At 45.7% G+C, this 257,802-nt stretch overlaps 3 protein-coding genes across 5 annotated transcripts; 2 read left to right on the plus strand and 1 right to left on the minus strand.

Moving 5' to 3' along the window:
* The first annotated feature begins 50,202 nt into the window (after positions 1-50,202).
* AMACR (alpha-methylacyl-CoA racemase) lies at positions 50,203-77,149 on the plus strand. Of its 3 annotated transcripts, none has more exons than XM_066602466.1 (6): positions 50,203-50,245; positions 55,739-55,987; positions 57,207-57,350; positions 58,423-58,583; positions 64,750-64,936; positions 76,614-77,149. In XM_066602466.1, the coding sequence occupies exons 2-6, from the start codon at positions 55,741-55,743 to the stop codon at positions 77,021-77,023; spliced, it is 1,149 nt and encodes a 382-aa protein (XP_066458563.1). In that variant the 5' UTR covers positions 50,203-50,245; positions 55,739-55,740; the 3' UTR covers positions 77,024-77,149. The 3 variants fall into 3 exon arrangements, with proteins under 3 accessions (XP_066458563.1, XP_066458565.1, XP_066458564.1); XM_066602468.1 differs by lacking the exon at positions 50,203-50,245 and adding an exon at positions 51,087-51,108; XM_066602467.1 differs by lacking the exon at positions 50,203-50,245 and adding an exon at positions 53,820-53,855.
* A 15,805-nt stretch (positions 77,150-92,954) lies between these two features.
* On the plus strand, positions 92,955-219,370 carry SLC45A2 (solute carrier family 45 member 2). The gene is made up of 7 exons (XM_066602470.1): positions 92,955-93,451; positions 107,189-107,371; positions 111,349-111,656; positions 152,014-152,157; positions 152,804-152,927; positions 177,301-177,506; positions 219,131-219,370. Exons 1-7 carry the CDS (start codon positions 93,007-93,009, stop codon positions 219,353-219,355), a joined length of 1,635 nt encoding a protein of 544 aa, XP_066458567.1. The 5' UTR covers positions 92,955-93,006; the 3' UTR covers positions 219,356-219,370.
* Positions 219,371-243,275: 23,905 nt separating this feature from the next.
* On the minus strand, positions 243,276-246,339 carry RXFP3 (relaxin family peptide receptor 3). Its single transcript, XM_066601833.1, has one exon. It carries the CDS (start codon positions 246,165-246,167, stop codon positions 244,869-244,871), a length of 1,299 nt encoding a protein of 432 aa, XP_066457930.1. The 5' UTR covers positions 246,168-246,339; the 3' UTR covers positions 243,276-244,868.
* Positions 246,340-257,802: the final 11,463 nt, after the last annotated feature.

The following is a 257,802-nucleotide window of genomic DNA, read 5'->3' on the forward strand; positions in this document are numbered from 1 at the left end:
CCGAGTATCTCCCCGCTCGTCTCTAAAGATTTGGGGGCCAGCGGGGGAAAGCGGGGAGGAACGGAGGGGAGATCTCTCTCTCACTCTCTCCCCCCCACTCCCCCCTGCTTCCTGCCGCAACTCACCTGTCACCGGCGCCGGCCCCCGAATCTTTAGAGACGAGCGAGGAGATACTCGGCTAAGGCACTACTCGCTCGAGTAATGTGCCTTAGCGAGTATACTCGCTCATCTCTAATAACCATGTATCCTCAAGGGTGCATGTACATGGCCGGTTTACACGTGTGATATCAGACCGATAGAAATACGGTCAGGTGTCACATGTCTGAATGGCCAATGATTTAAATGATTTAATTCATATGAGCAACTAGTCCGAGATGAAAAAAAATGACTGCATATCTAGTTTCTGGGGAATTTTGCTTTAAAAAAAAGAAAAAATTGAATTGCACTCGCATATTTCTGCAATTTGTAGGAGTGCGATGCCATTTTTTAATTTTATTTTTACTATTGAAACAACATGCGATTTTCATGCAATTACAATATCAATATGAGTTTCTCGGACTGATATCGCACCCATCCATGTGAATCCAGCCTTAGGAGAGGACTCTGGATTGGCTTATATCCTTAGTCATGCTACAAGACGTGTTAGAAGTTCAGACACTGACCTCTGTAGCACCACCCATAGGAGGTGCTCCAGAAGCATTATATCATCTGCCATTTGCATACTATTTTCCCAGAAAGCACTGCATGGCTTATAAATCTCCCTACGCCTACTTGGTGATCTCCATAAGGAGAAACAGTACTTCTCACATTTACAGAGTCTGACATTGTCAAATAAGGCTCTGTGGGAGCACACAGGAGAGTTGACGGGGCCACTGTGGAAGCTAATGCTTCAAAAGTTAGGGGAAGATGCTGAATGGACAAAAACTTTTATAGTTTAGCGAACTGGTACTTAAATCAATAGAGATTTGCCGTGCATTATGTGGGTTGGGGTGTATATAGACAACTGTCAGCACAGACTAAAAGCCTCTCACTTTGGATAAAAGCAATTTAGTCAACTTTTTTGGTGATTTAAACCGCTGTCAAAAGGTATAAACAGAATGTAGACAGCTGACAGGATTGAGGAGATGGTGATTATTGTGTCTTCGCTGAAATGCAAGAACAGCATTTGCACAAAAACTAAATTACCAAGCAAAGAAGTTAAAGGACCCAGCGCTGTATTTGTACGTTGGATTTATTTAATATGCTGCAAGTAAAACTTTTATTTTGGGAGATACAGATATCACTATTGCTTATCATGAAGGCTCACAAGGGCAGAAGAATCCACCATGGAGAAGGGTAGCAGAGGGGAAAGAAAATGAATAGAGATGAGCGAACGTACTCGTCCGAGCTTGATACTCGTTCGAGTATTAGCGTGTTCGAGATGCTCGTTATTCGAAACAAGCACCACGCGATGTTCGGGTTACTTTCACTTTCATCTCTGAGACGTTAGCGCGCTTTTCTGGCCAATAGAAAGACAGGGAAGGCATTACAACTTCCCCCTGCGACGTTCAAGCCCTATACCACCCCCCTGCAGTGAGTGGCTGGCGAGATCAGGTGTCACCCGAGTATATAAATCGGCCCCTCCCGCGGCTCGCCACAGATGCGTTCTGACAGAGATCAGGGAAAATGCTGTCTTGCTGGAGTTGCTATAGGGAGAGTGTTAGGAGTATTTTAGGCTTCAAGAACCCCAACAGTCCTTCTTAGGGCCACATCTAACCGTGTGCAGTAGTGTGGAGGCTGCTTTTTGCAGTGTTGCACATTTTTTTTTTTTTGTATATTGGCCGTGCAGAGCATTGCGCCCTGCAGTAATTATACATAGTCCAGGGCCAGTAGTGGTGGTGAGGCAGGGACAGAAGACATATTTATTGAATATAGGAAGTGGGCCTTTCGAAAAACATTTGGGAAAAAAAATCTATTTGGGCTGCCTGTGACTGTCCTCAGTGTACTGGGTCTGTGCTGGGGGTAGTTGTCCTAATTCATACGCAGCCAGCTAAGTGTTACAGCAGGCTTGCGCAAAATTATTTCCTGGCTCTGTGTTGGCTGTTACATTACCGCTGTATTCCAGTCCACAGTGCAACAGTCTGCAGTTATTTTACATACTCCAGGGCCAGTAGTGGTGACGCAGAGAGAGAAGACATATACAGTGTATATAGGCAGTGGGCCTTTCCAAAAACATTTGGGAAAAAAAATCTATTTGGGCTGCCTGTGACTGTCCTCAGTGTACTGGGTCTGTGCTGGGGGTAGTTGTCCTAATTCATACGCAGCCAGCTAAGTGTTACAGCAGGCTTGTGCAAAATTATTTCCTGGCTCTGTGTTGGCTGTTACATCACCGCTGTATTCCAGTCCACAGTGCAACAGTCTGCAGTTATTTTACATACTCCAGGGCCAGTAGTGGTGACGCAGAGAGAGAAGACATATACAGTGTATATAGGCAGTGGGCCTTTCCAAAAACATTTGGGAAAAAAAATCTATTTGGGCTGCCTGTGACCGTCCTCAGTGTACTGGGTCTGTGCTGGGGGTAGTTGTCCTAATTCATACGCAGCCAGCTAAGTGTTACAGCAGCCTTGCGCAAAATTATTTCCTGGCTCTGCTGTGCGTTCCATAAGCGAAGTCAGCCTCCAACCACAGGCCAATAAGCCGCACATTTAATTACAGTGTTCTGTTTCTGCACTACTGGTAATACACCATGCTGAGGGGTAGGGGTAGGCCTAGAGGACGTGGACGCGGGCGAGGACGTGGAGGCCCAAGTCAGGGTGTGGGCACAGGCCGAGCTCCTGATCCAGGTGTATCGCAGCCGACTGCTGCGGGATTAGGAGAGAGGCACGTTTCTGGCGTCCTCACATTCATCTCACAATTAATGGGTCCACGCGGTAGACCTTTATTAGAAAATGAGCAGTGTGAGCAGGTCCTGTCGTGGATGGCAGAAAGTGCATCCAGCAATCTATCGAACACCCAGAGTTCTGCGCCGTCCACTGCTGCAACTCTGAATCCTCTGGCTGCTGCTCCTCCTTCCTCCCAGCCTCCTCACTCCATTACAATGACACATTCTGAGGAGCAGGCAGACTCCCAGGAACTGTTCCCGGGCCCCTGCCCAGAATGGGCAGCAAGGGTTCCGAATCCTCTCCAACTGGAGGAGTTTGTCGTGACCGATGCCCTACCTTTTGAAAGTTCCCGGGGTCCGGGCGATGAGGCTGGGGACTTCCGGCAACTGTCTCAAGACCTTTCAGTGGGTGAGGAGGGCGATGACGATGAGACACAGTTGTCTATTAGTGAGGTAGTAGTAAGGGCAGTAAGTCCGAGGGAGGAGCGCACAGAGGATTCGGAGGAAGAGCAGCAGGATGATGAGGTGACTGACCCCACCTGGTTTGCTACGCCTACTGAGGACAGGTCTTCAGAGGAGGAGGCAAGGGCAGCAGCAGGGCAGGTTGCAAGAGGCAGTGCGGTGTCCAGGGGTAGAGGCAGGGCCAGACCGAATAATCCACCAACTGTTTCCCAAAGCGCCCCCTCGCGCCATGCCACCCTGCAGAGGCCGAGGTGCTCAAAGGTCTGGCAGTTTTCCACTGAGAGTGCAGACGACCGACGAACAGTGGTGTGCAACCTGTGTCGCGCCAAGATCAGCCGGGGAGCCACCACCACCAGCCTCACCACCACCAGCATGCGCAGACATATGATGGCCAAGCACCCCACAAGGTGGGACGAAGGCCGTTCACCGCCTCCGGTTTGCACCGCTGCCTCTCCCCCTATGCCCCAACCTGCCACTGAGATCCAACCCCCCTCTCAGGACACAGGCACTACCGCCTCCTGGCCTGCACCCACACCTTCACCTCCGCTGTCCTCGGCCCCATCCACCAATGTCTCTCAGCGCACTGTCCAGCCGTCGCTAGCGCAAGTGAGCCTCCAAGCGGGCATGGTCGTGTGTGACAACGGCCGTAACCTGGTGGCGGCTCTGCAGCTCGGCAGCCTCACGCACGTGCCATGCCTGGCCCATGTCTTTAATTTGGTGGTTCAGCGCTTTCTGAAAAGCTACCCACGCTTGTCAGACCTGCTCGGAAAGGTGCGCCGGCTCTGCGCACATTTCTGCAACATCGGTTTAATCTGCCAGTGCACCGACTGCTGTGCGACGTGCCCACACGGTGGAACTCTACGCTCCACATGTTGGCCAGGCTCTATGAGCAGCGTAGAGCTATAGTGGAATACCAACTCCAACATGGGCGGCGCAGTGGGAGTCAGCCTCCTCAATTCTTTAGAGAAGAGTGGGCCTGGTTGGCAGACATCTGCCAGGTCCTTGGAAACTTTGAGGAGTCTACCCAGATGGTGAGCGGCGATGCTGCAATCATTAGCGTCACCATTCCTCTGCTATGCCTCTTGAGAAGTTCCCTGCAAAGCATAAAGGCAGACGCTTTGCGCTCGGAAACAGAGGCGGGGGAAGACAGTATGTCGCTGGATAGTCAGAGCACCCTCCTGTCTATATCTCAGCGCGTTGAGGAGGAGCATGAGGAGGATGAGGAGGAGGGGGAAGATATAGCTTGGCCCACTGCTGAGGGTACCCATGCTGCTTGCCTGTCATCCTTTCAGCGTGTATGGCCTGAGGAGGAGGAGGAGGAACCTGAAAGTGATCTTCCTAGTGAGAACAGCCATGTGTTGCGTACAGGTACCCTGGCACACATGGCTGACTTCATGTTAGGATGCCTTTCTCGTGACCCTCGCGTTACACGCATTCTGGCCACTACGGATTACTGGTTGTACACACTGCTCGACCCACGGTATAAGGAGAACCTTTCCACTCTCAGGAAAGGAAAGGGGTTTGAGAGTGATGCTATACCACAGGACCCTGGCAGACAAACTGATAGTAAAATTCCCATCCGACAGCGCTAGTGGCCGAAGGTGCAGTTCCGAGGGCCAGGTAGCAGGGGAGGCGCAGAGATCAGGCAGCATGTACAGCACAGGCAGGGGAACACGCTCTAAGGCCTTTGACAGCTTTCTGGCTCCCCAGCAAGACTGTGTCACCACTCCCCAGTCAAGGCTGAGTCGGCGGGAGCACTGTAAAAGGATCGTGAGGGAGTACGTAGCCGATCGCACGACCGTCCTCCGTGACGCCTCTGCCCCCTACAACTACTGGGTGTCGAAGCTGGACACGTGGCCTGAACTCGCGCTGTATGCCCTGGAGGTGCTTGCTTGTCCTGCGGCTAGCGTCTTGTCAGAGAGGGTGTTTAGTGCGGCTGGGGGAATCATCACAGATAAGCGTACCCGCCTGTCAACCGACAGTGCCGACAGGCTTACACTCATCAAGATGAACAAAGCCTGGATTTCCCCAGACTTCTCTTCTCCACCAGCGGACAGCAGCGATACCTAAACAATACGTAGGCTGCACCCGCGGATGGAAGCATTGTTCTCTATCACCATCAAAAACGTGGACCTTTTAGCTTCATCAATCTGTGTATAATATTCATCCTCCTCCTCCTGCTCCTCCTCCTGAAACCTCACGTAATCACGCCGAACGGGCAATTTTTCTTAGGCCCACAAGGCTCAGTCATATAATTTTTGTAAACAATTTTTATACGTTTCAATGCTCATTAAAGCGTTGAAACTTTCACCTCAACCAATTTTTATTTTAACTGGGCTGCCTCCAGGCCTAGTTACAAATTAAGCCACATTAACCAAAGCGATTAATGGGTTTCACCTGCCCTCTTGGTTGGGCATGGGCAATTTTTCTGACGTACATTAGTACTGTTGGTACACCAATTTTTTGGGGCCCTCGCCTACAGTGTAATCCAATTAATTTTTTGCCCACCTGCATTAAAGCTGATGTTACATCAGCTGTGTTGGGCACTGCAATGGGATATATTTATGTACCAGCGGTGGGTTCCAGGGAGCCACCCATGCTGTGGGTCCACAGGGAGTTGTAACTGCATGTGTCTACTTCTAAAGAACCCCAGTCTGACTGGGGCATGCAGTGTGGGCCGAAGCCCACCTGCATTTAATCGGACATTACCTCAGCTGTGATGGGCACTGCAATGGGATACATTTATGTACAGCCGGTGGGTTCCAGAGAGCCACCCATGCTGTGGGTGCACACGGAATTCCCATTGCGGAGTTGTACCTGTCTGTGACTATTTATAAAAAACCGCGGTCTGACTGGGGCATGCAGACACCTTGACAGAATGAATAGTGTGTGGCACATAGGTTCCCCATTGCTATGCCCACGTGTGCAGCTCTTGATGGAGGTGGCACAGGATTGGATTTCTCATTGCTTCTGTACAGCATTGTGGGCTATCGCCCCACCCCTTTTAAAGAGGGTCGCTGCGTAGCCGTGCCAACCCTCTGCAGTGTGTGCTTGCGGTTCCTCCTCATGGCAGACGCACTTATAAATAGACATGAGGGTGGTGTGGCATGAGTGCAGCTGAAGGCTGCGCAGGGACACTTTCGTGTGCGCTGTGGACACTGGGTCGTGCGGAAGGGGGGGGTTGGGCAGCATGTAACCCAGGAGAAGTGGCAGCGGAGTGTCATGCAGGCAGTGATTGTGCTTTGTTGGAGGTAGTGTGGTGCTTAGCAAAGGTATGCCATGCTAATGAGGGCTTTTCAGAAGTAAAAGTTGTTGGGAGGGGGGGGGGGCCCACTCTTGCCGCTATTGCGGCTTAATAGTGGGACCTGGGAACTTGAGATGCAGCCCAACATGTAGCCCCTTGCCTGCCCTATCCGTTGCTGTGTCGTTCCCATCACTTTCTTGAATTGCCCCGATTTTCACAAATGAAAACCTTAGCGAGCATCGGCGATGTACAAAAATGTTCGGGTCGCACATTGACTTCAATGGGGTTCGTTACTCGAAACGAACCCTCGAGCATCGCAATAATTTCGTCCCGAGTAACCAGCACCCGAGCATTTTGGTGCTCGCTCATCTCTAAAAATGAACCCTCCTCCATTGCTAGGTGACATACACTGTAGAGCCACTTTATTAGAGACCCCATCTGGTAGTGTGTTGGACCTCCTTTGGCTTCCAGAACTGTGGCCCCTGCGGACATGAAGCTTCTTCTGGCTGCCGCACATTAGATGGAGGTGCTGACATGTTCTGAGCAGCTGACAGGAAGGGGTCATCAACTCATGCTGCTTGTGTCAAATTCTGACCTCCCATTAGCACGGGGCAACAGAAATCTGGATCCATCTGATATTTTTTCCTCTGCTCAGTGATTCAAGTTTTGCGTTCTTCTGGAGAAACTCCTCCTGGAGTCTCGCCTTTTTGTTTCCTTTAGGCCTTATTTACACAGACATTTTATCTTGGCTATTTGCGGCTATCACGACCGTCACAATTGGATTCCAATGCATTCGGTGAGATGGACGTTTTTCCATCACGTAAAATCGGCCAGCCAGAAAATATAGGGCATACGCTGGATTCCAGTTGGCCACTTTTACACGCGGCAGTATAAGATAGGTCTTGCCCTATCTTTTGCCCACGAACAGCCGGCAGCTCCCATAGAAGCCTATGGTAGCTGTCCGCAAGGAGAGGTGGAGGGAGTTTTGTAGCGGCTCACGCTGCTAAACTTCCTCCCACCTCCCTTTGTCGGCAGCTCCCACAGGTTTCTATAGGAGTTTCCATTGCCGCGATCAGTCAGCAAAAAGGGGGGAGGGAAGGGGAAAGCATCGCTAAACTCTCTCCCTGGCCAACGGAATTCTGGGCTACGGTGTATATACCCTGCACCCAGCTGTCTGAATGGGGGAGAAAACGCGAGATTTAGCCACGACTTGGTTGCGGCTTTTGTCTCGTTCATGCGATTTTCAGCCACAATGCAGGTGGTCGAAAATCGCAACACCCATGTGAAAGAGGTCTTAGCCACAATGGCCCTGAAACTTGTGCCTGCTATTCTAGCCCATCCATGCTAACAAATGGCCCGTTGTGTGTTCAGATACGTTTATTAGCGCATAAGTGTTGTATTTGGCTAACTCTTCAACACCTGTTCGTCAGAATGATTCCTGGCGTCCTCCTCTGACCCCTTTAGGTGAAGAGTTTTCATCCTCAGGAGTCGCTCAGATTGCTGGATTTTCCAATCTAATGTGGATTCACATTGAAATTGATCCATAGAAAACTTGCCACATGATTTTGTGCTGCTCTCCGGGGTCACGGCGGGAATTTCCATACAGAGAAGTACCTGAAAAGACCGGGGGCTCTAATAAAGGGGCCGTTCAGTGTACAATGTGATCAGGCCGGGCATTTCATCTGGGGGTGAGAAAGCACTTAATAATGAAATCATGCAAAGTAGGAAAAGGATGGAGAATTCACGTATATCGGTTAAGATAGAATTCTATCTTTTTTACAATGAGTAGTGCTATTTTAACATTGTACCGAGGATCAGGCTGGAGTTTCCCCATGGCTACCGGAGAGAGTTGAGCTAGTATGGTGTCAGTCTGCATACCGGTTTTCAGCCTAACACAGTGCCATGGTACTCCGATCAGCTTTGGTGGGTAATACGGTCATAAGGCGTTCGAGTCCCGGCTTGGGCCACGATAAATCTGGTTTGCTCTCTGGAATAGACAGAAGGCAATGTAGTTATACTCATCTATCGTGACTAACAGGCATCAGACATCTTCTCTGCTGGGAACAACCGTTCAACTTTATTTTAATGGTGCAACAAGCACAATAGGTGTGAGGCCGTATACGGGCCGCCTACAAGTAAAGTACCGTCACCGGGTCACAGTAGTCCAAAGGTCTTTTGTCCCTTATCCTCAATAAGCAAACATAAACAACAGTCTGTTATTGCAGCAGTTCTTCAAACCTGGCCTTATATCGACCGCCAATATACGCTATGATCTGATGCGTAAAAAACGCATGAATGGGTGCACAAATCTAGCGTTTGTGCACCTGTTCAGACAGCATGGGTCCCAGCGCATATACGCTGAGGCCGCAATGCCGTTACCCCTTTCCTCCCCCTTGCCGCCTCACCTTTTCTCTCCTCCCCTCTGGCTGTTTGCAATGGGGCGGGGGCGGAGCCAAGCTCCTGCCCCTTGTCCACGGCCAGCAATGGGAGGAGACGGGATTGGGGTGGTGCTTCGCTCCGCCCCTCCCATTGCAAACATCCGGAGGGAGAAGAGAAGGGGGAAGGAGTTTAGCAGTCACACTGCTAAACTCCCTCCCACCTTCCTTCTCCAGCCCCTGTTATTGGCTCCCATAAGAGCTCATGCAGCGGCCGACGTATTCTGGACGGAAAGATAGTTCCAGGACTATCTTTTCAGCCCAACGTAAAAGCGCCCAGTGCTATATTGGCCCAGCTAGGTGCTTTCACGCTGCGGGAATACACCTGTGTGATCTGATGCATTGGAATCCAATGCATCAGATCGTAGCATATATCGGCCGGCCGTGAAAACAGTGGCCGATATATGCTGTGAGGACACAGGGCTGCAGCGATCTCGTAATCATGTGGATGCTCTAGTAATCAAATTCAGCCTGTGGGGTCTTGCAATCATCCCAACCATACCATAGGGCTCACTGTAGATGTGCTTTTTCCTATACAGCACCATGCTGCTCACTACCTCACTGCAGACACTACACTTTAGCCATCCTCCCTGCAGACACTATACTTTAGCCGTCCTCCCTGCAGACACTACACTTTAGCCGTCCTCACGGCAGACACTACACTTTAGCTGTCCTCACTGCAGACACTACACTTTAGCTGTCCTCACTGCAAACACTACACTTTAGCTATCCTCACTGCAGACACTATACTTTAGCTGTCCTCACTGCAGACACTACACTTTAGCTGTGCTCACTGCAGACACTATACTTTAGCTGTCCTCACTGCAAACACTACACTTTAGCTGTCCTCACTGCAGACACTACACTTTAGCTGTCCCCCACTACAGACACTAAACTTTAGCTGTCCTCACTGCAGACACTACACTTTAGCTGTCCCCACTGCAGACACTATACTTTATTTGCCCCCTTCCCAAATGCTGGCCCAGGGTTCGTCCTCCCCTCTGTTGTGTCGGTGTGAGTGACTTTGCTGGTGTTTTGGTTTTTCTATGTATTGATTTCCCTGACTCTGGTGTATGTAGTTCTTACTCTTTTGCTGTTTGACGCACACCTGGGGGTGATTGGGGAAGGTTTTTCTTTCCTTCTCACAGTGGGCTTTGTGCTGTTCAATTTCATGCTAGCAGTCTCCTTTTGGAGGCTTAGGAGAGTGTTGCAGGGTGCAGTGGTTCCTCCAGAGCTTGAAGTCAGAGTTCCTGCTTACCTCGTTAAGATAAGTTCTGGGTTTTTGTTTTTTTGTGAAGAGTGTTTTTGCTTTTTTTATTTCCAGGTTTCAGGGTTAGAGAGTATCCCAGGTTCTGGCGTGAATGCGTTCTTGTCAGGGCGGTTCATTCACTACTTAGGTAGGGACTTCACATTTTTTAGTCCCATAGGGATAGTTCAGTTTGCTTTATTTTCTCTTTTCCTTTAGCAGTTGGCTGTCTGGGATCGGTGGTGCTAACAGTTCCCGTGCACTTATTTCAGAACTGCAGGGTTCTGAAATAAGCGCACGTTGGTCGCGGTACGGACACCCTCCTAGAGTCAGGCACAATTATCACAGACAGCCTCCACACTGCAGAACATGTATACCCTGTTACACCATGATCCTAATTAAGACTTAATTTTGCAGTAAGTGTAATGATTGAATTACATGTGATTGCATGAAGAGCGGTAGTGAATGGGAGAATTACTCGACTACCTCCTGATGATGAGCATTAGTGCTGACTGAATCACTAGTGCAGGTTTAAATTGTCTTTAATGTGTTAATGAATGATAATTGCTTTGTCCATTAGGAAGGTTTGTGTTAAGACAATCAGTTGCTGTTGATACAATGATCGAGGGCACAGGAGTGGCACATTATAAAACTCTCTCCAAACACTCCAGCAGAAATACTTGGGAAGGAGGGGAGGGGGTCTTCCTGTTTCGGCATCTTCATAGTTGTAAAGTGCAGGGTAAATGGCATAAAGGTGTGAAAGTGGGCAGACAGAGCTAAGACAGTTCATGCAGAGAACTCAGAACTATTACCGTAAGATGTCATACACTTGATCACTCCATAGGAGGGCGCTGCAGATTTTTAACCTTTCCAACACATGGGACTAACGCCCTTTACAGTATAGTGTCCTGACTAGGCCCTGTGGCCTCAAATGGTTAACAATCTCTAGTGGTTCTTACTGAGGCCTACTGGGCTCTAGGGTTTACACTATACATGAGCACCCAAGAGTCTCTTTATACAGTGCCTGGTCCTGAAGGGGACCTCCCTGATGCAGAGGCGATGTCAGGTGGCTGCTCTTGCCAAGGGCTCTATTCTCCTGCAGCAAAGTCCATTCACACAGGGATCCTTTCTTCCTGCAGCTCCACAGGGTGTAGTAGCTGATGCTCAGGCCAAAACATCGACTCCAATGACCCAGCGACCTTTTCTCCATTATCTAATCCTCTTTCATCAGCCTCTTCTTTTCAAGCACTTGACTAGATCTTGGCCTGGTTATCTGGTTTTGGACCGCATCTTTCTCACAGCCACGACATTTCTGGTCATGGCTGTGTGGGAGGCTCTGACTACTCTCATGCACCGATACTCTGTTGGTCTGGCTGTGCAGTCACCCGTGGCCACCATTGGCTCACTGCATCCATGCTAAGCTCTCTGCATGCCCCTCCTAATTATTGGGTCCCACTGGTCACTGATGATCATCTTCATCTCTGCAGCAGGCCTTTCCAGGGATCATCTGTTCTGCTATGCCTCACTAGGTCCTCACTCTTTCTGGGATGTTCTTATTCTTGGGACCCATGCTTGACACATGCAGGGGGGCCGCATTAGCTACTATAGCTGGAGATGCATGTTGCTTTGCTCCACAAAATAGCACCTAATCAGCACTTTTATAGAGGTGCCTCCTCTCTACTTTGTCACTGGTCATGTGTGCTTATGCTCTGCTTGGGTCACTACTTTAGTAAAAACCTTCATTTGCATTCATTTTTTACAAAAATGCATGATGGCGCATATAGATGTGCCTATCCATAACTCTACTTGAATTATGCTTTTATACAGTTTGAACAGGCATAGTTTTCAGCTAAAATTTATGCCAGTTTCTGGCAATTGTTACTCTCACCATTTCCACACATCTGTTGGCTTGGTGTTATATTTGACTCTGCCCTCTCCTTGAAACCGCACATATAAACCTTTGCTACCTCCTGCCACCTCCATCTGAAAAACATCTCTTGGGTACAATCTTTACTCAACTCCGAGTCAACAAAAATGCTAGAACGTGCCCTCTTCATCTCCCATCAAGACTATTGAAACGTTCACCTCTTTGGCCTTCCCTTCACTGGGTGCCTATTAACGAGAGAATCTAATTCAAGTAATTAGCAATGACATACAAAGCTTTTCACAACATGCCCCCTCCATACATCCCTGACCTAATCTACCGATACCTCTCTGCTTGTAACCTCTGGGTCTTGCAAGACCGCCTCCTCTACTTTTCCCTAGTGAGCTCCTCACAGAGTTGTCTCCAGGATCTCTCCAAATGTCACCTGTACTCTGGAATTTGCTACTTTAACCCATCAGACTCTCCACCACCTGGGAGAACTTCAAAAAGAATCCCAAACCCCTCCTCCTCAGACAAGCCTAGAATCTACAGTTGCCCTACTACAATGCAAGATGAACATCTTCTATCCTCACCTACTGTCTCCTTCCCCTGTACACTGCAAGACCTTACGAGCAGGGTCCTCTTTCCCTCTGTATCAGTTTGCTAGTCATTTAGTGCATGTTTATTGTTCCTATTTCATATATGTATTGTAGGAGTCCAGTACACGGAATGGCCTATAGAGAGTGGTAGACATGCACTCAGGCTGCAGAGACAAGAGAAAACACTTGTGGGTTTTGCAGGAAACAACATAAAAGTGTCCGTTCCTGCCACACTCCGGGGGAAAGGAAGTTGACAACTCAGCAAAGCTGAAAGGACTACATGCCGGAGGTCCATTGTGGACCAGTAAAGGTCCAAGTCTGACAGGGAGGATGCACCTACTCTCTCACACTGGTGGGGTAAGGACATATGAACTTTGTTGCTGTTATAGCCTTGTGTGCTGTATATGGAATAAATGCTTACAGGTGCCAGATTTTAAGAGAATCCATGTCTCCGAGCCTTCTATATACGTGTGGTGCTCAGATCGAAAAATGGTGATCCTGTAGGTGAGTGACCCCCAACTTGCCACATATGGTGGAGGATGCGGGCAAAGTAGATTAATCCTATTCTGCAGTTGTACACTTCCTTGGCATTAATTGCTATAAAAAATACAGCGGCATGTAAGCAAAAATAAAGTTTTTTATGCACAGTCTAGGAGGCTGGTGTTTGAAAACAAAAAACAAACTAAAACTTTGTTTCGTCTTGAAGACCAAAAATGACTGGACCTTAAAGATTGAATATAATAGTCTCTTATTTGTCTTTCTGTTCTGTTTGTGGTAACTTTTTGCATTATAGGGACAACATCAATTATTTCCATGTACTTTTGCTGGTTTGCAGTAACTTATCGGCTACACAACGGGATTTGTTTTCTAGGACAAATTTCATCTCATTAGTACATTTTCCCCTTTGAAACACAGAACACAAGAAGGTTACTTCATCTCTTATAATTAGCAGAAAATTTCCATTAAAATAAAAGGCATAAAAATAAACAAAATACATTACATGGATGGTACACAGAAAACACTACTAATTATAGACACCAACATACCTCAGAGAGAAGAAAGCAAAGAATCTGCTCCCCTACTTATAATATCACTGTAATATATGCAGAAATGTCTTAGAAGAACATTCGGCTGTGACAATGACCACAGAACCAGCTACAAACTACAAGATTTGAGACACCAGGTCGAATTTTTATTCAGTTTTTATATAAAAAACTACAAAGGTTCTATTGATGTATAATGCATTCACTTATTTGTTACAGACAGGTTATCTCTGGGTTTTGTAAGACAACATGGAGTCCTTCACCCAAGACTCTTAAGATGTAATACAAGGATGCTAAAACACAATATCTATCTATCTATCTATCTATCTATCCATCTATCTCATATCTATCTATCCATCTATCTCATATCTATCTATCTATCTCATATCTATCTATCTATCTCATATCTATCTATCTATCTATCTATCTATCTATCTATCTATCTATCTATCTATCTATCTATCTATCTCATATCTATCTATCTATCTATCTATCTATCTATCTATCTATCTCATATCTATCTATCTATCTGTCTATCTATCTATCTAATTAAAATGACTAAATCTCCATTGCCAATTAGCTTTATTTGCCACATTTACAAATGTTCAGCTGTTTGTGAAAAACAAGTTAAATAGTTCAACACAGTCTCAGAATTAGGCTTCCTGTCCACGGCCGTGACGGAATATCGCCAGCGATGTTCCGCCACGGGGGGCGAGGGAGAAGTGCTGACAGGTCTCAGTGGTGAGCCTAGCTATGAGATAGGCTCACCGTGGAGAATCACTGCAAATCGCGGCATGCCATGATTTAGATCCCGCGAGTGGAGACTCGTTATGATTCTCCATTCGTGGACGCCGACACTGTGCTTTCCATAGCAACGCTATGGAAAGCTTCACACAGCGTGATCCACCGGAGATAAATCGCTGGTGCATCATCGCCCGTGGACATGTAGCCTTATTCAATGCCCTGAATAAAATCCCTCATAAGAGCACACATCTGTAAACTACGTGTTGTCTCAAGCACACCTGATGCAACTAATCAAGGGCTTCATTAGTTGCATGAGGTACGTTTAAGATAAAACACATCAAATACCTGGACGGGCGAGGGTATCATTGACTGTGACTTTGACCGCATGTTAAAAATAAGAGGGTGGTCCTAAAAGGCAAAAAGTTTCCAATCCGGTGTACAAAGCTTTAATACATACTGTATGTCCCAGTGTGCCCTGCAAGAAAACAAGACATCTGCCTTTGACATGGTTGACCACTACCTCTTGTTATAACTGCTCCCTTGGCATCATTAACTTGGCCCTTGCCTGGATCTCCTTGTACTTTACTGACTGAACATTTAGCGTCTCTCACTCACACACCACATCATTGCCTTATCCTTTCTCTGTCAGTATCCCTCAAGGCTCCATACTAGGCCCCCTAATCTTCATCTACACCCATGGTCTAGGACAGCTTATACAATTCCATGGCTTCATTACCACACTGATGGCACACAAATATATCTCTGGCCCAGATGTTGCATCTCTCCTATCCATTTTCTTGCTTCCTAAAACTTAACATGGACATAACTAAACTCATTGTTTTTTCCCCCACCTTACTCTACACTCCCACCAGATATATCAAACTGCAGCAATGGCTTCATACTCTCACCATTTCCACACATCTGTTGGCTTGGTGCTATATTTGACTCTGCCCTCTCCTTGAAACCGCACATACAAACCTTCGCTACCTCCTGCCACCTCCATCTGAAAAATATCTCTCGGATACAATCTTTCCTCAACTCTGAGTCAACAAAAATGCTAGAGCGTGCCCTCTTTATCTCCCATCTAGACTATTGGAACATTCACCTCTCTGGACTTCCCTTCACTGGGTGCCTATTAACCTGAGAATCTAATTCAAGTAATTAGCAATGACATACAAAGCTTTCCACAACATGCCCCCTCCATACATCCCTACTGATACCTCCCTGCAAAAACGTTAAGAGATCATTGCCTTGTACAAACAAGGAAAGGGGTGCAAAACAATAGCATAGGCACAGATATCGTTGGAAGCAGTTCTCAATTTCAAAAATAAAGGAGCAATGGCTACACTAAGAAATCCAAGACGTACACCTCTACTGACACAAAACCACACCAGGAATCGCCTCCAATATGCTCAAAACCATATAAATAAGCACAGAGTTTTGGGATTCTATTCTGTGGAGCAATGAAACAAAGTGGAACTTTTCAGACCTATGGCTCAGTGGTTTATATGGAGGAGTAAGAATGAAGCATAAGCTGAAAAGAACATCCTGCTTACAGTGAAGCACGGTGGTGGCTCGGTGATGCTCTGGGGCTGCTTTGCTTCTTCTGGCACTAGAATTCTGCAGTGTGTGGAGGAAAAGATGTATTTCATCATTTATCAGGAAATCCTGGGAGAAAACACCATGCCTTTTGTGAGAGAGCTGAAGCTTGGGCATCATTGAACCTTCCAACAGGACAATGATCCCAAGCAGACCTCAAAGTCCACGTAGGCTTGGCTTCAGAAGACGTCCTGGAAGATTCTGAGGTGTTCGTCACAGTTACCTGACTTGAACCCCATTAAAAATCTTTTTTGGGATGTGAAGAAGGCACTTGCAGCACGCAAACCCAAGAATGTTTAGTGAACTTGAGGCCATTCACCATGAGGAATGGGCTAAGATTTCTCAGGAATGCAGTCAGAAGCTGCTGTCCTTCTATGCATCACATTTGCAGCTGTTCAAAACGGCAAAAGGAGCTCTACTAAGTTCTAAGATCCTTGCCATGATGGGGCTGAATAATCCTGAGACTTACCATAGGATATCCTGAAAACATGACCTGTTGTGGGTCCCTGAGGACTGGAGTTGGGGACCCCTGCTTTAGGTTACACCCTTAGGTTTAGCACAAAGTCAAACCAGTTGGTTGGCACAGTGGGTCCACGCTCACTGTCTGTAACAAATGGAAACTGAATGGACTCCATTATAGTCAATAGGTTTGGTTCGGTTCTGTCATAAGACGCATCCATTTGGCCTGGGGACTCCTTTTTCCCCAAGCGGAGCAGGAAAACTGAAAACTGAAATCTTCACCGCAGATGTGAAGGCTGCCTAAAAGTGACAATTTGTAGTAATTTGGAGAAACCACTTGTTATATTAGTCGTGCTGAGCCATTTAAATTGTTCTAGTTTTTTTTTTGCAAACAGCAGAAAGATAGTAAATTTGGCAAATCTAATTTGCAATGGTGAGGATTTGAATAATTTGATTGCAACTCTGTGTTTGGAAAGAGGCCAGCCACATCTAAAAATTTCAAACAATAGTTGGACAAAAGATCTTTCATTGAAAGAAGATTCCCTGAAGGATCTCTCGTCGCTCAGCCATTGAACACGTACGGGCAGTTTGAATAACCGTGATGGCCAATATGTAGCAAAATGTTTTTGAATGCATCTGCAAAATGAATGTTCACTAGATGATTTTCCATTCAATGGTTGTTCAATTAGCAGCTTACTTCTATCTATTGTGTACGGCCGCTTTGCTGTGTCATTTACGGACCTTCTGTATGGAATAATTATTGTTCAGATTCTCGCTGGATCGCAGGAATCTAAATGATGATCGCTCAATGTACAACAAATTAGTTTGTGGTTCTGAACGTGCAGGCAAAAAAATCAGAACGATCGGCCTGTGTAAACAGGCAGTCATTCATCTATGGGCTGCCTGTTTACTGTGAATGGAGGCTGGAACGATCTCCACCCCCCTCCATTCACTGAGCGATCCTTGTTCCTGTTTAACCCTTTAAGGACCAGGCTGTTTTGTACCTTAAGGACCAGACACTTTTTAGCGATTTTAACCATGTGGTGGCTTTACTGCCCTAATTTTTTCCTTTAGCTACCAAAATTATTTTTGCTGGTTCTTTTTACATTTTTTTTTTCCACTGACTTTTTTTTTTAGTTTTATTGGGGGTAAAAAGCTAAAAAAATTTTTTTTTTTTTAACATTTATAGTTTTTTTTAATTAGTTATTTTCTTAATTAGTATATTTATGCTAAAATAAAGTATGGGAACGGGTTCTTCTATTTGTTTTGGATGTTTTGATATATAATATGTACAGTTTTGGTTTACAGGGTGCATACGGCGCCAGCTTTGGGTTATTTTCTTTCTTATATATATATTATTGTTGTATTCTGTAATTTTGTTTTACTTGTGTATATAATTGTGTTTTTTACTTTCTACGTCACCCATGACGTCATGTAAGAGCTCTGGGGGACATTCACATGTTTGTTTGTTTTTTATTTGACACTTTCCCACTGTAGCTGGGGCATCCATAGGAGCCCCAGTTACAGGGGAAAACAACCCCTGTAGTGACATTAGTCACTGGCAGAGCTGGTCAGGGTCTAGGACAACCCTGCAGCTCTGCTATAGCAGTGAATCCCAGCCGTTCTGTAGTAAAAGTTAAACTTCCACTTTCACTTTTCAGTACACACTGAGCGCTATGTACTCGGGGAAGGAGAAGACAGAAAGGGTTAAAAACCCCTCCTGCCTTCTCCTCTGGGTTATCAGCTGTCACTAACAGCTGACAACCTGTCCTATCTCTGATTGCAGAGCAGGAGGCTTAAATCCCTGCTGTCATTTTACTATCGGCTGGGCTTTAAACCGTATATTTACCGCGCTTGGTCCTTAATGGGTTAAAAGCACAGTAATGATTACCGCTGGGACGGCTGTCGGGCTCTTCTGCGCCTGAGAATTATCCCGTGTGACAGGGCCCTTAATCAGTATGACTGGTAAACCTGTGAAATAGATAATCTCCAATTCAGCTTCAGATAAGAAAGACTCTTAATATCTCAGCCGGATCCTTCATGGTATAATGGGATAAAAGACGCCACTTCGCACCCTTCTAGAATATTCTATGTGTAGTAGTGAAAAGTCATAGAAATCTGACACATCTCATTATCTGTCACAGATAAGACTCTGCCGCTAGAAGTTTTGTGACCCATTTAGAAATTTATAAAAGTTTGCTTAAATGTAATACAAAGCATATACGTTAGGAGTATTAACCCATTAGTGACTACCAATACACCTTTTTACGGTAGCCACTAACAGGCTTTCTTCAAAAGCATGTGCCTTTTTACGAACCTGGCATCGAAAGCCTGGCACAGCTTTCAGGTACAGCAGGGGCTCAATTGGACCCCCACAACACAATAGCGAGGTTCGGATGCGTTGCTGTGGCACCCAGAGGCCAAACAATGTTTTCTGGGTCACCTATTTAGGGCGGCCTAATGAGGCGCTGCCAGAGGCAGGGTCTAATAGGTTTGAGGGTCCATGGCAGCACAAGTATTGTTGTGTAGTCCAGTGCTTCCCAACTCCAGTCCTCAGGGACCGCCAACAGGTCATGTTTTCAGGATTTCCTCAGTGTTGCACAGGTGATGTAATTATGGTCGGTGCCTCAGACATTGCCACAGGTGTTCTTACTATAGGATATCCTGAAAACGTGGCCTGTTGGGGTGCTCCGAGGACTGGAGTTGGTGTAGTCTGTATACAATCAAAGCTGATGAAGTTTGAGTCCCATAATGGGACAAAAGTAAAAAGTATAAAAAGGTTTAATAAGGCTGCCTGCACACGAATGGGTCGGATTCCACATGCGTGAGCCTGCAGTGGAATCTGACCCTGTGCCCGGCCAGCGTTCGCGTGTACCTTTTTCTGTACTGCAGATTGTTTTTAACATTTTTTTCCCGCGCCATCGCTAGGCGATGACGCGGAATCCACGACCTTTCCACAAGGTTAATTGCTGACAGGCTGCGGGTGGGACAGTTACATTGGCTTCAATGGAAGCCGTCTGTGCGGACACCGCATCAAAGTAGAGCATGCTGCAATTTTTTTCCTCCGCTCTCAGAGATCGCAATTCGTTTCCACAAGTGCGCAGGAAGAAGCGCTTTTCCATAGTATGCTATAAACGGTATCTGCTGCGGAACCGTGGTGCGTACGCCGACTGCGGATTTTGCAATGTAAATCCGATTGTGTGCAGACGGCCTGAGTGTAATAAAACTGTAAGAGATAAAAAACATTGGCAGACACTCCACGATCCTTCGCCACGGCAAAGTGATGCGAGGCCGTTTTTTGCTCAGAAATGCCTTGCACGCATGGCAAAATCGTGTTGGCGAGCGCGATATCGGGCTGTGACTCACGGCCCGTTATCTCACTAGCCCATGTGAGGTTAGCCTAAGGCTAACACACATATGTTAACAAAATGCTGTGTCTGAAACCGCGGTAATCGCGGTAAACATCGGGCTGTGTGACAGCGCCTTTAGGCCTTAAACGTTACTGTTAGTGATAGGGGGAAAAGCTGCACTTTTGAGATTTTTGCACCCATATGCTGTCATTTTTGGGGTTTTTTTTGGAACTGAGTCAAGGTGAGGAATATGGTGGCGGTGACACGAGGCATGGGAACGGCCGAAGGCAGGAGGAGAAACTCGAACTGATATTGTGCTTGTTAAATTGTGATGTTCGCTGCAAATGCGTTGTGATTTGCGAGGCAATTAAAAATCTCATTCGCATTGCACTCGCGTGTACAGTGTGAGCGCGATGCAATTCTTGTTCTTACCCATTGCAAACAACGGGCGAGATTTCTGCAGGCTCGCAAAAAATAGAACAAGCTGTGACTTTTTGGGAAAAATGGCACATGTAAAGAGACCCATTGACAGGGGTCTATTCCAGTGCACGTTTTTGGCGAGGACCCCCCCCCCCCCCCCCCCCCGCTTGAATGAACCCTTATTCGCTATGGATAGGCCCAATTCTTCAGCAATAGCTGCTGCGGCATCCGTGCTGCTGCTCACCTGTAATTACGTGCGCCGTTCAGATCAGGAGACGGAGATAAAAGCATTTATATGATTATTCATCAGATTTCAGTGCGGCTCTCGCACTATTAAAGCAGGAAAACACCATTATTCTGCCGTCAAGGCGTTACTTTAGATATTACACATTTTAGCTGTTCGGCTTTCCACCTTATCCTAGAACATTAGAGTAGTATATAGTATATAAGTACTTTGTCATTTAACTCTTTGGTCTGCGTCTGGCTCTTTACTTGCAGTACAACAGATGAGCGTAACTTGAAGCTCCTGGGCCCCAATGCAAAAGCGGTAACAGGGCCCCCAACTATAATGCTTTATTCATAGTACTGGGCTCCTTATACGGAGAAGAGAGGCCTTATAAAGGCTCCTGGGGCCGGGTACAACTGCACCCCTGCATCCCCTATAGTTACGCCAGTGACAATGATAGACACTGCTCAGCTCTGCTACATACTGTATATAGTCATAGATTTACTAATGGTGCAGTAGATGGCAGAGTTGTGCCCGCTACCCTAAGTGTTGGTCATGGGGTCCAAAATAGTGCAGCACATCGGTTACTGTACATGGGAGTTCACTTGGGTGCGGCACATATATTTGTGGGAGGGGTGGGGTGCTTTTCCAGGGGGGGCACATAATTTTCAGGGGTAAAAGATGTTCTTCAAACGGTGCACAAACTTTTTGGTGTTTCAGGGGATGAATAGTTTTCATCAGGCACAAACATTTTGGGGGGCACAAATTTATCTGGTTGGGGGACATACTTTTTGGGGGCAAATATTTATTTTTGGGGGGCACACAATTTCTCAGAGGGCTCTGTGCATATTTTTTAGGGAGAGGCGCACATACTTTTTGGGTTTCTATTATTAATTGGGGCCGCAGAGAGGAACACTATTAGTAATTGGGGCACAGAGAGGAACACTTACTAATTGAGGCCACAGTGGGGGTCAATATTACTAAGTGGGACCACAGCAGACACAATATTACTATGGGGGGGGGGCAGTGAATATTGGTTAGGGGTTGCAGTAGCAGGATAGAGAAAGTGTTCAGATGTGAGTTGTGGCTGGAAAAAATAAAGCTGGGCTGCTGCATCTAAGCCCATTGCCTTACAAAGGCCTTTTTATTGAATATATATCTTCTTTATTTAAAAGGGGGTGGGAGGTGGGGGGGAGACAAATTCATATGTGGCAGATTTGCTATGGATGTTCTGCAGTGGAATAATCTACAGCAAATCTGCAACTAACACCACACCATTTTGTGCGAATCCGCACAATCCGCATAATTGAAGGGTTAAATCATGTGCAGATTCACACCAAATGGTTATAGTTTTTGTTGCCTATTTAATGTTTCACCATCAAACTACTAACGACCACATGTCAGTTAGTATGTGACTGCTTCTCATGCTCCGCCCCTGGTGACATCATTGCTCCACCCTCACCCTGCTTACATCATCGCAGGTCTTACAACATATATAAAACACAGAGCCTGACCAACAGAAGAACAACACAGTGAGGGCTCTTGGAAGGGGAGGACAAAAAAACCCAAAATGAGCATACAACTAAGCCGTTATTATCTCACAGTCCTGATAGAAGAAACCAACCTACCGCCACCACAGAGATCAGGTGGGCTGAAGGACCTGTGTTGATGTCATTGCTGTGGGAGGAGCCATTGTGCAGTTTGGTGGAAAGTGTGATGAAAGACCTGTGATGATGTCACCACTATGTGATCACCTGTGTGGGTGGAGTCAGGAATCACATGACCAGGGGTGATCACTGTATCCAAGAGTCTGGTGATTTGTAGAATAACAAAGCTGTGTGTGTGTGTGTAATTTATGTGAATCAGGATGTAGCAGAGCTGTGTGTGTGATGTGTGGGTTCAGGATGGATGTACAGTGTAGCAAAGCTGTGTGTGTAATGTGCTGTGTGTGTGTAATGTGTGAGAATCAAGATGAAAGTTTTAGAGCTGTGTGTATGATGTGTGGGTGTCATAATGGATGTACAATGTAGCAGAGCTGTGTGTGTAATGTGTGGGAATCAAGATGAATGTACTGCAGCTGTGTGTGTAATGTGATGTGTGTGTAATGTGTGGAGTCAAGATGGATGTAGTAGAGCTGTGTCTGTGATGTGTGAGGATCATAATACATGTACCATGTAGCACAGCTGTGTGGAGCATTGCGCCACCAGAAACACTGGGACTATACTTTCCTAATAATTACTTGTAGAATATTCTAATGGAGGAGGAGGCTGTGTGTGTGTGTGTGTAGGGGCCTAAGCTGTGTGAAGAACCCCGGACCCACGGTCCCCTCAATTCATCACTGCATGTAGCCAATTAGCTGCACTTAGCCAAAGCTTTGTCTGTCCATGGCCTTATTCACAAGAGAGCGTTTTTAGGTAGCTAATTTAGCTGCGACCATCTGAAGCATTGGATTCCAATGCTTTCATTCAGATGATCGATTTTTTAGCTGCGCAAAAACGTTGTGCTGAAAAAAATAAAACATCCGTGACCGAATTTATACTTGGCCGGAAAAGATTGGTCTTGCCCTATCTTTCAGCTGATATACGCTGGCTGCTCCCATAGACTCCAATGAGAGCCAACCAAAAAGGGAGGGGGAGGAAGTTTAGCGGCAGCTAACACTGCTAAAACATGACGGATGCCTCCATTTAGGCATTAGAAGTAATTTCAAAGATTTATGCCAACTAAGGGAATTCCGGGCTGAGGTGTATATACGCCACATCCAGCCGTGTGAATGGATGAGAAAATGCTACTTTTAGCCACGACTCAATTGCGTTTTTTCCCTATTCACGCAATTTTTGGCTGCGATGCTTCCAGCGTAACGACACATGGCCCTTGTCAAAGACCCCGCCGATTAGTTATCACATATCCTAGTGATAGCATACACCGTTATTAGATGGGATACCCCTTTAAAGCAGATTTAGTCATTTCTATGTATGAGAACCGTGGATTTAATTAGACAAATTGAGGAATGTCAGAATGAGACGAGTTCTAGAAACTCATTATTATTATCTATGTTTACTCTGTAATAAAAACGGGAAGAGCAGCTGATTTTCTGCCCATGAAACGCATCAGAATGTAATTTATGTTCAATTTCATCAGAACATTTCCAATTAGAATTATAGTCCACGTGTGATAACCTATAATGAAAATATCACGTTCCGAGGCGTATAGGAGACATTTCTGAGGACGGCCTGCTGCGCTGAATCATAATGAGCTGAGGGCTACTTTATCATCTTACGATATTAGAGATACTGATAGTCCTTAAAGAGATCCGGCTACCGAGAGGTTAAAGGATCACTCCGCCTTGAACAATCACTACTTGTTAGGGCCCTTTTACACGGAACGATATCATTCAGGTTATCGCTGGATCGTGAGACTGATCAACCAATGGCAGTTTGTTCGCTTATTGTTCATTGTTTAGTTTGTGCAGATGTAAAAATCAAACAACGATCAACCTGTATAAACAGTCGTTCACCTAGGACCTACTATGATCAACTATCACCACGCTTGGCGAGCAGGCACATGATGTTGACCCGTCCGGGAAGTAGTCACAGCGCATGCGCTAGCACGCTCAATGACAGTGAAACGTACGAGTCTCCAGCTGGAGATATCACAAGGCTTGGAATGGGCGCAGCTTTTAAACTCTAGCCATGGAAAGAGCCGGACCGCAGGTAGAGGTAGACCGCCCATCGGATGAACCACCACTTTAATTTGCATATAGTACGCAGCAAAAAAAAAAACTATATCCGGAGAATAACAAAATAACGTCTGTCACGCGGTATGTTACTTTGACAATGAACACATCCCTCCCCAGATGACGTCACATGCTAATATGCTAATTAGTTTGGCGTCCATCGTGGCAACCCACAGTAAGTGCTTTCTTATTATAAATACTTGCAATGTTAAGTTATATTTCTTTGCTTGAAAAAGGTGTTTCATTATGCCGAAACGCGTTGCATCGTTATAGTAAAGTATGGTTTGGTAATCCATTTCGGATTACTTTAACATTTTTCCCTAACCCCTGGAGCGCAGAGTGCTTTTTTTTTCTTCTTTGAACTCCTATTTTCTACATGCTGCCCCAGGACTGGTGAGCCTCTATTGACTGCTGGACGTCTCTCCAGCATACCGCTGGATCGTGGTAGGAGGATTGGGACTGACAGGCGAACCCAGACTCCAGGTGCTGGTGGGCTCCCTAATACCCGGGTGACCCCACCAAGCACCAGGTGAGTGCCTATATTGATCTTTATACTGATAGCAATAGATTTATCCAGGACACACAAGGCCCTGCTTATGTATATTTTTATCACAGGAGGAATAAGAGATTACACAGTGTCCATTCATATCAATGGAATGTCTAGGTAATACAGGACAGAACGGTCCTCCAGAGCAAGAGACACTCTTTATAGTCATTCTCCCCTCTGGACAAGAGATGAAGATCCTGAACAGAAGACCCTCGATAACTCAGAATTTACCAATAGGGTGTATCAGATGAGTTTTTTGAACTGGAAATTCTCTACCTGTTGGAAATATCCTTTGACATTAAGATAATCGCAAAGTGTCCCTCTGCTGCGACCTCCAGCGATCAGCTGTAATCTGGGATAAACATGGCAGTAAGTGTTCAATTTCCCTGCAGCACCACCACAGGGGAAATGAAGTATTATACCATGTCCATTCAGATCAATGGGTTGTCTGTATAATAAAGGACAAAACAGGTCCTCCAGAGCGTGCTCGGCACGCCGGCTGCGTGCCGCGCGCATGCGCCGGGCACATCCGCCAGGCCGAAGCAAGAAGATCCGGCCGGGAAGAAGGGAAGACACGCACGGCCAGCAGCAGGTGAGTATATTCTGATTTTAGGTCTCCCGCGGATCCGGACGGCTTCCATAGGCTTCAATAGAATCCTGCGGGAGCCATCCGCACGGGAGACCCGCACCAAATGGAGCATGGTCCAGATTTTTTCCTGCACACGGATCCGCGTCATTGTATCTTAAGAGCTATGCATCCTTTTGGGTCCATAATGTGAATAATGAGAACCATTTCTATGGAGTACACATTGATAAATTCATAGCTGAGTTGGATTGCATTGATTATGAGTTATTACTGCTTAAAATATGAGTTTTATTTTGCGCGATAGAATTTTTCAGCTACTTTGACATGCAATGGTGGCAGAATGATGATAAGAGGGGCAATCTGAGGAGCTTAGCTGGATTCAGCACCAAAAGTTCTCCTAGTGTGTGAAGTTTCATTGCTCTAGAGTCATTGGAACTGGCTTGGCAATGGATTGAAATCGCCACTTTTTTCAGGTTGCGCGCTGTAATCACATGACAACCCCCTAGATTAAGACCTGTAGCTCGTGAACCAAAGCACTTTGAAGCCTAATATTCTGGCTATCTTAGTTTAGGGTCAGGGTCTATCTTTGTGCAAAGTTTCATTGAAATCTGAGATGGTCGACTGGGAGCGTTGGTTGAACTGACATGGAATGACCCTTATGCATTAAGTCAATGAACCAGAGGCTAAAACCGCAATGAAGCGGCAATGTCTTACAAGCATTTGCGCAATTTGGAATACTTGGACCCCAGGCGGATACCCTAAGCGCCCATATAATAATCCGACACTGGCTGGCAATGCACATTAGAATTGGCTGAAATAAACAAATTCAACCAGAAGATCTTATGTTGAGAACCAAAATCTATCTGGTATTGGATTCTGCTTGTGCTGCAGGCTGTTGGAGCATGCTGAGAGTATTAGGGGGGAAGCCACAAGGTGGAGATGACTGCTATAATGTAGCATTGCCATAAATAATAATAGATTAATGGGAAGGAGCACTTTGTGAATGAAAGGGACGGAACATGAAAAATGGAGCTCGCATTCGCTTGGAAAACAAATCATTAGTTTTAGCAAAAATCCAATACGGCATTTGAGCTGTGACGGATGCCGGCGCTTTAGGCTTCAGCAAAGTGACAATAGCGAAAGACTTAGGACCTGGCTATATATCACAATGATAGAAATTCATTGAAAGCAATTAAATGAAATGCTATGTGTGGATGTATATGTATGGTACATGCAGGATTTACAAAGTCCAATGTGATGTATGACGCAAGGACAGACTGCAGGGTGGACTTATTCCCAGCTCTCTGGATCCTGCATTTGTGCAAGATGGAGTCCAAATTGCACCCAAACATGGTCTTGCACACCCAAAAACACTTTGCTGCCGCCATTATTTGCTGCCAGGTAGGTCAGCCACCTAGGTTCAGCTAGCTGACGGAATAACAGACCGTTCCGCTTTCCAGAAGCCCAAACACAGTTGCTACACTTAGGAATCTATGGATCATTTGAGAGCCACAAGGACTGACTAATAAAGTTTAAGACTCCATTCTAAAAAGTAGCAGTGCTTATAAATAGATATAAAAAGAATTATGTACAAAGGGGTAAGGGACGTGTGATATATACACAGGGCACTAATGAGAATAAAAGGGGTCAAATAATAGAAATATTTGTCTTATGAAGTTGGTTTGAATAGCCATGGTTGTGAGGAGCACACAGAAATATGGACAGTCCTGTATGCAGATACAGCTCCTTGGTCTGACAGTTTTTGGTCTGAGGCCCCCATAGTTTAAAGGCATTTCTAAACCGCTCCCCCCCCATCCCACAGTGACATCAGGGATAGGCCGCCAGCTGAGTGAATACATAGATCTTGCAGATGAACACACAATTTAATATTTCAGCTATATTTCCCCTGGAGGAAGTCCAGAAGGTAAAACATGAATATATCTACAAATAGACCCCAATACCGTATGATTATTAGTCCAGCAGTTGTGCAATTCCACGTGTTCTGGAGATCACATAACAATGAGGGCAAATGCATTGGACTTGTGTTCACTCCTGATTCTGAAAATATTATTGGTTTCAAGCTAAACCTCTCAAATGACCTATATTGCCAGTTATTAATTTTTATTTGTCTAATTCCAGTAAAGGCCCATTTACACGCAACGATTATGGCTTAAAATTCATTAAAACGATGGCTTTTGAGCAATAATCGTTGCTTGTAAATGCTGCCATTGTGCACTTTTCATCTGAACAATGATTTAGGTGAGCTTAAAAACCATCATGCAGACCGCATGCTGTATTCTCCACAGGAGCAGGAGATAACATTGTATTCTCTCTGCTGCAGGTTTTTATCTACACAGGAGATAGAGATTACATTGTATTCTCTTAGCAGCCCTTGGCTGAACAATAGAGCTAATTGCAGAGCTCAGACCACTGGCTGAGTTCCCCAACAGCTCCAGGAGGCTCATTTGAATGCAAATGAAGCTGATAAAGTACTAATGGGCATTCGTGCTTATTAGTACTTTAGGCGAAACGATTGCTAATCTCTCAATTGTTTGTAAGATACCTTTGCGTGGAAATGGGCCTTTACTTAATATCCAAGACACTCAGTCTAGTCAGTGCGTATTGCATAAATAAGGGGGAACAATGGGAAAATACTCAATTCTGTTGCTTCTCCTGCTTGCTGATAACTTAATTACGGAGATACAAAGAAGCCAAAGCCATGCTAATCGCCAAATCCTTGAAGATACAAACACAGAGGATGGGATAAGAAAACCTCTATTCAGCTGTGACTGCAAGCCTTCTGAATTTTGATTAAGCTTTGCTTGTGACACGATGCACACCTGAGCACCTGCACTCAGCTTTCTCAAGCATGAGACTAGCTAATACCAGAGAACACTAGTTAACACACAAAGATGAGTGAATCTTCCAGTGTCCTACTTCATAACATCCAACACTGCATGTGGATTTATGTCTTTATACATATTCATAGTGGTCAGAGCTCCAAATTCAATGCAAATTGTCCTCCTGGTTTGTTGTCCCATATACTGTAACTGATCTCTTGTATTCCTGAACCTCTGGTATTGACCTGCATTGACCGACTTCTCTTCTGCATCATCCCCTACACTACAGTACTAGCCCACTGTTCCCAAACCCTTGGCTCATCTGTTCATTCTCCTAAATAAGGCCCTATAGTACTGCTCTGCTTGACCTCTGTTAGCAAACCTTTCGATCTATTGGCCACTTTTAAAGGGATTGTGCCAATGGGTTGTGTCAAGTGAATGGGATTAAGCAGTTATACCAGGCACAGGTGCTACAAAATATACAGGACTGTGCTTGTTATACAGGGAATGTTCGTGGCACTCACCATGGCCTCTTGATCAACAGGGGACCTGAGTAGAGTTGAGCGAACATACTCTGCCGAGCTTGATGCTCGTTCGAGTATTAGCGTACCCTATGGTGGAGAGAGAGAGAGAGAGAGAGAGACTCCCATTGTAGTCAATGGGGTTCGTTACTCGAGTACAGCTCTCAAATTTTACGATAAGCTCGACTCAAATAACGCGGACCCGAGCATTTGGGTGCTCACTCATCTCTAAGCCTGAGGTTTCAGCATTCAGAGCCCCACCGATCAGATGGTTATTCCTTACCCCGTGTATGGAGGATAACTTTCTATCTTAGCACTACGCCTTTCTATCCAACCACTAAATCATATTTAGACCTGAAATTCATGCATCTTATAAAACTATTCTCCGATGATTTTTTAATTATTCCACTCATCAGATCAGTTTCAAGGACAAGTTAGAAAACCACAGAATCTGATTTCATTACATAAGTTTACCGAGAAACGAAGAACAGCTTCGGTACAATGGGGTGAATGAGGCCATATCCCGAACACACAAAGGCCATAATGGATACAGCCCAATCAGTAGCATTGAAGAGATCTCTACAGATAAAGCAGTTCCTCTCTCGCATGGAGATGACGCAGCGGTGTGTAACTTCAGATGTTTGTGATTGTGTTCTGCCGGTGAATAGGCTCTGATTACAGATATTTGGAAGGAATCTCCAGTAGGCGCTTTTCTGAATTGGAGACTTCTGTTTCCTTCAAGAATATCTGTGGAACATAGAATTTCCTTACACAAGTACAGACAACACACAAAAGAAGGAGAAATTGGAGGAATTTGGATGCATTATTTTTTTCTCACAGCTCGACTTGAACAAGTAAACGCCCCAATATGTAGTCCACGGAAAAACATAGACAATCCCTTTAAGATGACATCTGCTCATTTCTCCTGCAGCAGCCACTACAGGGGAATTGTAGTATTACATATGACAGTGACCGGCACAGAACTGATACAGTACATGATGGCCTGTGTATGCCTTGTTAGTGGTCTTTTTTCCTATGCCTCATAAAGTGCGACCCCAAGTGGGGGAAGGTCTGGAAGTGTATGGTAGGAATAGACACAAGAACTTACTGTGCCGAGTAATATACTAGCAGTTTAAGGGACTCTTAGCTCCTTGAGGGCGTGGCCATCTTTTTCTTTCATTTTTGCTTTTTCCTCCCAACTTTTGAAAAAATCTGAATGTTTTTAATGTTCTGTCGACATCGATGTCTGAAGGCTTGTTTTTTGTAGGAAGAGTCGTATTTTTTAATGGTAATATTTAATGTACCGTATAATGTACTGAAAAACTTTTTTATAATTTCCAAGAGGAGTATAATGTAAAAAGCGCCATATTTGAGAGGTTCTTGTTCTTACAGTGTGCATACTACAGCAAACATGACTGGACAATTTTTTTCAGTACGATTATGATGATACCAAATTTATATAGATTTTGTACTACTCTTAAAAAATAAAATCTTAAAAAATATATGTTTTCTGCTGCCATCTTCTGACCACCACAACTTTTTTATGTTTCCGTTGATGGGGTCATGTCTGGGTTCAATTGTTGCAGGACGGCCTGTGGTTTCTATTGGGACCACTTTGAAGTACATTTTTTCGTCGTTTATTAAATTTTTTCCCGGAGATTGGGTGACCAAAAAATTCCAATTCTGGCGTAATGTATTTTTTTCTGACGATGTTCTCTGTGTGGGACAAATAATTGACTATTTTGATAGATTAGACTTTTATGGATGCAATGGTACCAAGTATGTTTTGTGGGGTTTTTGCTTGTATTTATTAGACTATGGTAAAATATTTATTTTTTACAATCGTAAAAAAAAAATCAAGAATTTTTTTTTTAGTTCCCAAAGGGGACTTGAACTTGCTATCATTTGATCACTTAGACAATAACCTGGTAGTTCTGCACTCATTGTATTAAGACATGCTGCAGGTACGTCTTAATAGGCAGAAATACATGGCAGATCTTGGTACTTCAAAAGGGCCCCGGCTGCCATGACCTCTGGAAAGCACCATGCGGTTTCATGGTGGGGGGCCATTCAGGACCCCTTATAGCCAATCGGGCCATTTAAATGGCTCTGTCAGGATTCAGTGTTGCTGGAACACAGAAAGCTTATTTGTGCAACAATAGCACAATAGACCACTTGCAAACATTTAGTCATTGCCATAACATCAGACTAAGCAGCATTCTGCCACAAAGCCTAACGTGCACCTTTTGTTCAATCAAACTAATATCCCTGCGAGCCTTCATTACAATTTCATTAAACCCACTGATTAATGGATTGTAATAAAATCCATGTTAGTAATTGTAATGACTTCCAGGGGCGTAATTATAACGGATGCAGAAGATGTGGTCGCACCTAGGAACTGGAGCCTTAAAGGGGTTTTCCAGGCAGTTTCTGCCGTGACCACAGACACAGTAGTAATCAAAGGTCGGAAATGTCAATTTTCCATCATGCCCAGGGCACCAAACCTCTGTTTATCTGGTCACTTCTATTTTTGAGTTAAGAGAACCTTTAAGGACTCCCCTCTGCAAATAAATTGATTGTTAGCAAAGAGGGGAGAGGAGAATTAGCCCAAGCGTAATAAAAAGGGATGAAGGGGGAAGCAGCAAACTCTAGGTCCTTCAGTTCTGAAGGTCAAAACTCATTTTGATCTTTGCGCCGCAGTTTGCTGCATTCTATTATATTTCTGCCTCTGGTTGTTCACATCTACCTAGTTGGGATGGTTTCATCTAACCTGATGGATACTGACACCTAATGTCCCAACAGCTCGTGTTCTAGGTAATTAAATATACTTTATTCAGAATGATCTGCATTTCACCAGGGAGAGACCAGACACATTTCTGTAACAACCTGCATCATATTCCATCAGTACATTACCTTCCTGCTTAGAAAAGTCTCCATGGGGACAGGAGAGAAATAAATATTTGTGAGCCTGAAATGTTTTTTGTCTGTGTGTCTTCTTTTCTAATTCTTTGAGTGACTAATAAAAGGAGCTTGTTATCATTCTTTACTTGGTCCCAAGCGACTGAGAGGAAGCATTCTAATAAACATGCTATCGACGTATGCTTAAAAAATACAAGAAAAGTTTTAGTATTTAAAGGGAAAGTCCACTTTTGGACAACGTTGTTTACAATGAAAACTTTGCAAGTAGTTTGCAACACTATCAAATGACTAACGATCAGTTGTCTGTATGTATGTGTGTGAGTGATTCTTATGCTCCACCCCTGGTAACATCATCCCCCCGCCCCCTGGTGATGCCATTGAAGGTCCTACAACATATATAAAACACAGAGTCTGACGACAGAAGAACAACACAGTTAGGGTTCTTAGAAGGGGAGGATAAAAATAACACACTGAGAATACAACTAAGCTGTTATTATCTCAGAAGACACAACTTAGCAGTCCTGGCAGAAGACACCGACCTACCACCACCACAGAGATCCGGTGGGCTAAAGGACCTGTGGTGATGTCACTGCTGTGGAAGGAGCCAAGCTGTGTGTGTGATGTGTGGGATGTAGTAGAGCTGTGTGTGTGCATGTACCATATAGCAGAGCTGTGTGTCGCATTGCACCACCAGAAACACTGGTACTATAATTTCCTACACAACTCAGCAGTCCTGACAAAACATACTGACCCACCACCAGCACAGAGATCCTGTGGGCTGAAGGATATCACTGCTGTCGGAACACATTAGGCCTTATGTCCTCGGAGCGGAATCCGACCCTGCTTACCCGTTTGAGTCTTCTGTGTGTCTGTCTGGATCTCCAAGCTGTGTTTGTCTTGTGTGGTAATCAAGCTACTGTGAGTGTGTGTGCCACCAGAAACACTGCTACTATAATGTCCTAATAATTAGTAGTAAAATTTAAAAAAGGCAGGAGAGAGAGAGAGAGAGAGAGAGAGAGAGAGAGATCAGCCTGTTTTAGTGGGACTCAGAAGCTTTCTCCCTGTGTGGGAAGGGGAAGCAGGACTCACAGGCTTTCTCTATGAGTGCACAGAGGATGCAGGACTCACAGGCTTTCTTTATGAGTGCGCAGAGGAAGCAGCATTCACAGGCTTTCTCCATGAGTGGGTGGAGGAAGCAGGACTCACAAGCTTACTGTATGAGTAAATGGAGGAAGCAGGACTCACATGCTTACTGTATGAGTAAATGGAGGAATCAGGACTCACAGGCTTTCTCTATGAGTGGATGAGGAATCAGGACTCACAGACTTTCTCTGTGAGTGGGTGTAGAAGCAGGGCTCACAGGCTTTCTCTATGAGTGGGTGTAGAAGCAGGACTCACAGGCTTTCTCTGTGAGTGGGTGTAGAAGCAGGACTCACATGCTTACTGTATGAGTAAATGGAGGAAGCAGGACTCACAGGCTTTCTCTATGAGTGGATGAGGAATCAGGACTCACAGGCTTTCTCTATGAGTGGATGAGGAATCAGGACTCACAGGCTTTCTCTGTGAGTGGGTGTAGAAGCAGGGCTCACAGGCTTTCTCTATTAGTCGGTGGAAATAACAGTTGTACTGGGATCAGAATAGCGCTCCTTCAGTGTTAAGTGGATTGTTAGGAAATAAATAATATAAAATTAGGGACTTACCCGGCACTAAGTGAGGATCCCAAAGCTTGGGATAACTCACTAGTACCTCCAAATCCTGGATAGCATATAGAGTAGTTTTAACCTTCTTCCCAATCCTGGCTGGAGAGCTGCTCAGATATCTGGGGTCCCTAATGATAGGGAACCCAGTGTAGGTATAAATCCAAGGTATAGAAAAGGTATCCAAAATAGCGCTTCACGGGATGAAGGGAAAAAAAATATATATATCTCTTTTTTCACCAAATAGGTGAAGTTTATTGCAAACGCGTTTCTGCCCGCTGGGGGCCTTTTTCAAGCATACAAAATAAAAGATCACAATCATTAATATAGATAAAAAGACATAACTTACAATTAGATGTCATTAGGAACCTCATGGTGGTCGCCATATTGTGGGAGGAGTTACTATGACGGCGCCATGACGTCAGTACGTTATAGTAATCATAATGAACTATAATAAAGAAAACGATTACACACTTGTTATTAAGGTTTAAAAACAAATTAAAATCGGACCTATAGTGTTTGTCTAAAGAAATTATTGTCTAGAAGGTATGCACAAACCTGTGGGCTCGGCTATTAGCGCCGATCACGTGTACGTGTGCGTTGTGACGTCATCACGTATAAGGAGGAACGTGAAGAGTCACCTGATGGTATGGGGCGTTCTTAATTCACACAATGTGCGCCCTTACATGTGCGTTGTAAAGTCACGTGTGTGTTGTGACGTCATCACGTATGGGAAAGAACGTGAAGAGTCACCTGATCGTAGGGGGCGTTTTTAATACACAAAATGTGCGTCCTAGGGAACTGTGTAGTGCCAATCACATGATACATCTGTATGGTAATGTTATTACGTGACGGGAGGGAAACATAAAGAGTTCACATGTTTAATGAGGGCGTGGTGTAATCACAAAGAATACGCCCCAGGGAAACCCGACTCCGTCATCAAAGGGAAAGCGCAACAACATCAATGGATGTATGTCCAGTGACCATGTTGCATATAATTATTGATCGGGACAGCATAATGTTGCAATGATACCTCTGTACCCTCTGGTTAATGCTGACAGGGAGAGAAATAGCTGTACTAGATCAGTTTACCATATCGAAAAAACAATATATGTTCTATTATGTTACCATTAGAGATGAGTGAACGTACTCGGTAAGGGCGATTTCGCAATCGAGCACCGTGATTTTTGAGTACTTCACTACTCGGGTGAAAAGTACTCGGGTGCGCTGTGGGTGAGCGGGGGGTTGCAGCGGGGAGTGGGGGGGAGAGGGAGAGAGAGAGGGCTCCCCCCTGTTCCCCGCTGCTACCCCCCACTCCCCTCTGCAACCCCACAGCGCACCCGAGTACTTTTCACCCGAGTAGTGAAGTACTCGAAAATCGCGGTGCTCGATTGCGAAATCGCCCTTACCGAGTACGTTCGCTCATCTCTAGTTACCATATATTATGTTAAATTGGTTAGATGATTATTATATTGTAAAACAATAACTTATGTTATCATAATGAACTAGATGACAAATACATTATTCCGATATATATATTTTCATTCCAATATTGGGATTATGGTTATAAAGGGATGTAACATTAAAGGAGATGTCTCGAGGAAGCAGTGAATTTTTTTTTTTGCCCAGTCCCCCCCATTAAGTACACATTACTAAGCCCCCCTGAAAATGACATTTCTAGCTGGTTTGTACTTACCGTTCCAGCGTTTCAGCAACTTATAAAAGTTTCCCCAAGATGGCCGCCGGCTCTTTTCCCTTCGCTCGCTGCAGCCCGACGTGCGCGCTCCCGAGACGCTGCCAGCTGTGTCTCCATGACAACACGACGCCCCGCAGCCGCCGACCGGACCCCTGGAGTGAACACGGCAGACCAGTCACCCACCGCCAGGCAGAAGGTAACCGGCGCAGCCCCCCCCCATCACAGCGGCAGCCCCCCCGGCCCAGCGCTAGTTCCCCCGGCGCAGCGACAGCCCCCCCCCCCGGACCAGCGCTAGTTCCCCCGGCGCAGCGACAGCCCCCCCCCGGCCCAGCGCTAGTTCCCCCGGCGCAGCGACAGCCCCCCCCGGCCCAGCGCTAGTTCCCCCGGCGCAGCGACAGCCCCCCCCCATCGCAGCGGCAGCCCCCCCCCCGGCCCAGCGCTAGTTCCCCCGGCGCAGCAACAGCCCCCCCCGGCCCAGCGCTAGTTCCCCCGGCGCAGCGACAGCCCCCCCCATCGCAGCGGCAGCCCCCCCCCCGGCCCAGCGCTAGTTCCCCCGGCGCAGCGACAGCCCCCCCCCCCAGCCCAGCGCTAGTTCCCCCGACGCAGCGACAGCCCCCCCCCATCGCAGCGGCAGCCCCCCCCCCGGCGCAGCGGCAGCCCCCCCGGCCCATCACTTACCAGGACAGCTGGACGGCGGGACAGCTGGGCGGCTTCTCCGGACAGCTCGGCAGCTCTGCACCTTCCTCTAACAGAGGAAGGTACAGAATGGCCGCTCCAGCGCGATCCCGAGCAGTGACAGCTCGTCTGCGCATGCGCAGAAGAGCTGTAGTGGGGAGCACACTGAAGCGGCTCGTGCTGAAAGGAGAAGACCGGACTGCGCAAGCGCGTCTAAAAAAGCAAGCTGCCAGCGAATTTAGACGGAACCATGGAGACGAGGACGCTAGCAACGGAGCAGGTAAGTGGAATAACTTCTGTATGGCTCATATTTAATGCATGATGTATATTACAAAGTGCATTAATATGGCCATACGGAAGTGTATAACCCCACTTGGTTTCGCGAGACCACCCCTTTAATGATCCATATGTATATATGGTTGAGTAGGTAGTGAACAGTAATAAACATAGTAATAATACAGATAAAAACTCTTATCTAAATAAATTACAATACAGTTTCATGAAGTTTTATAAAGAATATACTAATTGTTATAAAAGTTTTTCGTGTTTTTTATATTTTTCGTGTTTTTATTTTAATATATATAAAAGGTTGTAGAATTATGCCTTCTTGGGGAACATTATAGAAACTATGCAATATACATAGTAAAATTAAAGGAAAAGAAGTCTAAATTTTTTCTAGTACTTCATTTAGTCCGTTTGGGACCAGAGTATTTAGCTTGAAGATCCAAAACATTTCTTTTTTTGGAGATCTGGGATAGATTTGTTAGATATATGCTCCAATGGAGTAACTTTTAGACCTGATGGATCACATTTATGTGCCATGAAAAAATGTCGGGAGATACTGTGTTTTAGATATCCTTTTTTTTATATTACGTAAAATACATAAATACGACTATTAGTCGGTGGAGGAAGCAAGACTCACAGGCTTCCTCTATGAGTGGTCAGGGAAAGTAGGACTCAAGAGCTCTCTCTACATGTGGGCCAGGGAAGCAAGCTTTCTCTAGGAGTTCTGTCAGCCGTTAAGTAACTTCTTACGTAAGAATACTGGACTTTGGAGAACAGTACATATCCCCAACTAATTCCCTCTCTCTATATCATATGCTGTTAGTAGGTCACCTGACGGATCTACTTCACTGAAATTGTCAGTTAGGCCGCCTGCAGACGGGCGGAAATTCCGCGGCGGGATTTCCCATGGGATTTCCGCCGCTGGAAGCCTGCATAGGATTGCGTTAACAAACGCAATCCTATGCAGACGGCCGCGGTTTGGCCGTGCGAAATCTCGCGCAGCAAACAAATCGTGGCATGCTCTATTTCTGTGCGGGGCTCGCACAGAAACTTCACTCACCGGCCGCTGGCTCCGCTCTGCACATGCACCGGCAGCCGACACATGGAAGAGCCGGGGCAGCGGGAGAGGTGAGTGCCTGCGCTGCTCTCTGCAGGCGCTCGGGTCGGGTCCGGCTGCGAGAATTCTCACAGCCTGATCCGACCCGGCCATCTGCAGGCGGCCTAAGAAATATCTTCAGTCTTTGTGAAGCTCTGGGCTTGGACTACAAATCTAGCTACAAATTGTTGCATATAATCCATAGTTACTCTCATAAGCGTCAACTATGATATACAAGAGGTAACCAAGTGGAAAGGTTAAGGCAGGAGCAAAGGGAACGAGGGACCCTTAGAGCGGATGCCGGGCATGACACGGGGGGGGGGGGGGGGGGGCAGGTCACCTAGTAGGGGGGTTTAGAAAGGGTTAAGAAGAGTTAGGGGTGTTAAGAGAGCTTTCTGGAATATAGGGAGAGATGTCAGGGATTGGTAGGAAAATTAGGAGGCGGGGGGATATATAAGGAAAGGGGGAGAGGCAGCGCCATCTTAGTGCTAGGAATCGAGAATCCCACCCTCCCGCCCGGATAGTTTGGTAAGAGGTGCGGGGGTATCTTAATTGTCATGGCAGCTTGGCAGGTGGGGGGTCCTTGGAGTCAGTGGAAATTGTGTGTTTGTGTGGAGGGAAGTTGGGTGGGCAAAGTGCTCACCTGCTTAGACTCTCTCCTTAGTATAGTGGATGGTATCTGGTGCGCTTACTTGGTTGGTGGAGGGGGCAGTAGACTCCCTCCCGCTTAAGTAACGGGAGTGTTAGCCATCCAATGGGCAGTTGATATTGCCCTTGAGTCTGTAGTCCGGCTGTGGGGCGAAGTATTTTTCATAGTTGTATAGTCGCACCAGATTTTGTGGCTCCAAGGACCCTCCCCCGGACCTTGTTTTCTGAGTAATTTTTCAATGTTATTTATTGTTTGTAATAAACTGGCTGCTGTGGCCAATTTAGCCAAAGAGAAGTCTTTGTGTCGTTATTGGGGGAGGGGGCTACAGCGTAGGTGGGTCTGCCCTTCCCGGGTCATGACACAAGAGTATGTGCCCAGCAACCTGAATAGGGTGAAGTGCATGAAAAATAATCCAAACAAATAATGATGTCCACACATAAATTCTGTATCAAAATCCAATAAGGAACATGCACAGTGTAATCAATCTCCAAATTGAATAATGTGGATAATGGAGCTGCACAGGCATAGCTTAATGGCCTATAAATCTGCAACCTCTAACTGTTGCAGAAATACAACACATTTTATGTATTGAAACGGGTTTATTTTTTTCAGTTCCAGATCATTTATCGTGTATATACATACATATATACACACATTACTGGTCAAAAGTTTCAGAACACCTCAATTTTTCAAGTTTTTTTTTTTTAATTAACACAGTTCAGGTCCAGCAAATAACATGAAATGGTTCAAAGGTTCAATAGTAAGTTAATAACATAAATACATTATGAGATTTTAACCTGAAATACTACAGTAGCCTGGATTTATGATTTTTAACTAGAGGGCTTTTTTTCAGGGAACACATCAAGGACAGCTGCTTGCAGCACAAATTATGGTTTGAAATCGGATGCAAACCTTTCCTACAGGTGTCTCAACTTTTGTAGATTACTTGCAAACTCTCTTATTCTATATCACCAGTATTGGATCTGCATTACAACACCATCCGGAGTAGGATTTAGGCAGTTTTACTCTTCAGGACAGAGCACAGTGTTAATGGCAAGAAAAAGGCAGATTACCGAAGAAGACAAACAGACAATTATAACCTTTTGAACTGTAGGTCTGTCCTTCAGAGAAATTGCCAAGACAGCCAAGGTGGTAGTCAGTACAGTTTTCTAGAACATTAAAAGGCACTTGGAAACTGGTGGAAATTCTGTCAGGAAGAGTCTGACAGACTAAAGGCCACTGCAAAATCAGGGGGCAAGTTCTTGAGAGTCAACAGTTTGCATGTTTGGCGCCTCACAGAACAAAATCATCAAGCACAGCTTAATGCAACAAAAATAAACAAGTTTCCATTTCAACTGTGAAGAGAAGACTTCTATCTGCAGGTCTGACAAGTAAAGGATCAGTAAGAAAGCCACTGTTAAGATTGCAAAATGAACAAGAAAAAGACTTGCTTGGGCCTAGCAGCACCTCCAGTGGACTACTGAAGAGTGGAAAAAGGACTTCTGGACTAATAAATCAAAATTTGACACATTTGGTAGGTCACACAGGGAATTTTGTATGCCATCAAGTAGGTGAAAGAATGGTTCTTGAGTGTTTGTCACAAATTTTCAAACATGGAGGAGGAAGCGTGATGGTTTGGGGCTCTTTTGCTGCACAGGATGACTGACACACTGGACAAATAGGGCTACCATAGCATTTTGATCGGCCATGCAATACTCTGGTGTAAGCCTGTTGGTCAAGCGTTCATATTACTGCAAGACAATGATTCCAATAATACTTCTAAGTTATGTCAGAACTACTTAAGAAGACAAGAAGAAACCTTTAGGCCGGCTGCACACAGCCGTGACGGGCTCCGCCGCAGAATTCCCGCGGCGGAGCCCATCACGGCGCCCCCCCAGAGACCCCATACTTACCTGTGGATCCGGCGTCCCAAGTCCCGCATGACGCTTCGTCGTGACGCGCCGCAGCGTCATGTGACACGGCAGCCACGTCACATGACACGCCCACCGCATCATATGACGTGGCGGCGGTGGGCGGTAGGGCGATTTCACACTATCTTCCGCTGTGCCACAGCGGAAGATAGCGTGAACGGATGGCTTCCATTGACTGCAATGGAAAATGCTGCGGATGAGGACGGGAGATTTAACGGTGCGGAATTCCGCGGTGGAATTCTGCACCGTGAGCCCTGAGCTATTAGGTTCAATGGAACCTAATAGCTATGGGTAACGCAACAGATTTCTGCCGCAAATTACGAGGCGGAAATCTGTTCGTGGGGAGGAGGCCATAGGGTTCAAAGAATGGAACAGCCTGCACAGTCTCCAGACTTAAACCCCATTGAGCTTGTTTCGGATGATCAGGACAAAAGGGTGAAAGCAAAGTAACCTACAAGCGCAGCACATTTGTGGGAACTTCTGCAACAATGTTGGGAAGAAATCTATGAACAATATCTGAATGCAATAGTAGAAAGAATGCCTCAATGGTATAAAGCTATTATATCAGCTAGATGGGGTTACTTTGTAGAGTCAAAATTCTAGATTTAATTTAATGAAACACACTTAATCCATTATTTTTATTCATCTAAGGAATATTCAGATGACCATATATCGGCCGGGTATTCACGGCCGGCCGATATATGGTGTCCCTCTCTGCAGGGGAAGGAGGCTGGAAGAGCCAAGAGCAGTGCAAAGAGCTCCTGCCCCCTTTCTCCCCCTCGGCACTTTTTGCAATGAGAGGGGGCGGGACGGGGGCAGAGCTAAGTCCTGGAACTTAGCCCCGCGCCCATTTCACCCTCTCTCATTGCAAATAGTGGTGAGGGGTGGAGAGGAGGCGGGAGCTCAGTGCACTGCTCCTGGCTCTTCCAGCCTCATTCCCCTGCAGAGAGGGACACCATATATCGGCCGGCCGTGAATACCCGGATGATATACGGTCATCTGAATAAGCCCCTAACTTGTTTATTTGTTCTATGCTCTCATTTCAAACTACATTCGAGACATTAAACTGTCTAAATATCAATAAAAACTGGAAAAATTGAAGTTTTCTAAAACTTCTCACTGGTACTGTATGTATGCTTGTCAAATGAATATCAAAAATCAATTTGTCCAAGAATTTAAAAAAAAGCTTTACATAGGGCAATTACTTTTTCACATGACTGTATAATTACAGAGAATATTTTCCTATTAGCAATTAATGTGGCTTTCTCCTGACGTGACTTTGTACACTAAGGGCGCCTACCCACTTGCGATTTTTTTTCCTTTGCGTTTTTTCTGAAGAGCAATAAAGGTAGAATGTGTTCTTGTCCATTTGCGTTTTTTTTTTTTTCGGTCCGTTGCAATTTTTAACATAGGAACTGTCAGTTGCATATGTGTCCTTATTTTTCTCTTAATGCACCCATGAATGTCAATGGAAATTAACGGAAAAGGCGCGAAAAACGCCGCAAAAAACGTGCGGAAAACGCGCCATTTTCACGCACGAAAATTGCAAACGCAAGTGGGTAGGTGCCCTAAGTGGTGACTTTATTAGAGACCCCCATCTGGAAGCACGTTGGAACTCCTTTGACCTTCCAAACAGCAGCAATTTCTCGTAGCGTAGATTCCACTATGTGATTGTTCTGCAGGAATATTGGCCCCTGTGGACAGGAAGCGTCTTGTAGCTGCCGCAAACCTCCCATCAGTACGGTGCAGCAGAAATCTGGATTCATCTGACCAGTTTCTGTTTTTCTGCTGCTTGGTGATACAATTTTTGCTCTCTTTTATTCCCTGGAGTCTCGCCTTCCTGTTCCTCTTAGACACAATGGCGCTGGAACTGGTCGTCTGCTGTTATAGCCCATCTGTCCTAAGGAATGGCGAGTTGTGCATCTGAAAATGTTAAGTGGAACACCGGCGTTGTATTCAGCTGTTCCTGACTGTGCGGTGCTTGTTGGTTAGTAAAGATTCCTGACATCCTCTTCTGACTGATTTTGGCAACAAGCGGTTGCTGTCAACAGGATTCCCTTTGACTGGTTGTTTTACCCCAATCACGCCATTCTTGGTATATCCTTCCCACCCTAAGGGCTCATGTGCACGGGCGGGTTTGAATTCCGGGATCCGCATGGGTATTAAGAGTATGCAGGTTTGTTTTCCGGACATTACGGTCCAGAAAACAAATTGCAGCATGTTCCGTTTTGCCGTGGATTCCGGAGGGACAGCTTCCATTGAAGTCAATAGAAGCCATCCGATCTGCGGCACACCTGGAACTGTCACTCCAGATGTGCTGCAGGTCCTGCGGGAAAGCTATAAGCCCTTATGCCAGTGCGCCCACCCACATGCATGGAGAAGACGATGGACGATCCGCACGCATCCGGACTGGCAATTAATGTCCTCATGCTGCAGGCAGGGTAGGATCTCGCACACAGAACCTGACCTGCCCGTGGACATGAGGCCATAGACCCCCTGCACAAGAGCGGAAATTCTGCGCGGGATTTCCCGCAGAATTTCCGCTCCTGGACACCTGCATAGGATTGCATTACAATACGCAAGGTGATAGAAAGGAGACGTAAATGTTGGTGAGAAATGCCAAGTGATGAGCCAGTATATTTTGGATCATAGTAGATTTTTAGAGTACTGTCGCTTTAAGAGGTTATGCCAATTATGATGAAATGTTTAAGTATCCGAACCCTCCTATGGAGTGACATAATGTAAGTTCTGTTAAGTTATTTTGAAAAAAAAGTGCTGCTTCTGTGTGTCATCTCTGCGCCGTTACGTAAACTGCCACCGGGCACTTGGCACCCGCCCGTTACGGTAGCATAGCCTGCTCGACTGTGCACAACCGGCTGCAGCATGCAAAGGACTATTCTCATCTTGGCCATGATCCGTAAGGTGGGAATACCCCTTTAAGTTTCTGACAAAGTTGCGCTGAGCATTGGCAGATTCTCTGCCCTCTGAGGGATTGCACTGACTATTAGATCTGTCCAAGTTTGCAGCGAGTCTTCTGGATGACGGAGATTATTAGAAGAGTTTTGTCACCGGCTCTTCTCCGTCCCTCTTGGTGTCTCATCTCACTTATTTGCTGTAAGGACTTCTTCCTTTTGGACTGCTGACAGCGCCGACATTGATGGCTTGTGATGTGTTGTGTGGGAGTCAGAAGGGAAATCACAAAACTGTCAAGCAAGAAAAGTAGAAGTGGCAGACCGCCTCTCCAGAAATGTCCGCTGCCAGTAGATCGGCTCTCATCAGGAGGCGCAGGTCTCACTTATCTAAGAAACTAACTCTAATTGGATTTTTGGGAGAAAATGAACATTTATCGGGTTATGTTGCTCAGAAATAAAAGGTCACGACACACATAAAATTGTCCAAAACATTGAGAATTACCCAGAATTAGAGATGAGCGAGCGTACTCAGAAAAGCACTACTCGCTCGAGTAATTTGCTTTATCCGAGTATCGCTGTGCTCGTCCCTGAAAATTCGGGTGCCGCTGCCGCTGACAGGTGAGTCGCAGCGGGGAGCAGGGGAGAGCGGGCGGGAGATAGGGAAAGAAAGATCTCCCCTCCGTTCCTCCCCGCTCTCCCCTGCAGCTCCCCGCTCCGTGCCGGCACCCGAATCTTCAGGGACGAGCACAGCGATACTCGGATAAAGCAAATTACTCGAGCGAGTAGTGCTTTTCCGAGTACGCTCGCTCATCTCTACCCAGAATGTTTACAGAGGGAAAATAGATCTTGTTTCATATAAAATAAATGAAATTAATCTGAATTTGTCTCAAAGTAACAGGGAGGACTGAGATTTGTCTGGGCCTTTGAGCGATTGGGCCCACTGGCCCTTTAACACTTATGATACTTGTGTTGTTTTTTAGTTTCTTTAACAAAATGTAAACTTTTTTTTTATTTTCTCATCACTGTAAATTATAAAGGCTGATTTTTTAATGTTTTTTTAAGTGATAGTCCTGCATTAACATAGTGGACTGAGATTAAGGTGACCAGATTTTCCCAGGGTCAAAGCGGGACCGAGGGGTGTGGTCAGGGGCGGGGCTTATAACGGCATATGATTTTACTTCTGGTGTTATAAAATGTACAGGGCCGTATTAAAAATGACAGGGAGCAAATTCCGCAGCATTTCTGCATCCAAAAAACAGTTACAATCCGTATCATTGGTGCGGGTTTTGACTGGAAATCAGCTGTGGCGCTCCCCCTCACCTCCTTCAATGGCTTCCCGCTGTCAACGCTTCCTGACGTCCGGTTCCAAGCAGTCCCGCACCTGTCCAGGCCACTGGGAATCGGAAGCCAGGAAGGGCTGACAGCGGGAAGCTTTCGGAGGAGGTGAGGGGGAGCGCCGCATAGTTTGAAATCAGCTGCAGGTACGTGGCTGATTTCCAGTCAAAATCCGCATCAATGGTCCAGATCTTGACTGGTTTTTGGATGCTGAAATGCTGTGGAAATTTCAGCTGCGGACATTCCGCAGCATTTCCACCACGTGTAAACATACCGTAAGTCAGCCTGAGGTACGCTGCCACGTGCAGAGCGGGGCCTCAGTAGTAATAGTGTCCCCTATATTGGCCCCAGTAGTAATAGTGACCCCCACAGTGGCCTCAGTAGTAATAGTGTCATCCATATTGGCCACAGTAGTAATAGCGCTCCACTGAAACCCATATACTTACCTCTTCTTTGTCCTCAAAACACTTCTGCTCCTCTGTTCAGCTAGACGCCTCCACCCTTCTCCTCTTCTCCTGCGGAACCAAGGAGGAAAGGTCAGGGGAGGAGGATCCCAGGTGCACACACTGACGTCAGTGTGTGCATCCCATAGCAGTGCCACTGAGTGATTACTAGCCAGGGAGCTGCGGCACCCCGGCTGGTAATCACCTTCATGGTCAGCAGACGCCACAAAAGCGGGACAGACGTAGGGACCCTAGGGAGAGCGGAACACAGGGTCCCAAAGCGGGACTGTCCCGCCTAAATCAGGACGACTGGTCACCTTGCAGAGATATACTAACCTTCCACAGCCATTGGGATCCAGCGCGGCAGCCCCGCTCTGGTCCTGGTGATTATTGGGACAGATGATATCACATCAAATAAGGTGACCACTGCAACCAATGACAGGCAGCAGCATCACCGCTCGTTCTCTTGGCACCAACGCTCACATGCTGACACGATCATGCAGGGAGTTCGGGAACAGTAACCGGACAACCCCTTTATTTGTTATACATTATTTTAGGAGGAGTTAAAGGGGTTTGTCAGGACAACAACAAAAATTCTATGTGCAGGGAATGTAATAAAATAGAAGATAAGCCATATTCACTGCCTAAAATTGCCCCATCCTGCGCAGTATACCTGGTCCCCATCGTTTTTGTCCCAGAAGCTGCATGAGCCATACATTGTGCACATCATTAACACTCAGCCAATCACATGCTGTGATACCGTTTTCCACAACACGTAACCGTGAATCAGAATTACAATAAAAGGCACGTAACTGGGACAAGACTATTCCAGGCACCACAAACCTGCAGATTCTTGGCAGTTAAGTCCAAACCCTCATGAGGGGTTTAAAGGTGAAGCCTGTTCTCACTGCAGTGGCCAGGCTTGGTATTGATGGCCAAATTCCCATTCACTTCAATGCTTACAATACCAAGTCTGACCACTGCAGTGGGAACAGAGCTGTCTGCTTCCTGCAGTAATCAGCTCAGTGCACAAGCACAAAGGCCCAGCTTACAACTGATCATGGAGGTCCCAGGTAGCAGAGTCTGACTGATTGGCTGTGTTTACTGCTGATTCCGTCCGGTTTCAGCAGCGCTGAAAACTCAGCCAAGCATGCTAAAAAAAAACAAACAATACTCATCTAGCAGCTGCCGGCCACTTATGTCTGACACTGCTCCAGGCTTCCCCTGCACTGGCAGATGATCTATTGCTTTAAATGGGGTTTGAGAACCCCACCTCCAGTCAATGAATGGGTGTGATTGGTTCTCGGCGCTGGTTCAATGCCCAATCACAGAAATCTATTGCTGAAGGCGGGGGTTCTCAAACCTCGCTTACAGCAATAGATCTGTCAGTGCAGGGAAAGCCTGGAGCAGCGGCAGAGATCAGGCCCATTGACATGAATGGGTGCCTTGTGCTAAACGCTGTACAAAACCGCCTGTGTGAGGGAGGCCTTAAGGATAGCTCATCAATAGTTTATGACTGGACAACCCCTTTAACATTGTGACTGGATCAGCTTCTGCAAAATGGATTGCGCGCACCAGAGGACTCACGGCTCCTGCAGCTATCATGAGAAGGTGCATATTACAGTGGGAAAAACACTGTATTTTTTCCATTGATACGATTTAAAGAAAGGCGAAAACTTTCCGCGTGGAGAATCATTTCCAGTGTATCACAGATATGGTATTACGGGACACCAGTCAGCTGCCTAACAAGGGATAAACGTCTCTGCCCTTTTCTGGTAAGACAGCAAGCAGCGTCCATGCCCAGCAGTGATCACATCCAGATTCTTAAGACGTTGCTGAGAATATTTGCAGGAACATCACATTCAGATACACGTCAGTCCATGTTGACCCCATACCTGGGACTGATCTAGAAATACTGACAATGCAAATAGAAAATGCACCGCAGGTGAATCCGCAGAGAACAATATCGCGTTCGCTGGAGATACTGTCATATTGGCTGTCAACGGGCTCTTCAAGAAGCAGAGATACTCCAAGAAGAAAAGCTGAGAAGAATATCTAACAGTTCACCAGAAAAGGACAAGACAAGGAGTCTGCGCTCCATGCTTATAAGGCTTCTTACACACTAGCGTTTTATCGTGGCTATTTAAAATCGTGACCATCGCAAGCATTGGATTCCAATGTGTCCAATCAGATGGCTGATTTATAGCCGCATTCAAACATTGCGGCTGTGATAATAGGACATCGGCGGCCGAATACACCGCCCGATGTTTTGACGTGGCTGGAAACTATAGGTCTTGCACTATCTTGTGGATGCGAGCAGCTGCTAGCACAGGGAGGGAGTTTAGCAGTCGCTAGCGCTACCAAACCATGTCAGCTGCCTCTATTAAACTAATAGAAGCCATGCTGAGCATTTATGCCGGACGCAGGAAATCCAGGCTGCGGTACCCCTACGTCGCACCCTGCCGAGTGAATGGATGCATTTACGTGGATGCATTTTCTATTACAGTCCATCCTGGTGTAGTAGACATGATAATTAGTTAGTATAAAATGTCTATTGATTTGTATAAACCAAATGTATTACGCTACTGTAATGACTTTTAGCTCTGTGGAGGTTAATGGCCACACAATCTCATCATGGTAGTTGCTGGACAATGGCATAGTGAAAGATGTGTGGTACAATGTTAGCTGAATATATATAAGTTGCACAAGCAGCCTCTAAGAGTTAAATGTCCTAGTGTTACATGTATACCTGTATTCAATACTGAGTGTTTTCCCAGTCCTTTCCCATCCCCCACACAGAAACTTCTCCAACAAAGAGATACTTACTTTCAGTTTTGACCACATGTTGTTAAGACAAAAGGCTCCTATGTAGACCGGACTTGAGAGAGGTGGGGAGAGGGGGAGGTGGGAATTCTATATAACCCAGCGAATAAGAATATATATATGTTACTGATGTAATCTGTTAAACGCCCACAAAGGGCAGGTGTTATGTCTTGCAAGAAAAGAGGCTGTTTGGACGTTCCTGCCCAGAGAGCCATTTTGGACATGAGACTGAGAACTTATGTCTAATTTGGTCAGTGTGAGCATACTGGTTTTTTACACAATTAGAAAGCTACAGAATACCCTAAAGCCTGCTGGAGAAAACCATATTCCAGCTCACTGGAACGGCGTATCTACTAGTAATTATATATGTATGCAATTTTTTTTTTTTGTGAAGGGGTCCATATACCTTGGGGCTTGTGCCCCTAATCTTTTAACACCCTAGCAACGCCCCTGCCGTTAAGTGACTTTAGGCCAGGGGTGTCAAACTGATTTTCACTGAGGGATACATCAGCATCATGGTTGACTTCAAAGGGCAGTTTATAAAAGCTTATTCAAACGGGCAGATTTGCGCTCCGTATTTTGAGCATAATTTTTACGGGCGTAATATGGACAGCTTAGACAATGATGTGATTTGGGATATTCAGACATACATTTTTCACGTGTGTATTTTGTGCATGTGAAAAAAATTGCAGCATGTCCGATTTTGGTCAATATTACGGATCGAAATTGCCAATCAAAGTCAATGGGATAACATAAATATGTAATGAATACACGTACAATAAAAAAAGGCAAGAAGGTCCAAATACGCAGTGAATAAGCATATTTTCGGTTCATGAAAACACTGCGTTTTTATGGACCAACATTGCATATGCCCATGTGGATGACCCTAAATGTAAGTATCCCTTAACATGACTATGGAGCTCTGTGCTGCGTAAAGCCTCATTTACATGGCACAAACATTGGGCAAACGATGCCCGACACTCGTCCCCGCATGTACTCGCTCCTGTGCTGCTGCACAGAAGTGAGTATCGCTGGCTCACAGTGGGGCGGCAGGAGATTTCACCCCTTGCTCTCCCCCGCCCCTCTCCAATCATTTAACACAGCAGCCGTTTAGTACTAAACGGCAGCTGCTTACAGTGAATGGAGAGGGGTGGGGGAGAGTGAAGAGTGAAATCTCCTCCTGTCTTCAGGGTTCCCTGCTGGCCGCTCTGTCAGAGAGCCAGCGATACTCACTCCTGTGTAACAGCAGGGGAGTGAGTACACACAGGAACATGTTTTGGGCTTTACTCCTCTTCCACTTCTTTAACACCGATCTTCCTACCTTGGAGGGTGGCTACGGTGCCGGGTAGGGCTGTCAGAGCTGTGCCACCACCTGAGAGTCGCTGAACTGAGTGGTGTGCAGGTGTTTGCTGAAGCTCAGAATCCAAGATGGTACCTGCTCCCTGAATCCAAGATGGCATGGAGGGATGGATTTGGCCCATGAGTGATTGAGTTTGAAACATTTTCTCTAGATCTTCAAGCTTATTGTAGGAACATCATTAAAAATGTCTTCCCCATCAGAGGTGTCAATGTGACCCCCTTTGTCACCGGACTCACATGGAGCCTGTAGCCAAGTTCCTGCCATACACGTTATACCGTATCATGACTGACTGTTACATGGTGGGCGGTATGGGGGGCTTGTAGACCAACACTCCCCATAGAAAACATCATAAGACGTAAGGTCTGGGGAACGTGGAGGCCAAGGAAGAAGGTTCCTATAGTCACCACCTGTACGGCCAACCCATCTGCTGAGAGTCGCTGCTCACTTCTGACTGCATTGTGATAACGATCGCTTGTCTGAAAGAATCTATTCAAAAGAACGCATTTCGCATTCGTGCGAGTTTTGTGGGTTTTTTCATTGCACATAATACGTGAGTGAAAAAGAACGCAGCATTTTCTATTTTTCCGCGTATTATGCGTGATAGAGCCCAATTGTTCTATATGGGTGCGTACAAAACATTGTATATACGCAATTACATTGAATATCTGCGGTGTTTATACGCAATGTCGCTAAGCGTGATAGCGCGAGATATGCTGTTATGTGCAGGCAAAAGTCACTGCCAGACGCGGTCAAACGCTGCGTTCTCGTGTGAGCGTGCCCTTAGGGATCATGTCCATGACAGTGTTGTCATCGATCAAGCGTGCGTTGCATGAACGCGTGATACGAGGAGAATGGAGTCAATGGACTGTCATTGTTCCGTACACACCGGCGTGTGGACACTGCATGTCGATACTCACGAGAAATAAATTGCAGCACGCTCTATTTCTGCGCACGCGGCGTGAGCGCTGTACCCGTGTATGGGCTGCGTATAATACTGTATATACTCAATACATTGCACATGGGCGCCGTTTTCATACGCATCCCTTGCGCATGTCAGTGTGATTCGCGGTCATGCACAGTGCCATATGCGGTCACTGCCGGCAGCGCATACGGCTGCAGAATGTGTAAACCGCTGTGGAGAGACCCGCAGCGCTCTACGCAGATATCGTTGGGCATGAGCCCTCAGGTCTTGATCACCCAAGTGTATGCGGGTTTTAGTCGCATAACTACATCATGCATTTACCCGATCGAAAATTGCAATTGCCTGCGTATTTGACGCGGACCACACGTGATACACACCAAAATGGGGAATTCTTCATATTTTTTTCACATGATCGAACATCATGTGAAAAATTTGCAAACGTAAACGAACCCATCGTAATCACAATTCTCCTCACTGCGTATTACGTGAACGAGCTCTTATATAGCGCCTCCATATTCCGCAGTGCTGTACAGAGATTGTCATCACCCACATCAGTCCCTCTTCATCATCTGCCGTATACATAGGGTGATGGTATATTCCTGGCACTAGCCCCTCTGCAGAGAGCACAGCTCTGAGGCTGTACAGAGCACTGACTGCTTCCTGGGGGAGGGAGCACTGAGGCAGGAAGTTTCAGCAAGGAGGAGGAGAGCTGGGGGCAGTGCAGGTACTGCAGATATACTGTATATGCTCTGTGTGCTGATGTATATGCATGCAGCAGAGCTCTTCTATATACATACGGTATATAGAGGGTGGGGGTGCTGAGCTCTGCTGTGTGTACAGGGGTCAGCAGGCAGTAAACACTGACACATGGCTGCACCAGGATTATATTCGGCACTGTAGACAGGGACGGTGAATGTCCTGCTGGCATCGCCGCCCTACCTTATAATTATACATGGAGGGTCACCGCCTTCTGCAGGGGCCTAATACTAAGGAGCTGCACACCCCGGGCATACGTCAGGTCTTCTGTGCTTTAACTCCTTCAGTATGTGTCTACTGTTTTCCATTTTGGGTTTTTCCTCCCCACTTAGAAAAAAAAAATCATAGCTCTGTTATTTCTCCATCATCGCAGACGTCTGGCGGTTGTTTCTTGCAGGACGAGTTAGATTTTTCACTATGTAATGTCCAGAAAAACTTTTAAAACTTTCTGAGTGAAGTGAAATTACCCCCCCCCCCCCCTTCCTCCCAATTCTGCCCTCTTTGGGGGGAGGAGGGAGCTCTGATTTTTACGGCGTACACACTGGAGCAAAAACTATTCAATGGGTCGGTGCGATTACAAAATTTATAGTGTTTTTTTTTCTGTACTACATAAATAAAACATTTTCTGCCGCCATACCTTTTTGATGTTCCTGCCAACAATTGCGCGGGGGCTCGTCTTATGCAGGACGTCCCGTAGTTTGTATGGATACAGTTTTGCAGTACACAGCACTTCTTGATCGCTTTTTAATACATTTTTGCTTGGAAAAGCGCAGACATTTATATATATTTTTTTCTGATTTAACGGTTTACGGGAACCCCGCTGTGCACCAGGTGAGTTACTTCCATTATTTGTTATATGGTGGCGCGGATCGTTACTTCGAATTTTTTTTTCTGATGGCGTTCATCATAATATATATTTTTTTAATTTAGATTTTTTTTCTTTTATGAACATGGGGAAAGGCGTTTTGTTTTTTTTCTCCATGTTCACTTGTGCGCGAGACACAAAAACACACTGATTGATAATAAATAATCTTTATTTGTATAGCGCCAACGTATTCCGCAGCGCTTACAAGACGGGGGGGGGGGGACACATGAAAGCTGCGCTGTGATTGGTTGCTATGGGCAAGAAAAATTTCCTAGACTGCTTTCATAACAGTGTGTTGCTCATAGCAACCAATCACAGCGCAGCTATCATTTTACCTCAGCAGCATAAGACATGAAAGCTGCGCTGTGATTGGTTGCTAGGGGCAACAAAGACAGATTTTCTCTTAGCTTTCATACCGGTGTGGTTCTGGGCTCATTTTCAGCGGCCGCCCCTGAATTTACGGCTTAGTTTTACATAGCCATAATTGTATGTCCAAACTTCAGGCTATTTCGCACGGGTATTTGTGCACCATTTATTAAGTGCGTATTTTCTACCTGCGTAATACAGAGTGAATAGAAACCATTGATTTCAATGCGTTCTTTTGTATCTGCGCACTTCTCATGTGACTGAAAAAATACGGAGCATGTACTATTTTTATGCGTTTTTGTGCTCTGAAATAGGAAATGGAAGGAATGAACCAGTACAAGAAACATGCGTATTTGCGCATCAAAACAATGGGTCCTTCAGTATATTTAACCCTTTCCAATCCACTGTCTGACGTCTAAAGACATTCTGATTGAAGGCTGTACAGCTTCTGATGTCGAAAGACGTCCGGCAGGGTATTCTTACTGTATATTAGTGGCCACTCTGTTGTCGGGGGGGCCTCTCCGGCATGTCACATACCGCAGTACTGGCTCTAGACAGCAGATGGCGCCATTGTATAATGGCAGAAAGAGAAAGCCCCCTAGGAAACCCTGAATCCACGCTCCCACCCATGTGAATAACACCTTACATTCAAGTTTTTGCGCTTTTTCCACAATTATGGATGCGGTTTGGAATAATAAGGCCTCATGTAAATGAAATCTATTTGTTACATTTTATTGCTGCAGCAATGGTGCGGTTATCGTATGTGTCACAGTATTACCAATATGCGGGTATATACCTGTAGGCCTCCTGTCCCCGGGCGATACGTCACTGCGTTATCCACGGCGATAATACGGCCGCGGGTAACACAGTGAATGTATCCCATAGACTTAACTATGGAAAGCGCAGCCGCGACGCCCACGATCAGAGAATCATAGCGATTCTCCGCAGTCGGGATTCAAATCGCGGCATGATGCAATTTGCCACGATTCTCCGCGGTGAGCCTATCTGTCAGATAGGTCGCTGCGATGAGCCTGTCAATTCTCCCTCCTCCTCCCCCCCACGGAATATCGCTAGCGATATTCCATCACGGCCGTGGACAAGGCAGCCTAATGGACTCCGAACAATTAGCACCCAACCATGGTAACACTGCATCAGTCTCTGCAGCGAGGGGACCCCTTTGTTTTTCTGATTTATGGGTGTCTTTGGTGTCAGACCTCCACCGATCACACATCAATGGCCGATCCTCATGGTGAAAGCGAAAACCCCCAACAGGCTACATTCACATGATTTCGGGCTGAGGAACCAGGTCTGACCTCACGCTTGCTCATGTGCAGTTTTCACAGCGATGTGAAGCGTTTTTCGTTAAAAATCGCATCGCTTCTGTGAAATTGCAAAGCTCACGTGTGGAAGAATCGCAAGAGTTTCCCATTGACTTCACGTGGTATGCGGGTGCCGTGCAATGTCTTTGAAGGTCACATTAAAAACAATGGGCGAGGCGTTCCGAGATAGAACGTGTTCCGAGGAAAATAATTGCTTGTGTGAGGGATTAGCGTTTAGGATCGGTAGCAACCTGGGCATAAGCAGTCAGAGACAGTGACACATAGGATAAAGTCTTTAGTCCAGGCATTGCCTGGGTTCATTTCCAAGCAAACAAAAGCAAAATACAGACCTTAACATCAGGCAACATAACGTAAATCCTGCTCGTCTGAGCACTTACTAAACATGTAGCGTCCCTGTCTACGTACTGGTAAACAAATGGCTCCTGCACACAGCCAGCCAGGACTCTCAGACCTGCAAAGGTCTCAGCTCTCCTCCTGGCCCTGTAGGCCCAGGCTTTATAAGGCCTGGTACCAGCCCCACCTGGTACGTGGGAGTGACCATCCCACCCTTCGCTTTGGTCACTCCAGGAAAAGCCGGCCCGGATTATGCGGCTTGGAGCCACTTACTTACTACAACGTGTTAGTAGCTTAATGCTACTAACACTATACTGCCGGCTTCCTCCACCGAGCCCAGGCTGCTCGGTGGCACGTATCTGCCCAAGCGCTCCCCAAAGCAGCATAGGAGAGCATCCTAGGCGAAATATACCTGCCCTCCAGCACCTTGCCGGTCACCGTCTCACACTTGTGTGAATGAATCCATGAAAAAAATTAGATTTCATATCCGTGTGTGTTTTGTGCGCATTGCACATAACTCACGCAAGAATGTCGCCCGTGTGAACAAGTCCGGAGTCTGCAATATTGGGACAGTTTTCCTCTTTGAATGGTGTTAATCATTAATTGTTGCATCCTAGAATATCCGGAGAGCAGATGCAAAGTTCACTTATTGCTCCGACCTGCGGGGAAGCAAGGTAACTACCAACGCAGAAGTACGAGAATACAGGGGACTTATGGCGACTCTCATGGTGCATTCTCCCTCCGCAATCCCATATGCCCTGCTAAGGCGTGGACATCATAAAGGGCAGACCCTCGCTTGTGACTTCCCTCTATAAGCCGGAGTGTGTGTGTGTGTGTGTGTGGGGGGGGGAAGCGGGGGGATTTCGTGCCCGATTGACCAATAAACAAGTTAATTGGCGCTTGTTTAAAGAGCCTTTACACGGACTAATGCAAACTGTATGAAGAGCGACTGTTAATATTATTGTTTGGGCCCCAAACAGTTTGCATGATGTCTGCAGCAGAACCCTTGTTTATACAGAGTGATGTGCAGCTGGAAAACGTTTTTTTTTGGGGTGCATAAAAGATGCGATCCACTGGCAGGCGAACACTGCCTTGTTTATACGCGTCAATGATTGGGGTAAGTTTTCTTATGAGCTTTCATTTAAGCTGATTATTGGCCCGTGTAACAACATCAGAATTGCACTTTTTTGGTCTTCCCTTTGCAAAGAAAAGACGTAATGAAAAGCGATTAAAAAGTCATACGAACTCCAAAATGGAACCAATAGAAACTACAGGATGTCAGGCAAAAAATGAGCCCCCACAGAAGTATGTCGAAGGAAAGTAAAAAAGTTGGTTGTCAGAAGATAGCGGCAAAAAAATTATTATTTTTCCAAAGATTATATATATATATATACTAGCTGATATACCTGGCTTCGCTCGAGTTAATTTGGTGGTGTTTATCTGGTGTGCACACGGAAAATCTTATGAAGTCGTGGTTACTTTAGAGATACCGGAAAAAAATATGTTCACCATTTTGCATGGTTCTCTGCGTTACCCAGGAAACACCACGTGGAGGCAACCATGCGACGTTTCCTTTATATAAAATGACATCAGGAAGTGAGAGAATTAGATTAGGTACATAAAATTTGGACGTTAATTCTTTTGCGCTAGAATTTAATAATCGAGTTAGGACCCCTTTACGTTTCCTATTTTGGACAAAATCTATGCTTGTGCCAAAATTCATGTTTCTATGACATCAGGAAGTTGGAGAATTAGTGGCGAGTCAGTCAGTGAGTCAGTCAGTCAGTGAGGACTTTCGTTTTTATATATATATATATATATATATATATATATATATATATATATATATATAAAGTAGTGCAGCAAAAAAAAAACTATATAAATTTGGTACTGTAGTAATTGTACTGACCCACAGAATAAAGTTATCAGGTCATTTATGCTGCAATGTGTGCGCTGTAAAGATGGCGGAATTGCACTGTTTTTTTTTTTATTTCACTGCACTGAATTTTTCAAAAGTTTTTCAGTACCTTATATGATACATGACATAGGCCGATTGAAAAATACAACTCGTCCCGCAAAAAAACGAGCCCTCATACAACGACGTGGATGGATAAATAGAACAGTTATGATTTTTTAAATGTGGGGAGGAAAAAGCAAAAATGGAGGGGGTGGGTATCCTTAAGGGGTTAAATCCCTGCTCCTCTTTATTGGTTAAGTAATTATTACTGTAAATGGTGGATTTGACATAAACCTGGTAAATGATCACTCCGTGAATTCATTGCATTGGACGATGAATTCGACGTTTGATTTGGTTCTTCTAATGGCATTACTGCAAATTTTATCTTCGCAGTTATTGTCTGGCGATCCTTTGTGGTGATTTCATAATGACAACCCCCCTCCCCCACACACTCACCCCCCCCCCCCCCCCCACACACACACACACACACTCCCCCTCAGCATTAATTATAAGGTTGTACGTGATACAGCCATGAAGACATCGATCACTTGATTGATTCCACAACGCCCAACACTCATCATTCTGTTCCTTATTTGGCAGTAATGGCGTTGGCTGGAGTCCGAGTGCTGGAATTGGCGGGATTGGCCCCTGCGCCCTTCTGTGGAATGATACTTGCTGACTTTGGGGCCAAAGTCATTCGTGTGGATAAAACTAATACTACGTATTCAACCGACACTATGGCGCGGGGTAAAAGATCTATAGCTTTGAATCTGAAGAGCCCAGAAGGGGTTGGCGTCCTGAAGACGTTGTGTAAGCAGTCCGATGTCCTCATTGAGCCTTTCCGACATGGTGAGTTATGGCAATGACAGATCCAAGCATTGTATTTAAATGGGTTATCCCACCAAAAACATTTTTTTTTAAATTCATTCTTCATTTTATTCAAGAAGAAGCATACAATGAGTCAACAGTTGTCTTATTGCAGAGGAATAGTTGAATAATATCTTGGTTGAACAATGTTAAGTAAAGTTTTAACAAGTTAAGGGGAGGGGTGGGGAGGGGGAGATAGGTAAGATGGGGTGGGAAGTGGATGCCACCAAAAACATTTTTGACCTATCCACTGGATGGGTGATCAATGGTGGTCCGACTTCCAGGAATCATGAGTATGGTGCAACCCCCAGTGCCCCTGGTGAATGGAGAGGTGGTGCACATACATGGCCTCTACTCCATTCACTTCTTTGGGATTTGAGGCCCATTTATACACAAAGATTATCAGTCAAAATTCTTTTAAACGATGACTTTTGAGCAATAACTGTTGCATGTAAATAGATCTGATAGATAGGCTCACCGCGGAGAATCACAGCATGCCGTGATTTAAATCCCGCGAGCAGAGAATCGCTATAATTCTCCACGCGTAGACGCCGATGCTGTGCTTTCCATAGCAACACTTTGCAGAGCGTGATCCGCGGGCAATGAATCAGTCTTAACCCCTTCACGACGCAGGATGACACTCATCATCACCAGATGCAATCAGCGCTCATGCTTATAAGTTTTGACAGCTGCATTTAAATGCCCCAATCGGTGTTTGGGGGTCCCAAGCTGTTTCCCCCCTTCCCTCCACTGTGATTAGATCGCAAAGTTGCAATGGCTGCCTGGGGCCATTTGAAGGCTCCCAGGGCTGCCATGACTAATTGCCTATCATGGTGTACCTGCCAGAATATGGTATGATGTGATACTATGGTATTACATTATGCTGTATAAACAATCAAGTCCCATGGGGGTCCTCTGGGGGTCCGAAAAAAAAATTATTAGGAAAAATAATAGGTAGGCCGGGCTGAGTCAGACGTAATTTGCTGCGTGCTGCATGCAATGATATTGCGTACTTACTGTGTGCCGCCAATCACCACGCACTATCTTGGCATGTATGTGCGCATAATACGCACCAAGATAGAACATGCTGCGATTTTTTTTTTTATGGCGCAATTCATATGATTAGCACCATGGCAGCCTATAGGAGATTTGTAGAGCATTTAGACTCTCACATGTACTGTATATCTGCTCTGGTTCGCAGGGGTCATGGAAGGTTTGGGTCTCGGGCCTGAGGTTATACTAAAGGAGAACCCACAACTTGTATACGCGCGGCTGACTGGATTTGGACAGTCCGGGAAATACGCAAAGTCAGCGGGGCACGACATTAATTATATCTCCATCTCAGGTAAGTACATAGATGTCAGCTACACCGCTCCTAGCAATGGTGGGGGTTATTATAATGCCTATCATTAACCCTTCACAAGCTGCCACTTACAGGTGAACACACAGTTAGTACTTTTCTCCACTGCTACAAGAAAAAATGTTTTTCTCTTGTATTTCATGCATTTTGACAATAATTAGACTAAAGGTCATGTGAAAGGACGCGGAATGTCTGAATACATAATAGCGCATTAATGGACGGTGATTATTATGGGCTCGCCACGCATGGTGTGTACTAATGGGATACATAGAAAAATACATACTTATCAGCTTAGATCACTATTAGCTGTTCCTGCTCGACTGGGCAGAAAGAATAACATAACCTTAAAGGGAATGCATTTTTTTCGCTAATTAAAACCGGATACTGATAACTCTTCTTTCTAGTCTGGTTTTATTGTTTCTTTATTCTATTGCCTGTATATGACTATGGGAGTGACCATGTTCCTGAGCTGCAGTTAACAGCATTTAGAAAGATGCTTTACAGCAGCCTCATGGGCCGTTCACACAATATATAGGAGAGGACTCATTAACTTCTATGGAAGAGTGTAGAGGGCGGGGAGGAGGTGAGCTGTGACTATCACCTATTATGAATGGTGGATCCTGTGTTATCTACAATTAGATGTTACATGTCTTTGTGATCCTGCCTGTTTTAGTGAGATGATGGCTGAGAAGTGATCTCTACATATCAGGAAGTGTCTGACTGTTATTAGGCTTAATGGTCAGTATGCAGGGAGGGGAGGAGGTGAGATGTGACCAACTATTGTGAATAGTGGATTCTGTGTTATTTATATGTAGGTGTCACTTCTCATTATAATCCTGCTTGTGATGGTAATGAAATGACTGCTGAGAAATAGAACAAGAAATGGCAGACTATTATTAGACCTAGTGGTCAGTGTGAGAACTGCAGGATTTTTAGAATTTTTGATCATGTCATTAAGGAAAAAAATCATCAAAAATTGTTAAGATATGTGTAACATAAAATAGTAGATTACAGAATGGATATGATGCCGTAAATGGACTTTCTTGTTATTTTCTAGGTTTGCTGTCTAGACTTGGAAAAAACAATGAGAACCCGGCCTTCCCGCTGAACCTTCTTGCTGACTTTGCCGGCGGCAGTTACATCTGTGCGCTGGGGATTGTCATGTCTCTCTTTGAACGTACAAGATCGGGGAAAGGGCAAGTCATTGATTCAAGTATGGTAAGTATGCCCGGCCTCCAGCCATATAATTAGCAATCATGGGGCCCCAGAACACAGTGTCCCCCGTGCACACTTAACTACTTTTTCTGGATCTTCAGCTAGTATCTTATACAGTGTCAGATCATTTTTGGTCCCTCAGAGGCAATAATCAGGGGCAAAAGCAGAAATGTCAGAGAGGCGTTTACAATCTATAGATGCCCGTTGTGGAGACCTTTAGAGTGATGAAGGGGTTCATCATAGCATTAATTGTTCTGTAGGGAGAACCTGGGTTGATATCCAAAAACTTGCAGGTCTGAGGTGGGATAGTATATAACTTCTAATATTTCGGATGGTGATGGAGTTAGGGCCCATTCACACCGACATATTTTCAGTCCGTATTACATCCGTATTTTTTACACATGTAATACAGACAGCACCATTGATTTGCATTGGTGTATTCAGATGTGTGTTTTTGGTTTTTTTTGGTCCTACTTTGGTCTGAATTTCGGGCTTAAATTGCCCATTAAAGTTTATGGGATGACATAAATATGCAGCTGCATGTGTATTCACTGCGTTTTTTTACACATGTTGCCAGGCCATAGTGGGGAAAAAGTGACATCCATTGGACCTTCTTGCTTTTTTTGTGCGTGCATAAAAAACACAGTAAATATGGATGAGCTACGAATGTAAAAAGCGCACACATGCAACATACACATACACACTGACCGAAATTGCACACACCAGTATGAATGAGCCTTTAATGGCATTTGTATCCGCATAAACACCTCCACCTTGCACCATTAGTTGCCCACCAGGTCCTCCCAGCGTCTATGGAAATCCTGCGCATGCACTGTGCTGCTTATGCGTATAAAGGAGATCACTGTCCCCTGTGGCTGCATCTTCATAATGCGCCGTGGCTTGTCGCTGTGTCATGTAAGCTGCATTAGCTACAGGGCAGCGTCTAACCCTCTGTGGTGACATATTTGCACAACAGCAACGGTTTGTTTCAACACTGGACAACTGTTGACGATTAGATGAAGGCTGGACTGGTGTTGGCGGCATTGGCACTTGAGATGACATGAAATCACGTTCAGGAGATGTGAAGATAGCGGTGAAGGACTATGCTTCAATGTTGTTGGTCAGTATGCACCGCCAGCTATGTATGTGGACATTTGTAAGGTGTCATTTATTGGAGTCTCCACACAGGTGTCCTGCTTTCTCACAACCAGCTACAAACTGGCAGACTGAGTACTGCTGTAACCATAGCAACTGAGGCCATGGGGATTTATAGGGGATCACAGGGATGAAGGACCTGTGATGACGTCACCATCGTGATCAGGGACAGCTCAGAGCCCCAGTGATTGATCCCATGAAAATGGCATCTTCACATTTATCTCACACAGTCACGCACTTACAGACAGGTGGTCATTGGTATTCCTTAGCAACTGAGGCCACGGGGGTTTGTAGGGAATGTAGTCTGCCTATATTCTGTACAGGGATGAAGGACCTGTGAGGACGTCACCATCATGTGATCAGGGGCGTAGTTAAGAGCCCCGGTGACTGATCACATGACGTAACTCACACACTCACTCACAAACAGGTGGTTGTTAGTATTTTGATGACTTTGGAAAAGCGGAGATGAAAATCCCCCCCAAATCGTTGCATCCTTATGTCGAAAATAGGCAATGTCCTTAAGGGGTTAAGCAAAAGACTCCTAGAGCCGAAGCATGGCTCTGCTACATCTTTATTCACTACACTATATTACTGCACAATGGTGGATTATATTTACTAAGAAAAGACTCAAAGTTCTTCATGATCACAACACATACAGTAAATTATCTAGCATATTGCTACCAAAAGTAGTAGAGCTGAGTTTGTCATGTAGCAGATCCTAGTTTTGTGCACTTATGTTGGTTATTAAGATGAACTTGTCATTCTGCATAATGCCATATGAAATGTGGGTTTACATAGGACTGCATATAAACCACCTAAGTGGAAGTGCTGTCACCGTGCCGCACCCAACGAGGGAAAATGGTGCATTCAGCTCTGCTCCATCTGTAATTACAGCAGCAGCTGGCAGGTCAATCTTGGGTAATGACTGGCGCAGGTCTTTCCTGTGGACTGGATGTTGGTTGATACTTGGGATTACAGTGCCCTTGGATTATAACGTAGGGGTTTGCAGTGTGGCTCTTAAAGGGGACAGCTGCCTTTTTATCGTGCTGGTTATACACTACATTGCGGTATAGATTTATTCTAGTCGTTCCTGTACAACCAGACGGCACTCATCACAGACAGGATTGAGATTTGTAACAAATCCATAGCAGAGCGACTAATCCTATCACAAGCACTACCGTTTCCATCATAGCCAATAACTTATTTCATGCCATAGCTCATGCTCGCTGTCAGGGTATATTAAACAGTTAATTGATCCGGTCCTGCAGTACCGGTGTTTGCCTCTGGCTCTCCCCACAGACCGCCCTCCACTGACATTCACTATTGTTATAGCGGGTTACAGTAAAGTCCAGATCCTGCGAGCGGCTGATATTTGCACAGAGCAGACAGACTTTCTTTCTTTTGTTGTTGCTTATGTGGTTTTAGAGTTGGTTATTCACTACAGGATCGTAAGACTTGTCACACCGAAACAAAGTAGAACAGGTGTAGCAGAGCTGTGTTTGTCATGCAGTGAAGCCAATCAGATAGAAGAGCACATTGTGTATTCGCTAGTGAGAAGATTATGGCAGCCATCTTGGATGATTAAAAACCATGGATCAGAGGGACATCGGCACAAAAAAAGCAACCTTAAATGTTGCCTATCAGTCCTGAACAGTATAATCATAATAACACTCGGGATGCGCACCACCATACAGACAGTCTCTTTATATGAGCTTGCCGCCTGAAGAGATACAGTCTCTGTTTCTTCCCAGTATTTAGTCTCAAGGGGGCTTCCCTGCTACAGGGGCGTTATTCTAGATAGATCACCAACTTTTGAAAGGTTTGTTTTGGCCAATTCGCCAAATTTCAGCAAGACATAATTTTGGCCTGAATTGGTTGAAACTGAACCGGAACTTCACCAATACCCCCCAAGCGTATAACCCTGTCTAAGGGTCGTAAAAGCCCCGTATAACACTCGAAGGTCAACTAGGGGGGTATTTAAGTACCTTTTGAGCAGTTTTTTTAGACAAGGTTAATGAAGAACAACAAGGAAAAAAGTTAAAAGATTAATTTTCATTCTTCTTTTTTTATTCTTTCTTTCCTTTTTTTTTTCCTTCTTCATTTTCCATTTTTCTATTTCTTTCCCTTTTTTCTTCTCTTTATTTTCCTTGTCGTTCTTCATCTTTTTTCTCTTTCCCCTAATCGTTCTTCTTTGTCCTTTTTTTTCCTCTCTTTCCCCTTCATCGTTGTTTTTTTTTCCTCCCTTTCTCCTTCATCGTTGTTCTTTTTCCTTTTTTTTCTCTTTCCCCTTCATCGTTGTTCTTTTTCCATTTTTTTCTCTTTCCCCTTCATCGTTGTTCTTTTTCTTTTTTTTCTCTCTTTCCCCTTCATCGTTCTTCTTTTTCCTTTTTTTTTCTCTCTTGCCCTTTCATTGTTCTTCTTTTTCCTTTTTTTTCCCCTTTCCCCTTCATCATTCTTTTTTTTTTTCTTAAGCAGACGTGGCCACGATGAACCACCAGAACTTTGGGTACTCGCTGAACCAAACTCTAAGCGAACGCGACCCAGGCAGAACTGAATGGATGGCTTGATGCTCTTCAGGGTTATAACCACGATGCCGGCTACATCTGCTCACTCTTCCCACTGCTCAGCTCTGGTGAACTTAGCACATCTGTCATGGAAGCTCAGTTTGAGCTGCTCCATGACATGCATCACAGTGCTTCCGTGCTTGTCCTGTTCCAGGCCAGGCTGTGCAGTCATCCATGGCCTTTATTTTGTCTACTGGGCCCACCTACCTCCATTGGTGCAGCAGCCACTGAATCGGCTTTTACTCCTGGCCTTTATTCAGCCTTATATGGGGATACTAAGTCCCACGCTGCTCACTTTGGGCCCCTGTCCCTGCGCCCTTGTACTTCACCCACTATGGCGGCAGCCACAGTGGGGCTTTACTCACTGCCCTATGATCACTGGGCCATGATTTTCTGGTCTTCACTGGTTACTCACTATGCTACTGGTCGCTTCCCAGCATGGGGATGTGTCCATCATCACTCTGTCTTTCAAAAGGTGGCCTCCGCTACTTGATCTGTCTACTATGCTGCACCAAAACTACTTGAGATGGTGCCTCCCGACGCGTATAACGGGCCCCTTCCTCTTCTGACGCATGGCCACATCACACAGGAGGCAGAGCTAGCCCTGGTCTTCAGGTCCGGTTATGCGCTAGTCACATCACCGCCCACATCATAGAGGGGGCATGGCTTCTCTTTGGCTCTGCGAGAGCCTGTGTCTTACCCGGAGCAGAGCCATACTCCGGACACAACACTCCAGGCACCGTCCGGAAGCCCCGCTCACACCTTGTGACATATTTGTATGAGTCTAAAAAAAAAAAGACTTACAGACTTAATAAATAAGAACACCGATGTCTTGGTGGAGATTATTTCGTCCATTTAGAACCATAAACCGTCAGCAAGTTATTTGTTTAGAACTAATTTAATCATTGCAGCGCAGGAATCTGGGATCGATCTTCCACTTATAGAGACATGAGACCTTGTTAATTTATTCGGTGTTTCAGGTGGCACAGACTGCCTGACAACAGAGGCAGTGCGCTCATTAATAATATATCCACATCGTTACTGCTCATTAGTAAACTGATGAGATGTAATCAATTGCGCAATTATTTACATAACGAGCATACGTGTGAAGGTGAAGAGTCCTCGGTGAGAAGTACTTTATTTACAGCACTTCTCTATCTACACACCAAGTCAAGCTGGAAAAGTACCCTCCGCCAATTTATAAAAAGACCCTCCAACAATTCAAGTAAACAAGGCCGAACTGCAGTACCAGGCACAGCCATCTACTTCTAGATGGCACTGTGCCAGATACAGTGAAGGGTACATGGCTTTCCCAATGAGCACCACAGCTCCTATGTCCTGATGGTTAGACCGCTCACCACTTATATATAGGTAGCCTATGTTGACCCATCAATGAAACATTTCATAAACCCTTTTAAAGGGGTTGTCCCAAGATTTTAATTGATCACCTATCCACAACATCAGTGATAGGTGTCTGATTAATGGGAGTCTGACCCCTGGGAACCCCACCAGTTACCACAATAGGATAGTCCATCAGTAGTAACATAGCATTTTAGGCTGAAAAAAGACATATGTCCACCTAGTTCAACCTAGATCCCCTACCGCACGTGTGCCAGCATTGTCCGACATTGGTATCTTTACCCTCCGTTCTCCTGATATGTCTATATGTCCAAATTAGTATTATTATAAAGGGTTTGCACAGGATTAGAAAAATGTCCCTGCTTTCTTCCAGAAACTGTGCCACGCCATTCCACAGGTTGAGCTGCAATAGCAGACTTAAAGGGGTTGTCCCGCGCCGAAACGGGTTTTGTTTTTTTCAACCGCCCCCCCCCCCCCCCCCCCCCGTTCGGCGCGAGACAACCCCGATGCAGGGGTTAAAAAAGAACACCGCACAGCGCTTACCTGAATCCCCGCGCTCCGGTGACTTCTTACTTACCGGCTGAAGATGGCCGCAGGGATCTTCTCCCTCGGTGGACCGCAGGGCTTCTGTGCGGTCCATTGCCGATTCCAGCCTCCTGATTGGCTGGAATCGGCACGTGACGGGGCGGAGCTACACGGAGCCGGCATCCTGCACGAGCGGCCCCATTGAGAAAAGAAGAAGACCCGGACTGCGCAAGCGCGTCTAATTTGGCCATTAGACGCCGAAAATTAGACGGGCTCCATGGAAACGAGGACGCTAGCAACGGAGCAGGTAAGTGAAAAACTTCTTATAACTTCTGTATGGCTCATAATTAATGCACAATGTACATTACAAAGTGCATTAATATGGCCATACAGAAGTGTATAGACCCACTTGCTGCCGCGGGACAACCCCTTTAACCCATGGAGAGGTGTGGCGCCGTTTTTGCCATTAAGCAACTATGTTTTTCTAATTCTGGGCAAGCCTGTTAATAAAATAGTGATTCTGTACTTCACTTCCATTAATCGCCTTTCCATCACTACATCTTCAGGTTGAAGGTGCTGCATATCTGGGGTCATTTGTGTGGAAGTCACAGAGTTTGGGATTGTGGAGTAGACCTCGAGGTGAGAACTTGTTGGATGGTGGAGCGCCATTCTATACCACATACCTGACTGCGGATGGAAAGTACATGGCAGTGGGCGCTCTTGAGCCTCAATTCTATAAAGAACTCTTGAAGGGTAAGTTATTACAACCTATGATTGTGAACTTTCCAAACAGACTTGATAAAAAAGTATCTTAGTGATTTTTGTCTGCAGCTCTTATGCAGACCATTGTGCTGGAGGTTAGTGCAACTAGTGCTCCGTGGTTACAGACTGCATATATCCCCTGTGTCTAGTCTGATCCTTCAGTCATGTGTTTCTTTACTGCTTCTTGTTCACCTACTGATGAGCACTGTAGAAACATCTCTGAGCAAAACATGCAAGTGATATATGTACACAGCAGGTTATACATCTCGGAGCTACTTTTGGACTCTATTGTCTTTCAGAAATTCAAAAGATAGAAGAGATGCACACATTGAGAGAAGGAAGGGGAAGAGGGAAGTTATCAGCTAAAACCCACCTAGCTCAGAGCTTGCAACTTCACGGGAGGCACCCACCTAGCTCAGAGCTTGCAGCTTCACGGGAGGCACCCACCTAGCTCAGAGCTTGCAGCTTCACGGGAGGTACCCACCTAGCTCAGAGTTTGCTGTTTTGTGGGAGGCACCCACCTAGCTCAGAGCTTGCAGCTTCACGGGAGGCACCCACCTAGCTCAGAGCTTGCAGCTTTGCGGGAGGCACCCACCTAGCTCAGAGCTTGCAGCTTCACGGGAGGCACCCACCTAGCTCAGAGCTTTCAGCTTCATGGGAGGCACCCACCTAGCTCAGAGCTTGCAGCTTCACGGGAGGAACCCACCTAGCTCAGAGCTTGCAGCTTCGTGGGAGGCACCCACCTAGCTCAGAACTTGCAGCTTCGCGGGAGGCACCCACCTAGCTCAGAGCTTGCAGCTTCACAGGTAACTGATGGGTCAGTCGCAAAAGAGTCGGGTTTTGTAGGTGAACTACAGGCTCTTATCTAAAAGCCTCTTTTACCTCAGCTGTATGGGCAGCGACGAGGAGCTGTACAGGAAAGCACTAAGTGGATGAAACCAAAGACAGTGTGAGACTGCAGAGAGCTGCGCCAGACACTTGTAGAGGCCGCGCCAAATTCACACATAATCTGTAGTGAGAAATCACTCATCTCCCTCTCCCTCCTCCATTGTAAAAGTTGTGGCTGTCCACTATTCTGCCCTCCTCTCTATAGTATGAGGATAGAGTACAAGGGTGAGAGGACTATATGAACAGCAATGTATTAAAGAGCCATTCATGATGTAAAAAAGGTGGCTCAGCAAAAACAGACAAATTTATAATCATTAACTCGCCAAGATTGGAGCTTTCAGCTTCAGAGGTAGCATATACTGAGCCCAGAGCCTGCAGCTTCCTAGGTCATGTCCACTGAGCCCAGAGCCTGCAGCTTCCTAGGTCATGTCCACTGAGCCCAGAGCCTGCAGCTTCCTAGGTCATGTCCACTGAGCCCAGAGCCTGCAGCTTCCTAGGTCATGTCCACTGAGCCCAGAGCCTGCAGCTTCCTAGGTCATGTCCATTGAGCCCAGAGCCTGCAGCTTCCTAGGTCATGTCCACCGAGCCCAAAACCTGCAGCTTCCTAGGTCATGTTCACCGAGCCCAGAACCTGCAGCTTCCTAGGTCATGTCCACCGAGCCCAGAACCTGCAGCTTCCTAGGTCATGTCCACCGAGCCCAGAACCTGCAGCTTCCTAGGTCATGTCCACCGAGCCCAGAACCTGCAGCTTCCTAGGTCATGTCCACCGAGCCCAGAACCTGCAGCTTCCTAGGTCATGTCCACCGAGCCCAGAACCTGCAGCTTCCTAGGTCATGTCCACCGAGCCCAGAACCTGCAGCTTCCTAGGTCATGTCCACCGAGCCCAGAACCTGCAGCTTCCTAGGTCATGTCCACCGAGCCCAGAACCTGCAGCTTCCTAGGTCATGTCCACCGAGCCCAGAACCTGCAGCTTCCTAGGTCATGGCCACCGAGCACAGAACCTGCAGCTTCCTAGGTCATGGCCACCGAGCACAGAACCTGCAGCTTCCTAGGTCATGTCCACCGAGCCCAGAACCTGCAGCTTCCTAGGTCATGTCCACCGAGCCCAGAACCTGCAGCTTCCTAGGTCATGTCCACCGAGCCCAGAACCTGCAGCTTCCTAGGTCATGTCCACCGAGCCCAGAACCTGCAGCTTCCTAGGTCATGTCCACCGAGCCCAGAACCTGCAGCTTCCTAGGTCATGTCCACCGAGCCCAGAACCTGCAGCTTCCTAGGTCATGTCCACCGAGCCCAGAACCTGCAGCTTCCTAGGTCATGTCCACTGTGCCCAGAGCCTGCAGCTTCCTAGGTCATGTCCACTGTGCCCAGAGCCTGCAGCTCCCTAGGTCATGTCCACTGAGCCCAGAGCCTGCAGCTTCCTAGGTCATATCCACTGAGTTCAGACCCTCCATGACGTCCGTATGCCGTAATATCTTTGTGAGCAGTATTTATGCTCTAGTATTTATGGTGGAGAAAGGAATAGGCATATACTTCTCACATGCCTAGCAAGTGTACCTAGTATATTATGCTGCAACTTCACATCTGAGTTTTTTTCCTTTCTATCGGGGGTTCTAATATTTTTGACAACAAGAATAGTCCTGCCTGTAGAGGCAAAAATACTGTATTCCCTGTAGAGACCTGATGGTACCCAATTATAAACTATATTGACAAAAGTTTTTGGGCACACATAGCCGATGATGAAAGTCAATTTGATTCCCATTTTTCAGTACAGTGTTGGGCCGCCTTTGGCCTCAATGACTGCAGTTACCTTCCTGGGCTGCTTTCCACCCAATGACGAGGTCTCCCCGAACGTGGCTGCACTACACATAATCTGAATGGAGCCTAAGGCCTTATTTACTAATAATGGCATATTTTACCCATGTCAAAAGGGTGTCAGATTTGACAAACCTCAGGATGCACATTTAACTCCAGAAATTGGCATAAACAAATTAATGAACATGGGCGTTAGTATTAGATGAGAATCTCCGACTACACGGTTGGGTATGCAGAGGGGGCACAGTCCAGGACTTTGAGCAGATTGCAGCGAGTATCAGTGAAATTGAACTTTCTGGCATGAATTATAGATTATCACCCCTCCCCTGACAGCAGGAGATAAGGACCTTTGTATAATATGTCAGCCAGGTTACAGTAAATGACATTAGCTGACTTTTAGCTAGAGTTCAGTAATGAGTGACAAGGGGTTGGTGCAGGGGAGCCGTGACATCAGGCACTCGCTCATCTCGGGTATTTACCATTGCGCTGCCTGATTGTCATCCGGTAAGTAAACATCGGAGCGCTTTCTTTTCTGTTCACATCAGTGATCGGTGCTGATAATGTAGATGCACCCAGTGACAGGCATTGTGTTGTCTTCAGCTTTAACCTCTCTACTTGTAGAAGTGACATTCTTCATGTTGCCACGTCGGGCGGCAGGGTTTGTATCTCTGTATTGCTTGTTAAGATGTGTGCAGATGTGATTTACTGTGCAAATCTGCAACAAAGTATGGTACGGTGCTAGTGAAAGGGGTTTTGCGCAGATTTTAGGAAACCATGTTTTCATTGCAGAGGGTAAAATTGCAGTTACACAAAGGATTTGCTACAAAATTGCCCAAAGGCAACCATTCCAAAAACACTTTAGAAGTCATTGTTCCCTCAATGATTAAACTCACAGAGGTGAGAGAAAAAATGTAGAAAGGCATAACTCACAGAAAAGGAAGCTGAAAACGCACCACCTGATATTGTAGGACAGGCTCAATCACCATATACCCCCTAGTAGCATGCAAAAAGCCAGTAGGGGTTGCATTTCTGTATGGTGTGGCGCACTTACCTCCACCAGAGCCCCAGCCCCTGTTGCTGCCTCCACCAGAGCCCCAGCCCCTGTTGCTGCCTCCACCAGAGCCCCAGCCCCTGTTGCTGCCTCCACCAGAGCCCCAGCCCCTGTTGCTGCCTCCACCAGAGCCCCAGCCCCTGTTGCTGCCTCCACCAGAGCCCCAGCCCCTGTTGCTGCCTCCACCAGAGCCCCAGCCCCTGTTGCTGCCTCCACCAGAGCCCCAGCCCCTGTTGCTGCCTCCACCAGAGCCCCAGCCCCTGTTGCTGCCTCCACCAGAGCCCCAGCCCCTGTTGCTGCCTCCACCAGAGCCCCAGCCCCTGTTGCTGCCTCCACCAGAGCCCCAGCCCCTGTTGCTGCCTCCACCAGAGCCCCAGCCCCTGTTGCTGCCTCCACCAGAGCCCCAGCCCCTGTTGCTGCCTCCACCAGAGCCCCAGCCCCTGTTGCTGCCTCCACCAGAGCCCCAGCCCCTGTTGCTGCCTCCACCAGAGCCCCAGCCCGTGGTGCTGCCTCCACCAGAGCCCCAGCCCGTGGTGCTGCCTCCACCAGAGCCCCAGCCCGTGGTGCTGCCTCCACCAGAGCCCCAGCCCGTGGTGCTGCCTCCACCAGGGCCCCAGCCCGTGGTGCTGCCTCCACCAGGGCCCCAGCCCGTGGTGCTGCCTCCACCAGGGCCCCAGCCCGTGGTGCTGCCTCCACCAGGGCCCCAGCCCGTGGTGCTGCCTCCACCAGGGCCCCAGCCCCTGGTGCTGCCTCCACCAGGGCCCCAGCCCGTGGTGCTGCCTCCACCAGGGCCCCAGCCCCTGTTGCTGCCTCCACCAGGGCCCCAGCCCCTGTTGCTGCCTCCACCAGAGCCCCAGCCCCTGTTGCTGCCTCCACCAGGGCCCCAGCCCCTGTTGCTGCCTCCACCAGAGCCCCAGCCCCTGTTGCTGCCTCCACCAGAGCCCCAGCCCCTGTTGCTGCCTCCACCAGAGCCCCAGCCCCTGTTGCTGCCTCCACCAGAGCCCCAGCCCCTGTTGCTGCCTCCACCAGAGCCCCAGCCCCTGTTGCTGCCTCCACCAGAGCCCCAGCCCCTGTTGCTGCCTCCACCAGAGCCCCAGCCCCTGTTGCTGCCTCCCCCTGGGCCCCAGCCCCTGTTGCTGCCTCCACCAGGGCCCCAGCCCCTGTTGCTGCCTCCACCAGGGCCCCAGCCCGTGTTGCTGCCTCCACCAGGGCCCCAGCCCGTGGTGCTGCCTCCACCAGGGCCCCAGCCCGTGGTGCTGCCTCCACCAGGGCCCCAGCCCGTGGTGCTGCCTCCACCAGGGCCCCAGCCCGTGGTGCTGCCTCCATCAGGGCCCCAGCCCGTGTTGCTCTTGGTGTTGGTGTGCTGTGTTCTTTTCTCCACCAAATATAGTATTCTGTATTTGTGCTAAAAAGTCCCACTTTTGTCTCATCTATTCGTATAACATTTTCCCAGAAGCATTGTGGAGCATCCAGTTGGTCTTGGGCAAACTTTAGATTGGCCACAAGGTTTGTTTTTGTTTTTTTTCCTTCGACAGCAGCAGCTTCCTTCGTGATGTTCTCTTCCATGATCACCATTCGTGGTCAGTGTTCCTCTAATATTGGATACATGAACAGAGGTTTCTGAAGTCTATAGAGTATTCTGCAGGTGTTTTTTTTTTTTTTTGTTCCCTTTAGGTTCTTTCTCGCCTCTTTCAAGGTTGCTGGTTGTGCTCTTGGAATGATATAACAGGACACTTCTAGGGAGATTAGAAGAGTCCTGAATGTTTGCCATCTATAGATAATAACCATATATTGATGTACACCCAGGTCTTTAGTTTTCGTAGCCTTTGTCCAACCTCATGTGTTTCTATAACAGATTCTGGAAGTTGTTTACATTGAGGCACCAATCACAATAACCAATCTTTCTTGAGAACAGATTTGTCAGTAACCAGGCTTTGTGTGCCTTTATTAATGAGCAAGGCACCTTTGAACCTCACACTTTCAATTTCTTCTCCTTAAATAAAAGCTCTTCTGCCAATTTCCCCTTGGAGAAGTCATTAGCACAGAGGTTCTCTTACTTTTGCTGCCTATACTGTGAGTATTACTCAGTGTACGCAATAAAAGACATGAGCAGCACAACGTTTTGTGTTATTAGTTTAGTTACATGGTGATTGTCTATAATTGTGACTTTATGAATTCCAAAGGGTTCACTTACTTTTTTGCAACTGTAATTTCAGAGCCTAGGATCAGTGGTAGGCACCCACCTAGGGAGTATTTAATATGCATCCACATTATTTTATGATTTCTCGATCTGTCTATGGGCTCATTCACATCGTGTGAAAACCGCGCAGAAGATAGCCGTACAAAAAGCGTGAATGGATGATTTTCCACAATCAAATCCTGAGCCTAATTAGCGTTAAGGTCGCCCATTCACACGATCAGGTGCAACGTGTTGCTGAAAAAAATGCGTTGTTGAGAGAGAGAGAGAGCACAAAACCTTCAACTCACTACATACACCCATGTGACATTCCTTATCAGCACTGGTCACTGCTAATTTGACTCCTTCTCCCTCTGGCATTGTTTCACAAACTCCCTCTCCCTGCCAGTGCCATTGTTTAGCAGTGTTAGCTAAACAATGGCAATGCTTAGCTAAAGCTGCTAATCTCACTACTCCCCCCCTCCCTTTTTTTCTAGCTCCCATAGGAGTCTATGGACACTCCTGCATTTTGCGCACCAAAGATAGGTCAAGACTAGAGATGAGTGAGCATGCTCGCTAAGTGCAATTACTCGAGCGAGAATTGTCCTTAGCGAGTACCTGCCCGCTCGGAAGAAAAGATTCGAGTGCCGGCGGGGGAGAGCGGGGGGGGGGGGGGGCGGAGGGGAGATCTCTCTCTCCCTCTCACCCCCCGCTCCCCCCTGTTCACTCCCGCAACTCACCGCTTACCCGCGCCGGTAGCCGAACCTTTTCTTCCGAGCGGGCAGGTACTCGCTAAGGGCAATGCTCGCTCGAGTAATTGCCCTTAGCTAGTATGCTCGCTCATCTCTAGTCAAGACCTATATTTTCGCAAAGCAGGGAATTTCATTTGTTGAATTTGAGTCATTGATTTTTTTTTTATTAATTAATTAATTAATTTATTTTATTTTAGGTACAATTGGTTTTTTTTTGGTTTTTTTTGTGTGCCCAAAATTCCTTTGTCTAAATGTTTCCATAGGAAACCATTGGTTCTAATAGTTGCGCTTTTTTGCGCGGCTAACTTAGGTGCGCAAATTCCCTCATGTGAACGAGCCCTCATAAAGCTTTCTTCAAGTGCCTTCAACAAGCCAAAAACTGCTTCAACATACAGTGAATATGCATGGTGCAAGAAATGAGTAGAGATAAAGCCATACAAATGTGTGGTAAAACCAGGGCAGTGTGGGCAAGGGAGCACAGTTCTGTATACTGTAGTTCAAATCATGACCTGTTTGGGGCGCTTGAGGGCTGGAGTTGGATACCTCTCTCCATATGATCAATTTGAAGCCTGATAACATTGATTTAGAAAGAAATTAGGCACTGTTCACATTCCTTAGCACGGATGGGCTATAACAGCGGATGACCAGTTCCAGCGCCATTGTGTCTAGAGGCAGAAAAGCGAGACTCCAGGGGGAAAAAGACCACAAAAATTGTATCCCTGAGAAACATCAGCTGGTCAGTTGGATCCAGATTTCTGTTGACCGGTGCTGAAGGGAGGTCAGAATTTGGTGCAAGCAGCATGAACCGATGACCCCTTCATGAACATGTCAGCACCTCCATCTAATCTGCAGCAACTACCATAAGCTTCCTGTCCGCCAATATTCTTGCAGAACAATTTAATCACCTAGTGGAATCTACGAATTGCTGCGGTTCTGAAGGCCAAATAAGTTCCGACGCTCTACTAGATGAGAGTCTTTATTCAAGTGGCCATTCAATGTATATCAAGATTCCAGTCTCTGATGGAGGCTCCAAAATCTCCATCAGACGTACGAAAACAACTATAGAATAGCTGTGGAAAATCTAAGTACTCAGATCCAGCTTGTGTTGCTCCTTGTCACACTTGACCCCACGGTGCGGCCCCACAGAGCTAACCACTGGGCCACCAGGGCTAATGTTGCTCATCATGCAGCCTTGTCCTGAAGTGACCTGCATGGAGGACATGGTGAGTCCTGGGTAGAGCAGTTTTTTTTCCTCCTTCTCTTCATTGTATTAATTTGTCAGTAATTTTCCTGCATTTGATGTTGGCGCAGTAACCGCTGGGCATCACTAATTTCCGGATTTGATCTTCCTACCTGCATTTAGAGTCTCAATCATTTTCTGCCCGGTATCCGATTGTGTTGAACATAAGCAGAGAAATTATTTTCCTGTTTTGCAGCAATAAATCCACTTTGTGTGTCAATGGAATAATTCCATGTCAGTGTGAAGTTAATACATCCGCTTCATCGTTATCTAACTGGAACACTACATATTAGATTGCTTTGTAGCGGCGTACCCGCCGAGCCGCCAGAATTACTAGGTACCTTTTTGTTGTTCTACTTAACTGTTGCATGAAGAAGACTTTAAACTTTTTCCTTCTAGGATCTGAGCCGCTCGCCTGTGAACAGCATTACACACATTTCATCTGACAGGATATTCTTAACCACTTCAGTACCAGAGATTTTTCAATTTTCTCTATTTTCGCTTTTTCGTCCCCGCCTTCCAAGAGCCATAACCTTTTAATTTTTCCACTGAGAGCCAAAATACAGCTTGTCTACTTGTTTTTTGCAGGACAAGTTATATTTTTTTAATGCTACCATCTAATGTATGTAAATTTTTTTTACATTGTTTTAAACACTTTTATTTAATCCTCACAGAGGACTCAATCTTGCAATTATCGCTTGTACTATATACTGCGATACTTTTATATTGCAGTATATAGCGATTTTTTGATGTTGCCTGTCAACCCAATTTTGAATCTATGCATGGCAGCCATGAGAGCCTTCAGTAGGCTCCGGGCTGCCATATTAGCCCATCAACACCCTTCTATCACGCTTTGTGGGGTGCCGATGGGATTTGGGAAGGGCTGATCCTCCTGCTAGCTGTTTAGCAGGAGGATCAGCCAACCTCTGTGTAGTGGCCAGCGCTTGTAACTGCAGGCAAGGCTCTCATTGAAATCAACGAAAACAGTGCCTGCAATTACAAGTGCTGGCATCTACACAGAGGTCAGCGCAGAGACTTCCTTTCCAACCTCTGTGTATTTGTGGAGCTGACAGCATGCGCCCTCTCAAGTGATTGGTCAGGGTCCCGAGTGACTGATCCCAGCTGATCAACTATTGATGACCTATTTGAAGGATAGGTCATCAATAGTATTCTTCCTGGAAAACCCCTTTAAGTGCTGCAATAAGAACTAACTCCGATGGCTGCTGTTACCTACTGCAATCAGAAACAGCTGATATGTCACCAGGTATGGAGCCGAGTCTGCTCCATATACAGAGTTCTGGAATGCAGGACATTTATAGTCATTCAGTGGTCCTGAAGTGGTTAAAGTAAAAGGAATGAGTTTGTGGCGTGGGGGGTCCGGTCCGCTGATAGACGTGAATGAGTTTTACTGTTTCTCAGTGATCACATGGAGCACATTCATAAGAAGAAGTATTATCCTGACAAGGTCATATCACATATCTGATAGTACACATGCAACTTATGCAAATATTTTTGGATCTGTAGTTTTTGAATTTTCGAGTACAGAAGCCATTGTAAAAATTAAGCCCCCACCCCGGTACGGCTAGAGGTCATGACCATATAGACCCACCAAAAGTGTATAGAGTCCTAAAGGAGGTGAAGGAAGAGAGTGAAAGCTTTCCTTCACCTTCTGTCCACAGGGGCATGTGGTAAGTATGGACAAGGAGCTCGAGCACCAAGGCAGATATGGCAAATAGTGCACTGAAGTCTGCACCCATCAATGGCAGAAGTGAGGCAGAATAGCAAAACCTTAGAGTTGTGAGAGGCAGCACTGCAGTCAGTAGAATAGGGAGGAGAGATGTAACCAGTGGTGGTAGTGGGGAGATGAAGCTGCAGTGTTGGTATCAAACAATGAAGTAAGTAGCTGCATTGCTATTGGCAACCAGATAAAGTAGCGAGTCCTTAGAGTGGGATAGGGCAAAGCAGAATGGTTAGTATAATAGTAGAAAACATTGTAATTCTCAGTGGCGGTAGTGGGGAGATGATGACTGACACGGAAGTAAGTACCATTGCTGTAAGCAACCAGTGTATATATGTATGCAAATTGCTGGTAGTTGCTTTGTGGTGCCATATGCCAGGCTGACGGTATTTGGCTCTCATATTCTCTTCCATCTGATCAGTACTGAAGGCATGTTCAAAAGCCAAATGGGCTCTAAGGTCTCCTGCCTCAGTCATGGTGTAGCAATGAAGTGCAGGTTGGGAGCCTCTTATGGTGACCGGTGCAAGCGGGTAGCGTTGTCAAGGAAAGCCAGAGGTCGGTACACAGAGGGGTCAGTTGCAGTACAAAGGAGAAGGCAGTAAGCGTAATCTGAGGAAGCCAGGGGTCGGTACATGGGAATATCCATTTCAATACGGAGGTGGTGGAGCTTCACCATAGGCTTAGAGGACAGATAATAACGCAATGAAAAAGTTTAAGGGCCAGGCTTTTATAGGAGGTCCAATCTTGGATAACTGGGTGGAGCCAAACAGGAAACTGAATCAGGAGCAGAAAATGTGGACAAGGTTGAGCAGGGAAGCTATCCAAAGGCCTGGATAGCTTAGCAGGTAGAGCTGCCGCCTGGAGCACGCGAGCTCCTGGGACATGGAGGCTGAGCACTGAATTAACCAATGAACTGGGGCACATGGAAGGGGTTAAAGTTATTTTCTAGGATTAGGATAGGTAATCAATAGTGTATCGGTGGGTGTTCGCTATGCAGGACGATGACCTGAGGATAGATCATCAAAACTTTAAATTTGGAACACCTTTTCCAAGCTGTGTCAACCAGTGTCCTTTCTAGCCCGGGCCCCTGATGGCAGTACCATCTATCAAAATACTGATGACGACCTGTCCGTGCGTGAGTGAGTGGGTTTGTGAGTGACTTACATGCTCTGCCCCTGATCACATTAGGGTGAGATCATCACAGGTCTTGTAGGCGCACGACTGCTGTCCAGCTAGGTGTTCGTTAGTATTGCATAGCAACTGAGGCCGCAGGGGTTTGTAGTCCACCTGTAATCTGCAGAAGGATGCAGGACCTGTGATGACATCACTGTCATGTGATAAAGAGTAGAGCATGTAACTCCCTCACTGGTGATAAATGGCCTTTGATGACGTCACCATCCTGTGATCAGGGGCGGAGCATGTAAGTCTTTCACTCAGGATGAGTGTCACCATCATGTGACTGGGGCGGAGCATGACGGTGATATCATCAGAGGTCCTTCATCTCCATTGTGTGTTGCTTGTGATCGCTGTTGTATGGAATGAACAATGTATGTAGCAGTGCTGTGTGTGTGTCGTGCATGTAGCAGAGCTGCATTGCGCCACCAGAAACACTGGTAATATCATTTCCGAATAATTACTAGTACTGTCCTAATCATGACTGCATATTCATACTGTGTGCTCTCCATAATGGGCCTAACCAAATAAGGAATCTCATGGGTTATGTTTTAAAGGGATTGTCCAGGATTAGAATAACTTGCCTGCTTTGTTCCAAAAACAGCAACACACCAGTCTACAGGTTGTGTGTGGTATTGCAACTCGGCTCTATCCGCTTTAATGGAGTTAAGCTATGACAACAGGGTCCTGTGACCCTTTGCTCTGCTGATCGGTGGTGATCCAGGATAGGACTGTTTGTTGCCTTCTTTTTTAGGACATTTTCCATAGACTACATGAGTAAATATAATATCATCCATAACTGATGTTAATGACCGTATCCTCATCTTCTCCCCCACAGGACTTGATCTTGAATCCTCCGACCTTCCCAATCAGATGAGTTTTTCCGATTGGCCCGAAATGAAAAAGCAGTTTGCTGAAAAGTTTTTGGAGAAGACGCAGGAGCAGTGGTGTCAGATCTTTGATGGCACTGATGCATGCGTGACGCCGGTCTTATCCTTTGACAATGTTACAATGCATGAGCACAATAGACAGCGAGGATCTTTCTTGTGGGATGATGAAGGGGAGGTGAGTCCGCGGCCTGCCCCACTTCTTTCCAGGACCCCCGCAGCTCCTTCATCCAGCAGGGATCCTTTCATCGGAGAACACACATATGAAGTGCTCACTGAATATGGTTTTAATGTTAAAGAAATTTCTGCTCTTCAGTCTTCTGGAGTAATTACATGCAATAACCCGAAGTCGCAGTTATAAACCTCCGTGTCCCTGGACAGACCGTATAATTTAGATGTAATACTTGACTCATTTCTGTTTAATGTTTGTAAAAATACCAAAAAATCTATTTTGATTTTCAAAAAATATTAAAATCTGTATTTTTTTATATTTTGATTTTCTACTTTTATTTGAAGTAATGTTAAAGGGGTTTTCCCAAGATATAAACGCATTTCCTATCCTAAGGATGGTTTCTGATGTGTAAAGGTTCGACCACTGAAAGCCCCACCGATCACAAGAACAGGGGTCCCGTGTTCCATGTATGAATCGAGCAGTGGCTGAGCATGCACACTGTCACTCCATTCATCGGTATGGGATTGCCAAAGATAGCCAGCAAGTAAAGGATTTTAAGTTCTGTATCTGGAAAACTGAGTCCTATTGATATCGTAGATCCAAAATCCTATAGATCTTTATTACACTCGTAAATAAAGTCAAGAAAATGTACCAATGCAGCAGAGACAAGTTTGTCATTTGGTACAACTCTTCATAATATCATCATGTGTCCTCTTATATGTAAGAATGCAGCATTATCTCAACTTGATACCAATACAGATTCATTGAAGTTAAAAACAAACTCAGCCCTGCTACAGCCTGAGAAGTCTTGACAGATTTACTACTTCCCTGGCATTGTCTTGGATACAGACATAAGATTAGCCAATTAGTTACTGGAATATCTTTGCCGAAGCAGAACTTTTGTGCCTCCTGACATTGTGGGGGCAGATGTAGTCCTCAGGCACCTTATACGGATTGCATTTCTTCCTTATGGAAGGTTGACACATTTCTCCGAGTCTTTATATAGTGCCAATTAATGGTGCCATATTTAATGCTCGCTCCTATATGCCGTTCATTTTTTAAATCCCTGCATTAACATGTCACTGTGACGATTATGACATCACATTCCTGAGGGGTTTTTGACCGTTGTCATTAAAATTACATTTTGGATGAAGCAGGTTAAGATCTGCATTGTGATCTTTGCTGTCAGGATATATGTAAGAAGATATGAATACTTCCCTATATACGGGGGAACCTTTTTAATCTTTTTTACAGCAACCATCAGCTATACGATGGAAAGGGAGAGCATGAGGATGCAGACGTGCCGGTGACAAGAACCTAAGATGGAAGTAGATGTTTGTGTCTGCGCTCCAAGGATGGGTCAATGTGCAAATAAGTAGCAATAAAATTAATAACGTGGAAGTGAAGTCACCTGGTGTGGGGAACCCAACTAAACGTCAGGTCTCCACACTGATGGTCCAAGTTCGCCTGCAAGGATAATCACAAGCAGTGTTCCCCGCCAGGTGTCAGAAGAGCAGGGAGAGCGACAATGGAGATACCGGCACCCAGGGCCACAAAACCTCGGTCACAGTGCAAAAAATAAAAAAAGTAGAAAAAACTCCTGTGCTACTAAATATGCTTGATGGATTAGTAATTAGACGTAGAACTTACTCTACGGAGGAGACTTGGATGCCATCAAGTCTCCCCAGTATCCACGTTCGCAGATTGAAAGTCACCGCAGGGAGGAGAGGATGGCTTCCATCGATGTATTCAACAATATTGTTAAAACAGAAATATAGACAAGACAACAGAAAACATATAGCCAGGCTACGCGTTTCGAAGGCTTCTTTTTCAAGCAGCTATCTAGTTGGTCTCATAGTAGTTTATAAGGGCTATAAATTAAATATAATGGGCCTCATAGGTTTACCATATAAGATGGGCCATTTTGATGACTGGCCTTCACGTCATTAATCATAATTAGTTCCACCTGGTGGGATGCATCGTAGTGAGCTAATCCATATTTCAAATATTCAAAGTACCATCTATTAAGATAACATGGAGCTGCCATTAAAGGGTTAGCTCGGCAGCTCACTGGAAGAAGATGGCCGCCTCTAGGAGGTCATGTGACGGCTGGTCGGAAGAACAAGGCCACCGTCATGATTTCGACAGAGGTTAGTATGTGGTGGATCGCTTGCGCATAATAGACATACAGGCGTCGCAAAATGTCTATATAGAGCTTGGCAGAAATTGTTTATGTACAAAATACATATAAGCCTGCTGTATAATGAAGGATGGAAAATAATCAGCAATATATGTACATTGTGGTGTGAATAGATCTCTATTGTACTCTAATCCAAAGGGTTTATATTACTAGGAAATGGATTTCTATTAATACGATCATATCGATATAGGGGGATATAAAAGGTATATAGGCTCCATTGTTTGGCATTAAAAAGCTGTGAGGGATCCTTCTAAAATTACTTGTTACGGGTAATAATAATAATAAAAAGGGATAGATACAATTCATAATATAGTACGCATATAGCTGGTAATGATAAAAAATGTATATGTATATAAGAGAGGATCTGAAAATACCAGTGGGGGGATGTATAAAGCTTATACTTGTTGCGTCCTATGGACGTGCAACCTCAATAACATAAATCAAAAGCACAACTGCGCAAAGGAAACATAACACTGTGGGGAATACTCTCCCTATAGTCCCCTAACCCGGGAGGGGGCCCTGCCTACTCGGCAGACCGATCGCTCTGACAAGTGCGAGCCCGCACGCGTGCCTGGGCCACTAACAAGTCCCTATCAGGGAGCCCTAGCACAAAATAGAAGCGAAACAGAACCAAACAAAACAGAAAAGAACTTAGCTTGCATGGAGAGCTTCCGCCAAGCTGTGTTGCTCCATCGCTGTCCAAAATGCAACTGAAGTGAATGACCAGCACAGGAGATAGTGCTGGCCCTGTTTTAATAGGAGCCAGGCTACTCAGCACTAGGTGCTGACTGACATTACTCCTGCAACTACCACACTCCTCAGCTCCCGGAGAAGCAAGGGCTCACCCAAAACCTGGTCTGGCCTGCAGGCAAGGTGCAGGCCTCAGCATGGCTGCAACAATACTTATACGCACATTTACATAGGAATGTGCCTGAGTGTATGTATGTATATATATATATATATACATATATATAATATGTGTGTGTGTATATGTATATAAGAGAGGATCTGAAAATACCAGTGGGGGTGGATGTATAAAGCTTATACGCATATTCACATAGGATGCATGTGTGTGTGCCTGAGTGTGTGTGTGTGTATGTATATGTGATATATCTATGTGTGTGTGTATATATATATATATATATATATATATATATATATATATATGACTGCATTTCTTCTGCTTTAACACTCTGCGCCATACAAGGCTCTATGTATGGTCTGCTACTCATGTCTGCCGCCCTCTTGCGGTTCCAGGTAGCCGCAAGCATCTTTCTGCTATTTCTATGCATATGGACCCTATCTGTCTGTTTTCATCCAGCACTGAGAGGGTTAACCAGTACTCTGGCTCTCAGCTCAGCTGTGGGATTAAAGGGCAATCACTTCCCCATTTAGGGTGAGCTGATGCACTTCCTTGTTGCCTCAGTATTGGTGTGGTGTCCTTTGTCACTTCACTGCTAGGTCTTCTGTCTTTGGACTGGTCAAGTCTATTGTGACCTCTACCTGCTTATCCATTTGTTCCTTTGCCTTGTGCTCTGTATCTGTATGTGTGTCCATTTCCTTTCTGTATGTGCTTCATTCTCATCTCTGTTGTAAATTAGTTCTGTGCAGTGTCATCGTTTCTGTACTTCATCCATGTTTTCTGTCAGGGCTAGTTAACCCCAAGGTTCAGGTGCGGGGCCGCCCTTATTGAGGCGATTACCCTGCTTGTAGCTAGGGCCCCTTCCATCTCCCTGCTTACCTTATCTCTGTAGGTATAAATCAAATGGTAAAACAGCGCTCCATTATTCTATACTTCACAAAAAGGAAGGTGAAATGAGGACTCACTTGGTGCCTGGTGGGACACACCTTGTCTAAGGGGACCCACCAGCACCTTATATCCAGATAGACATATAAACATAATCCCGATTCACGATCCAGCGGGTAACCGGAGAGCCAGCTGAAATCAGGCAAGACTTCACCAGCAGGGAGCCTTCACATAACCGGAGATCAGATGAGGAAAAAAAGGGGATTCAGTGCTCACAGGATCCAGGATGGACGATTCAATAATCGAAAAAAGATTGGTATATGATATACCGTCTTTTATTGCAGCCCGTTTCGGCTTGCGCCTTTATCAAGCAATATACTTATATACTAAAAACTGCAGATATATAAACTATATTAACTACTCTCTCTCTCTAGATGCCAAACGCGTTGCAATAAAGACGGTATATCATATACCAATCTTTTTTGGATTATTGAATCGTCCATCCCGGATCCTGTAAGCGCCAAATCCCCTTTTTTCCTCATCTGATCTCCGGTTATCTCTGTAGGTACTCCTCCTGCTGGGGTCAGCAGCTAGTCACCTGGTTTGGTCCAAAAGCCAGGCTGGTTGGTTAGCCCAGTGGGTCCACATTCCCAATCGGTAACACTCTAGTTGATGTTTAGTATCTCTTAAAAAGGCCGGTAGGTACGTGACAAATCGTTGTAATTAATGGTCAACATAGTCACATAGATTACTAGTTACCGAACCCATAACGGCTATAATGGGGTGTCCAGGTGGATTTGTAAAAGATTTGTGGAAATAAAAATATGGTGTTTCTGCAACATTAATACAGATATAATCCCTCTCAGCTTTTGTCGCGCTTTTTTAGAAAATGTATCCTGAATAAAATAAAATAAAGCTCTCTTATATCAGGGCTGGAGTTAGTGTGGAGTTTAATGTAATATTCACTTTCTTCCAGAATTTTCTTTGCCACCTGGTCCTATGAATGGCTGTTCATAATGACCACCCCTCCACCCTTATCAGTATTCTTAAAAACTATGTTATTATTCTTTGAGAGTTTTTTCAGAAAAAGCAACTGAGATTTACTTAGATTCTTCGCATTGGTACATTTTTTATACTGTGTTCTAAAATCATTTATAACTTTAAGGCCTCATGTCCACGGGGAAAATCAGGCCACTACGGATTCTCCATGGAGAATCCGTAGCAGGTCCCTCCTGCCCCGCGGACATGAGGCATAAAAATAAGAATAAACTTACCTCTCGCCTGCTCCGGATCCTTCCTTCGCCGCGGCGTCATCTTCTTTGCGTCGCGGCCAGATCTTCTTTCTTCGGCCCGGCGGATGCGCAGGATGACGTCGGTGACGTGCCCCGCGCATGCGCTGACTCGGAAAAATATCCGGCCGTGACGGAGAGAAGATGGCGCCGCGGCGAAGGCAGGAACCGGAGCGGGTGAGTAAATTCCTATTTTGGTCTCCCGCGGATCCGGACGGCTTCCATAGGCTTCAATAGAAGCCTGCGGGAGCCGTCCCCACGGGAGACCCGCACGAAAATGGAGCATGGTCCAGATTTTTTCATGCTCCATTTTTTTAAAAATCCCTTTTATTGACCATCCGCGGGTATTTATCTACCCGCGGGTGGTCAATGCATCCCTATGGGATGCGGATCCGCGGGCAGGAGAAGTGTTAAAATCTGCTGCGGATTTTAATTCTTCTTTTGCCTGTGGACATGAGGCCTAAAAGTCTTGATAAAAGGGCCCCAGTGCCCAATCAGATAAAAGGTGCTAAGGGGCTTTAGCTCAGTAGTTAAAGGTTCTTCAAAGAGAAAATGGGTTAGTGTATCGATCTCAAAAGACTCTGTGGGGGCTGGACTCTGGGAGAAGTAAGTATTGTGGAAGTCTCAATTATTTGCATTAAAATATCTTTGAAGTGTTAAGATGAAGAGGGGTAAATCTGGAGGAAGAGCACTCGGTAACTAAAGAAAATGGGCGATGTGCAAATGTCAGTTTAGTACAGGCAAAGAGCATGATTGGCAAGGAGTTCCCCTTGACATTAACATTGATGTCTTCTACTTGGGGTAGGCCATCAATGTTTGATAAGTAAGGGGTCTGACCTACAGGACTCTTACCCATGGCCACACTTAGCTATGTGTGACCTGTGCGGTCACACACTGCATCACCCATTGGCTTGTAGGTGAGCACCAGGCAGATGTTGGCCGAGGGGGATCGACCTCCTTCGGTCCGCCAGGCCAGATCACCATCTTGTCTTGTCTTAACCCTCCTGGCACTGTCTTCTCCTCTCGGCTTTGACATTCCAAGGCACTGCTGTCAGTCCAGTATTGTATCTATGTACTGAGCTGTTCTGGTGTGGGTATCCGCTATCTTGTTGCACAAGCAGAATACAGGCAGACTGACTATCAATGCAATATATTATTTTTGTCTTATGACAGAGGGCGGGGGTGCACGAGAAAAATCAGCACAGCGGGTCATCTCACCTAGGGCCAGCCCTCTACCCAGCATTCAATAGAATTGGGAAATTGCTTTCTGTCACCATCCTCTGATTGCCATAACTTTTTTATTTTTCTCTCGATGGGGCTGTGTGAAGGCTTGCATTTTGAGGGATGACCCCTGATCTCTACTGGTACTATTTTGGATAAATGCAACTTTTTTATTGTCTTTTATTAAAGTTTTTCTTGGAGCCGGATGACCAAAAAAATTCAGTTCCGGCATTTTGCACTTTTTAGTTCACTTTGTGGTATACATCATGTATTTTATTTTTTTTTTTAATAAGACTTTTATGGATGTGGCAATACCAAATATGTTCATATTTTAATTTGTTTTGACTTTTTTCATTTAAAAAATGTTAATTTTAGTTATTTTTCATTTTTTTATTCCTCATAGGGAACTTGAATTTGCCATTGTTTGATCACTTATACAATATAATGCAATGTCACAGTATTACATTATATTGTATTCTGCATCCTATTAAGACGTGCCAGAAGCACCATGTGCACTGTCTGTAGTGAGCCCATATAGTGTACATTATGCCTATAAGCCCTGAGCTGTATATTGTATGCACGGCCCATCTTTGAAGCCTCGTTATCCTATAATTATGGATCTTATTTCTCCTTTGTGATGTTGAGGTCTTCACAGCAATTACAGGACAGAAGACGTCTCAGTGTCTTTGATAACCAGAACAAATCCTTGTTCATGCTATTTCCTGCGTTCTCTTATAGCGAGCTTTGGAAATTTATATTGGCGCTCACAGTGGATAATGCCACCACCATATAATGAGGGTAAGCCACCACAAGGCAACCGCAGTGTGACCGGTCGTGGATGGTGGTGCGACACAGGTTCAGTATGGTTCGGCGATGACAGACGGAGGTGGAGGCAATATATTTTTTTTTATAAAAAATACATTTTACTGAACAAATGGGTTAATTAGTGCTTACACTGCATAGGAGGGCACAAATTAACCCAATAAGAACTAAGCACCGTAAATTTACAGTGCTTGGTCCTGGGCTTTAATCGCATCCAATGCTAAAAATACGGCACAGGATTAAAGCTCCTGCAATCTAGCAGAAGCAGGTCAGGTCCTCAGATGTTAGTCACAGCCGAGGACCGCCTTTTGCCTTATCTCTTCCAGACTATATAGGGCCCAATGTCACTTCCGCTATTCAATCATTTTACTGCTGGGTGCCCCCTGCCATGGCAGAGCTGCAGACCCTGATCAGCTCTGTTGTAGTGACTACATTTTTTTCTTTTCTCGGGGCAACAGGGCACTTTGTACTATCCAGTTACTCACACCTTAGTAGTAATACCCCATACTCAAAAAATAATATACCAAGATGTACTCACCTCTTGCACGCCCCACCACTTCCGTCCCTACAATCTCCACTCACTTCTGGGTTGAGAAGTCACATGGCCATCTAAACTGCTGCAGCCATTTCCCAATCTCAGTACAATTAAAGGGGTTGTCCCGCGGCAGCAAGTGGGTCTATACACTTCTGCATGGCCATAATAATGCACTTTGTAATGTACATTGTGCATTAATTATGAGCCATACAGAAGTTATCAAAAGTTTTATACTTACCTGCTCCGTTGCTAGCGTCCTCATTCCCATGGAGCCGACTAATTTTCACCCTCCGATGGCCAAATTAGCCGCGCTTGCGCAGTCCGGGTCTTCTGCTCTCTTCAATGGAGCCGCTCGTGCAGAATGCCAGCTCCGTGTAGCTCCGCCCCGTCACGTGCCGATTCCAGCCAATCAGGAGGCTGGAATCGGCAATGGACCGCACAGAAGAGCTGCGGTCCACGGAGGGAGCAGACCCCGGCGACCATCTTCAGCAGGTAAGTATGAAGACGCCGGACCGCCGGGATTCAGGTAAGCGCTGAGCGGTTTGTTTTTTTAACCCCTGCATCGGGGTTGTCTCGCGCCGAACGGGGGGTGGTTAAAAAAAAAAAAAAACCCGTTTCGGCGCGGGACAACCCCTTTAAGGCCAGTGGTTGGGCTGCTTGACCTGAAAGTGAGCAGAGACTGGGGGAAGCCACATGGGAAAATGTAGCTTGCTGGGTTGAGTATGATTGTGCAGGGCAATAGTGCACTACTAAGGTATTAACCCTTTCCAATCCTGTGTTGAACCTTGTCCGACATTCAGATTTCCCTGCATAGCTCTGATGTTGGGCAAGGTCCGACACGTTTCTAACACTAGGCAGGACAGCGCAGCTCCGATGCTGGTGGCTGTTCTGCATATGTATATTACACTATGCAGGACAGAGCTGTGGAGCTGCGCTGTCCTGCATAGTATAATATACATATGCAGAACAGCCTCCAACATCAGAGCTGTGCTGTCGTGCATACTCTATTTATTTCTCTAATGATATCTATCTAGCTATCTCATATCTATCTATCTATCTATCTATCTATCTATCTATCTATCTATTAGAGATGAACGAGCATGCTCGGATAAATCAAGTTACTCGAGTGAGCCTCGCTCTTCTCGATTAACTGCATTCTTGTCTGAGTGTGCTCGAAGGGGCGGCGTGGGGTAGCGGGGGGAGAGAGAGATCTCTCTCACTCTCTCCCCTGCTATCCCCCGCCACGCCCCCGAGCACGCTCGGACAAGAATGGTGTTACTTGATAATATCCGAGCATGCTCGCTCATCTCTACTATCTATCTATCTATCTATCTATCTATCTATCTATCTATCTATCTATCTATCTATCTATCTATCTATCTATCTATCTATCTATCTATCTATCTATCTATCTATCTATCTATCTATCTATCTATCTATCTATCTATCTATCTCCTATCTATCTATCTATCATGGTTAACTGATGTGTGGTTTGCTGTTCTTCAGCAGATCCACTCTGAAATAAGTTGTCAGTGATTGTTCAGTTGACAAACTCCATCTGATACATCTTATTAAGGGCTCACTCAGACGGGCGTATGTGTCCTGTATATTACACTCGTAAAATATGCATAACACAGCAAATACACATGTACATGCATATTTGCTGCATATGTTACATCCTCATAGCCTATATTAGTGCGCATTACGCACATGAGGACTCCTGTCCATGACCATGTTTTCACCGTGTATCACTCGTATGTTGCACGCATGCGTGATACGCGGTGAATGGAGGTAATAAAAGTCTACGGTCTTTCACTGATCCATGCACACCAGCGTGTCCATACACAAGAGCAATAAATCGCGCTGCATATGATATGTTTTCCATACGCAATACATCGCGTTCAGGCAGCATTTCAATACACATCCCCACAATGAACAATGTGGGGAATTAAAAATATATATATATCACAGTGCGCATGTCTGTGACGCAGTGCCATACTTGGCCCATACCTGGTTTTTACAGAACGTATGGGCTATAACGTGGCATACGCCCGTGGGCTTGAGCCCTAATACTCACCAAAATAGAACATGCTCTGTTTTTCCCCCCGACAGTAATATGCACATGAAAAAAACCACTGGTGTGAGTAGCCCAATAGAAATCAATAGGCTTTTAGCACCGTGGATCAAGCATGTGAGAGGTGAGTGAGCCCTACGTGATTTGGAGTTAATAGAGGTGGATCTCCTTTCAGGATCCTCAGCTCCTGGCCAGAGTGTAGAGCAGTAAGGCCGCCTGCAGATGGCCGGGTCGGATCCAGCAGCGAGAATTCTCGCCGCGGGACCCGACCCGAGCGCCTGCAGAGAGCAGCGCGTACTCACCCGCGCCTTGCAGCTCCGGATCTTCCGTGTTCCGGCTGCCGGGCAGCCGGCGCATGCGCAGGCCGGAGCCGGCGGCGGGTGAGTGACGTTTCTGTGTGGGGCTCTGCGAGCCCCGCACAGAAATAGAACATGCCGCGGTTTGTTTGCCGCACGAGACTTTGTTAACGCAATCCTATGCAGGCTTCCAGCGGCGGAAATCCCATGGGAAATCCCGCCGCGGAATTTCCACCCATCTGCAGGCGACCTTATAGAGAATATCTCTCTCTGGGGGATCTGTCCTGTCCTGCATTACACGGACAACACATTGTTATAAACTGACATTGTGTAATACTTTATTTCACCTGTGGGGGTGCTGCAGGAGAATTCAACATATGCTAATAGGTTTCCCTAGAGAATACAGCTGAGAATTCCAGCATAACAATATATAATCTGCTCATTGTCGAGGTACTGTGCTCTACTAAGGGGCTTTTACACGGGATGATCTGTCAGGCAACAGATCCCAAGAAGTCATCCCAGCAATAATTGATAAGGAACGAGCATCACAGACTGAACAAAGGTGAAGTGCCATGTCGTGGGTCGTTCCAACCCGCCTGCCTCCATTCATAGTAATCAGACAGTTGTTCGGTTTTCTGCATGCAAAAACTGAATGTTAAGCAAAAATCGTAGACATTTAGATTACAAGGGCCGTGGAGCTTCCAGTAGTTCGTCATTCCTGATAATCCGGCACCTCCAGAGGTCAGCAGCCCGACTCTACACTGACGGGCATGTGTAATTAGTGGTCATACTGAGAAGTCATCACATAGTAATCCAAAAAGATGTAGAATTCATGCTAATTATAACCTACTAACCATTTCATCAATGCAAGTGAAAACAATTAAAGCTGCTCTTTACATGAGGCCCTTTACTGCCACCTGCTGGACACATTTTTGTAAACTTAGCCTTTGGTGACAATTGAATTGTTTTTGCTTCTGTGTCAGTTTTTCAGTATTGCTCAGAAATAACATTCGTGTCTGTAGGCCACAGGCGTGCGCTCTCTATAGGATGTCCTCAAATCCTGGCCTGTTAGGGGAGTTTCACACTGGCAATTGCGATATTGCTGTGAGAAAATTGCTGCAAAATCACGTCTTTGTTCCTGTGATTTTGAGCGTCACCAATATTTTTTCCTGAGAATAATCTCGCATCGCTGGCGGTTTGTGATTTTATCACGTGAAAGTGAATGAGAGTTTCTAATCTTAAAAACGCATTGCACGAAAATCGCAAGTTTGTGCGTTACGATACGATAAAAGGAGGCTCGATAGGGAAACATGGGCGATAAAAAAAATCGTAAAACGCAGAAAGATAACGCATGCTGCGTTTTTGTTTTTTTTATCGCAACACGGCATGAGTGAAAACCTCACAGATGTGAAGGAAACCGTTGTGGATCACTGGTTCCATAATTCTGCGTTTTTCACTCACTCTCGCATCGCACAAAAATCACACGATTCCATCGCCAGGGTGAAGGCGCCCTGAGGGAGTCCTTGCAGAATTGTTGTTGCAGGTCTCTAACATACAGGAGATGTCATTCCGCAATTAACCCTTTGCAACCCAGGGTCGGCCTTCGTCAGACATTAAGATTTCCCTGCAGAGCTTCGAGGTCAGATGACGTCCGACACATGAAGTTACAAAATGCGTACTAAGGATGGCGTCACATGGACGTATTTGTACACGCAGAGCATAGAAACCATAGACTTCAGCGGGTTCAGTCTCATTTCCATTTTTGAAAAAAAGAAACGCACTATGCTCTATTTGTGCACCTAATGTCCTATAGAAGTCTATGGGGGGAGGGGGGTAGGGTGCAAATGCGCACCTAAAACCTGCATAATTACACATTACGCTGCGCAATTTCATGAAAAAAAGAACATATCTGGAACTAATTAGGCTATATAGCCTTTATAAATCCATTTGTGGCTGTGTCCCACCCCCTGTCAGCACAAACAGAACAGTAAAATATGCAAAATGACAACGTTCGTGACGCAAATACGCTGTGCTGACGCGTGCGTTTCACGCATATACCAGTGTGAAGCTGCCCTAATTGACAAAATACATATGTGTGCTGCGTCCGGCGGATAATTCTGTCCCATGTGACCGGCCCCTTACAAAGACCACCCTGGGAACATCACTTTAGTGACCCTGTTAACAGACCATATTTTACTTCAGGTATTAGTGGACCCCAAGTCTGTTACTGAAACCACTGCTGTCCCCTTAAGAGAGTACTACCACCACATGCCCACCTCCTGTGCCCATCCCTAGTGGCAGAGATCAGTTCAGGAACAGCGGTTGGTCAGCTCACATGCCACTTACTGGCTGCCAACAGTCAGAGCATGGAATGGGTAAGTGTGCTACATCCACCATATTGCTGGGGTACAGGATTGGGCAGGTGGTTGGCAGAAGAGGTGGCTGACTACTGCGCTATTGTGAGTGAGGGGTGAGGATGGGGGGGCAATAAAATCAACAGCTGTCCATGTGTTGAAATTAAAAGCCTCACGTGTTGGCGGGCGCATTCAACTTCTGCCCCGGGCACTGTCCTGCTCTTGGTGGGCACTACTGCAGGCATGGTCGCATGGAAGGAGACCATCACAGGGGTTGGCAGGAGACCTGGCACAGCAGCCATGAAAGGGCGGGTTTCGTGTTTTTAAAAAAATTATTTTTTTTAACGCTGGATTTGCGGATTTTGCTGTAAATCTGCAGCACATTCTACAACAAACCCGCGGCACGAACCTCAGCGCAGGCCTATGTAGCAGTGGAGGTTCCTGCGGCGTGCGGACAGGATTGGTGAACGTTTCACCCATTCTCTGCCAACGTTTCCACTACATGTGAGCGTGACCGTAAAGGATCAGTCACACGGGCGGATGTTATTTTGAGCCATGAAAAACGTCTGTTTTTTTCTGCGTTCGCACGTGCGTAATTGGTGCATGTGTGTGTTTTTATGTCCGTGTTGCATCAGCGTGTACCACATTTTTTATGTGCGCAAAAAAATAAATACCAGCAGGCCCAAGTGATTCCAGTTTTGTCAAAACTAACAGAAAACGGAGTGAGCAAAAAAATCTTACAGCGGATACGGATGCTTTTTTTAACCACCTAGAGACTTTAATAGATAATGGATGTATTTGCACACGCATTTGCGCACAAAAATATTGCACAGGCGAAATGCAGAGAATAGAACCGATCAGGGGCGTAGCTAGAGGCTCATGGGCCCGGGTGCAAAAGTTTAGCTTGGGGCCCCCTTCCAGACCCGTCCACCCACCACTCCTTTTCACAGCTACTCCTTGTATATCACTTTTAGCTACATTACTGTTTTTTTTTTAATGACCCATCAATGGATCATTAGTAATTAGGGGTTTTAGATTTTTAAAACATCCAGAACACAAGCCTCAAGGCACGCTTTGCTTCCCCAAGAAAGAAAAAAATAATGATATATACACATACATAATACAGGCACACATACATTGGAGACAGCATGAGCTAACTTTTATAACATGTTAGGGCTCATGTCCACGACCAGGTTTTCACCACGTATTATGCACACGTGGTAATCCCAGCATGCTCTCTTTCTCTGCGTACCACGTAACGTGAGCCCTGTACACTTGTATGATACACTGCCCATACACATTACATTGTTTCCATACGCATTGTCACTCTAAACAGAGCGGGGAATTAAAAAAAGAATCCCCCTGTGCATGTGCAGTGCCACACAAGGCCATATGTGGTCCCTGCCGGCAGCATGCATGGCTGGGAAATGTGTGAGATGCCGGTGGTCTCCCACAGTGTTGTAGGCTTACGGCTGTGGCATTGAGCCCTCAGTCACCAAAACAGCGGCTCGGTTCTAGCATACCTCTAATAGTGAAGTCAGGTGCCGGCTCGCAGAACCCCCCTCACTCACCCCCACTCCCCATCACACAGAACCCCCCTCACTCACCCCCACTCCCCATCACACAGAACCCCCCTCACTCACCCCCACTCCCCATCACACAGAACACCCCTCACTCACCCCCTCTCCCCATCACACAGAACACCCCTCGTCCCCCCCACTCCCCATCACACAGAACACCCCTCACTCACCCCCACTCCCCATCACACACAGAACCCCCCTCACTCACCCCCACTCCCCATCACACACAGAACCCCCCTCACTCACCCCCACTCCCCATCACACACAGAACCCCCCTCACTCACCCCCACTCCCCATCACACAGAACCCCCCTCACTCACCCCCACTCCCCATCACACAGAACCCCCCTCACTCACCCCCACTCCCCATCACACAGAACACCCCTCGTCCCCCCCACTCCCCATCACACAGAACACCCCTCACTCACCCCCACTCCCCATCACACAGAACCCCCCTCACTCACCCCCACTCCCCATCACACAGAACACCCCTCGTTTCCCCCACTCACCATCACACACAGAACACCCCTCACTCACCCCCACTCCCCATCACACACAGAACACCCCTCCCCCCTCTTAATCATACCGAGGACGTTCCCTCTCACTGACTGCACTTACTTTCACTATGGTCTCTGCGCAGGCAGGCAGCCTCTCCTGCACATCGGTGCTTCCTCCCAGGACCTCCGCTCAGACTCCTCCCCTCTGATGATCTCTGTGCTGGAGAACCAGATGGGGGAGGGGTCTGAGCGGAGGTCCTGGGAGGAAGCACCGATGTGCAGGAGAGGCTGCCTGCCTGCGCAGAGACCATAGTGAAAGTAAGTGCAGTCAGTCAGTGTCGTGGAAAGTAAGCCCCGTGGGCCCCCAGGGGCTCAGGGGCCGGGTCGCAACCGCACTACCAGCACCCCCTATATGTACGCCAGTGGAACCGATTGATTTCACTAGGTTCATTCACATGCGTGTATTCTGCGTACACATTTTGGTCGCACATTTGCGCAGGGAAAGAGCACATATTAAACCCCTTTCACTAATTGGCCATCACCATGGCTGGCAGCAGCTTTGCTTGAATTTTTTTACACGTGCAAATGCACATGATTTACGTGCACAAAAAATACAGTTAAAATCGCACAAATATGCAACGCCAATTCTGCAAAAACACAGCAGAAATGTGTGCGTAAGTCGCTTATCCAAATCTGGCTTAAGGGCTCCTGCAGACGAGCGTACGTGTAAATATGCTTGTGATAGCGTGACGCAATAGCGATGTGAAGGAAGCGCTCTCTCCGGCTATGACACGCATATCCGTGTACCTCACTGTACTTTTCTGCGCAGCCGGGCCCGTTCACATTGGCGTGGGACACACCCTCTTGGAGCCCTAGAGCTGCATTCACATAAGCGTATGTGTATTTATGCGCACATTTGCGTTGTGTTTTTGCAGAATGGGCGTTGCATATTTGTGCGCGTAAGTGCGTTTTTTTACGATACTTTTTATTATACTGATTGACTCGGCTGAGCAGCCTGATTAGTCCCGGTGTTATTGATTAATACCGCAATATCGTGCAGTTTAGTGTGCGATTTCATGTGGATTGTTTTTTTTTTTATGTATGCAAATGCACACAAAATACAGTGCATATTACGTATATTTTCTTGCTCGTGAAAATATAGCACAAAAGCGCTGAATGTAAAGTCATCCACACATCCTTGCGTGTGAACAGCGATATTTAGTTGATATGCAAATGCAATTGTGAATGTAATTGCGCACGGTTTTTCTGCCTGTGTAAACGGGCTGCACAAGCGAACTCTGTCATCATTCGCTTGCGCAAATGATTTATCGCTCCGCGTAAAAGGAGCCCTGACTTCCGCCCCCACCTCGCCTGACTGTGCAGGCCAGGAATAAATGAACTGTGTGCAGCTAAGACGTCTTATGTTTTCATTCACATGACTTTTTTACGCTTTCTCCCAAACTTGTGATTTCCCAGCTATGCAAGGAGTCCCGCCTGCTTAAGACCGGCCGCTGCCAGCGCTCCACTACAAAGGGCTTCTGACCCTCGCCAGCGTGCTATGACTCTCTCCAAGGATGTGGAGTATCAGGCACCCACTACTACTCCCATCACCAGCGCTGGCATCCCACCCTATGCGGGCAGCGTAGACTACAGCAGCAGCCTGGAGCAGATGGAGGGGGTCTTCCAGGCAGTGGAGCCCCCCAGGAGGTCCACCAGCAGGCTCATCCTGCACAGTATGGTCATGTTCGGCAGAGAGTTCTGTTACGCGGTGGAAGCCGCGTTCGTGACGCCCGTCCTGCTGAGTGTTGGACTTCCGAAGAGTTTGTACAGCCTGGTCTGGCTCATCAGCCCCATCTTGGGCTTCATCCTCCAGCCGGTGGTGGGCTCTGCCAGCGATCACTGCCGCTCTCGCTGGGGGAGGCGCAGACCGTATATTCTGGCGTTGGGGATTTTGATGGTTGTGGGGATGACGCTCTACCTCAATGGTGACACGGCGGTAACTGGTAAGTAGGAGCGGCGGACTGATAGAATACCATAATATACAGTAAATCATAATGCGTTTACATGCGCATTTGCGCAACAGGCGTTGCGTATTTGCATGTTTTGCTGTACTTTTTGTTTGCGGAAATCGTGCACACGCAACAAAAACGCAACCGCGCTCCATGTATTTAAATGGCCAATGAAGTTAATTAGTTCAGTATATGATATTTTCGTGTGCGGGGAAGTAGAGCACGCTGCTTTTTTTTTTTTTTTTGGCGCAAACAAAATGTGCGTGTAAAATACACATATGTGAACAAACCCATTGAAGTCAATAGGTGCTATATACGGCGTGCTGCGTGCGGAAATACATTCCTGTGACACGGGCCTAAGGCTGGATTCACGCAAACATATTTGCGCAGTGTATTACGCACAGTGAATAAAACCCATTGGTTTCAACGGACTTGTTCGCATAAGCGTATTTTGCACGCGCATTCTGTTGCGTAAAAAAATATGCAGCACACTTTATTTCCCTGCGCGCGTAAATAGCACGTATTGAACGAATTAACTTAATTGCCCATTTCAATGAATGGGAGAGCGGTTGCGTGTTTTTTTTCGCATGCAAAAAGTACAGTAAACGCTTTACATGTGTGCACAAATACGCAATGCCCATTGTGCAAATAAACAGCGCAAATTCGCTTGTGACACTGGTCTAACAGGGAGGGTTATACAGGGTGGGCCGCAGAAGAATAGCCCGCCCCCACATTCTTATGAAGGCGGTCTAAGGATATTTGTCGCAGAGTTTTCTTGTGAATTCCACCTCTAAAAACCGCATCAAAAACCCACGTGCGGATTTACCCTGTCAGAGGGCAAAACCCGCATGTGGATGAGTATTTACGTGCCAGGAAGTGATGGCACGTGACATGGGAAATACGGGCTCACTCACATGAGCGTATCTTGGTTGCGTATTTTATACACGTATGATACACAATCCCGCGGACCCGCATTGGCGCGTTCAGACCTGCATTTTACACACCTGATCCCATCATGCCCTCTTTTGGTCCGTTTTCTTGCCCTTTTTTTGCCACTGCAATCTATCGGAGCAATAAAAACACGCAGTGAAGGACGTTTTGCGGAATTGTTGTTACGGTTTTCTAACGCACATCTGCAATTAAAGTTTGCGGAATGAAGCGCAAAGATTCCTCAAGACGTTCCGCAGTTAAAAGCGTAACAAAACGGCACTAATTGACCAAATCCGCACCGGCGCTGCGTCCTGTGGACAATTGCGTCTCATGGTGACAGAGGATATATTCACATGGAATCCACACCAAAACCCACATTAATTTCCGCCTCAAAAACCAAATCAAAATCAGCAATAACTAATAATGTGGATTCTGATGCGACTTCAGAATTCACCCCTTCAATTGAAATCAAAAACTACGTCAAAATCCGAACCAAATGGTGCAGATTTTGACACAGTTTGGGGTGCGGATCCGCGCCAAAAGTCACGGCACAGAATATATTGCAGATTTTGATCCGCACCAAAACCACAATGTGTGAACCCAGCCTAAAAGAAAATCTGTCTGTTGCCCATAGCAACCAATCACAGAGCAGCTTTCATTTCTTATACTGCTGAGGTAAAATGAAAGCGGTGCTGTGATTGGTTGCTATGGGCAACCTGTAGAATCCACACTGGGGGGAGATTGATCCTAACTGGTGCAAGGGAAGAGGGGAGCAGCTGTGTTGTCTATAGCAACCAATCAGATGCGAGCTTTCATTTTTCACTGGTCCCTTGGGGGAATGGACTCTGATTGGTTGCCAGGGACAACACAATGGACTCCACATTTCCCAGTGTGTGATAAAGGCCCAGTAATGGTATAGTACTAGTAAACAGATGTAGCAGAGCTGAATTCAGCATTTACCTGCCATGTAACTCACTCCTTCAGCTTGGGCTGGAGCAGTTCTAGCTACTAGGCTTGTTGCTATGGATGTGCTTCAGTGCCGTTGTCAGGCAGTACAGCGAACTGCTCACGTGTATTTCTTTACTGGCTCTAAAGACGTCCTATGTAAAATTCCAGCTAATTAAGGTGACCGGATTTTCCCAGGGTCAAAGTGGGACAGAGGGGTGTGGTCAGGGGCGGGGCTTATCATTCCGGTTCAAAAAAGACGGAGCAAATTCCGCAGCATTTCTGCATCCAAAAGACTGTCAAAATCTGTACCATTGCTGCAGATTTTGAATGTAAATCAGCGGTGTACTCCCCCTCACCTCCTCCATAGGCTTCCCGCTGTCAGCGCTCCTTGGGTTTTGGTTCCCAGTGGTCTGTAGTGGCCTCACCTGACCAGCATCACCTGACCATCACCGCTGCAGCTGACCAGGCCGTTGCGAATTGGAAGTCGAGGAGCGCTGACAGCTGGAAGCCTACGAAGGAGGTGAGGGGAACCCCCCTGAATCTCACATACTTACTCTCCTCTTGGTCTTCCGAGCGCCGCCGCTCCTCTTCACAGCACTGCTGCGGGCGGAAGTGTGTGCGCCCACAGCAGCGCCTCCTCCCTTGACGTTTTCTCCTGTGGTACTAAGGAGGAAAGGGTCAGGGGAGAAAGATCCCGGACGTACACACTGCTGTCAGTGTGTGCATCCGGCCATAGCGCCGCAAAGTGATTACCAGCCGGGGAGCCATGGCAGCCCGGCTGGTACCTTGTTTCCCTGAAAATAAGAAAGGGTCTTATATTAATTCTGGACACGATTTAAGTTGACTTTTTTATTAACCGTAACTTAGGCTACTTTTTGGAGTAGGGCATATATTTTAAGCATCCTCAAAAACCCTGAAAAATCATGTTGCTTTCTTAAAAATCCTGAAAAATCATGCTAGGGCTTATTTTCAGGTTAGGTCTTATTTTCCAGGAAATCACCTTGTTGGTGACCAGATGTCTCTTAAGCGGGACAAAATGGCTGTCCCGCTAGGGTCCCGGCGGAAAGCGGGACACAGGGTCCAAAAGCGGGATTGTCCTGCCTAAATCAGGATGTCTGGTCACCGTTAGCGAATACATTGCAATATCGCAGTGTGAAATGGTTAACTGGGCTCTGCTACAGGTGTAGTGGCACACACATCCAGCCAATCTGCCGCATTATCTGACTCTGTGTCCCATACTATCAGCTAAGAAGAAAAAGTATCTGCATGTGACTTCTGAAACCAATCAGAGACCACAATGTCAGCGTCAGCACCCCTGGCATCAGCGCTCATATCCTGGCTTCCATGATGCCAGGAGTTTGGGGATGTGATTGGTCGCAGCGGTCAGGTGCTTCCGCCCAGCCTGTCTACATGGAAGTCACCAATTTGACCGAATTTGGTGCTGAATTCACCTCCCCTCATTTGAAGATATGGAATCCGCACCGCAAATCTACTGCTAAAATTGATATATAGCGGATTTAGTTCCGCATTGCACGTCAATTTTCACAATTGCATCCATAGTGCTGCTACTGTAAATTGTGCAGATGTGCGGAGAGTATCAATCTCTGAGAGCCACCCTGTATGATCATAGTCTAATGTCTAAGGACATCTAGCGGATTTGGTGCAGATTTTCCAGAGCATGGCTGCCTCGTTGTAGCAAAACTAGACCATTATCATCACTGATCTTGCTACCACCCAGTTTGAGTCATTCTGGATCCCGACTACCACAATCCACTAGCCCTACTTTCCCACCTTGCGAGGACTTTCCCCGTAGAGGGCTCATCACAGGATCTGAGCTGAGTGAAGTTGTACTGGCCGAGTCTCATCCCTTCCACCTATGGAACCACATGACTGTCCCCATCTTACATTCAGCATGGGTCTTGTCTCCTGATTCATCTTCGTCATGAATTACAGCCTGGATGTGGTGCTGCGGGCCCTTTGAGGGCAGATCATACCACACTGATCTCATTGACGTCTTTGACTATGTTACAAATGTGGTGAATGAAGGTGGGGCCGTGGATATAGTCTATCTGGATTTCAGTAAAGCCTTTGATACAGTTCCACATAAAGAGTTTACAGATAAATTAATGAAAATTGGGCGGAATCCTTTGATAGTCCGGTGGATTCACAGTTGGTAAAATGATATGAATGTTTGTAACGGAGTGTATTCTGACCAGAGACGAGTTACAAGTGATGACCCCAAGGGTCTGTCCTGGGTACTACAAGTGACATCGAAGGTTTAACAGATGAGGTTTGTCTGTTTGCTGATGACACAAAAATGTGCAACAGAGTTGATACTCCTACTGGTGTCTTGAACATGGAGAATGATTTAGCCTAACCGGATAAATGGCCAAAACAATGGAAACTGCAGTTTAATGTTGGAGGAATTACCAGTAGAAAGAGGGAGATTGTGATCCCGCTGTAAAGAGTTCTGGTGAGACCACATCTGGAATACTGGGGGCACTTCTCTAGACCTCATCTACAGAAAGACATTGGTAAAATAGAACAATGGGCTACAATCTGAGATAAGCTAGGGGAAGATGAGAAGCAATGTCAGGACATATCAATCTACTGGAAGAGTTGTACAGTAGAAGCTTGTAATATTCTTCCAGCAGGCATGGTTGGGATGGAAAATCAATAATAAATGAATTCCAGCTGGGGATAAAACGCAGTTGCTGTCAGCACAGTAAAGGCAACAAGTTATTAGACTAGGGGGGATCCACCAGAGGACTCCCAGTGGGGAAAATCAAGGCTGACTGCCTCATTGTGTGTATTGGCCCATTCTGCAAAACCCTGCTGTGTTTGTGCCATCGTTTGCACCATCTTTGATTGGCGTCACACACCCAGGCCTGAAACACAACCCTGGCTTTCACCATAGATTTGCTTCTGGGCTGTGCTTCTTTCTTTCTTCTTGGACTTGTCATTTTGGACCTGTTCTTCTGTTGGTTCTAATCCTCAGCCTCTGACTACGTTCTTGTCTCATCCCCGGCTTGTCACATCCAGACCGCTTTTGTGATGATGACCCTTGGCTCCTTTGTTGACTACACTAGAGGTATATTCATCATTACTCTCCTGGATTACTCTCAGAGTAATCTGTGACATTATAGAGTGAACCATGTGGACTGCTGGAGTGTACAGCGCTCTTGCTCTGGCATTCTGATATGCCATTCTGACACCGTCAGTCCACCATCAGGGCTGATTGTTGCCGTGTTTAGTATTTTCTGGGGATTGTCTGTGGCCTTATCAGTGTGCTTTTTTGAAGGAATTCTTATCCCTGTTGTTCTGCCCCAGGTTGCCTGAGATTGCAATTAATTTTTGTCTGACATAGTTAACAATCTAACAGTCAGGGATTCCATATCTAGACTGGGAGGCTGTATCCTATTTTGGGTTGAAGCATGCGCTAGTAGGCATATCTGGTATTTTTATGATCCAGTAATTTATCTATATCTGTTCTATTAGGGATGTTTTTGGGTGCAATATATCTGGATTTTTATTCAGTTGTATTAGGTTCCTGATGAATTAGGAGCATCCTAGGGAAATACGTCAAGCCTTTTTTACTTTTTTTCTTGGCTTACTTACGCCAAGCTAAGCCTTCTATTTTTTCATTGGACTTATTTGCATCAAGCTATTTTGCGAGTTTATCTGGAATTTGATTATAGATTAACTCTTTCATAGATTGAGCTACAACTATCATATATGTAGCTCTTCAGATTTAGGGGAGAGTGTATCCCAAAAATCTCTACTGCCGCTTTGAAGCCATAACATTGGCTACAACTTGGCATATACATTGATCCCAAATATGGTTTCTCTGTGGTTGCAGATGCCTACTTTGAGCTGGCCCATTTCTAATTATCAGGTATCGCATCTCTCCTGAGTGTGATATCCCCTTTGGAGGTTGGTTCGCTTGACGTGACATCTTATTACATGTACATTCAGGTTTTTGTACTCCCCTTTACGACATGGGTTTAGTCATCATTCTTGGCTAAGATAGCCCCAGACCATTGAGGATGTGTTCTTTGTTTTTCTTTTTGAAGTAATCCCAACACAAATACAACTTTGGAGGAGATTTAAATTACACCTTTGGCTGGGATTCCCTAGGTTAAGAAATGTATTGATGTGACTGGGTGTCCTCGGTTCTATGTGTATATGTTTGTTTACTTTAAACTTATTCATACAATTATTTTAAGTAGTTGTTCTTTTCTGTGAAGGGCTTTTTGATATATTATTTAGATCCCTCTGCCTCAGTGACTTATTATCAGCCTATACATGCTTATAAATGATCATCAGCCAGAGAAATGGCTTCTGACTGGCAGATCAGTGCTGCCTCCCGCATCCATCTCAATGCTGCACAACTGTCTATCTAGGATAAATCCAATCAGAGCTATTGTACTGGATGCCATCATGTTGATGCTCTGCTTTTAACCTTCTTTTTAGATAGAGCACAGCCAGCACACTCCGAGTATGCTCTGTGCAGTGTGCTCCAGTAAGGATTAACAAGCAGAGCATGTGCTCCAGAGATGCTCTTGGCAAAGATGAACAGGCAGAGCATGTTTTCTGCACTCTAATGTGCTAAAATGCAATGCTGAATACACCTTACATTTTGCTCAGTGTACCTGCCACCAATTGGAGACTAGACTGGGAATTTGACTGGGATAGCCCATACCTCTTGAGGGGGATTCTTTAGACTCTGCGTCCCATCCTAGCCAGCACTAAATCTATAGTAGTAGAAGCGCTTCTCTGTTGAAAAGCATACAGTAACTGTGTCTCTGGAGCTCAGACCTTTCGGATTTGGCTGGAAGTGGGAAGAGGAGGAGTAGGAGAAAGACTCTTGTCCTTGGCCAGTTGCATACTTGCCTGATTGTGCATCAAAGCCATTAATCGAATGAATCACTACTGGATAGCAACACTATAACTGCAAATTGGGGAAAGTTTTCCAGCTTCACAACTTTTCAGATGTATTTGATTTAAGACAAGACTCAGGCCTTCACTAATCTTCAGATTCTATGTGAACTACTTGCATTCTACAGGTGATCTACAAAGCCCAGTGTACCTTTTGGTCCACAAACTGCAACAGTGACCCAGAATCGTCCAATTTGAGATGCTGACACTGACCGGCCCCGCTGCCAGCATCTTCTCCGAGTCTTTCTTCATGCCAGCAGATCAAACCCTCAATTGTTCATGGTAAATGGTTACTGCAGTTCTTGGACGTGTGGCACCCTAACACCCGAATTGTGGTAGATGATGAGCAGCACTGATAGTTTCCTCACCTCTAGAGAACGACACAGCTTTGTTTGAAAGTGAAGTCATATTAGTTTAGTACTTCACTTTATAATCTGTAAATCCTGTTAATCCAGCAGGGTACCACAATAGTCCCATGCCATATTAAGAGGAATTTACCTGACAGTTCAGCATATGGCAGGTCTTCAATAGCTCACCAAAGGCTTCCTAAAGATGGAAATTAAGTTCAACTGCAAGCCCTGTAGTTGACACATAAGGCAAGGTTTTTTCAGTTAACATGTTCTTGCCAGCGTTTGTGTTGGGGACATACAGTACTTACATGTGTTCATGGGTTCAGAATATCCTGTTATTGACAACTCATTGGCCCTGAGAATGCTGGGGCATTAGTATTTTACTATAATTAGTTGGCTGCATGTAATTCAGCTGATGATTAGTGCTTGAGATTGTGCTGTAACTTCCTGCTGTGCTAGGGTGGAGGGAGCTTCTACATGAGTATCTGGAAAAAGTGCTTTTCAGATGGTTGGAAATACAGCTAAATTTACAGGGACTGCCTTAGGGCCCTTTTACATGCAACATTTATTGCTCAAAATTCGTTCAAAAGCCACTGAGAATTTGTTCCATTTAAATGCTGGTTGTTCAGTCTTTTTAGCAAATTAGGCCTCATGCCCACGGCAGGGTCAGATTCCGACTGCGAAATCTTGCAGCGAAATCAGACCCGGTTCTGGCCAGAGACCCTATACTCACCTGTCAGGATCTGCAGGGAGTGTCTCAGGCTGCACGTCGAGGCGCATGCGCAGTGCAGGGCATGACGCTGCCGTCACGCCAGTGATGACGTGGATCCACGGCGACTCACAGTGGGACGGACGGCTTCCATTGAATGCAATGGAAGCCGTCCGTGTGATTTTTTTTTTTTTTCCATACAGAATGGAAAATGCTGCGATTCTTCACCGTGATCGTGAAATCGCTGTTGATTTCCGCTCGTGGGCAGGGAAGAATCTTTTAACATGGCATGTCTATGGACAGACTTTGCTGCAGAGTTCGCGGCGGGCATCTAGCCGTAAATTCTGCATCGATAATCTGTCTGTGGGCATGGGGTCTTAAGGATGATTTTGTTTGCTTTCATATACAGAGAGTGCAGTGTTTACTCACACCTGGAGAGGACAATGTACTCATTGTGTATGCAAGTGAGAAAGACAATGGAATCTGCTGGCCAGAATCTGTTACGGAAACACACACCCAGCTGCTACTGAAGTTTAAGGCCCATTTACATATAAAGATAATCATTCAAAAGATAGGCTTTGAGCGATTGTTTTGCATAAACTGCTAATGGACACTAATGAACATTAGCAGGTTATCACCTTTATTTGCATGTAAATGAGCCTCAGAAGCTGTATGCAGAGAATAGCAGGTGGTCTGCTCACTGCATACAGCTCCTTTGTTCTGCCAAAGGCTGCCTTGGGCTTTTTGCTGAATACGGTATAATCAGCAGCTTCAGTGGAGAATACAGCACCATGGACAGCAAACACAGCATGAGGTTTGTGTTATCTTCTCTCCAGCTGAATGAAGGATTTTATGCTCACCTAAAAATCATTTTTCAGTCAAAGAGTGAAAGATGGGAGCAATTTTTTAATTGTTCCGTGTAAATGGGCCTTTATTTAGCTAATGGGAAAATACAGATTATTAGGTGTAAGTAATTTTATTTAAAAGTTTCGACAGTTTGTTCACAATTCATTCAGTTGCACGATTGTTTAAGCGATAATCGCAGCATGTAAAAGGGCCTTTAGGCTAGTGAAAAACGTCTGCATTTTTTTTTAACAGTCTCACTATTGTCTTTAGGTTGTATCTGATATTGCAATATTCACTTGAATGAAGAGGCTGAGCTGTACTACCAGACAAAATCTATGGAAAAGTTTGGGTTGATGCTGTGGTGTAGCTATAATGGTTGCAATTGCGACTGGGCCCCTAAGCCACTTGGACCCATAGGATTTCCTCCCCACTGGGCCTCCACCCCAAAACTCTGGCCAGCAATGCAGAAGAATATGTTATTTCTCGCGCTACTGCCTGATACAGTGTGGCAGCATGGATAAACTGACTCCACCCCCATCTCCTGCTCTCAGTATAGTATGTTCTCTAATGTATTAAAGGGCAGGAGATGGGGGGGGGGGGGGTGAGGTTATGCACACTACTGCATTGTGTCAAACAGCAGCATGACTAATAATGCTTCTACTGCACTGCTGGCTGTGGTGGAGGAGACTCTTTTACTCTGTGGCGGCACAGAAGAGCCATTATTATTTTGTGGGGGCACTATTACTTTCAGTGCGAGCTGCAGGGGAAGGCAAGGCCCATGAAACTTTAACTACACCCCAGGGTTCAGGAATTATGCTGCATAAGCGCCCAACAGCCAACTGTCGCTTATGTGTTCTCACACAGGGGTGAGAGCCATTCAGAGAATGCAGGCAAAGTGCTCTGAAGAACTCTTCCAGCCACCCGCCTCCATTCACTGCAGACACTGCATACACGGGCCAATAGTCACTTGTTTTTTAGGTGAGCTAAAGACCAAGCGACTCCAACAGGTGAGCGATTTCTCACTCAGTGCCTGTCGATGGTCCGGTGTACACAGGATGACTATCGCCTGATTTGCTATTTCCTGCAATCATTCAGCATAATCACCACAAGTAAATGTACTTTTACTGTAATTAACTGGCTGGATGTAATTCAGCTGATCATTAGATCTTGAGATTGTGCTGTGACTTCCTGCTGTGCTAGGGGGGAGAGAGCTCCTTTCAGTGTCTGGAAATCCTGGTAAATCTACATGGGTTGTCTCAGATTAGAGAAAAATGCCCGTTGGAATAGTGCCGCGCCTTTTCTTGGGATGTGTCTGGTATTACAATATTCACTTAAAAGAAGCTGAGCTGTAATACCTTTACTAATATCAAAGAATAATTCCAGTTAAAATGAAACAATAAAATTCAGAAATACGAGAAAATACGTGTCATCAGCACAATAAACATTAACCCCTAGTGCTGTGTATATAATAAGGAGGGAGTTCACCACACTGGAGTATTTCATGCTCTCTCATCCGGTCTAGCTGGAGATTACAGGATAATGAGCGGCACATCGCCTTTCATTGTGTCTCTGTAATTATTAGGACTTCACTTTGTTGGGCTGGCACATATTTGCGCCCGTATTTGTGCACGCAATACGCAGAGAATGGAGCTCATTTCAATTGGTTCGCTCACATGTGCATATTTTTCCTGCACTTTTCGGTCATGCAAAAAAAAAATTGCAGCATGCTCTACTCTCTTGCACATTTATGCAGCAAAAGTCTCCATAGAAGTCAGTGTGTGTGTGTGTGTGTGTGTGGGGGGGGGGGGGGTTCACAAATGCATGCAAAATGCATTAGGAGATGCATGAAACACTGCGTAATTGCACAGGAAAAAGAACACAACTGGAACTCATTATCTTAACTACACTTTAAAATCACAGTGCCCATGTGAATTGGCCCTTCCTAGTATAAAAAGTACAGTAATATACACAAAAGTGCATTATTCATGGTGCAAATGCGCTGCGCTTACGCAAGCATTTTTGCTCATATGTGAAGCCGCCCTAAGGGTGCATTCAGACGATCGTATATCGGCTGGGTTTTCACACCCAGCCGATATACGTCGTCCCTCTCTGCAGGGGGAGGAGGCTGGAAGAGCCGGGAGCAATGCTCTGAGCTCCCACCTCCTCTCCACTCCCTCTCCGCCCCCTCTGCACTATTTGCAATGAGAGGAGGCGGAACGTGGGCGGGGCCAAGTTCCAGGAATTAGCTCCCTCCCCTGTCCCGCCTCTCCTCATTGAAAATAGTGCAGGGGGGTGGAGAGGAGACAGAGAGGGGGCGGGAGCTCAGAGCACTGCTCCCGGCTCTTCCAGCCTCCTCCCCCTAAAGAGAGAGACGCCGTATAGCGGCCGGCGTGAAAACCCAGCTGATATATGGTCGTCTGAATGCACCCAAAGGGTGTGAACGATTTTGCAGCCATGTCTTATTGCGCCAACACATCAAAAATACAAAAAAAAACAAAGCAGCAAACATGTTGGCTCCATAGCGTGGACTGCAATACTCCTACTAGTCCGGCCTCTTGATAAACCCATTGGCTGCCTATGGGGCCTATGTATTATATATACCTATGCATGCCGTATATTATAAGAGATTTCTATAACAAGAGGTGACAGACTTTGGGCATTTTCACACAGCAAATTGTTTACAGAATTTTCTATGTTGACTTCCGCCTCTAAAAACTGTGTCTTTCTGCCACGGATTTTGGCGTGGATCCAGAAAGCGGATTTATCCCTGTCAATGGCCAAAAGGAATTTTACTCCGTGTGCGTATTTATAGATCTGCAAAGCAACCGTAAGCCAAATCTCTTGTATCGTGCTCCCTCATATCACACGCTCGCTCTTGTAAAATAGCTCTCATATTGTTCTCTCTTTTGCTCGCTCTCTCGTATCACTTTTGCTTGCTCCCATATTGTGCTTGCTCTCTCATATCGCACTTGCTGTCTCATTTCACCCTCTTCTTCTCTCTTGTATTGGCGTTGGCTCTCTCATATCGCACTTGCTGTCTCATTTCACTCTCTTCTTCTCTCTTGTATTGGCGTTGCTCTCTTTTGTATCTTTCTCACTTGCTGCCTCTTGTAAAATAGCTCTCATATTGTTCTCTCTTGTATCGCTTTCTCTCATATCACTCTCTTTTGCTCACTCTTTCATATCACTTTTGCTTTCTCCCATATTGTGCTTGCTCTCTCATATCGCACTCGCTGTCTCATTTCACTCTCATTTTCTCTCCTATTGCTCTTGTTCTCTCTTGTATTGGCGTTGCTCTCTTTTTCTATTATTCTTTAGCTCTCTCGTATCATTTTCGCAGTCGCTAATGCTTCACTTTAGTATTTCTCTCACTTGCTGCCTCTCATGCATTGCTCTCGCATCGCTCTTGTATTGCTCTTGAGGTCTCCTGTGCATCACTCTTACATCACGCTTGCGCTCTCTTGCACATCAATCTAGTGTTGCTCCCTCTCTTAGGCCTCCTTCACACGAGCAATGTGCTTTCACGCAGGCCACATTGTGGCAGGGAAATGAAAAAGCCGCGATCAGGTTGTGGTCAAAATTAGCGTTTTCTCATCCATTTACACAGGCAGCTGCGGCGTAATAGGTAAAATATATGCCGCAAAGCGGAAATCCATCAGTCGGCATGAATCCTTGTAAGGGTTAACTATAGCCAGCTGTAAAGTTTTCACAGCGTTGGACGCAGCTAAACTCCCTTTTTTCAGCTCCCATAGAAGCCATTATTGATATCTTATTTTTCCCAGCGCAATATATCTGCGCAGCTAAAAATTGCTCATCTGAATACATTAGAATCCAATCCTTCAGAAGGTCGCAAATTTTTATCACGGCTAAATTAGTCACGTAAAAACACTTGATTGAATAAGGCCTTAAACATCACTCTCTATCTTGCACATTACCCTGGTATCACTTTCTCACGCATCACTCTCATATTGCTTTTGCCCTTTCCCCAGCATCACCATCGTGCTTGCTCTTCTCTCCCATGTAGCACTCTCCATTCACTTTCAGGTCTCATTCACACAGCTGATAAGGGAGGAAAATCACAGGATAGCAGAAGAAGCTATAGTCCTAGTTATCTGAAGGATGTCATTGAATGGCTGTGATTGGTTAACCCAGCGCTGGCTTCTAATTTGCTGATGCGGCGTTGGTTAGCCAATCAAAGCATGATCTATGCTGGAGGCGGTGAATTCAAGCCCCGCTTCCAGAAGAAATGCTCTGCGGGTATGGAGGACATCGCGGCAGCCTGCAGGAGCAACAGGGATCTGCAAGAGCACTAGAATGCTGGCGATAGGTGAGTATTAGACCCCCCAGTGTGATTACCAGCGGGGAGCTGCGGCACCCTGGTTGGGAATAACTGAGAATACCATCCCCAGTGTCAGATGAGCAGTCGTGGCTGGTATTCAAAATAACAGCCTGTAATATGGCCGGTAAAAAAAATACTGCCACTGGTCTGGTGGGCAAAGTGCCGACCTGGCAAGTGAAATACCGGCCGGGTGGCAACCCTACTTGCAGCTCAGAGCAGCAGCTCCACTCTGGCTCAGACTGGAATAGACTGTCTCTTAGACACCCTGCAAAACATATATACAAAGCATGATCACATGACTAACAACAAAATACATTTCTCAGACATCTCACATGCCAGGCAGTTAACCCATTCAGTCCTGCAGTTATACAATACACATCATATTCATGCAACATAAAGGACACTGACAACACATAGGGATGAGACAAATGCTTTCATACATTATGGAGGGGCGCGTTAACTCCGGGCCACCACAACAGCAAGTCGTGCTAGACATTATCGGGCACAACTCGCATCGCACACTACTTGGACACCCTGTTTGTGTGCTGTATGATGTTCGGCAGACCACGTGTGAAGCAAGCATAACGATTACAAACTCATTTAGCTCTGCTACATCTTGAGCATAGCACCCCTGACGTTTCCTTATGATAATAGTCCTTCTTCTCTTGCAGCTATATTTCAAGAAAGCAGCAGCGCTGAGAAGAGGACGTGGGCCATCGTCATCACCATGCTGGGAGTTGTAGCCTTTGATTTTGCTGCAGACTTCATTGATGGACCGATAAAAGCCTATCTGTTTGATGTGTGCTCGCACCAGGACAAGGAGCGCGGCCTACACTACCACGCACTGCTCACCGGTAAGAGCTCCACTCAGTCCTAGTCAGGAATGGCCTCTGATCACATGACCGGTCATGCATGTGCAACTTGTGATTGGATTAACACCGGCGCAACCGGGACTTCCACAATCTCTGAAGTAGGACTGCATGCTGTGTATAATATCTGCATCACTTCTGCAGGAGAGTATATACCATATGTATTTTTCTGCTGTCTCTAGGTGTTATGGTATTACCTGCTGTGACGAAAGAGACCACACAATCAACTTGGTGCACCTTGCATCAATAGTGCTCATGAACATGACTATATCATGGTTTGATTTTGTGCAGAGGAGTAATAAGGCAGCCATAGAGATACAGTACTTATAGTAAGTGGGGCCCCTCTGTGCATCCAAGTGGGGCCCCAAAATTTCAGCTGCTTCATGCACTCTGACCCTGGTTGTTCATTCCCACTTCTGCCTACCCCCTGTGAAGCGCATAGCCTGACTCCGTCCCTGTTCCTTCTGTCCAGAGAGTGAATAAAGCGGTCGGGCCAGGGCCGCTCTTGTCAGGGCGATTACTCTGCTGTTGATAGGCAGGGACTTTCCATCTCCTGCTTCCAGCATAGGGCTAGATCTCCTGGTCACCTTGCATCACAAGTCACACCTTCCAGCAGCGAGCATCTGGGTTTCCAGAGTTGGCTGTCTGCCCTGCCGGTCTGTTCCATCTACTGGCTGGGCGACACAGTGGATCCACATTAAATCTCTAAGAACATCGCTTCTAGAGGAGAATGTCTCCAAACACACAAAGTTTGACATAGCCGGTGGTGTGCGGGGACTGACAGTAAAGAAGTGCGCAACCTCTGGGCACTGCCATACAGGTTCACATGCATAAGTCTTTGCCGTGTGCATATACCCTAACAAAAAGCTGAGCAAACCAGGACCGGCTGACTGTGTGGGAACCGTAAAGAGGTTGAACCAGAATTTAAAGTTATCCCCTATACACAGGAAAGGAGATAACTTGCTGGTTCGTGGGGGTTTCGCTTCTGAGAACCCCTTCCCCGCCTGACCTTGAGAAAGGGACTCCTGTGCCGCGCTCTCCCGTCACTGTGGAGGTTGCTTCTTCCTGTCATTCTGAATAGAGAGCTGGCCGTACATGCATGGTCAACACTTCATTCATTTCAAAGGGGCTAACGGAAGCAGATGCCACTCTGGTATCTCGGCAGTCCCATTGAAAGTGAGTGGAACGCTAGTGCGTTTATGTGACTAGCGCTCCATTCAATCTCCTCCTCACTGGAGGTTGCAGTAACCTCTAAGATTTGGGTGGTGGTGGGGGGTCACAATGGTGAGACCCCCATCAATCAGCAAGCTATTTCCTGTCCTGTGGATAGAGGCTAACTTCAAATTATGATGCAACCCCTATAAATAACATGAAGCATCATCTAATTGATGGCTTTATAATTACTCCGCCGCTTGTTTTAGACTTCAGTCATATTATAATTTTTGCATTATGCAGGGTAATGGTAATTTATGGCTGTGATTTATGCTCTAGACCATCCATCTCCTAGAGACGACTAACTCCAAGAATATACATGTGACATATCAGGCTAATTAAGATGATGGCAAGAAAGAAATTGTATAATGTCTAAAGGTGGCTGCTTACTCTCTGCCTGCTGCTCTGGAGTGTAAGGGCTAACAAGGAGTGCAGGTTAAAGGGACGCATTTGGAAGGTTTTTTGTTCTTCGCTTTAAGTCTCATGATTACAGTATATTAAATTAAAAATCTTGTTGTTTTTACATTAAAACTAAAGGCCCATTTAGACACAATGATTATCGCTCAAAATTCGCTCAAAAGCCGTCTTTTGAGCAATAATTATGTCAGATAAGACAGATTATAATCATTCTGTCTAACTGCGCTGACATCCTTCAGTTTTCTTTATGCCGTCACTCACCATTGACTTTCAGCATGCTAAAATACAACGATGAGCCTTATCGGGGATTCACAGCGGGATACAGCCGATACTATTGTTTCAGCTGTATCCCGCTCGTGATGACAGCTGGGTATGAAGAACAGAGCAGTCCAGCTGTGTTCTCCATACCCTGCACGGAGCGCTTGTCTGTATAACAGCCGGGCGCACCGAGCAGAGAACAGCTGAATGCAGAAGACAAGTGGGGACACCCTGCTTATCTTCTGCATCCTCCACTGGGAGCGCTCGACTGTATAACAGCCGGGCACTTCGAGCGGGGAACAGCTGGATGCAGAACACAAGCGGTCCCGCTTGTCTTCTGCATTCTCCGCTCGGAGCGCAAGGTGATTGCTCAACGTTTGAGCGATCAGCTTGCGCTGTAAATGACACAACAATTATCGCTCAAAAGTTGCTCAAAAGACATTTTTTGAGCGATAATCATTGCGTGTAAATGAGCCGTTAGGGTGGCTTTACAGACCACTACTATTGTTTGAACAGAAAAAACAAGCGTCAGTGATGCATTTTTCTTGCGAAAAATTGTGCATCGCTTCGAGTGCAATTCGTTTTTTTTTTCCGAGTCCATGAGAAAATTCGCCAATATAAATTAACCCTTGTAAAACAATGGGTTCTTTACCCGTACGATTTCTGTACACCTTGCCACACAGAGAAATTGTGTGTGAAAATCACCCGTGTAAAAATACCCTTATTTTGTTATTTTATAACATCGTCACTTTTTGAAAATTTTTATTTTGTTGGACAACCCCTTTAAAGAACAGAATTTGTCCAGCGGCCAGAGGCAGTTATATTTATATTACTTGCCATCCTCTTCCCAGTTCGGCCAGTCATCGGACTGTTGCTGAGGCGCCTTTTCATAAGTTCAAGATGGCGTGGCCATTCTTCGACTACCTAATTTACCTGATCACTGTTGGTGTATTGGTCGTCTAAGGGTATGTTCACACTGCAGATTAGTTTGACAAAGAATCCATGCTGATTCCACGTCAAATCCGCATTCCATTATGTTCAATGGGAATCCACGCCATAGTCTATATTACAAAGATTTACTCTGCAAATCTACGTGAGGCAAAAGAAAAATGTGTCACTCCTGTGCAGAATCTACGTCAGGAATACCACATGTGGATTTGCCCTTTGAAAAGTGTTAAATCCGTATGCGGATGCATGGCCCTACAGCTGCATAGCTGTGGCAGAAATTCGCTGCTTAGCTTCAGACCGCTCCTGCAATTTTTACAGGCAGAGTCCATGCAAAAAAATCCACATTGGATTCCACCATGCGCCTCCATATACCCTAAGGCATTACACACTGCCCTAGCCGCACGGCTCATACTTTTTAGAAAATAGCATGCAGTGTCTGACTACTGATGCATAGTGTGCATCAATTAGCGGTGGAAGAATGAAGAAGGGCGAAAGGTCAGGTGGATAAGCGGTGGAATCAGGAAAAGAATGGAATCAGGTAAAATTGGTATTACAGACGAAATTCTCATCGACGTGCAATACCAAGTCTGATCACTGCAGAGGGAACACAGCTGTCTGCTTCCCACCGAACTCGGATTGATGCACAAACACACTGGTCCAAAGAATAGCTGATGAGCAAGGGTCCTAGGTGACAGAGCCTTGTTGATCGACTATTGATGATCTATCCAGAGAATAGGCATCAATGGTTTACAACAGGACAAGCTCTTTAATCTCACATGAAGGTGTTTGGGAGGAAATTAATCACCAGGCAATTTTCATTTAGATGCTCCCTTTTCCTTGGTCCCAGTACCTCCTACCTTGCTTGGGACTCCCCTTTTTGAGGCTGAACAAGCAGTGATCTTCACTCTGGCAGACCCAGTTCATCCATGTATAATATTGAGGACTATTTATTTGACAGGCTACATGTTATACTATATTCCCCCTATAGTGGTCGCTGTAGGAAAAATGAGCAGCTAGCAGTCTTGAGAGCCAGATTGACAGTGATCAGTTGATTGTGGCCATCTTTCTCATGTGAATAGGCACCAAGGTAATGTAACCTCACACATATCTCTGCGTTTGCCTTGCAGGACTAGGAGGAGCTTTGGGGTATCTCACTGGAGCCATAGACTGGGGGTCTACATTTTTTGGAAGATTGATGGGATCAGAATTTCAAGTCATGTTTTTCTTCTCGGCTTCAGTCTTCCTTATGTTCCTTGTTGTACATTTGTGCAGCATTCCAGAGAATCCACTTGAAGAAAAAACACCGGAAACCAAGCTCCTAAAACACGATGTGTTAGCCACTTATGGATCCATAGAGAACAACAACCTCAAGAAGAAAGAATCCAGAATAAGGACTCTGTCTCACACAGAAGGTGATGAAGACGATGATACGGAGGTACAAAAAATGCAGTGTAAACCTTTGATTAGTGTGGGTCTGGAAGGGCATTGCTTCTTCGAGTGGCATAGGTGGTCTTAAACACCATGCAATGTTCCCTGGGAAAAATAGGTATACAGATGGAAGATGGCAAAATACCTTTGTAGCACCACCACCTATTGGAAGGCACTATCCTACCAGAAGTAATTTGACGCCTGCGCATGAATCAAAAGTAGAATTTATTTCCATATGCTAATACTTATTGGGGCTCCTTTGGCCCTAATGACATTGGATACTCTCTGTGGCATATGTTCTACTAAGGTCCGATATACTTCAGTCCTGTAACTTATGGTAGGATAGTGTATTGATTTATAAGAAAGGTACCTTCCAATAGGCTCTACATAGGTATTTTTCCATTTCCCATTTGCACACCTTTTATTAGCACATGTAAAATTAAGTGTTATCTATTGTTCCCTCTTATCAGGCAAGCAGCCAGGGTTTTCCCAATTGGATGACTAACCGAAAGAACAAAGAACCCCAAAGCCCCCTACCCGTGCCTATGACCATGCACTGAATTTTCTGCTGTGCAAATGCAGAGCTGAGGGCTTGCAGTGACCTCTGATGAGCGACCTGATGCCACCGCCGTATGGTTTACACATATAGCTGTAGAGATAATTATTACATGTTGTACGCTATTAGTGAGCGCCTACATTATCCGCTTATTACTGGTCATTTTCCGTAGCAAGTGGCAGCTCAGACAGCTCTGGCCAGGGAAGCCCTTTGTCCTCCATATTACTAGGGGTCCCAGAGATCAGGCGCTCATTATTGTACTATTATTCCCCCCAAAATAGGGAAGAACATAATTTAAATATATAAATACATTATTAAACACATAAAAACGCAACATAGTTGACAAGGAGCAGGAAATGGGAATCCCTTGGCTGAACACATCCGTCTTATGACGGAACCAAACAGCACCGAATGGACCCTATTGGCTATAATATTATATACCCACTGCATCTGGGGTTTTTATAGTAGGCGCCTCGTGTACCATGTTATGTGTTTTTATCTATTTAAGAAAGTATTTGTGTTTTTAAATGGCGTTCTACCCTATTGTTGAGGGATAATATGTAGAGTTAGAGTAGCCATGTATTGTACTGTGTTACTATGGGGGGCATAGCCCTTGTATTAAGAGGTCCTCATTTCTCTTGTATATATTCTTACTAAGACCTTATTGTCATGTGACTGCTATGACCCTAATGACATATGTATTTCACATGGGCTGTGGTGTCCTGAACATATATGATATGCAGATCACCATTGCCTTAGGATCTATAGCAACAAGGTACAATGGGGGAAATGTATTAACCTGCTTGAGCCAGAATTCTGGTGTACAACAGTCGTAAATTAGCCAAAAATCTGGACTCTTTGAACCTTTATGCTGGCCCCACCCCTTTTGAAAAAAAGTGGGTAGGGTCCAGTCTTAGGGGAGTGGCCGCTCATGGCTTGTCTGATTTACTATAATCTACCTCGACAACTGGTGTATAGTAGTGTCAAGAAAAATAGCAGTGAGTTTGGAAAAACAAATGAAGCACAAAAGCATTATAATAAAACTGGTCTCACGTGGGCATTGTTACAGTAATCTACCCTGCATACGCCAGCCCGGGTTGCCCTGGATCTTACCCGCAACCCCTGTCCCTGCCTACTTGCCTCCATTCCTGGCTAACCCCAGGCGGGCAACTGGGCGGCGGTCCCTACGCTATCTAGGGACCGAGAAGGGGTGCTGGCGTACCAAGATGAAATGGGTAGACTATCGACAGGACAGGCAGATGAAATAAAACAACACAAAATAATACTGATAGTACCAAGGCAGATGGAATAACCTGGCAGATGGTAACAAAATAGCAGATAAGCTGACAGAGGCAGGAGAACTACAGATGCAGACTAGCTAGCAGCCTGAGGGAAACCAATAACTGGCAGTGATTGCAGTCACTGCCAGACTTACAAACAGAAGCCTCCACCCAGAGGTGGAGAGAGGGAGACAGCCAACTCCCCATAGCACATCAAAAGGGAGCTCGTGCACGGCCGCTGCACTTCCAGGTGTGAGCGCACGGCACCCCCAGGACTATCGAGCGCACCATGCCAGACCACAAGTCGGGGGGACGTCCCCAGATCGCGGGACCCAGCACACCACCGCCTCGGGAGGAGCCGCAACCGCCGCATGGTAACAGGCATATTGTCATTGTGCGGCTCGTGCACAATTTTTGCATGCACAACATGTGATGCTACTAACCCATAAATTTCTATTGGACCATTCACACTTCGTTTTTTTTGCTTGCGAATTATCTTGGCACGTATTACACGCGCATACACGCCAAGAAAGTGTATGGGGATTGGTGACTGGTAGCAAGTACGCTTGTCATTGCCTGCTCGTGCATGAGAGATATACAGGCGACCTGCAGGTAAACACGGTCGTGTGAGACCGGCCTAACTTTTGTCGTAGATTTCCTTTGCGGAATCACGGCTTACTCAATTTGGAATGTTTACAGCCCTCCATATTAATTCTGAATTGATAATGCGCATAAGAAGTTCCCACACTGACGCGAGGTTCAGCATGCATAGCTTCCTCAATTCTAACTTTAATGATCGGCGTGTAGCCTATTTTAAGAGTTTAACAAATCCGCCCATCTGGGCAGTTCAAAGATTACATGCATACAACGTATTGTTTAATTATTGGATAAGCATCTTGCAATTCTTCCATCCTCCGGTCATCTGTGATTGGCCATCAGGTGGTGGATGAAATGAGTGGGTTGTCTTGGAGCCACGTGGGGTTCCTTCGATATGATTGGATGTTACATCATGAACTATAAATTGCACAAACCTCCCATGTTATTTGCATACGTTTCCAGTAAAATTGCTTGGGTAATTTCTGCGGTTGTCCATGTCTGATTCCTAGTTCCGTATTAGTGCATGCAGCTGGACAGTCAAATATATTTATACATGTTGGTTACGGGCTAAATTCCATCTTTGTCAGCAGAGTTATGAAAAACAGATACTTTCATATGTAGGAAGTACTTATTGCACAACTGTCATGAACTATATTTGTAGCAAGATAGAAGTATGTATACAGAATGTTAAATTGATAACTGTCTACTGCCAAGGCCCAAAATATAGGAATACTGGACTTCCACCACAGACCCCCCTTGAAACTATCTGTTTCACTAAACTCGCCCTGCTCCGTCCCACCCCAATCCCCCACCGCTGACCCTAGACTTGCATTGTTTTGTAGACGACTGGGCCTACTACTGCCATGGGGGTATAGGATGGTTTGACATCATCACATTCTGGATCCATGATGACGACGGTTGCGCTGACAGTGGGCTTTTTGTTGGACGTCGTAGTGGGACAGGTGGACCAGGCAGTCATCAGGGTCGGAATACACTGTATGCAACGACAAACAGAAATTAGAATGACTATAAAGGTGACAAATATAATCAGGTTAGGAGAGGTGCGACTTTCACTATTTCAGGTAAACTCTGCATAACTTGTATAGAACCCCGCCTTCTTCACGTTACCTCGATTCATCAACAAGAGTGCAAAGTCAGGACTATCTAATGACTGATCAACATGACTGAACCCCTGTCTTATTAGTAAGTGCATTATCATATATATTAGTCTCGAAGGAAAGAGCTACAAGCTGATTATTCCCAATTCCCTTTTCCAGAGGCGGCAAGGTAACAGGACCAGGGGCGTTGTAACACCGGCATGTTGCGTGGACATAAGCAGAGTGCACTGCAGATAAAATAAAGCAAAGTCTTAGCAAAACCCTATCACAGTGTTCTAAATACACAATGTTCCAAAACTTATTTTTCTATATTTTTTCCTTCTCCTGTTAGGTACCTAACTGAGGAAAACAGACTAAGGTTAGCTCTTTTTAGTTAGTGCGGTCAGCTTCTTAATGGCAACTGCGTTTTTACCTGTGGGTCACGTTTTGTCTGGAATGTAGGTACAAGTCTCCCCTATCATCTTACAGACACTCCCTTTTTTGGCTAAAATCGTACCTAGTGCCATTCTATTTTGAAAAGTCGTAGTCGAGGTAGGTTCTATTGGTCGACTAGTCCCTATAAGGCGTCTCTAGTATAATTTATAAACCGCTGTTAATTATAATAAACATAATTAATCCAGTCAACATTTATTTACCCTAATGATCGGAAAAATGGACTCGAATCTAGTTTTAACTTGGTCTCTAATTTTTAAAACTTGTCAGGTACCCCCCTTGGCTATCCTATGATGTCAATGTATACGTGTAGATCAAAACTATCACCAGGAGCCTCTCTTCTCGCTCTAGCATAATGTTACAATACTAATAGCGTGCACAGGTACGCACGGCGTGGGACTCCTTAATCTTCACCCACACCAATGTCCCTCCTGGAGATAGTCCTAATGGTGAACACGTCCAGTTCGCCTCACCCTTGCGTCAGGGTTTTCCCACTGCCCGTAAGTCCCTACTCCTAAAAGGGGAGGGATCCCTACCTCACCTCAGAAGGAGGCCATGGATTCCCTGGGCTTATTTCCGGGCATCCATACCCTCTATCTGTACGAGTTACCACCCCACAGGGTGTGCCCTCGCCGGAACCTAAGGTCTTCTGCACTTTCCCTAGGCAAATGGGAAGTCCACTGACAGTCCATCTTATGAGACTGAGGCAGGCGCAGTACTGGTACATTTCTCCATTCTTCTGGTAACGTACCTGGTTGGCATTATCGGAACTGGCTCTTCATCTTTTTCAAACAAGGGAAACATTGGTCACATTAAAGGGAGAATACACGTACAGGAAATTACATACCCCACCTCTTCCTGCGAAAATCATATCCACGGCCACTCTATTTTGGAACGCCATGGATGCAGTGGGCCCTAACTGGTTAGCTAACCCTTGCAAAGCATCTCTGGTGTAGTTTACAAACCTCTGCTCATTGTAAGAGATATAATTCATCCAATCTACATTATTATTAACAGTGACAAAAGCAAATGAGGAATCAAAGCCTGCTTTAACCTGATCTCTAGAATTAAATTAATCTCGCTCCCCCCTTGGCACTCCTATTACATCTATGTGTACATGTGGATCAAAGTTACCACCTGGAGCGTCAACGTCTCTCTTAGCACGATGCAGTGTTAGATTCTCACCCTCAGTGTAGGCTTCATATTGCACATTTGATTGTATTAATTTGTTCTGAAACAGGGGCTAGTGTACAGTAGTCAAAGGTGTGTGTTAGAGAAATTGTACCACATTATAGCATGTAAAGGATATGCAGGATCATTAGTTTTTTTCAACGCCAACATGTGGGTCCAAGTGGGCTTTCCTTTGAGCTTGACTGCAGTTGGGGTGGTGAGCAACATCTGGTAGGGACATTCAAACAGGGTTTCTCTCTTAAACTTTTCCACATAGACCCTGTCACCTGGTTTTAGATTGTGACACTCATCTGTAGGACCTGGGGAAAAGCAGAGACTGCAGAATGCATTACTAACAATTCCTTGGAGAGGCATATGACGAAATTAACAAGAAAATCATTCCCCAAATTCAGCTACTGTGGCTTGTACCCTCCTGGGAAAAAGAACAACTAATGAAAGACACTCCATTCAAAATTTACCCATTTTCTCTATTGCCTTTTGTATCTACTTTCCCACTACTCCGTGGATGGTAGGGTGTGTGAAAAGCTTGAAATATACCCAAAACAGACATGATGTGTTGCATTATTTCACCTGTGAAGTGTGTACCTTTGTTCGACTCAATCACTTCTGGTACCCCATATCTGCAGATTACCTCATTCATGAATTTCTGTGTGGTTATCTGCTCATTTACCTTAGTATCCGGGTGGGCCTCCAACCTGAAAAAGACTCGAGCAACAACAAGCACATGTTCATACTCCCCAACAGGTGTGAGCTGAATGTGGTCAAATTGGCAATCTCTGAAATGGGTAGAGTGGTCAAGGCAAGTGTTATATGGCCACCTTACTTCTGTCCGGACTCGCATATGGCAAAGATCATGCTAACTGGACAAATGATGCAGCAGCTACAGAGAACCCAGGTGTCACCCATTCTTGTTCAGTGTCGCCGTCATCGCTGCTTTCGATTCTGTATACCAGCTGGGCCATCATGGGGAACAGGGACCTCTGTAGGCAAGTTCTGTTGATTGTTCGCCATACGCCGTCCTGTGCTGTCGCTCCCGTATTTTAGCCCATCTGCTTTCTTTCCTCGTTGACTTGTAACTGTAAAGTCCTTGACATATCAAAGTCCAAAGTTTTTATCAAAGTTCAAAGTTTTTATCAAAGTCCAAAGGTTTTATCAAAGTCCAAAGTCTTATCACTGACTCATGCTGTCAGTATCTATTCTTCTTTCTTCCACGGCTTGAGGGCCGCTGCCTTTGCTGTGTTGTCGGCGAGGGTGTCATCTCTCGCTTCTCCGTTGTAGAAATCGGTGTGGATTCTCCATTGCCAGGTAGTAGTAGTAGGGTTTCCATGAGACTCTGCACCGCTGCACCATTCTTAATTGGCTGTCCTACTGAGATAACAAGCTGTCTGGCCTTCCATATTGGGCCATAATCATGAGCTATGCCAAATGCATTCCAGGAGTCAGTGTAAAAAGTTGCCGACTTACCTTCTACCACTCCACACGCCCCAGTGAGGGCCTCCGGTTCCGCTTCTTGCCCTGAGACATGCGGAGGCAGAGCTTCTGCGTTTAGGACATCTTGTTGTGTGACCTCTGCATATCTGGTTCGGAATCATCAATCCTCACCCTGATACCATCTACAAAAGAAAACTCAAAATATGCATCATTAACAGTGTGTACATCACTACAATAATGCTATTTAAAAAATAGCTGATCCGCCATAGTCAAATCACCTATGCCTCCCCTCCCCCCAGGAATACCTGATTAAAAGAAGAGTAGCCGGATTCAAGGTATTACAACATTGGGAAGCTCAGAGCAATATTGGGGGAGGCATGGAAAGAGCACATTGTAGCCGGATCTAATAGGCCAGAGCTAAGTGCTTGGGTTACACTTGCATGAGTATGTTCTGGGTGTCCTTTGGCGTGTGGACCACTAGGGGGTAGTCCAATACCAACTTAGAAGATTTGTCAACCATTGCCTGTACTGCTGCCACCGCAAAAGCAGATGAGGGAGCTCCTCAAGTCACTGGATCCACCCTCATGGCTGTGGTTGTCCTCCGTGCTTTTGTATCAATACTGTCCTATGGCCGGCAGTATGAAACAAGGTCCAGAAAGGTGCGGAATTTGGCAACGGGTGTATGTACAGGTATGGCCTGCAGAACTTGGTTAGTCTTTGGAGGCCTCCAGGCCTTACAGCCTTCTGCAAGAGAAATTAACAGTGAAATTGTGGCCGGTTGGCAATTTTTTCCAAAGCATCAGCACACAGCACCTAACATGTGTGGCTGACCCTTCACCCCTTTTTTTTTTTTTTTTTTTTATTATTTAGGGGGATACTGTTTGACCCAGGGGTGTGTATCTGGGTCTCGTAAATATTATCATGGTCGATACATTCAATTTCCCTATGCCTGTCTTGCAGGTGTCCCATAATTTGTCAGGAACCGTGGAAAGCTGAGTTTGGGACAGGAGAAAAAACAAAACTTTTTCTTCTGGCTATCTATGATTCTTACCCCCTCCTTGGATAAGAGACGTGTTCTTGCATCATCTAGCTCCACCCCTCTGAGTGTGGCTAATCACTTACTTCCTTATTCCCTCATTCAATGTTTGGCAGTCCATGGGTACACATCACAACTCAATAAAGATAAAGTCTTATGCACCACACAATTTACATTTTACAAATTACGGGTCAATCCTGTGGATACCTGGCCTTATCGTTACCTGCTTGTTTCCTATTCCTTGGCTTCTCTACTGTAGTTTATTTATTTATTTTATATTGTCTGTGAATATACGTTACTTGTGCTGGGACTACAGGGCAAGTAACTTCCTCTTTTTAGGTCTCTTACTCATGTGACAGCCCAGCGACAGGATTATAAGGGAGATAACGGGAGTACGTGGCTAATTTTTATCTTCTACAACAGTAGACAGTTGTTGTCCCAGACTTCCGGCGACCGGGCAGATGCAGTCTTAGATGCCGGGCATCTCCATCTGATTGGTAATGTACTGCAATTCTCTCTATTCACTAAGCTGGTGTCTTTGTATATTAATACAGACGCCATTGCAGCCCACCTTCACTTCCTCTTTTCTGACACTTAGAGAAATTCTAACGTCTAATGCATAAATCACATAGATTATGTTGTAACTTCTGTCACAGCGGTGGTTACAATTGAATTGGGGACTAAACACCTATTGGGGACTTGGCAAACATAGACGTATTTTCTTGTGGGCACGGTGTATTGGGATTTGGTGGGCTACGCAGTCTGTATTCTTAAGAGCCCCCTCAGGATGTGAGTGGCATACAACTTTTTACATTTGTATGACGGATGTATTTGTCTGAAGGATTAGGTTACATAACAAGCCATCCGCAGTAGTTTTAACATCCAACAGTAGTTATTTATTACAGCACAGGAATTGCTCCGCTTCTATTAAGAGTTCCACTTCCTCTTTTTAAATGTAGTTAGCAGCTTTTTTTTTTCTTTCTTTCTCCAAACACACTTACGGGCATAAGCCTATACTTCTATGCTATTATTAACGTTTAACAATTCAAAGACAACACAGTTTAGTAGTCTGTCTTTTACTAGAAGGGATCCAATAACGCAACCTAACCTATAAAGTCCAAACCCACAGCGCGCCGCTGTGTACGGTGCATTATCTTGGCTATAACCCAGCCAATGCATTCTCATTGCTAACACTCCCTTCTTACAGTTTAGCAGGACTGATACTGGTTCTATATGACCAACAAACAAACTATTCCTATATAACAACTCAGCAGGATTAGCTCTACACAACAAACAAGCACACTAACTTTATATAGGTAGGACACACAGAAAGATTGCTTGATTAATCAATGATAACTTGACTCTCCACCCCTTCCACACTTTTCTGGAGGGTGTAAAAATTAACCTTGGCTCATTGTTTGCTGCCTTGCAATTTCAATCATGGCTGCCAAATTCATGATTATAGAAGTCTCCTCAGACGCCGGACACAGTATGCCCCGCCCTAGAGTCTCTAGCATTTCTGTCGCTACACAGTTTATCAATCTACCCTCAGACGGAGGGATCTACTCGTGGACATTTAAACAATAAACAAATATTTGTGGACACACACAAGTAGACAGACAATTAGACGGAGCACCAGTACGTCTGGTTTGGTCTAAACTGCCCCTCGGGATACTGTCTGGCAGGCCCCCCTCCTAGGTCTATTACCAGACTCTAACGGAGCAGCGTTGCCTGTCCAGACGTTTGACCGTTTCCTGTCTCTAAGGCTTTAGACTCCAAACCTGACCAGAGCAGGACCACCTAGTCAAACTACTCCGTCAGGCCCCCCTGACTCTAAGGTTTTAGACTCCAAACCTGACCCGAGCAGGGGGCCCCTGCGGGGACTTCCTCTCCCTTAAAGCAATTCACTGACCTTGCCAACCAACCAGTACTCTCAAAACGACAGGCATGTAAACATTCCTTTATATCTTATGACAGGTTCTTATCATGTGATCGAGACTTAAAGAAGTACCTGTCGATCGGGTCCAAATCATTCGGCCTGGCACGGCACATGGGCGAGCCTGAACTTAGCCACACAGGTATAGATAATTAATTTATCTCACCGTGTTCTGATGATATTTTGGGCCCACCAAGTCCAAGGTCGCATATGTCCGTGTCTTCTGTCCGAATTCTATGGAACCTGTCGATCACAGTCCCATCTGGGGTGCCACTGTCGTAGATTTCCTTTGCGGAATCACGGCTTACTCAATTTGGAATGTTTACAGCCCTCCATATTAATTCTGAATTGATAATGCGCATAAGAAGTTCCCACACTGACGCGAGGTTCAGCATGCATAGCTTCCTCAATTCTAACTTTAATGATCGGCGTGTAGCCTATTTTAAGAGTTTAACAAATCCGCCCATCTGGGCAGTTCAAAGATTACATGCATACAACGTATTGTTTAATTATTGGATAAGCATCTTGCAATTCTTCCATCCTCCGGTCATCTGTGATTGGCCATCAGGTGGTGGATGAAATGAGTGGGTTGTCTTGGAGCCACGTGGGGTTCCTTCGATATGATTGGATGTTACATCATGAACTATAAATTGCACAAACCTCCCATGTTATTTGCATACGTTTCCAGTAAAATTGCTTGGGTAATTTCTGCGGTTGTCCATGTCTGATTCCTAGTTCCGTATTAGTGCATGCAGCTGGACAGTCAAATATATTTATACATGTTGGTTACGGGCTAAATTCCATCTTTGTCAGCAGAGTTATGAAAAACAGATACTTTCATATGTAGGAAGTACTTATTGCACAACTGTCATGAACTATATTTGTAGCAAGATAGAAGTATGTATACAGAATGTTAAATTGATAACTGTCTACTGCCAAGGCCCAAAATATAGGAATACTGGACTTCCACCACACTTTCATTTCCATAAATGCTAATGACTGGAAATACAACCCATCCAATTCCAGATCAAAACCATAACACAATGTATCCACTTTGTGTTCATCAGTTACAGAAAGTAACGAAAAAGGAATTTTTGGCTATTCCAAACAACACAGCGGTGCAGCATTGTTCTACAAAGAGTCACAAATGTAATGTATAAACAGAAAAAATGTTTTAGATCCCACTTTCCTTTGAATGACTGAACTAATATTAGTGGCCTCCCCAGTGTTTCCGAGACCTGCTTGACCTCTGTGCTGCATGGAGGTCACCAACTTCTGGCACCTCTGAGCCGGTAGATTGTTCTACATTCCACAGTTTTGCATTTTTTGCTTTTGCCTCATAAACCACAATTTTGATGTCACCCCACAAGTTCTCTATGGGGTTGAGGTCAGGGAATTGGGCCACAACGATAAGATACAGTGCTATTGAATTGAAGATACTTTGACTTCAACGCTTTCTCACTTCCTTTCCTGAAAATTAATTAATCAGACAATTTTCCCCACAGGTAGATTTGAATGAAGAATTGATTTAGATTTTAGTGAAGGATTTATGAAGCTGAGGGATAAGTGGCTGTAATGCTAATCCTGGCTTTGACTTCACAGGGTAGCTATAACTCACTGTTTGTGGAAGATGGACCTCAAAAAGGTTCTCTTTTTCCTCCGCTGCGTGATGCCAAGGGAGTGGGTTTTCACCTCACTCCACCTTGGGTGACAAACGTGCTATAACTGACTCCTCCTCTCCAACAACTGAATTGCAACCTCTCCTCTCACATCTTGCTGAGTCTGCCTAACTGCTCACTGTTACTCTCTTTTATCACTTTGCTTTTCTACCCACACTTACTAACCTCCTCCCACTCTTGCATAGGGACTTGTATGTTTGTTTCCCGCCCTTGGGGCTCAGTGAAATTAAACCTGACTGTCAGCCAACGAGAGACCAGCTGACATCGGTATTAAGCTCTAGGCTTAAGGAAGGAGGGGAGACACGTGTCTCTCCCACAGACTTCCCCTTCTACATCTATGGGCGGCACGCAGACAGATGTGACAGGACAAGTCTGCTATACGTGTTCTCTAGGACCCGCTGGGCCACTCCACCAGTCAATGTGTTTCTTTGCAGATTTTAACCTATTTAACAAAGGAACTTTGCGGAGAGTTCTGGCCAGTAACTTGGCTTCACTTAATGGTCTGATTGTAGCAGCACTCACTGGTGAGCTCAGATCTTCTTTGATCTTTCTGGAGGTGATTGTTGGCTTTGCCATTTTGACTATTCTTCGACCTATTCCTTCTTCTGTGCCTTTTTGGTTTGGGTTTCCAATTCAAGGCATTTGAGATTATTTTAGCTAAGCAGCCTGTCATTTGCTGCTCTTTGTTTTTTCCTCTCCAATCAACTTTTTAATCAAAGTACGCCCTTCATTAGAACAACATCTGATTTCATCAGTATTTCAGAAGGCAATGCATTATATCCAACATGTGCAATATTTGCCGCCCTCCTACCTTAACTAAGGGCCAAATTATCACCTGTTATTCCACAGAATTAATGACTTCACCAATTTATATCCTCACTGCTACTATTTTAAAAACTCCCCTTTCAATTAATGATTCAGAATGAGCGGCGCGTCCTAATTGTAAGCGCTGCGGAACAAGTTGGTGCTATACAAATATAGATTATTATTATTATTAATTGTTGGCTCTGTTTCTTCCTATTTGGGTTGTTCACACGTGGTGGATTTGCTTCAAAATCTCTGCAGATTCTACAGCAGATCCACAGCTGAAAGGTTGCATCAAAACCCGGATCATTTGGTGCGGATTTTGACGTGGTTTTTAACGTGGATTTTGGTGCAGAATCCACCACTTCATTAAAAGGAGGTGCATTTCACAGGTGGTAACACTAATAAATCGTGGCTGCCTTCTGGGAGCTCACAGGCCCAGGAGGGGGCCGCTGAGACTCTTACAGCCGGCGGACCAGCAGACGACAGATGACACTGAGGCGCAGGGCACACAGCTGACTGCATAAGTAGTGAAGGGAGGCTACTGCGCCAGGGGACTGCCAGAGATAACAGGGCACCCTGAAGCTGGGAGCCAACAGCGCTGGGTCTGTGACAGGGACCTGGCTCACAGGGGTGCAGCACAGCGGTGGCTAACATAGTAAGGCTCACTCACATGCCACACAGTTTTGTGCCTTCTAGCTCCTTACAATCTTCCGCCAATTGGGAACTGGGGGTGTGACAGGGGCGTTTCTTCTGTCAAACCCCTAGTTTCTGGTGGCGTCAAGATACACTAATACCACAAGTGCCTTATATAGTGGGAGGATAATGTTCTCGTCCCTCTTTTAATGCACCCCAAGACTTTATTAGCTTTTGCAGCAGCTGACTGACATTGGGTACTCCAGTTTAATCTACAATCCACTAGTACAGCCAGGTCTTTTTCCATATCACTTTTCCCTAGCAGTACCCCATTAAGTGTATATTGGTGACATCCGTTTCTCCTGCCCATGTGCATAATCTTACATTTATCAACATTGAACTTCATTTGCCATTTTTCTGCCCAAGCCCCCAGCTTATCTAGGTCCGTTTGTAGCCGTACATTTTCCTCCATTGTATTAATTGTGTTATATAGTTTTATATCACCTGCAAGTATTGATATTTTACTGTGTAGTCCCTCTATCAGGTCGTTGATAAATATATTGAACAGAATGGGGCCTAATACTGAATCCTGTGGCACCTCACTAGCGACGGTGGCCCAATCAGAGTACGAACCATTTATTACCACCCTCTTCTTTCTATCTCTGAGCCAATTCTTTATCCAGATACACACGCTTTCACCCAATCCGAGCTGTCTCATTTTATATATTAGCCTATAATGCGGCACGGTGTCAAATGCTTTAGAGAAGTCCAGATATACGAGATCAGTAGACCCTCCCAGGTCCAGCCTAGAGCTTACTTCATCATAGAAGCTGATCAGATTGGTCTGACATGATCGACCCTTCATGAATCCATGCTAGTAAGGAGTTATTCTATTGTTCTCCTTAAGGTATTCTTCGATGGTGTCTCTCAGAAACCCCTCGAATATTTTTCCAGTTGCTGAAGTGAGACTTACCGGCCTGTAGTTACCAGGCTCACTTTTGGACCCATTTTTGTAAATTGGAGCCACGTTGGCAATGCGTCAATCCAGTGGTACAACTCCAGTCTTGATAGTATCTATACATATTAGATGTAGCGGCCTAGCTATCACATCACTTAGTTACCTTAGTACTCTTGGGTGTATTCCATCTGGGCCTGGCGATTGATCGATTTTAATCTTCTTTAACCGGTTCCGCACCTCCTCCTGCGTTAGGTATGAAATATTTTGTGAGGGGTTCATTTTATTCCCCTGCATCTCATGTGGCATTTCCTTTTCGTTTGTGAATACGCTTGAAAGGAAACTATTTATTAGGTTTGCCTTCTCTCCATCATCTTCAATGATTTCTCCTGCATTATTTGTTAAAGGGCCAGTGCTCTCGGTGCAAATCCTTTTGCTGTTAATATAGGTAAAAAATAGTTTTTGTTTTTTTTGCTCTCTTTGGCTATTAGTCTTTCTACCTCCTCCTTGGCAATTTTGATCTTATCTTTGTATATTTTATTTTTTCCCTGTACCATTTTAGCGCTTCTTCGCTGCCTTCTTGCTTTAGTAGTTTAAATGCTTTCTTTTCTTCGTTTATTGCCCCTCTTACCGTCTTGTCGAGCCACAATGGTTTCCTTTTACTTGAAGTTCTTTTATTTTTAAAGGGAATGAACTGCTCACATGAGGTGATTAGGATCTTTTTAAACTTCTCCCATTTGTCCTCTGTACTGATAATTTTGAGGATGTTGTCCCAATTAATGTTACCGATAGTAGTTCTGAGCTGATCACATCTTGCTTTACTGAAGTTTAGTTTATTTGTTGCTCCCTGATAAGGCTTCTTATTGAATGACAGCTGGAAGTTAATTATATTGTGGTCACTGTTCCCTAAGTGCCCCTAGACCCATACCCCCTTTATTCGGTCCGGTTTGTTAGTTATTACTAAGTCCAGAGTGGCCCTCCCTCTCGTTGGCTCCCGCACAAGTTGGGTAAGATAGTTATCTTTAAGTATTCTCAAGAATTTATCACCCCTATGAGATTGCAGGTTTCGTTTTTCCATATTATATCCGGATAATTAAAGTCTCCCATGATAATTACCTTGTTGTAGTAAGGTTTCAGTTTCTTCTGTTGCTTTTGGTGGCCTATAGAAAACCCCTATCAGGATTTTGTTATTTTTTTCCCCTGTATTTCTACCTACAGAGATTCCACATGTTCATCTCCTGCCCCTATATCTTCCCGTAGCCTTGGCAATAAGTACGATTTAACGTACAGACATACCCCTCCCCCTTTTTGTTTTCTTCGGTCTCTTCTGAAGAGATTGTAACCCTGTAAATTCACCGCTCAATCGCACTTATCATCAAGCCATGTTTCCATTATTCCGACTATATCATAGTTTTCATCAGTCATTCTCACTTCAAGCTCACCCACTTCACCGATCAGACTTCTTGCATTCGTAGTCTTACAATTTATACAGTTTTTGTTCTTTAAAGTCATTTTCTTACTAATGGTACTATTGGCTGATCTGACAGTTCTAACTGTTCTAACCCTATCCCCTGCTCGACTCCCCCCCCCATTCCCATTGCTTAGACCCAAGTCACTAGCTACGCTGACTACCCCCTTATTTCTCTTTTTGCCCTCCCCCCAGTCCCTAGTTTAAACACTCCTCCAGGCTTCTAATCATCTTCTCCCCCAGCACAGCTGCACCCTCCCCATTAAGATGCAGCCCGTCCCTACGGTAGAGCCTGTAGCCGACAGCAAAGTCAGCCTCTCCCACCTGCTCACACTAAAAATAAAAAACAGCTATACTCACAGACATCGCTCCTCCCACTCCTGGCCTCTGCATCTTGTGACAAACTTGTTACATGAACTGTGTAATCAGAAGCATGCTGTGGACCAGCGGCACAGACTGCGGAGGCCAGGAGTGGGAGGAGTGATGTAGGTGAGTATAGCTCGTTTTACTTTCTCTACTACAGATAGGCATGTTTTTAATTATATTGGGACATGAGCCTAATTATTAGTCAATGGGGCAAAGTGGACCATTATTATTAAATGAGGCTATAAGGGGCATTATTACTAATACTAAACAAAGCTTGAGGGGCATTATTTATAATTGGGGCATGAGGGGACATGCCCCAATTATAAATAATATATGGAGCCACAAGGAGGGATTATTATTAAATGGAGCACGAGGGGCATTATCATTAAATAGGGCCATTTTTATTAAAAATAGGGCCATAAATGGGGCATTATTAAATGGAGCATCATTACTAAGGAGACCCATGAGTGGTAGTATTATTATTTCTGTGAGGTCATTGAAGGGCATTATTATGACAAATAGAGGGCATGGATTTGCAGAAAAGGGCGTGGCCTGTTATTAAAAGTTGCCGTTGTCCCTCTTTTTATAGTTCAAAAGTTGGGAAGTATACGTATGCTGAACTGCTGGACATATTGTGAAGACTGGCTGCTTATGAACAGGTCGTATTCCGGGTGCAGGATCCTGCAGTGGAATCCGAGCCTGTGGCCAGCTGGCATGCGCATGTACCTGCTACTTTCTTCCTTTTCCTGTACAGCGGATGGTCCGCATGGCTCGCCCTCGGACATCCGCAGTACAGTTTTTTTTTTTTAAATTCCAGCTTTTATCACACTGTCATTGCGAAAGGGCCGCGGGTTGGACGGCTTCCATTGGGTTCAATGGAAGACGTCCGTGCGGACACTGCACAAAATTAGAGTGTGCTGCGATAATTCCCCCCCCCCCCCCCCTCAAGCTGAAAATGGCAATTTATTTCCGCTCTTGTGCAGGAAAAAGCACCTTTCCATAGCATGATATGGAAGATATTTGCTGCGGAATCTGGAGGCGGACGCCCGCTCCGGATTCCACAATGCAAAACTGTCCGTGTGCAGGTAAAATATGGACAGTATTGCAACCAATGAAAAAAAACTGCCGTCTGCTATAAAGACTTCAAAGTAGAGCTTTGCGTAATTAGCCTTTAGAGTGACTCCCGGCAGGAGGTGCGGCGAGCTATACGTCTAGTAGACATGATGTGTAGTTATGGCTATTGTCTGTTCCAGTTGCAATAATAATAGGTTTTCATACTCGGTGGGAAAAGAACCAGAAGCAAAAGGAGCGCATTCAGTGCTGTCATGTAGAGCAGGAGCAGCGCCACCCCGGTTGATGTAAGGTCGCGCCGCCGTACTCCTTTGTGTATAAATGACGTTTTGCACTATTTTTGACTTTCATTCACAATCTTACATTTACATAAAATGTTGAATTTAGAGCTCGTGTGATGTGCGGTACATGAACCAGGGCTGGAGCGTAGGAGGCAGGGTAGGCTACCATTAAGTTTCGAGCACCACTCAGCACTTGTCTGCAGAGCGTATGGATATATATAGTAGAGTGGAACTCATTTATCAAAACTGTTCAAGGGTATAGTCACAGGGCAGAATTCGCAGGGAAATTTTCGGCGCAAAATCCACCTCTAAAAATCGTGTCAGAATCCGTGGCTTTCTGCTGTGGTTTTTGGCAAGGACCCACATGCGGATTTTGTCTTGTCAATGGACGAAATCCGCGTGCGGAAATCCTATGCGTTCCCATGAGTTTCTTTGTAAAAAAGTGACATGTTACTTCTTGTTGGAGAACTGCTTTTTTTCGTGTCGTATTTCCACATGTGCATTTTGCCAATTGACAGGGTGAAATCTGCGTGTGGATCTGCGCCAAATGTCACAACAGAAAATTCTGTGCCAAATTCCGCGATGTGAATATACCCTAAAACCTCCCTCACACAGGTGCTTTTTACTGCAATTAGTGCGGCGCGCGGTTTTTAATGGGACCGCTCACACAGCCGCTCGATCGCGGCACTTTTCAGCGCTGCGATTTTCGAGCCGTGCATATTCTATTTTGGGGAGTTTAATGCTCATCATCAATGATAAGGAGTGTTAAATGCTGCTACTTACCGCAACGCCTGCGTGAGGGAGGCCTAAGGGTGCGTTCACATGTTGCATATTTTGCTTGTGGATTTTGGTGCGGATCTGCACCAAAACCCCGTCAAAATCCACATTATTTTATGAGGATTTTGCTATGGCTTTTGCTGCAGGTCTGCAGCAGATTTCACCCTTTCGACTGAAGAGGTGAAGTCTGCTGCGGATCGACAGCAATGGTGCGGATTTTGAAGTTTTTTGCTGTGAAATTTGGTGCGGATGTAATTGTGGAATTTCCACTGCAGAAATACGGCACCATTTTCACAACATGCAAATGTATCCTAAAACTGTCTTTGCTGTCTATAGCAACCAATCACAACTCAGATTCCATTTTACCGGAGCAGTTTCAGAAATGAAAGCTAAGCTCTGATTGGTTGCTATGGATAACAGAGACAGTCTTAGGGCTGTTTCAGACGACCGTATATCGGCTCGCTTTTCATGCCAAGCCGATATACGGTGTCCTTGTCTGCAGGGGAGGAGGATGGAGGAGCCAGGAGCAGGAACTGAGCTCCCGCCCCCTCTCCATTATTTGCAGTAGGAGGGGGCGAGACAGGGGTGGAGCTAAGTACCGACACTTAGCTACGCCCCTTCCCACCCCTCCCATTGCAAATAGTGGTGAGGGGCGGGAGCTCAGTTCCTGCTCCTGGCTCTTCCATCCTCCCCCCCCCCTGCAGACAAGGACACCGTATATCGGCTCGGCGTGAAAACCGAGCCGATATACGGTCATCTAAATAAGCCCTTACCTTTAGACATTTTTGATGAATGAGGTCCAGTGGGTCCCACAAGTCATGGTGGGGTTTCAAATGATTATGATGTTGAATGAAACAGGAGCAGACACATGAAACAGGTATTAAGTCAAAGACAAAGGGCTTGGAGGGACATGTGACCCTTGGATTTAGTGGTAAGGGGAGACCGCGGGGAAGCCATATGGGGAAGTGCAGTGTTACGTGTGCTGCTGAGACATGTTATATTACTGTGCTCCTAGCAGCACAGCCCTCGCATGCTATTTTCATATGGTGGCCCTCACATAGCACATGAGTCAGAGATTCAGATTTTGCTAACCACAAAACATACTATTCTCTCCTTTGAACAGTTGTTATCTCGTCACCAAGGTTAATGCACTCACTTTATCCTCAGGATGGAAAACTTGTAGACCTTGTCTTACATTTGACAGCGTTTCATGTGTCCTTCGCGCTGCATCCAACATAATCAGTTGAAACCACACCATAACTTTTGGTGGGGTTTCAAATGATACTGGTTTACATACCGGGCTGATGATTTCCACAGAGCTAGCCACACAAGCCTACATGACATCTCAGTTGTCACCATCAAGGCTGTAGCCCACTTTGAACACTAGCAGTCTCACCCTCAACACGGCACAACTCTTTCATCTCCCAGACCACTAATGGTCATTTGCTAGCTCATCATCTATTCCATGAACAGCACCTGGGAAAACCAGCCATAGTTGACCTCCTCCTCATCTCTGCACAGGCCCACATCACAATTAGTGATGAGCGATTATTGGAATAGTCAAGTAGGCCTGATTTTCCAAAAATAATCGTGAATCCCATTAAAGTTAAAGGCAGTAAAAATGAGGTTCACTAATTTGGCCTCCATCATGTTCTTAATGCATGATGGTGTGGCTACTGGCTTTTCAGTGAATGTGACTCAGTGGTTAGTACTGTTGCCTTGCACTGCTGGGGTCCTAGGTTTCTTCTCTTTCTTTTCTACCTTTGAAGAAGAACGAACAGGTGTGGTATCTCAGTTGTTAGCACTGTTGCCTTGTAGTGCTAAAGGTCTAGGTTAAAATCTGTCCAAAGGCAACATTTGGATGGCGTTTTTATGTTCTCTTCATGTTTCTTCTTCTCTTTTTTCTCTGGAGAAGAAATAACAAGTATGGTGGCTCAGTTGTTAGTGCTGCTGCCTTGTAGTACTGGAGTTCTAGGTTAAAATCTGTCCAAAGGCAACATTTGGATGGCGTTTTTATGTTCTCTTCATGTTTCTTCTTCTCTTTTTTTTTCTGGAGAAGAAATAACAAGTCTGGTGGCTCAGTTGTTAGTGCTGCTGCCTTGTAGTGCTGGAGTTCTAGGTTAAAATCTGTCCAAGGGCAACCTCTGGATGGAGGGTTTCAAAGTCCAAGCAAATGCTATCCTTCATGAGATTTGAACCAAGAACCCCAGCACTACAAGGCAGCAGTGCTAACCATTGACCCACATTCATTGAAGAACCACTACCACCACTGATTTTTGTAAAAAATTGGGTCATATTGACCCAATTCAATTCTACAAAAATTGTCCCGATTTTATCACCCGGCTGATCATGATGAGCAAGCCTTGTCACAATCTCCTACTCTCTGGTCACCACCATTTTCCATCTGCCTCTGGTCTCTCCCAGAGAAAGACAAGTCAACTTGCACAAGTGACCAGGTCCTGGACTATTGATGTACATACCCTCACAAATTCCGTTTGACATACCTCATGCTGATTACTTCACTGTCCCAGAATGGATCCAAATTTACCCGTTTTATGGTCTCTCCATTGGCCCCTCCTGTCAACGCAGTGGTGCAGTGACACCACACTATGTCCCAGCCAGGACCAAGCCCATTCATCTTTTAAATAGTAGTAAATTTGAGTTACTCTACTATTCCATGTGATGTGCATGAAGCAAAGGAAACCCTTCACCCTGTCCTGAATAGCTATTTTTTTATAAAATTGTACTGTGTCTACCAAAGATAAATAAATAGCCAAAAAATTGCCACAGGCCAACCAAACGCCTATTGGTTATGACCCCCACCGAAGTAAAACATAACCATATTATATAAGTGAACTAAAACACTCTTGCAGCTCCCATAGACTATAGTATTCATAGATCATAGATTGTGCCATAATAGTATGGAAATTGGTCGCATGCACACGGCTGGGTCGGATTCCGGCTGTGAGATCTCGCAGCAAAATCTGACCCTGTGCTGGCCAGTGACCCCCGTGTAGCTGTCTTGGATACACTGCGAATGTGCTGGCTAGCGTGCCGCCGCACATGTGCAGTGCAGAGAATGACGCGCCGGTGATACAGCGGATCTACGCCGATTTTGCAATTGACATTTCCGAATCGTGGCGGGAAGGATGGCTTCCATTGATTGCAATGGAAGCCATCCATGCGAGTCTCACACAAAAATAGAGCATGCTGTGATTCTTCCTCTGCGAGCAGAAATCGCAAGTGATTTCCACTCATGTGCATGGAAGAATCATTTTACATTGCATGCTATGGATCGACATTGCTGCGGAACTCGCGTCTGACCGCGAATTTTGCAGCAAAAATCTGTCCGTGTGCATTGGGTCTATGGAGGGATTGAACGCCGGCCATAATCCCCCACATGTATATACAGAGCAGCAGTAAGGTTCTGAGCTAAAATGTAACCACTAGCCCACCCATCCCTCCACCCCCACCTCACTTGTTTTGCCTAACTAGGCATCATCAGGGTAAAGAACACGGCTATAAAACACCCTGTCCTAATTCCAGAACTTCAAAAAGGCCAAGATCCGACATGACCGATCATCAAAGAAATGTGTGATTGCCTTGAGACTCGAGTAGAGTCAGATTAGAAGTGTCAAGTGATAATTTGTTCTGGCTTTAGAGGATGATGAATACTATATGGTGATATAAGATAAAGTTGTACAAACCTTTCCACAGCCACTTTATACTTAACAGTAAACTTTAGAAGGTCCAAAAGTGCTGCGGTGTCCCATACTGATTGGTTGTCAGGCGACATCCCACCACCAGACCCTATTGGCAGCTCTACACTTTGTGGCATCTGATGGTTTCTGCACTGGGATATCATGTGTGATCCTCTCCTTTATGTCTAATACTCACATATCTGATTTGCATATCCTCTTCACCTTACCAGACCTAGTGGGGGCCAATACTTTTGTCAACATCATATATGTGAGTTACGGAAAGAGCTGAGCAAGCTAGACTTGACAGTGAGAGACATATGCCTACATGGCTACTTCTCCATTGGTTTCTAGATGGAAAAGCAATGCTGCTCTGACTCTGTGAACAAGGGTTAAGAGACCCCCATTCTCTCAGCAGGTTAAGTCCCAGGGTTGGATATTTGATGAATGCTCAAGATAGATGCAATTCTCAGGAGCAACGAGCCACAGAGGGATTCAGGTCAAAAATTGGGTCAGTTTCCTGGTAGGTATCTCAGTAAGTCCCCACCTTGCAGGCTTTGATTTCTTGTACCCGTGTAATTATGATTTTCCATATTTTTCCTTACTTGATCAATCTGTATGACTACATCAGACTACTGTAGACAACTGCGGCTCCTCCGTTTCTCTGTGTATTTGGAAATGCAGAGAATAAAACATGTAGCTCTTTACAGCGGGGACCCTGTTAGACATCATATTGGTTAATCAATAACTGTTCAGAAATGTGTACTTGATATCAAATGAAAAGACTTGCACTTGTTTCTCTATATTACTCCCAGTGTTCTGCCATTTCACAGCATGAAATATGTTCTCAGGTAGAAAATAAAATGTTACGTTCTAGTTCAGAGTAAGTTTAGAAATAAACTACATTAATAGTGGAGTCACACTATATTTACAAAGTAGTACTGCTCCTAGGTTACATCCTGTATTATTATCCAGAGCTGCACTCACTATTCTGCTGGTGGAGTCACTGAGTACATACATTACTTATTCTGTACTGATCCTGAGTTACATCCTGTATTATACTCCAGAGCTGCACTCACTATTCTGCTGGTGGAGTCACTGTGTACATACATTACTTATCCTGCACTGATGCTGAGTTACATCCTGTATTGTACTCTGGAGCTGCACTCACTATTTTGCTGGTGGAGTCACTGTGTACATAATTACTTATCCTGTACTGATCCTGAGTCACATCTTGTATTATACTCCAGAGCTGCCCTCGCTATTCTGCTGGTGGAGTCACGGTGTACATATATTACTTATCTTGTACTGATCCTGAGTTACATCCTGTATTATACTACAGAGCTGCACTTACTGTTCTGCTGGTGGAGTCACTGTGTACATACATTACTTATCCTGTACTGATCCTGAGTTACATCCTGTATTATACTTCAGAGCTGCACTCACTATTCTGCTGGTCGAGTCACTGTGTATATACATTACTTATCCTGTACTGATCCTGAGTTACATCCTGTATTATACTCCAGAGCTGCACTCACTATTCTGCTGGTGGAGTCACTGTGTACATACATTACTTATCCTGTACTGATCCTGAGTTACATCCTGTAGATCTTTTATTATAAAAGTATAAAACATAACAATAAAAGCGAACTGTAACAATAGTAAATAATAATATTACAACCGTATACAGAGATAAGGCCCTTCGCCCAGAGTCCATGGACCACAAACAAAAGAAAACCCCATGTCTGGACTCCCCCCTCCCCCCTGCCGTACACTCGCACACACACTCAAAACATAACACAATATACCTAAAAGAAGAGCATCCAGCTATCCAGAAAATTAAACTAAAACTCCAGGTCCAGCCGTACCGCACTGAAACCTCATCATAAACAAAATTAGGCAATAACATAAACAGCATAGATGCCAAGAAAAATTATTAACTAAATATGAAAATAAAGACCAAGCCAACCGGCATCCAAAAATAACTAAAGAATTTTTTTTTCTCCTTTTTTTGGGTCTCCAGTGCAGCTCGGGGGCCATGCCTGCTCCACCAGTCCGTGCCCAGAGTTCTAAAGTTCAGGACGTGCCAAGCCACACCGGGACTTTTTTCTTTTTTTAATATATATAAACTATACAACACTCTGCCTGCCGCAGCCTGGGGGCCATGCCCACTCCACCAGTCCGTGCCCAGAGTTCCTTTTGTTTGGAACGTGCCAGGCTACGGCTCAAGGCGTGAAACCACTCCCCCAACACCCCACCCAACCTAACTACCACCCAGAACGTGAATATTTACATATAAACATACATTAACCAATATACATGACATACAGGATATATATTAACATAACCCGAAAGCCTAAGGTCGGCTCACCTGCAGCCCTACTTCACTCCATCTTGCCCAAATCGAAAACAAAAAGCTTCATGGTGCACTCATAGCCCCCCACCGGGATTGGAGGTGATAAGCCAGGCACAGACATCACAATGTTCTATCCCTTGCATTTTTGAAAAAAAAGGTCTCCCTATTCTTTCCCTAATTTGCCCTAGACTGTCCTCAATCTGCCCCTCAGTCTGACCCTTCATAGAAGCTGCCCCTACCCTATCCCTCCTCTCTCCCTATCCTGTCCCTCCCCTCTCCCTACTCTGCCCCTAGAAGATTAAGAAAAGACTGTCCCTAACGAAATACAAGCCCTCTCCATAGGAGAGAAGCTTTAGATGTGCCCAGCCTCTCATACTCCACAGAACGTACCTTCACCAGGTCACCCAGGATGTTCCTACATACCGTATCCATGGGGAGTACTTTCAGCTCCGTCGAGATTAGACACCGTGCACTCCAGATGTGGAACCTGACCACTAGGCTAACTAGAAATAAAGTGCAACGGTCCCTGCCACCAAGACCTCTGAAGGCTCCATAAGCCCACTCCGCATAGGACAGGTGTGCCAGCTGAGGCCAGCCTATGGAGACCCCTACCCGTTGGTATACCTCTGTATTAAAGGGGCACTGAAGCAGGAAATGCTCCATGCTTTCCAGCACGTCGCTGCACTCCTGACGGGGGCAACCCCTGTCAATCAGAGGCCTGCTCTTCAAGTTACCCCTTATATACAGTCTCCTGTGAAAGCAGCGCCAAGCCAAGTCCCAAAACTTCAAGGGGACCCGAGTTGAATTCAGTAAATGTAACCCTCCCTCCAGGTCCCGACTTGGGCAGTCCTTGAGCGCCAGGGGCTTCTGGAAATGGGTCAACAGGACTCTTTCATCGAGGAGCCTCCTCGTCAGAGTCCTGATCTCCCACATCCCCAGACCCCACCGGCGTATCACCTTCAGAACCAAGGTAGCGTAAGCTGGGAGATGTCCGTGCTGCGTGCGAAGGTCCTTCACTCGCCCTCCTGTCTCCCATTCCTGGAAGAAAGGCCGAAACCATCCCCGGCAGGAGTAGACCCACGGAGGAGCCCTCTCTTGCCAGAGGTTGCCTATGTTGATCTTAAAAAAGGTGTTTACAAGAAACACCACGGGGTTGACCATAGATAACCCCCCTAGTCTCCTCGTGCGGTATGTAACATCTCTCCTGATCAGGTTCAACCTGTTCCCCCACAACATTAGGAAAAACAGGTTGTAGACCCGGGTCCAGAGAGGCTCTGGTAAAATGCATACGCTGCCCAGGTAGATGAATAAAGGGAGCAGGTATGTTTTGATCAGGCTAATTCTTTCCCAAAGGGTCAAAGACCAACCCTTCCACAGAAGGGTGTCCGGGAGATCAAACGTAGGATCCCCCCTTCCTAACCAGAGACTTTCACACTTATCCCAGTTGACCATAGACCCGGAAGCTTCCGAGTAGCGGTCCACCTCCGACACCACAAACTCCGCCTCCTCTCTCTAGGACACAAAGAGCGTGACATCATCGGCATATGCTACTGCCCTCAGAGTAGCCTCCGGCACCGCCTGGTCCATCCCAACCCCTGCTATAGGTCCACAATCAACCCTCCGAAGGGATCTATCGCAAACGCATACAACAGGGGACTTAGAGGACAGCCCTGACGGACGCCAGACCCCACCTCAAAAGGGCGGCCAAGCCAACCGTTCACTCAGCCCCTGCATACAATGTTCGCAGCCAATCAACAAACCCCACTGGCAGGCCGTATCTCAGAAGGACTGACCAGAGGTACTCGTGGTTAACCCGATCAAACGCTTTGGCCTGATCCAAGGACAGCAGGTACCCCTCCCAGTGACCAGCCCTACCCTGCTCCACTGCCTCCCGGACACCTAGAACAGCACTAAATGTGCTACAGCCTGGAACAGAGCAATGCTGGGCGCCCGAGAGGAGCCGGGGTGCAAACTTGACCAGCCGATTAAACAGCACTTTTGCCAGAACCTTCCTGTCCGTATTGAGAAGCGCTATGGGACGCCAGTTCTCAATACGGCTCGAGTCTTTATCCTTTTGACAGAATGATCAAAGCCGACCTCCTCATTGACTTTGGGAGAGTGTCCCAGGAAAGACACTCATTGAATACCTCAGTCAAGAGGGGACTCAAGAGGTCCTTAAAGGTTTTATAATACTTGGATGTTAAGCCATCCGGTCCTGGCGATTTTTTTGAGCGCAAGCCCATCAATCGCCAGTTTAACTTCCTCTATGTTGATCTCCTCTGTCAAAACATTAAGGGAGATGTCATCCCCTGGCTCAGGAACAGCTTCAGCCAGGAAAGCTGACATCACATCTCGATCTAGATCCCTCTTTCTCAAAAGGTGCGAGTAGAAGGATCTGACGACTTCCAGAATCCCTGATCTGGACCTGTTCAGAGATCCCGTACCATCGACCAGACCAGTGACAACTTTACGATTCACTGACATCTTGCAGTTTCTGTAAGGGTCAGGTGAGTGGTACTTCCCGAAGTCCCTCTCAAAAACCAAAGATGCGTGCCTATTATACTGGCACCCTTTGAGCAAAGACTTCACTCTGGAGATCTCCTCGCGGCTACCTCCAGTCGAGACGAGATGTTCGAGTTTCCTCCTCAGGCCCTGATAAAGACGGTACTTACTCAGGCTCCTGAGGCTAGAGAGCTGGCAGAAGAACCTCGCCGCCCTGATCTTGAGCATCTCCCACCACTCTGACTTACTGCTACAAAGATCCAGTAATGGTACCTGGCTCTGCAGAAAATCCTCAAAGGACTGTCTTATCTCTGCTTCCTCCAGGAGTGATGAATTCAGCCTCCATAAGCCTCTACCCATCCGGGGGGGTCTCTGCAACATTCAGGGAAAACAAAATCAGACAGTGGTCGGAGAATTCCACCTCAACAACAGAAACTGGTGAAGAGATGGCTTCCTCCTTCAAATAAAACCTATCTATTCTAGACCTGCACTCGCTTCTATAATAGGTGAATCCTGCGTGGCCTGGGGTGTGCCGGATGTGGACATCCACCAGGCGAGCTTCGCTAGCTATGCTATTAAGTGCGACGCTATCATAAGTCAGCTTGCCTAGGGAGCCTCCCCTGTCACGGGTCCTCGTGACTGCGTTAAAGTCACCCCCAAAGATCACCTGCCGACTGGTAAAAAGGTACGACTTGATCCTCATAAAGAGATCTTTGCGGTCCCGCTTGGTTTGGGGACCGTAGATGTTGATTAGCCGAAGCTCTTGTCCCTTCATGAGAACATCCAGGATCAGGCACCTCCCTATTTCTAACTCCATAACCCGTCGGCATTCAACCGCTGCGGTAAAAAGAACCGCCACTCCGCTATATGGCTCGGCCGCAAGAGACCAGTAGGATGGCCCGGACCTCCACTCCCTCTTTGCTTTATGTATAGCTGCTAAACTTGGCAGCCTGGTCTCTTGCAAAAACAAAATGTCGGCTTCAACACGGCCGAGAAAATTAAAGGCCGCAAATCTTGCCATATCTGACTTAATGCTGGCAACATTAATTGATGGCAGAGTCAACGGAGTGGGTGCCGCCATCTTTGATGATTGAGTTAAATAGCTTTCTTCTTCCCACCCCTTTTCACTTCAGAGTCTGAGGAAGACCCCTTGCCACGTTTTTTTGACACCGAAAGGTCCATGGCAAGGGGCTCCTCAACCTCGTCGTCCTTGTCACCAGGCCCCGGGCCAGCCCTTCCCTTGGAGGTTACTGTACGCTCACAAGAGGAAGACTCGGCGCCCCCTGTAGGCCGCACACTTGCCCCAGGATCCTCACCCTCCACCTCCTCCTCTGAAGAAGAAGAAGAGAGCTTGGAACATCTTGGAGAGCTCAACAAGAGGCGAGTTTGGTTTACCTTCCTGCACCTGGGCCAGTATAGGGGAAGTTCTTCTTTCCCGCATTTTTTTCTTTTTTTCCCCGGTGCCCTGCTTTCGCTTTTTCTGTCACCACTCCTTGCCATCCTCATCCACACTTTCATAGCAGGAGGAATCTGAAAAAGTGGCAGCCTCCTCCCTCTGGATCCTTCTGACCTCCTCATCCAACTCGCCCTCCCCTGGAGCCTCAGCCACACGAGTCGCATCCGGAACAGGTGCCAGCATTGACCCACCTGCCACCTGGGTCTCCACCAGTTCTCTGCTTTTTCTGCGCTTCTCTTGGCGCCTTAGTGCAGCAGCCCCAACATGTTTGTTCTTCACAGGCTCCTGGACTCCTCTGCCTCTGCTGGTCCCTTCCCCTGCAGAGGCAACCTCATGGCTCTCCTCCGTTGGGGCCATGACCACATTGGCGAAAGAGCGTGGACAGTGGCTGAATGGGTGACCGAGGTCACCACACAGGTGACACCTAATCTCCACACAAGATGCCGCAAGATGACCTACCTCGCCACACAGAGCGCACTTGATGACATTACAGGCGGCACTCAAATGTGTGGGGTCGCCGCACTTGTGACAGAGCTTCGGTTGCCCCTGGTAGAAGGCCAGAATGCGATCCCTACCGAGGAAAGCCGCAGATGGTATGTGGGCCACCGAGTTCCCTGAACTCTTTAGTTTTACCATGAATGTCCAGGCTCCGGACCAGATGCCGCGCTCATCTCTGTTTTTTGCGGCATATCCACTACCTCACCGTACCGACTGAGCCAAGTCATGATGTCATAACAAGAGAGTGACTCATTACGGGTCAAAATGGTCACTCTCTTCACTCCAGTTTGGCGGTTACCACTTGCACAGCAAAACCACGCCAGCCGGGCTCGTCCTTCATCAGCTCATAGTTCCCCCAGAAGAGCTCAAGGCCCTCTGGGCGAGCAAAGCTGATGTCGAACTCAGACGAGCCATAGGGGTGGATAAGGGCATAGATGTCCTGCGCCCTAAAACCCATCTTCAGCAGAAGCTCAACCACTTTGCCCCTCGATGGGCATGCATCACTGCCTCTCCACTGAAGACAAGTCACGTTCCTACGGCCAATGTCCTGCCCGATTGTCGGCAGGGACCATACGGTCTCCCCCCTTTGCTCTCAGAAGGCTCCAAGTCCATGTCTCTCTACCCAAAGAGACAAGTCCACAACTCTACCTCCTACAGTCATTGAGCTCTCCCCTCTCCTCAAAGCCTCCAGGAGACGCCGCTGTAAGACACCATCCCTGGAGCCCAAAGACAAGGAGGACGCTTCTCCCCTCCCCCCAGCGGCGACACTGGTATAACTTCTGCCAGATGTTGTCGCCGCTGGAGGGCCAACTGGATCCTGTGCCACCCCCCGACCATCTACTGAAACTGTACCTGCTTGTTCAGCAGGCAATGAACCTGGGGGTTTGGGGACATTTGGAGGTATAGAGACAGCCGCAGTAGCAGCGGGTGTAACAGGGGTACTCACATTCACACTCTTCACAGCTTTTACACTCTTCTCCTGACCAGGACCTGCCTTTTGCTTCTTTAATTTTTCCCCAGAGGGAAACTCCCCGACTTCAGCAGCCAACTGAGGCTGCAAAACCGTATCCACCGTGCGTAATTCCATAAGAGTTTTTGTTGCTGCAGCTCCACCCACACCAGCGACTCTGGGATCTGCAGCGGGACATCCGGGATGGGTGGGAGGATTGGCCGACCCGACCACCACCCACTGCTTCCCTTCAGCGCCCGACAGGCACTTCAGGGACACAGGGGAGACAGCCAAGCCACCATCTTTTTTGATGGTACCTGGCGCCGAATCGCCTCCCCCTCCCACTGGGTTGCGACCAACAGCGCCAGTGCCTCCGGTCTGGCCACGAACCTTCATTTTAACCTTTTCACCGACCTTTTCTGCCTCCTTAACTCCTCCAGTCCCACTACTGGCACAAGCGGGCTTGGAGTTTTGGGTCACATTACCCCTCTCTTCCCTGGTCCCCTGCACCAGACTCACAACAGAGGCCTTGTCTAGGAGCCCAGGGCTAGCTCCCTGGCCTGACTTTGCAGCTAGGCCAGGGTGCTTGGTTACGTAAACGAACCTCTCCTGGATGTAAGCTTGATTCTTCTTTTTCTTGGTCTTTTTTCCTCCCGCTGCTGTTTCTGGTGGCAGTTCATCACCAAAGTGCATTCTTGCAGGGGACTCCTGCAGCATGATCTGCTGCATCAACAGCGCCCCCTGTCCGCTGCTGCTGCTCTCATAGTCACTGCCATCTGGATCGCTGCCATCTGATGATGAGGGCAAGCAAACCTGCTCCGCCGGGATGCTGGTGCCCGTTCCCGGTTGCAGCGAGGACTGCTGCTCAGCAGAGCATGCCGCCTGCCCCCCCCAAAGCTTCCGATTCCTCAGAGCTGCTGTGCTGGTATTTTCCCCCAGTTTTTCTGCTGCCAGGGCTCCTGGCTGCCATCTGGGATAACCGCCTGTCGTTAAGCAACTTTTTACGAAAGGGACCGCTGGTCCTCAGGATTCTCTCCCTTTCCTCCTCATATATTTCTATTGCTTCTTCACAAGCTTTAATTTATTGGCTTATTGCAGCTTTCTTGCCACGGGAGGCTTGCTCCATGTCACAACGGGCAGCCTGGAGCTCTCTACGCTGCTTTACAAGCTCCCTCCCGGCCTCTTCATAGTCCCGCATGTGGGTGGCGATGGGGGATGCCAGCTCCCCCACAGACTCTCCCTTTTGGTGTTCGCCCCAACTTACAGGCTCCCTTTTGGCACTGACCTGCTTTTCTTTAGCCTGGCTTCTTGTACTCCTGGACTCTGTATCCAGCCGGGGAGTCGGGGTGACATTGCTGCTGCCCCGACTAGCTTTCTTCCCCTCCTGGGATTCAGCCCTCCCTCCCCCCGACTGAAGCCGGAGGGAGGAGGTCAGGGGCTCCATTGCTCCTGAAGCCCCAGAAACAGCACGCCTTGCTGGGCCAAACTCTGCTCCTGTGCCTGACACGACCACACCCTCTGGATCTCAGCAGAGCTCACAAGCACACACCCTTCTCCAGAGATGCACTCGCTATTCTGCTGATGGGGTCACTGTGTACATAATAGAATGTGTTAGTGCTATACCTAAGTGACCTCCTCCCAGCACAGTAGGCTCAGCTCTGCTACCCCTGTAATTGCTAAGTTGGTTCATAATCTTCTGTTGCCAACACTGAGCATTTAGGGAATAGAGATGTATTCTAACAAAAGCACAGGGGACACTGAGAGCAGGGAGGGCAGACAAGGAGCTCTATAATAACACTTATCACCGCGTCAAGGTTCTCTTTCATCGGATGTGTCAGACTCAGCAGAGTACATTTTATGCGTGCAAATCCCATGGTGTCTAACTGTGTCGGGGTGTGAAATGGGAAAACCTTACCAAGGCTGAGAAAACTTCCAGAAAGTAAAAAAACAAGACGTGTTCTTTACGATCAGCCTCCACTTCTTGCTCCTTCTCTGTTCTTCACATCTCTTGACATATGGATTGCTTCTGTGTCATGAAAACAAGCCACTGACCAAAGAGTAATATCCATAAAAACAGCGTCCAAGAGAACTTCCCACCAGCACGTAATTTTTTGCTGAATTTTTAATAACTTTGCAATGGACACTGATTAAAAATTTAGTCTTGGTTCCAGGATCACTAAGTAAGCAGCCGGCGCCTTGATAGACGCACAACTCACCTGTTCAACTGTTTATATAGATGATGTACACTGCATGGCCATTGTATTAGATCCTCCCATCTATAACTTATTGGACACCCTTTGGCCTTCAGAACCGCAGCAATTCCTCACGGCGCTGATTCCACTAGGTGATTAAATCGTTCTGCAGGAATATCGGCCCCTGCGGACAGGAAGCTTCTGGTAGTTGCCACAGATTAAGTGGAGGAGCTGACATGTTCTGACCAGCTGACAGGAAGGGGTCATCGATTCATGCTGCTTGTGCCAAATTCTGGCCTCCCATCAGCACGGTGCAACAACAATCTGGATTCATCTGACCAGGAGATGTATTCCCACTGCTCAGTGATACAATTTTTGCGCTCTTTTGCCCCCTGGAGCTTCACCACTCTGTTTTCTCTTAGACACAATGGCGCTGGAACTGGTCTTCTACTGCTATAGCCCATTCATGATAAGGAACATCGAGTTGCGTGTTCGGACATGTTAAGTGGAGCACCAGTAGTTAAGTGGAGCACCAGTATTTTATTCTGCTGCTCTTAGCTGTGCAGTGCCTGTTGATCAGAGAACGGTTCCTGACATCCTCCTCCGACCCCTTTTGGCAACAAGTTGTTTCCGTCCACGAGATTCGCTCTCACTAGATGTTTTTCCTTGATCACACCATTCTCAGTATACTCTCCACTTCCTTACATGAGAAAACCTCACAAGGTTGGCAGTGACATCCCAGCCCAGCTAGTCTAGCACCGATGACCAGACCTCATTGGAAGTCGCTCAGATCGCTGGATGTTCCCATCTAATGTAGATTTAGACTGAAATTCATCCATGGAAAACTTGTCATGTAATTTTATGCTGCACTCCGGGGTCACGGCGCTAATCTCCATACAAGAAAGCATCAATCACGAAAGGGCCAGTGGCTCTAATAAAGTGGTGGTTCATGAAGTCTATCCCACTCTAAGAAATCAACATCTGCTTTGTTGTTACACTTCTTTGCTTTTGACTTCTCTCCCTCCTTAGTTTTCAATACATGCAAATCAGCTTTCCATACATTCTGTGTTTTTATTTATATCTGTACATTTATATTTTGCAACTCGCTCAAGTTCTCTTTCTCCGCATGTCTGAATGGAGATAACTCTGAATAGACGTTGAGGACGGAGCCCTGATAATTGCTGCTATACATTAGAAATGTATTATTACTATAAATGAAAGCTGCGCTCTGATTGGTTGCTGTTGGGCAACAAAGACAGTTGTTTAGGACCATTTTGATAAATGAGACCATATGTGCTGAGATCAGAATAAAAGCTAAGTGATCCTTCAAATGCATAGAAAGCATGAAAGTAAAGTGTAGTCTCTGCAAGCGGCTGTAAGAAGAAGCCTTTATATGTATGAAGCATAGAAATATCAGGAAATGTATCACCAGCAATAGGAGAGAACGGCTCACTCTATACACAGGCATGGCTTATACTAATGGTGAATGGTGGGAGATGCAGTATAGGAGTTCTTGAGAATATGTAGCCTAGACCTGAATCCCATAGAAGATCTGTGGGATGACCTGAAGAGGACGGCATGTGAGAGAAACCATAGCGTTTGAACGCGCTTTTGTTCCCCACTCCATTTTCCAACTTACTTAACACCTGTACTTAGATATTTTGTTCAGAAGAATAGGGCAATCAGAAGATTATAAGGCCTGAAGAAGGAAGCAGTGATTTACCTTCGCTCACATAAGAGTCTACCCGGGGCAAGATAGCTGACTAAAAATGGGCTTTGTTTTAGAAATCTGCTCTGCTTAGCAAATAGAACTCTTTATCGTTCTATACATATATTTAACTATGTAAACCTTAACTAAGCTCAGGAATACTTTAAGATTACCAATTAATGGCCTCAGAGAATTAGCAAACAGCACATGACTAGAGAAGAGGTTTGCCCAGAGACCGACGTCACTGCATCTCCTAGGGATTAGTAACCAATAATAGAGAATTGTAACAAGTTAGGCGTATGTATGTCAGGTGACCTTTAGCCTTGCTGTCAATGTATTTGACTCGAAGGATTATAAATACTTCGGCTTGTTAACAAATAAATTATTTGCGATTTACACAAATGCTGTGGGACCTGTGGTTCTCCGGGTAGCTCATACTAACCTTGATTTGTAACACAAGAATATACCTGTAGCGCTCCATTGCGCTGACAGGTACACATGCTACTCAGAGGAACTGAAGGGCTCACAGGAAAAGAGGTTGGAAAATGTCTTAAGGAAAGCGAGTGGATGGGAAAACAAACTGCAAACCCTTCTGTCCAGCTTGTCAAAAACCATATCTTTGCTATGGCGCCTCTTCTTTTTTATTCTATGCCATTGCCATCTATATAAAGTATATGGGAGGGCCTCCTGACTTTCTTCTGATTTCACCATACTTTCCTTTGTCCCCCAAAGAAAATAACTTGCTGCCAAAGGACTCTGGCAGCAGCTTATTCCTTTCATCTAACTGAAAGCAAATATACACTCGGCATGTACGTGCGGTGGTAGAGGAATATATAGATTGTAGATATGGGATTAAAACTAAAAACGTTACAAGTGCAGATGGAAAATCATTAAATTCATTCCAAGGGCTCAGTCACAAGAACGATTATTTAGCGCATGTATGTGGGCAATAAAAAAAATCGCATGTGACCCAAACAAATAAAATAAAAAACGCACATGAAAATCGCACATAATAGTGAGATCGGTATCGGTAGCACCGGCCCTATTGAAAACATAGGCAGAAGATCGCTTTTCACTGACACAGCTGTGACAGCTATGGTAGTGGACCCCTTCATCCTCGCAGGGCCCTGTGGCAGAGGAGCGCAATGTTATACCATTGCTTTCAATGGGGGCGCCGCTGCTGCCATGCCGTTGAAAGCAATGGGATGAAGACAACCCCTGCAACTAAGATTTGGGGGGTGGGGGGTGTCTTGTAATATAAGCCCTACCCTGAAAATCATCCCTAGTTGTAGAAAAAGAAAAATTAACTCACCTAGAAGTGCTGTCTGGCTCTTCTCCTGATCCCTGGCTGTACTCTTTGTATTCTGGTGGCCTGGGATTAAAGAATTCCCGCGTCCAGAAAGCGCTGCCTCTGATTGGCTGAGCGTTATGACCAATCAGAGGCAGCACTCAGCTGTCATTCAATGAATCCCCAGCCACCAGAATACAAAAAAGACAGCGGGGTACGGGGAGTAGCGCTGGAGAGTGCTTCTAGGTGAGTTAACTTTTTTTTTCTCTACAGCTAGGGATGATTTTTGGGGTAGGGCTTATATTTCAAACCCCTCCCCCTGAAAATCATCGCTGCAAGGGCTGCTTAATCCCATTGCTTTCAATGGTGTGGCAGCAGCGCCAGCTCCATTTAAAGTAATGGGATAGCATCAACAAGGTGAAACCCCTAGATGTGACAGCATCCAGGGGCTTCAATTTTTTTTCCGTCGGTCACATGCGATAAACACTGTGCTATTTTTTTGGAGGTGCGATTTTTTTTTTTCTTTCACGCATGTAAAAAATCATGAGATTAATCAAGACATCTAACAGCTTCCATTGGAAAGATTTGGTTCTTTCAGATGCGATTTGTTTTTGCGCGCCTATACATGCGCTTAAAAATCGCTCATCTGACTGCACCCTAATAGTAAACCTGCTATTTACAACATATTTTGCACTAATGTTATTACAATTTACACAGGCTGCAGTATTCGCAGGTTATAAACACGTATCATGAAGCATATTAATGAGAAAAAGAACAAAAATGCCTTAGGATTTGCAAAACATTTTTGGGAACACCATGCAGCTCTTTGGAGTCATTCAGATTCTGCAGTATTAAAGCAGTAAACAAAAACCTTTATAAGGAGGGGATTGGAGAACCTTTGTCCTTAGCTTAGAGGCATTTTGGATTTTGAAATTGGGAACTCTCTTACCAGTGGGTTTAAACTTCAGAAATCATTCGCTGTATATTTTTTTTAAAGAGGAAAAAGAAAAAAAGGTTTGCCAGGAAGCCGAAAGCTCCCACACATGGTGGCCATGGCCGGGGTCAAAGCAATCCTACAGACGTGGATCGGCACAGCCCCCCCTCCTTTAAACAGTTTCTGGGGAAACCCTCCTTCCTTATATGAATGGACTGGGTGGAGGCCTTCCTCCAGAGGGAGTCATAGGTGAAAAGGTTCTTTGAGGTATGGGAAAGCTTGATAGACATCCTACCAAACAGAGTAAAGAGGGCCATAGAAGAATCCTTGAAAACGTCCATATGGTATGTGGAAAGATCCATATCAGGGGAACCCCCGATCCAGGGGATATGACGTGGCCTGGGAGGTATGGGGAGGACCCGCGTGTTGGCTAGAGATTAGAGATGAGCGAGCACCAAAATGCTCGGGTGCTCGTTACTCGAGTCGAACTTTCAGTGATGCTCGAGAGTTCGTTTCGAGTAACGAACCCTATTGAAGTCAATGGGCGACTCGAGCATTTTTGTATATCGCCGATACTCGCTAAGGTTTTCATTTGTGAAAACCTGGGAAATTCAAGAAAGTGATGGGAACGACACAGAAACGGATAGGGCAGGCGAGGGGCTACATGTTGGGCTGCATCTCAAGTTCCCAGGTCCCACTATTAAGCCACAATAGTGGCAAGAGTGAGACCCCCCCCTACTGTCAGCATAAAGATCGTTCTCCTCTGCCACAGCTGTAACAGCTGTGGCAGAGAAGAACGATGTTAGCCCATTGAATTCAATGGAGCAGTTTAAATCCCCGGCTGCTGAATACTACTCACAGCTGTTCAGAGCAGTTCAGGAGGACTGCCGCTAGCCGCGCTGAACTCCGTCTGCCGGGACCAGGTGAGTATATATATATTTTTTATTTTTACACCTTTCTGAATGAATTGCAGGGAAGGGCTTATATATTTAACCCCTTCCCGACAATTCATCCCGCGATCTCCGGCAGCCCATTGCTTTTAATGGAGCCGGCTGTATTGCCGACTCCATTGAATTCAATGGGCTAACATTGTTCTGTCGGGACAAGGTGAGTATATATATATATTTTTTTTACACATTTCTGGATGAATTGCAGGGAAGGGCTTATATATTTAAGCCCTTCCCGACAATTCATCCCGCGCTCGCTGGCAGCCCATTGCTTTCAATGGAGCCGGCTGTATTGCCGGCTCCATTGAATTCAATGGTCAGTGCTCGTTTAATCGAGACGAGTACCGCGTGGTGCTCGTCTCGAGTAACGAGCATCTCGAGCACCCTAATACTCGAACGAGCATCAAGCTCGGACCAGTATGCTCGCTCATCTCTACTAGAGATGCATGGTTAAACATTGTAACTCGGGCTGACCTGAGAATATGCGAGAGAGGAGAGAAGCAAGAAATCGAACTAGTAATATGTGGGGAGTCAACTTAGTTTATTGTTACTCGTATTGTTAGAAAGGGTTAAACAATTAGATCCAAAGTTTGTGCCCCCCGCCCCATTTTTCCCTACCTTACCAATCCCCCTCTTCCCTTCACTCCTTCCCATGCCCCACTTACCCCTCCCATCCATGCAAGATAGTTTAAGAAATACGACAGGAGTTCCGGAATCCCAAAGAATCGTTGGAAGGTCATCTGACTTGTTACCCCCTTCCTGAACACAACTCCTACTACAGTGGACATGACCGCAAGGCCATCGTTCAGTAATTCATATGTGAGGGGATAACTTTGTGAAATTGTTTTTCAATAAAAATATTTTGAATTAAAAGAGGAAAAAGAAAAGGAAAAAAAGCCGAAAGGGAAAATATATATATATATTTTTTAGGTTATTGGTGTTGATATCAAGCTTGTGGAAATGGAAATGTATAATGATTGGTCCGTAATTGGTTTTAAGGGGCAGTACCATTGGAGTTTGTAAGCTGTGATCAAGAAAGAAGTGTCTTTAGAAGCAGGTCTAGACACGGTGTTACACAGTATCTAGCATTTGTCATTTTATGGATTTTTTAGAATAAAAAGAGAATAGAAGAAGTGTTTTAAGGAGCCGGCTTTTCTCCTCTGTTGGTGGAGGTAAGCGACAGCTACAGCATCTAAGGTGTATGGTCACTTTTAAAGAACTGTTTCTGTAGACTGTAGATGAGAACTACAAACCTCTTGACTGTCTGCTCACTTACAATGAGGCTGCGTTCACACCGGCGTTGGGGTCAGGTCAGGGTTTCCATCTCTCTGCTCCGTTTTTAGAAGAGAGAAAATGAAATAAAACAGAGAAGAATGGATCCATTTTTTCCCATTGATTTTAATAGGGTTTAAAAAAAAGGAAAGCGAACAGGAAGTCCTCAGCCGCTTCTGTTCTGTTTACGCTTTTTTAATGGGAAAATAACGCAGTCTACAGAGTTATTCTTCTATCCAGAATAACGGAAATCTGATGGAATGGAAGCAAACTGAAGCCTTTCTGCTCGTTCTCCATTGTTTTAAACTCCACTGAAATGAAATGGGGAAAACGGATTTCCGTTGTACTTCGGTTTGTCCCCCCCAAAAACGAAGCAGAGAGACAGAAACCTGAATCAAGCCCCAACACAGGTGTGACAGCAGCCTTAACTCTTCATTGCCATACCTATTATGGCCAGTGGCTTTGGGGAACTGTGTGTATGTTACTGCCATGTACAGTACATGTTCCTGCCTCATACACTATGCACTTCTGCTATGTACAGTATGTTCTCCTATTGTATACAATATGTATTCTTGCCATGTATAGTAGTGCCCTTGTCATATACAGTATATGCTCCTGCTATGTATATGCTCCTGTCATGTATGTGCTCCTGTGATATACAGTACATGCTCCTGCCTCATACATTATTTACTTCTGCGATGTACAGTACGTTCTCCTATTGTATACAATACGTATTCTTGCCATGTATAGTAGTGCACCTGTCATATACTTTACATGCTCCTGCCATGTATATGCTCCTGTCATGTATGTGCTCCTGGGATATACAGTACATGCTCCAGCCATGTGTAGCACACGGGAGTTGGGTGTCAGCTTGGGTTCACGGTAGCTATAAATTCTGACTCCCATCTGCCCCAGTACAAGTGAAAAGGCGTAATTGGTGGATGATTGTGGCTGTAGTTCGTGACGCCAGTCTGCAGCTGGCCTGAGTGAGGGATAGCTGGGTAGTTGCATTTTCACCCAGTAGTGCTATAAGCAAAGTCTTTGGTTGTTGGAGGTTGTATTCCCTTCCCCTATAGGGCAGTGTAGTATGGGGCATACTACAGATGTTCCCTAGTGAGAAGGCGCTCTAGGAGTCGGGATAAGGGTTGAACAGGTAAAACTCGCTTTTATTTGCAGTTGCAGGAACACCAGGTTACGTTCCATACACTCCAATTCCTGTCCACAAGAATCCGGAGTTTGGTGACTAGAGATACCGCTCTTAGAACAATGCTTTGTATCTGACACTGGAGATACCGCTCTTAGAACAATGTGTTGTATCTGGCACTGGAGATACCACTCTCAATATCATGAGTTATATCTGACACTTTCCTTTATATGGAGGTAATGGTTCTGTCTCATAACAACTCTATTCTGAACTTTCTGGAGTCTTGGTGGAGTTATTTAAAGGCTCTAGATCCTCCCCTGAGCAGAGAGCTCAGGGGATAGACAGGGCCTAGTCTTCCCAATAATTGGGACTCATTGGTCCTTCACACTGACGAGGGTGATATTGCCCTCGCAATCCATGTAGAAACCCCTGGATGTGAGGCATTTTAATATAGAAGCCTGCGGGGCTGAAGGAATTCCCCAGCGTGTCTGTCACAGTCGCTGCAGGGAATCTCGATGTTCTCCCATTGTTTTCAATGGGGCCGGCACTGCTGCCACGGGCCTATTGAAAATGATGGACAATATCGCAAAAAGAAAGGACATGCTGCTCCCCCCCCCCCCTCATAGCATCGCAACGCGGTACCATGCAGGGAAACATCGCAAATGCAAATGAACCCGTTTTATGGTCGTGTAGCAAACATCGCGTCAATCTAGCTATTAAAGTAAAACTAAATATTTAAATAAGCTGCTGTATGTACATCGTTTATGCAGTGACAACTCTGGGTCATACACATGTACATTAGTACTCCTGTCATATACAGTACATGCTCCTGCCATGTTATTCCCATCAGTCAGCGAGGCTCTGTAATAAACACTTTTTTCTTGTTTACCAGAAACAAATATAACTGGCTTTGGCAGAAGAGTCCTGGGGCTGGACACTGCTTATCATATGTCTTATATTAGAGTAGCCAGCTGCTCTTAGGTGATACTCAAGGAGTATCAAAGCCTCATCAGTCAAGTATGCCCAACTCAGCGGTGCATTGGAGAAGAACACACGTGAAACAGCAAGTGATGTTACTAAGTTCTTCTGAAGCATTACATTATTGCACAGTTTGTATAGCAACATTTCCGGCACTTGTCAGGAGGTGATCATGAGCTGCTTCACCCCTCAACAACCAATCAGAATCTAAGAAGCATTTCATAGTGAATCGTAGTAAGTCCACAACTAGAGATGAGCGAGTATACTCACTCAGGCACATTACTTGAGCGAGTAGTGCCTTAGCTGAGTATCTCCCCGCTCGCCTCTAAAGATTTGGGGTCGGCGGGGGGCGGGGAGCGGCGGGGGAGAGCGGGGAGGAATGGAGGGGAGATCTCTCTCTCCCTCTCTCCCCGCCGCAACTCACCTGTAACCCGCGGCGACCCCCGAATCTTTAGAGACGAGCGGGCAGGTACTCGGCTAAGGCACTACTCGCTCGAGTAAAGTGCCTTAGCGAGTATACTCGCTCATCTCTATTTACAACCTCTTGCATGTATCTTGTATAAACGGAAAATTGCTTTACAAATTGTTCTAGTGGAAAGAAAAAAATAATCCTTGAAAAAGACGCATCCGGTACATAAACGAGGACATCAAAGTACCTAGAAGAGGAAGTACAAGGACATTTAGGAAGAACTCATATTATGATAATTGTGTTTTTCCCCTGCTGACCTTCTGAATTGTGATGGTACAGGAAGACTGATGTGTTTTAACACTAATATACTTGTTACTCTCACTTATTTGTATTATATTGTTTTTTTTCATGTTTTTCAGGTACAGAAACGAATGACTCTCAAGTCTCTGATTCGCGCACTCTTAACAATGCCGTCACATTATCGCTACCTGTGTGTGAGTCACCTTATCGGGTGGACGGCTTTTCTCTCCAACATGCTTTTCTTTACAGACTATATGGGACAGGTGAGCTACGAAAACCCAAGCCTTGATGCGAATGAAGGCTCCTTGACTACCATTTAGGGTTTTTTTTAAGTCAATCCAAATTTCTGGTCTGATTACTTTCTTAACCCCTCCCTGCCCATATCACTTTTATTAATTGGTGAGTGGATTGGTTTCCGTTCCATAAACCTGTTAAAGGGAATCTGTCTCTATTTTTTTGCAGTCCTCTCCGAGGGCAGCATAAGGCCCTATCCACACAACCGTATATACGCAGATATTTAGCTGTGTCAAAAAATTGGGCAAAAATTGCGACCATCTGAAGCATTGGATTCCAATGAATTCATTCACATGAATGATGTTTGGCTATATAGATAAAGCGCACCTTGGAAATTGCACATTTTATACGCTGTGTCCAAAGATAGGTCTTGCCTATCTGCAATGCAGAATTAAGTCAGGGCAAGGAAGTGCAGGACAGGGAACTACTGGCAGAATGCTAGGTCGGATACAAGCCCCTCCCTGAAAGTGGATAGCAAACAGCAGAATAGAAAAATGAGGAAGGCCACCTGAAAATCAGAACTCATAGACATGACACGGTGTATTTTAGAAAACTCAGGTACGCTTTAAGCTGTTCAGCAACTTCCAAATGATTCTTTATTTTGTTTATCTGCAGATTGTTTACCATGGAAATCCATACGCACCCCATAACTCTACCGCATACATGATCTATGAGCGAGGGGTGGAAGTAGGATGCTGGGGGATGTGCATTAATGCAATCTCATCATCCATTTACTCTTGTAAGTAAAGAGCTGAATTTCTTGTGAGTCATAACTACGGTTTTATAAATATGAAGATTTCTTTTTATGGCGAGTCTGAATCACTCATAATCACAGATAAAGACATTATTTGATATGTATAAAGCATTCAGGTCCTGCGGCAGTCGCATAGACTAAAGTACAGTCACATTCTGAGCATATTTACTGATGGATATGAGCCACTTATTTCCATTCTCACTGGGATTAACCCCATTATCATAGGATGTCATGGTTGAAATATGTAACCAGTCATTAAAGGGGTTCTCCGTTATGGACAATCCCCATTTGTTAGTAGGGTCTCTTTATAATAAGCTTATCATTAAAGGGGTTGTCCCGCGCCGAAACGGTTTTTTGTTTTTTTTCAAACCCCCCCCCCCCGTTCGGCGCGAGACAACCCCGATGCAGGGGTTAAAAAAGAAAACCGGACAGCGCTTACCTGAATCCCCGCGCTCCGGTGACTTCTTACTTACCTGGTGAAGATGGCCGCCGGGATCTTCTCCCTCGGTGGACCGCAGGGCTTCTGTGCGGTCCATTGCCGATTCCAGCCTCCTGATTGGCTGGAATCGGCACGTGACGGGGCGGAGCTACAAGGAGCCGTTCTCCGGCACGAGCGGCCCCATTCAGAAAAGAAGAAGACCCGGACTGCGCAAGCGCGTCTAATCTGGCGATTAGACGCTGAAAATTAGACGGCTCCATGGAAACGAGGACGCTAACAACGGAGCAGGTAAGTGAATAATTTCTTATAACTTCTGTATGGCTCATAATTAATGCACAATGTACATTACAAAGTGCATTAATATGGCCATACAGAAGTGTATAGACCCACTTGCTTTCGCGGGACAACCCCTTTAAGTCTCCCTGATTGCTAGTAATTAGTCGTAATCTCTGGGAAAATCTGGCAGGAAGTAATCTATTTTTTGCAACACAGTACTTTAGGCTGAGAAAAAGACTTGTGTTCAACTAGTTCAGCCTATTACCCCCTGATGTTGATCCAAAGGAAGGAAAAACCCCTATGAGGTGGAAGCCAGTTTTCCTCATTTTAGGGGAAAAAATTCCTTCCCAGCTCAAATCTGGCAATCAGAATAATCCCCGGATCACCGGCCCTTCTGATGTAATTAGTGATATAACATGTATTATTGTAATGATCAAGAAAGACGCCCAGGCCCCTCAAACTCTTTTAATGAGTTCGTCATCACCTCGTCCTCAGGTAGAGAGTTACACAGTCTCACTGCTCTTACAGTAAAGAATCCCCATCTATGGGTAGATTCTTCTTTCCTCTAGACGTAGAGGGAGCCCCCTTGTTACAGTCCTGGGTATAAACAGATGATAGGAGAGAGCTCTGTCTTGTCCCCTGATATATTTATACATAGTTATTAGGTTGCCCCATAACTGTCTTTTTTCTAAACTAAATAACCCCAATTTTGATAGCCTCTCTGGGTATTGTAGTCCATCCATTCATTTATTACTTTATTTGCTGCCTTTGTACCCGCTCAAACTCTGATATGTCCTTCTTAACTACCGATACCCCAAACTGTCCATAATATTGCATGTGTGGTCTGACCAGTGACTTGTAAAGAGGAAGAACAATGTTATCATCATGTGCCCCTAGACCTCTTTTGATGCACCCCATGAACCTATTTGGCTTGGCAGCAGCTGCCTGGCGCTGGTTGCTCCAGTTAAGCTTACAGTTAACTAAAACCCCCAAGTCCTTTTCCATGTCGGTGTTACCCAGTGGTTTCCCATTTAGTGTGTAATGATGGCATGTATTTCTTCGGCCCATGTGCAGAACCTTACATTTATCAGTGTTAAACCTTATTTGCTACTTTGCTGCCTAAGCCCCCAACTTATCCAGATGCATTTGTAACCGTATTATGTCTTCTCTTGTGTTAATTACTTTATATAGTTTTGTATCATCCACAAATATTGATGTTTTACTGTAAAATGCCTCCACAATGACATGAATAGATATATTAAAAAGAATAAGGCCCAATACTGCCCCCTGTGGTACCCCACTAGTAATGGTGACCTCTCCAGTACTGCCCCTGTGGTACCCTACTAGTAATGGTGACCCAATCAGAGTGTGTACCATTTATAACCGCTCTCTGCTTTCTATCGCTGACCAGTTACTTACCCACTTACACACTTTCTCGCCCAGACCAAGCATTCTCCTTTTGTATACCAACCTTTTATGCAGCACAGCATCAAACGGTTTGGAAAAATCCAGATACACAAGATCCAGTGACTCTGCCTGATCCAGTCTGAGAACTTACCTCCTCGTAGAAGTTGTAACACCGCCACAGGGGAAATTAAGTATTACACAGCATTCATCCATATCATATGGGTTGTCTGTGTAAAGAAACGCTCTTTGTAATTGTCAGTTTTACAAGTAATGTAATGGATCCTCAGTAATCACAGTAGTATTGGTGAAGGTTAATCTGACCGAACCTTTTCATCCCCTCATGGAGGCGGGGTACTCCACAGGTTATGGTTCCCAGTATACAGTGTAATCGGTGGTAGCTGCTCTAGAACAATGTGTTCTAGTTCAGAAGACATGACCATAGGCCCCTCTGCTTAAAACAAGTCCATGTGTCAGGAGAGTGCCTAGAAGTGAGCGTCCTCGGAGATACTGATTAGTGAAGACAGTTCATTAAATGGTCATAGCTCATTTTTATGATTACACTTGCACCCACGGGTCATCTGTATTAGAACATACTGTACTGTACATAGTAACATAGTAACATAGTATGTAAGGCCGAATGAAGACATTGTCCATCTAGTCCAGCCTGTCTATCCTACTGTGTTGATCCAGGGGAAGGCAAAAAACCCCAAGGCCAGAAGTCAATTAGCCCTTTTGGGGAAAAAATTCCTTCCCGACTCCCTAATGGCAATCAGACTGTTCCCCGGATCAACCCCTAATAGTTCCTACCTGCCTATATACCAGGATTGACACTTAACCTAAAATTTATATCCTGTAATATCCTTCTTCAGAAAGACATCAAGTCCCCTTTTAAACTCCTCTATGGATTTTGCCATCACCACTTCCTCCGGTAGAGAGTTCCACAGTCTAACTGCTCTTACAGTAAAGAACCCCTTTCTGTGTTGGTGATGAAACCTACTTTCCTCTAATCGTAGCGGATGTCCTCTTGTTACCGTCGCAGTCCTGGGTGTAAACAGATCACGGGAGAGATCCTTGTGTTGTCCCCTCATGTACTTATACATGGTTATTTGGTCGCCTCTTAACCTTCTTTTTTCTAGAGTAAATAGTCCCAATTTGGACAGCCTCTCTGGGTATTCCAGTCCCGTCATTCCATGTATTAGTTTAGTTGCCCTTCTTTGAACCCCCTCAAGCACTGTGACATCTTTCCTGAGCACCGGTGTCCAGAATTGTACGCAGTATTCCATGTGAGGTCTGACAAGTGCCTTATATAATGGAAGGATAATGTTCTCGTCCTTCGCCCCTATACCTCTTTTGATGCACCCCAAGACTTTATTTGCCTTTGCAGCGGCTGACTGGCATTGGTTACTCCAGTTTAGTCTATTATCCACTAATACCCCCAGATCCTTTTCCATATCACTTTTCCCTAGTGGTACCCCATTAAGTGAATATTTGTGACATCCGTTCCTCTTGCCCATGTGCATAGTCTTACATTTTTCAACATTGAACTTCATTTGCCATTTTTCTGCCCAAGCCCCCAGCTTATCCAGGTCCGTTTGTAGCCGCACATTGTCCTCCGTTGCATTAATTATATTGTATAATTTTGTGTCATCTGCAAATATTGATATTTTGCTGTGCAGCCCCTCTATCAGGTCATTGATAAATATGTTGAACAGAGTGGGGCCTAATACTGAACCCTGTGGCACCCCGCTAGCGACTGTGGTCCAATCAGAGTGCGAACCATTTATTACCACCCTCTGCTTTCTATCGTTGAGCCAATTTTTTACCCACTTACACACGTTTTCGCCCAGTCCGAGCTGCCTCATTTTGTATATTAGCCTATTATGTGGCACGGTGTCAAAGGCTTTAGAGAAGTCCAGATATACAAGATCAATAGATTCTCCCTGGTCCAGCTTAGAGCTTACTTCATCGTAGAAACTGATCAGATTTGTCTGACATGAGCGACCCTTCATGAATCCATGCTGGTGAGGAGTTATTCCCTTAATCTCCTTGAGGTACTCATCGATGGCGTCTCTCAGAATCCCCTCGAAAATTTTTCCCGTTACTGAAGTGAGACTTACTGGCCTGTAGTTACCAGGCTCACTTTTGCTCCCTTTTTTGTAAATTGGAACCACGTTGGCAATGCGCCAGTCCAATGGTACTACTCCGGTCTTGATAGTGTCTAGAAATATTAGGTATAGCGGCCTAGCTATCTCGTCACTTAGTTCCTTTAGTATCCTTGGGTGTAATCCATCTGGGCCCGGTGATTTATCAATCTTAGTTTTCTTTAGACGCTTCCGCACCTCCTCCTGCGTTAGGTATGAGATATTTTGTGAGGAGTTCGTTTTATTCCCCTGCATCTCGTGTGGCATTTCCTTTTCTTTGGTGAACACACTTGAGAAGAAACTGTTTATTAGATTTGCTTTCCCTTCGTCATCATCAATGATTTCTCCTGCATTGTTTTTTAAAGGGCCAGCGCTCTCCCTGCAAATCCTTTTGCTGTTTATGTAGTTGAAAAATAGCTTCGGGTTGTTTCTGCTCTCTTTTGCGATCCGTCTTTCTGCTTCCTCCTTGGCAGTTTTAATCGTGTCTTTGCATATTTTGTTTTTTTCCCTGTATGATTTTAGCGCTTCTTCGCTGCCTTCTTGCTTTAGTAGTTTGAACGCTTTCTTCTTTTCGTTTATTGCCCCTCGTACCGTCTTGTCGAACCACATTGGTTTCCTTTTAGCTGAGTTTCTTTTATTTTTAAAGGGAATGGACTGCTCACATGAGGCGATTAGGATCCTTTTGAACTTTTCCCATTTTTCCTCCGTACTGATATTTTTGAGGATGTTGTCCCAATTAATGTTACCGATAGTAGTTCTAAGCTCATCAAATTTTGCTTTACTAAAGTTTAGTTTCTTTGTCGCTCCCTGATAAGGCTTCCTATTGATTGACAGCTGGAAGTTGATTATATTGTGGTCGCTGTTCCCCAAGTGCCCCTCAACCTGCACCCCCTTTATACGTTCCGGTTTGTTGGTTAGTACTAGGTCCAGAATGGCCCTCCCTCTTGTTGGCTCCCGCACAAGTTGGTTCAGGTAATTGTCTTTAATTACTCTCAAGAACTTATCACCCCTGTGAGATTTGCAGGTTTCGTTCTCCCATGTTATATCTGGGTAATTAAAGTCCCCCATGATAATTACTTCGTTTCGTTTTGACACCTCTTCTATCTGCCTTAGTAGTAAGTCTTCAGTTTCTTCTGTTGCTTTTGGTGGTCGATAGAAGACACCTATCAGGATTTTGTTATTTTTTCCTCCCTGTATTTCTACCCACAGAGATTCCACCTGTTCGTCTCCTACCCCTATATCCTCCCGTAGCCTCGGCTTCAAGTTCGATTTGACGTACAGACATACCCCTCCGCCTTTCTGGTTCCTTCGGTCTCTTCTGAAGAGATTGTACCCCTGCAAATTCACCGCCCAATCGCACTTATCATCAAGCCATGTTTCAGTAATTCCGACCATATCATAACTTTCATCAGTCATTCTCGCTTCAAGCTCGCCCACTTTACCGATCAGACTTCGTGCATTCGTGATCATACAATTTATTTCATTTTTTTTGTTTTTTAAATTTGTTTTGTTGCTATTCGTACTTATGGCTGATCTATCAGTTCTAACTGTACTAACCCCACCCCCTGCTCGTCCCCCATTCCCTTTGCTTGGACCCAGATCGCTAATTACACTGGCTACCCCACTATTTCTCATTTTACCCTCCCCCCCAGTCCCTAGTTTAAACACTCCTCCAGCCTTCTAGCCATCTTTTCCCCCAGCACAGCTGCACCCTCCCCATTTAGATGCAGCCCGTCCCTACGGTAGAGCCTGTAGCCGACCGCAAAGTCAGCCCAGTTCTCCAGGAACCCAAATCCCTCCTTCTTGCACCAACTCCGGAGCCACTTGTTTACCTCCCTAAGGTCCTGCTGCCTTTCTAGTGTGGCTTTAGGTACAGGTAGTATTTCCGAGAAAACTACCCTGGAGGTCCGCGCCCTGAGCTTGGACCCTAAGTCCCTGAAATCATTTTTGAGGGCCCTCCATTGACCTCTAACTTGTTCATTGGTGCCAACGTGCACCATGACTGCTGGATCCTCACCAGCCCCTCCCAGTAATCTGTCAATCCTATCCGCGATGTGTCGAACTCGAGCGCCAGGAAGACAACACACTGTTCGACGATCCCGGTCTTTATGGCAGATTGCCCTCTCTGTCCCCCTTATAATTGAGTCCCCCACCACTAGAACCTGTCTAGCCTGCCCTGCGCTCCCCGTCCCCGTCTCACTGGAGCAGTCATCCCCCTGGCGTTCAGAGGGCGTGTCGTGCTGCAGCGGTGCTAGCTCTGTAATGGCATCCCCCTCATCTGCCAATCGTGCAAACTTGTTGGGTTGGGTTGTGCCAGTTCAGGACTAGCCTCCCTGGTTCTCTTCCCTCTATCCCTCCTTCTTTCTGTCACCCAGCTGACTGCCTGCTCCCCCTGCACTTCCGTACTACCATCCGCCCCCGCCTCTACCCCAGCGAGTGCCTGCTCAGTGAGCACCAAACTCCTTTCCATGATGTCAATGCTTTAAGTTAATAGGGTCTGTCCTAATAACAGATGACCTTTTAAAGATCCACCTATTTTGGGTTTTCGGGACTGCGTATTTACTATGGCGATTGCAGTCAACTGTTTCATTATTGTAGTTTAGGCACCAAAAGGTATAGCAGTGAAACATGCACAGTAATGCAGAAATATATATATTACAGATTGTTCATTTGTAAACTATTGATAGCCTATTCACAGGATAGACCATCAATAGTAGATCAAGGGAGGCCTGCTGCCCAGAGCCCCTTTTGATGAGCTGCTTATGCTCGTGCACTGAGCTGATTTTGGCAGGAAGCAGACAGTTCTGTCCTCACTACAGTGGTGAATCTTGGTATTGCAGGCAACGTTCCCATTGAAGTACAGTGGAAATTGAGCTGTCAGCTCTTTAAAGTAGTTACTGGGCGATGACCCCCCCCCCACTGACCCACTATTGATGGCACATCCTGAGCATAGGCCATTAATAGTATACAACTGGACAACCTCTTTACTATGTCGCAAGTCAAAACACAGCTGTCACGGAGAACCGCCGCAGCCACCCCTGCTCACGTGCTCCTGGGGCTGCGGTCAGTCACCGTCCCCACGCACATCACGTCCATTCTGCTGCCAAACCTCTGCTCTTGGGGCTCGCATGCACTGCTGCCACCTGACTTAAAAAGTTAGTATACATTTCATTAACCAGTCCACTTCAAGCTCCTGCTATCTCTGGCTGTATTAGGAATTTTCCCCTGTGGAGAATGCCTAAGCAATTTGGTCTATCCTTTTATGTAAGTGTAAAGTCTTACTGGAACTGCATTGGAGCCCAGGTGTAGTAGTCGAGGCGGTCACTAGAGAGTAGTCAAGGAAGCCAGGAGTCGTTATCGGGAAGTCACAGAATGCAGTACAATGGGATGAGACGGAAGTGTAGTCAAATGGAAGCCAGAGGTCAGCAGCAGAAGGTATCGGTACAATTGCAGATGAATGGGAGGAGGGGAAGCTTGATCAAGGTGATGGTGTACAATAATCATGCACTGAAGGAGTGGCAGGGCTAGGCTTATACAGGAAATGCAGTCAGGAACAGGGGCAGAGTCAGGACCAGGAGGCAGGAACTAGTAACTGGGAAATACAGAACAAGGCTAGGTTCAACAAGGGTACAGTTCAAGTTCTGGATAGGAGGGATCTGCAGAGAGAGCTCCTGACTGGAACACAAGAGGTCATGAGTTTGAGCCCTGACAGTAAGGCTCTGCACACATTTGGTATATTTTCTGGCCTGATTCTAACTATCCTGATTTCTGTATTTCTGACCTCGCCTACATTATTGGATTATGCTATTTGTCTGTTGGCTGCACTGACTCGGACTGTATTACTGCATCTGTCCTGCCTGAAATCCGCATTGAAGTTCACACTACCGCGCTTCAGCCTTGTGTAGCGTCAGGAGTGTCATCATTCAGAGTATTTGGCTTGGGGACCCTACAGTGAAGGCAAAATCCCATTTGGAGGGATCAAGGGTGAAGATTGGGGTTCCACAATCGGATCTAGCTTTCAGCTAAAGCAGTGTGCAGCCAGGCAGATCCTCATCCGTCTGTCTAACAATGCCAAAGCCTCTAGCCAAATCACTTGACTATATAACAGTGATCTCAGTGTCATCCACTTCTTACACCAAGTGCCCTTTCTCTGTTTGATCATTGGTAAAACCTAACAATAGCTTTTCTCCCGAATTCCTGCTCTATTTTGCAGGTCTCCTTGCCTTGCCTCCGCGTCACCACTTCAGTAAGTGTCCGGTTTGCCCTTCTTGATACAGTGCTGGTACTACTTCCAGAACACTGCAAGTCACAATTGTTGGCTGGATTACTCCACCACATGTGACAAACTCCCGCTCTCTCAGCAACTGCAGTTTTTACCTCCAGAAACTGTACTACTATTGTGCTACTACACCACACTTCTTCCTGCCCAGGCTGAAACTTCATCCTTGACCATCTTTACCAGAACTCTGGTGCCCTTAGCTGTGGGATACAGGTATTCCGGATGTAGATTTTGCAGCTAATATTTTGTAATACTTAGTATCACTGTAACAGGGTACCACTACACCCTTCCCAAGGGACTTTAAATTTGTTAAGATCTTAAATTTTAGGCCGGGTTCACACAAATGGGATGGATTCCTCATGTGGGACACCTGCAGCGGATTCCGGTTGTGAGCCCGGCCTGTGACCCTGTGCAATATAGCTTTCTTTTTGTTTGTTTGCATTTCCTGCACCATCGCTTAGTGATGACGCGGATACCTGCAGTCCAAACGCAATGTTTGACATCAATGGAGGCCATGTGTGGTAAAATAGACAATCCACAATTCAAATCCGGTCATGTGAGACCGGCCTTAACGTTCATTTGTTGCTGTTGTTATGAAAAGCCATAAGAAGGATATCTGTAAAAATGGAAGTAGGCTTACGGCCAGGTTCTAGCTTTTGAAGCAGAAGAAAATGTGTGAACAGTAGCAGATTCTCTGCAGTGGTCGCTGGCCAGTGGGACTACCGGACGGAGTTCCACAAGTAGAAGGGGCACCACAGTCTCCAAAAAGGCAGATACGCTGCAAGGGAGGATGCTGAATAGCGTACAGGATTCGCTAGTGTGGAAAATGCTGATTAGCTCTACCTCACACTGTCTGCATTTGCTAGATTGTTGCCTGTTTTGTTCCATTTTATTAGAGTTAGGCAAGCAAATAAAATTCAGGCGTTATTTGATCACAGCTTATTACAAGTCCTCTACATGCCCCCGACGTGGGGTAGCATATGACCAGGCTTTGCCAGAGCCTACTCACTACTTTACTATCTATGCTGTATGGAACCACACAATCCTGGTTGCCCCACGTGCCATCCCTCTGCCATGCCATCCCTGAACTGGCTTTATTTACGAAACATTATTGTCTGCCGGTATGAGTGAAGGGCCAGATGAGGCAGCTGATACAGCCATGGTACCACCAAGTGAGCTGCCAAGGTTCTTTTTTAATAGATTGTTAAAATTTGATTGTTTACTGGCTGTTTGATTTTGAAGTTTTCCCCTTTAAAATGACAGTAGACAATAAATCAGAAAAAAAACCCCGTGCTCCAGTAACCCGATAGGTGGAATGAGAAGGCAGAAGGAACTTACTTAGCAGGGGTGTCAGTGCAATTATCAAGCAAGATGCTTAATAAAGGCTGATGTTTCAGCCGAAACGCGTTGCACCTTGTGAATAAAGAACCTTTCTCGTCATAACTTGGACAAGATTCATTTCTACAAGCTGACCTGGATTTTCAGGGGTGTCAATTGCACTGACACCCCTGCTAAGTAAGTTCCTTCTGCCTTCTCATTCCACCTATCCGATTACTGGAGCACGGGTTTTTTCTTTCTGATTTATTGTCTACTGCCTTTGCTGCCTCTGGTATACATTCTACCTAGAGTCACCCTGTGATGCTCTCCCCCATTGGAATGTCACTCTGACCAGTGATCAGGATTCCTTGATGACACCATAGCTTCTACCGTGGATACCATTGCCTTCCAGGATCATTAGACGCACCGTTACCTTACACAGGGTCCGGTACGTCTGGGGTGAGTCCAATTGGATTTCCCTTTTCTTCTCTTTCTACTTCTCTCGACTCTGCCATTTTCTCCACCTCACATTGGAGCGCTAATCTCATTCTTCCACTCCCCTTTAAAATGAGCTAGGGTGGCTTGTATAGTCTGTGGGGAGCTTCTCCCCAGTAACAGTGTCATATGTCAGCCACACTGCCCCCTGTGCCTCTGGGGAAAAAGTTTTGATTAGTAGATAAGTGCTACCTGGAGTATTTGTAGAGGGATATCTTCCCTTACCTGTGGCAATAAATGGGATTGCCCGACCACCGGATGTCCCATACTAAACAGGTCAGGGGGATGAATGGAGCTTCCAGACATATTAATATATAATTGGTAGAACCTGTGTCCTGAATGGATCAGCAGGAACTGGGCCATGGAGCTCTCTATATAGGTGGAGACCCTTAGGCTAGTGCCCCTTTTGCCCTCCCTGTAATCTGAACCTGTTTACAGCAAATATTTCATGCTTTGGTTTCCAGTAGTGAAGAGCCTTCATGTTTTGCCACTAAATGTTTATAATTTGTTGATCACAAGCAGAAGCATCCCTTCCATGAGGCAATCCGAGCCTGCCGCCTTAGGCGGCAACCTGCAGGAGCTCATAGAGGCAGCGCTAGTGTTGCTGCCTGACTGGTATTTATTTTTTACCAGCCATATTAATATTAATGGCCGGTTGAAAATAATTGCTAGCTGTGAGCCAGCCAGGCAGCAACTTGACAAGCATTTCAGTCACTAGGTACGTATCGCCTGTTGGGTGGCTGCCACTAACCTCTTCCCCTGGTGACTGCATTCCTGCATGCAGAGGCCGGGAGGAGAGATTAGGGCTCACAGACAGCGGCAGCTGGACCTACTACAGATTGAGTAAGTGCAATGCTTATCACGTTGCTGTCTGGCCAGAAATCCACTACGGGGGTCACTATTGGCCGCCATAAGGGTTACTATTACTACTGGAGCCACTATGGGGTCACTATTACTATTGGGGGCCCTAATTAGATCACTATTGCAACTTGGGTCATTAAGGAGACACTTAATATTGGGGCCAGTGAGGGGTCACTATTACTATTGGGGCCACAACTGAGAGCACTATTACTCAATTAGTTCAGACAAGTCTCAATGGTTCAAATATGTGTTGGACATTTTGTGTATTGGCACTTTCACTGCCTGTTTTTTTGCTGAGGTTAGAGGGTGCCATTTCACATTTCGCCTCAGGCCGCAGAAAGGCATGGAGCACCCCGGATCACAAGCTCCAAACATTCAGATTTCTCTGAGGATGTTCTATCCAATGTCCTTCATTTGCTCTTGACATATTTTTTTTCATCCTCGCACAAGTCCATTTAATGCAATTTCCCGAGAGACTTTGTGGTTCAGAAGCTTTGATGCTGACTTGGAGTGAAGGATAGTTCTTAATCTTTGCAGAGTAGTGATCTATCCTGACTGAGTGGGAGGCTTTGATGGACTCCTTATCAGGTAATGACTATTATTAAGGCCTATGTATGTATATGTAATACATGCGTACTGATTAGCCACAACATTAATAGTACCCCTGGGGTAAAATAATAAATGGAGAGATACTTACCCCTCCATGGACACTGGGATCCTGCGCTGCACCCCGCTGTAGTCCAGGGGATTATTGTGACAGATGATGTCACAAGAAATCAGATGATCGCTGCAGCCAATAAGAGTCTGCAGCGTCACGTTCTTGAACTCCTGACATCATGACACTCAAGGGGCTAAACAGGGGCCTAGTCTATCCTCCAATCATAAAATTCATTTTAAAGCAAATGTATATTACAGAGACATACACACATTTAACCCTTTCCAATCCACTGTCTGATGTCTTCCTACATTCTGATTGAAGCTTGAATAGCTCCAATATCAGAATGCATTCTGCAGGGTATTCTTACCATCTATTGCCAGCCACTCCGCTGTCTGAGCTTCTCTGGCGCACACACACTGGTTTTAGCCAGCAGATGGCACCGTTGTATAACAGCAAAAAGAGAAAGCCTTTTAGGAAACCCTGAATCCAAAATTGGATTGGAACGGGTTAAATAAACTATATACCCAGGTGACTTTTTATTAGAAACTGCTGCTACTGCATCCCTTAACTCCTTCAATGTCAAATGAGCCTCTAACATCGCTCTCTGTTCGTCAAACAAAATTGGCAATTGCACCTGAACTAAATGTTCATAAAGATCTTCACAATCCACAATCAATTTGTAGATTTTTTTTAAATAGAGAAAAAATGTCTCCAAAATGTCATCCTCCTTTATAACCAGAGAATTTAAAGCTGCCACATAAGATGATTGTTAGGGTGTGCTTCTGGGATCTGTTGTACTATGTAGGTTTCCAGCAGTACAGCGCCACAGGTCTGCTGCTCATATATACCAGCTTTTCTGCTATGGCTGCTAACCTTTCACCTATTTTTTTAGTATGTTCAGTGTGAATAGTGTCATGTTCCTGCATGTCTGTGCATGGCCGGATATGAGGTGGGAGCGGACATGTTCAGTGTGTGTTTTGCTGTGATCAGTGTCATGTTCATGCATGTCTGTGCAGTTTTTGGTATATGTAGTGTGAACTGTGTTTTGCTGTGGATCCTTTGTCATCTAGGTCATTTCCTAGGTTTAAGCGCGAGACCGTCCTTGTTAGGACGATCACCCCGCATGCAGGCAGGTTTCCTGGGGTTAGTAATCTTCTTAGAGTAGGGACCCATGAGACAACAAGGATCCTTAAAGTGGTCTCGTGGGCTTAAGTATCTTGGCTAAAATACAAACTAATACCTCAGACATTCTATATTTATTCCATCTGGCTCTTTGTGCAGGTATGCAGGTGAGTGTTTTGAGCGCTTGTCAGTTGTTTGTTAATGTCTGTCCAGGAGTATGGAGTCCAGTTCGCAGTTCTGCAGTTCCGTCTGAACTGTCTGAGTTCGCCTGTTGCCGAGTATGAAGTCCGTTTCGCAGTTCTGCGGTTCTGTCTGAGTTCGCCTGTTGGCAAGTATGAAGACCATTTCGCAGTTCTCCAGTTTGTGAGTGTGGAAGACGTAACAGAACGTACATGTATGAATTAGACGTAACAATAATGATCCCCGTGCCTTAATTATAGAAGCCAAAAAAAGCACATCGTGGGACAAAATACGCTCATGTGAATGAGCCCATTGAGATCAATGGTTTCTATTCACTTCGTATTATGTGCACAAATATTGTGCGCCTAATAAACTGCGCAAATAAGCTCATGTGAACGAGCCCTTACTATAGAGTCTTACATTGAAGGCAGTGATAAGGCTGATGTGACCCTCTGCTATAAAGATGACTCACATGTAAAAGAGATATTTTTATGAATCCATACACTTACTCCACGCAAATAACCCGAGTAAACAGAATGCCATGAATGTACATACAGAATGGTAGAGCAAGTATCTCCTATTTAAATGGGTTTCTAATAGAAAAGCAAGAGCTGGATGAAATGGTTGAGTAGATGAAAAAACAGAATATAATTTCCTTTGATTCCCCATACACCGCACATTGTACGAAATGATATTAACCTTTTGAACCAATGATATTCATTATTTATGTTTTACACATAATTTAAGGCGCCAGTTGCATTGCATGGTAGAGGAGGAGAAGGGGAGAGAAAAAAAGTGCCGCTGCCTCTAGAGATGAGCGAGCGTACTCGGAAAAGCACTACTCGCTCGAGTAATTTGCTTTATCCGAGTATCGCTGTGCTCGGGTCTGAAGATTCGGGTGCCGGCACGGAGCGGGGAGCTGCAGGGGAGAGCGGGGAGGAACGGAGGTAAGATCTTTCTCTCCCTCTCTCCCGTCCGCTCTCCCCTGCTCCGCGCTGCGACTCACCTGTCAGCCGCAGCGGCACCCGAATCTTCAGACCCGAGCACAGCGATACTCGGATAAAGCACATTACTCGAGCGAGTAGTGCTTTTCCGAGTACGCTCGCTCATCTCTAGCTGCCTCCTTAATCCCAAGCAGTGCCCCCCCCAACAATCAGATATTGATGGACTGCCCATCAATTTTAAACGGTTGGATAACCCCTTTACCCCCTCTTTTATCACAGTATTGCGCCCTCTTCTACTGTGAACACAGATGTGTTTTGTGGGTTTATAGTTTTTGTAAGTTTATAGTTTATATATACTTTATCTATAGTTTATACATGTAAATTAGAGGTACCGATTTTGCAGTTTAACGTGGCAGGTTTAGATACAGCGGTTCAGCTCATGGATATCTCTAAGGGCTTGTAAGAACAATTACAACAGGGGGCAGCACTCCAGAGGTACCGACCATCATAAAATAACTAACTCCCAAAAAAGGAGATGTTTTACCTGGTGTGACAGACCCACCCAGATTAGGGATAGACCGTCACACCTGAAGTCCAGCAAGGTTTATCAGATACTCAATATGAGATGACCAAGGACATCCAAGGATGGAGATCGTCAGCCGGATTACGAAGTGGGTCTCGGTCACATGTGTATGGAAAGTCAAATAGATAAATAAACCCGGCGCTCAAGGGGCTACGACCATATATAATCAGAAAGCATTAAACTTACTTCCGATGAGAACACCCCCTTTGTCCTAGTCTGCAAAATGCCTCAATGATGTTTTTCCAAGATTCAAATCCACAATGGAAATATTTAAGTAGCTAATTCATTAATAGAGATATTTTTACAAACAAGCTCACATATAAATCAACAAACGGGGGTTAACAGTTGTGGGGGTGCAATGCGTTTCGGAGAAGTATAAACCTCCTTTTTCAAGCTTATGACAAAATAGTTATCCAGGAGATATATAGCTGTATGGATATTTTTGGCGTGTGGCATATTACAGATCAGGATGAAGTTGTAATTCTCATTGGAGACCCCCCCGGTGAAGTAAGTATAACGCTTTTTTAATTCTATATGGCTGTAACCCCTTGTGCGCCGGTTTTAGCTATATGAGTTTTCTTTAAGGGCTTGCATAGCTGATTTCTGCTACAAAACAGCCTAAAATAGCAAAGCAATCTGCACATTTCTTCCTGTAAATTCCGGCAAAATGCCAGACTGCTTGATGGAAATTGAATGGCCACCATTATAGTCAATGGGGATCCATTCAGCATCATAAGACAGAACCGTTCAGCCAGGGGCTGCCATTTTCCTGCTTCCCAAATGGAAAAGGAAAACTCAACACCCGAATGCTGATGTGAACAATCCCTTTGCAACGCAGTCAGCGTGTAATCGTTAGATACCAGTCTGCACAGCCCTAGTTGTCCCAGTGATAATCGCTCCTGTTCATGGGAGCGATCATCACTCCGTGAATGGAGGCTGAGTGGGTTGGAGGTCATTCCAGACACCCACTTCAGTTCACAGACACAAATTGACGTTTGGGTGATACACTGAGAACTGACATCCGGGGTATAATAAGATGTGGTACCAATCGGTGCAGCCCTCTTTTAGTCAAGCCGTCTTATTGTGCTAAAGCGCACAATATAACCAGTAGGGTTAGTGATTCACTCACAATTTGGAGCTTGTCTCTATTCCGCAATGCCGATTAGGGACATGCGAACGGACACGTACCTACTGGCACTGAAAAAAAGGTTCGAGTCGCTACTATATGTTGGACCCCTCGACACCACTAAAGTGTGGTCCCGTACCTATTTGTGCGGCTTGGGAGATGATTAATTGACTCCTGATTTAAGTCTTATATATATGAAAAATTAGACCTATCACTCATATATGATTTATATCTTCTCTACTAATAAATAGTTGTAAATTTCTCCTATGCGTTTCACCGTGAAAGTGGATACAGCGTATTTCCTAACGTCAATAAGGCAGTCAATAGTCAGTACAATGCGAAACTGACTCTTTATGTGTGCTCATAAATAGAGTAGGGAGTAACTATGTATAGTATAATAAGGAGTACTCTTCCCTGGTTGTTGGTCAGTATGATAGCATGACCACTCAGGTAAAAATACCGATAACGATAACACCCCTTGGACGGAAGGAATTGAAAAATGGTAGCTTATTTAGTTGGTTTTTGACTAAGGAGCTGGTACAGGCTAAACTGTAGACAACTGGTAGCTTGTATATCCAGTTTTTGACTACAGTAGCTGGCTCAGGCAAAGTTTTAAATTAAGAATGCCTCGATAAATTCTGGTAGGTTGTCAATGCCTGCAAGCGCTCCATATGATAGGGTTTATGATTAGAGATGAGCGAGCACCAAAATGCTCGGGTGCTCGTTACTCGGAACGAACTTTTCGCGATGCTCGAGGGTTCGTTTCGAATAACGAACCCCATTGAAGTCAATGGGCGACCCGAGCATTTTTGTATTTCGCCGATGCTCGCTAAGGTTTCCTTGTGTGAAAATCTGGGCAATTCAAGAAACTGATGGGAACGACACAGCAATGGACAGGGCAGGCGAGGGGCTACATGTTGGGCTGCATCTCAAGTTCACAGGTCCCACTATTAAGCCACAATAGCGGCAAGAGTGGGCCCCCCCCCCTCCCAAAAACTTTTACTTCTGAAAAGCCCTCATTAGCAATGCATACCTTAGCTAAGCACCACACTACCTCCAACAAAGCACAATCACTGCCAGCATGACACTCCGCTGCCACTTCTCCTGGGTTACATGCTGCCCAACCGCCCCCCCTCCCCCCACAGCGCACACCAAAGTGTCCCTGCGCAGCCTTCAGCTGCCCTCCTGCCACGCCACACTCATGTCTATTTAGAAGTGCGTCTGCCATGCGGAGGAACCGCAGGCACACACTGCAGAGGGTTGGCACGGCTAGGCAGCGACCCTCTTTAAAAGGGGCGGGGCGATAGCCCACAATGCTGTACAGAAGCAATGAGAAATAGAATCCTGTGCCACCGCCATCAGGAGCTGCACACGTGGGTATAGCAATGGGGAACCTATGTGCCACACACTATTCATTCTGTCAAGGTGTCTGCATGCCCCAGTCAGACCGCGGTTTTTAATTCATAGACACAGGCAGGTACAACTCCCTATTGTGAAGTCCCTGTGGACCGACAGCATGGGTGGCTCCCTGGAACCCACCGGCGGAACATAAAAATATCCCATTGCATTGCCCATCACAGCTGAGGTAGTAATGTCATGTTTAATGCAGGTGGGCTTCGGCCCACACTGCATGCCCCAGTCACACTGGGGTTCTTTACAAGTGGAAACAGATGCATTTATAATTCCCTGTGGACCCACAGCATGGGTGGGTGCCAGGAAGCCACCGGCGGTACATAGAAATATCCCATTGCATTGCCCAACACAGCTGAGGTAGTAATGTCATGTTTAATGCAGGTGGGCTTCGGCCCACACTACATGCCCAGTCAGACTGGGGTTCTTTACAAGTGGACAGATGTAGGTTAAACTCCGTGTGCACCTACAGCATGGGTGGCTCCCTGGAACCCACCGGCGGTACATAAAAATATCCCATTGCATTGCCCAACACAGCGGATGTAACATCAGCTGTAATGCAGGTGGGCTAAAAATTCATTTGATTACACTGTAGGCGAGGGCCCACAAAAATTGGTGTATCAACAGTACTAATGTACATCCAAAAAATTGGCCATGGCCAACCAAGAGGGCAGGTGAAACCCATTAATCGCTTTGGTTAATGTGGCTTAAGTGGTAACTAGGCCTGGAGGCAGCCCAGTTTAACGAAAAATTGGTTCAAGTTAAAGTTTCAACGCTTTTAAGAGCATTGAAACATATAAAAATTGTTTAGAAAAATTATATGAGTGAGCCTTGTGGCCCTAAGAAAAATTGCCCGTTCAGCGTGATTACGTGAGGTTTCAGGAGGAGGAGCAGGAGGAGGAGGAGGAGGAATATTAGACACAGATTGATGAAGCAGAAATGTCCCCGTTTTGGATGGTGAGAGAGAACGTAGCTTCCATCCGCGGGTGCAGCCTACGTATTGCTTACGTATCGCTGCTGTCCGCTGGTGGAGAAGAGAAGTCTGGGGAAATCCAGGCTTTGTTCATCTTGATGAGTGTAAGCCTGTCGGCACTGTCGGTTGACAGGTGGGTACGCTTATCCGTGATGATTCCCCCAGCCACACTAAACACACTCTCTGACAAGACGCTAGCCGCAGGACAAGCAAGCACCTCCAGGGCATACAGCGCGAGTTCAGGCCACGTGTCCAGCTTCGACACCCAGTAGTTGTAGGGGGCAGAGGCGTCACGGAGGACGGTCGTGCGATCGGCTACGTACTCCCTCACTATCCTTTTACAGTGCTCCCGCCGACTCAGCCTTGACTGGGGAGCGGTGACACAGTCTTGCTGGGGAGCCATAATGCTGGCAAAGGCCTTGGAGAATGCTCCCCTGCCTGCGCTGTACATGCTGCCTGATCTCTGCGCCTCCCCTGCTACCTGGCCCTCGGAACTGCGCCTTCTGCCACTAGCGCTGTCGGATGGGAAGTTTACCATCAGTTTGTCCACCAGCGCCCTGTGGTATAGCATCACTCTCGAACCCCTTTCCTCTTCGGGAATCAGAGTGGGAAGGTTCTCCTTATAGCGTGGGTCGAGCAGTGTGTACACCCAGTAATCCGTAGTGGCCAGAATGCGTGTAACGCGAGGGTCACGAGAAAGGCATCCTAACATGAAGTCCGCCATGTGTGCCAGAGTACCTGTACGCAACACATGGCTGTCCTCACTAGGAAGATCACTTTCAGGATCCTCCTCCTCCTCCTCTTCCTCCTCCTCAGGCCATACACGCTGAAAGGATGACAGCCCAGCAGCATCTGTACCCTCAGCAGTGGGCCAAGCTGTCTCTTCCCCCTCCTCCTCATCCTCCTCATGCTCCTCCTCCTCCTCAACGCGCTGAGATATAGACAGGCGGGTGCTCTGACTATCCAGCGACATACTGTCTTCCCCCGGCTCTGTTTCCGAGCTCAAAGCGTCTGCCTTTATGCTTTGCAGGGAACTTCTCAAGATGCATAGCAGAGGAATGGTGACGCTAATGATTGCAGCATCGCCGCTCACCACCTGGGTAGACTCCTCAAATGTTCCAAGGACCTGACAGATGGCTGCCAACCAGTCCCGCTCTTCTGTAAATAATTGAGGAGGCTGACTCCCACTGCGCCGCGCAAGTTGAAGTTGGTATTCCACTATAGCTCTACGCTGCTCATAGACTCTGGCCAACATGTGGAGCGTAGAGTTCCACTGTGTGGGCACGTCGCACAGCAGTCGGTGCACTGGCAGATTAAACCTATGTTGCAGTGTCCGCAGGGTGGCAGCGTGCGTGTGGGATTTGCGGAAATGTGCGCAGAGCTGGCGCACCTTTCCGAGCAGGTATGACAAGTGGGGGTAGCTTTTCAGAAAGCGCTGAACCACCAAATTAAAGACATGGGCCAGGCATGGCACGTGCGTGAGGCTGCCGAGCTGCAGAGCCGCCACCAGCTTACGGCCGTTGTCACACACGACCATGCCCGGTTGGAGGCTCAGCGGCGCAAGCCAACGGTCGGTCTGCTCTGTCAGACCCTGCAGCAGTTCGTGGGCTGTGTGCCTCCTATCTCCTAAGCTGAGTAGTTTCAGCACGGCCTGCTGACGCTTGCCCACCGCTGTGCTGCCACGCCGCGTGACACCGACTGCTGGCGACGTACTGCTGACACATCTTGATTGCGAGACAGAGGTTGCGTTGGAGGAGGAGGAGGAGGAAGGTGCTTTAGTGGAGAAAGCATACACCGCCGCAGATACCACCACCGAGCTGTGGCCCGCAATTCTGGGGGTGGGTAGGACGTGAGCGGTCCCAGGCTCTGACTCTGTCCCAGCCTCCACTAAATTCACCCAATGTGCCGTCAGGGAGATATAGTGGCACTGCCCGCCTGTGCTTGTCCACGTGTCCGTTGTTAAGTGGACCTTGGCAGTAACCGCGTTGGTGAGGGCGCGTACAATGTTGCGGGAGACGTGGTCGTGCAGGCCTGGGACGGCACATCGGGAAAAGTAGTGGCGACTGGGAACCGAGTAGCGCGGGGCAGCCGCCGCCATCATGCTTTTGAAAGCCTCCGTTTCCACAAGCCTATACGGCAGCATCTGTAGGCTGATCAATTTTGCAATGTGCACGTTTAACGCTTGAGCGTGCGGGTGCGTGGCGTCGTACTTGTGCTGGCGCTCAAACTGTGGCACTAGCGACGTCTGGACGCTGCGCTGAGAGCCATTGCTGGATGGGGCCGAGGACAGCGGAGGTGATGGTGTGGGTGCAGGCCAGGAGACGGTAGTGCCTGTGTCCTCAGAGGGGGGTTGGATCTCAGTGGCAGGTTGGGGCACAGGGGGAGAGGCAGTGGTGCAAACCGGAGGCGTTGAACGGGCATCGTCCCACCTTGTGGGGTGCTTGGCCATCATATGCCTGCGCATGCTGTTGGTGGTGCCTCCCCAGCTGATCTTGGCGCGACAAAGGTTGCACACCACTGTTCGTCGGTCGTCAGGCGTCTCTGTGAAAAACTGCCACACCGTAGAGCACCTTGACCTGTGCAGGGTGGCATGGCGCGAGGGGGCGCTTTGGGAAACAGTTGGTGGATTATTCGGTCTGGCCCTGCCTCTACCCCTGGCCACTGCACTGGCTCGGCCTGTGCCCACACCCTCACTTGGCCCTCCGCGTCCTCGGCCGCGTCCACATCCTCTAGGCCTACCCCTACCCCTCAGCATGCTGTATTACCAGTGATTTGATTTGCCAGTCAGGAAAGACAATGGCGCAAGCCTGCAGTAAACCGTAGCTGGTTGCGTCTGATTTTTGTACGTTCTCCATGCAGCACACACGTACACGGAGACCTTAGGACTGACACAGGCAGGCCAAATATAATTAATTGAATTCGCTTTTTTGCAAAGGGAGGGCCCCACTGCGGATATTCAATGAACAATACGTTTAATAACTGTGGTGTGGCCCTGAAAAAGTGTCACACAACTTTAGTGTAGCAGAGTTATTAACTCTGGCAGAGCAGGTATTTGCCAGTCAGGAAAGACAATGGCGCAAGCCTGCAGTAAACCGTAGCTGGTTGCGTCTGATTTTTGTACGTTCTCCACGCAGCACACACGTACACGGAGACCTTAGGACTGACACAGGCAGGCCAAATATAATTTCTTTTCCTTTTTTGCAAAGGGAAGGACCCACTGCGTATATTCAATGAACAATAACTGTGTTGTGGCCCTGCCTACACAATTCTGTCCCTGTAGTATCAATGGAGGGTGCAATGCTCTGCACAGACGATTTTTAGAAAAAAATAAATATGTAACACTGCTAACAGCAGCCAGCACAGTACTGCACACGCTTAAATTTGGCCCTAGAAAGGACCGTTGAGGTTCTTGAAGGCTACACTCACTCCTAACACTCTCCCTGCCTATGCACCACTTCTGTCCCTAATACCGGGTGCAATGCTCTGCACTGCCGATTTTGAGAAAAAAAAAAAAAAACACTGCTAGCAGCAGCCTGCACACAGGTAGATGTGGCCCTAAGAAGGACCTTTGGGGTTCTTGAAGCCTACACTGACTCCTAACGCTCTCCCTACAGCAGCACCAGCACGATAGTACTTTCCCTCAGCTAACTCACAAGGCATGTGTGGCGAGCCGCGGGAGGGGCCGACTTTTATACTCGGGTGACATCTGATCGCCCCAGCCACTCACTGCAGGGGGGTGGTATAGGGCTTGAACGTCACAGGGGGAAGTTGTAATGCCTTCCCTGTCTTTCAATTGGCCAGAAAAGCGCGCTAACGTCTCAGAGAGGAAACTGAAAGTAACCGGAACACCGCGTGGTACTCGTTACGAGTAACGAGCATCCCGAACACCCTAATATTCGCACGAATATCAAGCTCGGACGAGTACGTTCGCTCATCTCTATTTATGATATAAAGTTACTTAGCCCGAAAGTGTGTACATGCTTGCAACCACTCTATTGTCAATGCTTTCTCGATTGCGCATAAATACTAGTTGTTAGTTAGCCATTCACTCCTGCAAGTCAATAGTCTGTAAAAACAGCCTTTCTGATAACTGCTATCTTGCTAACCATTATCAAAGAGTTCACTCTAGTATAAGAGTATCCCACTCCTTTCTAATTACTCCCATTCATACAGAAAATAATAAAAAGTGCCTGCAGTCCTGATGGTGGACATAGAGCATTCAAAATGTAAGTTCTCTAAGCACTTTTCCATTAGCTGCTGGAAGGTTCCAGATGTGTTGGTTAACCCATAATTGAACTCATGCAGCCCCATAGGTAGGATGAACGCTGTTTTCAGTTTGTCCTTTTCTGTGATAGGCACTTGCCAATATCCACTAGCGAGATCAAGGGGTGAAAAATACTTGGCCTTTCCTAAGGCAGAGACGGACTCCTCTATCCTTGGTAATGGATAGTAATCCTGAAGGGTATAGGCATTCAACCTCTGCTAATCTACACAGAACAGAATACTTCCATAATCTTTCTTTTTCACGAGCACTAATGGGGCTGGCCATGGACTTTGACTACTTTGTATGACCCCTGTATTGAGCATCTGGGTTAACAGGTGCTTCAACTTTTTATACTATAGCAATAACTCTCTCAAATGGGAGCTGCATCTCTGGTTAGTATCTCATGTTGAATCGCATCAGTGCACCCGAAATCTTCATCATGTAGGACAAATGCTGCTTTGAACTGCCACAATAGGTCTTCTTACAGTTGTACAGTTCTAAGATAACTCGCCCATTCGACATCCTTTTCTTCCATGGATACAGCCAAAGTCCACACTTTACTTGAAAAAAGTGTCTTTGACACTGATCCCTTTTTTTACTTCTTATTGGTGCACATAGACTCAGGTGAGTTCAGCCCCACAGCTAGGATAATCCCTTCAAATCCCAAAGGAACACATCGTACGTAAATTTTACCTTCTCGGACAACAGCTAATATTCGGGCAACCAGGGCATCCTTGACTAACTCTCCAAGCTCCACCGGTTCCACCATTACTTTAAATCCTTCTAATACTCAATGTGTCCCAACCTCGGCAATGTCAGGCTGGTCTCATGCCTTGGAGGTAGAGTGAGAACAGCTTTTCCAGGGGTTCTGATAATCCCCGCTGCTCGTTGTCTGTGTATACTCTATGGTAAAACACATGCTAGGATTAGTTGCTGGAAGGCTTTCTGTGTCGGCTGATGGGGAGGGATTTGCTTCCAATAATCGGGTCGCCTCTTAGCGAACATTATCTGCTAATTCATGTAGCATTTTTATACCCAGTATCACAGGGACATCTTCTCGAAGGGTTCGCAGACAATGATTATGCCTTTCTTGCCAATGTCCTGCCCACTTCTTTCTCACTTCTCCCATCCTCAGGAAATTCATGCCCGTTCCAGGGGTGGAGCTTCATTTTGGTGCAAAAACATTTGATGTTCGGATAATTGTTTCATGGGTGTACAAATATTTGTAAATTTATTCGCATTGGCGAGCGCCCCTCTTCTGCTGCTGGATGTTCAGGTGAAGGAAAGGCCAGTTAGCAGTGGGACTGGGGGGTGATGCCATTCAGCTCCAAGCGCCCACTATCCCATCAGTCCCATAGCAGTCACAGGGTCTACCTACATTGGTGGCACGCCACTGAATTATAATGCATTGAGGCAATTAAAGACAATACTTGCAAAAGTTTACATATCCTTCAAAACCATTTCAACAGCGCGAACCGCAAACAAATCTGCATGCTTTAATTCATCTGCGGACGTCCATGTCTTCCTATGGGCAGCTTGAACTGTGGATCGTCTACTTTAAATTCGTCCGTGGACATTGGGTATGCATACAGAAAAAACATCACAAAGCTCCAAGTCTATAAATGACAAGTAAAGAAAAGTATTTACAAAGCTGCCCGTTAGTGATTTTCAATGTTCAGCAGTTACAATCTACCAAACCTAAGAAGAAAAATTTTTCAATTCAGGGGATTGATTACAGAATATTTTTGGAGAAATGAACTGTTATGTGACTGAATACAAATTAATTGGCATCACTATGAGGTTCAAGTGAGTCTATCGAGTAAATATGTGAAGATCTGGATATATTTCTTGCTATTAATTTGACTCCTTAAACCTTTTTGCAGACCTCCAGAAGGCGCTTCTACCCTGCATCGGATTGAAGGGTCTTTATTTCATTGGCTACCTCCTTTTTGGATTAGGAACAGGGTTTATAGGATTGTTCCCCAACGTTTACTCTACGCTGGTCCTGTGTTCCCTCTTTGGGGTGATGTCCAGTACTCTGTATACCGTGCCTTTCAATCTGATCTCTGAGTACCACAGAGAAGAAGAGGTAAGTGACAATAATGTATCTGAATATAAGGGCAGATGTCTCATTGTCGAAAAAACTAGGTATATCCAACACTTCTCATTAACCCCTTAGTGACAGAGCTTTTTTGCTTTTTTCCATTTTTGTTTTTTCCTACTCCCTTTTAAAAAATCGTAGTTCCATTATTTATCCATCGCCGTCGCTGTATGTGGGCTTGTTTTTTGCGGGATGAGTTGTATTTTTCAATGGCACTATTTATTGTACCATATAATTTACTGAAAAACTTTTTAAAAATTCCAAGCGGAGAGAAATGGAAAAAAAAAACGACATTCCACCATCTTTCGCTGAGTCCTGTTTCTACGGTGCACAAACTGCAACAAAAACGACCTGATATTTTTATTCTATGGGTCAGTACAATTACTACGATCCCTCTGCACTGTGACAGCCCTTCAGATATTTGTAGACAGCTGTTAAGTCTCCTCTCCGCCTTCTTCTTTGCAAACTAAACATTCCCAGATCCTTTAACCGTTTCTCATAGGACATAATTTGCAGAGCGCTCACCATCTTGGTAATTCTTCTCTAAACTTGCTCCAGTTTGTGTTACACCTGTCAGCTCATGGTTAATTTTGCCAGCACACCTTGTTCTGTCCAGACAAGCCAGGGTTAACATCTCCTGTGCCTTCCAGTCAGGTTAATTACCCTGCTATGTGTCTGAGTAGTGTGCTGGTGATTGACAGGTCTATCTACCTATCGGCTCCTACCGCCTCCCTATAAGATCTAGCTCATGCTGCCTGGGAGTGGCCGATTATTGTCCAGCCTTTTAGTGCCCTCTGTTTGTATCCTGCTTCTGTCAGCTTGTCCGCTAGACCTTGCTTTTATTTTCAGGTTTTCAGTGTCTGCTGAGTAGTCCAGCTACTCTAACCTGCTGGTAATCTGGCCCTGGTACTTTGTGCCATTTCCTCAGTCTGCTAGCTAGTCTACCTTGTTGTTATCAGCCAGGGTTTTTCAGCCTGCCTCTGTTTGTATCTTGCTTCTGTCAGTTTGTCTGCTAGACCTCGCTGTTATCAGCCAGGCCTTACCATCTGCTTCTGTTCTGTTTGTATTGTTTTGTGTTGGTTCTTGTCATCTGCCTTTCCTGTCATTGCTAGTGGGTAGTAGTCTCTTGCATAGGTACAGCGGTCCCTGCCTGTCCCCCCTAGTAAGCGTAGGGTCAGAGTTGGCAGCTTGGACGTGTCCACCATCAGGGCTATCTCCAGGAAGGGACAGTGGCGTGGGTGTAGATCAGGGAGCCCGGCGCCGAGCATATCTAAGCACCCCACTAGTACCGTAACAGTTTGTCTATGTATTCCAGATGAGGTCTGACCAAGAAAGAGTAGAGGGGGATAATTACCTCACGTGATCTAGACTCTATGCTTCTCTTAATACATCCCAGTATTGTGTTTGCCTTTTGGCTGCTGCATCACATTGTTGACTCATGTTCAGGCTATGATCTATTAGTATACCCAAGTCTTTTTCACATGTGCTGCTGCTTAGCCAAATTCCTCCCATTCTATATGTGCTTTTTTCATTTTTCTTGCCCAGATGTAGGACTTTGCATTTCTCCTTGTTAAATACCATTCTATTAGTCGCCACCCACTAACGCCTCTTGTGAAGACTGTCTATCTTTATTTTGGTATGAAGGTAGGGGACCAGAATAAGTCATTGGCTCCACATATATGTTGCAACTATTGTTCAGTTAAACTACGAGAATGGCTGAAAAATAAAAAAATGATCTATGGCTGTTGCTGTGCCTATGGTTTGGTGGGAGCCTACAAACCATAGAGATGACTGCTGTTTCTGCTTGACTCCGCCTATAAAGGCAGAATTGTTAATGAAGAAAACAAGAACAGTTCAATACCCAAATCTTTCATCTGCTATTTAACCTATTCCACATTCAGATAGTTTACCAGTTCCTACTCCACCCCAACATTATGAGCTTGAAGTAGAAAATGAAGAAAGTGTGGGAAAAGAAGAACCCAACAAGCCTTCCACATCCCATGACCCTGACTTTGAGGTAAAAAGATGATACACCCTCAGACTGAGTCAAGCGGAATTGAGTGATCTCATTCGAGACCTTGACTTGTCAAAGGAGAAGGCGGAACTTCTAGGGTCAAGACTACAGCAATGGAATCTTCTCCAACGTGATGTCAGGGTCTCACAGTACAGAGAACATCAGAGGGATCTGCTTACTATTTTTGAGAAGAAAAACAATCTGGCTGTTTGCTGCAACGTTAATGGCTTGATGAAATGTTTGAATTTGAACCATGATCCAACTAAATGGAGGCTACTCATAGACACCTCCAAGCTTAGTTTGAAAGCTATATTACTTCACAATGGCAACCATCTTTCTTCTATTCCTGCTGGTCATGCAGTTCACATGACGGAGACTTATGCAAACATGATAGCCCTCCTCGACTCAATCAAATATGCTGAACACAAGTAGAAAATCTGTGGTGATCTAAAAGTCATTGCTGCACTCTTAGGAGTGCAACTGGGGTACACTAAACACTGTTGCTTTTTATGTATGTGGGACAGTAGGGATAGGAAATCACATTACATTCAAGCGGCCTGGCCTGCAAGAAATCTTGACTCTACCGAGAAAAATGTCGTAGCCAAGCCTTTCATGGACCCAAAAGATGATGTTCTTCCACCCCTTCATATGAAGCTGGGTTTGATAAAAAACTTTGTCAGGTATGAACCACGAAGGACAAGCATTTAAGTACTTAAGAGACAAATCTCCTAGATTGAGTGATGCAAAGGTTAAGGAAGGTATTTTTGTTGGGCTACAAATTCGACAACTTGTAAAGGATCCTGCGTTTGACCAGGTTTTACAGGGAAAAGAAAAGGAAGCTTGGCAAGTCTTAAAGGGAGTTATTCATGGATTCTTAGGCAGCAAAAGAGATGATAACTACACTCGGTTGGTGACAGTACTTCTGGAAAATACCATCTACTCGGATGCAACATGTCCCTTAAAATCCATTTTCTCCACTCCCTCCTGGACTTTTCCCCTCTTAGTTGTGGAGCTGTCAGTGATGAACACGGAGAAAGATTCCACGAGCATATTTCTGTAATGGAACAAAGATATTAGGGCTCTTGGAATGAAGCAATGCTTGCAGATTACTGCTGGTGTGTGTGTGTAGGGATGCTCACTTACAAGAGGCAAGCCAAAAGAAAACAATCTCATGAAGTCACCACATGATTCTCTTCATACCGAACTACCTGCCAGGAATTCTTCCATCAATTTAGAACTCTTGGAATGTAACTGCCATTAAAAAAAAATTTGAAATGCACTTTCAATGTTAGTATATGTAATTAAAATGTATTTTCTCTTAATCCGTTAAAATAACATACTTCCACTTACTGTATATCACAGAAACTGGAGCTAATAACATTTTTTCTTTGTCATATTAGTTTTTCCTCACCATCTCTTTGCTTATAGATAGCCTGCATTCTTTTATTCCCCCAATAGCACAAGGAAGATTAGCTGATGTTACATCTACTTTCTGAGAGGAAACAGATACAAAATAGGAATTTAAAAGTTTGGCCTTCTCAACATCATTCTTAACCAATTCACCATTTTCATCTTGTAAGCATCCAATAGCATCTTTGACTTTTCTTTTGCTTTTGACATACCCCCAAAATCCTTTTTTATTGCTTTTGGCATCTGTTGCAAGCCTCAATTCATTATTAGCTTAGGCTTTTCTGACACTTGCCCTACATTCTGCAGAACATATTATATTCTTCTTTAGATATTATTCCGCCCCCTCTTTCCAGTTTGTAAACATATTTTTCTTCCTTTTTAACATGTCTGCAAGTTTTGTGTTCATTCATCCTGGTCTCTTTAAATGCCTCCCACTCTTCCTTCTTTTAACGATTGTTAACGATTGTGCTTTGAGAATCTCATTTTGCAATATTTCCCAACCTTCTTGGACATTTCTGTCCTTAAGAACATCCAGCCATTGGATTCTTCCTTCCCTCTTTCTGAGTGCATTAAAATCTGCCTTTCTGAAATCCAACCTTGAGGTCTGAGTTTTCTCAGGTCTTCCTCCCCTTGTTATCCAAAATTCAAGGATAGCATGATCACTGCCTCCTAAGGTCCCAGCCACCCTTACTTCCTCAACTATTTCCTCCGTGTTGGTAGAAATTAGGTCATAGATAGCAGAGCCCCTTGTTTTCTCTTCCACCTTTTGGAGATAAAGTTGTCAGCGAGAGCGGATAAGAATTAGTTGGATCCATTACTTTTACCTGAGAGAGATTTCCAACAAATGTCTGTATAGGTAAAATCTCCCATAATCACTATGTCATGCTTTTTGGAGAGCTTGGCCATCTGATGTAGATAGAGTTCATCCATATCTTCTGCTTGTCCAGGTGGCCTATAGTAAATGCCTACAACAGTGTTCTTTCATATTTTGTTGTTTTATTCTGTATTTTTTTCTACTTATTTATGTAATTATTCTTTTTACCATCTATGTCCCCTATGATGTCATATAAGACCTCTGGGGGACAGTCACATGTTTTTTGTTACTTGTACTTATTTCTTTTTTCCTGTACTTGGGGCATCCATAGCAGCCCCAGTTACAATAGTCACTAGCAGAACTGATCAAGATCAGCTAGGACCCTGCAGCTCTACTGTGCCAGAGGATCCCAGCGGTCACGTGATCGCCGGCTCGCGTAGTGGAAGTTATACTTCCACTTTCACTTCTTAGTACTACCTCCTAAGGGCGCCCACCCACTGGCGATTTTTTTCCCTGCGAAATTCGCAGCATTTTTTTCTCTGCAGGGGTCTATGGGACTTGTAATGTTAAAATCGCGATCGCGCAAAATCGCGATTTCGCGGTAAATTGCGATTTTGCGCGATCGCGATTTTAACATTACAAGTCCCATAGACCACTGCAGAGAAAAAAATGCTGCGAATTTCGCAGGGAAAAAAATCGCCAGTGGGTGGGCGCCCTAATACTAGGGAAAGAAGGCAGAAGGGCTTAAAAACCACTCTGGCCTTCTCCTTTGGGTTCTCAGCTGTGACTAACAGCTGACAACCCAACCTGCTTCTGATTGATTGCAGAAGCAGGTACTTAAGGCCTCCTGCCCACGGCCGGTTTGGATTCCGACTGCGAAATCTCACAGCGGAATCAGACCCGGCGCCCCCCAGAGACCCTATACTCACCTGTCCAGATTCACCACAAGTGTCTCAGCCTGCTAGCCAGTACAGATGTGCAGTGCAGGGCATGACGCTCCAGTGCTGGACTGTGATGTGGATTTTTGCGATACTTCCATGATGGAGGCCTTCCATTGACTGCAATGGAAGCCATCCGTGCGATTTCTTCCGCTGCGATTCTCCCCTGCAAGCGGAAAATCGCAGCTGATTTCCATTCGTGGACAGGGAAGAATCATTTAAGACAGTATGTCTATGGATGGACATTGCTGCGGAATTCGCGGTGGGTGTCTGGCCGTGAATTCCGCAGCGGTAATCCATCTGTGGGCATTCGGCCTTAATCCCCCGCCATATATTTACAATCAGCTGGAATTGAAGCCCAGGACCAAGCGCCGTAAATTTACAGTGCTTGGTCCTTAATGGGTTAAATTTATGTGATGTACATCCCACTTATTGCTAACAAGAGTACATTCAGTAACATAAATGATACAATTATAAATGATTTAATATAAAGATTCTGGGATGTTGTAAAGGAAGAAAATGTCGGTTTGTATTACTAAAGCTCACAGACCGCATCTAGGCCACATCTGAAACAACCTTTAGTCATGCGCCAATTCTGAGACGTCAAAGTACTGTTGTTACTGCATTAGAACATTATGTCACTAAGAGAGCATCCCATGTGGCTGGCGAATCAAAAAGACTCCCACATTTGAATATCCTGAATCTTCTTTGGTTCAGTGGAACGATAGACTCTACATGTTCACTTGATTTGATGCAGCTGATAATCTCCTTTGAACACAAGAAACTTAATTAAATACCTTGATTCAGTCATCCAGGGAACTCAATCTTCACTACAAGTATATCAAATTCATAAAGATTATATGGCATTGCACAAATCCTTACAAGATACGATCCTCTAGTTTAGAGAGGTTATTACTTCTATCCAAAAATCCAAATTTGAACGGGATATATGTGACTAATAGGGCTCATTCACACGAGCGCATATACGCCACGTATTAACGGTGGCGTATATCCGCCGACCGGGTGTTTTTGCGCACTCGTCTAGAGCTAGTTTACGCTTTCTCGCCATGCACACGGAGAGTAGTGACGTATGAGCGAAAATACGGCAAAGCGTTAAGGCCCTTTTAGACACAACGAGAATTTTTCAAAGGCGTCTTTTGAGCGATTCTCATTCTGTCTAGCTTGCTAGAATTGAGGGATCAGCTGGTTGAGCTGATAACATTCTCTGTGCCTGTGTCCTGCTGTGAATTCACAGCAGGGCGCGAGCTGTAAGAGCAGAGAACGCTACAGCTGTTTACATATGCAAAGCAGCTGTATTCTATTAGCCACTGAGGCTGTGTCCCGCTCTGCCTGTATATTCTATAGTAGCTATTTAGCTACTATAAAGTATGCAGAGATGATCGCTCAAAACTTTCACTCTATCGTTTGAGCGACTTATGAGCAATCATCTATCAGTGTCAATGGGGCTTTAGGGAAAAGCTGCGGGGAAAGGGTTAATTGTAATGGTCCCGCCCTCAAAGTGTAGCTGATAAAAGTGCGTGCTAGCTCAATTCACTTTCTCTTGTTCATGGCGTCCACCGCCGTATTTTGCCCAGAACATAAACCCAGAGCTATCTTTTTCACCTTTGAGCGTATATGCGCCGACAGCGTATGTTTTTTTTTAATTTCGTGCTGCCGGCGTATTTACGCACCGTATATTCGCCCATGTGAACGCTTGCATTGAGCAGCTAGGGCTCTAATCTGTGCGTAAAATCGCCCCGGTCTAAGTACACGGCGTATATGCGCTCATGTGAATGAGCCCCTAGACTAATGCTGTGTATAATTGGCGCTTGCAGCGCACAACACCTAACAAGAAGCCAGAATCTATTTTAAAGAAATCTAATGCCCACAGCAAAAATGTGCGTTTTTCTTCTTCCAATCAGGATATGTCTGATGTTCACACTGATTTTTTAGATACAGATGATTCTTCCAATTATTTTGTGGCTTCCAATAAACATAAAGCTTGTTCCTATTCAGCTCACCAGACTCATGTTTCTTCTGCAAACACCCAAGCGCTCTGCCAAAAAACCATCAGAAAATGACAACGGAGAACCAGTAGAAAAATGAAATATAAGCCCTACCCCGAAAATTAGCTTCTCTACGTGGAAAAAAAAAAGGAATACTCGCCCAGCAGGTGCCGTCTGGGTCCGTCACGCTGGTCTCCGCAGTTCCAAGCAGGCTTCCTTGCAGTTCTCAGTGCCGGCAGACTATCACTTGCTGGTAACAGGGTTTGTAAACCCCGCCTCAAGCAAGCAAATACTCTGACTGGTTCTCGAGCACTATGGCTCAGCCAATCGCTCCGCCGCTCAATGAAGTCATTGCAGCAAGTGATCTTCTGCTGGCGCTGAGAACTGCAAGGAAGCCTGCTGGATCTGCGGAGACGAGCGAGAGGAACCCGGACGGCGCCTGCTAGGTAAGTATAAGACATCCCTGAAAATAAGACCCTGTGCCTCTTCTGGGGCAAAAATTAATATAAGACAAGGTCTTTTTATCGGGGAAACACGGTAGTTGTTAATTTAGCAGCAGACATTTTGAATTCTGCAAAGGTATCTATTTTTTCGAAGGGTCTTAATTTTGCATCCCCTGTAATAGGAACCTGTATCAGACAATCAAAGATGTCAATAAATGTACACAACTATTACCTGTGAAGAAACATTTTTCCAATATTCCTACTACAGAAAACACTGCTCCAGATATTCCATCACTTCGGATCAAGTTAATTTTTTAATAGCACTGGATAACGAGCTATACCTTTTGGAAATTATGTTTGATGGACAATTAACTACTTTCGCTCTAATCTATTTACAAGATGAGCTCGTTTCCCTGTGGATGAGTTTTCTACAAGCATTAATAAATCAAAAATATCCAATCCAGATTTCTATCCTCTCCAAACAAGAACTTCACTTACGGACTCATTCAACTGGAAAAAAAGCCTACCAATTTATATTCCAAATGTAACAAAATACATAATATATCAGTAAACTAAAGAAAAGCACTGGAAGATACTGCTCTCAATCCTTCTATTATAGTCCAGCCGGCAGATAAGGACGGTTCTATTGGGATACTTGCCAAAGCTTCATATGAACATGAAGTACTTATATTGTATCAAGCATCTCCACTCAACATTGAGCCAACAGAAACATTTAAAATTGCTTTATGTAATTGTTACAAGAAGGTTTATCCTCAGGGAAAATAGACCAAAAACTATCTGATCATTTGTTGGTATACTCTCGGGTCTGCCCTGTATTCCATGCATTACCCAAAACTCATAAAAACGTCTTTCCTCCTCCCTTATGCCCAATTATAGCTAGTAATGGCTGATGCTACAATAGTTGGCAGCCACAACAGCTGGTAGCCTACATTAAAGATACCAAGGCTCTGTTACAGGTTTTAGATGAATCAGAATGGTCTGCTCACCATTCTTGGATTACCAGAGATGTTTCCTCTCTTTATACAGTTATTCCACATAGTGGAGCCATAAATGCCCTCAGACATCATCTGGATTCCTATAGCAACTCTACATGTTACATCTTTTTAACTTAAAATTTTTGTTTGACAAAACAAAAAAAATATTTAAATTTGTGGTTGCCCCATTGGTGCATCATTCTCCCCATCCCTGACTAATCTCTATATATCTCTATGGGAGGAGTCTTGTCTATATGCTTCCCATAACCTGTTTCTGCAAAAGCTCCATTGGTATGAGAGATATCTAGACGACCTCATCATCATCTGGCAGGATTCCCTCAGTTTGGTTTCTGATTTTGTTTCCTATCTCAATAATAATAGTTTTGGTCTCTCTTGTCTTTTCTGTCTCTCTTTTTTATATCGTCCTCATTGAAGATCCTTTATCAAACAAAATTAATACTAAATTGTATAGTAAGTCCGATGAACGGGCATGTTCATCATAAAAGTAGTGTTGTGGTATTTCTGATAGGTTGCGCCATTGCGATTACCACAGTAGGATCATAAACAGGGCCAAAAATATAGCAGCATCAAAACCTACATATGACTATTTGGCACAATCTAAATGACAATTCAATTGTTGGACACAGTTCAGACAACACCAGAAACACCCTGATACTACATCAGGAGGGATAGCTAACACTAGGGAAGAGAGAGAGAGAAGGGATTCAAAAAGATCTAGAAAAGCTTGAACGGTGGTTGGCAACTAACCGAATGGTATTTAACAACGAGAAATGCAAAGTCCTACATCTGGGCAAGAAAAATGAAAAATGCACACACAAAATGGGAGGAGTTGGGCTAAGCAGCAGCACATGTGAAAAAGATTTGGGTATACTAATAGATCATCGACTGAACATGAGTCAACAATGTGATGCAGCAGCCAAAAGGCAAACACAATTCTGGGATGTATTAAGAGAAGCATAGAGTCTAGATCACGTGAGGTCATTATCCCCCTCTACTCTTCCTTAGTCAGACCTCATCTGGAATACTGTGTCCAGTTCTGGGCACCCCACTTTAGAAAAGACAGACAAACTGGAACAAGTTCAGAGAAGAGATACCAAGATGGTGAGCGGTCTGCAAATCATGTCCTATGAGGAACGGTTAAAGGATTTGGGAATGTTTAGCTTGCAAAAAAGAAGGGTGAGAGGAGACTTAATAGCTGTCTACAGATATCTGCAGGGCTGTCACAGTGCAGAGGGATCAGCCCTATTCTCATTTGCACGAGGAAAGACTAGAAGCAATGGGATGAAACTGAAAGGGAGGAGACACAGATTAGATATTAGAAGACACTTTCTGACAGTGAGGATGATCAATGAGTGGAACTGGTTACCACGGGAGGTGGGGAGTTCTTCTTCAATGAAAGTGTTCAAACAAAGGCTGGACAGACATCTGTCTGGGATGATTTAGTGATCCTGCACTGAGCAGGGGGTTGGACCCAATGACCCTGGAAGTCTCTTCCAACTCTACTAGTCTATAATTCTATTATCTAATTTTTCTTTAGTTTTTTTTTTTATTTTTTACTTTTTAGTGTGGATTTTTAGACATTAAACAAATTATACTAAAACATCTCCTTACTCTTATGCAGATTGATTCCTTCACCCGAATTCTCCAGCCAGGTGACAAATTTGTTGCCAAGAAAAAGCGTTGAATAGGCAACATGATAGCTCCTAGCGTATAGAACAATATTACTTTGACATCTCAAAACTGGCTCATGACTGTTTCAAGCAATCCGTCAGATGTACATCACGTAAAATAAAACTACATATTGCTGAGCATATGCCTGGCTCTAATCCCTCCTCAGGTATATTGAGACCTTCCCTATCTGCAATATCCAGAGGGTTTTTTTTTAAATCCACCAAGGGAACATATACTTTTAAAGTCACTGGCATTGAAAGGGTGTTCTGCCCAGCAAGAGGTGGAAATTGGTATATATATATATATATATATATACCATCTCCTAGATGTTTCAATGCCAGTGTGAAGGTGATGCTTATATATGCTTTCATACAATCCATACTTATTGAAAGAGTCCCATGTCAGCAAACTGATTTTCTGTAATACTGTATCTAGGTCTCTATTCACTGCAGCTTGATTGCTTCTGATTAGTAATTGAGTCATAACCATTATGACAACTACATCATGAAAGGCATCCCATTGACTCTTACCTGCTATGTCAAGTTTCTGTTCCTTTTACAAGAAAATATATAGCACAGTTCATAACACTGTTCTTGCCACCAAAAAACAACAGAAACCAGATATGATGGAGCCTAATGGTGGCCGTATAAATTAGATACAGATTGGCTGAACCTGCCAGTTGTGGCAGAATCACCCAATCATTTGATCTGTATGGAGGCCTCCTCACTCTGCTGTTGAGGGAAATAAGGATCTGTTAGTTGGACTTCCTGATCCTTATTTTCTCAGGGGATACTGTAAGCCACAGACAGAGGTGTCTGGAGGGAGCAGAAGTGCCTGGAGGGAGCAGAAACGCCTGGAGGGAGATGAGATGACTGGCGGGAGCAGAGGTGCCTGGCTGGAGCAGAGGTGCCTGGAGGGGGCAGGAATGCCTAGAGGTAGCAGTGGTGCCTGGAGGGAGCAGTGGTGCCTGGAGGGAGCAGTGGTGCCTGGAGGGATCAGAGGTGCCTGGAGGGAGCAGAGGTGCCTAGAGGAAACAGAGGTGCCTGGAGAGAACAGAGGTGCCTGGAGAGAACAGAGGTGCCTGGAGAGAACAGAGGTGCCTGGAGAGAACAGAGGTGCCTCGAGGGAGCAGAGGTGCCTGGAGGGAACAAAGGCGCCGGGAGGGAACAGAGGTGCCTGGAGGGAACAAAGGTGTCTGGCGGGAGCAGAGGTGCCTGGAGGGAGCAGAGGTGCCTGGAGGGAGCAGATGTGTTTGAAGGGAGCAGAGGTGTCTTGAGGGAACAGAAGTGTCTGAAGGTATCTGGAAGGAGTAGAGGTGCCTGGGGGGAGCAGAGGTGTCTGGAGGGATTGGCGGTGTCTGCAGGGAGCGGAGGGGCCTGAAGGGAGCGGAGGCTTTGGAGAGAGCGGAGGCATCTGGAGAGAGCAGAGGCACCTGCAGGGAGCAGGAGTCCAGAGAGATAACTGTTCAGATGAAAGCTATATAATGTGTGTGGGAAAGCTTATACTCCTACAGGAATTACAAAAAGGATGGCACAATTCATGCTATTTTTTGTTATTACAGCTCAGCTCCTTAATAAGAAGACTCCTTTTTTTGTCATCTTATGTAACATCTAACAATTGCTTTGAGCTGTTCGTCTACACATTTGTTGACCTCCTGTCTGCCCTTAACTCAGCTTGAATTTTGTGAAGCACTTCAATTTATCATGATAAAAAAAACAATACATTCGTGTGCTCTCTGTGAAAAAGGGTGGTATGCTTGGGGGTTTTTTGGATTCTTTTTTTCCAGATATACTAAACAACCAGATAGCAATATTTATAAGTATGAACAAGGTATTGATTTTTACTTTGGCCAGAATACATAAGCTCACAAGCCCACACCAAGGATCATTGTTGTCTTTTGAATCCTTACACTAACAAGACAACTACAACAAAGGAAAGTGGGTCTCTGCCTACAAGCTGCATGATCGTCCCGACAGGGATGGTCACACGCTGGAACCTAGGGACCAACTGTTTCGCCCTAGGTGGTAATAAGCAGGAGCATCAGACAAGGGAAAAACAGCAAAAAAACACACTGAACTGGACAGTTCACACCTAGTGTAGTCAACCCCTACAGACATACACAGAACACAACCCTGTTCAACACCAAGTGACTGCAACACAAAAGGACACCACACAAAACAAGTCATAATCATAGCCTAGTGTAGTCCATACACTGAACGGGACATTGTTCACACCTACAGTCTGCTCACCTCACAGACAGAAAGAAACCCAACTCAGAATCTCATGCATGCATAGATAAACAGTAGCTAGTTCAAGTGTCCACACTCAAAGAAAGGGGAAAAAGCGTCAGACACCAATCTAACGTAAAAGGAACCTCGTGTCCGATATCACCCACCAGACAACATATAGGACGTCCAATGTCTGGAGGCCGCATCTGATAAAAGGGAAGGGAGAAGGGGCTGCAAAACATGTAGACAGGGAGATCGGGTGTCCAGACCATCTTCAGGGAAGGTGGAGGAAACAACTCAAACAAGCAGCATGAATGACAGCAAGTACTAAGATGGAATGATGTAACTTCTAGCAAAAGGGGCAGGAACTTATCTGCACAGACTGGTGTTGGTTGATTGGCTGGAGCGATCCACACACCCAGCCAGCTCAGTTATCCCTACCTGAGGAAGTATACTCATGGAAACCCATAGAACTATAGGTCCCAGGAGCAACACATGACAGGCACATTCCCCAGCAGCCCTCACCTTTCTATACCACTGGTAGTCCACATTCATATAGCTTGTATGATCTAATTCATCTTGTATTAACAGAACTTTATGAATGTCAAATTATCAGATGGTGATAGGAAAGTACAGATGTAGCAGCGGCAACACAGAAGTTTGGTGTGCTACATTTGTAGTGCAGACCACATGGCACTCTGCAGCTGCGCTACACAAATTTCAAAGTGCAGGCACTGCCATTGGTTGTTGGTTCTGACTTTCTGAGCTCATCTTGCTGGTCTGTGTTACAAACAAGTTCCAGACTATCAGTATTTATGGACTATCAGATTCCAGATTAAAATAACTTTACTGGGTTTCATTTGAGCATTTTTTTTAGGTTTTCTTCTCTGTTCAGTTGACATTATTAGTTCTGTGCATGAGCTTTCTAAGAAGCGGGCAGATATCGGGTAAGGCTATTAGCGATGCTCCCTCTCTTGCCTTTCATCTCCTGTCCCACAGGACAGTCAGTGCCAGGAGACTGTAGACGGGTCAGGCGAGGAGATTAGCATTTAGAGTACTACAAATCAAGTAATTCAGTGTAATCCCTCGTCCAGGTATTATGTCTACTGATAGCATTGGACGCATGCCACCGGCTATCAGAGCCCTGCGAGATTCACTGAATACAGGAGTTTAGCAGAAAAGGATAGAAAGAAGCACGTACAGTAGGAGATTTGGCATATACGGATGGATATTTCGCATTGTTTTTCTATACTTAGAATTAAAGGGGTTGTGCCAAAATGCAGCTGACCACGCTGAGTCCCACACACAGCAACCAGCTGATTTATGACTCTGCAGAATGCCTGATATTTCCTGCAGGGGTCATATAGTATTATAGGGCTACCATTCACATGGCAGAAGGTCTGTCGGAAAGGGAGCCGCTCCTTCTGAGTGGTTCTCCAATATGAACTTAGAGGTGGGCCCGGAGTGGGAAGCCCTGCTCTGTGAGGTTAATATGCCCTAATAGAATATATGAACAGGGAATGCCAGCTTGGCACAACCCCTTTAAGTATTTGTAGATGGAAGGTCTTATTAGACAACATAGGGAGAGATTCGCTATTAACCCTTCTATTAAACCTCAGTAACATAGTATATTAGGCTGAAAGAAGACAATGTCCATCCAGTTCAGCCTGTCCCCCCCCCCCCTTGTTGATCTAGAGGAAGGCAACCCCCCCCCCCCAAACAATAAGGCAGAAGCCAATTTAGCCCACAAGAGGGAAAAAATTCCTTCCCGACTCCATAATGGCAGTCAGGATAATCCCTGGATCAACGTTTTGAAAGTTTCTACTGACTCAAAGAACCGGATCAACAACTCCGCTGGTTATTTATTGTCTATATCCTGTAATATCATAGTGCTCTAGAAAGGCATCTAGTCCCCTCTTAAACTCCTCTATGGATTTTGCCATCACCACGTCCTTAGGCAGAGAGTTCCACAGTCTAACTGATCTTACAGTAAAGAACCCTCTTCTATGTTGGTGATGGAATCTTCTTTCCTCTAGACGTAGAGGATGCCCCCTTGTTACTGTTGCACTCTTGCATATAAACAGATCATGGTAGGTATCCTATTCGGGGATTTAAAAATCATGTGATTACTTGTCGATCCTTATCATTTACCTTGTTACGTGCAGGTATTTGTCTCTGTTCACATGTGTTTTGGAGTTTAGAGAGTCTGTTCCAGATTCTGTCCATCCTATAAGAACAACCAGTACCTTGGTAGGACACAACAGACCCCATTGTTAGACAGTGGTATACGTCATGTAACCGACCCAGTACTACTTCATGGTTTCCGTTTATAACAGAAATCATAATGCAAATTTCAATTGACCCTCAGAATTGTGAAGGTCCCAGTCATACACTTCCGCTTCACTCATTTCATTTCTATCAAGTTCTGTCTTGTCAAACCCTTCATAACCTATGATGTAATTATACGCTGTAGGTCAAGAGAGTATGGGGTTGCTTCATACACAGTAGCTAGCTTCAGTTGATGGCCGTCTAAGCAGCTAACCGGAGGGGGTTCCCCCTGGCACCCCTTTGCCCCCATTTACAACACATTTGCGGGGCGTCAATAGGTCTCCATGGAATTCTGGGGTACTGAAGTTGTCATGATGGATGTCAGCCTAATAATGTTATATAATGGATGAATACCCCACGATTACGGATTATTTTCTGGATCCGCATCTCCATTCTAGAAGGTGGAGTGAAGATATAGGAAGACTAAGAACTAGAGATGAGTGAGCGTACTCATCCGAGCTTGATGCTCGTTCGAGTATTAGGGTACTCGAGATGCTCGTTACTCGAGACGAGCACCACGCGGTGTTCGAGTCACTTCCATTTTCTTCCCAGAAAATTTTGCGCCGTTTTCTGGCCAATAGAAACACAGGGAAGGCATTACAACTTCCTCCTGTGAAGTTCCAGCCCTATACCACCCCTCTGCAGTGAGTGGCTGGGGAGATCAGGTGACACCAGAGTATATAAACTGTGGCCGGCCGCGGCTCGCCACAGATGCACACTGAGAGAAATTAGGGAAAGTGCCGTCCTGCTGTAGCTGTTATAGGGAGAGCGTTAGGCTGTTATCTTCGTCTTCAAGAACCCCAATGGTCCTTCTCAGAGCCACATCTGACCGTGTGCAGTACTGTTGAGGCTGCTTTTAGCAGTTTTGCACATTTTTTTTTTTTTGTATATCGGGCGTGCAGACCATAGCGTCCTCAGTCTGCAGTCATTTTACTGAGTATAGGGGCAGTACTGGTGAGGCAGGGACAGTGGTACAGGGAAAGAGGTATACTGGCTATATAGGCAGTGGGCTTTTTCAAGAAAATTGGAAAAAAAAATCTTTGGGCTGCCTGTGACCGTGTTCAGTTTACTGCGTGTCTGCTGGGGGTAGTAGTCGCTCATTAATACCCTAGACTGCTACTACTACTGAAATGGAACTAATACTGTGCTCCCCCTATACTGCTGCTTTGGAATTGTTACTGGGGCCTGTCTTGACTGCTACTATTACTGAAATGGAACTAATATTGTGCTCCCCCTATACTGCTGCTAGTGATATGTTACTGGGGCCTGTCTAGACTGCAACTACTACTGAAATGGAACTAATACTGTGCTCCCCCTATACTGCTGCTTTGGAATTGTTACCGGGGCCTGTCTTGACTGCTACTGTTACTGAAATGGGCAGTTGGGCAGCATGTTACCCAGGAGAAGTGGCAGCGGAGTGTCATGCAGGCAGTGATTGTGCTTTGTTGGAGGTAGTGTGGTGCTTAGCAAAGGTATGCCATGCTAATGAGGGTTTTTCAGAAGTAAAAATTGTTGGGGGGGGGGGCACTCTTGCCGCTATTGTGGCTTAATAGTGGGACCTGTGAACTTGAGATGCAGCCCAACATGTAGCCCCTCGCCTGCCCTATCCGTTGCTGTGTCGTTCCCATCACTTTCTTGAATTTTCCAGATTTTCACAAATGAAAACCTTAGCGAGCATCGGCGATATACAAAAATGCTCGGGTCGCCCATTGACTTCAATGGGGTTCGTTACTCGAAACGAACCCTCGAGCATCGCGGGAAGTTCGACTCGAGTAACGAGCACCCGAGCATTTTGGTGCTGGCTCATCTCTACTAAGAACACTAGAGATGTATAAAAAAGAGATATAAACCATCATGACGTCACCTGTGGGAAAAATTTGCTGCACAGTATATATAGGACCATATAATACGCCGACACGTATAGGAAAGAACAAGGTTATTGTACGGTGTAATAAGAGGCTACTGAATAGCAGCTATGAAATGTTAATAGGGGTGACTCCAATCTCTCTTATATCCTCATCCACTGGAGGGATCGGGAGCAGCGGTCAATGACCATATGGTTAAAGAAATGTATAACTTGACACTCAATAGCACAGAAGCTTTTCTTGCCTGTTTTAGGGGTCTGTATTGTGTCGAAATTCTGTAAGATATACTAACTTGTTGCAGCAAGCTGTCAGTGTTGGATTAAATTTTGCTACATCTGTACAAAGCCTTCAGCTGTGGGCTCTCGGCACCCGAGGGGTCGATCTGTACAAAACCTTCAGCTGTGGGCTCTCGGCACCCGAGGGGTCGATCTGCACAAAACCTTCAGCTGTGGGCTCTCAGCACCCGAGGGGTCGATCTGTACAAAACCTTCAGCTGTGGGCTCTCAGCACCTGAGGGGTCGATCTGCACAAAACCTTCAGCTGTGGGCTCTCAGCACCCGAGGGGTCGATCTGCACAAAACCTACAGCTGTGGGCTCTCAGTACCTGAGGGGTCGATCTGCACAAAACCTTCAGCTGTGGGCTCTCAGCACCCGAGGGGTCGATCTGCACAAAACCTACAGCTGTGGGCTCTCAGCACCCGAGGGGTCAATCTGCACAAAACCTACAGCTGTGGGCTCTCAGCACTCGAGGGGTCGATCTGTACAAAACCTTCAGCTGTGGGCTCTCGGCACCCGAGGGGTCGATCTGTACAAAACCTTCAGCTGTGGGCTCTCTGCACCTGAGGGGTCAGTCTGCACAAAACCTTCAGCTGTGGGCTCTCGGCACCCGAGGGGTCGATCTGTACCAAACCTTCAGCTGTGGGCTCTCAGCACCCGAGGGGTCGATTTGTACCAAACCTTCACCTGTGGGCTCTCAGCACCCGAGGGGACGATCTGTACAAAACCTTCAGCTGCGGGCTCTCAGTATCCAAGGGGTCGATCTACAAAAAACCTTCAGCTGTGGGATCTCAGCATCCGAGGGGTCGATCTGTACAAAACCTTCAGCTGTGGGCTCTCGGCACCCGAGGGGTCGATCTGTAGAAAACCTTCAGCTGTGGGCTCTCAGCACCCGAGGGTCGATCTACACAAAACCTTCAGCTGTGGGCTCTCGGCATCCGAGGGGTCGACTACTTTAGTAAAAGCTTAAGAAAGGTTTTGGAATTATTCTACTTCCTAATGCATCTTTATTGGAGGCTCCGAGCTGCTTCCATCCATTTTATCCTGCAATACCGTATATTCAGCGACCGTCCTGTGCTCACCTCCCGTGGCCTTAAACGGGTTGTCCCCTGAAAAATTCTTATCCACAAAATAGGAGGTAAGTAGCTGATTGGTGGGGGGTCTCAGCTGTGTCACTCAAAATAACTGGGGTCCTGAAAGTCACCGAATAAATGGAGCTCTCATGCGTACACACTACTGCTCCATTCATCTCTATGAGAATGCCGGAGATAGTTGAGTACAATCACTTGGTTATGTCTGACATTCCCATTGAAAGTAGTGGCTGACAGTGCGCACATGTGAACACCACTCCATTTATTCCATAATCTTTAGGACCCCCATTTTCATGATCGAGACAGCTGGGACCCTTACCCTCTCCTTATCCTGTGGATAGGGGGTAAGTACTTTGTGTGGGTCAACCCCCTTAATCAAACATTGCTGGATGTTTTTTCTTTAAAGGGGTTGTATTAAGATTACAAGTTATACCCTATCCACAGGATATCCACTTGCTGATCGGTGGGGATCTCACAGCTGAGACCCCTGTCGATTTCGAGTACGGGGATCCCATGTCCCACCCAGCCTGTCACCGCTTCTCCCTCTGCAGTGATGTCAGAATGAATAGAGCGCAAGCAGAGCATGCATGGTCAACACTCCATTTATTTCAGTGGGGCTGAGAGAAATACTCGAACACTTGACAATCAGCTATCACAGCAGACCCATTGAAAGAGAATGGAGTGATAGAGCACTTGCATGACCATCACTCCACTCAGTCTCCTTCTTACAGCAGGGAGTGCAGCAACCCCGCAGTGAGAAGGATAGGAGACACGGGACCCCCGTTCTCGAGATCGGTGGGGGTATCAGTAGTGAGACCCCCACAATCATTAAGTTATCCTCTTTCCATTGGACAGGGGATAACATGTAATCTTGGTACAACTGCGCTAACGGATTAAGCTATTGCATACTAATCAATGATGAACAGAAAAAAGAGGTTCTGTAGCAGCGGAGGAATAATGTACTCCTTACTTCATTAGAACTAAACCAAAGCAACATCAGGGTGACTGACAAGAGGAAATGGAGAAATGAAGGATTGTGGTACCAGAAAAAGATGATCACACTGGGGGTCATTCACCCCGGAAAGACAATTACTGCCAGATATATAAATGGCCACTATCTAAGGGACTTCTAATATGGAGACCTCCCACCATGACACGAGGACATCGACTACATCTACAGGACAGGGAAATGTAACCTCGGGTCCAGTAGGCCCTGTACTATGTATATGTAATAACTGGGGGCTTCACTTTATAAAACCCTCACATCATCATCATCATCATTATTTACATCAATGCGGTTTCATATATTTCACACAGCAAAAACCAGCAACTTGTCCAGAAATAGAGAATTCTAATAAATGACATTGGAAGCCGCAGCTGATAACATAAAACACAATATGTCTGGTCCAGCTCCTCCATGGTGTCTCAAGGCTGGTGGAGACATTATTCATCCCACTTCTCGTCCTCCTCCTTTTTTTTCTCATTCTCCTTATTTTTCTCCTCCTCTTTCTTGTCGCTGTTCTTGCTGCTCTTATGCCAGCAGCAGTGGAGGTAGCAGAAGATGCAGTAGCTAACGAAGATGGTCACTCCGAGCCCAATCAGCATCCACCTGATGAGTAAAACTAAGCCTCCTACCCTCACTTGCCCGGTGGAGTGGGATTCAGGCCCCTCCGTGTTATTGAAGGACCTGGGCTGAGGTGTGCTGCCATCTTGGGACGGCCCTGTTGGCGTTGGCGTCATCTCCGGTGAAAGATTGTGTGTGCGTCCCAACGCCATTCTTCTGGCAGTGTTGAGAATCTGTACTTTCTCTTCATTCTCTCTGTTCTTCATATGGAACACTAATAATTTGGTTTGTAGTGTGTAAACACGTTCATGGTCCACCTTCTCCATCATTGCTTCTGTGGCAGCAGAGGGTTCATCCTCATATCCGTCCTCCATCTCTGGCTGAGGAATTGGCCTCGCCTGCAGACGGCCTCCGAGGAGAAGGCAGAGAAGGAATATGAAGCATCTAGAGAACATCCTTCCTGGACGTCTCAAGAACCAGGAGAGATGGGGCGTTCCCGATCTGTCAGGGCGTCAGATGTAGAAGTATGATGGTGGAGACTTTCCTGGAACCGGTGGCTCATGGAGAGGCAGCGAACAACTGGAGAGATTCCTGCCTATGACATCACCTCATAGTAATGACATCATAGTGGCGCTATGGAACTTACCAGTTAAAAGTATTAGATTAGCTACTTGTGTTACAGACCTTTAGAAAAGTATATGAAAAGGACGACATTTAATGACCAGCCAGTTTTAGGTTTTTGAGTCTCATTTTTCATCCCCATTTTCCAAAAGCCACAACAGTGATATCTTTCGAGTGATAGAGCCGTAGGCTGCTTATTGTTTGTGGAACAAATTGTGTTTTTAATGGTGTCATTTAATGTACCATAAAGTATAACATAATGAGAAGCTTTTAAGAATTTCCGAGGGCTGTGAAATAAAAAAAAAAATATATAATTTCATCGGGGGGGGGGGGGGGGGGGGGGTTGTTTTTTAGAGACCTTGATGGTGCTGTAAAATGAGATGTCCGAACAATTATAGCGATACCAAATTTATATATTCTTTTGGTTTTACTACTTAAAAAACATGCTTTTCTTTAAATTTGCTATTTGTCTTTACTTCCTGACCCCAATGATTTTTTTTCCCATTTGTGGCATTGTGTGGCGGTATTTTTTGTGGGGTGAGTTCTATTGGTACCATTATGGGGTGTATAAAAACTCTTAAACTCTTGGATCACTTTTTATTTAGTGTTTTTGGAGTGGCAGGTTGACAAAATATATTCTTTGATAGCATCCACAGTGCCTGATACATAATGCAATATTGTAATACATTGGACTGTTATGAATACAGCGATGTCAATTCTGGGTTTTTAAAAGTTTAGATTTTTTTATATGAAAACTGGGAAAGGTTATTTTGAATGTTTCATAAATTTTTTTAAAAATAATATTTAACTTTTTTATTAAACAGTTTGAAGTTGCGATCGTCTGATTGCCTTACAGTACACTGCAATACCATGTACAGCCAGTAGACACAGTCTGTGGGTAGGAGTGGTGCTGTGGCAAGAAACAAGGCCAACCCTTTACCCTTTATTCTAATTTCAAATAATGACTTTAGGCCTTATTCACATGGACAAGTGAGATTAAGATCCGTGAAAAGGACTGATTTTTTAAATTAGATTTTCACGTGTTTTTTTTTTTTGGCTTTTTTCACGCACGAGTGGTAGTAGAAATTGGCCCAATTGATGTCATTTAAGACTCCCATTGATGACGTGCAAGAGAAAAAAGAGAACACACTCCCATGCTATGCAAGTGCAATCCATTTTTTTAACACATCCATTGACTTGACTTCTCAGACCAAAATAGGACATGCTGCGTTTTTGGTTTTTTTATTTGGACTATCTGTCTGACTGAAAAACACTCATGTGAATAGAACCATTGAAATTAATGTGTTCTCTTTACATGCAAGTTCGGTCCAATTAAAAATTGGATATACTACCGTGTTTCTCCAAAAATAAGATCCTGTCTTGTGTTAATTTTTGCACCAAAAGGGGCATTAGGTCTTATTTTCAGGACATGTCTTATTATATTTACCTAGCAGGCTTGTTCCAGGCCCCTCCCACTGCTCTCTGCAGCTATGATGTGCTACCCACAGAAGATCACTTCCTGGGATTCGTTCTTCGACTGCTGCTCAGCCAGCTATTGCAGCGCTCAATGAACCAATGTGATGGCTATGATTGGTTCATCGAACGCTGCATGGATTGGCTGAGCAGTAGTCGAAGAACCATTCACAGTCATCGCATTGTGGAGGCGGGATTTATGAATTGGCTGAGCCACTGCATTGATTGGCCAATTCATAAATCCCACTGCTCAGCTAATCCATGCAGCGCTCAACGAACCAATCACAGCTATCGCATCGGTTCATGAGTGCTGCATTGATTGGCGGAGCAGTGCTCGAGAGCCAATCAGAGCCATCACTTCCTGGAGGTGAGATTTATGAATCCCCTAGCCAGGAAGTCATCTTCTCTGGGTGGCTGAGGACTGCAAGAAACGTGTTGGAGCTCCGGAGAGCAGCGGGAGCAACCTGGACCGAGCCTGCTAGGTAATTTATTCCTTTTTTAAAATGTAATGCAGTAAGGGCTTATTTTCAGAGTAGGGCTTATATGTCAAGCCTCCCTGAAAATCCAGAAAATGAGGGTAGGGCTTATATCCGGGGAACTAGGGTAACAAAGATAAAAAACTACGTATGAATACGCCCTTAAAAAGGTGCTTCATTCTGAGCTTTGTTGCTCTACAGTCTATAGACTATGGACTATAAAATGGCTAATAGCAGGCAAACAACGGGTTTTCTGGTTTTATATGTATAAATGTAAAATGTCTACAACCTTCCAATACAATTTGTTCCAATTCTTCACCATTATCAAGATATTTGCTTCCAGTGAATGAGAACACTGTAGTTTCCATTCGGAGGCAGTAAACCTGTACACAGCTTGTCCTGTTCTCAGCTGAGAAGTGGATGCAATTGTATCCAGTGTAGACAATGCTCTGTGAGCTAAACAGCCCGGACTCCAGACTGATACATTGTACATAGCTAGTCCTGCTCTCAGCTGAGAAGTGGATGCAATTGTATCCAGTGTAGACAATGCTCTGTGAGCTAAACAGCCCAGACTCCAGAGTGATACATTGTGCACAACTAGTCCTATTTCAGCTGAGAAGTGGATATAATTGTATCCAGTGTAGACAATGCTCTGTGAGCTAAACAGTCCAGACCCTAGACTGATACATTGCGCATAGCTAGTCCTGCTCTCAGCTGAGAAGTGGATACAATTGTATCCAATCTAGACAATGCTCTGTAAGCTAAACAACTCCAGACTGAGGACGTTTTAACATGGGCATGTTTTAGTCCCGTTATGCAACTGTGATAATCACGGCTGCATAACTGGATGAAACAAAACCATTGATTTCAATGGTTTCATTTTCATTTGCGGTATTCTTGCTTATTAATAGTACGGGTGAGAAAAATATCCTTCTTGCCCTATCTTTCTTGTTCCTAATTAATACTATGTGCAGGACCTATCTTCCAGCAGTTTTTTTTCGACTTGCACGCACTAACACAGACTTTGAAAAGTCATTGAAGAAAAAATAAAACCCGTTCATGCGCAACTACGTTCCATAGCCGCGAGCATAGCTGCAGATATGGCCATGTGTTTTTGCCTTCGTACATTGTACATAGCTAGTCTTGTTCTCATCTCAGAAGTGGATACAGTTGTATCCAGTGTAGACAATGCTCTGTGAACTAAACATCACGGACTCCAGACTGATACATTGTACATAGCTAGTCCTGCTGTCAGCTGAGAAGTGGATACAATTGTATCCAATGTAGACAATGCTCTGTGAGCTAAACAGCCCGGACTCCAGGCTGATACATTGTACATAGCTAGTCCTGCTCTCAGCTGACAAGTGGATTCAATTGCATCCAGTGTGGACAATGCTCTGTGAGCTAAACCGCCCGGACTTCAGACTGATATATTGTAGCAAACTAGGAGAGGGATTTGTGCTGCTGTGTTTAAAACTGCAGTCTCCAACTGTTCATTTCCTGCTGTTGAGAAGCTGCTACTCTCAGCAACTTCACAAAGCCTCTAGCTGGATGTCATAGTTTTTCAAGAGCTGGAAATCCACAAGTTGGAGACCACTGGGGTAGACTGAGGGTATATTCCCACATGTAAAAATACTAAGCAAGTCTGCACCAAACTCCACCACATGAAACATGCCCTGTAACAATATGCAAATAAATAAGATGGAGCAATATCTCTGCAGCGCCACCTATTGGCTGTAACAATATTTAACCTCTTAAAGATCAGCGTGTTTCGATCCTAAAGCAAAAGACACTTTTAGTGATTTTATCCATGTAGTGGATTCATGACCCTTTTTCTTTTTCGTGGCCTGCCAAAATTATTTTTCCTCTGATTTATTTCATCAGATATAGGGCTGTTTTTTAATACTTTTTTTTCAACTGAAATTTTTTCCATTTTTTAATTTTATTAGGTGCATTGTTTACGAAAAGTTAGAATAAAAAGGTTTCCTAAATTTATAGTTCTTTGTTTGTAAGATGATTATATTTACATTAAAATAGAGTACAGGAATGGGTTTGGCATTCTGTTTTGATATATGTTTGTATAATCTTGGAATATGGCAACGATTTAGGTTGGCATCAATGGTGAGTCGTTTTTTGTTTTTTTTCTATATATTTTTATTTTAGTCTTATAACTTATTTTTGTAACTTCCTGTACTCTGTAGAGATCGCTCACTGAGCACTATGGTGCTTGTAAAGGAGAAGCAGTAGAATGCGCCTCTGCCTTCTCTTCCGGGTTCTCGGCTGTCTCTGACAGTTGAGACTAAAGCTGCTCCTGCTAGATTGCTGGAATAAGGGCTTTTATCCCATGCCATATATTTACTATTGGCCGGGTTTAAAGCCCAGGGCCAAGTGCCATATATTTATGACACTTGGTCCTTAATGGGTTAAATAAGACCCCTTCATCCGAAAAGGTGACATTTTTCAAAAAAAACATCAAGGCCTCAAACATCCCTGGTCATGAGAGGTCTAACATTCACTTCCACTCATGTCGTCAGGACACGGTTTTGTCTGGTTCTATAAAGCAGCCAGTCATTTTTGGAAACTTTTCTCCTTTTTAGATGCTTTCCCTAAAGCTTGCTGCTCCATTGTGTGGATATGGTTGCAGGTTTCTATAGTATTTGATGTGCGGTCTGGCTCTACAATACGTTCAGCATCGTTATAACTATCGTTATTATCTTATAACCTGGAATGAAAGCCGAATATCCAGGAAGACGATTCACCCCTAAAATGACCCCAAAACAGGCGCAATTGTTGTCGAAGCAGCTTTGAATGATTGTCGTGTTCCCTCCTTAGAAATGTATGGCCGCTGTCATTAATAGACATTGAGCAAAACATGCAAATGAGAGATAATTGCTAAGAGAACAGAGTGAATAGAAATTCGGAGGCCATTCTTGCATTATTTGAAGAAATTGCCATTCTTGCTGCAGTGTCCTCAAAGACCAAACACATTAGCTGTACCTTTTGGTTGAAGGTTTATTCAGATTTATTAACCTGTTAAAGACCACTTGTCATGATATGCACACATTCCAACTTCCGAACTGCGACAAGAGAGACAAGTTTTACAGAGGGCACTGCAAATTTTATTATATTAGGTTACACCCCTTTTACACTAAGCCACCACCTTTAAGATTCCTCACATTAATAGTGCCTAATTGACCCCTCACAGTATTGATGCTCCTCAGTGACTCCCCCATTCCCATTAATAGTGCCTCTCAGTGACCCCTCACATTAACAGTGCCTGTCAATGACCACTCACATTAATAGTGCCTTGCAGTGACCCCTCACACCAAGGTTGCCCCTCACTGACCGCTCATAGTAATGGTGCCCCTCAGTGACCTCTTCACAGTAGAATGTACATTAGTGACCTAGCCAGCGACCCCCCTCACAATCATAGTGCCCCTCAGTGATCCCCTCACATTAGTAGTGCCCCTCAGTGACCACCTCACAGTAATAGTGTCCCTTAGTGACTCCCAGTAATAGAACCCATTGGAGAACCCTTACCGTAATAGTGACCCTCAGTGACCCCCCCCCCCAGTAATAGTGGCCCTCAAGGAGTCCTCACAGCAATGATACCTCCAAACAACAGTTAGATATCAGTTCTACACAGTGATTACAGTGCAGTTATGTCAGGGTGACAGCTTTTCTGATTAGAGTCGTTTGTTTTTCTTCTCTCTGGGCCCAGACCACCACGCAGACATCTTCTAGCCACAACTTGCCTCGGTACACTCTCCTCATCCTGCTGCTACCTCTAAGGAACCTCTTGCTAACCCCCCTCCTAGTACTAGTGTTCTCTCTCTGACACCGCAATGAATGCCCCACTGTGACCCCATATAATTATAATATTCCCCTCTGTGGCCTCCCTAAATTGTGCACTCCCCATCAGGACCCTGACGCCACGCTCTTGAACTTCAGTCCTATTTTGACCCAGCACCACTCTGTGCACGGCATCCCCTGACTACTCTTCCTTCTCCAACTCTAAGCACAAAATGCTCGGAGTCGAGAGAGGATTGTCGTGACCACCAAATGCAGCATGGTTGGGGGGCATGGATAAGCACTTGCAATAGATTGAATAGAAGCAGCGGCATGGCAGATCACATGATCACTGGGTACCCCCGGGCATAGTGCGGCTGCTGGGTCTTAGCAGATGCAGATCAGCTCTGTGACTAACCAGAGGACAGGGAGGTGTCTTCTCCTGTAATAAGGGCTCCTAGAGATGCTCCTTTCAAAGTGGAAAATTGCAGTATGAGTCAAAATCCCCCTGAGGACTTTTATGACCTCATAGGACGATATGTTATCTTTAGGGAATCTAAGATATAATATTTTTAGTGTACATCAGCTAATTTAAAGAATAAATAACTATTCATTACTCCTAATAACACTGAAAGAGGGACTAAAAAATGGACCCATAGTGACAGAGTAAGTACGAGTAAAAGAGGCCGAAGTGAGAGCTAGCAGGGCGTACTTGCCATAAGGCTATGAGAGTGAGGACTGACCCTGATGAGTCTTAGTAGGGCCCAGTGACTTTTAGACCCTAGTATAGAGCTGCAGGGCCCGAGGGACCAACCACATTATCTTATTTTCCTCTGTTGAACGTATGGAATTCAGAAGTGTGCCCCTCCTGACAGCGGGTACGCAGACCTGAACTCCGAGCAACTAGTATCAAACAACTTCTTTAATCATTTCTTTAAAGGGGTTTTCTGACTTATTGATTATGTCACAGAGCCGGAACCCTGAAACAGCAGTCCAGCACTGAGATGAGTATATCACTTTCATATATATTTGGGTGTGGAGAGCGTAAAACCATATAAAAGAAATAGCTAATTCGGAAAACCACTTTAAAAAGTGCAAACAAAATGAATAAGGGCCAATACAAAGTCCTTGAAGGCAAACCCCTTAGAAAATTGCTTTTTTTTACACAGCAAACTCCAGCTTTGCCCACAGCCATGATCTGCCTGACCCGAGGACACCATTATGGCTCAGAGCTACTCCCTTCCCAGGGACCCTGACTATATGGAATAACCAACTGTCTGGCTACCATACTCAAGCCAAAACCATGATTTAGGGGTACTCCCCCCTTCTTTGCTTCCCACAATGTCAATAAACCACTTTAACTTGCCTTGAAGGGCCTCTGCTTTGCTGCTGTATGAGGATAGAACTGTCCCATGTCACTTACTAACAGGTGGACTGGAACTTCTTGCACGCTGCCCACGTCACAATGACCCCTTGCCCAGTAAGTCTCCCCTTTTTATCCCACCACTTACTTTCTCCATCTTTAACTCCACCCTTCCTGTATCTTAACCCATTCCATCCCTTGTCCTCTTTCGCATTACATTACTCCCTGTATCACGTCTACCTTTCCCTAGTCTTGTAGATCAACTGCGGGCTCTACTAGACTGTTACAAGCGATCTTTTGGTATCAGTACCCTCTTGTGATCTGATCACATGTATAGTAGTGTACAGTAAAGACCACCCTTTGCCTTTAAAATGGCATCAATTCTTCTAGGCACACAGGAAGGGAAGTATGAGGTCTCATAACTAGACCCCTATAACAAATGGAAACTGAAAATCAAACTTTGTTGGCTTCGTAAGTAATTTAAGGTTAGTGTTTTAGAGTCTCTCTCCCCATGCATGGCCCCAACAGGGCTCGGATAGTGCCCAGGAGTTTTGTGTAGTGGATGCACACGTGGGGCTCCCCGCACACCTCTAGGATCACATCAATCACAAGACTATTGGTGGATCCCCCATCGTTCTCTCCATATACAAAGAGGTTGGATTAAAGGATTCATTAATAGCCTCCCTCACTCGCCGGGGCAATATGTTAATAAAGCAATCCCTGCTTTCGAAAAACCTCTGTACCCTGGTTTCCTTTGCCCCACTCAGTCCATCTGCATGAGAAATGTGAGTTTTTCTAAAGAGAGTTTAAAGGGAGGTGGGTTCGTGTCAATCCATGTCTGCAGGATCGTTTGTACTTGGCCATGGCTACTATATGTAGAAGTTTTCGACTTCCTGGTGTACATCTTTGTTCATCTTGGTCTATGTAACCAAAGATCTCACAGCAGGATTGAGTGGGCCAGCCAAGGTTAGATGTGTGGTGGTGAACCCGTGTATCCTGTTCCAGAAATTCTGAATCATAGGTCAGTCCCACAGACAATGGAGAAGACCGTCCCCCAGCTCCCGACATCGAGGACATCTATCATCTGGGTATTTTCCCATTTTGAATCCTGTTTGAGGAGTTATATACACCCTACGATAGAGTTGCAGAGTCATTTCAATGTAGTGACTCGAGGGGAGGCTGCACCAACTACACTTCAAGGCCTTCAATAGACATGGGATGGTTAACTCGGGAATATCCGTGGTCCATTTCACAAGTGCTGTTTGGGACCCGGCACTAATATTACGGAGTTGCTATATATAATCTGATTATACATCGAGACAGACTGCTACAGATAGGAGCGCCTGTACAAGGAGAACGTCTTGCGTGTTTTGCACAGTTGGAAATGATCTTCTACAAATCTTCCTTCCGCCGTGCAGATTTCGCAGCCTTTGAACTTGACTTTCACTCCTAATACTGTGATAATCCGTCTCTCTGCAAGAAACGATCAATCTAACACCATCTAGACGGCATGGCTGCCAGGTAGCTTACTGTTCACTCAGGGGAAATGGGTCATGTTTTCGCTTCCAGCCTATAAAGCAGTCATAATGTCTTCTATCCAGAGCTCACATGTGGCGATCAGACATAATAGTAAAAGTTTACTGGGTTTAATCTACAGAAATAGGCGCTGAAGTCATTGTGGAATACAGGAAACTGCAGGAATATTCCTGCGGAGTTAAATTGGTATTAGCCGCCAGGAGCTGATAGGACATGTGGAAATTGGGGGTTTATCCAAAGAGTATTCTACTCACTGCCTTGTGGGTGTTGGGACATGCTGGGAGTTTTAGTTTCAGAGCCTGTTGGTAATATTAGGTCTGTGCCGTGTTTTGTTTGCTTTGAACAACTTTTGTTCAGTGGCTGATTCCCCGGATAATGAGCTGATCCCCGGGCGTCCCGCTGTGACCCTGCAGGGAAAATGAAGCCTTTCACAGCTCACATTGTAGTGGATGGGCTGCCCATGTAATGCACGGACACGCCGGCTGTCAGACACACTGCATGTAATGACTGCGCAATTTTTCTACAAGACGAGTCTCCGAATTCTACACAGATTTACCAACTAAACCTTATCAACCGTGACATTTTACTAAATGCTGGGGGTTAATTGTTTTCAGCCCTCTAAGGCCTCATGTCCACGGGGAAATTCGGCCCTGCACGGATTCTTCATGCAGAATCCCGCAGCGGGTCCCTCCTTTCCCGCAGACATGAGGCCAATAAATTCGATTATACTCACCTGTCTGGACGCTGCGGGTCTCTCGTCTGTCACGGCCGGATCTTCTTTCTTCGGCCCAGTGGATGTGCTCAACACGCCAGGAGGGTGCTGCATACATGCGTCGTGCTTATTTTTGTTTTTTAACTCCTGCTTTCTCACGGTCCCACGGCACAGCATGAATACAGCTGCGGGTGTGCCGCGGGACCGGACGGCTTCCATAGGCTTCAATGGAAGCCGCGGGAGTCCTGCACAAAATGGAGGTGATTTACTGCGCCAGGGAAAAATGACAACCGCAGGTATTTAATTACCTGCATGTGTCTAATGTTTCCCTATGGGCGCATATCACGCATGCGGGACACCCGTGCGGATTTCTAAATTTTATTTTGACCGTGGACATTGGGCCTTACACACTAGCCACTCCAAAGCAACTGTATATGGCACAAGAAGACAAGTGCGGAGAGGAGGCAGGGGTGCAACTACCATAAGGTGACCTAAGGGCAATTGTACCAGCTATATTAATGGTTGGTAAAAAAATAATTGCCAGCAGCAAGCCAGCTAGGCAACAAGCTCAGAAGCATTTTACTGATCCCGCAACCACTGGTCTATGATCAGAGTGTGACCTCTGATCTCTTCACTCCTGGCGTCTGCATTCCTGCACGCAGATGCTGGCCTGTATGCAGCTCAGACACCGGTGGTGGGGTTGAGGGGGGAGATCGGGGATGGTCACGGTGGTTGACTTTATTAGGCTAACTGCAACATGTGTTTCCACCTTTTACGAGAGAGCTCTACTCATGGGCCAGTGCTGGGTCCTTGCCCCCAAGCTAAAATCTGCCAGCCAACCCCTACTGCCACTCCTGGTTTTGCCATCTTTTTGCCAAGGGGACTTCAGGATTCACTAAGTCTTCCGGTTGGATGTTGGCTCTGGTACCTGTCGGGGTTTCTTTTATACTGCACACCATAAATGTATTTATTCTGTATTGTGGCTATTCTGCTTTCCTGATGAAGAAGAAGCCATGTTTTAGATGCTCGATGATGACACTGGTCAGCTCTGATGTTTGGAGTCTGATCAGATGTCTAGAATTGGCTTTATATACTTGCCTGGATCAGAGGGGGTGAGCGCTACCTTACATTATTGTCTCCATCCCATTTACAGTGCTGTGCAAACGTTTTAGGCAGATGTGGAAAAAATGCTGCAGAGTAAGAATGCTTTCAAAAATAGAAGTGGTAAAAGTTTTTTTTTCTCAATTAACAAAATGCAAAGTGACTCAATAAAAGGGAAAAGTAAATCACATCAGTATTTGGGGTGATCACCCTTTACCTTCAAAACAGCATTAGTTCTTCTAGGTACACTTACACAGTTTTTGAAGTCACTCGGCAGGGAGGTTGTCCTAAACATGTTTCTAGGAAAGAGTAGTTCTGTAATGTAGCATTTGATGCAGCGTGCCATGATTTCAGAGGCAATTGGAAATATAGAATGGCTTCAAAGAAGTCTAGGTTGTACAGAGCCCTAATATGTCAGTGAGTGTGAGGTCCTACACTTTTGTCTTTGAGCAGTTCTCACCAATGACCAGCTATAGCCTTCCTCTGCTCCCTCTCTGGGTGTCATCCTTCTCTGCAGCCTTCCTCTACTCCCATCCTGGGTGTCCACCTCCTCATCAGCCTTCTCCTACTTGTATCCTGGGCGTTGTCCTCCTTTTCAGCCTTTCCCCTACTTGTATCCTGGATGTCTGCCTCCGCTTCAGCCTCCTCCTACTTGTATAATGAGTGCCTTCTATTCAAGCTTCCCCTACTTGTATCCTGGGTGTCCGCCTGCTCTTTAGCCTTCCCCTACTTGTATCCTGGGTGTCTGCCTCCTCTCTATCCTTCAACTACTTGTATCCTGGGTGTCGTCCTACTCTGTAGCTTTCCCCTACTTGTATCCTGGGTGCCTGTCTCCGTTTCAGCCTTCTCCTACTTGTATCCTGGGTGCCTGCCTTCTATTCAAGCTTCTCCTACTTGTATTCTGGGTGTCGGCCTCCTTTTTAGCTTTCCCCTACTTGTATCCTGGGTGTCACCCTCCTCTGCAGCTTTTTCCTACTTGTATCCTGGATGTCTGCCTCCTCTTCAGCCTTCCCCTACTTGTATCCTTGGTGTCCGCCTCCACTTCAGCCTTCTCCTACTTGTATTATGGGTGTCTGCCTTCTATTCAAGCTTCACCTACTTGTATCCTGGGTGTTGTCCTCCTCTTCAGCCTTCCCCTACTTCTATCCTGGGTGTCCGGCTCCTCTTCAGCCTTCTCCTACATGTATCCTGGGTGTTGTTCTGCTCCTCAGCCTTCCCCTACTTGTATCCTGTGTGTCGTCCTCCTCTTTAGCCTTCCCCTACTTATATCCTGGGTGTCGTCCTCCTTTACAGCCTTCCTCTATTTATATCCTGGGTGTCCGCCTCCTCTTCAGCCTTCTCCTACTTGTATCCTGGGTGTCCGGCTCCTCTTCAGCCTTCTCCTACTTGTATTATGGGTGTCTGCCTTCTATTCAAGCTTCACCTACTTGTATCCTGGGTGTTGTCCTCCTCTTCAGCCTTCCCCTACTTCTATCCTGGGTGTCCGGCTCCTCTTCAGCCTTCTCCTACTTGTATCCTGGGTGTTGTTCTGCTCCTCAGCCTTCCCCTACTTGTATCCTGGGTGTCGTCTTCCTCTGCAGCTTTTTCCTACTTGTATCCTGGATGTCTGCCTCCTCTTCAGCCTTACCCTACTTGTATCCTGGAGTCCACCTCCGCTTCAGCCTTCTCCTACTTGTATCATGGGTGTCTGCCTTCTATTCAAGCTTCACCTACTTGTATCCTGGGTGTCGTCCTCCTCTTCAGCCTTCCCCTACTTCTATCCTGGGTGTCCGGCTCCTCTTCAGCCTTCTCCTACATGTATCCTGGGTGTTGTTCTGCTCCTCAGCCTTTCCCTACTTGTATCCTGTGTGTCGTTCTCCTCTTTAGCCTTCCCCTACTTATATCCTGGGTGTCGTCCTCCTTTACAGCCTTCCCCTACTTATATCCTGGGTGTCGTCCTCCTTTACAGCCTTCCTCTACTTATATCCTGGGTGTCCACCTCCTCTTCAGCCTTCCTCTTGGCCCTCTCTGGGTGTCCACCTTTCACTCTCACAGCCTGTGATCACCTATTTAAGATACAGTATAAATATACACTTTGCATAGGAACACAAGCTATGTTGGCACTTTAAGGAAATTGCACCTCTTTCACGATGCAGACAGTAAGGAAAAAAACATGTTGTGACATAGAATCTGTCAGGTAATGAAATGGCTCTAAAGGAATATCGGCCCGTGGACAGGAAGCTTATTGTAGGGGTCACAAATTAGATGGCGGTGCTGACATGTTCTGACCAGCTGACAGGAAGGGGTCATCGATTCATGCTGCTTGCGCCAAATTCTGACCATCAACAGGATGCAACAGAGACCTGGATTCATCTGATCAGGAGATGTTTTTTCACTACTCAGTGATACAATTTTTGTGCTCTTTTGCCCCCCGGAGTCTCGTCATTCTGTTTCTCTTAAACACAATGGTGCTGGAACTGGTCGTCTGCTGTTATAGCTCATCTGTGCTATGGAATGGCAAGTTGTACCTTTGGACACGTTAGTTGGCGCACCAGTGTTATATTTGGCTGCTCTTGACTGTGCTGCATTTGTTGGTCAGAACGATTCCTGACATCCTCCTTTGACCCCATTCAGTGACCAGTTCTTTCTACCCACAGGACCCACTTTTGCTGGATGTTTTTCTTGATGCACTCTCAGTATGCTCTCTGCCCCACTGCACGAGAAAACCCAACAAAGTAGGCAATGCAATCCTGGCCCTGGTTAACCTATGACAGATGACCGAGCCTTGTTGGAATCACTCAGATCGCTAGCTTTTCCCATCTAATGTGGATTCACACTGAAACTGATCCATAGAATACTTGGGGTCATGGGGATAATTCCCATACATGGAACCACCAATTGTGCGAGGGCCGGGGGCTCTAATAAAGGTTCCATTCAATGTATAACAGGTTATCATAAATTTTTTAAATGAAGTCATATAGTTTAGAGCCTAATATTGACCCCAAAGATCCCAAAACAACAGTATTACAGCATGTTCATTTGTTTTTTTCAGGAGTTTTCCATTTTATTTCTCTTCCTTGAGTTCCTTTTTTTTTTTTTTTTTTTTTTTTTAATATGAGACCTTTTCTGCCTTAGATTTTTGTAGAGTTTTATCCCATCCCCCCCGGGAAATAGATAATGGAACTTGTTCAGTGAAAACCTTTTTTCAGTAATTCCCACGGAGGTACGTGGGCGGCTTTGTCCTACAGCATCATGGGTTTTATATATATATATATATATATATATATATATATATATATATATATATATATATATATATATATATATATATATATATATAAATATTTTTATTTAGTCCATTTCTAATGTTAATCAATTTGTTTTAAAGCTTTTCTTGTCATCAATGGGAAATTATGTTGTAAATCAAGTTTTTAAGGTGTCCTAAAGTCTCTCATTTAGCGCAATGGACTTACTATACCGTAGTTGTCATTTCTTTTTTCCAAGGACGATAATTCTCCTTATTTTACATCTATATATATATAAATACGAAAGCCCTCACTGACTGACTGACTGACTCGCCACTAATTCTCCAACTTCCCAATGTCGTATAAACTTGAAATTTGGCACAAGCATAGATTATCTCCAAAATAAGAAATGTTAATGGGTCCTAACTAGAGATGAGCGAGCATACTCGTCCGAGCTTGATGCTCGTTCGAGTATTAGGATGCTCGTTACTCGAGACGAGCACCACGCGGTACTCGTCACAATTAAACGAGCACTGACCATTGAATTCAATGGAGCCGGCAATACAGCCGGCTCCATTGAAAGCAATGGGCTGCCGGCGATCGCGGGATGAATTGTCGGGAAGGGCTTAAATATATAAGCCCTTCCCTGCAATTCATCCAGAAATGTGTAAAAATAAAAAATATATATATACTCACCTTGTCCCGGCAGACGGAGTTCAGCGCGGCTGGCCTGCAGTGGGTATGAAGGGGGTGTGAGTCAGACATGCCCCTGATTGGCTCAGCTGAGCCAATCAGAGGCAGATCTCACTCACACCCATTCATGAATTCATGAATGGGTGAGTGAGTGTTGCCACTGATTGGCTCAGCGCAGCTCTCAGCTGAATGACAGCAGTTCAGCACCATAGTGCAGGGGACAGCAGGGGAACATGCGGCTGTGCCCCGGCAGCTGAAGGGAGGTGAGTATCTATTTTTTTTGTTTTTTAAATCACTTTCAATTCATTTCCAGGGAACGGCTTATAGGTAAAGTCCTTCCCTGAAAAAGAATTCAGGTGTGCCAGCGGACCATTGTCTTCAATGGAGTCGCCGGCAGCAGCAGCGGCTCCATTGAAGAGAATGCCTGCATTTTTATTCTTTTTTACACTAAAATCTTTCTTTTTCAGGTAAAGGCTTATATTTTTAAGCCCTTCCCAAAAATTCATCCAGCGCTCGCCGGCAGCCCATTGCTTTCAATGAAGCTGGCTGTATTGCCGGCTCCATTGAATTCAATGGGCTAACATCGTTCTTCTCTGCCACAGCTGTTACAGCTATGGCAGAGGAGAACGATCTTTATGCTGACAGTGCGGGGGGGGGGGGGGGGGGCGTGTCTCACTCTTGCCACTATTGTGGCTTAATAGTGAGACCTCGGAGCCCGAAATGCAGCCCTGCATGTTGCTCCTCGCCTGCCCTATCCATTTCTGTGTTTTTTACATGACTTTGGTGATTTGCTAAGATTTTCACAAATGAAAACCTTAGCGGAGCACCAGTCATATACAAAAATGCTCGAGTCGCCCATTGACTTCAATGGGGTTCGTTACTCGAAACAAACTCTCGAGCATCACTGAAAGTTCGACTCGAGTAACGAGCACCCGAGCATTTTGGTGCTCGCTCATCTCTAGTCCTAACTCGATTATTCAATTCTAAGCGGAAAGGAATTAGCGTCCAAATTTTATGTACAGAATGTAATGCTCTCACTTCCCGATGTCATAAAAAACTTGAAATTTGGCACGAGCATTGATTATGTCATAAATAGGAAAGGCTAATGTGTCCTAACTCAATTATTAAATTCTAAGCGCAAAAGAATTAGCGTCCAAATTTTACGTACGGAATCTAATTCTCTCACTTGAAATTTGGTACGAGCATTGATTATTATGTCATAAATAGGAAAAGCTAATGGGTCCCAACTCGATTATTCAGTTCTAAGCGCAAACAATTTAGCGTCCAAATTTTACGTACGGTCTCTAATTCTCTCACTTCCCGATGTCATAGAAATTTAAAATTTGGCACGGGCATTGATTATGTCATAAATAGGAAAAGTTTATAGGTCCCAACTCGATTATTCAATTCTAAGCTAAAAGAATTAGCATCCAAATTTTACGTACAGAATCTAATTCTCTCACTTCCCGGTGTCATAGAAACTTGACATTTGGCACGAGCATTGATTATGTCATAAATAGGAAAAGTTAATGGGTCCCAACTCAATTATTCAATTTTAAGCGCAAAAGCATTAGCGTCCAAATTTTACGTGTGGAATGTAATTTTCTCACTTCCTGATATAATTTTATATAAAGGAAACGTCGCATGGTTACCTCCACGTGGTGTTTCCTGGGTAACGCAGAGAACTATGCAAAATGGTGAACATATTTTTTTCCCGGTATCTCTAAAGTAACCACGACTTCATAAGATTTTCCATGTGAACACCAGATAAACACCAGTACCAAATTAACTCGGGCGAAGCCGGGTATATCAGCTGAATGTATATAAGCTCACATTGCCTACACGTTTAGGTCCCTTCCAATCAGCCAGCAGGTATCATGAGAATTCGACTATGATGGTCAGCCGATGAGGAACACTACATAAGGGCTCTTGCACACTTGCATTTCTCTTGCGCGTTTTTTTCACACTTTCTTATGTTAAAAACGCATCACAAGTTTGTGCTTTGCGTTTTTTGTGCGATGCGTTTTTAACATTAGAAAGTCCCATTGACAATTGTGTGAAAAAAAATGCAGCGATATCACGTGAGAAAAACGGGCAAGAAAAATGCAAGTGTGCAGGAGCCCTAATTCTTTGATGGTTTCATAGTGTACACAGAATCGCCCCTTTATTAGAGCTCCCAATCCGTCAACGATTTACGCTTCCCTGTATGGAAATTATCCCGTGACCAGCAGAAAATCACGTGACAAGTTTTCCATGGATCAATTTTAGTGTGAATCCTCATTAGATGGGAAAATCTTAGAGTCTTCCACCGAAGCCCGGTCATCAGCGCTAGACTAGCCGGGGCCGTGGATTTCACTGACGGAAATAATCTGTCATCAAAAGGGGTCAAAGGCGGATGTCAGGAACCGTTCTGATGAACACGCATGGCATGGTCAAGAGGAGACAAATATACAGTAACGCTGCTGCTCCAACTAACGCATCTGAATGTACAACTCGCTGTTCCTCAGTACAGATGGGCTATAACAGAAGACGACCAGTTCCAGCACCATTGTGTCTAAGAGAAACAGAAAGACGAGACTCCAGTGGGAAAAAGAGCACAAAAATTGTATCACTGAGCAGTGGAGAAACATCTCCTGATCAGATGGATTCAGATTTCTGCTGTCCCGTGCTAATGGGAAGCCAGAATTTGGCGCAAGCAGCATGATTCGATGACCCCTTCCTGTCAGCTGCTCAGAACATGTCAGCACCGCCATCTAATCTGCAGCAACTACAAGATGCAATAAGGTGTTGAATATCTTATGCAATCTACATACTCACTATAGGAAGGTGTTCTGATAGGAAACCAATATAACAAAATAGCTTTTTTTTTATACATCTCATACCTTGCACTCATGTACTACAGCGGATTTGCCATCTCATACCTTGCACTCATGTACTACTACGGATTCGCCATTTCATACCCCGCACTCATGTACTATCGCGGATTCGCCATTTCATCCCCCGCACTCATGTACTATCGCGGATTCGCCATTTCATCCCCCGCACTCATGTACTATCGCGGATTCGCCGTCTCATACCCCGCACTCATGTACTACTGCGGATTCGCCATCTCATACCCCGTACTCATGTACTATCGCGGATTCGCCATCTCATACCCTGCACTCATGTACTACTACGGATTCGCCATCTCATACCTTGCACTCATGTACTACCGCGGATTCGCCATCTCATACCCTGCACTCATGTACTAACACGGATTCGCCATCTCATACCCTGCACTCATGTACTATAGCCGATTGGCCATCTCATACCCCGCACTCATGTACTACCGCGGATTCGCCTCTCCTTAAACATTCAATTACCATTCAACGCATTTCATTCCTATCCATCACTATTTACATATAGATTAGCGTCGCCCTGTTATACCGGCGGGTTCATGATGTCCATACGGCTGACCTCATTTACAGCTGCTCTCTATTGAAGCCTATTATTACTGCTCTCCATTTGCACATTTCTGGCAAATAGGGCTTTAATTTACACCGCGGAGATTTTCATCTACGGCGCTGAGCTGAAGTTGCTTTTTCATATCCACAAGCATTACGGCTTTTTAAATTGATCTGGAAATGAATATTTGTGGCAGGCGGTAAAAGGAAAGTATTATTGTACTCACTGAGCGAGAATATGTTAGTTTTTCTGATTCCATTACGAGACATCTCCCTCTTAAAAGCCGAAGATATTGAAAATGGGACTTCTTGTTTTTATGCTGTTTTTTAACCTATCTTAATTGGAATTGAAATGCAAGGAATTAAATCCTTACTGTAAATGTGTTCTCACATGTTAAGTGCATAAACGCTTTTATTAATGCCATGGTGCGGAGATTTAAATGTGGCTCCCCAGTGAGAATAGGATTATAATTCACCCATTGAATAAGAAAAAGTTTTTTGAGGATTTCAACAAACTTTGTTCAAGGCACTCAGGGTGGGAGAATACATAGAAAGGAATTCCACGTATTAGTGGATAAGCTGAAATGTAGCAACCAGTGCCAGGCAGCTGCTGGCAAGCCAAATAGGATTATGCAATGCTTCAAAATATATATGAAAATGTTTATATAGCGCCAACATGTTCTGCAGCACCTTACAAATCAGAGGGTTCATGGACAGGCAAATCAGACATTACATACAGTATTAGACTAATTACCAACAGGGGTGAGGGCCCTGCTCAGAAGAGCTTACAGTCTATGAGGAAACAGGGATAACACAAGAGCTTACAGTCTGTAAAAAAATAGAGGTGACACGAGAGCTTACAGTCTAGGAGGAAACGGGGAGGAAGAGCTTACCAATCTGAGGAAACAGGGGGGACACAAGAGCTTGCAGTCCATGAGGAAACATTTGACACAAGAGCTTACAGTCTATGAGGAAATAGAGGTGACACAAGAGCTTACAGTCTAGGAGGAAATGGGGAGGGAGAGCTTACAATCTATCAGGAAACAGGGTCTATGAGGAAACAGGGGGGACACAAGAGCTTACAGTCTATGAAGAAATAGAGGTAACACAAGAGCGTACAGTCTAGGAGGAAATAGGGAGGAAGAGCTTACAATCTATCAGGAAACAGGGGGGACACGAGAGCTTACAGTCTATGAGGAAACAGGGGGGACACAAGAGCTTACAGTCTAGGAGGAAATAGGGAGGAAGAGCTTACCAATCTATGAGGAAACAGGGGGGACACAAGAGCTTGCAGTCCATGAGGAAACATTTGACACAAGAGCTTACAGTCTATGAAGAAATAGAGGTGACACAAGAGCTTACAGTCTAGGAGGAAATAGGGAGGAAGAGCTTACAGTCTATAAGGAAACAGGGGGGACAGAAGAGCTTACAGTCTAGGAGGAAATAGGGAGGAAGAGCTTACCAATCTATGAGGAAACGGGGGACACAAGAGCTTGCAGTCCATGAGGAAACATTTGACACAAGAGCTTACAGTCTATGAAGAAATAGAGGTGACACAAGAGCTTACAGTCTAGGAGGAAATAGGGAGGAAGAGCTTACAGTCTATAAGGAAACAGGGGGGACAGAAGAGCTTACAATCTATAAAGAAATAGGGGGGTATATAAGAGCTTACAATCTATGAGGAAATAGGGTGGCACAAGAGGTAGCAGTGCTTGTTCTGTACAATGGTCCCGCCATCTTTCATACAAATAGTGTAGTGTACGTAAAGTTGTATAAGCCGCTCACCAGCCGCTCTCTGTATATATAAATATGGGGTGGGGAGATACACTGATCAGCTTTGAGAGAAAATGTAGAAATGGGCTAAGTGGGGAAAAGTTATATTAGGGGATGTGATTGGTTTTCCTAAAAAATATGTGTTTATAGCTCTCGCTTTAAATTATGGATTATGATGATAGCCTGATTGTCCAGTGTAGCACATTCCAGAGAACTGGTGCAGCTCGGGGGAGGTTTTTGAGATGGCAGTGGGATGTTCAGATTTTGGAGGAACATAGTCTGTTATTATTAGCAGAATGAGGAGCACAGGAAGGATGGTAGAGAGAGACAAAGGAGGAGATACAGGTGGTGCAGCACTGTGGAGAGCTTTATGGATGAGAGTGATGACCAGTGCAGTGACTGGCACAGGGTGGTGGCATTGGAGTAGTGACTGGTACAGGGTGGAGATATCGGTGCAGGACAAAAAGATAAGCCTGACTGCTGCAGTAAGGATGGATTGGAGAGGGGAGAATTTAATGAGGATAAGAGCGATCAGTAGTAAGTTGCAGTAATCAAAACGAGAACAGATCCGGGTAACAGTAGGAGTTTTTGACTTCACAGTGCAGAACAGGCGGATTCAGGATATATTTTGAGGTGCAGGCAGGGGCGTAACTATAGAGGGTGCAGGGGATGCGGTTGCACCAGGGCCTAAGAGCCTTGGGGGGCCCATAAGGCCTTTCTTCTCCATATAGGGAGCCCAGTACTATGAATAAAGCATTATAGTTGAGGGCCCCGTTCCAGGTTTTGCATTGGGGCCCAGGAGCTTCAAGTTACGCATCTGGGTGCAGGTGACATGAGTGGGCAATTTCTTGAATATAGGGAGTGAATTATAAATGATGTCACATTAGAGGAAACTGATGAAGAATTTTAGGAGATGAACGAAGTACCCATTGGTGAGAAGTATTGAAAGGGCCAAGGAATTGGAATGAATTCAGTCCTTTCTTCTGTAGAGTGTAAGCTCTTATGGGCAGAGATCTCTGTCCTATAGAGTGTAAGCTCTTATGGGCAGATACCTCTGTCCTATAGAGTGTAAGCTCTTATGGGCAGGGACCTCTCTCCTGTAGAGTGTCAGCTCTTATGGGCAGGGACCTCTCTCCTGTAGAGTGTAAGCTCTTATGGGAAGAGACATCTCTCCTGTAGAGTGTAAGCTCTTATGGGCAGAGACCTCTGTCCTATAGAGTGTAAGCTCTTATGGGCAGAGATCTCTGTCCTATAGAGTGTAAGCTCTTATGGGCAGGGACCTCTCTCCTGTAGAGTGTAAGCTCTTATGGGAAGAGACCTCTCTCCTGTAGAGTGTAAGCTCTTATGGGCAGGGTCTGCTCTCCTGTAGTTTCGACAACCAAATGTGAGATAGGGAAGAACCAGCTCTGGGTACCTAAGACATCGTGGCCAGTGACCCTTCAGTAATTAGAGATCATATGCCCTAATGTTTGCTCTACCTGTGACCCTCAAGTTATTGTGCAATTGCAACTCTTAGCATGCTCTGGGAGCGATCGACTATCAGTGCCTGCAAAGAGTTGCAGTTTCACAACTGTAGAAATACAGATTGTAACCTAGCTGAAAACATCAGGAACTAATACAATACATATGTAAACTGCAGCGTCTCTGAAGCACGCAGTGATGCCACTTAGTTCAATTGATGACTCCAGCCCTTCTCTGATGCTGGAAAACTTTAATCTTGATTGCTTGCTGCTTGATCTTTCAGGGCGAAGCTCAGCTGGACAGGAAGATGAGGACTGTTAACCGAGGAAAAGGAATAGATTGTGCCGCCCTCACCTGCATGGTCCAGCTGGCACAGATTATTGTTGGTGGCGGTCTTGGATTCCTAGTCAGCCTTGCTGGGAGCGTGGTGGTTGTCGTCATCTCTGCTTCATCCGTGTCGTTGATTGGTTGCTGCTTTGTGGCTGTGTTTGTCAGATATGTTGAATAAATCTGAAAACCCCAATCTCTTCTGCTGCTTCTTTCTATAAAAAAGTGCAACAACCTTGAAAATAAAATTTCAGCTCCTCTATATACTCCACCGCACAGAAGAGCTGACAGCTCCTCTATATACTACACCACACAAGAGGGCCGAAAGGTCCTCTAAATACTCCACCGCACTGGAGAGCCGATAGCTCCTCTATATACTACACCACACAGGAGAGCCGACAGCTCCTCTATATACTACACCACACAGGAGAGCCCCCAGCTCCTCTATATACTACACCACACAGGAGAGCTGACAGCTGCTCTATATACTACACCACACAGAAGAGCCAACAGCTACTCTATATACTAAACCACAGGATCGCCCACAGCTCCTCTATATACTATACCACACAGGAGAGCCAACAGCTCCTCTATATACTCCACCGGACAAGAGAACCGACAGCTCCTCTATATACTCCAACGCACAGGAGAGCCGACAGCTCCTCTATATACTACACCACAGGAGAGCCGACAGCTCCTCTACATACTACACCACACAGGAGAGCCCATAGCTCCTCTATATACTACACCACACAGGAGAGCCGACAGCTCCTATATATACTACACCACACAGGAGAGCCGACAGCTCCCCTATATACTACACCACACAGTAGAGCCAACAGTTTCTCTATATACTACACCACACAGAAGGGCTCCTCTATATACTACACCATACAGGAGAGCCAACAGTTTCTCTATATACTACACCACACTGGATAGCTAACAGTTCCTTTATATACGACACCAGGCGGGATGCTGACAGGTTCTCTATATACTACAGCACACAGGAGAGCTAGCAGCTTCTCTTTATACTACACCACGCAGGGGAGCCAACAGCTCTTCTATATACTACACCACACTGGGGAGCCCAAAGATCCTCTTTATACTACACCACACAGGAGAGCTGACAGCCCCTCTATATACTACACCACAGGAGAGCCCACAGTATCTCTATATACTACACAAGACATGAGAGCCAAAAGCTCCTCTATATACTATACCACACAGGAGAGCCCACAGCTCCTCTATATACTACACCACACAGGACAGCCCACAGCTCCTCTATATACTCCACCGCACAGGAGAGTCGAGAGCTCCTCTATATACTACACCACACAGGAGAGCCGACAGCTCCTCTATATACTACACCACACAGGAGAGCCGACAGCTCCTATATATACTCCACCACAAGGGAGAGCCGACAGCTCTTCTATATACTACACCACACAGGAGATCCTACAGATCCTCTTTACACTTCACCACACAGGAGAGCATAGAGCTCCTCTATATATTACATCACACAGGAGAGCCAACAGCTCCTCTATATACTCCACCACACTGGAGAGCCGACAGCTCCTCTATACACTACAGCACACAGGAGAGCCGACAGCACCTCTATATACTACACCACACAGGAGAGCCAACAGCTCCTCTATATACTACACCACACAGAAGAGCCGACAGCTCCTCTATATACTACACCACACAGGAGAGCCGACAGCTCCTCTATATACTACACCACACAGGAGAGCCAACAGCTCTACTTTATACTCCTCCACACAGGAGAGCCCACAGCTCCTCTATATACTACACCACACAGGAGAGCCAACAGCTCCTCTATATCCTAGACCACACAGGAGAGCCAACAGCTCTACTTTATACTCCTCCACACAGTAGAGCCCACAGCTCCTCTATATACTACAGCACACAGTAGAGCCCACAGCTCCTCTATATACTACACCACACAGGGTGGCCAACAGCTCCTCTATATACTACACCACACAGGGTGGCCAACAGCTCCTCTATATACTACACCACACAGGAGAGCCAACAGCTCTACTTTATACTCCTCCACACAGTAGAGCCCACAGCTCCTCTATATACTACACCACACAGGAGAGCCAACAGCTCTACTTTATACTCCATCACACTGGAGAGCCCACAGCTCCTCTATATACTACACCACACAGGAGAGCCAACAGCTCTACTTTATACTCCTCCACACAGTAGAGCCCACAGCTCCTCTATATACTACACCACACAGGAGAGCCAACAGCTCTACTTTATAATCCTCCACACAGGAGAGCCCACAGCTCCTCTATATACTACAGCACACAGGAGAGCCAACAGCTCTTCTATATACTACACCACACAGGAGAGCTGACAGCTCCTCTATATACTACACCACACAGGAGAGCCGACAGCTCCTATATATACTACACCACACAGGAGCGCTGACAGCTCTTCTATATACTATACCACACAGGAGAGCCAACAGCTCCTCTATATACTCCACCACACAGTAGAGCCGACAGTTTCTCTATATACTACACCACACTGGATAGCTAACAGTTCCTTTATATAAGACACCAGGCGGGGTGCTGACAGGTGCTCTATACACTGCAGCACACAGGAGAGCTAGCAGCTTCTCTTTATACTACACCACGCAGGAGAGCCAACAGCTCTTCTATATACTACACCACACTGGGGGGCCCAAAGATCCTCTTTATACTACACCACACAGGAGAGCCAACAGCTCCTCTATATACTAAACCACAGGATCGCCCACAGCTCGTCTATATACTACACCACACAGGAGAGCCGACAGCTCACCTATATACACCACCGAGCAAGAGAGCCGACAGCTCCTCTATATACTCCATTGCACAGGAGAGCCGACAGCTCCTCTATATACTACACCACACAGGAGAGCCGACAGCTCCTCTATATACTACACCACACAATAGAGCCGATAGTTTCTCTATATACTACACCACACTGGATACCTAACAGTTCCTTTATATACGACACCAGGCGGGATGCTGACAGGTTCTCTATATACTCCACCACACAGGAGAGCCGACAGCACCTCTATATACTACACCACACAGGAGAGCCGACATCTCCTTTATATACTCCACCACACAGGAGAGCCCACAGCTCCTCTATATACTACACCACACAGGAGAGCCGACAGCTCCTCTATATATTACACCACACAGGAGAGCCAACAGCTTCTCTATATACTCCACCGGACAAGAGAGCCGACAGCTCCTGTATGTATTCAATCGCACAGGAGAGCCGACAGCTCCTCTATGTATTCAATCGCACAGGAGAGCCGACAGCTCCTCTATATATTACACCACACAGAAGAGCCAACAGCTCCTCTATATACTAAACCACAGGATCGCTCACAGCTCCTCTATATACTATACCACACAGGAGAGCCAACAGCTCCTCTATATACTCCACCGGACAAGAGAACCGACAGCTCCTCTATATACTCCAACGCACAGGAGAGCCGACAGCTCCTCTTTATACTACACCACAGGAGCGCCCACAGAACCTCTATAAACTACACCACACAGGAGAGCCGACAGCTCCTCTATATACTACACCACACAGGAGAGCCGACAGCTCCCCTATATACTACACCACACAGTAGAGCCAACAGTTTCTCTATATACTACACCACACAGAAGGGCTCCTCTGTATACTACACCATACAGGAGAGCCAACAGTTTCTCTATATACTACACCACACTGGATAGCTAACAGTTCCTTTATATACGACACCAGGCGGGATGCTGACAGGTTCTCTATATACTACAGCACACAGGAGAGCTAGCAGCTTCTCTTTATACTACACCACGCAGGAGAGCCAACAGCTCTTCTATATACTACACCACACTGGGGAGCCCAAAGATCCTCTTTATACTACACCACACAGGAGAGCTGACAGCCCCTCTATATACTACACCACAGGAGAGCCCACAGTATCTCTATATACTACACAAGACATGAGAGCCGACAGCTCCTCTGTATACTACACCACACAGGAGAGCCAACAGCTCCTCTATATACTCCACCGCACAGGAGAGTCGAGAGCTCCTCTATTTACTACACCACACAGGAGAGCCGACAGCTCCTCTATATACTACACCACACAGGAGAGCCGACAGCTCCTCTATATACTCCACCACAAGGGAGAGCCGACAGCTCTCCTATATACTACACCACACAGGAGATCCTACAGATCCTCTTTATACTTCACCACACAGGAGAGCATACAGCTCCTCTATATATTACATCACACAGGAGAGCATACAGCTCCTCTATATATTACATCACACAGGAGAGCCAACAGCTCCTCTATATACTCCACCACACTGGAGAGCCGACAGCTCCTCTATACACTACAGCACACAGGAGAGCCGACAGCACCTCTATATACTACACCATACAGGAGAGCCAACAGCTCCTCTATATACTACACCACACAGGAGAGCCCACAGCTCCTCTATATACTACACCACACAGGAGAGCCAACAGCTCTACTTTATGCTTGTTCACACAGTAGAGCCCACAGCTCCTTTATATACTACACCACACAGGAGAGCCCACAGCTCCTCTATATACTGCACCACACAGGAGAGCCAACAGCTGCTCTATATACTACACCACACAGGAGAGCCCACAGCTCCTCTATATACTACACCACACAGGAGAGCCAACAGCTCCTCTATATACTACACGACACAGGAGAGCCCACAGCTCTACTTTATACTCCTCCACACAGTAGAGCCCACAGCTCCTCTATATACTACACCACACAGGGTGGCCAACAGCTCCTCTATATACTACACCACACAGGAGAGCCGACAGCACCTCTATATACTACACCACACAGGAGAGCCAACAGCTCTACTTTATACTCCTCCACACAGTAGAGCCCACAGCTCCTCTATATACTACACCACACAGGAGAGCCAACAGCTCTACTTTATACTCCATCACACTGGAGAGCCCACAGCTCCTCTATATACTACACCACACAGGAGAGCCAACAGCTCTACTTTATACTCCTACACACAGGAGAGCCCACAGCTCCTCCATATACTACAGCACACAGGAGAGCCAACAGCTCCTCTTAATACTACACCACACAGGAGAGCCCACAGCTCTACTTTATACTCCTCCACACAGTAGAGCCCACAGCTCCTCTATATACTACACCACACAGGAGAGCCAACAGCTCTACCTTATACTCCTCCACACAGGAGAGCCCACAGCTCCTCTATATACTACACCACACAGGAGAGCCCACAGCTCCTCTATATACTACACCACACAGGAGAGCCAACAGCTCTTCTATATACTACACCACACAGGAGAGCTGACAGCTCCTCTATATACTACACCACACAGGAGAGCCGACAGCTCCTATATATACTACACCACACAGGAGCGCTGACAGCTCTTCTATATACTATACCACACAGGAGAGCCGACAGCTCCTCTATATACTCCACCACACAGTAGAGCCGACAGTTTCTCTATATACTACACCACACTGGATAGCTAACAGTTCCTTTATATAAGACACCAGGCGGGGTGCTGACAGGTGCTCTATATACTGCAGCACACAGGAGAGCTAGCAGCTTCTCTTTATACTACACCACGCAGGAGAGCCAACAGCTCTTCTATATACTACACCACACTGGGGGGCCCAAAGATCCTCTTTATACTACACCACACAGGAGAGCCAACAGCTCCTCTATATACTAAACCACAGGATTGCCCACAGCTCGTCTATATACTACACCACACAGGAGAGCCGACAGCTCACCTATATACACCACCGAGCAAGAGAGCCGACAGCTCCTCTATATACTCCATTGCACAGGAGAGCCGACAGCTCCTCTATATACTACACCACACAGGAGAGCAGACAGCTCCTCTATATACTACACCACACAGGAGAGCCAACAGCTCCTGTATATACTACACCACACAGGAGAGCCGACAGCTCCTCTATATACTACACCACACAGGAGAGCCCACAGCTCCTCTATATACTACACTACACAGGAGAGCCCACAGCTCCTCTATATACTACACTACACAGGAGACCCGACAGCTCCTCTATATACTACACCACACAATAGAGCCGATAGTTTCTCTATATACTACACCACACTGGATACCTAACAGTTCCTTTATATACGACACCAGGCGGGATGCTGACAGGTTCTCTATATACTACAGCACACAGGAGAGCTAGCAGCTTCTCTTTATACTACACCACGCAGGAGAGCCAACAGCTCTTCTATATACTACACCACACTGGGGAGCCCAAAGATCCTCTTTATACTACACCACACAGGAGAGCTGACAACCCCACTATATACTACACCACAGGAGAGCCCAGAGTATCTCTATATACTACACCAGACATGAGAGCCGACAGCTCCTCTATATACTACACCACGCAGGAGAGCCGACAGCTTCTCTATATACTCCACCGCACAGGAGAGTCGAGAGCTCCTCTATATACTACAACACACAGGAGAGCCGACAGCTCCTCTATATACTACAACACACAGGAGAGCCGACAGCACCTCTATATACTCCACCACACAGGAGAGCCGATAGCTCTTCTATATACTACACCACACAGGAGATCCTACAGATCCTCTTTATACTTCACCACACAGGAGAGCATACAGCTCCTCTATATACTACAGCACACAGGAGAGCCAACAGCTCCTCTATATACTCCACCACACTGGAGAGCCCACAGCTCCTCTATATACTTAACCACACAGGAGTGCCGACAGCTCCTATATATACTACACCACACAGGAGAGCTGACAGCTTTTCTATATACTACACCATACAGGAGAGCCGACAGCTCCTCTATATACTACACCACACAGTAGAGCCGACAGTTTCTCTATATACTACACCACACAGGAGAGCCAACAGCTCTTCTATATACTACACCACACTGGGGAGCCCAAAGATCCTCTTTATACTACACCAAACAGGAGAGCTGACAGCTCCTCTATATACTACACCACAGGAGAGCACACAGTATCACTATATACTACACCAGACATGAGAGCCGACAGCTCCTCTATATACTACACCACACAGGAGAGCCAACAGCTCCTCTATATGCTACAGTACAGAGGAGAGTCGACAGCTCCTCAATATACTACACCACACGGGAGAGCTGACAGGTCCTCTATATACTCCACCACACGGGAGAGCCGACAGCTCTTCTATATACTACATCACACAGGAGATCCTACAGATCCTCTATATACTTCACCACACAGGAGAGCCCACAGCTCCTCTATATACTACACCACACAGGAGAGCCGACAGCTCCTCTATATACTACACCACACAGGAGAGCCCAGAGCTCCTCTATATACTACACCACACAGGAGAGCCGATAGCTCCTCTATATACTTCACCACACAGGAGAGCCGACAGCTCCTCTATATACTACATTACACAGGAGAGCCAACAGCTTCTCTATATACTACACCACACAGGAGAGCCAACAGCTCCTCTATATACTACACCACACAGGAGAGCCAACAGCTCCTCTATATACTACACCACAGAGGAGAGCCGACAGCTCCTCTATATACTGCACCACACAGGAGAGCCAACAGCTCTTCTATATACTACACCACACAGGAGAGCCGACAGCTCCTCTATATACTACACCACACAGGGGAGCCCAAAGCTCCTCTATATACTACACCTCACAGAAGAGCCAACAGCTTTTCTATATACTACACCGCACAGGAAAGCCGACAGCTCCCCTGTATACTACACCACACAGGAGAGCCGACAGCTCCTCTATATACTACAGTACACAGGACAGCCCACAGCTCCTCTATATACTACACCACACAGGAGAGCCTACAGCTCCTCTACATACTACACCACACAGGAGAGCCCACAGCTCCTCTATATACTACACCACACAGGAGAGCCGACAGTTCCTCTATATACTACACCACACAGGAAAGCCGACAGCTCCTCTATATACTACACCACACAGGAGAGCCCACAGCTCCTCTATATACTAGACCACACAGGAGAGCCGACAGCTCCTTTATATACTACACCACACAGAAGAGCCGACAGCTCCTGTATATACTACACCACACAGAAGAGCCGACAGCTCCTCTATATACTAAACCTCACAGAAGAGACAACAGCTGCTCTATATACTACACCACACAGGAGAGCTAACAGCTGCTCTATATACTACACCACACAGGAGAGCCGACAGCTCCTCTATATACCACACCATACAGGAGAGCCAACAGCTGCTCTGTATATATTACACCACACAGGAGGCCAACAGCTCCTCCATATACTACACCACACAGGAGAGCTGACAGCTCCTCTATATACTACACCACACAGGAGAGCCGACTGTTCCTCTATATACTACACCACACAGGAAAGCCGACAGCTCCTCTATATACTACACCACACAGGAGAGCCCACAGCTCCTCTATATACTACAGCACACAGGAGAGCCCACAGCTCCTCTATATACTACACCACACAGGAGACCAACAGCTCCTCCATGTACTACACCACACAGGAGAGCCGACAGCTCCTCTCTATACTACACGGCACAGGACAGTTGACAGCTCCTCAATATACTACACCACACAGGAAAGCCGACAGCTCCTCTATATACTACACCACACAGGAGAGCCGACAGCTCCTCTATATACTACACCACACAGGAGAGCTGACAGCTCCTCTATATACTACACCACATAAGTGAGCTGACAGCACTTCTGTATGCTACACCATATAGGAGAGCCGACAGCTCCTCTATATATTACACCACACAGGAGAGCCGACAGCTCCTCTATATACTACACCACACTGGAGAGCCGACAGCTCCTCTATATACTACAGCACACAGGAGAGCCGACAGCTCCTCTACATACTACACCACATAAGAGAGCTGACAGCACTTCTGTATGCTACACCATATAGGAGAGTCCACACCTTTTTTATAGTATTTATTTTGAAGTCATACATGAGATTTCTACTAGTTGTAGAATAGCTATTTGCATATTCTTCCCATGGTAGATTGGCTGGAGATATCTTACCTTTCTTTAAGCAGTGTTAGAATTCTTGTGAGAGTAGTTCATGGATTTTCCAGGCACAGTTCACAGTTATTCTCCATCTTCATCCTTCTTTATATTTTAGCAATATGTTCAGTGTAATGTGACAACTTCTGCAAATATTCATCCTGTTCCCCTAGAAACAAATCAATATCTCTGCTGCCGCCTTTTCTGGAAGAATTAGCTTTTCTCCACTCAAGACTCTAAACAGAGTTGATAGATTGGGAGCAAAACAGCAGAAGCGTTCTCATCGTGTAAGTCCGTGCCGCTGGAGGCCGCGCACTTCTCAAGCGTCACATCTGAAGTGTTTTTCTTTTCTCACTATATTTTACATTGTCTTTCGTAATATCTTCTAGTTAGTTCTTCATCAATGAGGTTGGAGGACTGTAAGTGACTTGAAGAAGAAGCACATGTCGTGGGAAAATGGCTGCTCTTGCACAATGTGGCAATGTCTCTGCCTATCTCACTATGTGCAAGAGGAAGCAGATAGAGCATAGTCTCACATGACTTGAGTATGGGCACGTCATGTGCTTATTTTATATTGTAGAAGGCCATACAATAAAAAGTTTTGAGCTTCATTACCTGCAAAAAGTATTTCTATTGCAGGCCATGCAGTACACCAGGTTCTTCTTTCCATTTGTGCCAGGCAATATCCCATGCCCTCCCACCAGGCGTTCACCTGTTTGGCAGCACTTCCATTCGAACTTCATCCTTATTTCTCACTCACATTTTATTGAAGCTCCTCAAATCTTCAGAATTTGAGGTGCTTTCAATTTGGAACTTCTCCACCAACATTTCCTTCTCTGTCTCGTTCTTTTAGAGCACATGACCACTTCCAGCGCCGTTGCGTCTAAGGCGGAGTTCACCTTAGTTTTGTTTTCTGTCTTTCTCTTCTGTTCTAAGAGGATAAACAGAGAAAAGAATGGATCAAATTAATTCTGCATTGATTTTAAGGGAACCAATGTTGTTTAAATTCACTTCAGTTCGCTTTTGTCCCATCTGGTTTCCGTTTTTTGGGTTCTTTTACAGAAAGAAAAGACTGAAGTGCAGTACTATTTTTATGCAGAAAAATAGAAACCAGATAGAATGGAGCTTAAGGCCTCATTTCCTCCACACATGCGGATTCCGTGTAGCGAATCCTGCACAGAATCGAGCTCTGCCCGCGGCCAGTGAGCCCTGCTTACCTGCATTTCCCCCGCAGTGCCGTCCTTGCGGATCCCTCTGTTTCTGGGTTCGCTGTACTGCGTATGGTCCTCGCTGTCGTAGTAGTAGTTTTTCCTTTTTTTAATCTCCTCCGTTCTCACAAATCCGCTGCATGTCCACAATGGAAGCGTCAGTGCGGGTTCCACACAAAAATGGAGCATGCTGCAATTTGTTTTCCGGACCAAAGGTCCGCATATTAAATCATTCATCTTTATGGGCGGCTTGATTTGCGGATCTCCCACGCCGATTCCACAAATCAAACTTGCCCATGGACATTAGGTCTTACAGTTTTAAAACATTATACTCAATGGGGAACAGACACAAATGGAAACTGTTCTGCTTATTTCTGTTTAAGCTTCCATTTAATGGAACTTATCAGCAAATTATCCCCTACCCTGTGGATATCCTATGGCAATCACTTGGTACAACCCCTTTAAGTAAATAAACACAAACTTTAGCTTCAGCTTCTGAGTTGCTAATATACAGTAAATTGTGTGTATAAGGTGAGAATCTTCTATAAAGTTCACCTGCAATGATGTGACTCACAGCAGTGAGAAGACAGCCATAGCGAACAGGACCACGACTTTCCTCCTTTACCGCCAGCAGTCTGTGACTGCTTTCACACGGGGAGCGCAATATTGATGAGAAACTCGGCCTGATATCGCACTTGTAAAATTGTGATGTTCACTGCAAGTGCGTTGTCATCAAATTGTATCGCACTTACATGAAACTCACTTTTACACCTGAGTCTGATGCAATTTTTTTTTCTCACCCATTGAAAACAATGGATAAGATTTCAATGGAATGCAAAAAAATAGAACATGCTGCGATTTTTCTGTCTCGCTGCATGACTGCAAGAGAGAAATTGCACATATTAATAAAGCCATTAAAACCAATGGGGTCGATTTCAGTGCAAGTTCTGTGCGTCTCGCAGCACACAAATTACGTGTGAGAATCGCTCGCTTGCGTGAATTCAATGTTGATTCTCATTGCTGTCGGCTCACAATGTCTATTACTAAAAGCTCGTTAATTATAGCTTCCTGTTTGTCAGTTCAGTTTATATAACAGCAAATCATGTAATTCCAGCCTCGTCTACGCAAGTGTGATTTTCTCATAAACAGTGACAGGAGAGACAGAGAAGTCAGTAATTAAAGATAATGCGCCTCTACATGTTACAAAACAGCAAGGAAAGAATAAATAATGATAACAGACTTAAAGGGGTTGCAGCATAGGATCGGTAAATAAAAAAGTCCCAACTTTTGTCTACTTTTCAACTACTGAGACTCCCACCGATCTCGAGAATGGGGGTCTTGTATCCTCCCCTGGTCATCACTGCTGGCTAACTGCATCCTCATGCCCCCCATGCGCAGCATCCAGGGGTGCCCCAAGCGTTTATGCTGCCTGAGGTGAAGTATCAAAGTAATAGTGGTCCCAGTAGTAATAGTGTCCCCTTTAGTGGACCTCTGTTTGGACAGCAACCCAATATCATCAAGCATTTAACCGTCTACAGCTGCAGTCCAGTGGCCATTGCCCCTATATTCAGACTGTGGCCCTTGACCTCTCTGCCCAGTGTCTGTGCTGCATACAGGACTAGTCTGCTTGCAGGGTGAAGGAGTCAGGGGTCACAGACTGATTACAACAGCAGCTGCTAAACTGGAGCAACAGACCAAGTGAGTTAAATGCTTGCGTTGGGTTGTCGCCTGGCAAGATGGCAATTGACAATTATTTGTTACCGGCCAACCCTAGTGCCTCCCCTTTGAGGACCTGCAGATTGCTACCTGAGGCAACACGCTCAAGTTGCCTCATGGTAGGGGAGCCCCTGGCACCAAAACAATTCATTTCCAATGGGACTACCAGAGGTAGCTAAGTGCTTGTACTCAGCTACTCCCATCATGCTGAAATGAAAGGAGCAGCTCTTTGCATGTGCGGCCACCATGCTATTCAATCTCTTCCAAACTCAGGACCCCTGTTCTCGGGATTGTCCAGAGAAACATACTTACCTGAATATAGTTCAGATCCACTTCCAGTCTGGTTGCTTTGGTCAATAAGAACTGTGGCATCTCATGGTGGAAACAAAAGATAGGAGCTCCTTTGTCATCCTGTCATCATTGATAGGTTCCAATGAGTTTCTTTGGCAGTCGTAACCCTATCGAATGGCCCTTTAGGTGCCCCTCAATCATAGCAGGGTTATCTCATCTGAGACAATGTCTTTGATAACACAGCAGCCGGGGCAGAATAGCTGATTACCCCAGGTCCTGCTCTCAGAACCCCCAGCAAATGACTGATCTCAACAGAGGAAGCTGTGGCCAGCCAGGTATGCCCCCCCCCCTCCCTGTAGAGGAAATGTAATATTGCAGGTTGTCCACCAGAATAGGATCCGATCTTCCAGAGCAGCTCTCTTTTCTGGGTTTTAAAGTGGGTGACCCCACATTATGTCATTCATATTGATCTTAGTATAAACCCTTTACCTCCTTAGAGCCCCAGGACAAAGATGTATGTGCAGGATCAGGAGCTGAACCCACTCCACATGTGGCTGGTGTAAGCTGTCTTTGACAGCTGACATCCAACTGCAACAACCCAATTAGCGTTTACACCGTTTATGCTGATTGCAGCTGTTAAGCTTTTAAATGCCCCAATCGGCATTCAAAGGTGCCAACCCCCGTGATGAGATTGTGAGGTGCCGTTTGGTTGTCATGGCAGTCCAGGGTCTTCTGAAGGCTGCCCCCAGAACTGCAAAGACCAGCCTGGCAGGTCTTAATAGAATCCCGGCACCGAAGGATTGCAGTATATGGTATAAGTTAACAAATAATCGCAGATCTAAGTCCCATATGGGAGCTAAAAAAAAGTTAAAATAAGTGGAAAAAGTTTTTTTTTATTGCAAATAAAGCTGGGTTCCAGCTTACCGTTAAAACTTGGTGGTGGCAGTGTGTGTTTGAGCAGCATTGTGGAGTGCTGGAGAGCGTTAGACCAGATCAGCGGGTGATTTGTGCTTTTGGTCTGCATGTGGCAGGAGCTGGTTACTCCACACTTACAATCTCGCTAGAGCGATTGGACTCTGCCATGACAAATTGGACACAACAGATGGAGCAATCGTCTCTCCCTCCCTATCCGTGACAGTGTACACTTGGGAACATGGTGGTAGAGAGCTGTGTTTTTATGGTTTGGCAGCAAGGAAAATGGCGCAGGCTCTCTTGCAGCATCTGAGTCTCCCACATGTCTGTGATAACCTGGCCCGACCCCTGAAGATGCAGGTTCAGCATATTGAGATGGCTCATGATGTCACAGAAGGATGCCAGCTCAGAGAGAAGCTCTTCATTCCGGAGCTCTGCTCTGTCTCTCCCTTTCCTTTCTAGAAACTGATAAATTTGCTCACGCAGCTGGAAACATCTGCTGAGTCCTTTACCGCTGCTTAATAGAGATGAGCGAGCATACTCGCTAAGGACAATTACTCGATCGAGCATTGTCCTTAGCGAGTATCTCATCGCTCGGAAGAAAAGGTTCGGCTGCCGGCGCGGGTGAGAGGTGAGTTGCGGCAGTGAGCAGGGGGGAGCGGGGGGGAGAGGGAGAGAGAGATCTCCCCTCCGTTCCTCCCCGCTCTCCCACGCCGCTCCCCGCCCGCTTCCAGCAGCCGAATCTTTGCTCCCGAGCGGGCAGGTACTCGCTAAGGGCAATGCTCGATCGAGCAATTGCCCTTAGCGAGTATGTCGCTCATCTCTACTGCTTAACCATCCCCCCTCTGTGTGATTCGACACATCTGCATATTCCGAACAACAGAAAAGACTTGTACTGGCGGTAATTCAACCCTTGTTCTTATAAAGTTACTACTCATGTTATGCGGCTCCTAACATGTCCCATCCTCAGGGCTTTGCCACACAACGATTCCTGATGGATGATGCAGTGATAAGCAGGTAGCTCGCCTGCACAGTTCTCTTCCCACATCTCTTTTCTCATTTTGGCCACCAATCCACTCTCTTGACTGCACATCGCGGGCGCACCATCTGTCGTTAGTTCCATAAGTTTATCCAAGGTAGCCTCATTTGAGTTACACATTTGGAAACCTCTTTGAAGATATTTTTGCAGTGATTGCGCCATGCATTGATTTTAAACCCAAAAGTTCCTCCGTAACGCACAGATTTGGGTCCACGGATGAAGGCTGACAGCTGGCCAGTATCAGATGTGTCACTGCTCTCATCCACAGCAAGGAAATATGCAATGACATCTTTTCCATCAGCTGTCCATGTAGATTTGTGGCTCGATCACACGCACCATCAGCTACTGGGTTTCTGCTAAGGCTCACATTTACAAATTCTTGTCTTTCGTCTGGGCACACATCATCACAAACTTTGATCATGCACTTTTTGGCAAACATTAAAGGGCCGGGATGATTTTGTCTGTGGCCACAATAAAACTAGCCTTTACAGCAGCCTCACTTTGTGATATAGGCTATAATGAAACCCAACTTCTTTTCATCTCCTCTGCTTTCTGGCACTTTTGCGCTAGGTCCAGGTCTTGACTTGTTATGGTGTTGGGTTTCATAGTGTCTTCTTATGCCATAGTCTTTGGTTATGGCTGCGTTGGCTCCACACAACACAAACAGGTCTGTCCTTTATATTTGTCAACAGATATTCTGCTTCCCACTTTCCTAGAAAGCTTCTGTTTTCCAGCTTTCGTTTGGCCATTTTTGGGAATGGTGTGACTGGGTGCATGATTGAATAAAGCAGTAAGGAATGTCATCAGAGGAGGGGGTGCTTGTACTGATTGGGCTGGAGTTTGACACCCCTGATTTAAAGTCACTTGGGACATTTACTGTCATTGCCATATTTTCTCAGCTGTAGATCTACTTATGGATAGTCTTGGATTAGTGGTCTTGCTGCATCATCAGCTAGTAAGATCTTATATCTGCCCTTATAGTAAATATTATCTACAGATTTATAGTGTATAGATTGTTGGTATTGGATCTATGCCTGATTTTCACTCCTGCTCTAGGGAGAATTAGGATGGAATAAGTTCTGGTATTCCTTTTTTTGGGAGGTGTGAATGGTGCACTTAGATGAGCTTCATCAGCATCCCCTAGTATGCACTAAGGCCGCCTGCACACGGGCGGGTTGGATTCTGCAGCGGAATCCGGCCCTTGCAGCAGCGGCCCCGCATGTACCAGCTTTTCTTTTCTGCATCCTGTACTGCGGATGGTCGGCACGGCTCGCCCTCAGACATGCGCAGTATAGTTTTTTTTTAACTCCTGTTTTACCCATGTCATCACCTAACGATGACAATCCACGACCTTTCCGCATTGTTAATTGCAGACGGGCCATGGATTAGGCGACTTCTATTGACTTCAATGGAAGCCATCCGCGTGGAATCCACACAAAAATGGAGCATGCTGCAATTTTTCATCTGCGAACGGAAACCGCGATTGGTGGAAGATTCACTTTTCCATAGCATGCTATGGACGGCACTTGCTGCGGAATCTGGAGTTGGACGCCAATGTGAAGAGGCCTAATTTGGCATTGGTATATTCTGGGCGTTGTCCTTGCAGTATTTGCTCCGTTTTTAGTTTATTGAATCAAAGCTTAGATTTAGAGGGACTCTCAGTGATTCCTAGAGGTGTCTAGTGGTTCTTCGCTGCCTCTATAGGATTAATTCCCATCTAATGTGGATTCACACTGTGAATGATCCATGGAAAATCTGTCACATGATTTTGTGCCGCACTCCAGGGTCACGGGGATCATTTCCATACAGGAAAGCGCCAATCATGAGATGGTCAGGGCTTTGAGGGCTCCTGCACACAAGCGTGACGTTCCAATGCTTGTGAGATCATAATGTGATTGCGCTCTGAATGGAGTGCTATGATCTGTTCTCCGCACAGCTTACTTTTTTGCGCTGCCGGGCCCGTTCACATCGACTCAGCAGCCTACGGAGTCCCTGGTGCTAACAATTAACACTGCAAAATCATGCATTTACATGTGCGATTTTGTGTGAACGGGATGTGCATTTGCGCTCCCCCATAGACTCCTATTGAGGCTCGGGTGCACAGATGCGCATAAAAATAGAGCATATTACGTATTTTTTCTCCCGATAGAAATTTGTGTACAAAAAACGCAGAATATGGGCTCGGTCAGACGAGCGATATCTGCGTGTTTTTCCTCATTGAAAATAAAACGCACTGTGTGCGTGGCAGGAGCTCCGCTCCTTCAAAAGATAGAACACATGGGTGGCAATGGATGTGGTCATGCGGATATCCGCTCGTCTGACCGAGCCCTATGAGGGAACCCATTGAAAAAAATGGGTTCTATTGCCCGTGTTTTTGCATGCGCAGTGTGAAGGAGCCCTTATGGTGCAATTTTTGATGATGGAATCATAGACTGGTAGAGTTGGAAGGGACCTCCAGGGTCATCGGGTCCAACACCTGCTCAGTGCAGGATCACTAAATCATCCCAGACAGATATTTGTCCAGCCTTTGTTTGAACACTCCCATTGAAGGAGAACTCACCACCTCCCGTGGTAACCTGTTCCACTCATTGATCCCCCTCACTGTCTAATATCTAATCTGTATCTCCCCCCTTTCAGTTTTATCCCATTGCTTCTGGTCTTTCCTTGTGCAAATGAGAATAGGGCTGATCCCTCTGCACTGTGACAGCCCTTCAGATATTTGTAGACAGCTATTAAGTCTCCTCTCAGCCTTCTCTTCTGCAAGCTAAACATTCGCAGATCCTTTAACCGTTCCCCATAGGACATGATTTGCAGACCGCTCACCATCTTGGTAACTTCTCTGAACTTGCTCCAGTTTGTCGATGTCTTATCATTATAGATGGAATATTCTGACACAGGTGCAGGCTCCCTAATAAAGAGGACATTCAATGTAAATTAGCATCAGGATACCTTGAGACCCAGTTAATCCCTGAATACGGCTCTCACTGGGCGCCATTTCTCCTAAAACATGAAAAAATAAGAAAACTTTGTAGCTAGATGAATGAATAGTAACACACACACACAAAGCTGCGGATACGAGGCTGGGGGGATAGGTGATGACAAAGTAATTTTCTAGCGTTGTGCGGTGAGGAGCTGTAATCTCCGGAGGTCGGCTGACCCCCCTCCCACCATATATGTAATTGTACAGAAGCTGCAGTACTTTTCTTTTCCCGTAACTACTTGTACGGCAGAAAGCAGAAACCTCCCAATCTCCTGGCGCTCTGAGGTTTCTTCTGGGCCGATATTAGAGGGAAATTGTGATGTGGGAAATAAAGTGTTGTGCTGTCATTATCAGGAAGCGGCACCTGTGTACGTGCGGCTTGTTACACTTGGAGCAATCCTGCAATTTCAGCAAATGTTACTTTTTATCTAATGATTATTTAACTCCTTAGGAACATGGCTTATTTTGACCATAGGGAAGTGACGATTTTTGGCAGATTTTCTCCCCTTTTTAAAAGTCATAACTTATTTACTTTTCCATCAACATGGCCGTACGATGTGTGTTTTTTTTTATCGCTGTATTTAAAGTCCTATAACTTTTTCATTTTTCCATGAATGGAGTTCTATGAGGGCTTGTTTTTCGTGAGACGAGCTGTAATTTTTATTAGTACCATTGTGGGTTACATCTGATTTTTTGATCACTTTTAGGCTGGATTCACACGGGAACCCACCAGCGACATAAAAACATAGGAACGGGCACACAAATTTAACGTTTGTGCGCCTGTTCAGACGGCCCTAGCCCAGCGCATATATGCAGAGGCTGCAATGCCATTGGGCAGGAGGAGACAGCTTAGCTCTGCTCCTCCGCTGGCATAAAAGCGCCTGGCCAAATGCACTATCTTGGCCGGGCATTTTTACACCGCGGAAATACACCCATGTGCACTGATGCATTGTAAACCAATGCATCAGAGGGGCAGCGTATATCGGCCGGGGCATGAAAATCCCATTGAAAACTCAGGGAGTACATTGCGCTCCCCTGACACAGCTGTGACAGCTATGGCAGGGGGATCCTTCATCCCCATGGGGACCGCAGGAATGAAGGAATGCGCTGTCACAGCTGTGGCAGAGGTCAGCGATGCTATCCCATTGCTTTCAATGGGGTAGGTGCTGCTGCAGCCCCATTAAAAACAATGGAATGAAGGTTACCACCACGGCAATTATTTTCAGGGAAGGGCTTGAAATATAAGCCCTTTCCTGAAAATCATGACTAGCTGTAAAAAAAAAAAGATTAACTCACCTAGAAGAGCCGTCCAGCTCCTTTCTCCGGCCATGGCAGTCGTCTTCTGTGTTCTGGAGGCCGGGGATTGAAAAATCCCCACCTCCAGAACATGCTGCCTCTGATTGGCTGAGCGCTGTGGCCAATCAGAGGCAGCACTAAGCTGTCATTCAATGGGAGGAATTGGAACACTAAGCTGTCATACAGAATGGGAGGAATTGGACTAAGCAGCAGCATATGTGAAAAAGACATGGGTATACTAATAGAGCATCGACTGAACATGAGTCAACAATGTGATGCAGCACCCAAAAAGGCAAACACAATTCTGGGATGTATTAAGAGAAGTATAGAGTCTAGATCACGTGAGGTAATTATCCCCCTCTACTCTTCCTTAGTCAGACCTCATCTGGAATACTGTGTTCAGTTCTGGGCACCCCACTTTAAAAAGGACATAGACAAACTGGAGCAAGTTCAGAGAAGAGTTACCAAGATGGTGAGCCGTCTGCAAATCATGTCCTATGAAGAACGGTTAAAGGATCTGGGAATGTTTAGCTTGCAGAAGAGAAGGCTGACAGGAGACTTAATAGCGGTCTACAAATATATGAAGGGCTGTCACAGTGCAGAGGGATCAGCCCTATTCTCATCTGCACAAGGAAAGACTAGAAGCAATGGGATGAAACTGAAAGGGAGGAGACACAGATTAGATATTAGAAGACACTTTCTGACACTGAGGGTGATCAATGAGTGGAACAGGTTACCACTGGAGGTGGTGAGTTCTCCTTCAATGGAAGTGTTCAAACAAAGGCTGGACAAATATCTGTCTGTGATGATTTAGTGATCCTGCACTGAGCAGGGGGTTGGACCCGATGACCCTGGAGGTCGCTTCCAACTTTACCAGTCTATGATTCTATGTGCACAAAAATCCATGTCATAGTATTAGTAACACAAATATTGGTGCGGATCCAATATCTGCAGTGAATTATGTGCTACATATGTATGAAGTGGTGGCTCTATGTGTGAGTGCGTCTTCAGAGTACATTCATATTGGAGGTATTCCCAGCAGTGGAAAATGTGCCACAGATCAATAACAACATTTGCATGGGAAAAGAGGTGGTGAAAACTAAACCACTGAAGTCCCACAGAGATCAGTGGTTTGGTTTTGTCCCATTGCAGGGCTGTGATTATCACAAGATCATAAGGCCAATCTCACACGAACTAATCAGATTCCGCATGCAGGAGCCTGCAGCAGAATCCGGCTCAGCCCCCGCCGGCGCCCCTGCTTAGCTTCGCTTTCTGTATTGCAGATGACAACGGACGCTCGCCGTCGGTCATACACAGTAGAAATTTAAAAAAATATATATTTGTTTTTCCTGCATTGTCGCTAGGCGATGCATACTCACAGCCTATGCACAATGACAATTGCAGATGGGCTGAGGCTCGGATGGTTTCTATTGACTGCAATGGAAGCTGTGCAATGCGGAATCCACACAAAAGTAGAACATTCTGCAATTTTAAATACGCTTGCGGAAATCACAATAGCCATCTGCTCATCAGAGAGGACATACAAATGGTCTATTTTTTTGAATTGATGTGGAATACCGCTGATCGTCTGCGCTGGTGACAATAGCGGATTCTGCAATTTAAATCTGATGGAGTAAGCCCAGCCTTAAGGCTTATTAACATGAACGTATACCGGCCAGCGTTTCCATTGCCTGCCGATATACGCTACCATCTGATGCATTGGATTCCAATGCATTCGATCACAGAGGCGTATTCCCGCGGCATGAAAGCACTTTTACGCTGGGCAGGAAACTACCTTCCTGACCGGACTATGGCTGCTGCCATTGACTTCTATGGGAGTCAATGACAGCGGCTGGAGAAGGGAGGTGGGAGAGAGTTTAGCAGCGTGACTGCTAAACTCCCTTCCCCCTCTTTTCTCCTCTCCGCTCCTTGCCACTGTTTGCGGGGGCGGGGCAGAGGGAGCTTAGCTCCACCCCCATCTCGCCCACTCCCATTGCAAACCGCAGGAGGGGAGGAGAGAGGAGGTGAGTCGGCAAGGGGAATGGAAGGAGGAGACACTAAGCCGTCTCCCCCTGCCCGACCGCAATATACGCCGAGCCCGTGCATCACATGGTAGCTTATATCGGCGGTCATGAAAACAGAATTTGGCGCCAGCAGCAAGAATTGATGACCCATCGAATCTATGCCATGACGATGTGCTGTGCTTCTGAATGCCAAAGGAAGTTCAAAGCACTACTAAATGGGGGTCTCTAATAAAGTGGCCATTCATTTTATATATCTCCATGGTTACAGACTACAAATAAAAAGTGTAGTCTGATCCTACAGTCATGTTTTTACTGTACAGTACACCTCTTAATAAGGCAGTACAATGAAGGTGATTCATTACTGCAGGATCAGATCGCATAGGGTTTGTTTATAGTCTGTAGTCAAGGAAACACATAGGTTGGAGCATGGGAGCTGCAGACACCAAACAGAAGGATGGTTTTAATCAGGGCTATTTACAAAGTTATTTTGCTTTTTTGTTGTTTTTTTTTTTTTGATGCACTGGAACTAAAAAATAGTGATTGCAAATGTTTACACACCCTTCCAAAAAAAGGATTGTGCAGTATAGAGCTGCTAATATAAAGGGTTTCTTGATCAATGACGAGTCTCTCATATTGGTTAGCATTAAGCTTCATTAGAACCAGATCTACAAATTTCATGGGGTAGTCAATCTAAGGACTTACCTTTACTATGCAGGAACCAGGCAGCAAGTGTTCAGCTCCCTGCAGCTCCCCCGCAGTTGAAATGAAGTATTACACAATTGTCATTGTGATGCTGTCTGTGTGATGCATCAACAAGCTAGGTCTTCCAGAAAAAAAGACATTTTTTGTAACTACTTTCCACTGTGGATAGTAGATGAGGGTCCTAAATGGGGTCCATCAAGACTCTATAAATAGAGCTTCCCCAATAAGGTGCATAAAAATGAATTTTCCCACCTTGACAATCCCTTTCACTATTGTTTTTACCTTGAAACGTGACCTGAAAATAGGAGTTTTATCCATTACTGGTATTACTTGAGTCATTGCTGATGCATTTTGCCTAAAGTGATCCTGACAACATAGAAGAGGAAAGAGGTTCCTGTAATGAGAGGAGCATTGTGTGTCTGCAGAGAAGATAGCAATGCTTATATGATGGGAATGCTGGGATTTCTTCCCATTTTTTGACACCTAATTCCTAATGTTTCACATTCTCCATTAAAAATACTGTAGATATCATATAAATTAAGATGAGATGCAGCAGAGCCAAGTCGGTCAATTATTGGAATAATCAGGTTGGCAGTAATCGGGACGATTTCTCCAAAAATAATTGGGAATTGGGGCGACCCGATACTAGTTATCATTACCGTCAATGTGAGAAAAAAATGTGCAAATTAATTTAGCCTTGAGAAGGTTCCAAATGCAGCAATGGTGGCACCTCTTTAGTGGAGGTGGCTCAGTGGTTAGTACCGTTTCCATGCAATGCTAGGGTTCTAGGTTTAAATCTCATCAAGGATAACAGCTGTATGGCCTTTGAAAAACTCCATCCAAATGTTGCTTTTGGTCAGAACCTTTAACTCCAGCACTGTAAAGCATCAGTGCTAACCACAGAGCCACCAAACCTGTTCTTTCTTCTCCGGAGGAGGAAAAGAAAAAGAAAAAGAAGCACAACAATAATTCCATACAGATGTTGTCTTTGAACATACTTGAACCTAAAACTCCAAGACTGCAAAGCAGCAGTGCTAACAACTGAGCCACCACACCTGTTCTTTTATCTCCACAGGAGAAGAACATAAGGAATAAACACAAAGAGAACCCACAAAGTTCATGCAGATGTTTTCCATAAACAGATGTGAATCTAGAACCCCACCACTGCAAGGCAACAGTGCTAACCACCAAGCCTCTTCCTTCTTTCTCCTCCTGCTTCTTCCTTCTCTGGGGGAGGAGAAGATCTTCTCCTCTCCTTCTTCTCTTTCTTCTCCGGAGTGGAAGAAGAAGAATGAGGAATAAAGAGAAGAAGTAAGAGCAAGTAGGGTGGCTCAGTCATTAGCACCTTGTAGAGCTACAGTTTGTAGGTTCAAATCTGACACCGGGCAACATCTGCAAGGGTTTTGTATGTTCCTCCTGTGCTTCTCCTTCTTCTCTTTTTCCAGAAAGAAAGAAAGAACAAGCATGGTGACTTGTTGGTTAGCGCTGTTGCCTCAATGTGCTGGGGTCCTGGGTTCAAATCTCATCAATGACAATATCTGCATAGCATTTGGAGCACTACATACAGATGGTCAGATTTGAACCTGAAACTTTAGTACTGCATGGCAGCAGTACTAACAACTGAGCCACCACATTTGTCATTTGCTTCTCCAGAGCAGAAGAAAAAGAAGAATGAACACAAAGGAAACATACAAACTCCATGCAGATGCTGTCCATAGTCAGATGTGAACCCAGAACCCTAGGGCAACAGTGCTAGCCACTGAACCACTATGCTTCTTCTTTCTTCCTTCTCTGGAGAAGGAGAAGATCTTATTGTTATTTTTCTTATTCTCCTCATCCAGAGGAGAAGGAGGAGGAAGAAGAAGAATGACTAATGAAAAGAAGAAGAAAGAACAAGCACAAGCTCTGTTGTTAGCATTGATGTGTTGCAGTGATAGCATTCTAGGTTCAAATCTGACCATAGGCAACATCTGGATGAGGCTTTTCAGACTCCATGAAGATGTTCTTGTTCAGAATTGAACCTAGGACCCCAGCACTGCAAGACAACAGTACTAACCACTGAACCACATTCACTAAAGAGGCACCGCCCCTGCCGTGCTTCATTATGTATTATGGATGAGACATTTTTTGCCAAAAACTGGGTCAGCTGACCGAATTCAATTCTGCAAAAATTGGCCCAATTTTACCCGCTCGCCAATCACGATGAGCAAACTGAGTCAATTACTTGTTAGCTTTGTTTAAAAAGCCTCTGCAGTAGGTTTGCCCACAATCTTAGATGAAACCCCAGACAAGACATTATGACAAGTGCAATGATTCTGCTATAGTGCATTGACAAACTCAGCTCTGCTATAAGGACAACAAATGAAAGGAAAGCGGGTCCTGTAATGGTGACACATTCTGCTTCTGGGAGAAAATAGCATGGTTATAGGGTGTTAATGCTGCACATTCTTCCCATCTTTTGACACATCATTCCTAATTGTTTATATTATCCACTACTAATACTAAATTGGATTGAGATGTAGCAGAGCTGAGTTGGTCACTTACTTATTACCTTTGTGTATTCTGGAAATCCTTTGCAGTAAGTTTGCCACAGCCTTATATAAACCCCAGACAAGACTCTATGACATAACAATAATGTTTGGCTCTGCTGCAGTACTATGACAAACTCAACTCTACTACACTGACACACAGAAATGATGCCCCTGTATGAAAAATGACAATTCATTGCATTTCATAAACAAAATAATATTTCTTTATTTAAACAAAAATTAAATAATTAGAAAACCTCTGGAGACGATGGAAAATGTGTCAGAATGACATCCCCACAACCGCTTAGGCGGCGCTGTTAAGTGGTTTGTTATATGGTTAAACGGATCATAAAAAGGCAGTGTGTGGGCTGAGCAGATGGCACATATAATGAATATTTACACTGCTCATCCCAGCTTGTGAGGAAACCTCTCCTGCTGTGCACACTGTAAACAGAATGTCCTGCGTGTATATAGATGTAGCAGAGTGGAATGTGTCATTGGGCTTCATCCAGTTGGATTACATGCAGTCCTGTGTAAAATTGCTTCTAAAACATTGTGATCTAACAATAATATTGCCCTGTGCCAAATAACATAATCAGCTCTACTGCCTCTATTCATGACATAAGGATCAACATGGTAACCGTTTGTGGGAAAAATCATGATTCAGGTGTTTGGTGCATAATAGCATTTTTTTAAAAATTTTCTGACACTTCATTAAACTGTATTCCACTTTCTGACACTTGATCATTGTGTTCTATACCAATGTAGCAGAGCTTGGTGTGTTTCCTCGCACAAATCACTGTGGTATGTGTGGTTCTTCCTAACTCTCTATATATTACATTATAATGTACCTGAACTCTGTTAAATACTATATCACACAGTAGAAAAAGGCGGATAGCATACTGAGCTCTGCTACATCTGTAGATCAAACAATTCTGTGATGTCTTAAAAGACGTAATCAGTGATTCCTGGAGGCAACTAGCTCCAGTCATAAGTGATCTCAATGTCTTTTTTAAGCCTGCCACAACCCTATGCTGGCACGTATGCAAAAAATATAAAATCCAAGACTGTATTCAAAAGGGGAGAATAAAAATGACTTTATACAAGGAGTCCAATATCTTAAGTAACTGCTTGTCCCTGGTCCTGGAATAGCTTTAAATAAAATAATACGTCTTAGATACAGATGTAGCAGAGCTGAAGTTGTCACCATATCTTATTCCTGTGCACCGTGCTAACCACAGTTAACACATAGCCATCACAGGTATAACTGAAAGCTCTAGGATATAATGCAAAATCTACATCAGGCCCCCAATTACCCCACGCCATTCATAATACTGGTGACATATGTGATAGAGGAGCCTTTGGGCCCCTAAGACCCGAGGACCCGGTAGTGACTGTTATCTGCACACTGTATTGTTATGCCCCTAATCATCATGATACCAGTTGTGACAGCTTTGCTACAATGGCATACTCAGCTCTGCTACATCTGCATAAGCAATGTGCAGGACCTAAGCATAGCCTATATGCATCTTATAGAAATTATATTAAATGTTATATAAATAGCAGATTCTATAATAACTTCTTGATGATCTTATATACATCCAACTGGTGGAAAGTCTTAAAGGGGTTGTCCAGGGTTAGAGAAACATTGCTGGTTTCTTCCAAATACAGCGCCCCCCCTTTGTCATTGGGTTGTGTCTGGTATTGCAGCTCAGCTCCCATTCACTTCAATGGAGTTGATCTGTAATACCACACACAACCCTATTGACAAGGATGGCACTCTGTTTAGAAGAAAGCAGCCGTGTTTTTCTAAGCTTTGATAACCCTTTTAACCCTAAGGAAGGAGTCCAGTTGGTTAATATCGCTGCTCTGTGGAACTGCTGGGTAGGAGATCATATCTACCATTGTATATCACAGCTCCAGGAGGGTAACATATCACATCAGGCTCCACGGGGTTGAGGGGCACCATGCCATGCCCTTGCTCATCCTGCTCTGGCTTGGTGGTGGCAGTGAAAGGTCTCATGTTGGTAAGAGAAGGGGAGGTCATCCTCCAGAAGAGGTTCTTCAAGGCTTTTCGAAATTCCCTGCGCATCAAGCAATAGAGAATAGGGTTCAAGCAACTATTGGAGTGTGCCAAGCAAACCGTGATGGGGAAAATGTAAGCCTGAGTGGTGAAGTACTCATAGCCAAACTGGACCACATTCAGCTTGATCAAGATCCCCCAGGTAGTCAAGGCTTGGTTGGGCAACCAACATAGAAAGAAGGAGAGGACCACAATGGTCACTGACTTGGTCACCTTGGACATCCTCTTGGTGCTGGAGGAACTTACATTCCTATCACTGATAAAGCGAACCAGCAGTAAGTAACAAATAGTGATGATAGCCAAAGGGATGACGAAGCCCACCAGAACCTTCTGGGCATGGTAGAGCCCCAACCAGAACTGAGCATTGCCATGGTTGACTGGAAACTTGACCAAGCAGAGGACCTCACTGGAGACAGTGGCAGTGGTAGAGAAAATGGCATTGGGCAAAGAGGCGACAATGGCCGAGACCCAGATGAGGACACTTACCCACTTAGCAGAGCATCCTATAGGTCTCCTTTTAGATTTCAGTGCTGACGCCACTGAGTAATACCTGGCCACGCTCATGGCAGTGAGGAAGAACACGCTGGCATACATGTTCATGGCAGTCACATAGGACACTATTTTGCACATGGCTTTGCCAAACAGCCAGCTGAAGTCCAGTGCATTTTCCACTGCCCAGAAGGGTAAGGTTAGTACAAACTGGAAATCAGTGACTGCCAGGCTTGTTACGAAGAGGTTAATAGAAGACTTCTTCCATCCTTGCTTGGTCTTCATGAGGTAGAGCACCAGGACATTGCCCACCAGTCCCAGAGCACACACCACTGAGTAGACTATGGAGATCATGATCCTCACTATGGCTGAGCTGTCTCCGATGATGTCTGATTTCTCAAAGTTGAAGCCCCTGAAGAAGTCTTGCAGGGACTCGTTGCTCCTGTTAAGTTGCTTCTCCTCGAAGAAAAGTGGAAACATTCCCAGCAGGTCGCTCTGCTCTGCTTCCTGCATGATTGCTGCTGCTACTGAGCAGTTTAAACCCATCCCATGATACAAAGGTGAAGCTTTTGCAAATCTCATCTGCAATTAGTCCATGTAGAAAGGCAAGGAGAAATGTTCACTATGCAAAGCATCCAGCTTGCAACAAGGTCATCATCCATTCCATGCAAGATCCTTCCTTGGAGGCTGGATTTGGCTGCACACAGTCCACCAAAGTCAGTGGAGGGAGTGGATAAGATGCTGGTGCCCAGCCAAAGGTGTCTATCCAGGGGAAAGTCTGCATGACTTTTGTATGTCTCCAACTTATATGTCACATTGAACCCTCCTCATTCAAGTCTTAGCCATGAGCTGGAGCATGCGCAGTACCTGCTGGAGCTGTCCAGGGTGCTGAAAGGATCAGTGCAAGGAGCTGAAGTGACAGGAGCTCTCCAAGTGCTGAAGTGCTGCCTCCAGTGTAATAAGCCACACTGTGCTGCTTTTATGCACCAATGGATAAAAAGGGGAGGGATGCAATAGAAAAAGATTTGTGAATAGCTATGATGCCATGATTTTATCTAGTATGCTACTTGGAGCATAGCAGATGGTTGGCAGGGTCTGCATCGCTCCAGAGCAAAGTGTGAGTCTATAGCAGGAGGATGTGATGATACATGTAACAAGGGGCATAGAAATATGTTTTACAATGTTGCAAACTGAATTTACAAATAAAGAGAAAATAGAAAAACCTTAACTGGCCACTAGGGGGAGATCATGGTACGATTTCCTCGAAATCTGTATTTAGTGGGGGGGGGGGTGCTAAGAATTTGCGGACTGTAGATCTATTTTATGTTGTCACAAGCCAGGGTTTGTGATTACTCTGAATTGATCTTCGCGGCGATAATACGCCAGGATGGATAACGTCGTACCAGGTTTTTTGATTATATTGGAAAGTGTATAATAGGCAGGGTAATAAAATGTCATCGCTGAATGGATATGAACAAGCCTCTTGATTCATTCCTTGTCAGGACTCATTCACATAACAGTTTTTCATTTCCATTTTGCATTTCTGTCAGGTTGTATTTACACAGGCGAGAAACTCGAGTGAATTCCGTCTGCTGCGATACGGACAGAACTCACAGACGTAAAGAAATAATTATCTTCAATGGGTTTACACACTTGGGCGATTTTTCTCTTGGACCAAGAGTCCGAGATAGAAAAATTGCAACATGTCCAATGTTTTGATGAATCTTGTTCAAGAGTCGCCCATTATGATTTCTCATGGGTGCATGAACAAAAATCACATGGCACTCATATGCTTTGCTATTTGCCTGCAAATGTTTTTTTTTTCTATTTTAAAGGAGTTGTCCCGCGAAAGCAAGTGGGGTTCAGCACTTCTGTATGACCATATTAATGCACTTTGTAATGTACATTGTGCATTAATTATGAGCCATACAGAAGTTATTCACTTACCTGTTCCGTTGCTAGCATCCTCGTCTCCATGGTGCCGTCTAATTTCAGCGTCTAATCGCCCGATTAGACGCGCTTGCGCAGTCCGGTCTTCTTTCTTCTGAATGGGGCCGCTCGTGCCGGAGAGCGGCTCCTCGTAGCTCCGCCCCGTCACGTGTGCCGATTCCAGCCAATCAGGAGGCTGGAATCGGCAATGGACCGCACAGAAGACCTGCGGTCCACCGAGGGTGAAGATCCCGGCGGCCATCTTAGCAAGGTAAGTACGAAGTCGCAGCAGCGCCGGGATTCGGGTAAGTACCGGACGTTTTTTTTTTTTACCCCTGCATCGGGTTTGTCTCGCGCCGAACGGGGGGGCTATTGAAAAAAAAAAAAACCATTTCGGCGCGGGACAACCCCTTGGAACAACATGCAATTTTTTTCATATGTGTGAAAATTGCAGAGGAAAATAACATGTATAGTGATGGAATGTGTCTTTAAAGCCAAAAGCATCACAATTGCAGAAAAATAGCAAGTTTAGGATTTCCCTGGACCAATATTATGCTTGTCCATGTAAATACAGCCACACAGGAGCTGCAGAACAGGACAAGTACAGTTTTAAGTCCCATTGATTTCAACTGGTTTGTTTGTGCTTCAGTTAGAAGCCTTTTACACAGAACGACCTGTCAGACGCAGATGGCCGACAAGTCATCCCAGGGATTGCTTCAGTGCTTTTACACAGGAATGATCACCGCTGAGTAAATGGAGGTGGAGGGGGCTGGAGATCGTTCTGGCCATCTCCATTCACAGTAAGCAAGCAGTTGTTCATAGATGAATGACTGCATGCAGGGGCGTAACTAAAGGCTCAGGGGCCCTGATGCCAAATGTGAGCTGGGCCCCCCCCCTCTATCTGTATCTGTACCCGTACCCATACCTAAACCATGCTGCACAGAGACATAACTTGAAGCTTCTGGGCCCCAATGCAAAACCTGTAACAGGGGCCCCAACTATAATGCTTTATTCATAGTACTGGGCTCCCTATATGGAGAAGAGAGGCCTTATGGGCCCCCTTATCAGCCGAAGTGTATCAGACGTTAGTAGAAAGTATGCCACTGAGAGGATCCAATGTCATTAGGGCCAAAGGAGCCCTCTAAGTATTAACATATGGACATGAATACAACTTCTGATTCTTGCTCGGGGGTCCGATTGCTTCTGGGATAATAGTGTATATTCTGCTGTAAAATTTAGTGCACATCCACGACAGATTTAGATGTGGATTTCATGTCCTCGTTTGAAGAGGTTAAGGCCGGCTGCACACGGCCGTGACGGGCTCCGCCGCGGAATTCCGCAGTGGAGCCCATCACGGCTCCCCCAGAGACCCCCAAACTTACCTGCGGATCCGGTGTCCTCGCTCCCGCATGACGCTTCGGCGTGACGCGCCGCAGTGTCATGTGACACGCCGGCCACGTCACATGACACGCCCACCGCGTCACATGACGCGACCAGCGGCGGCGGTAGGCGGAGAGGCGATTTCACGCTATCTTCCGCTGTGCTACAGCGGAAGATAGCATGAATGGACGGCTTCCATTGACTGCAATGGAAGCCATCCGCGCGTACACCCGCGACAAATACAGCATGCCGCGGGTGAGGACGGGTGGTTTCATGGTGCGGAATTCCGCAGTGGAATTCCGCACTGTGAGCCCTGAGCTATTAGGTTCAATAGAACCTAATAGCTGCGGGCAACGCAGCGGATTTCCGCCGTGAATTACGCGGGAAGGAGGCCTAAATCTCTGCTCAACATCTGCAACATCAACTGAAATGCTGTGGATTTACAATCCGCACCACATGCCGAGTCCATGTGGATTTTTTGCACACTATGTGGATGAGATTTGTTAAAAATTCATCCAGATGGCTTGTACTGTAAGGCCGGTGTCACATGAGCCTATGCGTATTTCTACTACATTTTTGCGCATCAGGTGTTGCATATTTCCTTATGCTTGTTGTGCACAAGTCATGCAAAAAAATGCGCACCGATGCTTAACCACTGAAATGGCCAATTAGTTTAATGAGTTCAAGATATTCTCTTTCCCTGTGCAAATGTGCAGGAAAATAGAGCATGTTGTGTATTTTTTGTGTGCAACGGAATTGCACATTCATCGATAGCTGTGATTGGTTCATTGAGCGCTGGCTCTGATTGGTTCTCAAGCACCGCAGCTCAGCCAATCACAGCCAGGACCTCCTGGAGGCAGGGATTTTAAACCTCCAATCCAGGAAGGGCAGCTGAAGACTACAGAAAAGTGTGACAGAGCTGCATAGGAGAAGGGCACCAGAGCGGACAGCGCCTGATAGGTGATGTATTAATTTTTTTCATGCAGATAGGGCTTATTTTTGGTGTAGGGCTTATATTTTGAACCCTCCCTCCCAAACATCTCGGAAAAAGAGCGCTACAAAGTCACACGGCTTTGTAGCGACACAAAATCGCAATTTAGCTACGAGAAAACACAGCAATATCACACAGGACACAGATGTGGTTTTCTTGCGGCGATATTGTGTCGCCCATTTGGAAGCGGCCTGATTCCCACAATGCCCATGTGTATGATCCTATTCAAAAAAATGGTTCATATTTGTGTGAGATTTGTGCGTCTTACAACACACAAATCTTGCGCGATTTTCTCGCCGATGTGAAGCCGACCTTAAAGTTGTGGATTTTCTGTATGGTAATTTTAGTGTGGAAAATCGGCAGCATTCGAGGTATTGTCACGTGTCAGAATTAACCAAAATCAGCTTCAGGCCTCTTTCACATGACTGTAGGCATTTTAACGTTTGGCCGTATGCGCTGAAAAAGATTACATGGATGAAGAATAGCTGTGATCAAGTCCCGATCTTAATTAGCCTATTATCGGCCGGTCACACCGACGGCTCGGGCTCTATTGGGAAATACATACGCTGCAGCGAGGAAATCCATCGATCGGCAGAAATCATCGGAATGACTACTAATGCTTAAATAGCGGCAGCTGTCTTCTTTTCCCAGTGGTGGATGCAGCTAAACTCCCCCTCCCTTTTTTTCAGCTCCCATAGAAGTCTATGGGAGCTTCCAGTGTATCTTGGCCAAAGATAGGGCAAGACCTATCTGTGAACACAGCGAATAGAATCGGCTCATCTGAATGAATACATTGGTATCCAATGCTTCAGATGGTCGCGGTTATTGCCTGATCTTTGGACGCATACAGCAACGTGGATGAGACTTGTTCTAACTAAATCTTCAGCGTATATTGACATGCGCTGTGAATTTTATATCCACAGCATTTTAAGTAATGTTGCTTTCCGCTCACATTTCCCCTCTGAGGGCTCATTCACACGGACGATGTGAACCAATGGTTTCCTATGTCAGAGTGAGATTAGCAGTGTTAGCTAAATATTGCCATTGTTTAGCTAAAGCTGCTAAACAATGGCATTGACAGGGGGAGGGAGTTTGTGAAACAATGCCAGAGGGGCAGTGCATTCTTTCGGCACCACGCCGCTCCCGATTGTGTGAATGGTCGATTTTCATGCTAATAAGGCTCTGGACTTGATCGTGGAAAATCGTCTATTCACTCAATTTTCGCACAATTTTTTTGTGTGGCTATCTTCTACACCAGTGTTCCCCAACTCCAGTCCTCAGGGCCCCCCAACTGGTCATGTTTTCAGGATTTCCTCAGTATTGCACAGGTGATGTAATTATTGTGAATGCCTCAGACATTGCCACAGGGGTTCTCATCATAGGAGATCCTGAAAACATGACCTGTTGGTGGTCCCTGAGGACTGGAGTTGGGGACCCCTGTTCTACACGATTTACACGCCCATGTGAACAAGCCCTAAACGAGGAGGTATAATCCTTGTGAAAATCCATGACAAGACCCACACCAGATGTCTGAATGGAGTCTATGGGGCCTTCATATGGGATGGAATAGGCCGTATGACGCACGTCAAAACATGGTAAATTCCGCGCAAAAATTGCTACTAGCGGATTTTGATGCAGAATTGAAAATGGCTTAACACACAGCTGGAATTCCACATCAAAATCCACTATTAGGACGGCTTCACACGGACGATAAAATCTCGCAAGATTTGTGTGTTTTGAGACGCACAAATCTTGCACAAGTATGAGCCCCATTCATTTGAATCGGCTCATACACACGGGGGATGTTCCACCTGGCTGTGTGATTTCACTGCGCCGGCCCCATTGAAAGCAATGGTAGGATCTCCGCGATCCTCTGCGGCTGGAGGATCCCTTCATCCCCGAAGTGATGAGAGGCTGCGTTCACATGGTTGGTATTTCACATTGTGGGGAGTGAAATATGTAGGCGGGATTCACGCCCCTGCATGAAGCTCGCCCATGTGAGGTTAGCCTTAGACCTGTAGATTTCGGTGTGGAATTTGCTGCGTCCTGCGATATAATTCCGTTCCATGCGAAAGGTCCCTTAGGCTGTTATCGCATTATATTGTGCTTGGGAATGTGCAATGTCCTCAGGGTCCCGATCACGTCAGGGAAGAGGCGATCCTCCGTTGCAGCTGAGATGGGAAACATCGCATTGCACTTGTGTGCATGCCGTTTTTTTCTGGTCCCAATGAAACCAATGGGTGCCTCTAGTGAGGCATTTAAGGTCATTACTAGTAGTTTGGCTGACCGAGGGAATGGACGAAGAAAACGCGAATAATAGCCGCTCTTCTTCATTAATGCAACTTTCAGCAGAGATACTGGCAGCGTTAACCCTTTCCAATCCAATTTGTATCCTGGTTTTCCTAGGGGGCTTACTCTTTTTCTGCTATTATACAACAGCGCTATATGCTGGCAAAAGCCAGTACTACATGAGGCGACACGTTGGATAGGCTCCAACAACAGAAAGGCTGGCAATATACAGTAAGAGAACCCCGACGGACGTCTTCCAACATCGGAGCTGTACAGCCTTAAATCATAACGTCTTCAGACGTCAGAAAGTGGATTGGAAAGGGTTAAAATGGGCCCTTCTACACGAACTGATCTAGGTATTTAAAGCAGCACTGATAGCAATGAATGGATCTTGGTTGCCTATTAGAGATGAGCGAACATACTCGGCCACGCCCCTTTTTCGCCCGAGCACCGCGATTTTCGAGTACTTCCGTACTTGGGTGAAAAGATTTGGGGGGCGCCGTGGGTGAGTGGGGGGTTGCAGCAGGGAGTGAGGGGGGGGGGGGGGAGAGCTCAGATGAGCGTAGGCGCAACTACGATAGGTGAAACGGGGCGTAGTCGCACCTGAACAAAGGGAATCCCTTCTCCTTCACCGGCTTTTCAAACTTCACGCCAGAGTGTAGGAGTTTGAAAAAAAATGCGGGAAGATGGGAGCAGCCCGAGCTGTCCCGCACAATATATTCACCACATGTAGGAAACATAGGGCAGATCCCGAGAAAGAAAACAAATCACTGAAATTCATTGAAATCAGTGGTTTCATTTTGTCCCGTTATGCTTATCACGGCCGAATAACAGGAGAAAACGTGCTATGGGTGGAGTTAGAGCAGAAGTGATGCGCTGGAAGTGACATCAGCGGGAGTCTGTGGATCAGAGAGTGGGAGCAGGGGAGCATTGGAGTGGCACTAGACCCGCAAGAAGACCAGGAGAGCCTCTGAGGAAGAACCGCTGGAGAATCCGGCTGGCGGGAAGAAGAGGAGCAGGTACCGGAAAGGCAGGATGCCAGAGAGTGCTACCGCCGGGAGAGAGAGGTCCCGACACTGAGCCTGCAGGTGACATCATCGGCTGCAGAGGAGCTGTGAAGAAGACTACTGCTGACAAGAGCGGATAAGTATATTTTGTGTGTGTAAGTGAGTTTAAGTGGGTGTAAGTGAGTGGGTGCAAGAGGGTGAAAGAGAGTGAGTGCATAAGTAAGGGAGTGTGACTAAGAGGGTGTAAGAGAGTAAGTGAGTGCGTAAATGAGGGGGTGTAACTAAGGGGGTGTAAGAGAGTAAGTGAGTGTGTAAGTGAAGCAAATCAGTTGTGACTGAGAGTGAGCAAGCAGTGAGAGCGTGTGAGCGATTTAAAAAAAAAAAAAGACTCGAACGGGCAGAGGCACATGAATGGTTGCAAATGCGCAGAGTCACGTGAGTGGTTGCGAACGGGCAGAGGCACGTGAGGAGTGTGTTCTAGCTGATTCTCACTACTTGAATGTGCACCACTAGAATGTGCTCCATGCTTGACTATGCCATCCGGTGTGCTACTTGTGCAATGTATGTGGTTCTTGATCAGCCAATCAAGGGTGCACACTGTTGTGCAAGATGCATGCACATCGCACATGTGGAAGCCCAAATCCTAGATCTAAATGAGCGACTGGCAACACTGATATCCATTGACAACATGGAAAGGAGTTTGCTGCTCACTGAGCAGGCGCTCGCTGGGGTAGAGGCGGGGGCGGATGGTTCTTTGGAAGAGGAAGATAAGCAGGCAGCTAGCTGGGTGACAGTTATTAGAGGTAAAGGAAAGAGAACCAGGAAGACTAGTCCTTAACTGGCACACCCCAACAAGTTTGCAAAGTTGGCAGATGAGGGGGATGCCATTACAGAGCCAGCACCGCTGCTGCATGATATGCCCTCTGAACGCCAGGGAGATGACTGCTCTAGTGAGAAGCAGGGGAGTGCAGGTTGAGGGACACTTGGGAAATAGTGACCACAAGATAACTAATTTCCAGCTGTCATTCGATAGGAAGCCTTATCAGGGAGCGACAAAAAAACGGAACTTTAGTAAAGCAAAATTTGATCAGCTTAGGACTACTATCGGTAACATTAATTGGGACAACACCCTCATAAATAATAATACAGGCGACAAATGGGAGACGTTTAAAACCATCCTAATCACTTCATGTGAGCAGTTCATACCTCTCAAAAATAAAAGAAAACCAATGCCGCTCGACAAGACTGTACAGGGGGGCAATAAGTGAAAAAAGAAAGTGTCTAAATGATTAAAACAAGAGGGCAGTGAAGGAGCGCTAAAAACATACGGGGGGGGGGGGGGAATATGTAAGGAAAAGATAAAAACGGCAAAGAGACTGATTGCCAAAGAGCGCAAAAATAACCCTAAACTATTTTTTAATTATATAAATAGTTAAGGGATTTGCACTGAGAGCACTGGTCCACTAACAAATAATACAGGAGAAATCATAGAAGATGATGAGGGGAAGGCAAATCTATTAACCCTTTCCAGTCCAATGTCGGGCCTGCCCCGACATCATCATTTTCCTCCACAGCTCCGATGTCGGGGCAGGCCCGACACTGCAGTGCAGGAGTGGATCTGCACCCGATCGTCAGGCACATCGGGTGCAGATGCACTCCTTTACTGGTCGTCATTGAGGACCCCCGAGGAGAAGGCAGAAAGGGTTTTTAACCCTTTCTGCCCACTTCTTTATACATTACATAGCGCTCAATTAGCGCTATGCAATGCATAGATTCCGGCCGGCGATCATGTGACCGCCGGTGTTACCTGACCCCCGGCGGTCACATGAACGCCGAGCCGGGAGCCTGCACCGTGCAAGGACCTGCTTACCTGACCAGCGTCTTGTGCATTCTCCTTCTGTCTCCCGACCCGGCGATCATGTGACCGCCAGGTGTCACCTGACCCCAGCGGTCACATGATCGCCGAGCCGGGAGGCAGAAGGAGAATGCGGAAGACGCCGGTCAGGTAAGCAGGTCCCTCCCTGCACCCTCCTGAACTCTGTCAGATCAGGAGGGTGCAGGGAAAATGTATTTTTTCTCACCCATTCTCCCAGCTCCAATTTATTTGGAGCTGGGGAGAATGGGTGAGAAAAAATAAATGGATTGGAAAGGGTTAAATAGTTTTTTTCCCCAAGTGTATTCACAAATGAAAAGGAAATTTCAAACGAGATGCAGAGGGATAAAATTAACCCCTGCAAAATATCACCTGCCTGACTCAGGAGAAAGTGCAGAGCCAGTTAAAAAATATTAAAATCGACAAATCGCCGGCCCAGATGGATTACACCCAAGGGTTCTAAGGGAATTGAGTGATGTGATAGACAGACCGCTATTTCTTATATTTAGGGACACTATTGAGACCGGGGTTGTACCACTGGATTGGTGCATTACTAATGTGGTTCCAATATACCAAAAGGGGTCAATAAGGGAGCCTGGTAACTACAGGCCGGTAAGTCTCACTTTAATAATTGGAAAAATATTTGAGGGGCTTCTGAGAGATGCCATCCTAGAATACCTCAAGGAGAATAATAGTATAACCCCTCATCATCATGGGTTCATGAGGGGTTGATCATGTCAGACCAATCTGATCAGCGTCTACGATGAAGTAAGTTCTAGGCTGGACCTGGGAGAGTCTATTGTTCTCGTATATCTGGATTTCTCTAAAGCATTTGACATTGTGCCGCATAATAGGCTGATATATAAAATGAGGCAGCTCGGATTGGGCGAAAACGTGTGTATCTGGGTCAAGAATTGGCTCAATGATAGAAAGCAGACTGGTAATAAATGATTCGTACTCTGATTGAGCCACTGTTGCTAGTGGGGTGCCACAGGGTTCGGTATTAGGCCCCACTCTGTTCAATACATTTATCAACGACCTGATAGAGGGGCTGCACAGTAAAATATCAATATTTGCAGATGACACAAAATTATACAATATAATTAATGCAACGGAGGACAATGTGCGGCTACAAACGGACCTAGATAAGCTGGGGGCTTGGGCAGAAAAATGGCAAATGAAGTTCAATGTTGATAAATGTAAGGTTATGCACATGGGCAGGAGAAATGGATGTCACCAATATACACTAAATGGGGTACTGCTAGGGAAAAGTGATATGGAAAAAGACCTGGGGATACTAGTGGATTGTAGATTAAACTGGAGTAACCAATGCCAGTCAGCTGCTGCAAAAGCTAATAGAGTTTCGGGGTGCATTTAAAGAGGTATAGGGGTGAGGTACAAGAACATTATTCTCCCATTGTATAAGGCATTGTCAGGCTTTACATGAAATACTGCGTACAGTTCTGGTCACAGGTGCTCAGGGAAGATGTTTGAGTGCTTGAGGGGGTTCAAAGAAGGGCAACTAAATTAATAAACGGAATAAGAGGACTGGAATACCCAGAGAGGCTATCAAACTGGGATTATTTACAATGGAAAAAAGACGGCTATGGGGCGATCAAATAACTATGTATAAATACATGAGGGGACAATACAAGGATCTCTGCCAGGATCTGTTTATACCAAGGACTACGATGGTAACAAGAGGGCATCCGCTACATCTAGAGCAGTGGTTCCCAAACTTTTTCAGCAAGAACGCCCTTTTTGAAGCAAAAGTTTCTCGTGGAGCCCCAAGGCGGGACAGAGGATGGGGTTAGGGGCGTGGCTTATCACAGCATATCATTTTTACCTCCATCGTTACAAAAAGGACAGGGCCATTAAAAAATAACAGGGAGGAGCGCTGGATGGGCTATTGATATACATTATATTTAAAATTAGCATGCTGCAGAATTAAATCCCGCACCACATGTCAGTATCCACACGGGTTTTATGCAGATTTTTTCCACAGCGTGTGGATGAGATTTTCAAAATCTTACCAACTTTGCTGTTACAGCTACTGTGAATTCCACAGCAAGTCTGCCCCATGTAGGTAGCCTCAGTAGTAATAGTGTCCCCCACATTCGCCCCAGTAGTAATAGTGACTTCTACAGTGGCCCCAGTAATATTAACCCCACAGTAATTATATTAACCCCCTCAGTAATATTAACCCCAAAGTAATATTAACTCCCTCAGTAATATTAACCCCACAATAGCCCCAGTAGTAATAGTCCCCCAACCCATATACTTACCTCCTCCTTGTAGTCAGCGCCGCTCCTTCTCTTCTCGGTGCTGATCCAGGGTGCACGCTGACAGCAGTGTGTGAGCCCGGAACATTTCTTCTCTTGTCCTCTCCTTCAGAACTAAGGAGGAGAGGACTCAGGGGAGGTGATCTCGGGTGCACATTGACATCAAAGTATACATCGGGGACAATGCTGTTGTGTGACTACTGTGGCACCCTGGCCGATAATCACTACAGTGGTGAGCAGCCGTCTGCACAAGTACCATAGGTTCACCACCACGAAGACCCTCGGTTGGAACCCCTGGCTGTTACTTGCAGAGCCCTAAGGGCTCCGTGGAGCACGGTTTGGTAACCTCTGGTCTAGAGGAAAGAAGGTTTCATCACCAACATAGAGGATTGTTCTTTACTGTAAAAGCAGTGAGACTGTGGAACTCTCTGCCTGAGGACGTGGTGATAGCAAAATCCATAGAGGA

Source organism: Eleutherodactylus coqui, chromosome 5 (genome assembly GCF_035609145.1).
Source record: "Eleutherodactylus coqui strain aEleCoq1 chromosome 5, aEleCoq1.hap1, whole genome shotgun sequence".
Classification (NCBI taxonomy): domain Eukaryota; kingdom Metazoa; phylum Chordata; class Amphibia; order Anura; family Eleutherodactylidae; genus Eleutherodactylus; species Eleutherodactylus coqui.

Excerpts from the sequence above, each read along its gene's own strand:
- AMACR (XM_066602466.1), top strand. The coding sequence starts at position 55,741 with ATGGCGTTGGCTGGAGTCCGAGTGCTGGAATTGGCGGGATTGGCCCCT. Across the intron at positions 55,988-57,206 it reads CATTGAGCCTTTCCGACATG|GGGTCATGGAAGGTTTGGGT; the intron begins GTGAGTTATGGC and ends TCTGGTTCGCAG. Across the intron at positions 57,351-58,422 it reads TAATTATATCTCCATCTCAG|GTTTGCTGTCTAGACTTGGA; the intron begins GTAAGTACATAG and ends GTTATTTTCTAG.
- SLC45A2 (XM_066602470.1), top strand. The coding sequence starts at position 93,007 with ATGACTCTCTCCAAGGATGTGGAGTATCAGGCACCCACTACTACTCCC. Across the intron at positions 107,372-111,348 it reads CTACCACGCACTGCTCACCG|GACTAGGAGGAGCTTTGGGG; the intron begins GTAAGAGCTCCA and ends TTTGCCTTGCAG. Across the intron at positions 177,507-219,130 it reads AGTACCACAGAGAAGAAGAG|GGCGAAGCTCAGCTGGACAG; the intron begins GTAAGTGACAAT and ends TTGATCTTTCAG.
- RXFP3 (XM_066601833.1), bottom strand. The coding sequence starts at position 246,167 with ATGAGATTTGCAAAAGCTTCACCTTTGTATCATGGGATGGGTTTAAAC.